General features: G+C 51.4%; 14 protein-coding genes, 3 long non-coding RNA genes and 1 pseudogene across 35 annotated transcripts; 6 read left to right on the top strand and 12 right to left on the bottom strand.

Annotated features, from left to right (window-relative positions):
* The first annotated feature begins 1,088 nt into the window (after positions 1-1,088).
* Positions 1,089-19,091, top strand: LOC119875926 (basic salivary proline-rich protein 2-like). The gene is made up of 5 exons (XM_038525557.1): positions 1,089-1,173; positions 1,615-1,715; positions 1,789-1,836; positions 2,829-3,163; positions 18,278-19,091. The coding sequence occupies exons 1-5, from the start codon at positions 1,089-1,091 to the stop codon at positions 19,089-19,091; spliced, it is 1,383 nt and encodes a 460-aa protein (XP_038381485.1).
* Positions 19,092-19,160: 69 nt separating this feature from the next.
* Positions 19,161-21,308, bottom strand: LOC100686721 (galectin-7). Its single transcript, XM_038528966.1, has 4 exons — positions 21,189-21,308; positions 20,700-20,788; positions 19,755-19,956; positions 19,161-19,329 (listed from the first exon to the last, which is right to left on the bottom strand). Exons 1-4 carry the CDS (start codon positions 21,291-21,293, stop codon positions 19,216-19,218), a joined length of 510 nt encoding a protein of 169 aa, XP_038384894.1. The 5' UTR covers positions 21,294-21,308; the 3' UTR covers positions 19,161-19,215.
* A 10,255-nt stretch (positions 21,309-31,563) lies between these two features.
* On the top strand, positions 31,564-33,713 carry LGALS7B (galectin 7B). The gene is made up of 4 exons (XM_038525675.1): positions 31,564-31,683; positions 32,084-32,172; positions 32,918-33,119; positions 33,545-33,713. The coding sequence occupies exons 1-4, from the start codon at positions 31,579-31,581 to the stop codon at positions 33,656-33,658; spliced, it is 510 nt and encodes a 169-aa protein (XP_038381603.1). The 5' UTR covers positions 31,564-31,578; the 3' UTR covers positions 33,659-33,713.
* Positions 33,714-42,831: 9,118 nt separating this feature from the next.
* Positions 42,832-50,597, bottom strand: LGALS4 (galectin 4). Its single transcript, NM_001284470.1, has 9 exons — positions 50,534-50,597; positions 50,140-50,228; positions 48,391-48,595; positions 46,025-46,159; positions 43,919-43,957; positions 43,704-43,733; positions 43,388-43,476; positions 43,083-43,248; positions 42,832-42,998 (listed from the first exon to the last, which is right to left on the bottom strand). The coding sequence occupies exons 1-9, from the start codon at positions 50,576-50,578 to the stop codon at positions 42,852-42,854; spliced, it is 945 nt and encodes a 314-aa protein (NP_001271399.1). The 5' UTR covers positions 50,579-50,597; the 3' UTR covers positions 42,832-42,851.
* An 8,306-nt stretch (positions 50,598-58,903) lies between these two features.
* On the bottom strand, positions 58,904-68,367 carry LOC119876011 (delta(3,5)-Delta(2,4)-dienoyl-CoA isomerase, mitochondrial-like). The gene is made up of 10 exons (XM_038528965.1): positions 68,200-68,367; positions 67,577-67,784; positions 67,344-67,432; positions 61,469-61,593; positions 61,330-61,378; positions 61,069-61,133; positions 60,165-60,235; positions 60,004-60,075; positions 59,374-59,524; positions 58,904-59,210 (listed from the first exon to the last, which is right to left on the bottom strand). Exons 1-10 carry the CDS (start codon positions 68,321-68,323, stop codon positions 59,106-59,108), a joined length of 1,059 nt encoding a protein of 352 aa, XP_038384893.1. The 5' UTR covers positions 68,324-68,367; the 3' UTR covers positions 58,904-59,105.
* Positions 68,368-71,018: 2,651 nt separating this feature from the next.
* Positions 71,019-85,271, bottom strand: HNRNPL (heterogeneous nuclear ribonucleoprotein L). Of its 5 annotated transcripts, none has more exons than XM_038528945.1 (13): positions 85,124-85,147; positions 80,376-80,494; positions 79,550-79,787; positions 79,346-79,431; positions 78,721-78,817; positions 78,564-78,636; positions 75,107-75,178; positions 74,715-74,995; positions 73,580-73,701; positions 73,081-73,282; positions 72,150-72,207; positions 71,955-72,050; positions 71,019-71,401 (listed from the first exon to the last, which is right to left on the bottom strand). In XM_038528945.1, the coding sequence occupies exons 3-13, from the start codon at positions 79,772-79,774 to the stop codon at positions 71,343-71,345; spliced, it is 1,371 nt and encodes a 456-aa protein (XP_038384873.1). In that variant the 5' UTR covers positions 79,775-79,787; positions 80,376-80,494; positions 85,124-85,147; the 3' UTR covers positions 71,019-71,342. The 5 variants fall into 5 exon arrangements, with proteins under 5 accessions (XP_038384873.1, XP_038384872.1, XP_038384874.1 ...); XM_038528944.1 differs by lacking the exon at positions 85,124-85,147 and adding an exon at positions 82,655-82,918; XM_038528946.1 differs by lacking the exon at positions 85,124-85,147 and adding an exon at positions 81,991-82,192.
* A 22-nt stretch (positions 85,272-85,293) lies between these two features.
* LOC119869336 lies at positions 85,294-99,193 on the top strand. 3 transcript variants are annotated; one of them, XR_005354647.1, is made up of 3 exons: positions 85,294-85,597; positions 90,736-90,846; positions 99,153-99,193. It is a non-coding gene; the product is annotated as an uncharacterized LOC119869336 (long non-coding RNA). The 3 variants fall into 3 exon arrangements; XR_005354649.1 differs by lacking the exon at positions 99,153-99,193 and adding an exon at positions 91,745-92,038; XR_005354648.1 differs by having other exon boundaries at positions 85,298-85,549.
* Positions 99,194-101,585: 2,392 nt separating this feature from the next.
* On the top strand, positions 101,586-123,719 carry LOC119869335. The gene is made up of 3 exons (XR_005354646.1): positions 101,586-101,697; positions 113,394-115,011; positions 121,123-123,719. It is a non-coding gene; the product is annotated as an uncharacterized LOC119869335 (long non-coding RNA).
* On the bottom strand, positions 110,880-117,575 carry RINL (Ras and Rab interactor like). Of its 2 annotated transcripts, none has more exons than XM_038528948.1 (12): positions 117,511-117,575; positions 116,370-116,458; positions 116,015-116,174; positions 114,205-114,307; positions 113,903-113,975; positions 113,752-113,816; positions 113,373-113,522; positions 112,852-113,283; positions 112,178-112,495; positions 111,798-111,929; positions 111,491-111,663; positions 110,880-111,408 (listed from the first exon to the last, which is right to left on the bottom strand). In XM_038528948.1, the coding sequence occupies exons 2-12, from the start codon at positions 116,417-116,419 to the stop codon at positions 111,352-111,354; spliced, it is 1,713 nt and encodes a 570-aa protein (XP_038384876.1). In that variant the 5' UTR covers positions 116,420-116,458; positions 117,511-117,575; the 3' UTR covers positions 110,880-111,351. The 2 variants fall into 2 exon arrangements, with proteins under 2 accessions (XP_038384876.1, XP_038384877.1); XM_038528949.1 differs by having other exon boundaries at positions 116,015-116,158.
* SIRT2 (sirtuin 2) lies at positions 117,831-135,535 on the bottom strand. Of its 2 annotated transcripts, XM_038528954.1 has the most exons (16): positions 135,056-135,166; positions 134,153-134,199; positions 131,109-131,157; positions 130,752-130,865; positions 127,920-127,961; positions 127,646-127,752; positions 127,496-127,552; positions 127,130-127,198; positions 122,251-122,380; positions 120,408-120,467; positions 120,072-120,127; positions 119,878-119,954; positions 119,735-119,786; positions 118,898-118,968; positions 118,710-118,776; positions 118,289-118,595 (listed from the first exon to the last, which is right to left on the bottom strand). In XM_038528954.1, exons 1-16 carry the CDS (start codon positions 135,069-135,071, stop codon positions 118,434-118,436), a joined length of 1,176 nt encoding a protein of 391 aa, XP_038384882.1. In that variant the 5' UTR covers positions 135,072-135,166; the 3' UTR covers positions 118,289-118,433. The 2 variants fall into 2 exon arrangements, with proteins under 2 accessions (XP_038384881.1, XP_038384882.1); XM_038528953.1 differs by lacking the exon at positions 134,153-134,199 and having other exon boundaries at positions 117,831-118,595; positions 135,056-135,535.
* NFKBIB (NFKB inhibitor beta) lies at positions 135,432-146,264 on the top strand. Of its 2 annotated transcripts, none has more exons than XM_038528958.1 (6): positions 135,432-135,699; positions 143,480-143,585; positions 143,872-143,998; positions 144,881-144,969; positions 145,059-145,328; positions 146,115-146,264. In XM_038528958.1, exons 1-6 carry the CDS (start codon positions 135,521-135,523, stop codon positions 146,208-146,210), a joined length of 867 nt encoding a protein of 288 aa, XP_038384886.1. In that variant the 5' UTR covers positions 135,432-135,520; the 3' UTR covers positions 146,211-146,264. The 2 variants fall into 2 exon arrangements, with proteins under 2 accessions (XP_038384886.1, XP_038384885.1); XM_038528957.1 differs by having other exon boundaries at positions 135,436-135,699; positions 143,665-143,998.
* An 85-nt stretch (positions 146,265-146,349) lies between these two features.
* CCER2 (coiled-coil glutamate rich protein 2) lies at positions 146,350-150,268 on the bottom strand. Of its 2 annotated transcripts, none has more exons than XM_038528955.1 (6): positions 149,068-150,268; positions 148,688-148,919; positions 148,392-148,432; positions 148,153-148,240; positions 147,292-147,824; positions 146,350-146,686 (listed from the first exon to the last, which is right to left on the bottom strand). In XM_038528955.1, the coding sequence occupies exons 1-6, from the start codon at positions 149,266-149,268 to the stop codon at positions 146,597-146,599; spliced, it is 1,185 nt and encodes a 394-aa protein (XP_038384883.1). In that variant the 5' UTR covers positions 149,269-150,268; the 3' UTR covers positions 146,350-146,596. The 2 variants fall into 2 exon arrangements, with proteins under 2 accessions (XP_038384883.1, XP_038384884.1); XM_038528956.1 differs by having other exon boundaries at positions 148,688-148,805.
* A 142-nt stretch (positions 150,269-150,410) lies between these two features.
* Positions 150,411-160,184, bottom strand: SARS2 (seryl-tRNA synthetase 2, mitochondrial). 3 transcript variants are annotated; one of them, XM_038528952.1, is made up of 17 exons: positions 159,866-160,182; positions 156,925-157,020; positions 155,517-155,564; positions 155,316-155,405; positions 154,813-154,881; positions 154,677-154,731; positions 154,183-154,246; positions 153,861-153,966; positions 152,979-153,026; positions 152,638-152,746; positions 152,319-152,364; positions 152,148-152,235; positions 151,956-152,065; positions 151,328-151,421; positions 151,147-151,239; positions 150,969-151,034; positions 150,411-150,882 (listed from the first exon to the last, which is right to left on the bottom strand). In XM_038528952.1, the coding sequence occupies exons 1-17, from the start codon at positions 160,130-160,132 to the stop codon at positions 150,739-150,741; spliced, it is 1,593 nt and encodes a 530-aa protein (XP_038384880.1). In that variant the 5' UTR covers positions 160,133-160,182; the 3' UTR covers positions 150,411-150,738. The 3 variants fall into 3 exon arrangements, with proteins under 3 accessions (XP_038384880.1, XP_038384878.1, XP_038384879.1); XM_038528950.1 differs by lacking the exon at positions 155,316-155,405 and having other exon boundaries at positions 154,677-154,754; positions 154,813-154,953; positions 155,432-155,564; positions 159,866-160,184; XM_038528951.1 differs by lacking the exon at positions 155,316-155,405 and having other exon boundaries at positions 154,813-154,953; positions 155,535-155,564; positions 159,866-160,179.
* Positions 160,185-160,196: 12 nt separating this feature from the next.
* On the top strand, positions 160,197-163,857 carry MRPS12 (mitochondrial ribosomal protein S12). Of its 4 annotated transcripts, none has more exons than XM_038528964.1 (3): positions 160,197-160,221; positions 160,700-160,767; positions 163,012-163,857. In XM_038528964.1, the coding sequence occupies exons 2-3, from the start codon at positions 160,719-160,721 to the stop codon at positions 163,380-163,382; spliced, it is 420 nt and encodes a 139-aa protein (XP_038384892.1). In that variant the 5' UTR covers positions 160,197-160,221; positions 160,700-160,718; the 3' UTR covers positions 163,383-163,857. The 4 variants fall into 4 exon arrangements, with proteins under 4 accessions (XP_038384892.1, XP_038384889.1, XP_038384890.1 ...); XM_038528961.1 differs by lacking the exon at positions 160,197-160,221 and adding an exon at positions 160,256-160,331; XM_038528962.1 differs by lacking the exon at positions 160,197-160,221 and adding an exon at positions 160,330-160,410.
* Positions 163,666-191,663, bottom strand: FBXO17 (F-box protein 17). Of its 2 annotated transcripts, XR_005354645.1 has the most exons (8): positions 191,511-191,663; positions 185,333-185,419; positions 170,425-170,787; positions 169,797-169,908; positions 168,224-168,319; positions 167,213-167,348; positions 165,076-165,428; positions 163,666-163,978 (listed from the first exon to the last, which is right to left on the bottom strand). XR_005354645.1 is itself a non-coding variant. In XM_038528960.1 (7 exons), the coding sequence occupies exons 3-7, from the start codon at positions 170,768-170,770 to the stop codon at positions 165,285-165,287; spliced, it is 834 nt and encodes a 277-aa protein (XP_038384888.1). In that variant the 5' UTR covers positions 170,771-170,787; positions 185,333-185,419; positions 191,511-191,663; the 3' UTR covers positions 164,447-165,284. The 2 variants fall into 2 exon arrangements, 1 of the variants encoding a protein (XP_038384888.1); XM_038528960.1 differs by lacking the exon at positions 163,666-163,978 and having other exon boundaries at positions 164,447-165,428.
* A 1,755-nt stretch (positions 191,664-193,418) lies between these two features.
* On the bottom strand, positions 193,419-194,430 carry LOC106559919. Its single transcript, XR_005354650.1, has 3 exons — positions 193,988-194,430; positions 193,600-193,691; positions 193,419-193,476 (listed from the first exon to the last, which is right to left on the bottom strand). It is a non-coding gene; the product is annotated as an uncharacterized LOC106559919 (long non-coding RNA).
* A 13,304-nt stretch (positions 194,431-207,734) lies between these two features.
* On the bottom strand, positions 207,735-232,365 carry FBXO27 (F-box protein 27). 3 transcript variants are annotated; one of them, XR_005354644.1, is made up of 6 exons: positions 231,998-232,365; positions 231,683-231,794; positions 231,486-231,581; positions 226,814-226,949; positions 225,987-226,237; positions 207,735-207,866 (listed from the first exon to the last, which is right to left on the bottom strand). XR_005354644.1 is itself a non-coding variant. In XM_038528959.1 (5 exons), exons 1-5 carry the CDS (start codon positions 232,347-232,349, stop codon positions 226,094-226,096), a joined length of 840 nt encoding a protein of 279 aa, XP_038384887.1. In that variant the 5' UTR covers positions 232,350-232,365; the 3' UTR covers positions 225,464-226,093. The 3 variants fall into 3 exon arrangements, 1 of the variants encoding a protein (XP_038384887.1); XR_005354643.1 differs by lacking the exon at positions 207,735-207,866 and adding an exon at positions 225,464-225,751; XM_038528959.1 differs by lacking the exon at positions 207,735-207,866 and having other exon boundaries at positions 225,464-226,237.
* A 1,993-nt stretch (positions 232,366-234,358) lies between these two features.
* On the bottom strand, positions 234,359-234,856 carry LOC100685959 (annotated as a pseudogene).
* Positions 234,857-249,856: the final 15,000 nt, after the last annotated feature.

Raw genomic sequence — 249,856 nt, 5'->3', positions numbered from 1 at the left:
GGCACGAGCAAAGGAACTGGGCTTTACTGGAAGTGGAAGACACCTGCATAGCCATCTTGGAAGCCTTGACCAGGGGGGACCACCCGGCTCAGGAGTGTCGGGGGTACAGAGTGAGAGGAGGCAGCGGCCGCAAGGAACCAGCAGTTACCTGGGAGGAGAGGCGAGGATGGGAAGAGGGACATTGAGGTGCAGGGAGAGGCCGAGGGGGCACCCAGGGGGGGAGCCGCAGGGTCCCAGCCACCACCTGCCGGATCGGGGGGCCAGATGGCTCCGTGGTCGTACCGAGGCGCCCCTGACACACGTCTGTTCGGCTCATGTCCTCGCAGATGAACTGGGGCTCCGCGCAAAACTCCTGGGGGCGACGGGGGATTCCAGGCCTCAGCCAGGGAAGGGAGGGAAGGGGCCACCGAGAGGTCCCCAGCCTGGGCCCCCGGCCCTCGCTGCCCCCCCAGGAGATGCTGGCAGAGCCTTCGGGAGGCACCCGGCCTCCCTGGGCCTCTCCACACCCAGCGGGGAACTCCCAGCCTTCCTGCTCATGTCCAGCCCCCCAGCCCCTCCTCCCTCACACCCAGGGGCCCAGCACCCCCAGTCCCCCCTCCCTCAGACCCAGGGGCCCAGCCTCCCAGCCCCCCAGCCCCTCCTCCCTCAGACCCAGGGGCCCAGCCCCCCCCCACCACACATTACATGGGGCCTCATCCATTCCACCCCTTTGGCCTTCTCCGAGTCGGGCCCCAGCTCGTCGTAGCCAAGGGCGTCGGGGCCAGCAGGGAAGTAGGGGTCTCGGAACAGGATCCCCTCATCCAGGCAGGCTGCTCGGATTGCCTCGTATCTCTGGCCCCGATAGGGCTTCGGGCCTCTGGTTCCAGGCCCTGCTCTTCGTCCACCAGCTGGATGGTGACCCTCCCGCTGCCACACGCCATCCGGACACTCTGGGCTCCCGGGCGGCCCCAGGCTCTTTAACCTCCTGAGTCACGGGGGTGGGGCTTCCCCTCCATCTGAGCCCTGATGGGGGTCTTTAGGCAGCCAGGAGCCTTCCTTTATAAATACTAATTGATGGTTTGGGGAGCCACGGAGCAAGGGACGCCTCGATGGCGGTTTCCTCCCCAGGGCGTGGGGCCTTCAGTTGTGGCCGGGGCAGCAGCTTAATGGGCTTGGCCCACAGCAAGAGGGAAGGCGGGCAGAGCTGAGGGAGGACCGGCTGCCCCTGGAAGGAGGTCAGTGTGGGGGTGTGTTCCTGCCCTCTGGTCCCTGCCTCTCTCTCGGGGGACCGGGGAGGGGGGGGTGGCAGGGGGGCGGTGCCTTTACACTGTATCTCTGTCTCTCCATCTGACAGTTCTCTATCTGCCATCGTGTCTCTTCTGTCTCTGTCTCTCTCTGTCCATCTCTCTTGTCTCTTCATGTCTTCCTCTGCTGTGTTTTGGGGTTTTTCTTCGTGTGTGTTTTGGGTTTTGTCGGTGTAACTACGTCCCTCCCCGTGTCTCTGTCCCTCTCTCCATATATCTGTGTGGCTGTCTCTCCCGCACCTTCTCTCTTGTGCACCCCCCCCCCCCCGTCTGCCCTCTGCACCCTTTTCTCTGCCCTGTGGCTACTCCATCCCCCAGCCCCCCACTGCAGCTGGGGGGGGGGCCCACCCTGCCTCCCTCGTCCTGAGCCGCCAGGACCCTGCCCCCTCTTCCTGGACAGACAGCGACCTGCTCACCAGCACAGCGCTGACTGTAGGGTCCGCCCTACACCCCCTGGGCTGGGAGCCACACTCTCCAGTGACCTTGACACCTGACCCCCTTGCAGGGTTGGGGCCCCCAGGGGAAGCCAGAGCCCCTGGAAGCAATGACAGAAGTAGGTTCTGTGAGGCCAGAGACTCACCGGGTTGGGTCCCAGCAGACTTCCACCCACCCCAGAGCGGGGCCTCTTGCACTGGCCGAACCTTGTCACCTCTGTGACAGACGTCCCTGAGTCCCTGAGTCCTCCCACGGCCTTCCCTCCAAATGGACCAACAGATCTTGTCTGGGCCCCCCTGCTGTGTGGCCACCAAAAGGGGTTGTAAACAAGATGCCTTCCTGTAGAATTGCCAAGGCCCCCCCCCCAACCGGCCACCTCCCCCCCCCCCCCCCCCCCCCTGCGGTGTGAGGCAGGCGACAGGTGACAGTGGTCTGGAGCACCTGCCAGGGTAGGGGCCAAAAGGCCGGGATTCAAATCCAGCCTCTGCCACTTAGCACTGTGTGTCTTGTGCAAGTCGCTTAGCCTCTCTGTGCCTCAGTTTCCTCAGCTCTACAGTGGGGGCAGTCGTAGGACGGCGGACCCGAGGGACGGAGCTGGTAGGTGGGGCACGGTCAGAGCAGCGCCTGACATCCAGGAGGTGCCCCGTCCACATCAGGGCTGGGACGACGTCTGAGGCCCCGTCCATAGCCACTTGTCACCTCCGGCTGCCGTCGCTTGCACAGCCGCATCTGCCACCGCGCTCCCCGCACTCCCTCCTGGCCGGGTCACAGCCCTCCCCCGTATTTGTCCCCGAGGCACTGCACGAGGACGCGAGGAATGACACCGGCCTGACAGCCTGCAGTGGGCAGGAAACAACTACCTGTGACCCCGGCCCTTCCCCGCCTCCGTCTTCAGGTCCCCGCGGGCTGCTGCTCCTCCCGGCCTGCCTCGCTGCAAGGTTCTGCTCACACCCCACAAACAGGACCCCCTCGATTATCCCTCCCCGCCTCCCGCCTCACATCCAGGATCCCAAATATGCCTCCGGGGCCAACCTAAGAAAAGCGCATTGAAGCCAGTGTGGTGGGCGTCCGTTGCTTTGTGAGCCCAGCACCCCCTACCTCCTTTTCTAGAATCAGCACCCCCATGGTTTTGGGGATCCTCGGGTCCTTAGCCTCAAGCCCCGCGGCGCCGCGAGGGCTGGCCCCGCCCCCTCGCTCCGGGAGGACACTCCAGCCAATCAGAGGAGCGCAGCCCTGGCCACGCCCCTCCGTGCCCGGGACTCGGGGCGGGGCTTCTCTGTCCCTGGGACCCCTGAGCCGTCGGATGTCATCCCTGAACCCCCGCCACCCGGTCGGGGACCCGGCCCGAGGAGGAGGGCAGCGCTGAGGAAGCGGCGCCAAGCCGTGAGCCGCGCCCCTCGATCCGGGCGCCGGAAGCCAGACTTCTACATCGAAGGAGCCAATCAGTTCTGCTCCTCTCTTCCCAGTTTTAATTTCAATTTAATTTTTTTTTTTTTTATCACTAGCAACCGAAAAAACCCTTCCCGATTTGGTTGGCATGAATGATACCTGCACCCATGCACCAGCCGGAATGTCCCGACATCCCTATGGGGTGAGAGCTCCCCCACAGCCACGGAGTAAGGGATCAGGTGCCAGTTTACACTGTGTCTACGCCTGCCCCCTCATCTAACCCGCACAGTGTGCAGTGTTCCTGCTTCACCGAGGCTGCACCTGAGCCACTACAACAACAACAACAAATCTGCTTAAAACACTATCACGAGGGGCACTTTTTGTGGCTGAGTAGCAGCTTTTTTTTTTTTTTAATTTTTATTTATTTATGATAGTCACACACAGAGAGAGAGAGAGGCAGAGACATAGTGCAGAGGGAGAAGCAGGCTCCATGGTACCGGAGCCCTACGGGGGATTCGATCCCGGGGTCTCTCCAGGATCGCGCCCTGGGCCAAAGGCAGGCACCAAACCGCTGCGCCACCCAGGGATCCCTGAGTAGCAGCTTCTTGATTTCAGCTCAGGTCACCTTGTGGGATTGAGCCTCTCGGTTGTGGGATTGAGCCTCTCATCAGGTCAGGCTCCGTGGGGAGTCTACTTCTCTGCTGCTCCCTCTGCCCCTCCCCCTGCTCATGCGCTCTCTCCCCCCCGCCCCAATAAATAAATCTTCTTTTTTTCTTTTTTTTTAAGATTTTATTTATTTATTCATGAGAGACACACACAGAGAGGCAGAGAGGAGAGACACAGGCAGAGGGAGAAGGAGACTCCATGCGGGGGCCTGATGTGGGACTGCCATCCTGGGACTGTGTAAATCACATCCTGAGCCAAAGTCAGTTGCTCAAAAAAAACAAAAACAAAAAAAAAACAAAGGCAGATGCTCAACTGCTGAGCCACCAGGCGTCCCCTAATAATAATCTTTACAAAAATAAACATTGGACACAAACATAGTCAGGGTGTGGGGCGGAAGATCCTGATTCCGGCCTAATGGTAACCGCGGAGAAGGACAAGGTACTTGTTCCTGAGATGTTCCAAGCATATGGAAGACTGGATTCCCTACCTGAAAAGGAGGGACACATTAAGGATTGTGGACACTGGACAAGATGGAGAAGCACCACCGAGTTGAATCAGAATCCTCACGGAGTGGCTGGAGACTGATGCCAGGGACCACCAGTGTCTCGAAGCTGTAGGCTGTGGCACGTGCCAGCCCCCAGCAGCCCTTCCTCTGTTAGCACTGCTCTTGAGAACCCAGAGGAAGGCCTTCGCAGCATCTCTATAATTCAGCAGTGTCAGTCCAAGGGGGTTTACTCCAAAGAGTGGTTTTCTTTCAATGATGAGAGTCAAATCTGACATAATTGTAGATACAGGAAAAATCACCTATGATTCATTCATTCATTCGCTCTAAGGTGCTACTTTAAGAGTGGCTAATGTTTAGAGGGGACAGAATGGGATGGTGAGGGGTGATTTCTCTTTGACTAAACCAGTTCATAACCAGCAGTTGATTTGGGAGCATGTCAGCTGAGATTGGCCAGTGGTAAGGTTTACAGATGAGAGAGCTGAGGCCTAGAGGAGCGCGGTGCTTTTCCTGTGCTCTCACGGTTATAGAATCAGGATTTGAATCTGATGGTCTGGCTTACTGACTCTACTATATCGTCTCTCAAAAGATTAGTATTCAGAATATATAAAGAGCTCCAATAAACAAAACCGCAATTGACTCCATAGAAAATGGGCAAAAGACGTGAATAAGCAATCACAGAATCAGTGTCCAATAAGCATGTGAAAACATGCTGCTAATAAGACCATCTGAAATTCCATCACACCCACTACACTAGGAAGAAAGTTAAGAACCCAGAAAATGGGGGCGCCTGGGTGGCTCAGTCAACCATCTGCCTTTGGCTCGGGTCCTGATCTCAGGGTCCTGGGATGGAGCCCCGCGTCAGGCTCCCTGCAGAGAGTCTACTTCTCCCTCTTCTCCTGCCTTCCCCCTTGTGGGTGCTCTCACGCACTTTCTCTCAAATAAATAAACAAAATCTTTAAAAAAAAAAACAAACAAAAGGGAAGCCAGAAAATACTAATTGTCAACAGGGATGTGGAGCAACAGACACGCTGATACTTGCAACTTGGTACACGTGAGAAGACGAACTGGCTTTCCTCGGTAAATGCCTACCCCATGACACAGCGACTCCACTCCCAGTTATGCATGTACTAGAGAAATGCGCGGGGTCGCCTGGGTGGCTCAGTCAGTTAAACATCTGACTCATGATTTCTGCTTGGGTCCTGAGTTCGTGTGATCGAGCTTTATGTTGGGCTCCTTGCTCAGTGGGGAATCTGCTTGGGATTCTCTCCCCCCCTCCCTCTCACTCACACTCACCCCCCACTCACACTCTCTCTCAAATAAAAAATCAATCTTTTTTCTAAAATAAACCTTTAGGGCAGCCCCGGTGGCGCAGCGGTTTAGCACCGCCTGCAGCCCGGGGTGTGATCCTGGAGACCCGGGATCGAGTCCCACATCGGGCTCGCTGCATGGAGCCTGCTTCTCCCTCTGCCTGTATCTCTGCCTCTCTCTCTCTGTGTCTCTATGAATAAATAAAATCTTAAAAAAATAAATAAAAATAAAATAAAATAAAATAAATCTTTAAAAAAAAAAGAGAGAGGAAGAAATGTGTGTATACATGTCCCAGGAGATGCCTGCAGAGATGTTCATAGCAGCATGGTTTGTAATAGAAGAAAAAAAAAAAAGAACAAAACAAAAATAACTCAAATATCCATTGTCTTGTCAACAAAATAAGAAAATTGTGCTATATTCATACAGGGGAAGACTACACAGAAGCGAAAATTGGATGAATTGCAGTTACAGCACAGGTAAATCTTGGAAACATAGCACTGAATGAAAAGCAAGCCTCAGAAGAATACCCGCAGTGCAATATTATTCTCTAAAAAGGTACTTTTTGCTCCAGAAAATTGAAAGCATCAACAAAAGTAGACAGGATGGTATGAGGAATCCCACATCCCCATCACCCAGCCTCAAAAATTATTAACTCTGGAAATGCAGCCTCACTTATACCCCACCACTACCACCTCCCTCCCCTCCCACTACCCTTCCCTCATATATTATCTCAGTAAATATTTCTTTTTTTTTTCAGTAAATATTTCTTAAAAAAAAAAGATTATTTAGGAGAGACAAAGAATGGGAGGAAGGGGCAGAGGGAGAAGCAGACTTCTCACTGAGCAAGGAGCCTGACATGGGCTCAATCCCAGGACCCTGGAATCATGACCTGAGCTGAAGGCAGACACTTAACCAACTGAGCCACCCAGGCATCCGCCCCTCAGTAAATATTTTAATACATTGCTCTAAAAGGTAAAACTCTTCTTTAAAAAAAAAAGATTTTTATTTATTTATTCATGAGAGACACACAGAGAGAGGCAGAGACACAGGCAGAGGGAGAAGCAGGCTCCTTGCAGGGAGCCTGACACAGGACTCGATCCCGGGACCCCAGGATAACCACCTGAGCTGAAGGCAAATACTCAATCACTGATCCACCCAGGTGCCCCAAAAGGTAAAAACTCTCAAAGAGCACCATAACTAATCCAAATACCATTGCCACAGAAAGAAAATTAACAAAAAATTCCTTAATATCACCAAATACCCAGTCAGTATGCACATTTCTGCCTCTTAATGTCATAAAATTGTTAGCAATTTATTGGAATCAGGACTCAAATAAGATGGATTTACTGCAGTTGATTGACATGTCTCTTAAATCTCTCTTAATCTACAAGTTTCTTCTTTCAGCTCTTTTTTTTTTCTTATAATTTTTGGCTGAACACCTCAATTATCCTGGAGACTTTGCCAAGGTCCGGGTGAGGCTGATGCACCGCCCCCCTAGTGGCATTTCACATGTGCCTCTGTCTCCTGTAATCCCTGTAATTGGGCATGAAATCTAGACACTTATCCATTGCGGGCTCCGTTTTTCAGCAAATGACACCCCAGGAGGTGTTTGGCTTTTCCATCTGGCTGTCTCTGCATTCGTGATGCTAAGCAGCAGGTGCTCACTGCCTACAAGTGCTGATGCCAGATGGGGACTGCAAAATGGTGACATTTGTGCTTCTGTCATTTCATCTTCCTGTAGTAGCTGGAATATTATACAAAGGGAAACCTCCTTATTTGCTGTTTATTGGCCCTAAGGTACAGTCATAAAAGAGAGACAGGGGCTGCCTGGATGACTCAGCCTTAATAGACTGCCTTCCGCTCAGGTCAGGGTCCCGGGGTCCTGGGATCAAGTCCCAGATTGATGTCGGGCTCCCTGCAAAGACTGCTTCGCCCTCGCCCTCTACCCTTCCCTGCCCCTCCCACCCCTGCACTCACGCTCACTCTCTCTTGTGCTGTCTCTCTCTCAAATCAACAAATAAAAATCTTTGAGGGATCCCTGGGTTGCTCAGTGGTTTGCGCCTGCTTTTAACCCAGGGCGCGATCCTGGAATCCTGGGATCGAGTCCCGCGTCAGGCTCCTGGCATGGAGCCTGCTTCTCCCTCCTCCTGTGTCTCTGCCTCTCTCTCTCACTCTGTCTATCATAAATAATAAATAAATATTTTTAAAAATAAAAATAAAAATCTTTGAAAAAATACATAAAAGAGAGATAGGATACTTCTTTGATTCTTTCCTTTTATTTACCAGTTTTCGGAGCATGGCTTGTGTGTGTGTGTGTTTAAGATTTTATTTATTTATTTATTTATTTATTTATTTATTTATTTATTTATCTATCTATTCATGAATGAGTGAGTGAGTGAGTAACTCAGAAAGAGGGGCAGAGACATAGGCAGAGGGAGAGGCAGGCTTCTCATGGGGAGCCCAATGTGGGACCTGGGGATTAGGCCCTGAGCTGAAGGCAGACGCTCAATGGCTAAGCCACGTCCCTGTTTTTGTTTTGTTTTTTAAGATTTATTTATTTATTTATGATAGACATAGAGAGTGAGAGAGGCAGAGACACAGGAGGAGGGAGAAGCAGGCTCCATGCCGGGAGCCTGACGTGGGACTCGATCCTGGGACTCGATCCTGGGACTCGATCCTGGGACTCGATCCTGGGACTCGATCCTGGGACTCGATCCTGGGACTCCAGGATCATGCCCTGGGCCAAAGGCAGGCGCTAAACCGCTGAGCCACCCAGGGATCCCCCTTGTTTTTGTTTTTTAAATGTTCTTACATTTGCTTGAATTCCTTTTGAGAGGTTTTAACAGATTACTGAGTAGTGAGGTTGTGTGAAGGGAAAGCCCTGCCTCCAATTCTTGGCAGCCACTGATACCTCTCCCTAAAGCACTGGTATCGGAGCATGATGCATTGGCTTGAACATGATGCATTGGCTTACGTCAATTCGCATCAAGAGGCGGGTGTGCTGGAGAACCAAGCCCACGCCAAGGGAAGCAGAGCTGAGACTTGCTTAGACTCGCTGAGACTCAGCCTAGACTCGCCAGAGACAAAGCAGTGGCTGATGACAACTCATAGCACCAACAAGAATGGCCTCCCAACCTGTCCTGTAGGTTTGACAAAGTCCCAGGAAGCTGTCTCTTTCGAGGTGCTCTGAACTCACCCTTCATGAAAGGCTCACTTGAGGTGCACCTGACCACATCCTTGAGGACCACATTCAATTAGCCTTGTGAGCTGGTGTCAGGCAACCGCAGCCCTTCTGGAGTCACTGACCCATCAGGGGATCATTGAGAACTCATGCTTTGGGCACCATACCCCCAAGTGAGCAGTGAAGGTTCACTAGATTCTTATCACTGTTCAAACAAGGGTGGGAAGTATCGGAAATCTTTTAGCCAACGCTGCTTGTTACCAATTTCACCAATAGCAGCCCATTTTTAACACACATTATGCTAATTTTTTAAAAAGATCTATTGAGGGAACCCTGGGTGGCGCAGCGGTTTGGCGCCTGCCTTTGGCCCAGGGCGCGATCCTGGAGACAAGGGATCGAATCCCATGTCGGGCTCCTGGTGCATGGAGCCTGCTTCTCCCTCTGCCTGTGTCTCTGCCTCTCTCTCTCTCTCTCTCTCTGTGTGTGACTATCATAAATAAATACAAATTTTTAAAAAATAAATAAATAAATAAATAAATAAAAAGATCTATTGGGACCCCTGGGTGTCTCAGGGCGTGATCCTGGAGTCCCAGGATCGAGTCCCACATCGAGCTTCCTGCATGGAGCCTGCTTCTCCCTCTGCCTGTGTCTCTGCCTCTCTCTGTGTGTCTCTCATGAATAAATAAAATCTTTTTTTTTTTTAATAAATAAAATCTTAAAAAAAAAAGATCTATTAATTTTAGAGAGAGAGAGAGCACATGCGCTTTGGCAGGGGGAGTAGAGGGAAAGTAAAAAAGAATCCCCAGAGAGTCCCTGCTGAGCACAGGGCCCCACACAGAGCCAATCTCACAACCCTGAGGTCATGCCCTGAGCCGAAACCAAGACTCAGATGCTTAACTAACTGAGCCACCCAGGCACCCCAATAATTTTTTAAGTAAACTCTATGTCCAACATGAGGCTTGAACTCACAATCCTGAGACCAAGAGTCCTATGCACTATCAACTGAACCAGCCATATTCATTAGCTAAGCTAATTATTAATAAGCCACTCGATATATAAATGAAAACCCATTGCTTTTTTTTTTTTTCCCTAAGTAGTCTCCACACCCAGCATGGAGCCCAACACAGGGCTTGAACTCATGACCCTGAGATCAAGACCTGAGCTGAGATCGAGAGTTGGTTGCTTAACTGTCTGAGCCACCCCCAAAACCCATTTCTGACATTCATTGTGCTAATTTTTTTAAAAAAGATTTTATTTATTTAAGAGAGAGCATAAAGAGGGAGGGGCAGAGAGAGAGGGAGAAGCAGGCTCCCCACTGAGCAGGGGCTCAATCCCAGGACCCCAAGATCATGACCTGAGCTGAAGGCAGGCCCTGAACGGACTGAGCCACCCATGCGCCTGCATCATGCTAATTAATGAAGCTTCTTGTGTTTCTCAAAGGTAAATACTTGAAGCTCTTGTAGTAATTGCCTGTTTGGCTTTTCATCAGGTGCTGGCTGACTATTCTGGAAGTGAGTCTTCCAGCTAAGGCCACCTGAGGGCCCCTGGAGTGTACCTAATGCCACATATATTTATATCATCCTGTGTCTTAGGTTGAGTTCCTTAGAAATGGAACCAGAGGGGATCCCTGGGTGGCTCAGGAGTTTAGAGTCTGCCTTTGACCCAGGGTGTGATCCTGGAGACCCAGGATCGAGTCCCACATCAGGCTCCCTGCATAGAGCCTGCTGCTCCCTCTGCCTGTCTCTGCCTCTCTCTCTCACTGTGTCTCTCATGAATAAATAAATAAAATCTTAAAAAAAAAAAAAGAAAAGAAAAGAAAAGAAAAAGAAATGGAACCAGAGACAAAGGGCTGCATGCAGAAGGGCTATTGTGGGGTGGCCTCAGGTGACACTCTCAAAAGGAAAGGGGGACAGGATTGGACGGAGGGAAGATTTGACACACAACCTGGTTGAGATAAGCCCAGACAATGCTATGAGGAGATCTGGAGCTGGGGTGGCCGCTCAGAGTTGTTCCCAGTGGAAACAAAGGGGCCAGGGCTTTGTAGCCCAGTAACCATCTGGTCACTGGCATGGGCCACTCCCTGGGAAGGACATGACATTTGGTGAGGCTGTTCTCTGTGACAGAGGGCACGTCCTTTGAGGGACACAGTCGTGAGATGCAGCGGCCCAAAGCCCAGCATTTCCCAGCTCTGCCCACCTAGAGTGTCTCTATGAGGGAACTTCTCCATAGGTTTGTGATTATTTCAAAATCAGAACAAATAGTAGCTAATGACTGCATTGGCTATAGATCGGGCTGGCCTTTGTCCTCTCCTTGCTGTTTTGGTGGCCTCATGGAAACCAAACACTGGGAAAAGAGAGGCAAAGAATAATAAGAAAGCCCTAAAGTATATCAACAAAAACCAGAATAAGTTACCGGGAAGAAGGATTAATTATATCATCTCCCTTGTATTACCTGGGGAGAATTAACAGATCACATTTAATTCTTGACATTGTTAATTAAGAAACCACAGGTTCAAGTATAAGCTGAAAAACATTTACATGGAGGGACGCCTTGCTGGCTGAGTTGGTAGACAGAGCGACTCTTGATCTTGGGGTTGTGGGTTTGAGCCCCACGTTGGGTATAGAGATTATTTAAAACTAAAATCTTAAAAAAAAAGAAAAAGAAAAAGAAAATCTGTAACCATTAGTGGAATAAGAATAGGATATATAACTTTCAAATTAGTAGAGCAGTTTATTTTTTATTTTTTTTTAAAGATTTTATTTATTCATGAGAGACACACAGAGAAGCAGAGACACAGGCAGAGGGAGAAGCATGCTCCCTCTGGGAGCCTGATGTAGGACTTGATCCCAGACCCTGGGATCACTCCCTGAACCAAGGCGGACACTCAACCTCTGAGCCACCCAGATGTCCCATAGAACAGTTTAAAACGAAAAAAAGGGGCAGCCCCAGTCGCCTAGTGGTTTAGCACCACCTTCAGCCCAGGGCATGATCCTGGAGACCCCGGATCGAGTCCCAGGTCAGGCTCCCTGCATGGAGCCTGCTTCTCCCTCTGCCTGTGTCTCTGCCTCTCTCTGTGTGTGTCTCTCATGAATAAATTTAAAAATAAAATCATAAAAAAAATACAATCAATTGGCAAAGGTCAAAAAACAGGAAAATGTGGAGATCATACAAAATAAAAACAGAAAAGATGAGACAGTGATCAAAGTAAAGCTAAGTTGTGCAAATGTGTAAAACTTAGGAGAGCAGGTAAACAAACAAAATCAACTGTACTTACATCAAAACACTCTCCAAAAAACCAATCTGATTTAAAACTGGGCAGAGGACCTGAATAGACATTTTCCAAAGAAGAGATACAGATGGCCAACAGACACATGAAGAGATGCTCAACATCACTCATCATCAGAGCGATGCAAATTAAAACCATAATGAAATATCAGCTCCCACCTGTCAGAATGGCTAAAATCAACAACACAAGAAACATCAGGTGTTGGCAAGATGTGGAGGAAAAGAAACCCTCGCGCGCTGTTGGTGGGCACGTAGACTGATGCCGCCGTCGTGGAAAACCGTATGGAGCTTCCTCCAAAAATTAAAAACAGAATTATCATAGGATCTAGCAATTCCATCTCTGGGTATTTTTCCAAAGAAAATGAAAACACTAACTGGAAAAGATATCTGCCCCTCCCCCTTGTTCACTGCAGCTTATTTACAATAGTCAAGATATGGAAATAATCTAAGTGTCCATCAATAGGTGAATGGATAAAGAAAACGTGGTACATATACACAATGGAATATGATTTACCATAAAAAGGAATGAAATCTTGCCATTTGTAACAACACAGAGAAACCCACGGGCGTTATGCTAAGGGAAATAAGTCAAACAGAGAAAGACAAATACCATATGATCTCCCTTTAATGTGGAATATAAAACAAACAAACAAAAAACTCAACCTCATAGAGAACAGATCAGTGGTGGCCTGAGGTCCGGGGGATGAGGGTGGGCAAAATGGGGGAAGGGGGTCACAAGGTACAAACTTCCAGTTGTAAAATAAGTAAGTCCTGGGAGTGTAATGTACAGCGTGGGGACTGCAGTTAATGATTCTTTGTGGCAATTAGTACGTTTTTTTTTTTAAGATTTTATTTATTTATTTGACAGAGCAAGAGAGCACTGGCAGGGGGAGCAGCAGAGGAGAGGGAGAAGCTGGCTCTGCTGAGCAGAGAGCCAGATGCAGGGCTCCATCCCAGGACCCTCAGACCATGACCTAAGCCAAAGGCAGACACTCAACCGACAGCCACCCAGGCTACCCTATAAGTTCTTAGGGCCGCCTGGGTGGCTCAGTCGGGTAAGCAATGACTCTTGCTTTCCCCTCAGGTCACGATCTCATGAGTCGTAGGATCAAGTCCTGCATTGGGCTCTGCACTCAGCGAGGAGTCGACTTGAGATTCTCTATCTCTCTCTTTCTCTTCCACCTCTCTCTGTCTCTCAAATAAATAAATAAGACTTAAAAAAAAAAACAAAAACGAAAGTACATCTTAAAAGTTCTCATTAAAAGAAAAAAAATTCCATGACTCCGTATGGTGATGGCTGTTTAACTAGACTTATTGTGATGATCATTTCACAATGCACACAAATATCAAATCACTGAAACACTTGAAACTAATATATTGTTTTCTGTCAAGTAGACCACAATTTTAAAAAACAGGACCTAAGACCAGTCTTATCTAGTTCTGGTCCCCAAAAGAAATAAAATCTTGAACAATATAATTTTAAAACAATCAATCAGGGGATCCCTGGGTGGCTCAGCGGTTTGGCACCTGCCTTCGATCCAGGCATGATCCTGGAGTCCCAGGATCGAGTCCCACATCAGGCTCCCTGCATGGAGCCTGCTTCTCCCTCTGCCTGTGCCTCTGCCTCTGTCTCTCTCTCTCTCTCTCTCTCTCTCTGTCTCTCATGAATAAATAAATAAAATTCTTTAAAAAAATTGTTGAATCATTGTATTTAAAAAAATGACTTAATAGGGGAGCCTGGGTGGCTCAGTTGGTTAGGCCTCCAGCTCTTGGTTTTAGCTCAGGTCATGATCTCAGGGTCCTGGGATTGAACCTGCATGGGGCTCCCTGCTCAGCGTGGAGTCTGCTTCTCCCTCTGCCCCTCCCCTGCTCATGCTCTCTTTCTCTCTCTCCAATAAATAAATAAAATATTTTTAAAAATGACTTTATTAAAAAATGACTTTATTGTTTCATAACTTTATTGACTTTTGCAATGCTGGTATCTAAAGGTAATGTCATAGAGGCACCTGGCTGGCTCAGTTGGTGGAGCTAGAGATTCTTTTTTTTTTTTTTTTTTAATTTCATCTATTTATTCATGAGAGACACACACACACACAGAGAGGCAGAGACACAGGCAGAGGGAGAAGCAGGCTCCATGCAGGGAACCCGACGTGGGACTCGATCCCACGTCTCCAGGATCACACCCTGGGATGAAGGCAGGTGCTAAACCACTGAGCCACCCAGGGACCCCCATGGAGCTAGAGATTCTTGGTCTCCATGTCATGACTCTACATGTTGAGTGTAGAGATTACTTAAATAAATAAAATTTTTAAAAAATAAAGATATGACACAATTTTTGAGGTTAAAACACCTATGTGAGATGACTATTTTTTTTCCCCAGTGGACAGAGTAACTCTAAACTTGGTAATCCTGGGTTTGCTTTCTTTTAAATGCGTGTTGTATATTTTATTTGGCAAGTCAGTTCTTTTTTTTTTTTTTTTAATTTATGATACAGAGAGAGAGAGGCAGAGATACAGGCAGAGGGAGAGGGAGAAGCAGGCTCCATGCACCGGGAGCCCGACGTGGGATTCGATCCCAGGTCTCCAGGATCTCGCCCTGGGCCAAAGGCAGGCGCCAAACTGCTGTGCCACCCAGGGATCCCATGGCAAGTCAGTTCTTATAAAACCCAAAATCCCTTGCAATTCATCTTTGCAAGCAAAATGTTTTTCTTTTTCTTTGCTGAAAAAAACTTTTGAGTAATATGATTAGTAAGGTTAATTTAATAACTATATATATATGTTTTAAGCATCTATCAAACATTTACAAAAACTCTATTTTTAAAAGATTTTATTTATTTATTCATGAGAGACATAGAGAGAGAGGCAGAGACACAGGCAGAGGGAGAAGCAGGCTTCCTGCAGGGAGCCTGATGCAGGACTCAATCCCAGGACCCTGGGATCACAACCTAGGCCAAAGGCATTCGCTCAACCACTTGAGCCACCCAGGTGCCCCCAAAACTCAATTAAAAATAACAAGCCATGCAGGCGTCCCAAACAATTGTGTTTTAATTATATGCATTATTTTATAGACAGTCTCTTCACCTATGTAAGTTATGTTTTTAAATTTCTGCTTTTTGTCAGATTTTTGCTTTTCTAATTTTTGCTAATTTCCAATTCTATTGTAATCACTATACCTGTTATGTCTTGTTTATATCTTATCACAATATCTAATATTTCCAGAGTATTGAATGGTAGTGATAGCAGTCAAATTGTCTTTTCCTGATTGTAATTGGAATTTATCTATTGTTTTACAAATCCCTATACAATTCTTGTTCTTTTTTTCTTTTTCTCTTTTAAAGTAATCTGGGGATCCCTGGGTGGCGCAGCGGTTTGGTGCCTGCCTTTGGCCCAGGGTGCGATCCTGGAGACCAGGGATCGAATCCCACGTCGGGCTCCCAGTGCATGGAGCCTGCTTCTCCCTCTGCCTGTGTCTCTGCCTCTCTGTGTGTGTGTGTGTGACTATCATAAATAAATAAAAATTAACAAAAATAAAGTAATCTGTACACCAGACTTGGGGCTTGAAGTCGTGACCCCAAGGTCAAGAATCACATGTTCCACTGATTGAGCCAGGCAGGCACCCCTGATTACTATTTTTAAAAATATTTTTATTTATTTGAGAGAGAGAGAATGCATGCACAGGTGACAGGGAGAGGGGCAGAGGGAATGAATCTTGAGCAGACACCCTGCTGAGCACTGAGCCTGGAGCCCTGACATGGGGCTCAATCTAACAACCCTGAGATCTTGACCCAAGTAGAAACCAAGAGTCAGCAGCTTAGTCAACTAAGCCACCCAGGTGCCCCTGCTTGTTATTTTTAAAATTGAGTTTTGGGGGCACCTGGGTGGCTCAAGTGGTTGAGCGGCTGCCTTCGGCTCAGGGTGTGATCCTGGAGTCCCGGGATCAAGTTCTACATTGGGCTCCCTGCACGGAGCCTGCTTCTCCCTCTGCCTATGTCTCTGCCTCTCTCTCTGTGTCTCTCATGAATAAATAAATAAAATCTTTTTTTTTTTAAATAAATAAAATCTTAAAAAAAAATAAAGCACAATTGTTAGAATAAATTATAATCAGGAATATGTTAGTAGACTTAAATTATTTTGTTATTAAATAAGAAAGCATGGTGTTCTGGGTGGCTCAGTCGATTAAGCGTCTGCCTTCAGCTCAGGTCCTGATCCCAGGGTGAGGCTTGTACTGGGCTCACTGCTCAGCAGGCAGTCTGCTTCTACCTCTGTCTATGGCTCCTCCTGCTTGTGCTCTTTCTTACTCTCTGTCAAATAAATAAACAAAATCTTTTTAAAAATAAGTAAGAAATCATGGAGCAGTAAACTAAATATAGGTAAGTTTTTATTTATTTTTTTAAGGTTTTATTTATTTATTCATAGAGACAGAGAGAGAGGCGCAGAGACACAGGCAGAGGGAGAACAGGCTCCATGAAGGGAGCCCGACGTGGGACTCGATCCAGGGTCTCCAGGATCACGCCCTGGGCTGCAGGCAGTGCCAAACGGCTAGCACCACCGGGGCTGCCCTAGGTAAGTTTTTAAATAAAATAAAATAGGTGGAAAAAGTAAACACAAAAGTAAATATAAAGAATTAGATAATCAGAGAAGCAATATAATGGATACAGGCACTGTTGTACACAGTTACAATTTGTTGTTACAAAATATTGTTGGAAGAAATTAGAGAAGATCTCAGTAAATGGGAAGATAGCCCATGTTCATGGATTCAAAGACCTTTTTTTTTTTTTTTTTAAGATTTTATTTATTTATTCATGAGACAGAGAGAGAGAGCGAGACAGAGACAGGCAGAAGGAGATGCAGGTCCATGCAGGGAGCCCGACGTGGGACTCAATCCCCGATCTCCAGGATCACGCCCTGGGCTGAAGATGGCGCCAAACCGCTGAGCCACCGGGGTTGCCCTCAAAGACCTTTAATATTATTAAGATGGCAATCCTCCTCAAATTGATCAGCCTGTTTCAGTACAATACCTATCAAAATCACCGCTGATTTTTTTCTTTGAGAAACTGACAAAGTGATTCTAAAGTTTATTTGGAAAAGCTAAGGACTCAAACTAAACAAAGCATTTTGAAAAAAAAGTTGGAGGCGTCAAAGTTTCCAATTTCAAAATCACAGCAATCAAGATGGTGATATTGGGATAAGGATGGACATGTTGTAGATAGTAAACGGAATAGAATTGAAGGTCCAGAAATAAACACAAACATCTATGATTAATTAAATATTGATGAGTGTGTCAAGACAATGCAATGAGGAAAGAACAGTGTTTTCTTTTTTTAAAGATTTTTTAATTTTATTATTTATTCATAGAGAGAGAGAGGCAGAGACACAGGCAGAGGGAGAAGCAGGCTCCATGTCGGGAGCCCGATGCGGGACTCGATCCCGGGACTCCAGGATCGCGCCCTGGGCCAAAGGCAGGCGCTAAACCGCGGATCCACCCAGGGATCCCCAAGAACAGTGTTTTCAATTGGAAATCCATGCACAAAAAAACCAAAGTTGAGCCCTTACTTCACAACATAGGAAAAAATTAACTCAAATGGTCTCCCTCTATATGTATGAAATGACAAAGTTTTAAGTACAGCTCAAACTTTAATAATTTTGATTGAAAAAAAAAATTTTTTTGATTGAGCCGCTTAGGAGTAACTTGCCAACTTTCTGCCTCTTACTTTCAAATACCTTCTTAATATGTAGTAATGTTTCGTGTGAACATGAACATTCTCCACTATATATGATCACTTATATATATGATCACTTATATATGATAAGACAGAAATGAAAAATCAGGAAATGAACACAGATGAATCTACCATCCAACCTAGTTTACCAGCTCTGCCAACGGTGTCTTACCTTCCGCTGTTCTTTTCCAAATCTGTAACCTATGGGTAGGTACAACTTTAAAAAAAAAAAAATTGCTCGGAAACTACATGACACAGATGAATAAAATAAAAATTAAGTCATTTAACGAAGAGCCCTGGTGGACCAACCGATGTGAGATTTCTCAGGTCTCCCACTGGGAGAGGAGGACCCCTCACGACACAGCCCACCCGAAATATACAAAGAAGGGCCCAGAATGAAGAGCGGCTGCACCCTGCAGGAGCTCGGAAGGTGCAGAAAAAGTTGTCCTGGAAGGATTCGAATTCGCCGAGATTTGGAGGTCGTACACATTCTTTTGCATCTTCAGACGAAACCAAGGAATCTGCCCACGCTCCTTCACCGACTGCCGAAGCTGCAGCATCCGCAGGGGCCACGGGGAGGCGACGTGCCCACGCCGGGAACCGGGCACATCCCTCCAGGCGCCTGACTCCCCGACCCGACCCAAACCCAAACCCCAGGCCGTCCCTATATCCATCTCACGGTTAGGACCACGGCCACGGGGGAGGACCCTTCCTGACACCTCCGGCTCAGAGCCGCGACCTGCCTGCATCCAAGCCAAGAAGTCACGAGCAGCCGCCGCCTCCGATCGGAGCCGCCGCCTGCCGGGGGTGACGGCGTCTGCGCGGGGCCCCCACCCGCCCCCGAGGGCGCTCGGGCAGAGCCAGGGCCCGGCCGCCCAGGCGCCCAGAAGGAAGGAGGGTGCGAAGGGGCGGGGACCGCGGCGGGGCCCGGGGCCTGATGCCGTGTCTCCTCGGCTCGGCGGGGAGAGGCGGCTCCGTGCGCGTCTGCCCCGCGGCGCCCCCGCGGCCCCCACCCCGCGCCAGCCGCCGGCCGGCACCCGAGGGGCAGCGGGCGCACAGCTGGCGGGGAGGCAGGCGCCGGGGCCCGTCGGGGCGCAGCACCCGTCTCCGTCCGCTGGGGTCGCGGGGGCCCGGCGAGCGGGCATCGTGCCCCGTTGGGCCGGCCTGAGCGCGCTCCAGCCCCCGGGGCGGCCCCCGCACTCCCGCCCGGGAAGACGCGCCCCACACGCCCGCCCGGATCGCGACTCCCGACGCCTCCCGGCCCCGCCGTCGGCCCAGAGCGGGGCTCGCGTGGCGCCTCGGCCGCGGAGCCAGCGGTGACCCGGCGGCCTTCGCCCCTCGAGCCCGCTGTCCGCGTGGACGCGCAGGGGACACACACGCAGACCAGGCGCACACGCGCGGAGGCTTTATTTGCGCTGCGGGGCGCCCGGCGCCGGCCGCGGGCTCAGAAGACGCTCACGGACTCGAGCTGCAGGTCCCCGCCCACCTCCAGGAGGCGCACGCGCGCCGGCGGGATCCGGTAGCGGAAGTGGTGGTACTCGGAGTCGCCGACCACCGCCTGCGGGGCGAGGGGCCGCGCTGCAGGGCCGCGCCGTGACCCGCCCCCCGCCGGGCTCCTCGGGCTCGTCGCCCCCCGCCCTGCGCCCTGCCCCGCTGGGGGACCCCCGCCCTGGGCACCGGGCCTCGCTCGCGGCTCCGTGCCCTGCCACGCCCCTGCCCTCTGACACCAGTGCGGATGCGCTGGGGGAGGGGAGGGGAGAGGGGAGGGGAGGGGGAAGGGGAGGGGAGAGGAGAGGGGAGAGGGGAGGGGAAGGGAGGGGAGGGGAGGGGAAGGGGAGGGGGGGAGGGGGGCCCACCCCCACCCCCACCCCCACCCCGCCCTGCTGGCTGCGCTCCCACCTCCGCCGGCAGCCGCCCCGGCTTCCCTGCGGGCGGGGCCTGGGTCTCGGGGTGGGGGGGCCGCCTGGGGGAGCAGGGACCCACCTTGAAGCCTTCGTCCGTGGCGATGAGGAGCACGTCGAAGGGCTGCCCGCGCTGGAAGGGGATGCCCGTGCCTCGCTCCTCGCGGCCCCAGGCGCCCTGCTCCAGGGTGTTGAAGACCACGGTGGACTCATCCAGGCGGGGATTGAAATGCAGCGCAGCCTCGCTCCCCGGGGCCTCGCCGCACAGCAGGTTCACGTAGAACCTGGTGGGTGGTGGGGGGAAGGGGGTGCGGAAGGACCTCAGGGGCCTCGGGCCTGGCTCCCCTTTACCAGAGCACGGACCAATATAGAGACCGGGAACGGCGCACACCACAGGGAGGGCTGTAGACTGCGGCCAGGAACCCAGATTCCGGGGGACCCAGAAACTTCTAGGTGGACACATCCACCACACGAGGGTCACCGTGCAATGGCCTGGGTCCCCCTCGATTTCCAAAGCCTCTGAGAGTTGCCGTGAGTCATGGTGCCAATGGCCAGGGTGCTCCCCATTCCTACACTATCCCCTTTCCTACAAGGCTGGGAACAATACCATGGACCCCGTCATTCCTGGTTTCCCCAAACTCCTACTGTAGCCGACCCCGATGTCTCAGGGCTGACTGCGTGGGTTTCCCAGATGCCCCAGGCACCCCCCCCCCCCCATCACAGGACATATTTGCAGAGTTCCTGGGGATTCCGGCTGGGAGGCGGAGGACTACAGGCAGGAACCCTGAGATTGCCCTGGAGCCCCAGTTTCCTAGGGACACACGGGCACCCCAGCCTGTACACAGCCATGGGACACAGAGTGAAGACCTGAGATTCCAGAAAGTCAGCCAAGGTCTGGGGATTCCAAGCCCCTGGGGGACAAAGGTGGCCCTGGCATCCTCGGGTCTGGGCTGGAAGTGTTGGGGTGAGCTGAGCCTGGACAACTCCCACCCCGACTGCTGGGCCCCTGCTGGGCCCCGGCTCTCACCTGCCAGCCTTGTTCGGGACCACACCCCGAATCCTCATCACAGTGCCGACTCGGATGCCCTCGGGCAGCGAGGTCTTGTGGGGCACGTTCTGCAGGAGCAGCGGCGGGGAGTCCGAGGGGAGCAGGGGTGCAGGGGAGAGATGCACAGGGGTCACCCCAGGGAGCAAGCGACCAGGACCCCGATCAGCACAATCAGGGAGAAGAAAGGCCCCAGAGAGAAAGGGGAGAGGCAGAGGCAGCGGCAGAGGTGGAGAGAGACACGGATCAGTGGAGACAGGGAGACCCCGAGGGAGCCTCCAGGGGCACTAGGAGCCCTGGGACGGGCTGGGTCAACCCAAGAGCCACAGCCCAGGCTCTTCAAGCACCCCTGGCACCCGCTTTCTCCTTCCCAACAGGCCACCTCAGGCGGGCCCAGCCCCTGCCCTAGTCCGGTGGGCCTTGGGTCCAAGCCCCCCCAGCCCCCCAAGCCCCCGGCCCCGGGGCACTCACAGAGCTCCCTGCCATGGCTGGGCTGCGAGGGCAGGCAGTGGCGCTGCTGGGGATGGCTGCTGGGACCTCATATGAGGCGGGGTGTGGCAGGCCTGGCTGACTCATCCCCCCCCTTTCCACGCCCACCACCCACACCTGGCACAGACCCTGGCCCTGGGGCCACCTGGCCCAGCACCCCATCTCTGGGGACCAGGATTCCCCTCACTCCCTGCTCCTTTGAGCTAATGGTCCTAATGACAGATCCCAGGGAACCACCAGGGCCAGAGGGGACCCGGGGAGCCCCCGTCCAGGCAGCCCCCTTCCTGCAGCTTGGCAGCCAGAAGAGAGTATTTTGCCCATTTTATCTGGGGAGACTTGGCCCGAGGGGCCGCGCCGGGGGCTGGAAGCGCGGGCCCCCTCCCAGGCTGGACCTCCCGCCCAGGGCTGGGCTGCACCCCGACAGGCCGCCTCAGCCCCCCCCAATCCTGACCCCGCACCGACAGCCACAGGACAGGGGCTCCCAGGGGCCGGGGCTTCGCCTGAGGGGCGCCTGGGGCCCGGGGGCCCAGAGCAGAGGCCCGCACCCAGGAAGTGCTCCCGGAACGTGGTCCAAAGAAGGAGTCACTCAGACTTGCCAACTGGGGCCACTGCCCAGCGTCGGGGCGCGCCTGCGCACTCGGGACCCCTGCGCTCAGCCCGGCCTTAGGGGCATCGGCGCCCCCATTCCGCACACAAGGAGCCGGGCTCAGAGGGGGAGGCTGATGCCCAGAGGCCCTGGCCCGGCCTCCGCAGTCCCTGTGGCCCTGCCTTCCCTCGGCCCGGGCAGTGTCTGTCTTGTGCCTCAGTCCCCAAGGGTGCGCTGGGCCCCAGCCCCGGCCGTGCCTCTGGCTCCCACTGCCTCCCCCAGGTGTCCCTGTCTGTCCCTCCCTCCAGACTCCCGAGCTCTGTCCTGTTCCACCTCCCAGGGCTGCCCGCACCCTCCCAGCCAGCCAGCTCCCAGGGGCAGGGACGGCAGGGGACGGCTGTCCTAGGCCGCCCACACCCAGACCCAGGAGGATGACAGCAGCCTGGGACCCTCCACCCCAGCCCACTGCCAGCCCCACAGCCCGGGCCCCACAGGAGCGCTCCAGGATAGGAAGGGTGGGGTCAGAGGGAGGAGCTGGCAGATGGGTCTGGAAGGCAGGGAAGAGGCAGGTGGGGCAGCTGAGCAGAAACCCCTCCTAGCAGCCAGCAGCCCTCCTCCCCACCTGCGCCACCTGCTCCCCGCTCCCACTCCTGCCCCACCCCGCAGAGGCAGGAGGCCTGGGGCAGGGAACACAGTGGAAACTCTGGGTGGTGACAGCAGACCCAGAACCTGATCCACCGCCTCACTGTCCCCCAGGCCTCCCAGACTCTCCATCCTCCCACCACGCGAGGCACCCAGGTGGGGCACAGCTTGGGAGCCAGGGCCTCGGAGAGGGAGGCCGAGTACTTGTGTTTGGGGGGGCCCACAAGCACCCCCAGTTTACAGGGGAGCACACTGAGGCCCAGAGAGGGGCAGCCTCTCAGCCTACGCCACAGGGCAGGGAAGCGCCCAGCGCTGGGTGGGGCCGGCATGGGCCAGGCCAGGCCATGGGGACTCCCAACCCAGGGCCCAGGGGCCCGAGATGTCCCAGGGTGATGGGCCCACCCCCCACATCAGGGTGTCCACTCTCTGGGCCCCGCCTCTGGGGCGGGGATGGCAGCCCCTGGTCCTTCCCTGGGCTCCTCTTCGCGCCTGGAGATTTCTCCCCGCGTGGCCGCCCTGCAAGTCCCAGCTTGACTTGGGTGCTTGGCCCAGCGTTTGCCCGTGATCCCTTATGGCGCTGGTCGCTGGCCCATGTCTCAGCTGGGCTCAGAGCTGCGCGCCCTGCTGCGTCCTTGTTCTCCTCTGTTCATCATCCTCCCATCAGTTCCGGAATGATATTTGCGGGAGCAGTTTTTTCATTTCCAAGGAAGTAGTGAATGTGTTTGTTTCTCAATACTCTCACTCCTCCCCCCCCCCCCGCCCCCGCCCCACCAGCTGTACTTCCCAGGGGAAACGTGCTCAATGCGCAGGGTGTTGCAGATTGTCGACCAGGGTTCTGGGCTTTGTTTTTCGTTTTTGTTGGTTTGTTTGTTTGTTTGTTTGTTTGTTTGAGATTTAATTATTTGAGTGAGTACAGAATGAGAAACACACAGAGAGAGAGCAGGATCGGGTGGGGGTGCACAGCAGGCTCCCCACTGAGCAGGGAGCCCAATGTGGGTTCCATCCCAGGGCCCCGGGATCCTGACTTGAGTTGAGGCCAGACGCCTACTCGCCTGAGCCACCAGGCGCCCCTGATGGGGAGATCTGCCGAGTGTGCAGACGTGAGCCACCGCCACCCCCATGGAGACTCCTGGCCCCCCCAGACGAGCCAGCCCCCTCCGCTGCTTAGGAAGCCACCGCCACCCCTTGGCAGTTCATGGCCACAGGGTTCACTTGCCATGACCCTCAAGAGGAGGGGTGAGCAGACTGAGCGGCCCGCCCCCGGCCTCCTTCGGGAAGCTACTGGGGTCAATGCAAAGGAACTCACTGTACCCCCGTCCCTGTCCCAGTGTCCAGTGTCGTGGGCACTGAAGATCCCAGGCTCTGCCAGCGGCAGCTTGTTGGGGGCTCCGGCTTGTTTGTGGTTCCCGGGGAAGACCATGCAGGGGCTGCGTGGTTTTGTACAGGGCCATTCAAATGCGGGAAGGACACCTCTCTAGCCTATTTCTGTTTTTCTTTTCTTTTTGTTTTTTTTTTTTTTTGTTTTGTTTTGTATTGTTTTGTTTTTGTTGTTTTTTCTTTTTGAAAGAAAATTTGTTTATTCCTGAGAGACACAGAGAGAGGCAGAGACACAGGCAGAGGGAGAAGCAGGCTCCATGCAGGGAGCCCGATGCGGGACTCGATCCCAGGACCCCGGGATCACGCCCTGAGCCCAAGGCAGCCGCTCAACCACTGAGCCCCCCGGGGGTCCAGGCTGACTAGGTCTTAGGCCAGAATCCAGTGCAAGCCTCTCAGCTATTTATAGACAGTGCATTTCCCCCGGCGGGTCCCTGCAGATGGGAGGCAGTTTCTGTCGCCTTTGTCCCATTGATAAACTGAGCTCAGGGAACTCTCTTCCATATTCGAAGCTGCACCTGGGAGTTTACCATGGATTCAGGTCTAAGTGTTTCCACTTGTTCCAGCACATTCTTCCAAGTCACAGGAATAACGTATCCGTGCCTGAGCTGGAGATACCCTGACTTCTTCTTTCTCCTCATCTTTCCATCTTTCCTCTTTCCTTCCTTCCTCCCCCCTTGCCTCCCTCCTGACTCCTTCCTGCTTCCCCACCTCCCTCCCTTCCTTCCTTCTCACCACCCCTGAGGGACTGGGTCCTACAGCCATCAGGTGGGCTGCTCACGTGGTGCCCCGGTGGGGGAGGGTTCTGGGGCGACAGTAGTGGGCTGAGGGCTGCTGTCCCACTGTGGCATCAGAGCTGGTGACAAGGGTGCTCAGAAGAGGGTGGTCCTCTGCACCTGGGTGGGAGTGGGTGAGAAATTCAGAACCTGGTGTTGATGTTGGAGTCAGGCCTCTGTTACCTTCAGCGTGGAATGACTCCCTAGTCTTCCTTTGTCTTGAAGACCAGGACACCTGGGAAGATTGGAGGTCGAGGTATCCCCATCACTAGAGTCAGGTTACAAGCTTTGGGCAGAGGACCCACAGAAGGGACACCGTGTGCATCCCATCAAGGTGCCCACCACCTCCTCGTATCCTGTGGTGGGTGGATTAACTTAGATCACGTCACTAGTGGTACTTCCCAGCCTGGCCCACCATGAAACCACCCATTTGTTCTTTGTCATTAGTCAGCGTTTTGTGGGAAGTGCTGGGAAATGATGCAAATGTCACAATCTTCACTAAACTTTATCATTTCATCATTCACATCTGCTATAGACTGTGTCCCCCCAGATTCCTAGGGTGAAGCCTCATCCCCAGTGGGATGGTATATGGAGGTGGGGCCTTCAGAGGTGATGAGGTCATGAAGGCCCAGCCCCCATGAGTGGGGCTGGTGCTCTTATACCAGGACCCCAGGGAGCTCTTTTGCCCCTTTGATGGAGGAACAAAGGACTAGCTGAGGACAAAGCATGAGCCCAGGGTGGCACATTGACAAGTCCTTGAAACAGGCAAAGGAACATTCCTCCACGGACTCAACTGCCTCTATCTTCATACTTTGCTAAGGGCAAAAAGCAACCTAAGCCCGACCCCCAGGATCCTGTGAGTCTACTTTCACATATACAAATTCCTTTAGAAATTTCCTTTATCTCTAAATCCCCAAGATATATGTTGGCAATCGTCCCCCAAGCACATGGCCCACCAACATACATCTGAAGGGTCTGATGACTCAGGCTTTATTAGACGGTAATAAGTGCCCTTTTCCCAACAATAGCTACCCCCTCAAGGTGCTGGAGACCTTGCTCCCGAAATTCCTGAGAGTGCACTATCCTCAAACCCTTCCCGACTCCCCGGTACATAATCAGCCACCCCTCCCAGGCCCCGGGCAGCAGCTCTTCCTGCCCACGGGTCCTGTCCCCCGGGATTTAATAAAACCACCATTTTGCACCAAAATGTCTCAAGAATTCTTTCTTGGTCGTTGGCTCCGGACCTCACCCCACTAAACCTCACCCATATTCCAAAACTTCATCCCCTTCAGCCATGTGAGGACACAGGACAAGAAGGCCATCTATGGGGGATCCCTGGGTGGCTCAGCAGTTTAGCGCCGCCTTCAGCACAGGGCATGACCCTGGAGTCCCGGGATCGAGTCCCAGGTCGGGCTCCCTGTATGGAGCCTGCTTCTCCCTCTGTCTGTGTCTCTGCCTCTCTCTCTCTCTCTCTCTCTCTCTCTCTCTGTCTCTCATGAATAAATAAATAAAAATCTTTTTTTTAAATAAAAATCTTTAAAATAAAAAAAAGGCCATCTATGAACCAGGAATCGGGTTCTCACTGGACACCGCATATGCCGGTGTTGACTGCAGGCTTCCAGAAGCATGAGAAATAAATTTGTGGTTTTTCTAAGCCCTCCGGTTGGTGGTACTTTGGTCATAGCATCCCCGACAGGGTAAGATGACAGATCAGTAGGGACGGAGGGCTTCGGGATTACTCACGGTGTCATTCCGCATGACACTCCCTGTCCCCCATCAGCCTGTGGGAGTCCGTGCCAGCTGGTGGGGCTGTCCCACCCCAGCACTGTGAACGCTTCCTTCTCCTCTGACACAGGAAGCTCTCCCTGGCACATCTTTTGCCTTGGCACATCCCCTGGGAGCTCGCAAACAGCCATCCCTAGGAGTTTCTGTTGTAGGGAAAGGCACAAGCCTTAGGAACCAAGACTGGGGCAGAGTCCCCTGGGGTGCCTCCTCAGGGGACCCGGGGGGGGGGGGGGGGGGATGTGGGAATCCTGACATGGGTCTGCACCTGGAGGGGAGCCCGACCCTGTGCCTCTGCCCTCCCAGGGTTTCTCAGCAGCGCCCAAGAAGCGAACTGATGTATCCAGCAGGTCGACAGGAGAAAGGCACCTGCACTTATGTCACCGGCCACCTGAGGCCTCCTCAGGAAACAAAGCCTCTAAGAAATCGCTAAACCCTCATGCTTTTTTATTTTTAAATATTTGATTTATTTATTCATGAGAGACACAGAGAGGGGCAGAGACACAGGCAGAGGGAGAAGCAGGCTCCCTGCGGGGACCCCGATGTGGAACTTGACCACAGGACCCTGGGATCATGACCTGAACTCAATCACTGAGCCACCCAGGTGACCCTAAAGTCTTGTGCTTTTATATTAAGCTAACAACAGGGGTAATTGCGGAGAAGTCCCTAATTTGTGGGGTGGGTAAAGGCAGAGAGGAATTACTTTTACAAGGCCTATTTGTATAGAATTCTCTAGGTCTCAACTGGGGTGGAGAATGTGACTCTCCTACTGGCCCAGGGTTAGTGTCTGGCACAGGGGACATTTTCTCCCCTGTTCTCAGGAAGCAAATAGGACTTTAAGTGGCCTTCTTGCCTCTTTTATTTTGCAAGTGCTATTAGTTCAAAATAATCCTTACACTAACGGGGCATATTTTGGGGTGGCACATGGGGCACCCTTCAACATACACGCATGTATTTACACCTGTATTTCTTTAACTTTTGTGTGTATAATAATACTCGTCTGTCACAGAAAGGCAAACAGTGTGACTGCATTCCTACCTGGTCCCTGGGGTAGTAAATTCATAGAGACAGGGGTGCCCGGGTGGCTCAGCCAGTTAAGCTTCCAAACATCAGCAGGGGTCCTGGCTCAGCGGGGAGCCTGCTTCTCCCTCTGACCCTCCCCCTGCTCATACTCTCCCTCAATCTCTCTCTCTCTCAAATAAATAACTAAATCTTTTTAAAAATTCATGGAGATAGGGAATCCCTGGGTGGCTCAGCGGTTTAGCGCCTGCCTTTGGCCCAGGGCGACATCCTGGAGACCCGGGATCGAGTCCCGCGTTGGGCTCCTGGCGTGGAGCCTGCTTCGCCCTCTGCCTAAGTCTCTCTCTCTATGTCTATCATGAATAAATAAATAAATAAATCTTTTAAAAAAATTGATAGAGACAGAGAGTAAAGGCTGGGGGCCAGGGGCTGTGGGAGTGAGGAATCAGTGGCCGCACAACGACGTGAATGTACTTGTGTCACTCAACTGTACACTTAAAAAACAAGTAACACGGGGCAGCTCAGCCGGTTAAGTGTCTGACTTCAGCTCAGGTCATGATCTCAGGGCCCCGGGATGGAGCCCCGCTCAGCAGGGAGTCACCTTGTCCCCCTCTTTCTCCCTAGCCCTCTCCCTCTACCCCGTCCCCTGCTTCTGCTCTGGCTCCATCTCTCTCAAACAAATACAGTCTTTTTTAAAAAAAGAAACACACAATTAACATGGTAATTTTATATTTGTATGCTTTAACATAATAAAAAAGATTTAAAAAATAAAATAAAAAAGATTTTTAAAAGATTTTACTGAGGCGCCAGGGTGGCTCAGTCGGTGGTGGCCTTTGGCTCAGGTCATGATCCCTGCATCCTGGGATTGATCCCCCATGGGGTTCCCTGCTCAGAAGGGATATTTATTTATTTATTTTAAAAACGTCTTTACAGTTTGAGAGGGAAGAGGCAGAGGGAGGAAGACTCTCAAGCAGTCTGAGGGAAAGGGAGATAGAGAGGGAGAGGGAGGAAAGAAAGGAAAGATGGAAAGAGATGAGGAGAAAGAGAAAGTCAGGGTGTCTCCAGCTCAGGCACGGATACGTTATTCCTGTGACTTGGAAGAATGTGCTGGAACAAGTGGAAACACTTAGACCTGAATCCATGGTAAACTCCCAGGTGCAGCTTCGAATATGGAAGAGAGTTCCCTGAGCTCAGTTTATCAATGGGACAAAGGCGACAGAAACTGCCTCCCATCTGCAGGGACCCGCCGGGGGAAATGCACTGTCTATAAATAGCTGAGAGGCTTGCACTGGATTCTGGCCTAAGACCTAGTCAGCCTGGACCCCCGGGGGGCTCAGTGGTTGAGCGGCTGCCTTGGGCTCAGGGCGTGATCCCGGGGTCCTGGGATCGAGTCCCGCATCGGGCTCCCTGCATGGAGCCTGCTTCTCCCTCTGCCTGTGTCTCTGCCTCTCTCTGTGTCTCTCAGGAATAAACAAATTTTCTTTCAAAAAGAAAAAACAACAAAAACAAAACAATACAAAACAAAACAAAACAAAAAAAAACAAAAAGAAAAGAAAAACAGAAATAGGCTAGAGAGGTGTCCTTCCCGCATTTGAATGGCCCTGTACAAAACCACGCAGCCCCTGCATGGTCTTCCCCGGGAACCACAAACAAGCCGGAGCCCCCAACAAGCTGCCGCTGGCAGAGCCTGGGATCTTCAGTGCCCACGACACTGGACACTGGGACAGGGACGGGGGTACAGTGAGTTCCTTTGCATTGACCCCAGTAGCTTCCCGAAGGAGGCCGGGGGCGGGCCGCTCAGTCTGCTCACCCCTCCTCTTGAGGGTCATGGCAAGTGAACCCTGTGGCCATGAACTGCCAAGGGGTGGCGGTGGCTTCCTAAGCAGCGGAGGGGGCTGGCTCGTCTGGGGGGGCCAGGAGTCTCCATGGGGGTGGCGGTGGCTCACGTCTGCACACTCGGCAGATCTCCCCATCAGGGGCGCCTGGTGGCTCAGGCGAGTAGGCGTCTGGCCTCAACTCAAGTCAGGATCCCGGGGCCCTGGGATGGAACCCACATTGGGCTCCCTGCTCAGTGGGGAGCCTGCTGTGCACCCCCACCCGATCCTGCTCTCTCTCTGTGTGTTTCTCATTCTGTACTCACTCAAATAATTAAATCTCAAACAAACAAACAAACAAACAAACAAACAAACCAACAAAAACGAAAAACAAAGCCCAGAACCCTGGTCGACAATCTGCAACACCCTGCGCATTGAGCACGTTTCCCCTGGGAAGTACAGCTGGTGGGGCGGGGGCGGGGGGGGGGGGAGGAGTGAGAGTATTGAGAAACAAACACATTCACTACTTCCTTGGAAATGAAAAAACTGCTCCCGCAAATATCATTCCGGAACTGATGGGAGGATGATGAACAGAGGAGAACAAGGACGCAGCAGGGCGCGCAGCTCTGAGCCCAGCTGAGACATGGGCCAGCGACCAGCGCCATAAGGGATCACGGGCAAACGCTGGGCCAAGCACCCAAGTCAAGCTGGGACTTGCAGGGCGGCCACGCGGGGAGAAATCTCCAGGCGCGAAGAGGAGCCCAGGGAAGGACCAGGGGCTGCCATCCCCTGCCCCAGAGGCGGGGCCCAGAGAGTGGACACCCTGATGTGGGGGGTGGGCCCATCACCCTGGGACATCTCGGGCCCCTGGGCCCTGGGTTGGGAGTCCCCATGGCCTGGCCTGGCCCATGCCGGCCCCACCCAGCGCTGGGCGCTTCCCTGCCCTGTGGCGTAGGCTGAGAGGCTGCCCCTCTCTGGGCCTCAGTGTGCTCCCCTGTAAACTGGGGGTGCTTGTGGGCCCCCCCAAACACAAGTACTCGGCCTCCCTCTCCGAGGCCCTGGCTCCCAAGCTGTGCCCCACCTGGGTGCCTCGCGTGGTGGGAGGATGGAGAGTCTGGGAGGCCTGGGGGACAGTGAGGCGGTGGATCAGGTTCTGGGTCTGCTGTCACCACCCAGAGTTTCCACTGTGTTCCCTGCCCCAGGCCTCCTGCCTCTGCGGGGTGGGGCAGGAGTGGGAGCGGGGAGCAGGTGGCGCAGGTGGGGAGGAGGGCTGCTGGCTGCTAGGAGGGGTTTCTGCTCAGCTGCCCCACCTGCCTCTTCCCTGCCTTCCAGACCCATCTGCCAGCTCCTCCCTCTGACCCCACCCTTCCTATCCTGGAGCGCTCCTGTGGGGCCCGGGCTGTGGGGCTGGCAGTGGGCTGGGGTGGAGGGTCCCAGGCTGCTGTCATCCTCCTGGGTCTGGGTGTGGGCGGCCTAGGACAGCCGTCCCCTGCCGCCCCTGCCCCTGGGAGCTGGCTGGCTGGGAGGGTGCGGGCAGCCCTGGGAGGTGGAACAGGACAGAGCTCGGGAGTCTGGAGGGAGGGACAGACAGGGACACCTGGGGGAGGCAGTGGGAGCCAGAGGCACGGCCGGGGCTGGGGCCCAGCGCACCCTTGGGGACTGAGGCACAAGACAGACACTGCCCGGGCCGAGGGAAGGCAGGGCCACAGGGACTGCGGAGGCCGGGCCAGGGCCTCTGGGCATCAGCCTCCCCCTCTGAGCCCGGCTCCTTGTGTGCGGAATGGGGGCGCCGATGCCCCTAAGGCCGGGCTGAGCGCAGGGGTCCCGAGTGCGCAGGCGCGCCCCGACGCTGGGCAGTGGCCCCAGTTGGCAAGTCTGAGTGACTCCTTCTTTGGACCACGTTCCGGGAGCACTTCATGGGTGCGGGCCTCTGCTCTGGGCCCCCGGGCCCCAGGCGCCCCTCAGGCGAAGCCCCGGCCCCTGGGAGCCCCTGTCCTGTGGCTGTCGGTGCGGGGTCAGGATTGGGGGGGGCTGAGGCGGCCTGTCGGGGTGCAGCCCAGCCCTGGGCGGGAGGTCCAGCCTGGGAGGGGGCCCGCGCTTCCAGCCCCCGGCGCGGCCCCTCGGGCCAAGTCTCCCCAGATAAAATGGGCAAAATACTCTCTTCTGGCTGCCAAGCTGCAGGAAGGGGGCTGCCTGGACGGGGGCTCCCCGGGTCCCCTCTGGCCCTGGTGGTTCCCTGGGATCTGTCATTAGGACCATTAGCTCAAAGGAGCAGGGAGTGAGGGGAATCCTGGTCCCCAGAGATGGGGTGCTGGGCCAGGTGGCCCCAGGGCCAGGGTCTGTGCCAGGTGTGGGTGGTGGGCGTGGAAAGGGGGGGGATGAGTCAGCCAGGCCTGCCACACCCCGCCTCATATGAGGTCCCAGCAGCCATCCCCAGCAGCGCCACTGCCTGCCCCCGCAGCCCAGCCATGGCAGGGAGCTCTGTGAGTGCCCCGGGGCCGGGGGCTTGGGGGGCTGGGGGGGCTTGGACCCAAGGCCCACCGGACTAGGGCAGGGGCTGGGCCCGCCTGAGGTGGCCTGTTGGGAAGGAGAAAGCGGGTGCCAGGGGTGCTTGAAGAGCCTGGGCTGTGGCTCTTGGGTTGACCCAGCCCGTCCCAGGGCTCCTAGTGCCCCTGGAGGCTCCCTCGGGGTCTCCCTGTCTCCACTGATCCGTGTCTCTCTCCACCTCTGCCGCTGCCTCTGCCTCTCCCCTTTCTCTCTGGGGCCTTTCTTCTCCCTGATTGTGCTGATCGGGGTCCTGGTCGCTTGCTCCCTGGGGTGACCCCTGTGCATCTCTCCCCTGCACCCCTGCTCCCCTCGGACTCCCCGCCGCTGCTCCTGCAGAACGTGCCCCACAAGACCTCGCTGCCCGAGGGCATCCGAGTCGGCACTGTGATGAGGATTCGGGGTGTGGTCCCGAACAAGGCTGGCAGGTGAGAGCCGGGGCCCAGCAGGGGCCCAGCAGTCGGGGTGGGAGTTGTCCAGGCTCAGCTCACCCCAACACTTCCAGCCCAGACCCGAGGATGCCAGGGCCACCTTTGTCCCCCAGGGGCTTGGAATCCCCAGACCTTGGCTGACTTTCTGGAATCTCAGGTCTTCACTCTGTGTCCCATGGCTGTGTACAGGCTGGGGTGCCCGTGTGTCCCTAGGAAACTGGGGCTCCAGGGCAATCTCAGGGTTCCTGCCTGTAGTCCTCCGCCTCCCAGCCGGAATCCCCAGGAACTCTGCAAATATGTCCTGTGATGGGGCGGGGGGGGGGTGCCTGGGGCATCTGGGAAACCCACGCAGTCAGCCCTGAGACATCGGGGTCGGCTACAGTAGGAGTTTGGGGAAACCAGGAATGATGGGGTCCATGGTATTGTTCCCAGCCTTGTAGGAAAGGGGATAGTGTAGGAATGGGGAGCACCCTGGCCATTGGCACCATGACTCACGGCAACTCTCAGAGGCTTTGGAAATCGAGGGGGACCCAGGCCATTGCACGGTGACCCTCGTGTGGTGGATGTGTCCACCTAGAAGTTTCTGGGTCCCCCGGAATCTGGGTTCCTGGCCGCAGTCTACAGCCCTCCCTGTGGTGTGCGCCGTTCCCGGTCTCTATATTGGTCCGTGCTCTGGTAAAGGGGAGCCAGGCCCGAGGCCCCTGAGGTCCTTCCGCACCCCCTTCCCCCCACCACCCACCAGGTTCTACGTGAACCTGCTGTGCGGCGAGGCCCCGGGGAGCGAGGCTGCGCTGCATTTCAATCCCCGCCTGGATGAGTCCACCGTGGTCTTCAACACCCTGGAGCAGGGCGCCTGGGGCCGCGAGGAGCGAGGCACGGGCATCCCCTTCCAGCGCGGGCAGCCCTTCGACGTGCTCCTCATCGCCACGGACGAAGGCTTCAAGGTGGGTCCCTGCTCCCCCAGGCGGCCCCCCCACCCCGAGACCCAGGCCCCGCCCGCAGGGAAGCCGGGGCGGCTGCCGGCGGAGGTGGGAGCGCAGCCAGCAGGGCGGGGTGGGGGTGGGGGTGGGGGTGGGCCCCCCTCCCCCCCTCCCCTTCCCCTCCCCTCCCCTCCCTTCCCCTCCCCTCTCCCCTCTCCTCTCCCCTCCCCTTCCCCCTCCCCTCCCCTCTCCCCTCCCCTCCCCCAGCGCATCCGCACTGGTGTCAGAGGGCAGGGGCGTGGCAGGGCACGGAGCCGCGAGCGAGGCCCGGTGCCCAGGGCGGGGGTCCCCCAGCGGGGCAGGGCGCAGGGCGGGGGGCGACGAGCCCGAGGAGCCCGGCGGGGGGCGGGTCACGGCGCGGCCCTGCAGCGCGGCCCCTCGCCCCGCAGGCGGTGGTCGGCGACTCCGAGTACCACCACTTCCGCTACCGGATCCCGCCGGCGCGCGTGCGCCTCCTGGAGGTGGGCGGGGACCTGCAGCTCGAGTCCGTGAGCGTCTTCTGAGCCCGCGGCCGGCGCCGGGCGCCCCGCAGCGCAAATAAAGCCTCCGCGCGTGTGCGCCTGGTCTGCGTGTGTGTCCCCTGCGCGTCCACGCGGACAGCGGGCTCGAGGGGCGAAGGCCGCCGGGTCACCGCTGGCTCCGCGGCCGAGGCGCCACGCGAGCCCCGCTCTGGGCCGACGGCGGGGCCGGGAGGCGTCGGGAGTCGCGATCCGGGCGGGCGTGTGGGGCGCGTCTTCCCGGGCGGGAGTGCGGGGGCCGCCCCGGGGGCTGGAGCGCGCTCAGGCCGGCCCAACGGGGCACGATGCCCGCTCGCCGGGCCCCCGCGACCCCAGCGGACGGAGACGGGTGCTGCGCCCCGACGGGCCCCGGCGCCTGCCTCCCCGCCAGCTGTGCGCCCGCTGCCCCTCGGGTGCCGGCCGGCGGCTGGCGCGGGGTGGGGGCCGCGGGGGCGCCGCGGGGCAGACGCGCACGGAGCCGCCTCTCCCCGCCGAGCCGAGGAGACACGGCATCAGGCCCCGGGCCCCGCCGCGGTCCCCGCCCCTTCGCACCCTCCTTCCTTCTGGGCGCCTGGGCGGCCGGGCCCTGGCTCTGCCCGAGCGCCCTCGGGGGCGGGTGGGGGCCCCGCGCAGACGCCGTCACCCCCGGCAGGCGGCGGCTCCGATCGGAGGCGGCGGCTGGGTCCCCGCCCGCACTGGCCGCGTGCCCCGCTGTGGATGGAGCCAACCCGGGTGCGGGCGGCGCCGGGTGCCTTCCCTCTCAGGGCGGTGGCCTGGGGTCCGCGCGGGCCCGTCGGGAGCCACGTCCCGGAAGACGCTCTGGCCGGGAGCCCGCCCGGCAGCCGGACCTCCCATCCCCGGGCCGCCCGGGCGGAGCCGTCTGCAACCACCGGCGCCCTAGGTCCTGACCGCGCCCGACCTCACATGAAGCGGAGCGAGCGTAGGATCGGAGTCTTTTCAGGATCCCGCTTCTGCCCCTGGAGATCCTTTAGGGAAAAGCACCCCTTCCCGGAGCCCTTGAGACAGTGTCTCTGGGTGGGCCCTGTAAGGAAGGGATCCCTCTCGCCGGGTGGACCAGAGAAAGTCTGAATTCCCTCATGGAACTAGGGAGGTCATTGTTGAATGACTTAGTGTTTATTTTTATTTGCCCGTTCAAGTACTTGTAATCAACTACAAATTTTATAGATATGACACATTCCTAGGGAACAAATTTCAGAAGTAATTGATGGAAAGGAAGAGCATTTATTGGCACAACTGGTAAAGGTAGTTGGGGTTTTTAGATTAGACCGTAGTGATCCATCCCAGCTAATTTTATCTATCTATCCTCTATCTATCAAATATTTTATTTATTTATTTATTTATTTATTTATTTATTTATTTATTTGAGAGAGAGAGCAAGCAACCATGAGAGGTGGGGGGAGGGACAGAGGGAGAGGGAGAGGCAGGGTCCTAGCTGAGCGGAGCCGAGCTCACCACTTGATCCCAGGACCCTGAGATCATGACTTGAGCCGAAGGCAGATGCTTAAGGGCCTGAGCCACCCAGGCGCTCCCCTGTTAATTTTTATTATCATTATTTTTTATTTTATGAAACTTCAACATTTTAAGTAGGCTCCACGCCCAGTTTGGAGCCCGATGCTGGGTTGAACTGAGAAACCTGAGGTCAAGGCCTGAAACTCAGATCCAAAATCAGATGCTTAACCAACTGAGCCACCCAGGCACCCCTGTTAATTTCTTGATTTTCTTTTTTTTTTTTTTTAAAGCTTTTATTTATTTTTTCATGAGACACAGAGAGAGAGAGGCAGAGACAGAAGCAGGCTCCCTGCAGGGAGCCCAACGTGGACCTTCCGGGGTCTCCAGGATCAGGCCCCAGCCAAAGGCGGCGCTAAACCGCTGAGCCACCCGGGCTGCCCAGTTTCTTGATTTTCACCTTTGTCTTGCAGCAGACAAGCAGAATGGTTTTTTTTTGGTTTTTTTTTTTTTTTTTTTTTTTTTAAGATTTACTTATTTATTTATTTATGACAGACATAGAGAGAGAGAGAGAGGCAGAGGGAGAGGCGGGCTCCATGCCGGGAGCCCGACGCGTGACCCGATCCCAGGACTCCAGGATCATGCCCAGGGCCAAAGGCAGGCGCCAAACCGCTGAGCCACCCAGGGATCCCCAGAATGTTTTTGTTTGTATAAAATACACAATCAGGTATTTGAAGGTGATAAGGAAGCATGTTATCAACTCATTCTCCAATGCGTGTAGGAAGAAAAATTACTTTACAACGGTTCGCATAACAAAAAAAAGTATTTTTATACAAAATTTTAGAGCAGGTGAAACTACGTTGTAATGAGAATAGAGAGCCGATCACTGGCTTCCAGGTGCCAAGGGTGTGCTTGGGAAAGAGGATGAGGGACACATTCTGTGCCTTGACTGTATGACCAAGGGGTCATGCAACTATATGTTTTGCCAAAATTCATGGACTGTACACCTACAGAGGCTGAATTTTATTATTGTGTGTATTATAAAGAAAATTGAGGGATCCCTGGGTGGCGCAGCGGTTTAGAGCCTGCCTTTGGCCCAGGGTGTGATCCTGGAGACCTGGGATCGAATCCCACATCGGGCTCCTGGTGCATGGAGCCTGCTTCTCCCTCTGCCTGTGTCTCTGCCTCTCTCTCTCTCTCTCTCTCTCTCTCTGTGTGACATCATAAATAAATAAAAATTTTAAAAAAACATTTAAAAAAAGAAAATTGATATTAAAAACAACCTTAATAAGATTAATTAAAAAAACAGGGGGCACCTGGGTGGCTCCGTGGTTGAGCTCCTGCCTTTGGCTCAGGAAGTGATCCTGGAGTCCTGGGATCAAGTCCCATATCGGGCTCCCCGCTGCGAGGCTGCTTCTCCCTCTGCCTCTCTCTCTGTGTCTCTCATGAATAAGTAAATAAAATATATTTTTTTAAATGGGGTGCCTGGGTGGCTCCATCAGTTAAGTGCCTAACTCTTGGTCTTGGCTCACGTCTGGATCTCAGGGTGATGAGTTCAAGCCCTGAGTTGGGCTCCATGCTGGGTGTGGAGCATACTTGAGAAGACAAAATGAAGCCTGATTTCCCAGTGGTTTATTTTTTTTATTAAAGATTTTAAAAATTTATTCAAGAGAGACACAGAGAGAGAGGGGCAGAGATATAGGCAGAGGGAGAAGCAGGCTCCCTGCAGTGAGCCTGATGTGGGACTTGATCTCAGGACCTGGGGATCACGACCTGAGCCAAAGGCAGATGCGCAACCACTGAGCCACCCAGGTGTCCCTTGGGATCTGTTAGTATACATTTTTACTTGATACATATATTTGATATATTTATTATATGTGTGTATATATGTATTTATTGTCCATTTCATCACTATGAAATGTCCCTCTTTGTCTCTGGTACAATTTCGTTCTTTCTTTTTTTTTAAATAGGCTCCATGCCTGTTATGGAGCTTGAACTCATGACCCTGAGATCAAGAGTCACGTACTCTACTTACTGAGCCTGCCAGACACTGCAATTTATTATTTTTGTTTTTTAAAATATTTTATGCCTATCATAAAAAAAAAAAAAAGGGATCCCTGGGTGGCGCAGCGGTTTGGCGCCTGCCTTTGGCCCAGGGCGCGATCCTGGAGACCCGGGATCGAATCCCACGTCGGGCTCCCGGTGCATGGAGCCTGCTTCTCCCTCTGCCTGTGTCTCTGCCTCTTTCTCTCTCTCTGTGTGACTATCATAAAAAAATAAAATAAAATATTTTATTTATTTATATATTTGAGAGAGAGAGAGAAAGAGAGAGAGCAAGTCCATGGGAAAGCCAGGATAGAGGCAACGGGGGAGGGAGAGGGAGAGAAAATCTGAAGCAGACTCTGTGCTGAGCATAAGCCTGACTCTGGATGGATCCCTCCACTATGACATCATGACCTGAATCGATGCTCAGAATCGGATGCTCGATCCCAGGACCCCGGCATGATGACCTGAGCCAAACACACACACTCAACCACCAAGCCACCCAGGTGCCCATCCCCATTTTAAAGATTTTATTTATTTATTCGTGAGAGATACATCTTTTAACATCTATTGTGTCTGATAGTAATTTTGTCCTTCTTCCTCTCTTATGGTTATTGTTGGTATGGTATATCTCCTTTTAAGTTTTTTTTTTTTTTTTTTTTAAGTAATGCCTACACCTGACATGGGGCTCAGACTCATGACCCCAAGATCAAGAGTCCCACACCTCTCAGACTAAGCCAGCCAGGTGCCTCCATGATTTATCTTTTCTCATCCTTTTACTTTCAGCTTATTGGTGTCTAAGATCTAAAGTGTGTTTTTATGGACAGCATTCACTTGAATCTTGCTTTCTAATCCAGTCTGATGATATGTTACTAATGGATTGCTTCATAATCAATTACCCAATAACTTAGCACCATAAAATTTTTACGATTTTACACAGTTTCTGAAGTTAGGATCCAGGAGGGGCTCACCAAGGTGGTTGTGGCTCTGATTTTTCCACGGAGTTACATTCAAGCTGTCTGTGGAGTTGCAGTCATCTGAAAGAGGCTTTCAAAAACTCTGGCTGTGGCCAAACCCACTAGTTGCCTGATTGGGTATGGCTCACAGGCTAATAGGTCGTACATTTTTAAATAGCTGAAAACAATAAAAAGAATATTTCATAATACTAAAATTTATATGAAATTCAAATCTCAGTGTCCATAACTCAGGTTTTATGGGAACACAGCCAGGCTCTTGCATTTCCGTACTGCCTAGTGGCGGCTTTTGGGCCTCTTCAGTGGAGTTCAGTGGCTGTGGTGGAGGCTAGATCCCTAGATCACCATGGTGGCCCTTACAGAAAAGGTTTGCAATCTCTGCGCAGAAGGCTTGACTCAGGACTAGTGGAGCATCCTCAGGGGAGGCTCACACACATGGCTGTTGGCAGCAGTTTTCAGCTACTTGTCACATAAGCTATTACACACGACTGTTCCAGAAGTGAGACTCCTCCAAGAGGAGCGATCCAGGAGTGAGAGAAGCGGAAGTGTCTCTTACAATCTAACTTTCTGCCGTATTGTTAGTTAAACACATCAAGCCAGGTACAGCTTAGGAGGGGAGTTCTCAGGGGTGTGAGCACCCTTGGAGGCCACCTTGGTTGCTGACTATGGCAAGTCTCTGCCTTTTGATTGGAATGTTTATTTCATTTACATTTGATGTAATCGTTGATATAATTGGCTTCCTGGTTACCTTTTTTGCTATTCGTTTTTACTCTGTTAATCCTTCACTAACAGGAGCCTGAGTGGCTCAGTAGTTGAGCATCAGCCTTTGGCTCAGGACATGATCCTGGGGTCCTGGGATTGAGTTCCGCATCAGGCTTCCTGCAGGGAGCCTGCTTCTCCCTCTGCCTATGTCTCTGACTCTCTCTCTGTGTCTCTCATGAATGGATGCATAAAATCTTAAAAAAAAAAACATCCTTCACTATCTTCTTTGGTGTTAAACAATTTTCAGTGAACAATTCAAATTCCTCTACTGATTTTTTTTAGCAGTATTTTTTTGAAAGCTGGTTTTTAAGTGGTCATCCAGGGGTTACAAAACACATCTGAACTTATCACAGTCAACTGTATTTATTTATTTATTTATTTATTTATTTACTTACTTACTTACTTATTTTTAAATGTTTTCTTTTTAAAAATACAGATTTTATTTAAAAAATAAAGATTTCAAAAAAAATTTTTTAAAATAAAAAATAAAGATTTCATTTTTAAGTAATCTTTGCACCCAGCGTGGGGCTCAAACTCACATCCCCAAGATCAAGTTGCATGTTTTACTGACTGAGCCAGCCAGGCGTCCCACTTACCACAGTCAAATTTAAGTTAATACTGCCTTAATTCCAGTGGAATATAGGACCTTTGCTCCATATATCTCTATTTCCCACCCCACTGTATGCTATTATTTTCAAATATATCACATACAGATATGTGATATACTCTACAACATAGTGTATTATAGTCTTAATTTTATACAATAATTTTTAAAAGAAATCAGAAGAGGAGCACCTGGCTGCCTCAGTCAGAAGAACATGCATGCAACTCTTGATATTGGGGTCATGAGTTGGAGCCCCACATTGGATGTAGAGATTACTAAGAAAAATAAACCAAAAACTATAAAGAAATAAAAAATAAGTAAACAGAAAAATATATTTATTGACTTAAAAAATATTTATCTGCATACTTGTACTTCCTGAGGCTCTTCGTTTCTTCCTGTGGATTTAAGTTTTTGCTTGAGGTCAGTTTCTTTTGGTGTGAACGACTTCCTAGAGAGCAGTTCTACTAGCAATGAATTCGGAGCTTTTGTTCACCTGAGAATGTCTTTATTTTGCTTTCATTTTGAAATACATTTTGTTGAATATAGAATTTTTTGTTAACAGTTTTATTTTTCTTAGCAGCACTTTGTTTTTTTTTTTTTTTGTTTTTTTTTTAAGATTTTATTTATTTATTCATAGAGACACAGATTGAGAGAGAGAGGCAGAGGGAGAAGCAGGCTCCAGGCAGAGAGCCCGACATGGGACCCGATCCAGGGTCTCCAGGATCACGCCCTGGGCTGCAGGCGGCGCTAAACCGCTGCGCCACCGGGGCTGCCCTCTTAGCAGCACTTTGAATCATTCAATTACTTTCTGACCTTCACTGTTTCTACAAAAGTTAGCTGTTAATTGTACTGCTGTTCCCCTCTATGTGATGAGCTGTTTTTCACTTCCTGCTTTCAAGATTTTCTGTGTCTTTTATTTTATTCCAGCAGTTTTGTCTATGATGGATCTAGGTGTGGATCTCTTTGTGTCTATCCTACTTGTAGTTCATTGAGCTTCTTGGATCTATAAATTAATGCCTTTCATGAGTTTTTGGTAAGTTTGCAGCCATTATTTCTTCAAACATGTTGCAGCAGTGATAGAAAACTACACATGACCCCTCCAGCTTTTCTGGGAGGAGCTCCAGGCTGGCCCCTCCAGGCTCTGCTACTGATTTGTCTCTCCACTGCCATCCCAGGGGCAAAAGAGAGTAGTCTCCCCTCCCGTGTGGCCAAGAAGGAGGAAAAGAACATCTCAGACTGGAGGCTGCCCAGGTCAGCCCTCATCCTTTCCCAATCTCCTCAGCATCCATTCCAGGTCTGAGGGCCTACAGTACATCCTTGACCAGTGTTTGCCAAAGAGGCAGAATCATCTGTAGAGTTTAAGAAAAATATTGATCCCTAGGACCCACTACTGAATTACTAGGCTAGAACATATGAAATTAGTGACTTTTAGTCTACAAAAAAATGGCATATTTATATGGCTTAACTTAATAATGGTCTGGGTTGGGGTCAGGTATCAATATTTTTTAAAAGCTCCCCAGATGACATCCAAGTTTGAGAATTAGATTAGAAGAATAAATGAGAAATTAAACTGAATGAATGAAGGAAGGAAGGAATAGACACCGAGAAATGCCTGAATAATGGCTATGTGAATAAGTGAGTGAGTGAGTGAATGAATAAAGAAATGAATGAATGGGTGAATTAAAGTGTAAATAAATCAACACATGATTAAATCAACAAGAATGACTATGGGAGGCCTGGGTCACCCAGTGGTCGAGCGTCTGCCTTTGGCTCAGGGCCTGATCCCGGAGTCTGGGGATCAAGTCCCATATTGGGTTCCCTGCATGGAGCCTGCTTCTCCCTCTGCCTGTGTCTCTGCCTTTCTCTCTCTCTCTGTCTGTATTTCATGAATAAATAAATAAGATCTTAAAAAGAATGACATTGTAAGAAGATAATTGAATGGATGGCAGATGGTTATGGAAGGAGGGAGAGATGAAATGAGAGATAAATGCACAGACAGTTGGAAATGGATGGAAGTGTAGTTCCTAAAGAGATGGATGGATGACAGGATAGAGAATAAGGAAATGGATGGCTGAACAGAGGGATGAATGGGCATATGGAGGAGGGATGGATAGATGTGATGGAAGACAGAGATTTGCATGGACAAACGGAAGAATGAAGAGATGAATACGTGAATGAGAGCTGGATGTAAGGACAGCTGAATGGAAAGACAGATGGATGAGTAAATACATGAATGGTTAGATATTTGTTGTTATTGTTGTTTTTAAGATTTTATTTATTCATTCATGAGAGAGAGAGGCAGAGACACAGGCAGAGGGAGAAGTAGGCTCCCTGCAGGAAGCCCAATGTCCAGGATCCCTGGACTCCAGGATCATGCCCTGAGCCAAAGGCAGATGCTCAACTACTGAGCCACCTAGGCTTCTCATGGTTAGATATTTGAATGGATGGATGGCCAGATGAATGGTTGAAGGGTTGGACAGCAAACGAATGGACAAATAGCTGGATAGGTGGAGAGCTAGATACACAGGTGAATGGATGGACAGTGGATATTTTTAAAAAGATTTTATTTATTTATTCATGAGGAACACAGAGAGAAGCAGAGACATAGGCAGAGAGAGCAGCAGGCTCCTCACAGAGAGCCCGATGTGGGACTCGATCCCTGGATAGGGATCATGCCCTGAGCCGAGGCAGATGCACAACTGCTGAGCCACCCAGGAGTCCCTTTTATTTTTTTTTATGTTTTAGGTTTAAAAAAATTAATCTCTACACTCAAGGGTTGCACGCTCCACCAACCAAGCTAGCCAGGTGCCCCTGGTTGGATGTTTAGATGGATGGATGAACATATGCTTAGATGGATGTTTGGAGACTTTGATGGGCTTTGAAATGGATGAATGGAGAGCTGGGTGCATGTATGGATGGGAAAATGGGCTGTAGAACAATTAAGTAAGTGTGGAGCCAGACCACCTTGATTTGAATCCTCATTTTGCCACTGGTGGGTGATTTGCCTTATTTTAATTTGCCTGTTTCCTCATCTTTTCCAGAGGGATGATAATAATAGTTCCTTTCTCCTGGTGTTTTTGTGAGGACTGAATGAGCTGATACACATAAAACCCAAGATCTGTGTCTCAGATATTCCTAGATTTATTGTGATGGGAGGATGGATGCACAGATGATTGGATGGCTGAATGGACAGTGTATGACCAAATCAAGGAAGGAAGGAACAGTGAGGGAGGTGAATGGAGTCATGGACATTCATGAGACACCCACAGGCATTTTATTAGGGCCTTAGGAAGGAGTCCTATGGAATCTTTCCCTCTGTGTTCCCAAGGGTTATGGCCCTGGGAATAGGTTAGACTTGGATATAGGACAAGGTGACATCACCGTTAATCTCCAGCATGTCCACGTTCTGGAGGGCCAAAAGGCGATGGGAAAAGTCGAAGAGATGCTGGCCGTTGGCGTAAACCTTGAAACGATCCATGCCACAGCGAATGGACAGCTGCAGGGAGAGGGCAGGCTTGAGGCCAGGGCCGGGACAGAGGCTCTGGAGAGAAGAGGAGTGGGAAGGAGACCCCAGACTCACATCAAAGAATTGCCCAGGAATAAATGGGTTGTAGGAAAGCTTCCTGTCCTCAGATCCCCATGAACCGTTCAGACAGCTGTTCCGAACCACAAGACCCTCAGTCAGACGAGGGTTAATGTGCAGAGCCAGGTCCCCGGAGGATTCCACCATGAAGTTGATGACAAAGCTGAAGGCAGAGAGTAAAGGAGGTGGGAGTCAGATGGGGGGTCAGCACTGGTTCTCCCAGGGAGGTGATGGGGGCCCAGACTCCTGGGTCTGAGGGAGGAAGGGGGCCGAGGACTCCCACCTTGGTCTAGATTGGGTACCTTTTGCTTGTGAAGGGTACGAAGCCCTTGATTATGACTGTTCTTCGGACTGTAAGCCCTCCTTGCAATCTCTTCCTAAATGGCACAGGCTGGGGGAAGAGAACATGAGGTCCTGTCATCCTCAGGTCACCAGAAGCCAGGCAGGGACACATTTTCAGAGATGGGTGCCCACTCCTAAGAAATGTCCCCAATCTCCATCCCCTCCCCGCTCTGGCCACCAACTCCACCCTCTCGCTACCTCCCAACCCCCCCCATTGGTTCCCACTTCCCCACAAACTACCCACCACAGATCCCTAAGCCCCATAGAACACTTTACCGGGTTGAAGACTGGGGGTCCCTCCATGGTCTGTGAAGTGAGGAAGGAGAGAGATTACTCTGTAACATTCGACACATATTTATGGCCACACCAACAACATGCAGGCATATCTCTGGGTGCTGGACTGGTACGACTGGGGCCCAACCTCCTTGACTCCGTCCCACTTCTCACCACCCCCCCCCCCCACCAGGTGGTCCCACAACCTTCCCACTTACAGGCAGGCTACTTGGCTGCTGCTGGGTGTGTCCAGGACCCTACACAGACGGATGGAAGGCACGAATGATGAGGAAGTCTGGGGGTCCTTCGGCTGCCCCAAGACCTCCTCACACCACCAAACCCCTGCCACAAGGAGAAACCCCTCAGCCATCAGTAGGGACTTCCTGGGTAAGCCAGAATTCCCATGTGTGTCTGTAGACACAAAGGCAATGTATGAAGGCAGGCAGGCAATGAGGGAGACCCCAAAACTAGGCCCTGGAAGGTGTCAAGGATGCCTGCCCAGGGTAGCCCCACCACCACCATCTAAGGGAACTCTGAGGTCAAAGAGCGGCACTAGGTGGCTTATTAATGGAGCTGAACTTGCCATATTTAGAGAACTCCAGTGCACAGTGACACTCACTCCACCCCTTTGGGGCAAGCCTGGCAAATGCTATTCTTGTACTCTCCCTTATCCTGCTTCCTCCTGCCAGGGAGCCCCTCATCGCCCATCTCCCTGCTGCCCCTCCACCTGGAAGCTTCTATAAAGCCTGTGCTCCTCAGAACATCTCCCCAGCCCACACCACAGGCAGCCCTGCTCAGCACCCTGGGTGCTCGCCGCTGGGGCTCTGGGGAGCCCTGTCTCTCCCCCATCAGCCTGAGGCTCTCAGCCTGCGTGGGGCGCTGATCCTGGGCCTCAGGCTCCGTCTCCCTGTCTGTCTCTGGGTCTCTCTTGTCGGTGCCTCCACGCAGGCGCAGCAGGAAGGCCCAGCCCTACATCACTGAGAGCCGCCTTTCTGCCTTGACTTCTATTTTCAGCCTGCTGTTCTGAAGGCCCTTCAAAAATAGCCTTATTGTGGGATCCCTGGGTGGCTCAGCGGTTGAGCATCTGCCTTTGGCTCAGGTCATGATCCTGGAGCCCCGGGATCGATTCCCCCGTCGGGCTCCTGCATGGAGCCTGCTTCTCCCTCTGCCTGTGTCTCTGCCCCTCTCTCTCTCTGTGTCTCTCATAAAAAAAAAAAAAAAAGCCTTATTGTCCTTTCTCTCGTTCAAATGCTGGATGAGGGGGATCCCTGGGTGGCTCAGCGGTTCAGCGCCTGCCTTTGGCCCAGGGCGCGATCCAGGAGTCCCGGGATTGAGTCCCGTGTTGGGTTCCCGGCATGGAGCCTGCTTCTCCCTCTGCCTGTGTCTCTCTCTCTATGTCTATCATGAATAAATAAATAAATCTTAAAACAAAAACAAAAACAAATGCTGGGTGAGGATGAGTGTCGATAGTACAGGTGAGCACTCGTAGGCCTGGGGCCTCCTGTTGGATGAAGACATTCCTGCTGTTCCTTCATCTGGGAGGCAGAGGGGCCCCGCTGAGCGCACACACACACCCTGCTTGTGTGTGATCTGTGGCTCTGCCACCTGCCAGCTCTGTGACCTGTGGCAAGTTATTTAAACTCGGTTCCCAAATCTATAAACCGGGGCGCCTAGGGTCACCAGAGGGCTCCCCTGTCCATGGAGGTGGGGGCCTTACAGGTTGGGGGGTGTAGAGCCCTCAGCTGAAGGACAGGGTGGGAGTCCAGGGTTTGGGCGTCTCTAAGTGCTCCCGGGGCTGTTCTGGTGGCTGGCTGTCCACTGAGGGCCTGGGATTGGGGTTCCTAGGTGGCCGGGTGCATGTCTGCCCAGTGGTCACAGAGGCCGCCCGGTCATTTCCAGGGGCGGGGGGCTGGCCCCCAGCCTCGCCAGCAGTGGGTATCATGTGCCTTTCTGCCCGTGGGTGTGGAGCGGGAGCTCATTGCGAATTGAAGTGGGTTTCTCCGTGATTAGGCGAGGCAACTTCTCGTGAACTCATCTGCTATCCCTGTGGCTTTCGAGCCTTCTGATCTATGCCTCCTGACTCAGCTTCCCGCCTTCCTCCTCCTCCAGGAAGCCCTCCCTTTAGACTCCCCAAACCTGCCCTAACCGCTTGCACCCAACACCATCCAGTGGAATGTCTGCCTTCCGAGTGGACTGTTGGTTGCCTTGGGGTCTGTGGCCCAGCTAGCAAAGGGGCTGCCCCTGAGCAGGTGCCCCGGAAATAGACGAAGGTGGGAATGAATGACGGAGGGGAGAGGGCACACAGGGAGGGAGATACCACACACCTGACCCAGGGGCTGGGTGCCGCCAATGAAATTGATCGATTGAAGCTCCACGTCCCCTTCCACTTGCAGGTGGGTGACCAGCTGTAGGGGCAGCCGGTGCCCGAACTCATAGAAGGGATTTCCATTTACGACCACCTGGAGGGCAGAGGAAAGGGCAGAATCAGCACCCGTGACCTTGGGAAGGCAGAAACAGGAAGTAGGGAGCAGTGATCATTTTAACTTGGGAGTCCAGTCTTGGAGGTGATGGATGGCCACAGTCAGGAATCTTGGAGTCTGGGGCACCTGGGTGGCTCAGTGGTTGAGCCTTTGGCTCAGGTGGTGATCCCAGGGTCCTGAGATCAAGTCCCAGATCGGGCTCCTCACAGGGAGCCTGCTTCTCCCTCTGCCCGTGTCTCTGCCTCTCTCTCTCTGTGTCTCTCATGAATAAATAAATAAAATCTTAAAAAAAAAAAAAAAAGCTCACAGATTGGAGGATGGAAGAGAATGGAGATATTACTCAGGATAGCAGTAAGGAAAGAATCAAGTCTGAGTCCTGGTTTGGGCACCAAATAGGTCAGGGCTGAGTCTGGCTCTGACGTGTTGGTTGTCTGACCGACCACACAGAAGATAAGTCACTTCAGCTCCCTGAGCCTCTGTTTCCCCGTCTGTAGAATGGAGGCTGGCTCTGGTCTGGGCTTATTGGGAACATTAAACCCCCCCAGATAGGCATGTCAAAGGCGTTCTGGAAATCCTGTGTAGAGTCTTGCCTTGTTATCATATCTAAGTGTCTTTCGTGTCATTACAGCTCTACTTAGAGTGCTAAGCAGCGGGCATGGGGCTGACAGCAGCTCCGAAGGACTGGGTGCTTCTCACACACTAAACACTGCGTGGTGATAGCAACCTGGTGATTCTCTCTTTAGCCCCATAAGGTGGGACAGGGGATTGTCCCCATTGTTCAAGAAAGCAGAGTCTCAAAAAAAAAAAAAAAAAAAAAGAAAGCAGAGTCTCCAGGTGGTAGAGTGATCAGCCCAAGGTCACACACTGGGAAGTGGCAAAGCCCAGACCTGAGTCCTTGCCAGTCCTTTGCCACTGCAAACAATGACGTTAACCTCTGCTGCTAAGGCCAGGAATCCGGGTGCCTGTATGAGGGCAAATAAAGTCCAGGTAGGTTCTCTAACCCCATGATCCCCCTCCAGGAGACTCCCTGCATCGTCCCGCAGAAGGGAATGTATACAAGGATGTCGCTGGAGTGTCATTGAGGGGAACCAGAGGCAGGGATGCAGGCAACCCAGAGCAGGGATGCAAGGAGGCCCACACTCTTGTGTACACAGGTCACACATTTTTAAAATGCTGGCATGGTAGGAATCAATCACGTGTGGGACTTATCCAGAGCCTGATTCCAAGTGTAGAAAACAACAAACATCAAGGTATTTATGGGATGACAGGACCGCTGACTAGATGCGGGGGCCCTGAAAAGAATGGCCAATGTTTTGGGTGTGGTAATGGCATCGTGACTGTGCTCCTGAAAATAAAAAATGTATGAATAACATGATAGATTTGGGATTTGCTCTTAAATTGGATGGGAGGGGAAATGTGAGAGAAGGATGACAGCAGAGGGACCTGGAGCTCATGACCACCGAAGTTTCCTTCTCTGTGTGTTCAGAGTTCGCCATAAGAAATAGGAAAATTAGGGGCACCTGGGTGGTTCGGGCGATGGTTAAGTGTCTACCTTGGGCTCAGTCCTGGGACCAGCCTCACCTTGGGCTCCCTGCTGGGTTCTCTCTCTCTCTCTCTGCCCTCGCCCCCAAGCTGGTGCGCGCTCTCTCTCTCTCTCTCTCTCTCTTTTTAAGATTTCATTTAATTATTCATGAGAGACAAAGAAAGAAAGAGGCAGAGACACAGGCAGAGGGAGAAGCAAGCTCCATGCAGGAATCCCGATGAGGAACTGGATCCGGGTACTCCAGGACCATGCCCTGAGCCCTGAGCCGAAGGCAGACGTGCCCAACCGCTGAGCCACCAGGCGTCCCCTTCTCTCTCTCAAATAAATAAATAAAATCTTTAAAAAAAAATAGCAAAAATACACATTTTGCAAGAACACAGAGGAACAAGGTGAGACACATGCAATCTTGGCCGTTCATGGTGGAGGAATAGGAATGAGAAACGAGAGGGGAAATTTTTGTTTTTTTGGAGAAAAATGTTTTCACAGGCAGGAAGGGAGGAAAAGAAAAAAGGGAGGTGGGAAGGGTGGCGGGGGAGGGAAGCAGGGCAGGGGCGGGGCGGGGGCGGGACGAACGGAGGCCCCGCCCCTGAGCTCAGACCTCATAGGGCTCCGCGGGGAGGGGGCGGGGCGGGGCGGGACGAACGGAGGCCCCGCCCCGAGCTCAGACCTTGTAGTGCTCCGCCAGGACCATGAACACCAGCTCGAAGTGGGTGCCCTTGCGGAAGGGCATGCTTCTCTTCTTCTCCTCGCTGCCCCACTTGCCGCCCAGATGCGAGTTGAACACCACCTTGTCCCAGCCATCAAAGCGGGGATTGAAGTGGAAGGCAATGTCGGAGCCCGGGTGCGCCCCCGCCACGAAGTTCACGCAGAACCTGGCCAAGAGACAGGAAGGGCCGTCCCCCTGCAGGATCCCGCCTGCCCAAGCAGAGGACCCTCCTCCGGGAAGCCCTCTCTGACCTACCCTGTTCCAAGGTCCCAGAACAGGTCCCTGAACTGGGCGGGAGGGGGGTAGGGCGCCACGACAAAAAGGGGACAACACATTAGGCACTGTTGACCCAAGAGAGGAGGGGTGGGTAGTGGTCCTGAAGTCCAGGGGCAGATTCCCACCGCAGCGCATTCCCTCACTCCCTTTCCCTACCAGGCCGCCGTGCCCCCAGCCTCTCCCAAGTTTGCAACTGAGACTGAGACTCCTGCATTTCTGCGTTCACCACGGGTCAGACACTGTCCTAGGAACCCTACATGGGTGGGTTCAGGTCTCTCTGCTCCCTCCCTGCCCCACAGGCCACTCCCCACCTGCAGCCGCGGGGGTGCGCAGTGAACACGTGGGTCAGAGCACTACCCTCATGCCCGCATCCCTGAAGTTATTCCAACTGGGCAAACACACACCCCCGTCAGGGCCTTCGCACTAGCTGTACTCTTTCTATCTACTGGCTCCCTCTCTCCCCTCCTTTGGTTCTTCGCTGAAGTGTTCCCTCCCCAAAGAGGCATTCCTCCTCTATTTAAATTTTTATTTATTTATGATAGTCACACAGAGAGAGAGAGAGAGGCAGAGACACAGGCAGAGGGAGAAGCAGGCTCCATGCACCGGGAGCCCGACGTGGGATTCGATCCAGGGTCCCCAGGATCGGGCCCTGGGCCAAAGGCAGGCGCCAAACCGCTGTGCCACCCAGGGATCCCGTTCCTCCTCTATTTAAAGGGACAATGCCACACCCCGCCCTGCCCCACATCCAGTCCCCATCTCCTTTCCCTATTTGTCTCCATTGTGCTTAGAACAACTGGACCCTGCAAATGTAATTTTTATCTTTCCTCTCTCCTCTCTACTAGGATGTTTGCTCCACGTGGGCAAAGGTCTTTGTCCTGCTGACTGCTCTGCCCCCAGTGCCTAGGCACATAGTGGGCACTTAGTGAGCAAAGAAACAATGAATAAAAAAACAACAGTGCCTTGAGTTCAGTTCAATTGTCATCACCAATTTAAGGCCACAAAAAAATGCTAAGACTTATTTTAGTCCTTACTTTCCAGTACTACATGTTTCACACATTGAATCCTCAAAACAATCGCATCTTACAGATGGGAAAGTAAAGCACGGAGAGGGACAGGAGCTTTCCCAGTCGGCGGGAAAGCTGTCAGTGACAGAGCTGGCCCGGCTCTGAGCCTGTGGGCTGAATTCATGCTGTCACACCCGTCCAATCCAACATCCAACTCCTGGGCTGCTCCCTGACCTCTTCCAGGCCCCCATGCACCCTGCTCCTGGTCACCAAGCCCCGGACATCCCAGGCTAGAGCAGGTCTTTGGCCATCGGGTACAGTGGCCCAGAGCCCCTTTCCCGAGCAGGGTGAGGAAGAGAAGGGCTCCTGCATTAGAGTGGAAGCCCCTCTCTGCAGCCCCCTCCTAGCCTGGTGTGGGGGAATGTCTTACCTCCTCATGTGCTCACTGGTAATTCCTTGGATGTACACAGACATCCCCACACTGAGACCTCCGGGGATGGGCTTGTTGTAGGGCAGAGTCTGTGGAAGGGAACTGGTGAGGCTTTACCCCTCATGGAGAAGTCCCCCCACTCTCATTAGCAAGGGAGAGGACATCATGGGTGAGGGATCAGCAGGAAGGTGGAGAGAGCCAAGAGTCAGGGATAGACATAAATAGCCTGAATGTCAGGGTGGGAGTTAAGTCAAGCTTCAGAGTCAGAATTGGCTACATCAGATTTGAGGGTGGGGTGGGTGCCTCCGAGGATCAGGGGGAGAGTAACTGGTGTGTGGGGGTCAGGGTGGAGCTAAGCCAGAACCTGCAGTTAGATCCTGGGTCACTGTCTCACCGGATTGTAGGTGGGCTGGTAGCCGGGTGCAGGGACATAGGCCATCTTGAGAGGCTGGGCTGGTGGCTCGTCCAGCGAGAAGAGATGCAGGAGCAGGGAATGGTGGTAGATGGCAGGTAGTGGGTGGCTCTTATACCTGAGGAAAAGGGAGTGGCTGGCAGGGCAGGATCCACGGGTCCCTCTTCTGGGTATCCCAGGCTCACATCTTTTTCTAGGGTACCCTCTGTGTCCCTTCTCTTGCTAGCCTCACTGGTAACCAGCCAGAACCTGGATTGTCTGGGCCGGGCTGGGGGGACTCAGGTCAGAGACCCCTCCTTTAGGCCTTTCTACAAAGAGGAAGTGCTAGTGAACTTTGGTCCTGCCAGAGCCTTATCAGAGCCCATAAAAGCCTACCCAGACCTTTGTTAGCAGAGGGAGGGTGAGATCAGGATGGTTGGGCAGGGCAAGACTGCAGGAGTGGCCCATGACAGATGGGCAATGTTAGCAAGTGAAAGGAGGGAGGAACTGGGTGCTCTGGACACCCCTAGGAACTACAAAAGCACCTACATTTATTGCACGCCCAACCCATGTACATTAGACTATCTATAGTGGCTTAAAAGATGATTTCTGGAGCCAGATCTTAGGGGTTCAGATCTTTCCTGGGCCACTTCCTGACTGTTTAGTCTTGGGTCAGTGCCTCAACCTCAATTTCCTCATTTGCCCATCTGTAAAATAGGATTTTAATAGTATCAACCTCCTAGAAGCCTTGAAAGGAATACTAAGCTAATAATTGCTCAGAACAGGACTACTTGAGTATAGAAGGCACTAAAGTGATCATTGGCTTCTTGCACTCATTTCAAACATAAACCCAGGAGGTTGGGATTATATAGGGACATGAAAACCGTAAGTTTTTTTTTTTTTTTGGAAACCTTAAGTTTAAAGAAATGAGGCAGGGACGTCTGGCTGACTCCGTTGGTAGAGCATGGGACCCCCTTACTGTCAGGGTGGTGAGTTCAAGCCCCACCTCATGCGTGGGGCCTACTTAAAATAAAAAATAGGGATCCCTGGGTGGCGCAGCGGTTTAGCGCCTGCCTTTGGCCCAGGGCGCGATCCTGGAGATCCTGGATCGAATCCCACGTCGGGCTCCCGGTGCATGGAGCCTGCTTCTCCCTCTGCCTGTGTCTCTGCCTCTCTCTCTCTCACTGTGTGCCTATCATAAATAAATAAAAATTAAAAAAAAAAATAAAAGAAAAAATAAAAGAAAAATGAGGCAGTTGGCCAAGATTGGGTAGCAATGGAACTCTAGCCAGATGCCAGCGTCAGATCCAGCAGGCTGTGCAGTGAGTGGGTGCCAGGCAGGGCGCACACCGCCCTCGAGTCTGGAGCAGCAGGGAGGCCATCTGGAGCCTTCCAGCCCAGAGGCAGCCATGTGACTTTTGCTTGCTCGTGCCCGCCAGGCGTTCTGCCGGGCCTGGCCTGCCCGCTGCCAGCTCTGAATGGGCATCGCCTTCCCATTCCCATTGGTCAAATCTCCATCTGGAGCTTGGAGCCCGCAGGGCCATCCTGGCTCCTTTCGGCTTCCCCTCTCTTTCCAATACAGACACCAAGTTCATTAAGTTGCTTTATTGTTCGGGTGATGGTAAGTCAGTCCCTGGGCATAAGGATCGGTGTCATAATGTCAGAAACAGGGAGACCAAGGGAGAAGGCACTGGTGACCATCTTCACTAATCCTCCTTCTCTGCCCATGAGGAAATGGGCGGGAGGTAAGAGAAGTCCAGGCCCCAGGCCAGGCCCCGGGCCGCAGCGGCTCTCAGAGCTTAGAGAAGGTGATGCTCTTCAGTTCCTTCTTCTCCATGGCAGCCTGGACCGACTTAATGATGTCCTGGGTTTGCAGCATGCTCATGTTCCAGGTCGCCTGGATGAAGAGGGTAGGGGAAGGCTGGAGTCGGACCAATGAAAAGCAGGGAGGAGGCAGCAGCGCACCAAGCAGAGGACAAGGCCTGCAGAGGGCTGCTGGGACCTGACTGGTTGCTATGGGATCAGAGGAGGGCTGTGATTGGTTGGACGCAGAGCCTTACCATGTAGTTGAGGCCCTCGGTCACCGGATGGTTGCGCGAGTAGATGAGGTTGATCTTGGTGCTCTGCACTGCCACGGGGCTCTTGGTGGAAATCTCGGCCGCCAGGGTGAAGGCTGCATCAAGCATGCCCTCCTTGTCTGGGAACACCCGGCTGCCGATGAGGGGAACCCGTAAGTGGGGCAGAGGGGGAGAAGCGGCCAGCCGCAAAGGGCTGTTTCTCTTAAGATTTTTTCAAAGATTTTTATTTGAGAGAGAGAGGGAGCATGAGCAGGGGGGAGCGGCAGAGAGAGAGGGAGAAGCAGACTGCCTGCTGAGCAGGGAGCCCCACCGGGGACTCGATCCCAGGATCCTAGTAGGATCATGACCCCAGCGGAAGGCAGTCGGTCAGGGACTGAGCCACCCAGGCGCCCGAAGGGCTTTCTCCCATGGATGCATAAGTGGCCAATCACAGTAGAAGGCAGAAAATCCGCCGTGAAATGAAACAATCAGAGCAGCCGCTGGAGCGCAGACTGAAGAACTGACCACGCTGAGAGAGGAAGCCCCGGGAATCTGCGAGGATGCACACCCGCCGGGAAGCGCCCGGCCCCGGTTGCCCCTGAGCTGTCAACCAGCGCAGGCCGCGGCTCCTACCTGACCAGCCCACTGGCCAGGGCCTCATCAGCCATCATTGTGCGGCAAGTGAAGGCCAGCTCGTTGACCAGACTGCAAGAGGACAGGGTGTATCAGGGGGACGGCAGTCATCCTGGGCCCAGGACACGCCCTGCGGTCCCCTCCCTGGCTCCTCCACCCACCTCTGGTTTCCGATGATTTTGGGTAGTCGCTGCAGCGTTCCCACATCTGCCGCCAGACCTATGTCCACTTCCTGGGGGGAGGCGGGGGGGCATCATGTCAGTCCTTGGTCTGTGGCTTTACTGCCCCCCACCATGCAACCTCAGTGGCAGCAAAATTCTGCATATATGGCAGAGGTCCCACTCCACACCCACCTCAGAAACTGCCCCCACAACACCCCATTTCATTGCCATCCACCTGCTTTTGCCCATGTAGTTTCCTTCAGCCTAGAACCCAGCCCACCTCCCAGTTCCTCTGCCCTCCCAGCTCCTCTGGGTCGGCCACATCTATCTCCAGATGGAAGCCCTCAAACCCTGTCCATCTGACCCCCTTCCTGCCTCTATGGGCTCCATCGTGGCTCGGGTCCTCTCCAGCACTGATCCCAGCAGCAACCCCAGCCTCACCCCCACCCCCATACCTTTACTTACTCCAAACCCCATGTGGACAGCATGGCCTACCCTTGACTTCCTTCATGGCCAAAGTGTGACTTTTTTTTTTTTTTTTTTAAGATTTACTTATTTATTTGAGAGAGAGAGCAGGGGAAAAGGCAAAGGGAGGGGAGACTCCCAAGCACACTCCCCACTGAACATGGAGCCCAATGCATGGGGCTCGATCTCACCACCCTGAAATCATGACCTGAGCTGACATCAAGAGTCAGATGCTTAACCCACTGAGCCACCCAGGCGCCCCCAAGGTGTTACTTCTTAAGGTTCAATTCTGTTTAACTCTTCCACGAAGCCCTCCCTTCTCACCCTCACTCTCACTCCCACCCTCTTAACCTGCTCTGTGGCTGCTTGGCTCCTGCCCTGCCAATCATCGCCCACCTCTGAGCAGGATTCCAGGAACCGGAAGCTCAGGAAGGCTCACCTTCACCTGGAAGAAAGCATCCTGGGCACAGTAGCGGATGTCACAGGCAGTGATGAGGTCCACACCTGCAAGGTGGAGGCCAGGGGGGTTAAACAACCGCAAGCACCGACCCCTCCTCCCAGGTGGTGCGTTGTGCCTCTGGGCATCATTTAACTAGAGATTGATCTGAGGCTGGAGGTCACTGGCTGAGGCGGAGAGGCAGCAGCCAACAGGCACCCCGCCAGGGCGAGGGCCCGGATGGGTGGTGGGTGGCTGACTCACCCGCACCGATGCAGGCCCCATGGATGGCAGCGATCACTGGCTTCGGACACTGCAAGGGAACAGAAAGGGTGGTGTCAGGGCTGGTCCAGAGGAGATGGACAGGGTTGGGGAGGGGTACCCCGCCAGCCCCCCAGAGAACCTTCTCGATGACACTGAAGGTCTCTTGGTATCTGGTGATGAGGTTACGGAGGTTCCAGCTGATGCGGGCCACATCATCTCCTTGGGGCTGAAGGATTTCTGAAGCCATGTCCATAAGGTCGATACCTGGTGGGGAGGCGTGAGGAGGACCCTGGAACCTCCCAGGCACCACCCTTCCCACTTGCCCCACCCCAGCATTACCCCCACTAGAGGTCAGAACTTAGCTTTAGCAGATTCGAACCCCCAAACCACCATGGGAGAAAGCCACTTGACACAGGACCTAGCAAGGGACTGCATCTTAGGTGTGAAATAAATAAAAGCTAGCATTTATAGGGTCATGATTCACTTTATTCTCACAACAACCCTATGAAGTGGGTCCTATTACTATCTCCATTTTACTGGGGGGAGGGTAAACTAAGGTACATGGAGTTTAAGCCACTTGCCCAAGGTCACACTGGCTTGTGAGTAGTGGCACGGGGTAAGCCCAGAACCATGCACTGGTTCCAGAGGTCACGCTTTTCACCATCGTGTCAGGTGGCTTAGGAGACAAGGGTTTTTGGCATGAGTCAACGGTGATGACTTTCCTCAGGAAGATTCAAGAGATGGAGCAATTTTTGTGGCTCCAACTGCAAGACGATCCCAAATCTGACCTTTCCTCCACTAATCATTCTCCAGGACCCCTGCTCTGCCGAAAATTGTTTCCCCTGGTCTCCCCACTCCCACCCCTGCCCTGACTTTTCCCCACAGCAGCCAAGCGAACTTGTGAGCACATCAGGGTCTTCTCTTCTTCCCACCCATCGCACTTACTTGGAAGAAAATACAAGGTATGTGCCAAAACCTTACCAGCCCTCATGGACATCGTTTCCAGCCTGTTCCTTTGGGCACAGAGGCCTCCGACAGCTGTTTCAACAACATCACATAGTCCCTTCCCGGGACTTTTGTTTTCCTACCTACAGGTCTCTGCCTAGGATAGTCCCTCCCTCTGTGGTGGTCAGAAGACTGACTCCAGAGGTGTCTGGGTGGCTCAGTAGTTGAGCATCTGCCTTTGGCTCAGGTCCTGATCCGGGGACCTGGGATTGAGTCCTGCATCGGGCTCCCAGCAGGAAGCCTGCTTCTCCTTCTACCTGTGTCTCTGCCCCTCTCTCTGTGTCTCTTGTGAATAAATAAAAAAAATCTTTTTTTAAAAAAGAAGACTGACCGCATCATTCTGTTCAGGCCACAGCTCCTCAGAGAGGCCTACTCCGCTACCCTGTCTAAGTAGCATTCCTATCACCCTTTACATCCCTGTTATCACATAATTGTGGGCTTCTCGCACTTAGGGCCTGTCTCCCTCTCTAGGATGTGAGCTCCAGGAGGGGAGTTTTGTCTTTCTGCCCACTACTGCATTTGCATGCCTAAACAGAGTCTAGTATACAGCAAGTGCTCAATAAGTGAACTACAGACAGCAATGCCCACCCTCATTGAGCAGGGGTGCACGAGAGGGAGTGGGGGTAGCGTGGAGGAGAGGAGGAGCAGAGGGAGAGAGGGAGAGAGAATCTTAACCAGGCTCTATACTCAGGGCAATGCCTGACACGGGCTCGATCTTACAACTCTTGGGATCATGACCTGAGCCAAAATCACGATGAGTCTGATGCTTAACTGACTGAGCCACCTAGGTGCTCCTGACAATGTGACTGTTGAATAGAGATCTGAAGAAGGAGAGGGAGGGAGCTCTAGGGATATCTGGGATTAGAGCTCCAAATGTCAGGAAGAGCCAGTGCAAAGGCCCTGTGGTAGGAATGCTCCTGATCTGTGTGAACAGCATGGAGGAAGTGGGCAACCAGGTGCGTGGGGCCTCACTGGCCAGGCGGTGGACTTTGACTTACTCTGAGTAAGACTTTGCTATGAGATGGTTCTAAGCAAAATCATCCCTTGCTTTCTTCCTCCTGGGGTTAATCATTCTCATCCTTTTGGCTCTGAACAAAGTTATTTGATAAAACTGAAAAACCGCTCCCATATCTGGCCACACCCCTGACACTTGGCGGTGGGGGGGGGGGTGTTTGTGGCCCCCAGGGCTTGTTTAAATAAGAGGGACCTGGAGCACCTAGGTGACTCAGTCCTTAAGCATCTGCCTTCAGCTCAGGTCGTGATCCCAGAGTCCTGGGATTGAGCCCACATGGGCTCCCTGCTCAATGGAAGTCTGCTTGAGATTCTCTCTCCCTCCCCCTCTGCCCCTTGGCCCCATTTAGACGCTCGCACTTCCTCTCTCAAGTATATAAATAAAATCTCTAAAAATAAAGAAATAAGAGAGACTTGAGGATTTTTGGTTCAGGGTATAGCTGAATTTGTGCAAGGTAAATACAGGTAAGACAGGACTCCCGTGTGACCTCGGCCAGGCCACTTCATTCTCAGGGCCTCAGGCTTCTTCTCCACAAAATGAGGGTAAAACCCTCCCCAGAGGTGATAGAGAGGCCAGGCCTGGAGGAGACAGAGCCCCAGAGGCGCTTCACCCTGGGCCTGCCCTGTCACAGGGCATCACAGTTACCTCATGTGCCCCACTTCAGCGGAGGCCAGAAGTGCCCGCCGGCATCTCCTGGCTTTCACAGCGGGTCTGTGAAGCCTGTGTGACTCAACAGAACCCACGCTGGCTCCCAGAACAAGCCCAGCCTGGAAACTTGCAACACCTCCTATCCCTGGCTTTTCTGGTTTACCCACACCGCCCGGACCTGCACACCTGGGCTTCTGCAAACGCTTGAAATAAAGGACCAGACCATGGTACGAGGTGTCCTCCTCCCACCTAAGAACTGCTCATTGCAGACAAGCCCCCCATCTGGCTCCCCTGGGAACCTCGAAGTGCTCCAGATCTCATTCATAAACCTTACTCTGTTATTTGTTATTCTAAATAATAACGGCTCCATCAATAAAAGGTCTACACGTTTTAGGGGTGACTTGGTGGCGTTTTAGGGGTGCCTTGGTGATCGGTTTAAGGATCTGACTCTTGATTTCGGCTCAGGGCATGATCTCAGGGTCCGGAGATTAAGCCCCACGTTGGGCTCCCTGCCCAGTCTGCTTAAGGTTCTCTCTCTCCCTCTGCCCACCCCCTCCTGCTCTCACACTTACTCTCTCTCTAAAAAAAACCAAAAAACAAAAAACAAAAAAAATCCTAGCTCTGCCATTTTCCACTGTGAGAACCGGGCAAGTTTCTTCCTCTCTCTGGGCCTCAGTTGCTTCACACATAAAATGGGGGACGATAATTGCACTTATCTGGAAGGGTTCTGGGGAGAATTAATTAATATGTGGACAGGTCCAGACACTCTGCAGATGTTAAATACGTGTGGGCTACTTCCCTCCTTTTATTTATTTATTTATTTATTTATTTATTTATTTATTTATTTATTTAATTAGTGGTTCTATTCTATCATAGGAACTACTAATTACATTGAGTTTCTTCTTTCTGGCCTTGCAAGTCTTGCTGTTGAAAATGAGAGCAGATGGCTTCAGCCAGTTAGGAACTGAGATGATGGCCCCAGGCCTGACACAGCCACTGATGAAGCCTAGTCTTTCGTTTCTCTGGCACGAGCTCCGTGAAGAGGAGGGCTGAGAACCAGGGGCTACCTTCCTGTTTCTAGGTCCAGGGCCCCCAGGAAGGGGCTTGCGCTGTGGTGTCTGTCATCCAAACAGATCAACGAGGGATCCCTGGGTGGCGCAGCGGTTTAGCGCCTGCCTTTGGCCCAGGGCGCGATCCTGGAGATCCTGGATCGAATCCCACGTCGGGCTCCCGGTGCATGGAGCCTGCTTCTCCCTCTGCCTGTGTCTCTGCCTCTCTCTCTCTCACTGTGTGCCTATCATAAATAAATAAAAATTAAAAAAAAAAATAAAAGAAAAAATAAAAGAAAAATGAGGCAGTTGGCCAAGATTGGGTAGCAATGGAACTCTAGCCAGATGCCAGCGTCAGATCCAGCAGGCTGTGCAGTGAGTGGGTGCCAGGCAGGGCGCACACCGCCCTCGAGTCTGGAGCAGCAGGGAGGCCATCTGGAGCCTTCCAGCCCAGAGGCAGCCATGTGACTTTTGCTTGCTCGTGCCCGCCAGGCGTTCTGCCGGGCCTGGCCTGCCCGCTGCCAGCTCTGAATGGGCATCGCCTTCCCATTCCCATTGGTCAAATCTCCATCTGGAGCTTGGAGCCCGCAGGGCCATCCTGGCTCCTTTCGGCTTCCCCTCTCTTTCCAATACAGACACCAAGTTCATTAAGTTGCTTTATTGTTCGGGTGATGGTAAGTCAGTCCCTGGGCATAAGGATCGGTGTCATAATGTCAGAAACAGGGAGACCAAGGGAGAAGGCACTGGTGACCATCTTCACTAATCCTCCTTCTCTGCCCATGAGGAAATGGGCGGGAGGTAAGAGAAGTCCAGGCCCCAGGCCAGGCCCCGGGCCGCAGCGGCTCTCAGAGCTTAGAGAAGGTGATGCTCTTCAGTTCCTTCTTCTCCATGGCAGCCTGGACCGACTTAATGATGTCCTGGGTTTGCAGCATGCTCATGTTCCAGGTCGCCTGGATGAAGAGGGTAGGGGAAGGCTGGAGTCGGACCAATGAAAAGCAGGGAGGAGGCAGCAGCGCACCAAGCAGAGGACAAGGCCTGCAGAGGGCTGCTGGGACCTGACTGGTTGCTATGGGATCAGAGGAGGGCTGTGATTGGTTGGACGCAGAGCCTTACCATGTAGTTGAGGCCCTCGGTCACCGGATGGTTGCGCGAGTAGATGAGGTTGATCTTGGTGCTCTGCACTGCCACGGGGCTCTTGGTGGAAATCTCGGCCGCCAGGGTGAAGGCTGCATCAAGCATGCCCTCCTTGTCTGGGAACACCCGGCTGCCGATGAGGGGAACCCGTAAGTGGGGCAGAGGGGGAGAAGCGGCCAGCCGCAAAGGGCTGTTTCTCTTAAGATTTTTTCAAAGATTTTTATTTGAGAGAGAGAGGGAGCATGAGCAGGGGGGAGCGGCAGAGAGAGAGGGAGAAGCAGACTGCCTGCTGAGCAGGGAGCCCCACCGGGGACTCGATCCCAGGATCCTAGTAGGATCATGACCCCAGCGGAAGGCAGTCGGTCAGGGACTGAGCCACCCAGGCGCCCGAAGGGCTTTCTCCCATGGATGCATAAGTGGCCAATCACAGTAGAAGGCAGAAAATCCGCCGTGAAATGAAACAATCAGAGCAGCCGCTGGAGCGCAGACTGAAGAACTGACCACGCTGAGAGAGGAAGCCCCGGGAATCTGCGAGGATGCACACCCGCCGGGAAGCGCCCGGCCCCGGTTGCCCCTGAGCTGTCAACCAGCGCAGGCCGCGGCTCCTACCTGACCAGCCCACTGGCCAGGGCCTCATCAGCCATCATTGTGCGGCAAGTGAAGGCCAGCTCGTTGACCAGACTGCAAGAGGACAGGGTGTATCAGGGGGACGGCAGTCATCCTGGGCCCAGGACACGCCCTGCGGTCCCCTCCCTGGCTCCTCCACCCACCTCTGGTTTCCGATGATTTTGGGTAGTCGCTGCAGCGTTCCCACATCTGCCGCCAGACCTATGTCCACTTCCTGGGGGGAGGCGGGGGGGCATCATGTCAGTCCTTGGTCTGTGGCTTTACTGCCCCCCACCATGCAACCTCAGTGGCAGCAAAATTCTGCATATATGGCAGAGGTCCCACTCCACACCCACCTCAGAAACTGCCCCCACAACACCCCATTTCATTGCCATCCACCTGCTTTTGCCCATGTAGTTTCCTTCAGCCTAGAACCCAGCCCACCTCCCAGTTCCTCTGCCCTCCCAGCTCCTCTGGGTCGGCCACATCTATCTCCAGATGGAAGCCCTCAAACCCTGTCCATCTGACCCCCTTCCTGCCTCTATGGGCTCCATCGTGGCTCGGGTCCTCTCCAGCACTGATCCCAGCAGCAACCCCAGCCTCACCCCCACCCCCATACCTTTACTTACTCCAAACCCCATGTGGACAGCATGGCCTACCCTTGACTTCCTTCATGGCCAAAGTGTGACTTTTTTTTTTTTTTTTTTAAGATTTACTTATTTATTTGAGAGAGAGAGCAGGGGAAAAGGCAAAGGGAGGGGAGACTCCCAAGCACACTCCCCACTGAACATGGAGCCCAATGCATGGGGCTCGATCTCACCACCCTGAAATCATGACCTGAGCTGACATCAAGAGTCAGATGCTTAACCCACTGAGCCACCCAGGCGCCCCCAAGGTGTTACTTCTTAAGGTTCAATTCTGTTTAACTCTTCCACGAAGCCCTCCCTTCTCACCCTCACTCTCACTCCCACCCTCTTAACCTGCTCTGTGGCTGCTTGGCTCCTGCCCTGCCAATCATCGCCCACCTCTGAGCAGGATTCCAGGAACCGGAAGCTCAGGAAGGCTCACCTTCACCTGGAAGAAAGCATCCTGGGCACAGTAGCGGATGTCACAGGCAGTGATGAGGTCCACACCTGCAAGGTGGAGGCCAGGGGGGTTAAACAACCGCAAGCACCGACCCCTCCTCCCAGGTGGTGCGTTGTGCCTCTGGGCATCATTTAACTAGAGATTGATCTGAGGCTGGAGGTCACTGGCTGAGGCGGAGAGGCAGCAGCCAACAGGCACCCCGCCAGGGCGAGGGCCCGGATGGGTGGTGGGTGGCTGACTCACCCGCACCGATGCAGGCCCCATGGATGGCAGCGATCACTGGCTTCGGACACTGCAAGGGAACAGAAAGGGTGGTGTCAGGGCTGGTCCAGAGGAGATGGACAGGGTTGGGGAGGGGTACCCCGCCAGCCCCCCAGAGAACCTTCTCGATGACACTGAAGGTCTCTTGGTATCTGGTGATGAGGTTACGGAGGTTCCAGCTGATGCGGGCCACATCATCTCCTTGGGGCTGAAGGATTTCTGAAGCCATGTCCATAAGGTCGATACCTGGTGGGGAGGCGTGAGGAGGACCCTGGAACCTCCCAGGCACCACCCTTCCCACTTGCCCCACCCCAGCATTACCCCCACTAGAGGTCAGAACTTAGCTTTAGCAGATTCGAACCCCCAAACCACCATGGGAGAAAGCCACTTGACACAGGACCTAGCAAGGGACTGCATCTTAGGTGTGAAATAAATAAAAGCTAGCATTTATAGGGTCATGATTCACTTTATTCTCACAACAACCCTATGAAGTGGGTCCTATTACTATCTCCATTTTACTGGGGGGAGGGTAAACTAAGGTACATGGAGTTTAAGCCACTTGCCCAAGGTCACACTGGCTTGTGAGTAGTGGCACGGGGTAAGCCCAGAACCATGCACTGGTTCCAGAGGTCACGCTTTTCACCATCGTGTCAGGTGGCTTAGGAGACAAGGGTTTTTGGCATGAGTCAACGGTGATGACTTTCCTCAGGAAGATTCAAGAGATGGAGCAATTTTTGTGGCTCCAACTGCAAGACGATCCCAAATCTGACCTTTCCTCCACTAATCATTCTCCAGGACCCCTGCTCTGCCGAAAATTGTTTCCCCTGGTCTCCCCACTCCCACCCCTGCCCTGACTTTTCCCCACAGCAGCCAAGCGAACTTGTGAGCACATCAGGGTCTTCTCTTCTTCCCACCCATCGCACTTACTTGGAAGAAAATACAAGGTATGTGCCAAAACCTTACCAGCCCTCATGGACATCGTTTCCAGCCTGTTCCTTTGGGCACAGAGGCCTCCGACAGCTGTTTCAACAACATCACATAGTCCCTTCCCGGGACTTTTGTTTTCCTACCTACAGGTCTCTGCCTAGGATAGTCCCTCCCTCTGTGGTGGTCAGAAGACTGACTCCAGAGGTGTCTGGGTGGCTCAGTAGTTGAGCATCTGCCTTTGGCTCAGGTCCTGATCCGGGGACCTGGGATTGAGTCCTGCATCGGGCTCCCCGCAGGAAGCCTGCTTCTCCTTCTACCTGTGTCTCTGCCCCTCTCTCTGTGTCTCTTGTGAATAAATAAATAAAATCTCTTTTTAAAAAAGAAGACTGACCGCATCATTCTGTTCAGGCCACAGCTCCTCAGAGAGGCCTACTCCGCTACCCTGGCTAAGTAGCATTCCTATCACCCTTTACATCCCTGTTATCACATAATTGTGGGCTTCTCGCACTTAGGGCCTGTCTCCCTCTCTAGGATGTGAGCTCCAGGAGGGGAGTTTTGTCTTTCTGCCCACTACTGCATTTGCATGCCTAAACAGAGTCTAGTATACAGCAAGTGCTCAATAAGTGAACTACAGACAGCAATGCCCACCCTCATTGAGCAGGGGTGCACGAGAGGGAGTGGGGGTAGCGTGGAGGAGAGGAGGAGCAGAGGGAGAGAGGGAGAGAGAATCTTAACCAGGCTCTATACTCAGGGCAATGCCTGACACGGGCTCGATCTTACAACTCTTGGGATCATGACCTGAGCCAAAATCACGATGAGTCTGATGCTTAACTGACTGAGCCACCTAGGTGCTCCTGACAATGTGACTGTTGAATAGAGATCTGAAGAAGGAGAGGGAGGGAGCTCTAGGGATATCTGGGATTAGAGCTCCAAATGTCAGGAAGAGCCAGTGCAAAGGCCCTGTGGTAGGAATGCTCCTGATCTGTGTGAACAGCATGGAGGAAGTGGGCAACCAGGTGCGTGGGGCCTCACTGGCCAGGCGGTGGACTTTGACTTACTCTGAGTAAGACTTTGCTATGAGATGGTTCTAAGCAAAATCATCCCTTGCTTTCTTCCTCCTGGGGTTAATCATTCTCATCCTTTTGGCTCTGAACAAAGTTATTTGATAAAACTGAAAAACCGCTCCCATATCTGGCCACACCCCTGACACTTGGCGGTGGGGGGGGGGGTGTTTGTGGCCCCCAGGGCTTGTTTAAATAAGAGGGACCTGGAGCACCTAGGTGACTCAGTCCTTAAGCATCTGCCTTCAGCTCAGGTCGTGATCCCAGAGTCCTGGGATTGAGCCCACATGGGCTCCCTGCTCAATGGAAGTCTGCTTGAGATTCTCTCTCCCTCCCCCTCTGCCCCTTGGCCCCATTTAGACGCTCGCACTTCCTCTCTCAAGTATATAAATAAAATCTCTAAAAATAAAGAAATAAGAGAGACTTGAGGATTTTTGGTTCAGGGTATAGCTGAATTTGTGCAAGGTAAATACAGGTAAGACAGGACTCCCGTGTGACCTCGGCCAGGCCACTTCATTCTCAGGGCCTCAGGCTTCTTCTCCACAAAATGAGGGTAAAACCCTCCCCAGAGGTGATAGAGAGGCCAGGCCTGGAGGAGACAGAGCCCCAGAGGCGCTTCACCCTGGGCCTGCCCTGTCACAGGGCATCACAGTTACCTCATGTGCCCCACTTCAGCGGAGGCCAGAAGTGCCCGCCGGCATCTCCTGGCTTTCACAGCGGGTCTGTGAAGCCTGTGTGACTCAACAGAACCCACGCTGGCTCCCAGAACAAGCCCAGCCTGGAAACTTGCAACACCTCCTATCCCTGGCTTTTCTGGTTTACCCACACCGCCCGGACCTGCACACCTGGGCTTCTGCAAACGCTTGAAATAAAGGACCAGACCATGGTACGAGGTGTCCTCCTCCCACCTAAGAACTGCTCATTGCAGACAAGCCCCCCATCTGGCTCCCCTGGGAACCTCGAAGTGCTCCAGATCTCATTCATAAACCTTACTCTGTTATTTGTTATTCTAAATAATAACGGCTCCATCAATAAAAGGTCTACACGTTTTAGGGGTGACTTGGTGGCGTTTTAGGGGTGCCTTGGTGATCGGTTTAAGGATCTGACTCTTGATTTCGGCTCAGGGCATGATCTCAGGGTCCGGAGATTAAGCCCCACGTTGGGCTCCCTGCCCAGTCTGCTTAAGGTTCTCTCTCTCCCTCTGCCCACCCCCTCCTGCTCTCACACTTACTCTCTCTCTAAAAAAAACCAAAAAACAAAAAACAAAAAAAATCCTAGCTCTGCCATTTTCCACTGTGAGAACCGGGCAAGTTTCTTCCTCTCTCTGGGCCTCAGTTGCTTCACACATAAAATGGGGGACGATAATTGCACTTATCTGGAAGGGTTCTGGGGAGAATTAATTAATATGTGGACAGGTCCAGACACTCTGCAGATGTTAAATACGTGTGGGCTACTTCCCTCCTTTTATTTATTTATTTATTTATTTATTTATTTATTTATTTATTTATTTAATTAGTGGTTCTATTCTATCATAGGAACTACTAATTACATTGAGTTTCTTCTTTCTGGCCTTGCAAGTCTTGCTGTTGAAAATGAGAGCAGATGGCTTCAGCCAGTTAGGAACTGAGATGATGGCCCCAGGCCTGACACAGCCACTGATGAAGCCTAGTCTTTCGTTTCTCTGGCACGAGCTCCGTGAAGAGGAGGGCTGAGAACCAGGGGCTACCTTCCTGTTTCTAGGTCCAGGGCCCCCAGGAAGGGGCTTGCGCTGTGGTGTCTGTCATCCAAACAGATCAACGAGGGATCCCTGGGTGGCGCAGCGGTTTAGCGCCTGCCTTTGGCCCAGGGTGTGATCCTGGAGACCCGGGATCGAATCCCATGTCGGGCTCCCGGTGCATGGAGCCTGTTTCTCCTTCTGCCTGTGTCTCTGCCTCTCTCTCTCTCTCTGTGACTATCATAAATTTAAAAAAAAAAAAAAAAAAGATCAACGAGAGGAGAATGAAGAGAGGGGACACGTAAAGATGTTAAGAGGGGAGACAACGAGAAATAGCCTGTTTACTGTCTGTCTTCCCCACTGAGCTGGCCACTCCGTGATGCCAGGGCCCGGGGCTGCCTCGGTCACCACTGTGTCCCCAGCAGCAGGCTGGGCCCTGTGCAGAGAGCAATGTACCCACCTACTGCTTCACTTCTGGAATGGAAGCTGCCCACATAGGACAACTAGCATGTTTTGGGTCGACAAGATATAAACCACCACCTGATGGCACAGGGTAGATTCTGGAGGAATTTGTCACTTAAAAGAAGGGACTAGCACCGTGAGAATTAGTTGGAGTTCTTTAAAAAAAAATTTTTTTTAAAGATTTATTTATTTGTTTGAGAGAGGGAGAGAGAAAGAACATGAGCGAGAGGGGCAGAGGGAGAGAGAATCTCAAGCTGACTCCACACTGGGTTTGGAGTCTGAGCGGGGCTCAAGTTTGCGGTCCTGATATCAGGACCTGAGCTGAAACCAAGAGTCATACCCTTAATCGACTGTGTCACCTAGGCACCCCGAGAGTTAGCTATTTTTAAAGTTTCTAGACTAAGGGGAGGCTGGAAGTTGTGCCTGAAGAACCAGAAAACAGAGTCCAGGGTAACCGTAGCTGCTGGAAAGTGAGGGGGGATATTCCAGAAAAAAGCGAGCCAGAGAAAGGAGCCCCAAATTCTATGGACCATCTCTGCCCAAATCTCTTGCTGACCCATGAACCATGCATGCAGCCCAGCAAGAGATCTAAAAACTGATTCCAACTAAGCTGCTAGAACAGGAAATTCAAGTCTCCAGAGGTAGAGAATAGGACCCAGAGTTTCCACATCGTCTTTCCATATCCCAATATCCAGGATACAACCCAGAATTTATTCCAAATGCAAACAAACAGGAGAATGAGACTCAGTCTTTCAAGAGAAAAGATAATGAACATAGACTGACCCCAATGTGACCCAGATGTTGGAACCAGGAGACAAGAGTTTTAAAGCAGTGGTTAGAACTAGGAGCAACAGTGCAAAGAACATGCTTGTGATCAATAACAAGCTACAGTAGAGAAACAGCAAATATAAAAAAAGAACCCAGTGAAAATTTGTGAACCAAAAACCACAGTATCTAAAATTTTAAAAATCACTGGATAGGCTTCACAGTAGAATTAGGATGACAAAGGATTCAGGGAATTTGGTCAATGGAAATTATCCAGCCTGAAGAACAGATGCGTGGGACAATTAAAAGTCCTAACAGACATGTAACTGGAAATCAGTGCGTGTGTGTTGAAAGCATGTTATTATAATACACTTTAGTGACATTAAAAAACAAACAAAAACAGACTGATAAGTTAAGGGCCTTGGTCAAGGCCACAAATCAGACTTCAAAGCTCATCATTCAGTCATGTTCTATTGGACTCATTTTGGTATTTGAATGTTTTATTTTTATTTTAAAGATTTTATTTGGGATCCCTGGGTGGCGCAGTGGTTTAACGCCTGCCTTTGGCCCAGGGCGCGATCCTGGAGACCTGGGATCGAATCCCACGTCAGGCTCCCGGTGCATGGAGCCTGCTTCTCCCTCTGCCTATGTCTCTGCCCCGCCACCCCCCCCCCCCCCCCGGTGACTATCATAAATAAGTAAAAATTAAAAAAAAAAGATTTATTAAAAAAATAAAATAAAGATTTTATTTATTTATTTATCTATTTATTCATTCATTCATTCATGAAAGACAGAGAGAGGCAGAGACATAGGCAGAGGGAGAAGCAGGTTCCCTGCAGGGAGCCCGATGTGGGACTCGATCCCAGGACCCCGGGTCATGACCTGAGCTGAAGGCAGATGCTCAACCACTGAGCCACCCAGGCCCCCCGTGGTATTTGAATGTTTTAAATTAAAGAAAGAAAAAGATACAAGTGGAAGTTAGAAGCTGGAACCCTAGTTAGGAAGCACTGCTCTAATGCCAGGAGCAGGGGAGACTGGCAGGGGTGAGGGTGGAGAGCAGCTGGTACCTGCAGTGAATACTTTTCCTGCACCAGAGATCACCACAGCCCGACAGTCAGGGTCTTGTGCTATCTTGTTGAAGCACTCCACCATCTCTCTGGGCGGGGCAAGGAGAGAAGGGCTGTGTCTTGGAAGGGTATCCCGTGCCCTCCTGAACTCTGTCCCCCACACCCCACTCCTGCCCACTCCCTCAGCCCCTGCCTCCTCCTGCAGGCAGGCCTCCATGATCCGCAGGCCCTACCTCCAGAAGGCCTTGTTCATGGCATTCCTCTTCTCAGGCCGGTTCAGCTGCACGTGCAGGATGTGCTTCTGGGCAGCTGTCACCCGAAGGGACTCATAGCTGTGGCCTGGTGCTTCTCTGGGGGCTGCTGTGGAGGCCTCATCTTGCGCAGCAGAGCTCAAGGGGCGAAGGCAAAGGCTGAGGCCCTGCGGGGTGGGCGCCACCAGTCCTGGGGAGATAAAGGAAAAGAAGAGGCTTTGAGGTGAGGACCCCAGGTTGGGGACACAGTGCCTTCAAGAGCAGAAGGGCCCCATTTCCTTTCAGTGATGTTAGACTGGGGAACACGGGTCCCTAAGAAACCTGTTTAGGAGGATACAAACTTTCAGATTAGGAGGGCACTTATCAGTGGCCTCAGTGAGAGGACTTCTTCAGACCCTTGATCGTGGGGCTGACCCTACATGGGGAACGCGAAGCGACCCAATTGTAAGGCACAGGCTTACAGAATTAGGGCGCTCTTTGGTTGGGAGCATATGCACCCCCTGTGTTTAAGGTGCTCAGCCCGGCACCCGCGACAGGCCTCCCCATCCAATGGCGCTTATGACGGCACGACGGAGCAACGGACTCCAGAGGTCGAGGTGACTCACGCCGCATTAGCAGATCTCGGAGACTGCGAGAAGCCGCCATCGCTGCCGCCATCGCAACCCAGGAGCTAGCGGAACTAGCCCGACAGACAGGAAAAAGCCAAGGGGGCGGGTACGACGCCACCATGTTTGGCGAGGGCACCGATGCCGCAGCCTGATGGCGCTGGCGCCCATACCTCCGCCATCTTTATTAAGGGCAACCGGAAACAGGCGTTTAGTAATGCGCCCTTTGCCCCAGTGGGAACCTGGCGTATTGTTGCTGCTGCACGTTTCAGCCCAGCGCTGTTGCATAATGGTGGGAGACACCGGGGACTGTTGAAAATGTTCAAGGACATAATGGCAGAGTAACTGCAGCCTTGCAATTTTGTCATCATGCACTGGGAACTTGTTAACTGGGGAAAAAAAAAGTTATCTAGTACTGAGCTTACCCTTGTAAGAGAATGAAAATATAGAGGAGCCAACATTGCGCGCTTTGCAATCTGTTTGAACTCGCACACCACCAAGAGTTCGCATTATTTTTGATTGTGCCCTGAGGAAATTGGAGCTTGGGGGAGGGAAAGTCACTAGTTGAAGGTATCTGGGCTTCAGGAGTGCCAAAGAGGGCATCTATGCGGCTCTGAAGTTCATGTGCTTAAAATAATTTCTTTAAAAAATAAAACTCCTCAGAAAAAGCCAGTTACCCAAGAACCTCAAAAGTGCCATAAAATTGCTTAAGCATGCTCTTTAGGGAATTGTGCACCAAGACAGAAGCCTCCAGGCAAATGGAATTGTAGGAAATACCTTGCCTTCTTAAATGTGTCATAGACGGGTTAAGCTCTTTTGGCAAACTTCCATCAACAGAGAACTGTTTATGGTTATCTATATAATGGGAAGCTCTGAAGCCACTGTGCAGACGCCAGGATAGGAAACAATTTTAAATTTCTTTAGAATTTATTTCTTATGATTTTATTTGAGAGCAAGTGTGTGATAGCACAAACAGGAGAGAGGGAGCAGCAGACTCCCCACTGAGCAGGGAGCCAGATGCTGGATCTCAAGACCCCGGGATCATGACCTGAGCTGAAGATGTTTAACAGACTGAGCCACCTGGGTGGCCCCTCTTTAGGATGTTTTAAAGTAATCTCTATACCCAGCATGGGGTTCAAACTCACAACCTGGAGATAGAGTCATATGCTTGACCAATTGAGCCAGCCAGGCACCCGAATAGAATTAGCATGATTGGTTGGTGTAAAAAAGATGGTTATATATGGCTGTTTGTGCATGGAGTACAATACATACACAGAGGATCTTCAAAACTGACAAGGGATAAAACTGAGTGCTGGGGGATCCCTGGGTGGCTCAGCGGCTTAGCGCCTGCCTTTGGCCCAGGGCGCGATCCTGGAGTCCCGGGATCGAGTCCCGCATCGGGCTCCCGGCATGGAGACTGCTTCTCCCTCTGCCTGTATCTCTGCCTCTCTCTCTCATTGAATAAATAAAATCTTAAAACAAGACTGGGTGCTGGGAGACAAAACGGGAAAACATTCTTACCCCCATGATTTACTTGAAAACAAATCCTAGAGGACTTAGAAGTTTATGGCTGCAAGGCAACTGTAGTTTCTCCTTTGCAAAGGTTGTTTGAAACCCTGGTGAAGCAGTTTGTTCGTTCCATAAATGCCATGTGACTTCAGATGTTAATAATCAGTTTAAATGACTTCACAACAAATTACCAAAGTGGGTTTTCTTTTCTAAGATTGTTTTTAAGAAATCGAACTCACAAGCCTGAGATCAAGAGTAGCATGCTCCACTGACTGAGCTCACCAGGCGCCAAAGTGAGCTTCCAGGTGCATATGCATCAAAAAGGCACAATGAGCTGACCTTTGCACTTGTTCTCTGCAGACTATTTCTTCCTTCCAGCATGAATCAAGGTCTTTAAAGTAGGTTCCTTCCACCTACAGCCCTCCCTCCCCCACGCCCCACTCCAACCATATACACATGTTCCCATTTACCACAATCTCAAGAGTTCTATCACATTGCAATTGTTAGCTTTCTAAAGTAGACTCTGCATCCAGTGTGGAACCCAACGCCAGGCTTGAACTCATGACCCTTGAAACCAAGACCTGAGATCGGGTCTGATGCTCAACCATCAGACTGAGCCTGAGCCACCCAGGAAGTATCTTTTAAGTCAGCAATTCCAGTGTTAAGAACTTACCTCCAGAGGAGTATGGGGAAGTTGGCTTGAGGTATTTGCATGCATATAGCAATGGTTTACAATAGCAAGAAACTAGATTTTCCCTTTAGGACCAGGGAAATTAGGACACATCCCCATGACACACTGCAGGGGTAAAGATAAGGAGAAAGCTCTGTAGGTGATACAAAACACTGTATAGTATAAAGGGTTTTGTTAAAAGTAAAACTTTGTGGTGGGAAGCACATCAAAAATTGTTAAAGGGGCTGGGAAGCAGAATTTCACTTTTTATTATAAGGTTGGAAAATAAAACCTCATAAAAGTATTTACTTGACAGGATTAAGGCTTTTTTCTTTAATCTCTTGAGGTTTTTAGTATTTTCAGCACCATTTACCTTTTAAGTGACTCTCCAACTAGATTCAGCTTGCTTGGGCAGGGTCCATGAAGAACACCACCAGACCTCCCAAGATTTTCAAGACTGCTTAATTGCCAGCAGCATTCCCAGGGCTGCGACGGCCTGGCCTGGCCTGGCCCGGCCCGCCGGCTGGGCCTGTATCTCCCAAGGGCCTGCAGCTGTGCTGTGTCCTGGCCTGCCTGCTCCTCCTCAAGAGACCAGGTGGGAGGGAAGCAGACACACCCTAGGATCCCAGTAAGCACGATGTTTATTTTCCAAACAATTTTATTGAAATGTGCTAAGAGTACACGGGCAGCACAAATGTATGAACAGGAAAAAAAAATCACATGTACAATAATTCTTTAAAAAGTGAAGGTTAATCTTGGGAGATATCAGGTCCCCTTCCCCTCCCCCTCCAGACTTCCAGCGTTTCCGTTATGGTTAAGCCCACTAACCTAGCATTTAAAAAAAGGAATACAGGAACTTTTGCAAAGGAAAAAAAAAGAAAAAAAACAAAAAACAAAAAAACAAAACAAACAGCATAAAGGAAAAATGTTTTCCTGCTCAGATGGGACTCTTCCTGGGCACCTATTAGGAGGCGTGCTGAGCAGTGGAGAAACACAACTTCAGAGTGTAAGGGTATGGACCATCTGCAAAGGAGAACAAAGAGAGGTTTAGCTGGGCTCCCCTCCATTTCTGCAGTTTGACCACAGGGATCTAACCGGTCCCTGGTCACTGCCCACCATGAACCTCGCAAACAAGCCCAATAGTGAAGGCACTTCCCCTCCCCTTCAACTCCATGGACAATCCCATTCCCAGCTCCTCAGCTGGCCCAGGGCCTAAGTAGGCAGGTGTTCCCTGCTGCCAGAACAGCCCCTTCCTGGGTACTATCTGAGCCAGCCTCTGCGACAGACAGTGTTGAGTGTTTACTGGCAGCTTCTGACGCACAGAATGCCAGTCCCTGGAGGAGGAGTCTCAGTAACCCTCAGGCTGGCAGTGGGTGGTGGCAAGCAGCCAGGCTAGCCCTCCCTCCCATGGGGACCATCAGGCTAATCTCCTGGTGACCAGGTACCCCCTGCCCATGTCAGCAACAGTGAAGAGATCTCTGGGGTCCTATGTTGATAGCAGGAGGACAGCTCTGGCTTGAAGCCAGACCACCATTAGGCCACCAGGGGGATGACTACAGGACACACAGATACTCACTTGGGTTTTTCATCTGGTAATGATTCAGGAAGCCCAAAGTCTCCAGGGCATCGCTCTTGGATTCCCACTCCAGCAGCCCAGAGGAGCTGCGTTCACCTGATCAAAATGCAAAAGTTTTAGGCCAACCTGAGCAGGAAGCAGGGGGCCACCGACCTACAGCCAAGGAACAGGGAAAGGTGGGGACACTTTACTCACTTTTGCCTGAGAATACTTTCACAGAAGATGGCCGTTTCACTCCCAGCTCATCGCAGATCTGCAAGACACAGCAAATGGATTCAGAAACAGGAACATCACATGGCAGGACTCAAGCCGCCCATGACAGAGTACTTACATTTTCCTGGACATTTTTTTTTTTTAAGATTTTACTTATTCATTGGGGTGGGGGGCAGGCTCCACACAGTGAGCCTGTGGGACTCAATCCCAGGACTCCAGGATCATGCCCTGGGTTGAAGGCATGCGCCAAAACACTGAGCCACCAGGGATCCCCCTTCCTGGACAGTTTTTAACCTCTGATCACACAACATACTCTAAGGTATCCCCATGATTAAAAAAAGGCTTAGAAACACCACTCTTAACTATGTTCTCACTACTGCTAACTACCATCATTACAGTAGAAACTGCTTTCTGAAATTCTCACCTGGTGTACTGGCAGTGTTTGCTGAACTCATGTCCAACACCCCGGGCCAGAGCAAGGTCTGAAGTCCAACCCTGCCAGTCAGCCAACCTCCCCCCTCAGTGTTCCAGTTTCCTCCGATGAGGCCTTAACAAGAGCCTCCCTTCTGATGTTATCTAAGCACGGGAGGGCCTGACTACGTAGACGCTCTGAGACTGGACTCTGATCACCCCTCTATCACCCAGACACGGAGAAACCTTTTTCAGCAAAGATGGAGCCATTCTCGCTTGTCAATAATAAAACAGTACAGCAAACTCCACCATTGCTAGAGGTTTGATGCCCTTCTCAGCCACTCCATCCTGGTCCCTGCTGCAGCCCTGGGATCCAACCCAGGGCCTGGCAGGGCCGGGGCTCAATAGGAACTGGTTGAAAGACAAAAAAAAAAAAAAAAAAAAAAAAAAAAAAAAGCCCACCCAGATGGCGGTGGTGAGGGACCACCTCCGCCACACCCACCTCGAAGAAGTTCTCCTCGGTCACCTCCAGAGGTGCATTGAAGAAGTGTAGCACGTTGCTAGGGTGCTGGATGCGATTCTTGGCTGCCTGCTCCGGAGTAGAGAACCGATTGTTCCTGGATTCGCTGAAGTCTTTATAACTGCAGGACCCGTCCTCTAGCCCGTAAGACTGCCCGGGCATGATGGCCGGTTGCTTGGAGACACTGTGCCAGGGGAGGGGAGCTCTGTTAGACCCCAAGCCCTCCACACTGGCCCCGTTCCCATCTGAAACACTGTGCGCCTCAGGGGCATTGCGCGCCACAGCTGAGGCGAGGCCAGCTCTCTCCCCCTGCTTCAGCTGAAGGCTGGGGAGTCTGCCCGCCACACCCAACTCCTGTCTGAACAAGCACCCAGTTGCGCTATGCTCCTGCTGGGCCCTTGCTAGAGTTGCCCCATTCCACTTCCCTTCTTTCCTTGGTCCCTCTCCAACGCTCCCAAGCCTGAGGAAACACAGAACCTACCAGACGTTCAGCTTCTGGCCGAACATGAAGTTGTTGTTGAGGTGAGTGATGGCCCGGTCCACAGCATAGCCATCAGCCATCTCCACCATGGCGGCCCCCGGCTTGCTTTTCATGAATTTCACCTTAAGGAGAGCAACCGTGATCAGCACTGCTGCCCAGCTCTGAGAGACCCTTCTCCCACCACATCTGAACTAGTTAAAAGCAAGGAACTCCTGGCTCTGGAGCGAGGCTTCCATTTCCTCACTTGTGAAAGAGGAACCCGGAGCAGAGAGAAGAGCATCTGGCCCACAGTAAGGGCTCAGCGCAACGGGCAGTGTTGTCACCTCAGGACGTAACCCATGCGTGCACTGCTTAACGGAGACCAACAAAAGCCGGGGGCACAGGGAGAAAACAGAGCAGCTACTTCTGTCGTCTGTTCACAGACGCACACGGTCTACGGAGGGCGGGCCACAATGGGACACACTGCCGTGGGTGACAGTACCGACAACCGTGAGAACCCATGCCAGAGGCGCTAAAGCCAGCTTCTGTAGCCTGAAATCCGGCTTCTACGTAAAGGTCTGTGAACCTGGGCAAGTTATTTACCCTCCGTGCCTCCGCTGCCCTGACTTCTCATCAAGGATTCTAGGACGGGCAAGTTGCTACGCTTCAAGCCCTTTCAATGCCACGAACGTTTGACCTGTGCTAGCTGTCACTGCCGTGAGCCCCGGGCTAAGCCAGGGGCCAGGAGCTCTTTAGACGCTTTCAGGACTCAGCTGGGTTCGAGAAAAGCCACCCGGTCAGAGGTGCACAGCCACCTTTCCTACAGGCACAGCAGGAAGGCCAGCGTTGCCAGATCATCATAAGTTTTCTGAAGAAAATCCTCACACGATGATCTTCGGCCACAATAGTTTTTTAAGTCATAAACATTCGTGTAACGTTAATACTTCCACACGAAGAAGTCCTGGTTAACACCCCCGGTTAAAAAACACAACTCCGATGGTGAGGACAAACCAAATGTCTGCAGCTGGCCGCCTGCTTCAGCGAGCCACCCTCTCTGCATCAGCCTGCTCCCAGCCAGGCTCCTTCCCCCACCGGGACGTCTGAGGTTCAGCCAGCTAGGTCTGTAAGGGAAGCAACGGACCTGACAGAGGCTCACCTTCTCCACATTGCCATACAAGCAGAAGACATTGAAGACCCGATCACAGTTCATCTTAGATTGATCCAAGCCATAGACCATGAGCACAGGGCTGTCGGCGTGGGGGCCATACTCGGGTGGTGGGGGAGGGGGTGGGGGGTGCCCATACTGGGGGCCGTAGCGACTTGGGCCCCGACGGTGACCCCCCACTGGTGGGCCCATCCTTCTCCCTTCGTAGTGAGGTGGGGGGGGCCCGTAGCCCTCATCATGGTAATGGCTGTGGTACCCACCGTGGGGCCCTCCTGGGGGGTGGGAAGGAAAGAGAGGGAGGACGGGTGAGAATTTGCGCGGCGGGCGGCGGGCAGGGGCACATGAGCCACGGGAGTCCACGGAGGGGAACCCCCTGCCCTCACCATATTCTGCGGGGTGATCTCCCAGGAGAGGGGGCTGTCTCTGGCGTTTGTTAGGGTTGCTGCCAGGGTCACCTGTGGACAGAGAAAGCAGTCAGAGACTAACTTGGAACAAAGAGGGTCACCCTCCTGACTAGAGGCTAACCTCAAAGCCCTTCAGTTCCTGCAAGCCTTAAGCAAACCCTCCCTTCCTCACTGGAGCTGCTGGGGCCTCCTTCCTGTGGCCTGACCCAGGGTGGGCATGAAGCCCATTCTCAAGGACGGAGCCCGCTTCTCTTCCCCTGCCCATGCCAAACAGCAGATTTCCTTTCTCTGGGAAGGATGAGGCCAGCTTCTGGGCTTTCTCCTGCCCTGGCCCAAATGGGAAGGCCAGCTCTTGGGCCCTCTGGGGAAACTGCAGATGCTACAGAAGCTGTTATATTATGGAGCCAAGAACAGATTTCTAAAATAACTCCCAATAAAGGGAGAGGAGCTTGAGCAAGAAAACCACCAAGATAAAGCAGGACAGAAAGATAAAATCTGGCTCCCAAAGTTCCAAGGTTCTAGGAGCTCTAGGCCCCACTTTCTAGGCCCTTTCTTTTGTCAACCCTGATACCCCCTCCCACTCCATCCCCTCCCCCACCAAGTTACATCCAACCCGAGGAGAGGGGGACTGTAGGAAAGGACAAGCAGGGCAACAACAGAACCAGTTCAATTGAGCAGTCATGTACAAGGCATCAACATTCTCAGACCCCGACAATGGCGCAGATCCACCCCAGACCCCAGCTGCAATTCATAGTCGCTACATGAATTTAGCGCTTGAGTGGCAGACACTGTTGCTAAGCGCTTTACAGACATCACCGCTTCTGAAATTCCTCACAACAACCCTATGAGGTAGGTACTAGTTTACCCCCGTTTTACAGATAAGGAACCTGAGCACTCAACTTTTAACTGAGTAGTTAAAAGACACTTTGGCCCAAGGTTACAAAGCAAGTTAGTGGCCGAGCCAGGATTTGAACCCAGGTCTGGCTGACTCCAAAACCCAGGGCTCGAGACCACTGCCCTTTCCTGCCACCCGGCCTGGGTTTTGTTTTCAACAATCAGTCATTACAAAGATGGAAAAGGGCTACTTACAGCAGAAGTACAGAGTACAATGTCCATTTGTCACAAAAAACAAATCTGTATTTTCTCTTACCATTGGACGCTTCAACAGTGAGTTAGCACAGTTCTGAAAGATGGCGTCCCATCAAACATACACTGCGACCCTGCATCACATGGTTTTACAGTCATAAATACAAGTTACGGTACACATCCGCTACAATTTTTCTTTTAAGAATTGTTTTTTAAAAGTCAATGTTTTGATTAAATCAAAAATGGCTCACAGATGTTCTGTCCTCAGAAGATACCAGAAAGTGGAAAATAAAGGTGTATGAAGTGGGTAGTGTCCCTCCATGTTGTCACCTCCTCACATTGTGTGCTGCAGTGCGGTGGTGCGGTGCTTCTGGCTGTGTAGCGCTCCGTGTGCGTGTCTCCTGGTTATGAAGTGTGCCAGTGGCCCCACTATGCCCGCGCTTTTGGCCTTGGGAGCGCGCCCGGTTACCCACCAGCAGGTAACTGTGTACCTCTGAGCTGTTTGGCTGTCTGGTTTTAGGTCTGTTTGGTTTTTTTGATTTTTTTTTTTTGTTGTGGTTTAAGTTTTTTTTTTTTTTTGTTTTCTGATCTCCAGTTGGTGCAGATTATGTTGGCAGCCGATGACTGCGGAAAAAATAAAAATATCGAAACAGAAAAGAACAAAAAAAAGGCCCTCCCCAAACCAAAGGACTTAAAAAAACCAAAAACCAAAAAACAACCCATATGGCGAGGAATGGAGAGAGGATCCTATTGTCTTGGAGGCCCATGGAATCTACTTCGGTCTATGAAACGTTCTCCGAAAAGAGCGCCGCTGGCTGGCTGGGAGAGCTCTGTTCTCTGTGTTTCCTACTTCTGTGTACATTCTCGGGTTCGAGTTTGCTTGGATTTTGACTTTTTTTTTAATGTTTAGTAAAAAAGCAGTGTCTGCTGCCATGTTGCGTCTCTTTCTCTCTTTGTCTCTGTCTGCCTCTGTCTCTGTGCTTGTAGCTGTTCCTTGGAGCGCGGTGTGGTGTTCTTGATGTAGTGAGCTCAAGTCTGCGGCTGTTTCTGGGGACGTGGTGGAGGCTGCGTGTTCTGTTCTCTCCAGGAAGAGCTAGTGGTTTCTACCCTGTGTGTTGGTGAGCAATGTGCAGAGGCAGAGCCGCTGAAGTATGGTTCCCGAGGGGTGGCGAAGCACCGCCCTCACTCCAGGCCACCTCATCAGCTCTCGTTTTTGCCCCCCAGCCTCGGGGCGGCCAGAGCTGAGAGGCATCAAAACCAATGCACAGCCAGCCCCTGCCACTAGCCCCTGCCGGTCTGCACATCTTCTATTATGTTCCTTGGAGAAGAAATGGTTGGTTGCCATGTTTCTGTTAGCGGTCATGTAATGCCATTGCCCGCTCTGGTACATTCACTCGGTCACCAATTTGCCTCTGACCTCTGGAGGGGCAGCCAGGCCCACAGTGCCCACTGTGAGGGTCCTGGGGAAGAATCTAGCCCACCCTGCCCACTGCTTCCCAGCTGTGAGGGCGAGCAAGACAGGCCCACCTAGGAATGGGGGCCTTTGGCCTCCCAGGGCCCGTTGAGAGGTCAGCAACCGGCCTCCTCCCTCAGCCCGTGGCCTAGTCCGACGTATCAGACCAAGATAGACAGAGATGGACGGTCTTGCTGAGGGGGTGCCGCTGTTTCAAAGGCAATCCTCCACCTCTCCCTCCTATCCAAGGCAAACCATTCTTGACAGATTCTAGGAAGGGGGTTGTCCGTTTGGGCCCCCTGTAGAGATGTTGAGTCCCCGCTACAAGGGAGGTGAGGCATGTCCGCCCTGCTCCAATCCAGGGTGTCTCACCTCCACAAAGTCAACTTGCTCAAAGGCTCTCCTCCAAGGGCCCGGGAGCCCTCATTGCCTCCCCCACTCTGCCCCCGCCCTTCCCCCAGCAAACCCTCTCGATAGTGGAGAGCAAGAGAACCATTCCTGGCCCAGTGAGGATGGAGAGTCAGTGACCCTAGGCAGGCTCCTAGAAGGGAAGCAGCAGAATCCATCTGGGAGCTGCTGCTGGTTTATGTAAGCCATTGCCTCGCCCTGTGCTCAACGAGGCCCTGCTCCCCCACCCCGTCCAAGCCTCTGCCCTGGCTCTACACCCTCAGGCACATCAAAGGGCCCCCAGCAGCAGCTAGAACCTAGAGGTCCCCTCATTCAGCCTCTCCCACTAGAGCGTCTTTTCCAAGAGCTGACCACCCCACCGCCCCAGGCCCTCCCATGTCCACAGGGAGCCCAATGGCATTACATAACCCTGAGCCCGGGTCTATGGAGTGCACTAGTCGAGTGAAGGCAAGGCGGGTGTGTTTAGAACAAAGTGGCCATCAGGATTACCTTGTCCACTGAGATTGGGATTTGTGTAGTCCCAAGTATCCTGATCGTTCTTGAACACATTCAAGCGTGTGGGCTGCAGGGACAAGACAAAGCTTGAAGTTAGCCAGGCCCCAGTTCACCAGGAAGGTGACAAGGGGCAGTCACTTCCCAGACCTACCTTCGCATATTCAATCTTCAGAGTGCAACAACCCGAGTAAATATCAGCCCCATTGAGCGAGGCCTTGGCCCGCTGGGCACTCTGCACAGAGTCAAATGTGCGTAAAGTTAAGGAAAGCCCCGAGATGGGTGTGCTTTGGGAAGGGCTTCACGGGAGGACGACGAGGGAATCCCCAAAAACCATATACTGCATGTGCACTTAGCTCACTGCCTGGTCACTAGCCGCTTGCAGGAGACGCGCTGAAGTGCTGCCCCAGGTGGGCAGTCACTGTCTGGAGTTCCTGTCATCTACACTCACAACCCAAGACCCACAGGTGACAGCACCTCCCTCTGCCACCATCCCAGGCCAAGCCACTTTTCCTTTGCCCACTCCTCTCTCCTGTGCCATGTGCTTTGACTAAACCTGGACAACACCACCCCCCACCCCCATGGCACCCTAGACTCTGAGCTTTCACACTACATGCCCCATTCTTTAACGATCCCTCCCATCAGACCAGGGGCTCTGTGAAGAAACCAGGCACATGGCAGGCATCAGGAGCTCCATGCTGGTTGAAAGGATGGACTTCCTGCCGAGCCTTGAGAGCACCCCCAACTCTGAGAACACCCCCTTTCCCATCGAAGGATATTCCACCATGGCCTGGACTCCATTCTTCCGGAAAATAACAATTCTCTGGACAGGACCACAAGGGTTGCAGATAGTGTAAAGAACATCCTGTAGAAAGCATATAGGCAAGATGAAAAGGCACTGGCAGGTCAATCTGGCTCAGGGGAGAGGAAGGGAAGAAGAGAGGCTCACAAAAGCATCTGTAAGGCAGCTCGTTGGCACATACCGTGGTAATGGAATAGATCGGGTTCAAGATGGTAAAGAGAAGCACGCTGTTGACGCTCCGGGAGTCATCTGAGTCCCCGGGCCGGGAGATCTTCTGGCTGGTAGAGTAATTGACAAAAGCCGGGTGGCCAGCAATGTAGATTTGGTTGTCAGCTGCGTAGTTCACAGCGTTGCAAGCCCCCAGCACGTCTTCAAACTCCACCAACGCTTGTCTCTTTTTAGGCATTACTACCACATAGCTGGCAGAAAGAACACATATATTTCAGCTCTTGCAGGAGAATATGGACAAGAAAGTGGCATTCCAGATATTCCCTGAACAGACTCATCCCTCTGGACTCCTCTGTACCCCCACCATGGTTTCCTGACCTGAACATCCTGCACCCTAGGTGGCACAACATGCAAAGAGACGTAGGCATCACCTCCTCTGGGGAGCCTGCCTTCGAGAATCCTCCTCCCCTGGCTGAGTCAGATGCCTCCCGCAGGCTCCTGGGCTTTCCTCTCACAGTGCTAATCACTCTGGATGGGAAGCTATCTGGAAGGGGCCCCCAAACAGTTTCATTTGCTACTCTATTCCCAGTGCCTAACATGTGACAAAAACGCTTGCTACGTGAGTGAGAGAATGTGGACTAGAAGCTACAAATGGGGGGTGGGAAGACATGGAACTTGCCACCTCACCCAAAGTGTAAGGGCTAAACCCAAGAGTGGAGAAGCCCTAGGACCTAGCCAAAGAACCCTGGGTCAAACTGGTCATGTCACTTCCAACCAAAACCCAAGGACACAAAGGACACCAACTTCTATGTCCAACCCGTGGCCTCTGAATGGAGTACCTGATGGGTCCAAATTCCTGCAAGGCCTCCACAAGGTCAGCTTCCACCACGCCGTCAATCAAGCCCCTGATGTGAACAACCGGGGAGGCAGGGGTTTTGTGTGGGTCATCGTAGTTCTCCTATGAAAGGAAGCAAAATCATAACTTCATTTCCTGCTGTACAAGATGCAGGCCCACTGTCCTCTGTGTTGTTGGGAACCCAATCAGATAAGACACTTAAATGTCAAACAGCACGGACAACAAGGGATGGCAATACAAACCAATCACCTCAAAAGGATTTTAGGCCTGCAGAGCACAGGGCCTGAGTGCGTGACCACTTGCCACTGCCTCTTGCTGTAGCTTCTTCTTCTTTTAAAGATAATTTATTCATTCATGAGATACACAGAGAAAGGGAGAGCGAGGTAGAGACACAGGCAGAGAGAGAAGCAGGCTCCATGCAGGGAGCCCGATGTGGGACTCGATCCCGGAACTCCAGGATCACACCCTGGGCGGAAGGCAGGCGCTAAACCGCTGAGCCACCCAGGGATCCCCTCTTGCTGTAGCTTCTGAGGAAGGCAAAATGTAAGATAAGACATGCCCCATATCTTACATTCCTCCTAGAATTCTTCTCTACCCACTGGTCAAGGAAACGGGGAAACAACTGAGATAGGAAGGGCACAGAACTAGCAGGAAGAACTCAAACAGTTTTCTGCTGCAGTCTGAATGAATCACAACATTCTCTTGGAATGCAACTTTGACCTTTCCCTAGTGGAACAAGCCCAGTCAAGCATTACGGTTCCCCACCATTCACCCCCAGGACCAGTCACACAGTAAAACACCCATGCCCCAGAAGCTGTGAAAGCCAGGGCCGACTCAACCACTTCTAGCCTTTAATCACCCACCCAAATCTGTGTTGGAAAATACTGCCTAGGCCAGACTAAGGAAAAACAAGATATGAAAAGTCTTTCAGAAAGAAAAAAAACTCCAACCCACACCACTAAAACTCAAGACAGCTCCCTTGCAAGAACTATCTTTCCACCCACACAGAGGGAGACGCCTCTGGGAATCAGGAAGAAAGTAACTTTCTCCATGTCTCCTGGGCTCTGGGCCCAACCTCCTGTCTAAGAGCCACCAAGCAGAAGCCCATGGAACAGGGGCAGAATTGGATTCTATTTCAGGAATGAACCACACAAACCACAGGAGGCACACCCGCCTGATGGTTACCAGCTCAGCAGTTTAGAGTTCCATAGCCCATAAATTCTAATCCCAGCCCCGCCCCCATAGCTATATGATCTGAACAAACTTCCCTCAGCCCTTGGAGTCCCGAATTGTAATACCACCCTGTAACTCACACAGAAGTGTTAAGATTTAGCTTAAGTACTTCCAAAATGTGTGCAACAAGGCCTGGGAGAAATTGAAACACTAGAAATCACAGCTACAGGTCACCACCAAACCCTGGAAAATCCTGCAAATGGCTGAACGGGAGAGGACTTCGTGAACTTGGGAGGGAGGAGGGAATGGGCTCCAAGCCAGGAGGAACAAACGGTGGTCCTTCCCAACTAGGAGGCCAAAGACGTCGAAAACCTCCCAAAACGCCCACCCTCATGGAACATTCTGGTTCATCAAACCAAACGCACCCACTTAAGCCCCGGTACTTTTAAGCAAACTTGTGATGGTTCCAAAGCTTAGTTCAATTCCCACACGGCTCAAAAGACCTTTCGCAAGCCTTTCTTCTGGTTTTCACAGCCCACAAAAACGGGGACACAGTCTGTTCTCGGGGAACATGCTCAAAGTAGATCAACTTCTGTGTCGACACGAACCATGACGCGATAAAGATTTAATAGCAATCGGGCAAAATTCCCCACTCAAGTGCGGAAAAGGCCACCGCCCACCCGTTCCCGCTCACGCGGTGCTCCCCCCACCCGCCCACGAGGCCCAAGCACAAGTAGTGCGCTTGCGCAGGAGGGCAGTGAATTAAACGATAAAGGAAAAGAAACGGCCCGGCCGCGTGCCCGGCCCCCACACTCCAGCCCGCGGCGCCTGCGCATTGCGCCACCCGCAGCGCGAGCTCCTTCCTCCGCCTCCCACACCCCCCCTCCGCTCTGACTAGCGCGCACGCGCAAGCGCCTGTCCTCGCGCAAACCCCGCCGTTTGCCCAATGCCTGCCCCTCCCCCACCCCGTCACGGCGTGAGGGCCTTGGGCGCGTGCGCAGAGGCGCCCCCCCGCAAATGAATACCCTCAAGGTGGAAATTTTTCCCTCCCTTCACGGCCGTCCCCGGCGCCTAGGGCCCTGGCCTCACCCCGCCGCCGCCGCCCGCCGCCCCGGCTCCTCCACCGCCGCCGCCACCGCCTCCGTGCTGGTCGCCAGCGTTGTCCGTCTTGAGCCGCTTAGGGGCTCGGCCGCCCTCACTGCCGCCGCCGTAGTAGCGGCCACCGCCGCCTCCGCCGCCCGCCGCCGCCATCTTCACCATCGCTCCCGACCGCCTCCGCTGCTCGTCCGGCTGCTGCCTCTGCTCCAGCCGCCGACGCCGCTTCTCCGCCCGGGGCAGCAGCCTCCGCGACATGGCGGCGCAGAACCCGCCTCCCCCCGCCTCTCATTGGGGGAGGGACACGCCCGTCACCCGCCGCCCCCACCCGATAGGGGGAGCCACTGGTCCCGCCAAGGGGGGAGGGGAAGCCTCCGCACGCCTCGCGCGCCTATTGGGTACAGCCCACGCCGTTCTGCAGCCGGGCCCGCCCTCGTTTGTCTGGGACACTCCTTATAGGCGAGTGCTTTCTGCCAGTCATTCGCCCGACCCCGCCGCCTTAAAATAAACTCCAATTTGATAGGTCGGATTTCTGGCACGGCCCGGCCTCCCGTGGAGCCCCTGATAGGAAGAACGCTCCCCATTCGCTTGGGGAGCCCCGCCTTCTTCCCACTTTGATTGGCTCCCTCACTGGTCCATCAAACCGAAAAGCCTTAGTGTTCCAGTCACGACTCCCCCCTTCCCGCGCCACTCCGCAAGGAGAAAAGGAAAGCCCTCCCTCTGGCCTCTCTCCAGTGGTTACTGCAGATGCCCATCTCCTGCGTCTCTACCCGATTAGTCAATGACGAGGGGGAAGGGTCCCCTCGCTTGGACGCTACGACCACCGGTGGTCTCTGATTGGGTGCAGAAAGGAAGCCCTCCCCAGGCCGACGGGCGTTCTTTGGCGCAGTCTAGGACGGGATCGGGGGCGAGGGCGCGAGCGCCCATAGGCTTCCAGGCGTCTCCGGAGGCGGGGCGACCCTATAAACGAGCCAAGGCCTGGGGTACCCCGAGTATTTATTGACATGCTGTGTGTGGCGCCGAGGGCCAGCCCGAGACGGGGGCAGCTGCCAGTGCAGCGTCCCCACCGCTGTACCTTTTCCCTCCCCACCTCGATCCTTCACGAGACCGGAGGAATTTTAATAACCCAAACTTAACCCTTTCGGGAGAAAACCATTTGCAGCTGCCGACTGTCTTCGGACCCTGTCAAGTTGGCCGGCGTCATCTCACGCATCCGCTCCGCCTCTACATTCAGCCAGAATAGCGCCTTTCAGTTTGCACAAAGGGAGGACCCTTCACGCCCCTTTCGACCTTTGCCCGCGTAGGCCCTTCCAGCTACAAACCCCTCCTGCCGGCAATCACTCGCGCTGTCCGTGCGGCAGTCGCTACTCTGAAAGAGGTCCCTGTCCCTACTCGTCCCCGTGATAACTCCCGACCACCCAGGCCAGTGGCTTTCACGCGCCTGCCCCGGTCCTGATCTCTGTGGCTCGTCACAGGCTGGTGACTGTCCCTTTTCCCGCGCGGAAGTCCTGTGTGGGTAAGGGAGCGGCGGTCCCGGCCCAAGCCGTAGTGACGCTGGCCCCCTAGCAAGCACCAGGCACCGTGCACCAAAGGGGAGTCCCGGTGTTCTAGGTGTCCGGGCCCTCCTTCCTTGGGGACAGGGTAGGGCAACCCTGAAGATTCCCCCTCCCTCCGGCTCCGGGGTCCAACGCCGTTCCCAAGAGCCGGGACCTAGGGGCGGGGTGGGGGGTCGAGCCAGGAGCCCGCGTTAGGGGGCTGTCTCTCGGAGGTGGGACGGGAGATCCTGAGCTTAGAGAGGACAGAATCGTGGGAAATAGGGGCGCCCCCCCAAGGACGCTTCGGAATCTTCCCTCCGGTGAAAGGAAAGGGGGTTCCTAAAATAATAGGAGCCCTCGTGGAAACTAAGTTTGAAATGGGGTCAGTGAGCTACGAGAGTGGGACAGGACCGACGGGCCCGCAGATTTGGGGAGATGAGAAAGTTGGGAGCGGGCTGCCGGCGATCTCAATCAGTTCCCGGTCACACCGGGAAAATCCCAAAAGGCCGGCGGAACACCGAAAAGGGGGGGGGGGGGGGGGCGGCGCCTCCAACACGTGATCGTGGCGACGGAGGGAGGCGGGGCGGGTCCCACCGAAGGGCGGGGTCGCGAGATCCCGACGTCAGAGGAATGCGGTGGGGGGAGGGGGGAGGGGGGAGAGGGGCCCCTCCCCTCCCCGCCCCCGCGCCCGGCCCGTACGCCCCTCGCGCCGACGCGCGCTGCCGGGACGCGGCGGAACCGTCCTCGGCGCCGCGCGTTCCGGGTCGCCCGCCCGCTCACACCCTCGGCGGGCGGCCGGGCCGTCGCGTTCCCCGCACCGCCAGGCTCCCGGCCTCCGCCCCTCCCCCACCCCCTGCGCTCCGGCGGCGGGCGGCGCCTCCCCCCCGCCCCCCGCCCCCCGCCCCGACCCCTCGCCCCCAGCCCCTACCAGCTCGGCGGCGAGCCTGGCCGGCCGTCCGGGATCGAAAAGAGCAGACACTGGGAAGTTTTGGGGGAGGGAGGGGCGGGCCTTAAAGGGACCACGACCTCTTTTCAGCCTGGGAAAAAAAAACGGGGGGGGGGAGATCGAGAGTTGCTCTGCGTTTGAATGGAGGAAACAACGCCAGAAGGGAATGGAAAGACTGGTGCGCCGTCGCGTTAGGGCTCCGCGTCCCTTTTCCCCAAACACCCCAACTCCTCACTCCACCTCCCCCCTCGCCATCTCGGGAAGTCACGCAGAGGCTTGGCGGTCACGCCTCATTCCTCCCAGGCAGCCAAGTGCTGTGTTCGTGGAGGTTAATGTTGGGGTGCACGTTGTACGGATGGGGGAATGGGCTCAGGGGACGCAAGCGGCGAATCGAGGATCCCGCAGCTTGTAAGTGGCCGTAGCGGGATCTGTCTGCGCCCCCGCACTGCAGTCCAGGTTTGTGGTTATGGGGGCTGCAATATGCAGTGCAGGTTAAGGGCGCGGGCTCCGGGCCAGACACCCGGTTCAAGTATGGAGCATGCACTTACTAGCTCTGGGGTCTTGGAAAGTGAGTTAGCCGTTTTTCCCTCATCCAATAGGAAGGAGAAGGGAATAGCATCTGCCTTCTAGGGTGGTCTTGAGAGATGCTGAGAATGTCTGGAAGCGGGGGGACCCCAGGCCTACCCCCATTTCTCAGATAAGGTAAAAGTGAGGCCCAGAGAAGGGAAAAACCAGTTGAAATACGCCAAAAGATGACCCGACTAGGTCTTACCCTCCTTAACAACCGCAAGATGCCATCTGACCCCTGTAGATCCATCCCTGTGTACCCGTTTTCCACCTGTCCTTGACCTGGTACAATGACTTCCTTCTGTTCCATTAAATGCCCAGAGCCCATTCCTGACTGCACCGGCTCCTCCTCCTGCCTAAAATACTCTCCTAGGGCTTTGCTCCTCCTCAGACAGACCATGGCTCAAATGCCACTTCCTGGCCTTGTCAGTCTAGTTACTCCCATATGCTGTTATAATCCTGGCTCCTCATTTCTTCTCCCTTTTTGCACTTATTGCCATGTGAAAACATCTACTTGTTTGTTTAATTAGTCCACTAGTCTGGGCTCTTTTGGGGGTGGAAGTAGGTATGTTTCAGTCATTCTAAGGTTCTACCCTAGGGCGGTTCATTCACTCAATGGGTGCTTATTGAGGCAACACTAGTGGGGACACCTGGGATAAAATGGTGAGGAAGATATGGAAACTTCCCTCCTTCCTGGGGGTTACATTCTAGAGAAATGCTTAAGGAAAACATTGTATCAGATGGTGAGAACTGTTATTCAGAAATTAAAACGGGTGCCTGGGTGGCTAGGCAGGTTAAGTGTCAGCCTTTGGCTCAGGTCATGATCCCAGAGTCCTGGGGTCAAGCACCGCATTGAGTTCCCTGTAGGGAGCCCGCTTCTCCCTCTGCCCAGGTCTCTGCCTCTCTCTGTGTGTCTCTTATGAATAAATAAAATCTTAAAAAGAAGAAGGAGAGGTCAGAGTTTATGCAGGCAGTTTGCTTGAAAGCCTATTCAGAGGAAGTATTGCTGAGAAGGTGACATTGTTGCAAAGACCTGAGGAGGGGCGAGGAAATCATGTGGATACTAGAAGACATCCATTCCAAGCAGAGGGAACAGCCAGTGCAAAGGCCCTGAGGTGAAAATGTGCCTGGTGTGTTGCAGGAACTGGCTTTGTGGCTGGCGTAGGATGAGGGGAATGGTAAATGATAAGCGATGCTGCCAGAGGTGGGAGAAGGCCAGTCCAGTTGAGAGGGTACTGAGGGGCCTCACAGGCTTGGGGAGGACTTTCACTTTTACTCTGAGGTGGAGCCCCTGGAGGCTTCCCAGCAGAGGAGGACCACCATCTGGCTCAGGTATTCACAGGAGGACTGGGGCTGCCTGCTGTGGGTGTGGGAAACAGACTGTAGGAGGTGGGGTGGGAGCCAGGAAGACAGTGAGGAGGCTGATTCAGGGGGACAGTCTGGAGAAGAAGGTGGATGGGATCAGGGTGGGTGCCATGGAGGGGTGGAAGTGGGTGAGTTCTGAATCTGTTTGGAAAGCAGAGCCCACAGGACAGGCTGAGGGGCGAAAGTTCCCCATGATTCAAAATCCTAACTGCGAGGCTCATAGTGATGGCCAAGGTCACCAGCTCCTTCTGGTGTTCTATCCACTGTGAGATGCTGCTTTTTTTTTTTTTTTTGACATTTGTACCATGTTCATGGGTTATCCAATCAATATTTTTTTCAAGATTTTATTTATTCATGAGACACACAGAGAGAGGCAGAGACATAGGCAGAGGGAGAAGCAGGCTCCCTGCAGGGGGCCTGATGCAGGACTTGATCCCAGGACCTGAGCCAAAGGCAGACACTCAACCACTGAACCACCCACGTGCCCCTCAATATATTTTTTTAAGATTTTATATTTTAAAAGGTTTTTACTTATTTGAGTGAGAGAAAAAGAGTGCGCTCACATGCATGAGCTGGGGGGAGAGAGAGAAGCTCTCTCTCTCTCCCTTTGAGGCAGACCTGTCCCATGGGCTCCCAGGACCAGTTATGTACATCAGTGATCTTAGGGGACATGCATAACTGCTCTCAAACCCCTACAGCTGGAGGTTGGGGTTCCCTTGGCTGGTATCCTTTTTCTTTTTTAACATTAATTAATTAATTAATTTATTTATTTATTTGGGGGTGGGGGTGGAGTGCAAGCAGGAGCAGAGGGAGAGGGACAAGCAGACTCTGCTGAGAGCGTGACAGAGGGCTTGATCTCATGACCTGAGCCAAAATCAAGAGTTGGAGTCCAGACGTCCCTAAGATTTCTTTTTATTTTATTTTATTTTATTTATTTATTCATGAGAGACACACACAGAGAGAGAGGCAAAGACATAGGTAGGGGGAGAAGGAGGCTCCATGCAGGGAGCCCGACACGGGACTCGATCCCAGGACTCCAGGATCAGGCCCAGGGCTGAAGGCGGCGCTAAACCGGTGAGCCACTCAGGCTGCCCCCATCCCTAAAATTTCTTTAATTAAAAAAAATTAAGGGGCAGGGCGGCTGGGTGGCTCAGTCAGTTAAGGTTTGACTTCAGCTTAGGTCATTGACCTCGGGGTCCTGGGATCAAGCCTTGCATTGGCTCCCTGCTCAGCTGGGAGCCTGCTTCTCCCTCTGCCCCTCCCCCTGCTCGTGCTCTCTCTCTCTCTCTCTCTCTCTCACTCTCTCTCTAATAAATAAAATCTTTAAAGAAAATATTAAGGGGTTCAGTTGGTAGATCATTTCAGTGGTTGTGAGTTTGAGCCCCATGTTGGGTGTGGAGATCACTTAAAAATAAAATCATAAGGGGTGCTTGGGGGCTGTTGGTTGAGCAGTCTTCCTTCAGCTCAGGTCATGATCCCGGGGTCCTGGGATTAAGCCCCACATTGGGCTCCCTGCTCATCTGGGAGCCTGCTTCTCTCTCTCCCCCCAGCTCATGCATGTGAGCGCACTCTTTTTCTCTCACTCAAATAAGTAAAAACCTTTTAAAATATAAAATCTTAAAAAAATATATTGAGGGGCACGTGGGTGGTTCAGTGGTTGAGTGTCTGCCTTTGGCTCAGGTCCTGGGATCAAGTCCTGCATCAGGCCCCCTGCAGGGAGCCTGCTTCTCCCTCTGCCTATGTCTCTGCCTCTCTCTGTGTGTCTCATGAATAAATAAAATCTTGAAAAAAATATTGATTGGATAACCCATGAACATGGTACAAATGTCAAACAGTATAAAGTAATTTGTAGTGGACGTCCTCCCTGCTCATCCACATTCCGTTCCAGAGGGGCAGAGGGAGAGGGAGAGAGAGAACTTTAAACAGGCTCTGAGCTCATTAGGAAGACTGATGAAGGATTCTCTCTCTCTCTCTCTCTCTCTCTCTCTCTCTCTCTTTCCCTCTCCCTCTGCCCCTCCTCCTGCTCATGGGCACACACTTTCTCTCAAATAAATACATAAATCTTAACAACAGCAGCCAGGGGCTCCTGGGTGACTCAGTTGGTTAAGCATCTGCCTTCAGCTCAGGTCATGATCCCGGAGTCCTGGGATCGAGTCCAGCTTCGGGCTCCTGCTCAGCCAGGAGCCTGCTTCTCCCCCTCCTTCTGTCTGCCACTCCCCCTACTTGTGTTCTCTCTCTGCATCAAATAAAATCTTAAAAAAAAAAAAAAAGGAGGGATCCCTGGGTTGGCGCAGCGGTTTAGCGCCTGCCTTTGGCCCGGGGCGCGATCCTGGAGACCCGGGATCGAGTCCCACGTCGGGCTCCCAGTGCATGGAGCCTGCTTCTCCCTCTTCCTGTATCTCTGCCTCTCTCGCTCTTGCTCTCTCTCTGTGACTATTATGAATAAATAAAAATTAAAAAAAATTTATTAAAAAAAAAAGGGAACAAAACCTAAGTGTACTCTCTGTCCCCACTGGCAATATTGGAGAGGGTCTGGTTCTTTTTTTTTTTTTTTAAAGATTTTATTTATTTATTCATGAGAGACACAGAGAGACACACAGGCAGAGGGAGAAGCAGGCTCCATGCAGGAACCGGATGCGAGACTTGATTCCGGGTCTCCAGGATCATGCCCTGGGCCTGAAGGCAGGCACTAAAGGGCTGAGCCACCCAGGGATCCCTCTTTAGTTATCTTTTTGTTGCTGATTGCTAAAGTAGTTACTAATTGATACATTTTACTTTTTGTAAGATTTCACCAAACTATCCTCTATTAACACTGTAATAATTTGAGTTCCCATCATCACCATGTAAAAATGCCTGTTTGCCCACCATCTCAAAAACACTGCAACATTTTTTTTACATTTGCATTTTTTAAAACAACCTAAGCAATAAAAGCTGGTTCTAATTTACATTTGCTTTCTATTTATCATGCTGAAAGTGAGTCTAGGGCACCTGGGTGGCTCAGTTGGTTAAGTGTCTGCCTTTGGCTCAGGTCATGATCTCAGGGTCCTGGGATGGAGTCCCTCATTGTGCTCAGCAGGGAGCCTCTTCTCCCTTTCCCTCTGCCTGCCCCTCTCCCTGCTTGTGCTCTCTCTGTCAAATAAATAAAATCGTAAAAAAAAAAAAATTATAGTGAGTCCATCCCGCACACGTGCATGTGTGTGTTCACATGCCATTGGAATTGCAGAGATAAAAACATTCCAGGCAGAGGGAGCAGCAAATGCAAAAGCCTTCAAGTGAGAAAGGAAGTGTGGCTGAGTAGGACAAGTGGTGGCGTGTGTGAGAGAGGCTCAGAGAGGCAATCAGGGCAGGTTTGCAGCACGCAGTGGAAGATGGTGGGGATGAGGACTTTGGCCTGAAAAAGGAACCATGAGTGAGTATAAATCCCAGAGTGACCAGGGGATGGCACTTTGACTCTGATGTGGCTGGTGCCTTTGGTTCACGTTGGAGGTCACTAGCTCAGAGGACACAGCATGAGCAGCTAGAGGCAGTGGAATCGGTCATGCCAGGGATGGTGTGCATATCGAGCTCCCGTACAGTTTCCTCAGCTGACCACATCCCAGGTGATCTGGGCCACGTTCTTCAGTCCATCTATGTGGTTCTGGATTCTCTGGTGCTTTTGGTAGGACTCCGAGGCCATGCTGGAGCCCTTTTGTATCCAGGTCCTTTCCAATGGATAATCTGCAGAATGAGGAATCCTTCCTGATGATGAAGACTCAACTCTTTCCAAGAGCCAGGTGAGAATTTCAAGAAATTACAAACTTCATATTTGCAGTAAAGTTGTAAATGAAGGGTTACCTGGATAACTCAGTCAGTTAGCATCTAACTCTTGATCACAACTCAGGTCTTGATCCCAGGGCTGTAAGTTCAAGCCCGGAGTTGGGCTCCACACTGGGAATGGAGCCTTCTAAAAACAAAACAAAACAAAACAAATAATGTTGTAAATGAAAGTGTTTTGGTCAAAAATGAAAAAAACTGGGACACCTGGGTGGTTCAGTGATTGAGCATCTCCCTTTGGCTCAGGTCGTGATCCCAGAGTCCTAGAATGGAGTTTCCGCATTGGGCTTCCCACAGGGAAGTGTGCTTCTACCTCTGCCTAGGTCTCTGCCTCTCTCTGTGTCCCTCATGAACAAATAAATAAAATCTTTTAAAAAATGAAAAAAAAAACAAAACCAGAATGACTACACAGATTTAATTTAAAAAGTTTTTTTAAGATTTTATTTATTTATTTGAGGGAGAGAGACAGTGAGTGCTTCTGTGCTCAAGAGAGAGAGAGAGAGAGCAGGAGCATGAGTGAGGAGGAGGGCAGAGGGAGAGGGAGAAGCAGACACCCCACTGAATAGGGAGACCAACATGGGGCTCAATCTCAGAACCCTGGGATCATGATCTGAGCCAAAGGCAAGTGCTTAGCTGACTGAGCCATCCAGGTGTTCCCAGATTTTTTAAAGTAACAACTTTATTGAGATATATTCATTCCTTTAAAGTATACAACTTACTGGTTTTTATTCACAAGGTTGTGCGATGATCGCCACTGTCTAATTCCAGAACTTTCTCATCACCCCCAAAAGAAACTCCACATCCTTTACCAATCACCTGCCTTCAGCCCCCAACCCTTAACATACTTTCTGTTTATAGATTTGCCTATTCTGGATATTTCATATAAATGGAATCACAAAATAGGTGACCAGCTGTGTTCAAGATTCACCCAGGTTATAGGATGTCCTTCATCCCTTCTTGTGGCCAAATAATATTCCACTGCATGGACATAGAGCATTTGCATTCATCGGTTGATGACCACTACAACTCACTCATCCAGGACTTTAGCTCCTGGCTCATTGTCTCTCATGCTGCCTCTCTCATCGTTCTCAGTGATTTCCATACCCAGGTGGGTGACCCTCGGACCATCCTTGGCCTCTTGGGTTCCTAGATCTCTTCTTCAACAATTTTTTTTTTAAATTTTTATTTATTTATGATAGGCACACAGTGAGAGAGAGAGAGGCAGAGACACAGGCAGAGGGAGAAACAGGCTCCATGCACCGGGAGCCCGACGTGGGACTCGATCCCGGGTCTCCAGGATCGCGCCCTGGGACAAAGGCAGGCGCTAAACCGCTGCACCACCCAGGGATCCCCTTCTTCAACAATTTGATCTTCCCCTCAGCCTCTCCCCCCAGTGGTTATGCCTAGACCTTGTCTCAGTAAGCACAGCCTCTTGGAATCTCAGCTTCATGCATCTCACTCACTGCCCACTGTATCTTGTCTTTCTATTCATTCCCTCCAAAACCTTAACTCCAACAATTCACTGACCCTACACCTTTCCTCTACCCCTCAGCGCCCTCATGTCTTCACACAGATCAAACTCCTTGACCAACCATTATGATCACCCCCTCACACATTTACTACACACCTTCCCACTTCACCATACTCATCTGGCAACACCACATTCCTTATTAAATTGAACGTCCCACCTATCGCATGCTTTCATGTGTGCAGCTGAATGTGGGCAGAGGAAAGTACACACCCATGCTAACTGGCCTCGCCTTAAATTCATGCCCACTGATTTGGAGTGGACCCCCTGGCGCTGCTCAGCAAATTCGCCGGAGTCCCTGCTCCCTGGATTGTCCCAGGTGACCTATCAGACCATCTCTTCAAACCTCCAAGAGCTCCTTCCTCATCCTCACTCTCAGCAGTGACCTCCTTCTTGCTTCCTGAGAGAACCACAGTCACCTTCCCACCACGTCCACCCCCTCCTCCTGCCTCGTCACCACCCACTCCGCCTTTTCCCTTGTGTCTGGGGTTGGGGGTAGCTAGCTTATGTTCCCATCTGCTGGGCTTCCTTTTGTTCCCCCTGGATATTCTCAATTTTCTCTTCCCCCATTCAAGAATTTGGTCCCCTGTGGTTCAGGGTCTCAGGAGAGAAATGTGACAGGCTTGAGAGCAGAAATAGGTCAGCTTTCTTTTCTTTTTAAAGCCTCTTCAGGGCTCTAAGCGGAAATAGCTTCACGGTCTATTGAGCTTCAGAATGAAAGTTCAGATGCCCTCGGGGGCCAGTGTGCTAAGCAAGTCCAGTAGAGGAAAACTCTCAGTTGCATTCCACAGCTGGGACACCCCTCCCCCCAGCTCTACTGAAGCACAAGTGACATAAAGAAAGCAAACATATGCACATATTTAAAGTACCTCAGTTGAGGAGTTTCGCTTGCGTAAGCCTAGGAGGCCACCGCTGCAATCAAGATCATGAGACTGAGAATGAACCTATCCATCATTCCTGAATTTCTCCATCCCTGGCCTCTTCATCCCTCGTCTCTCTGCACAACCCCTAATCTGCTTGCTTTCTGCCACCATCAGTTAGTCTGCATTTTCCAGAATGAAATAATATAGTATGGATTCTCATGTCTGGCTTTTTTTCCTTCAACATTGTTGTTTTGCAATTTGTCCATGTTGAATAGGGCCATTGCATGGGACGGTTTATCGAGTCGCCATGATTGGTCTATCAAGTCATCTGTTGGTGGACGTTGGCCTTCTTTCCAGTTTTTGGCAATCACAAGCAGAAGTGCTGTGAATGCTGGTGTCCAAGTCTCTGTGTGAACATATGCATTCATTTCTCTAGCACCACTTCTATGCACCTAGGAATGGAAGGCTTGAATCATATACAGTAGGTATATTTTTAACTTAAAAATTTATTTATTTGAGAGAGAGAGAGAGTATATGGGGAGGGGCAGAGGGAGAGGGAGACAAGCAGACTCCCCACTGAGTGGGAAGCCCAATGCGGGGCTCCATCCCATGACCCTGAGATCATGACCTAAGCCGAAAAGAGTCGGAAGCTTAATCGACTGAGCCACCCAAGTCCCCCTATATTCAAATTTTTAAGAGGCTGCCAAGCTCGGAGCGCCTGGCTGGCTCAGCTGGTAGAGCATGTGACTCTTGATCTCGGGGTTGTGAGTTCGAACCCCATGTTGGGTGTAGAGATCACTTAAAGTTAAAGGGACACCTGGATGGTCCAGTCAGTTGGGTGCCTGACTCTTGGCTTCAGTTCGGGTCATGGTCTCATAGGCTGTGAGACCGAACCCCACATAGGGCTCTGAGCTCAGTGCTCAGCGTGGAGTCTGCTTGGGTTTCTCTCTCCCTCCCTCTGCTCCTCCCCCCACCCCCAAGCTTGCTCACTCTCACTCTCTTTCTGTGAAAAAAAAAAAAAATTAAAAAAAAAATTAAAAAAAAAAAGAAAAAAATTTTAAAAAAGAATCTGACAAGCTATTTTCCAAAGTGGTTGTACCATATGTCACTTATTTCATAATAATAATAATAGACTGGTTGAAAATTGAGTATTTTAATTTGTCTACTTCTTCATTTAACAAGTATTTTTTTTTAAGATTTTATTTATTTCTTCATGAGACACATGCAGAGGGAGAAGCAGGCTCCCCGTGAGGAGCCTGATGTGGGACTTGATTCCGTGACCCTGGGATGACGCCCTGACCCAAAGGCAGATGCTCAAGCATTGAACCACTCGGGCGTCACTTGACACGCATTTATTAGGCACTACTCTGTGCCAGGCCCCGTTCTAGGCACTGTGAATTAAGCTGTGAACAAGGCACACAAAACTCCTGTCCTCAGGGAGCTGAGGTTTGACTTCATCCTCTCTCAGTGGGGGTTTAGAGATTGGGATCACACAGGCGCTCAGGAGACAGGAGATACATGGACTGGGATCCAAATCCCGATTGCCCCATTTCCTAACTGTGTGGCCTCAGGCAGGGCCTCTTTTTTTTTTTTTTTTTTTTTTTTTTTTTAAAGATTTTATCTATTTATGAGAGATACAGAGAGAGAGGCAGAGACAGAAGGAGATGGAGAAGCAGGCTCCACGCAGGGAGCCCGACTGGGGACTCGATCCTGGGAACGGTGCGCTAAACCACTGAGCCACCAGGGCTGCCCCCAGGCAGGGCCTCTTATCTCTGAGTCTCACCCTATAAAAAGGGAATGGGGATCATGCAATCTTTACTGCCCGAGGTTGTGGCATTGCTGGTTTGCAAACTGACCCCTGTACACAGAAGACGAGGAGAGATCGAAGAAAGAGCCAGACCGCTCCAGGTCAGTGGGTGGAAGGTTTAATAAGCAAGGGAGCTTACATACAAGGCTTGTCTTGGGCGCTGCAAGGTGAATGGGTCTCCCCACCCACCCACCAGAATCTTAAAGTGTATATGGAGGCCTTAACTGGGCTCGGTTACCAGCCCGATGGTGACATCATCTTCCTCTGGCGGGGCTATGTCCTTGGAGCAGCCCCCCGTGTGGGAACGGTGGGCAGAAGGACATTCCATGGTCAGGGGACGGAGGGAGGAGCCTCTGATGGCCTGAGTCCAGCTCGTGGGTCAACAAGCAGTCACGTCCTCTGGATGATGTCCCCCAGTACTCCTCCCCCCTGGCCAGCTCTTTCAATCTTACACACCCCCTTGCACAATGCGCCCTGAGCGGCCGGCATGGAGTTCCACTGGCGCAGCGGTGGCTCGTTTGGTGGCTCATCGGAGGCGGGTAGTACAGCAGCAATAGGACATGTGGAAGAGAGAACACAGATGAAGACAATGATTCCTAAAATAACTAACAGTTTTTCTACCAAGAGTCCCATGATCAGGGATGCCTGGGTGGCTCAGCGGTTTAGCGCCTGCCTTCAGCTCGGGGCGTGATCTTGGAGACCCGGGATCGAGTCCCACATCAGGCTCCCTGCGTGGAGCCTGCTTCTGTCTCTGCCTCTTTCTCTCTTTCTCTCTGCGTCTCTCATGAATAAATAAATAATATCTAAAAAAAAAAAAAAAAAAAAAAAAGAGTCCCATGATCTGAGCCACTGATGTATTAAGTCCCCGGGGGTGGGGGAGATTGCTCAAAATATTCACTTGTATCCCTGTATCATTTAATAAAGATGATGCATTAGCTGCCTCATCAGGTGGGAGTGCACAACATTGTGTTTGGGTAATGACACGGGTGTCCTTGCCAAGTAGTGATAATGCCCAGAGCTGTGCTATTTTGGGGGGACAGCTTTCTTCATTGGAGGGGTTTTGGTGTAGCGTAAAGGTGGGCTCTGTTGACTATCACTCAGGGCTTCCTGGGCTACTTGAGCAAGGGCTTCTATGTGTGCCATAATGTCCTCCAGGCCAACAGGGGGAACAAAGATAGAGCCAAACCATGGTTCCAGTGAAAAGAATGTGCCCACCTGGCCTCAAGGAGAGGGAGATTGGCAGTTTTAGGAACTTGACCTGGCTGGGGTGGGGAGGGCACGGCAGGCCAGTCAGGTGTGAGGAGATGGACTGGGGATTGGGGGCTGCACATGCCTGACCAGGGACCCCCACTTCCTCCCCTCTCTCAGTGAATCGTGTGTGTCCCATTCCAGGTATAATGCATTTCAACAAGTCCCGTTTGCAGCAGGACGATGGGACTCAGTGGAGACTGGGTAATTCCCACTCGCTCAGGGGTGCGGAGTAACTCCCCCATCCTGGGGGGCTGGCTTATTGCAAATTCCAGTAGATAATGCCTGTCTCAGGTGTGACGGGGCTTAGGTGTTCTCAGTAGCAAAGCATGTTGATCTGCATTGGGAGTTGGGGCAATGGCTGTTTCCCATGACTTCCATGCCCTGTTGGGTATCTCAGCGGGGATGTCCAGTCTGGCATTTGGGGCAAAAAGTCCTCCTGGGTGATCATTCACTCAAATGCAATGGGGCACCTTGGTGGCCCAGTCAGTTAAGCATCTAACTCTTGATTACAGCTCAGGTCATGATCTCAGGGTCCTGGGATCGAGCCCCATGTCGGGCTCTGTGTTGGGTATGGAGTCTGCTTGAAGTTCTCTCTCCTCAGCTCTTCCTCCCCTGCTCATGTGCTCACTCTCTCTCTCTCAAATAAAAATAAATGAATCTATAAAAAACAAAACAGGGCACCTGGGTGGCTCAGTTGGTTAAGCATCTGCCTTTAGCTCAGGTTCCTGGGATCGAGCCCTGTGTCAGGCTCCCTGCTCAGCAGAGAACCTGCTTCTCCTTCTCCCTCTGCCTGCCACTCCCCTTGCTTGTGCTCTCTTTCTCTGTAAAATAAAATAAAATAAAATAAAATAAAATAAAATAAAATAAAATAAAATAAAATAAAGTAAAATAAAATAAAGTAAAATAAAATAAAGTAAAATAAAATAAAATAAAAAGTATTAAAGCCTGGGAGGGTACTGCAGTCCATCCAGCCCGGGTGGCTTTACCTGTTAGTAACCTAATCTGCTGCTCTAATATTCCACTTTTCCTTTCCACTAACCCTGCTGCTTGTGGGTTATAAGGGAGAGGGGACCTCCATTCAATGTCCTGCTCTTTTGCTCTATCTTGTATATCATGCTCTTCGAAACGTGACTCCTGATCATTGGTTAGCCTACGAGGGTATCTGTACATGCTACCGAGCTTCTCTAATCTCCCTGTTGGTGGCCCCCTGGTTTGCACAGTGATAAGGGAAAGTTTGGGTTAGGCCAGATGCTGTGTCCACACAAAGGACTTTAGAACCCTCACACAGAGGAAGGAGGTCAATATAATCCGTTGGCCAATCCCTCAGTAGTTGGAAACTCTGGTGGATGACCCCAGACTCCTTTGGCCCTTACTTTGGGCATTATTGAGGACACACAGGACATGATTTTACAGCATTAAGCGAGTCACTGTCTTTCTTTCTTTCATTTTTTCTTTTTTTTTTTTTTAAGATTTATTTATTCATTCATGAGAGACACAGAGAGAGAGAGAGGCAGAGACACAGGCAGAGGGAGAAGCAGGCTCCTCACAGGGAGCCCAATGTGAGACCCGATCCCAGATCCTGGGATCACGCTCTGAGCCGAAGGCAGAAGCCCAACCGCTGAGCCACCCAGGTGTCCCAAGTCACTGTATTTCAAAGGCAGTCTGGCCCCCCTGGCAATAGGCCCTCCACCTGGGCGCTCCGGTGGTCACTCTTTCTATGCTTCTCGCTTGCCAAGGAGTGTCAGTGTCTTATAAGCCACTGAATGGGAAGACGAGGACACCTCAGGCTCTTACAGGTAACCCCAAATGTCTTTCCGCATATCCTGACCCCACATGACTTATTCATGATCATCTATCCACACCTCGGCTCCCTGTTGTCCGAGCCACAGGGCTCATCCCTTTAGAGCGGCCCAGCTGTCAGGGCAAAAGGGGAGCAGCCAAGGCTCAGGAGTGATCATCAGCCAAACCGCTCCGAGTTCAGCCCACTGGCTACCGCTGTTTGTTCGCGTTTCCAGGCACCAGCAGGAGTTTCGCCCACCCCCTCTGTGGGGGCCACCGGCGGGAACAGGCGTGGTGCATTTGCAGGATTTACACACTCTGCAGGCCCTAGTAGCACCTGCCCTTCTAGAGACAGTGGGGCGGCGGACAGCGCGCTTCTCTGCTGCAAATAGGCATGCCACTTAGTCAAAGTGGGAGTCTGAGTTATGACAGAAGTGGGTCGATGAGACATATCCTCAACTTTCCCTTTGATAAGACAGGAAGTTCTTATCAAGACGATACTCCATTCCTTCATGAGAGGCTCTCCTCGGAGGAACGCTGTGTACACTGCTGGGAGCTATTGCTCTGTGGGGCTATATCGGGTTTCCGCCCCCTTCCAGAGCTGGGACCCAAATCCTAAGGGTACTGTCTCCTTCTGTTGTCTTTGCCATAGTGCCCAAGCCATACCTTCTGGAGCCCTGGATCATCTAACACAAACGGTAGCCTTTGGGAGATGCCCAAGCTTTACTCTGCCCCACCAGCATTTTTGACTTCTCGAAGGTGGCCTCCTGCTCTGATCCTGAGCCCCCTTGTGCCCTTTCTTTACCAGGTGGTACAAGGAATGGAGGCATTGTGCCAGGGGGGAATAGATCTCTCGAGAAACCCCAACACCCCACAGAGGCTAGCACCTCTTTCATGTTCTTACCGGTCAGATAGCTGGCATCTCAACAATCACAGCTTGTGTGACAATGTGCATCTTAAAATAACTCCCTGAAATGTTTCAGTGGTGCCTGGGCCTTGAATTTTCTGTGGGTTCACCACCCATCCTCTCCCTTGCAGATGTTCCAGCGAAGTCTACACGGAGTCCTGCAGCAGAGGCAAGTCTTCTCGTGTTAACATTATATCAGTGTAATGGGCCCATTTTCCTGGTGTGAAGGAAAACAGGAACAGATCTCTGGCTACCATCTCATGACATATTTGGGGGCTCTGGAGGTAGCTGAGGTCCATTGTCCCTCCCACATAAAGGCAAATTGATCATACTTATCGGAAACCTGCACTTGCCAGGCAGGGCACCTGTGTGACTCAGTTGGTTAAACATCTGACTCTTGATCGCAGGTCAGGTCTTGAACTCAGGGTTGTGAGTTCACACCCTGTGTTGGGCTCCACGTGGAACCTACTTTAAAAAACAAACAACAGGGACACCTGGGTGGCTCAGTGGTTAAGCATCTGCCTTAGGCTCAGGGCATGATCCTAGGGTCCTGGTATCCAGTTTGAGTCTTGCATCAGGCTCCCCTCGGGGAGCCTGCTTCTCCCTCTGCCTATATCTCTGCCTCTCTCTCTGTGTATCTCATGAATAAATAAATAAAATCTTAAAAAAAAATTAAAAAACAGGGCAGCCCAGGTGGTGCAGCCGTTTAGTGCTGCCTTCAGCCTAGGAGTCCTGGAGACCCGGGATCAAGTCCCATGTCAGGCTCCCTGCGTGGAGCCTGCTTCTCCCTCTGCCTGGGTCTCTGCCTCTCTCTTTCTCTGTGTCTCTCATGAATTTTTTTTTATTTTTTTTAAAGATTTTATTTATTTATGATAGTCACAGAGAGAGAGAGAGAGAGAGGCAGAGACATAGGCAGAGGGAGAAGCAGGCTCCATGCACCGGGAGCCCGACGTGGGATTCGATCCCAGGGTCTCCAGGATCACGCCCTGGGCCAAAGGCAGGCGCCAAACTGCTGCGCCACCCAGGGATCCCTTTAAAAAAATTTAAACCAACCAACCAACCAACCAACAACAACATCCCCCTGTACTGGTTAGAGTCTTTCCAAAGAATATCCTTGAAAAAAAAAAAACAAAAAACAAAAAACAAAGTATTTTTTCAGGAACACTTTCACCAAAGCATCGGAGCAAAACAGTAACTGTAAATGATAAGAAACCTTAAAAGAAGCACTGGTAAAGATCTGATGAGAGTTATAATGCAATTGACAAAGAAATTTGGTTGTTTCTGTGACCTACATTTTATCTATTTATTTTTTTAAAGATTTTATTTAGTTAGTTATGAGAGACACAGAGAGAGGCAGAGACCCAAGCAGAGGGAGAAGCAGGCTCCATGCAGGGAGCCTAACATGGGACTCGATCCCAGGTCCCCAGGATCACACCCTGGACTGAAGGCGGCGCTAAACCACTGAGCCACCCGGGCTGCCCTGTGACCTACATTTTAAAATAAACTGATAACACTATACTAGGACATATCAGATTTTTAGAAATTTCATAAGAATATAAAAAAGGTTTAGCATCACTTCTTATTTGCATTGTTTCTCATGTAATTTATTTTTATTATTTTTTAATATTAAAAAATTTTTTTAAAGATTTTATTTATTTATTTGACAGAGAGAGAAAGAACACAAGCAGGCAAAGAGGCAGGCAGAAGCAGAGGGAGAAGCAGGCTCCTCATCCAGCAGAGAGCTAGATGCGGGGCTCAATCCTAGGACTCTGGGATCATGCCCTGAGCAAAGGCAGATGCTTAACTGACTGAGTCACCCAGGTGCCTCAAGATTTTAAAATTTTTTTGAAAGAGAGAATGCACACCCAAGAGTTGAGGGAGGGGTCCCTGCTGAGTATGGAGCCCTATGCAGGGCTTGATCCCATGACCCCGAGATCATTACCTGAGCCAAAATCAAGAGTCAGACATTTAACTGACTGAGTCACCCAGGTGCCCCGAAAGATTTTATTTTATTTATTTATTTTAAGATTTTATTTATTTATTAGAGACAGACAGAGAGAGAGAGAGAGAGCTAAAGATTTTATTTTTAAGTAATCTCTATACCAGAACCCCAAGATCAAGAGTCACATGCTCTACTGACAGAGCCAGCCGCGTCCCCCTCCCATGTAATTTAAAACATAAAATAAACCTAATTAGTTTAATAGCTCCCTTTTATAAGGAGAGAGAACACGTCCTTTGATATTTTGTCTGGAAAATCCCAGAGTTAGTTTGAGGTTAACAAGCCTTGCTTTAGATATGATTTGGGGGGAAGTTTGTCAAAAATATCAAAAGGTTTTAAAACACTTGATTAAATAGGATCATAGGTCACTGCGAAACAATCCTTAGTTATTCATTTAACCAGAGAGACAATGAAAGACTTCACAGGCCAATACAGTAAGTCCCATAGTTGTAAAAATACTTAGCTCTTTTAATAGAGAAGAATCAGTTTTCTTAAGCAACCAAAGACCTGATAAAGATGACAGGGAGCATGGGAGGTTGTTTTGATAAAACGGAATCTGTTTTCTAGGCAGATTACCTACGTCTGGAAAAGCCTCTCATAATCTCATCAAGAACAGACCAATGGTCCAAGAAAACTGTCCTTTTAGCAGATGAAAGAAAATCACACTTTACTTTTATGTAAGTACACTGCTAATACTAAAGCGTATTTTTCTTTAAGCCAATTAAATAGAGCTCTTTTACAAATTAATTTTGGCAATACCCCTGGAGGTAGAAAAACATCACATATCCATAACATACATCTACAGATGTGCATAAACATACAGGCAGACGCAGAGACCCCACGCTTTCATTCCAAACCTTTAGCCCTTGACCTGTAATCTTCTGGAAGTTGTGGACTAAATTTTCTGTGAGGGAACTTCTACAGCAGTCTGTATTTTATTTAATTCTACTTTTTAAATGATTTTATTTATTTATTCATGATAGAGAGAGAGAGAGAGAGAGAGAGAGAGGCAGAGACACAGGCAGAGGGAGAAGCAGGCTCCACGCCAGGAGCCGGATGTGGGACTCGATCCTGGGACTCCAGGATCACGCTCTGGGCCAAAGGCAGGCACTAAACCACTGAGCCACCCAGGGATCCCTTCTATTTTATTTTTTTAAAGATTATTTATTTATTTATTTATTTGAGAGAGAGAGAGAGAGCAGAGCAGAGCAAGCGAGAACATGAATAGAGGGAAAGGGGCAGAGAGAGAGGGAGAAGCAGACTCCCCGCTGAGCAGGGAGCCTGATGCAGGACTCAATCCCAGGATTCTGGGATCATGACCTGAGCCGAAGGCAGACACTTAACCGACTCAGCCACCCAGACACCCCCATCTGTTTATTTTATTTTATTTTATTTTATTTTTTATTTTATTTTAATTTTATTTTTAAGAAATCTTGACACCCAAGGTAGAGCTTGAACCTATAACCCCAAGATCAAGAGTTTAGCTCCACCAACCCAGCCTGCCAGGCGCCCTCAGCAGTCTATATTCTGAAAACCCTCTTCCCCCCCCCCGTTTCCCTCCTCAGTTTCAGGCTATCATGGGCAGTGTTTATATTTCAAAGGCATAAGATTGACATCTTCAAGGGACAGAAAAAATGCTAGTTTTCTCCTAGGAGTTTTGGGACATATTTCTTCATTATCAGCGGTCTAGGGTGATCGCTATTTAAATTTTTCCTTTGGGGCTGCCTGGGTAGCTCAGTCGGTTAAGTGTCTGCCTGCCTTGGGCTCAGGTAAGGATCTCAGGGTCCTGGGATCGAGTCCTGCATGGAGCCCTGCATTGGGCTCCTGCTCAGTGGGGAGCCTGCCCCTCTCTCTGCTCCTTCCCCTGCTCATGCTTTCTCTCTTTCTCTCTCAAATATAATTTTTTTAAAATAAATTTTTCCTTTGTATCAAGGCTCCGACAGCATGGGGCCCGCGGTCCATCTCATTGTCAGGCACTAGGGCATCCTCATCGCTTTCGCAGGGACTGTACCTGTTAGCGTCCTAATCAGGCTTCATACAGGCGCTCGGATCTTAATCTGGGGCTATTTGTGCCCTCCTAGCTTTGCAAAAGGGCATGATAAGGTCTGCAACTTATTGTTACGTTCTCCCACTGTGCTGTGAGCCCTGAAGCTAGCAGAGTAATGGAAACCGCATGTCCTTTTCCTGAATTCAGTTCTTCCGATTCCCTAGGTCAAGCTGCAGCCTGGGGTGGCCGGCCAAACTGCCCCCAGTAGGGGACACCCCCTGTCATAGCCATGCGCTTCCCTGCCCTGCAGTGTGTGCCTTGTGTAGTTCCTCAGGTGCATCAAAATGGCCAGCATCTTGGGGGTGTCCCCATACTTGTGTGGGAGTCCCCAAACATCTAACTCCTGGGGCTCCCTTCTGCACCCAGAGGCCTATGGCCAACTGGAGAGTTTCCTTGCAGGTGTGCCTTTCCGAAGGCCCATTTCTTTGGTCTCCTAGCTGATTCCTTAATTGCCAGTTTGCCAACTGGCCCCATACACAGAGGACAAGGAGGGACCAAAGAAAGAGCCAGACTGTTCCAGATTGGTAGGTGGCAGGTTTAATAAGCAAGGGAACTTATTTACAAGGCTTGTCTCGGGCGCCACAAGATGAATGGGTCTCCCACACACCCACCAGAATTTTAAAGTTTATATAGAGCCAGATGGTCTCAACAACACCTTCCTCTGGCGGGGCTATGTCCTTGGAGCAGCCCCGGGTGTGGGAACAGTGGGCAGAAAGACATTCCATGGTCAGGGGAGGGAGGGAGGAGCCTCTGATGGCCTGAGTCCAGCTCATGGGTCAACCGGCGGTCACATCCTCTGGATGATGTCCTAAAACAGGCACGCAAGCCCTGAGGCATTAGGCATTATCACGTTGGGGTGGCCAGAGAATATATAGGCAAAACACACAGTGTTCCTCAATGGGTGTCATGCAGTGCCTCGTTTTTGATGTGGGAAACCAAGTCAAAAGAAAAAAAAATTAAATTTCCTTATTATTTCCTGTCCCCTGACAAGTCCTTGAAACAGGCAGAGTGACATTCTTCTAGGAACTCTGCTGCCTTGATGTGAATCCTCTGCTAAAGGCAAAAGGCAGGGATCCCTGGGTGGCGCAGCGGTTTGGCCCCTGCCTTCGGCCCAGGGCGCGATCCTGGAGACCCGGGATCGAATCCCACGTCGGGCTCCCTGCATGGAGCCTGCTTCTCCCTCTGCCTGTGTCTCTGCGTCTCTCTCTCTGTGTGACTATCATAAATAAATAAAAATTAAAAAAAATAAAATAAAGGCAAAAGGCAACCTTAGCTTCGCATTATCCCAACCCCCCAGGATCCTGTAAGTCTCCTTTAACATATAAAAGTTCTGTTGGACACTTCCTTTATCTCTACCCCTGAAGATACATGTTGGCAACCATCCTCCAAGCATATGACCCGCTGATAGAGATCTGAAGGGTCTCGCGATTGAGTTTTTACCAAACAGTAATAAATGATCTTTTCCTAACAATAGCCAGCCCCCTCAGGGTCCTGGAAACCTTGCTTCCAAAATACCTTGGAGGTTTGTGCTCTCCCTAATCCCCTCCCAACTTGAAAGTATATAAGGGGCCACTCCTCACGACCCCAGTGCAGCTCTTCCTGCCCACAGGTCCTGTCCCTGTGCTTTTATAAAACCACCTTTTTGCACCAAGGACGTCTCAAGAATTCTTGCCTCCTCACTGTTCCCCCACCTGCCAGGCACGCACCCACTGCAGGGCTTTTGCCTGGCTTTTCTCTGCCTGGAACATCTTCCCCTAATGTGTGCCTCTGACTTGCATGCCCCTGACTCTCATGCCTGTGACTCATGCTTCTGGCAAAGTTTTGTTCAGGTGTCACCCTCTCTGTGACTTCTCAAAAAGTACAGCCTCCCTTCCTGTTTTATTTTTAATCTGCTATATATATATCAATGGTTCTCAGCAGCAACTTGTTAAAAACACAAATTCCAAAAATAAACCTTTGCGTATAAGGTGAAATGATTTTTTTTAAATAAAGGTTTATTCATTTATTTGAGAAAGAGAGAGAGAGCACAAGTGAGAGGGTGAGAGGTAGAGGGACAGAGAATCCCAAGCCGACTCCATGCTGAGCATGAAGCCCCAAGCAGGGCTTGATCTCAAGACCCTGAAATCATGAGCCCAGTCAAAACCAGGAGCAGCTCACTTAACTGTCTGCGCCACCCAGGCACCCCTAAGATTGGATGATTTTTGACAAGCGTGCCCAGCTCATTCAATGGGAGGAAGGCAGTCTTTTAAATGATGGTGCTGGGAAAATTCAATGGATATCCGCATGCAAAAGAGTCAAGACCCTTATCCAACACCACATACAAAAATGAACCTAAAATGAACCAAAGACCTAAATGTCAGAAGTCAAACTATAAGACCCTTAGAAGAAAAAATAGGGGAAAGCTTCATGACATAGGATTTGGCAATGATTTCTTGGATGTGGCACCAAAAGAACAGGCAGCAAAAGAACACTAAATTGGACTCCACCAAAATTAGAACTGCAGGGCACCTGGCTGGCTCAGGAGGTGGAGTGTGAGATTCTTGATCTCGGGGTTGTGAGTCTAAGCCCCATGTTGGGTACAGAGATCACTTAAAAGTAAACTCTTAACATAAAATAAAATAAAATTTCCTTCTGCTGCCATGTGAGTGGGGGATTGGAGGGGATCCCCTGGACTGTGAACCAGGAGGCAGTGGAGGTTGGGCTGGACCAGGATGAGGCCATGGAAGGGGAGAATGGGGGAGCATGAGAATGGGGGAGGCAGGTGTCCAGGGCTCAGGGCTCTAGCCTAGGGACTGGGGAGATCATGAGGGCCCCCTGTAATGGGTACTAGAAGGAGGAGCAGGATTGGGGGAGATGCTCTGGCCAGTTTGGGACACCATGGGAATGGGACCACAAGAGGAGGCATCCAGCACAAAACCCAGAGCTCCAGAGTGAACAAGATGCTGGGTGTGACCCCATAGTCCTCAGCCAGCAATATCCCAAACACCCACCTTTTGCGTTTCACTTTCACATACTTTGCCACATATCCACGCATCACTCGTATACTTAGCTACTGGATACTTTTCTTGAAATCAGCTCAGATTTTTTTTTTTTTTTTTTTTACACTCAACACGTTTATTTAAATAAGAAATGTCAGGGGGCATCTGGATGGCTCTGTTGGTTAAGCATCTGCCTTCAGCTCGGGTCATGGTCCCAGGGTCCTGGGATCGAGACCCACGTTGGGCTCCCTGCTCAGGAAGGAGTCTGCTTCTCCCTTTCCCTCTGCCCCTCCCCACTTATGCTCACTCTCAAATAAATAAATAAATAAATAAATAATCTTAAAAAGAAAACCCAGGAAATATCACTTCACACTAGGAGGTGGAAAACCACTATCACTTGCCATAAATAGAACACGTAGTATGAATAAACCCAATGACTCAGCAAAAACCAAGAAAAGGTACCAAGAGCACTGGGTGAAAGGCAGTCAGGGACAGGTTCTTCACAGGGTCTCAGGGCACCACCCACAGATGACACCATAATTCAAAAGGAGGAGATCCTGGCAGCACCGGTGGCTCAGTAGTTTAGCACCGCCTTTGGCCTGGGGTGTGATCCTGGAGATCCGGGATCGAGTGCCATGTCGGGCTCCCTGCATGGAGCCTGCTTTCTTCCTCTGCCTGTGTCTGTGCCTCTCATGAGTAAATAAATCAAATCTTAAAAAAAAAAAGGTGGGGGGAATCTGACAGTCACCTCCAGTCATGGACAGAATTGTGACCCTCCCCTCCAAATTCATAGGTTGAAGTCCTAACTAACCCTCAGTTTCTTAGAATATGATTAAGTCTGGAGCAAGGGCCTTTAAAAGGGTGACTAAGTTAGGGGCACCTGGGTGGCACAGTTGGTTAAATATCTGCCTTCAGCTCAGGTCATGATCTCAGGGTTCTGGGATCAAGCCCCATGTGGGGCTCCCCACTCAGCACGCAGTCTCCCTGCCCCTCCTGTCCTCTCCCCAACTTGTTCTGTCTCTCTGGCTCTCCCTCACTCAAATAAACAAAATCTTAGAAAGAAAAAAATAAATAAAGAAGTGATTAAGTTAAAATGAAATCACATGGGTGGCCCTTGTGCACTATGAAGGGTGTCCTTACAGGAAGAGATTGAGAACTAATGTAACACTGGGTGTCAACTGTACTTCAATTTAATACATAAATAAGTAAATGCTTAAAACTTTTTGAAAGAAGAGATTAAGATGCAGAGAGGCACAAAGGGAAGGCCATGTGAAGACAAAAGGAGAGAACGGCCATTTACAAGCCAAGGAGAGAAGCCTCAGAGGAAACCAAACCTGCCGAGGTCCTGATCTTGGACTTGTGGCCTCCAGAACTGTGAGAAACCAAATTTCTGTTCTTTATCCACTCTGTGGTTTTCTTCTATGGCACCTTAATCAAACTAATACAGCCTTTAACTCCATGGGCGCAGTTCACATCGCTGGTCATAGGGCCCCTAATGGGATGTGCGGAGAAGGACACAGTGTCTACCTTCAGGGTATACTTCCCGTAACTACAGGACTGGAATCTACTGAGGAAATCCAGAAACTGGGACTGCCCACAAGACATACACATCCAGAATATAAATAAAGAACGTCTACAACTCAACAACAAAAGCCCAAAATAACCCAATTTAAAAATAGGCAAAGGGCTTGAATAGATATTTCTCCAAAGAAGATATATGAATGGCCAATGAGTGCATGAAAGGATGTTCATCTCACCAATGCAAATCAAAACTACAATGAGATACCATCTCATGCTCCTTAGGATGGCTACCATTAAAAAAAAAAAAAAAGTGTTCCCAAGGACGTGGAGAAATCAGAACTCTGTGGTTCATTGGTGGGCATGTAAATGGGACAGGTCCAATGGAAAACAGTCTAAGATTCCTCAAAAAATTAGACACAAAATTACCATATGATCTGGCCATTCTACTTCTGGGTATGTATCTAATAGAAATGAGAGAAGAATCTTGAAAAAATGTTTGCATCGGGTCGTTCATCGGGGTGTTATTCACAATAACCAATGGGTGGAAGCAACCCAACTCTCTATAGAAAGATGATTGGATGAACAAAATGTAGTATATACATACAATAGACTATTATTCGGTCTTTTATTTATTTATTTTAAAATATTTTATTTGTTTATTCATGTGACACACACACACACACACAGAGGCAGAGACACAGGCAGAGGGAGAAGCAGGCTCCATGCAGGGAACCCAACGTGGGACTCGATCTCAGGTCTCCAGGATTACACCCTGGGCCAAAGGCGGCTCTAAACCGCTAAGCCACCCAGGCTGCCCATTATTCAGTCTTTAAAAAGACAGAAATCCTATAACATGCTACAACGTGGATGAACCTTGAGGACATAAGGCTTAGTGAAATATGCCAGCTCACCAAGAGACTCTATGATTCCACATAAAACAGAGATCTAGAAAAACAAACAAACAAACAAACAAAAAACCAAAAAAAAAAAAAGAGATCTAGCTAAAAATAGTTAAGAGGGTAAATTTGGTATTACTTGATTTTTACAATTATAAAAAATGATATATAAATGCATAATAGAAAGACACAAAGAAATTCTTGGTGCCCTGCTTGCCCTGAAGGTTCTTGAAGAAGACGATGGTCTCCTCACGTCTCCTAGGATCCAGCGAGCCCACTCAGTTCTGTCTGAACAGAAGATCAGAGGCCACATCCTGCAGTTCCCCCATCCCTGCTTCCTGCTTTGCTGCCTGGCGCAAAGCTTTTTTGGTTTTGAAAAACAATTGCAAAAAAACTCTCTTCTGGTACCTTTTTTTTTTTTTCTGGTACCTTTTTTATTTGATATCTAATATTACAGAATTTCAATCATTATGAAATCAAAATGTGAAATTTTAGTGGTAGGACATCTCTTTGGGAAATGGACTCAAGGGGTTTTCCTAGTTTTCTAGTTCATTCCTGTATCAGTTAGATGCATGTCCCTCGTTGTTAGAGTGAGCCTGGGTTGGATATGAATTCTACTCCATTTTTCTCTTTTTTATATTAAGTAATGAATCACTAATTATTAAGTTTCCTGTGGTTGCTGTGACAAATGACTATAGACTCTGGCTTAAGACAGCAGAAATTTCTCCTACAGCTCTGGAGGCCAGAAGTCTGCAATTGGTATCACTGGGGTGAAGTTAAGGTGTGGACAAGGCTCCACTCCTTCTGGAGGAGCTAGGAGAGTATCGGGCCTGCACTCCCTCTGGCCTTCCTTCTATAAGAACACCTGTGATTGCATTTAGAGCCCTCCCCCAGATAATCTAGAATAGTCTCCCCATTGTAAAATCCTTAAATTAATAATATTTGCAAAGACCCTTTTCCAAATAAGGTAACGGTTCCTGGATTCCAGAAATTAGGACAGGGATATCTTTTGGGCAGCCATCCTCAGCCTGCCGCAGAAACTTTGTCATTGAATCATTCAGCAAGTACTTACTGAACACCTACTGTGTGCCAGGCCTTTGTTTAGACACTGAGAATATAGCCATGCACAAAAGAGAGATCCCTGGGCTCCTGGAGCTGACATTTTAAGGTGGCACCGTCCAGAATGGTAGCTCCAAGCCCTGTGTGGCTCTTGAGCACTTGAAATGTGACTAGTCCCAACTGAGATGGGCTGAAATGTAAAACATGCACTGGATTTTGAATATTTTGCACGGACGCAAAAAGAATATTAAATAGAGCAATAATTTTTGAATTTTGTTAAGGATTTTTTTTTTAATTTTTTAAATTTATTTATGATAGTCACAGAGAGAGAGAGAGAGAGAGGCAGAGACACAGGCAGAGGGAGAAGCAGGCTCCATGCACTGGGAGCCCGATGTGGGATTCGATCCCGGGTCCCCAGGATAGTGCCCTAGGCCGAAGGCAGGCGCCAAACCGCTGCGCCACCTAGGGATCCCAAGGATTTTTTTTTTTAACTTTTACGTAATCTCTACACCCAACATGGGGCTCAAGCTCACAACCCTAAGATCAGGAGTCGCATGCTCCACCGACTGAGCCAGCCAGGCGCCCCTAATTTTTGGATGTTGGTTACATGCTGAAGTGGTAACATCTGGGATAGATTTGGCTCAATCAGATAAGTTATTAAAATTAATTTCTTGTGTTTTTAAAATTTTTTGTTCTGTAGCTACTAAAATAATATATAGAATTACATATACAGCTTGCATTGTATTTCTGTTGGACAGCCTAAGGGGAAGGAGACTATGGACAACTAACACAATAAATAAATACATTTTATGGTCTGTTAGGAAGTGATAATTTCTATGGAAGAAAAAAATAAAGGTCAGGGTAAGAGAGTATATTTGCTTTCCTGTTGCTCCTGTAACAAATTACCACAAATTTAGCAGGTCAACACCCACAAATTTATTAGCTTGCAGTTCTAAAGGTCAGAAGTTCAAAATAGTACTCTTAGGGCCTAAAATCAAAGGCTGAGTCTTCTGGAGATTCCAGGGGAAAATCCGATTCTTGTCTTTTTCAGCTTCTAGAGGGTGCCTACTTTGGCTCCCAACCACATCATTCTGACCTCTCCTTGCAAAATCACATCTCTTTCTCTGACCCTACTGCCTCCCTCTTATATCTTTTTTTTTTTTTTAAGATTTTATTTATTCATGAGAGACACAGAAACATGGGCAGAGGGAGAAGCAGGCTCCCTGTGGGGAGCCTGATGTGGGACTTGATCCCAGGATCACGACCTGAGCCAGAGGCAGACGTTCAACTGCTGAACCACCCAAGTGTCTCTCCCTCTTATATCCTTATATAAAAACATATATTACTATATAAGGATATATAATAATATAAAATAATATATTTAATACATATATTAAATCCTCCTGTGATTATACGGGGTCACCAGGATGACCCAGAATTATTTCCCCATATCAAGATCCTTAATTTAGCCACATACATAAAGTCCCTTTGTCCATGTAAGGTAACATATTCACAGATTCTGGGGATTAGGAGGTGGATACCCCAGGGAGGGTCAAGTCAGAGGAGCTGGGCCTTTACAGAGGGTGATTGGGAGAGCCTCACTGAGAGGGGACATCTGCCTAAAGACCCAAGGAATGGAGGGAAAGAGCAATACGGATATCAGGAAAGGGGATTCCAGAAAGCTGGAGCAGCCAATGCAGAGGCCCAGGGGTGGGTCTGTTCCTGGGAACCCCGGCTACTCCCCTGCACCTAAACCAACCAGAAGTCGGTGCCGTCCTGGTGCTTCTGGAATCTTGCCTGGAGAGCAGGAGGGTTTGAGACCCCTGATCGTCACTGGTCTCTGGGCACAGGGTCTCTCACCCACGGTTCCTCAAAGGACAGGCTGACCTGTGCGGAGGGGCAGGAGCCTGGGTCAGAAAGGCAACGGGTCCAGCGCCCGCCGCCCCCCGCAGTCCGGAGGGACGGTCACCTGGGCTCCGTCGTGGCTCTGTCTGTCCTGTCTGTGCAGCGTCCGCCGGCTGTGCCACTGGCGCAGGGAGGCGCGAGCCTCGGAGCTGAGCCCCTGGGGGGCGCGGCCCGCGTCGGGCTGGTAGTGCGCAATGTGGTGCAGCGCCCCAAACCACGTGGTCAGGTAGTACCCGGCTGGGGACGGGAAGGGGCGGTCGGCGCGGCCCGGCCCCGCAGTGTGTCCGCCTCTCCACCCCCTGCCGCCGGGCGAGGCCGTCGGGCCCGAGGGCGCCCCGGCTGGGTCCCCGCGTCCCGGGGCGGGGGCCCACCTTCTCCCCGTAGCTCGTCGGGATCCAACAGCTCCATGAGAAACTCCACGTCCAGCTGCGTCTCCCCAATGTGCGGACTCCAGATCAGCTCCTCCGTCAGCGCGGGCAGGAAGGCGTCGGCCCCCAGCGGCTCTGGCGGACGGACAGGTGCGTGGGGGCGTGCAGGCGCCCGCAGCCATCCCCAGGACCTCGCGGCGCTGGCTACCCTTCCACCTGGTGGGGTGCAAACGCCCCTTACCAGATCCCCGGGGCCCGCGTACACGCCGCCCGCCGGAGCGTGCCACCCTCTCCCCTCGACGTGCACACGGGCGCGCCGCACCCGGCTCCCGCGACCCTCAAGCTACGGCGCATCCAGGGGGACGCAGGGAAGCCCCCTTTACCTTGGTTCTCGCCCCGAGCCAGGCCCGCGTAGACGTCACTGCACACGGCCAGCAGCAGCGCCACCTTGCGGCGTGGGGCGCAGGCGGCGTGGAGGTGCGCCAGGCGCGCGTGGATGCGGCTCCGCAGGGCGGGGGCGGGGCCCTGCCCCGCCAGCCCCGCCCCCTGGGCTCCCGGAGGCCCCGCCCCCGCCCGCAGGGCTACTTGTCGCTGCCGCAGGCGCCGCAGCTCCCCGGCCCGCAGCGTGCGGAGTCGCGTCCACAGGGCGGGCTTCAGCGGCGCCAGCACCGCCCGGCACAAGGCCGCCTCCACCGCGGCGCCTGCGACCGGTTGGGGTGGCTGAGCCAAGGGGCGCCGGCTGCTGCGCGCGCCCCCCTCCCTCCGCCGACCCCCTCCCGGGGCGACCCCACCCTTCCCGGCTTCTGGCCACCCGCACGTGTAGACGTGGGTGAGGACACGTGTGGAAGGGGGAGCCCGGACGTGTGAGATGAGCAGAGTGAGCGGAACAGGAGCTCCTATATGCAGGCAAAGGTGTGCGAGTGGCCAAGCCAGCAGGCGCAGAGACGCAGGGAAAGAAGTTGGCTGCGGACACACACGTAGCGCCAAGAGGTGGCAAAGGAGAACCCGAGTGGGTTCAGGGAATGGCCATAAATTCCCTCCCAGTCCTCCTTATTACCAAGACCGTCGTCCTTCTGGGGGGTCCCAGGCCCCAGGCTCCCAAAAACAGCTCTAACGTCGGGGTCCTTTGATAAGTGATCCTGGAGGTCAGTAAGGAGGTGCCGCACATCCTGCAGCAGCTCTGTGGCTGCGTCCCCAGGCCTGTGGGGGCCTCTGGTATTTGAGGTGAGACGCGCCCTCAGGCCCTGGAACTGCCTGCCCACGTAGCTGCCCCGGGCCCTGGCCAGAGCCTGGATGTGATGGGTGAGCACATCCTCCGGTTCGTTCTCTTCATCTCTGAAGTCGGCCTCATTTTCGTCCTCGTTCTCATCCTTGTCCTCCTTCTCTGTCTCCTCCACCAGGCTGGCCAGAGCTGGCCCAGCGTGGTGCACCTCGGGGCTGAGTGGGCCTTCAACCCACGAGACCCTGTGAGGGGCAGGGTTCCTGGGGGCTGGATGTGAGGAGACAGTTGGCCCCACAGAACAGTGGTAGTGGCTCCCTCACCCTCAGGGGCCCAGGGCCCTCTCCCATCCAGCTAACCTGATCTGTGTCTTTCTGCAGTTTCTGGAGGTGTCTCTGGCGGCATCTGCTCCGTCCTCCACCCTCTGTGGGTCTCCACGTAGAGCTTGTTCACCACGGAAAGCACCCTCTCCGACATGTTGAGTTGGACACCACCAATCTGCAGAGGACCTGGGCACCAGCATAACCGAGGCGTCCCAGACGTCCAATGAGCCAGCCCCTGGTTCCTTCAGGGCACCAGGAGACCTAATTCCCAGCCTCATTACTGGCTTGGTCCCCGGCCCTTTGTCACTCAGGCCCAGGGGTCAAGCCTCCCACAGCCCTCTCCCTGAAGTGCCACCCTCCCGGACCAAGCAACCCAGAAAGTGGCTTCCCCCTCCCTTAGGGAGCCACCCCTCACCTGCGTGTTGGTCTCCAGGCCTTCGAGTGGGAGGGGGCAAGAGCAGAGTTCTGGGCAAAACATCCCTGAGAAAAGATAAGGGGAAGCTGCGGTGTGGGTGGGATGTCTTAGGGATGGATCCCCCTTAGCCCTTTTGACGGGTGACCTGTACCTGCTGGCTGAAAGGAAGGCCAGGAGATGGGGCAGGTCCGGCATGCAGAGGTTAGAGTATTTCAGGGACACACCTGGGGGTGGAGGGAAACAAGGGGCGGGGAAGAAAAGGTGAGTCCTCAGTCCTGCAATCCCCCAAAGGATCTTCAACACAGGGAAATTTCTACCCCTTAGAGCCCCCACCTTTTCTGGTGTCTTTATGTCTACATCCCACTTATGGCACCAAATAGCACTTGGGAGATATTTTGGAAGCAAAGCTGACTAAATTTGCTGTGGGCTGGAAACTGGGGGTAGGCTCCTCACCTCCAGGAAGCTTCTGGATCTGGTAGGTGTGGACTTCTCCTCGTGAAGCTCCTGTCCTCAACACCAGGACCTGGCTAGGGTCGTATCCTGTGACCAGGAAACTCTAGGGGGTGGGGTGGCGAGGGTAGCAAAGGTCAGCTTTTTTTTTTTTTTTTAAGTTTTATTTATTTAAGTAATCTCTACACCCAATATGGGGCCCAAACTCACAACCCCAAGACCAAGAATTCTCCACTCTGAGCCAGCCAGGTGCCCTGAAGCAAAGATCATCTTGAAGAGGATCTGTACAAATCTCTGTTACTTTGGCCTGCCCAGCATCCATTTCCCTTACTTTGGATTCCACACCCCAAACTTCCTTTAAAGAAATCTGCTCCCTCCCTTGGTTCCTGTGTGTGGGACTAACTCCCCTCAAGCCCTAGGGTTGGTCCCATGACCTGACCTTGCCAATAGGGTGACAGTACTTTCTCACTGTGATTGGTTCAGAGATGGGCGTGTGAATCAAACCCAGCCAATGGAAATCTTCCACAAGATTTTTGCTTCCTCTTTCTTTGGAAGGAGGCATCTATTTATACTGGCTTTGCTAAGCTTGAGGGATATGGCCGTGAGCTGGGAACACCCATCTCTGCCACCACAAGGACAGAGCCCCCTGGAGAAGGAAGCTGCGTAGACCTGCTAGTGGCCTTATCCAAGTCCACCCCCTATTCCTTGCAGGACTGTAGCTTTGTCCTGAGCATAAACTGCCCAGTTGGAGAAGACGGATGATGATGTAGGTGGGAGGTGTTTCTCACCTCTGGCTTTTATAATTCCCAGGTGAGCTTTATTATTATTTTTTAAAGATTTTATTTATTTATTCATGAGAGATACAGAGAGAAGAAAGAGAGGCAGAGACACAGGCAGAGGGAGAAGCAGGCTCCATGCCGGGAACCTGACATGGGACTCGATCTGGGGTCTCCAGGATCAGGCCCTGGGCTGAAGGCAGGTGCTAAAACCACTGAGCCACCCAGGGATCCCCATCCCAGGTGAGCTTTAAAAAATATTGGGGATCCCTGGGTGGCGCAGCGGTTTAGCGCCTGCCTTTGGCCCAGGGCGCGATCCTGGAGACCCGGGATCGAATCCCACGTCGGGCTCCCGGTGCATGGAGCCTGCTTCTCCCTCTGCCTGTGTCTCTGCCTCTTTCTCTCTCTCTCTGTGACTATCATAAATAAATTAAAAAAAAAGTCTACTCAAATTTTCAAAAAAAAAAAAAAAAAAAAAAAAAAAAAAAATATTGCCACCGGGGCCCCATCCATATATATGGAATCGATTGCGAAGGCTTTTGGTTTTCCTGGTGCAACTGGTGCTTCTTTTTCTTCTTCCTGCCTGGAGCACAAACATGTGTTTGGACCTGGGGCAGCCACCGGGCAACGGCGAAGGGAATCCAAGAGAATGGCAGAGAAGCAGGCCTTGACGTCACTAGAGCTACTGAGCCAGAGCCCAGGCTGCCTTTCGGAATGTCTTACAAAGATAAATGCCTGATTGCCTAAGCGGCTGTAGAACGCCTGCCCGTTCCTCGAAGCCCCAAACATTGGGCTTTCCCTACAGCTGAAGCAAAGCCAAGAAATGGGATGGGAGAAATGGACAGGTTCCCTCATGCTCAAGATCCAGGCCCTCCTGAAATTCCCTTTACTTCCGGGTGTTTCAGTTATTTGACTCAGTCGGTGGCCTTTTTGGTTTGCCTGGTCTATGTTGTTGGTCACGGGGAACCGGCAGAGTCCGGGCTGATGCACGGTGGCATGGGGAAGGTCAGAGAAGGTCCCTGGCTGTGAGTACTCACCCCTGGTGGCCACAGCTCAAGAAGGGCTTCTGCATCCTGTGTGTCCAGCTCTGGGACCTGCCACACCCCCGATGTCCTCCACAGGCGAAGCAGTGGCTCTGGGGTCCCCAGGACCCCTACGGGGGTCTCACCCGCTCCATTCACCTGTGACAGAATCGGTCTGGGACATGCAGGGTCCAGGAGACCAGGGGTTAGAGGTGCGCAGTTGGACGGTAAGGCGGGGTCAAAGGCGCAGGAAGGGGTAGCCCAGGGATGAGACGGGATTCAGGGTCTATATGGGGGGTGCGCATTGGGTGGAAGGGGCTTCTGAATCCAGGGGCAGGAGTGGGGAGACCCCAGCCCCAGCAGCCCTCACCTCTCCGCATTGATGGGGCCTGCAGGGGCCTTGTCCTCCAGCTGAGCCATCTTCAGGATACGCGAGGCCAGCAAGCCATGGTCTGGCCCCTGGCAGGGAGGGAGACAAGGCTCAAGGTTGCTCCAACCCAGGGGTAATATTCAACATGTCTACAACCAATATAGCCCAAACCCTGACCGATCAGAACGGACCCAAGGCCCCTGGCGGTGCCAGGTGTTAATTCTTTAGTCACTGGACAGTTGTGTCTAAGGGAGGCCGTTGTGTCTTGGCAGGGAGGGCAGGGGTGTAAGGGAGGCCCCAAACTGACAGCTGTTTACCGAGTGGCACAGAAATATTTCAGATTTTGACAACCAGTGCTGCCATAATACAGATGTGGGCCAGTTGGAAAACCACTTCGCCAAAACCCAGCGCCCGGACAGCGCTCAGCCCACAGCAGGCACTCGGGAAATATGACGTGTCTCATACAGCAGCCCCTCCTCCCCCCTTCCCAGGCCACAGAGGGGCCCTCAAATACTCCCCCATCCAACATCTTATTTATGAACACTTTCAAACATTCAGAAAACCCGCATTTACAGGCTCCCTAGATCTTACTGTCGGCGTTTTATTTTTGCCCTATAACACATCCGTCCCTCTGTCCGTCGGACCTCAACTCTCCTAAGCAGGCACACAGCCCTAGCTAGCCTGAGTGATCGCTCGAGGTGGGCAATGTTGAGTGTTTTCTCTGCAGCAGTCCCAGGAGTGGGACCCCTGGGGCCATTCAGGTGTGCGCCTCACAAATACTTTATAAGCACAGGCCCAGACTGGGTGCCCGGGGGACACGATGACGGCAGAACAGGCCCCTGCCCTCACGGGGCTTCCGTTCTTGCTTGGGCTGGTACAGGAGACGGGTAGGAGCCAGCTGAGCAAATCAATCAGGCTGGGGTTTTAGGAACCCGGGGTTTTAGGAAGGGCAGGTGCCCGTCCAGGGGAGAGCAGGCGGGAAGGGTGGGGCGGGAGGCAGATGCTCTCCTGGGTCCCACCGGAGGTGGTGGAGGGGGCGGCGGGCGGTGCTGGGCAGGGCGGGATGGGTGCAGAAGCCCGACACCAAAGACAGGCTGCGGGGGGTGATGCTGCCGGCGGCTAGGTCCCGGGGGACCCCTACCTGTTCTCCGAGGGGAGGCCTGGAGTAGCAGGAAGTGAAAGTGTTCCTCACCAGAGAGAGAGGAAGCCGGGCGGGCGGGGGAAGAGGCGGGGCTGGGGGGATCTGAAATCAACCTTCCTCTCTTTTTCGGGGCTCCGGCCTTAGGTGAAGGGGCTCTGAGGGAGAGGACTCTGGTAGTCTGGGAGTCCAGGGCTAAGAGCCCCGAGGCTCTCTCGCAGCCCCTGGGGCCCCCTGTCTACCCCCCTGCTGTTCCCCATGAGAGCCTGGAGGTGTTCTGCGTCCCTGGGTGCCCACGGAAAGGAACAGGGACACCAGACAACTGATTGTTAGTTGTTTTCACTTTTATTTTGTATTCAATAAGCAACGTTATCTGCCCCTCCCCACGGAGGAAGTGGGTCCCCAGGGAAGGGGCCCAGCACCCACTTTGGTGGTGGGAGGCACAGACTTGGGAGGCCTTCAGGCTCAGCTGCCCCCAGAGTGTGTTACGTTTGGAGGGTCCACACTCCACCCAGGGTAGACTTGGTCTACTTGGCCACAGGCTGCCCTAGGAGCAGTAGAGAGCCCAGGGGGCTCTGGGGAGCCCTGGGGAGCCCTTGGGGCCCCTGTCCAGAACAGTTAGGTGTTTAGAGGCAGCCCTGGCCTCAGGAGCAGTTAGAGATTAGGGGAGGTTGACCCCGTCCCCGCGGGTGGTTAGAGACCGCGCGGGCTGTTACAGATGGGCTGCCCAGGCCTCGGCCCTTGGGTGATGTTAGAAGTTCACCAGGGTCAGGGGGCTGGGGCCCCAGTTTTGAGCGGGAGTGGTTAAGAGACTGGGGAGATGTTCTGAGCTCCCCAGACAAGAGCTGCAAGTTAGAGGGGGCCAGGGCTGGCTGGGGCTCTGCTGTCCCAAAGGAACTGGGCGTCCTGCCCGGGAGAGGCAGCTGTCATTGGGGTTTCTCTCCCTCCTTGGTCCTGGCCTCCTCCTTGGCAGGAGGTGGAGACTTGCTGGGAGAAGCTGAAGTTGAAGTGCTGGGGTTGGGGGCCCCTGACCCTGCCTGGGCGTCTATGTGGGCATGCTCCTTCCGGACAAGGTCCTCCAGTTCTTTCTGCAGGGGGCAAAGTTCATAGAAGTTAGAGGTCACTGTGCATCATGGGATCACAGGACCTGTGGGGCAGGGGTTTGGGGACAGGCTCCGGGTGGGCCGGGGTAGACTCCTTACCTTCCATCCGAGGAGGTCGGCAAGGGCCAGGCAGCCCTGGTCACAGTCACCCAGCCAGGCCACGTCCCTGTGGGTGGGAGAGTCAGAGCTCTCAGCTTGTCCCAGGCCCCTGCCCACTTTTCCCAGTCCGCGTGCCTTCATGCCCTCCCTCCCACCTCGGCTGTGACCCTCGCAGGCCCAGGACTCACCTGTAGGCCTTCTTGGAGTCGAAGTCCATGCCTCCTCCAAGGCCCATCATCATCCCCAGGAAAGGGTCAGTCTGTGGGGGAGAGGGGAGCTCAGAGCACAGAGCCTGGAGCCAGGTGGCCTGGGGCTGTTCCCTGCTCTGTGACTTCACTCAGTGACCTGGCCTCTCCAAACCTCAGTTTCCTTATCTGTAGAGTGGGGGCCATTACCAGCCACTCCTGGCATTGTCGTGTCAGCGGGTTAATACTTAGAAAGCGCTTACGGGGCGCCTGGCAGGCTCAGTCAGCAGAGCATGTGACTCTTCATCTCAGGGTCGTGAGTTTGAGCCCCATAGTAGGCATAGGGCCTACTTAAAATTAAAAAATACAAAATAAAATAAAACAAATTAAACCAGACAATGCTTAGAACAGTGTCTGGCACATGGAGTGTTTGGCTGTTCGAGGAACCACCCCTCCCCAGGGATGAGGGATGAGGGAGGGAGGCCACCTCAGGAAAAGAGCCGAAAGCGGGAGTGGGCGTCTCCTCACGCTGTGCTGTGGGCCCTGGGGCCTGCTCACCCTGACTCCTCACTTACCCAAAGCCCAGCAGTCCTGTTCTGGCTTAAGCTGCTTTGAGTTACTTCACTTGCTCAGAAGGGGCCGGAGGGACCCCGGGGCCTGTAGAATCAGAGTCTAGGTGGCCTGGAATCTGACCCCTCCGGGTTCTAGAGCACCTAGTTCTGAGCTGAGGGGTCTCAGTTTCTGAGGAAGCCAGTGAAAGGGAATGTGGGACCCCCGAGAGGAGGAGGAGGAGGAAGAGGAAGAGAAGACAGAGGGGGGCTCACATAAAAGCCAACTCACCTGCCCAGTCTTCTCCTTGTTGATGAGCAGGCGCGGGGTAGAGAGGGGCGCCCTGGGGGATGGGGAGCTCAGTGGTAAGGGTCTGTCCTGGCCACCCCCACCCCCGGTCCCAGCAGCACCCCCCAATCCCAACCCCAACCTACTTGCTGATGAGGGAAGCAAAGGGCTGCACTTGCAGGGAGGTACCCATGATGATGAGGAGGTCCACCTTCAGGAAGTCCTGGGGAGGGGGGGGTGGTCAGTGAGGGTCCCAGAGGCTCAGCAGGGGCCAGGCTGCCTCCCCCCACACCCCTGCCCTGCAGCTTGCTACCCCTCCCCTACCTGGGGAGGCACTTACTGACTGCATGCAGGAGAAGAACCTTGCTGGGAGGTTCTCGCCGAAGAACACGATGTCTGAAGCAGACAGATGGACAGACACAGAGACAGAAAGAGAAGGTGAATCGGGAGGCAGAGACAGGGTCAGAGAGAGAGAGAGAGAATGAGAGAGAGAACAGGCGGCAGCAGAAGGCTGACCCGAGGGGCTGAGGTGGGAGCTACAGAGTAGCGGGCGCAGGTGAGGGGCTACAGGACCCATTCTCCCGGGGAAAGATTCGGGGCACCGGTCAGGGGCTCGTGGAGGGCCGGGGGTCCCAGCCCAAGTCCATCCAGGCTGCTCCCTGGCCCCGAGGCTCACCAGGCTTCACCACGCTGTGACATTTCTCACACTTGGGAGTCACCTCGGAGAAGATCTTCTCTGGGCGTGGGGAAGAGGAAGGGAGAGGAGGTAAGCGACTCTGGGCTAGGGTCTGGGGCTGCAGCCAGCCCTCACGGTCCACGCACACACCTCGGTCGCTGGGGGGCCTCCTGGGGGTGTGCCCTGCTCACGAAGGCCCTCCCTCCTTAGAGAGCTGCCCCTTACCTCCCCCCACCCATCGCCCAGGGTTCCGGGGTGGAGGGCATGGGGGGCTCCGAGCACCAGGTCACGTCTATTGAGTTAATGAATAAACACAAGGACAGATGAATGAGCAGATGCTTGCCCTTTACAGGGGTAACTGGATCCCACCCCCCACCCCCCAACGTGGGCAATAAAGCTCCCCCAGGGGTCTTTGGGGGCAGTTCTATTTTATCCTGGGTGAGAGGCCTGGTGAGCCCCAGGCCTGGTGACAGAGAGGGAAGAAATTGCAGACGATCCTGGGATGGGGACACATCCTAGGGCCCAGCTGCCCACCATCCTTGGGTTCTGGGACAGACACCCCCCCCCCCACACCACCATCCTTATGACAATCATGCTCCTGATTGCTTATTAAGGAAGGAAGCTTGAAACATGCTCACTTGCACCCCACAGAATCCTAGCTCATTTGTTCAACTGTTCATTCATTCATTCATTCATTCATTCATTCCTTCAACAGGTATTTAAAGAGCCCCGTTTTAATGTCTGCAATTCACTTTAGACTATTTCAGCATGGACAGCATGATATTTTGTGGGGGATGCGCACACTCTTGCTGTAAGTGACACACAATGGGGTCGTGTTCCTCGTCCATTACCCCCAGCTGCGCGCACTTGAGCTATTCTGGAAGCCTCACCCCAGCGGCGGTCAGCTGGCGTTTTGGCAGAAAGGCCCCGCTCCAGAGGCCCCACCACAAATGCTGCAGCTGTCTCTGTCTCACATGAACACCAGAGGCTTTGTGAAACCAGCATAAAGAATGTCAGAAATGGCTTTCCATGGGTGAAATGTGTGGCTTCTCGGCAGCACAATGGATGTCAGACAAAGGCTCTCAATGGCATTCGAGAAATGTGGGCCGGAGGAATAGTTCCCCCCTTTTCTGGACACTCTGCCCTTCCATGGACGGGGACGCTGACTTTGACAAGCCCTGTTGTCTGGACCCCTCGGGACAGTCCCCCCCCCCCGCCCCCCGCCTTTGTCCCTAACCAGGCCTGCGTCCAGCTCCACGCTCCACGGAACATGCTTGCCTGCATCTGACTAACGGGCCATCGGATCCGGGGCCTCCAGCCCCGTCCTGTCCAGTATGGTGCACGTAGCTACATGTGGCTTTTAACTTTTTAATTAATAAAAATGACGGAAAATGAAACATTCAGTCCACTGGTCACGGTAGTGACATCTGTGAGCGCTCCAGAGCCACATGTGGCAGCGGCTGCCATACTGAGCAGGTACGGATTAGAGTGCAGTTGTGTCTCCCTCCGTGGGCCCCTCTTGTAAGGTAAGATCAGAGCCCCTCAAAGGACAAAGGGCCGGGGCCTCAGACCCCACAGAACAGACTGCATGGCGGTCCGGCGACCTCTCTGCCAACACACATCTCTGTGTACGGCTGAATTGGGTCTGGACCTTGCTCCCCTAATAACCCGGCTGTGAGGTGGTGCTGGGAGCCCGCTGCAGACCCCGCTGCTGCCTCAGATCTCGGGGGGCCACAGAGCAAGGACACCGCTGGAGCCCACAGCGTGGAGCCCCTGATCTTGGCGCTGGGGAGCCGACGGGAGGCAGGAGGCCCGCCCTCGTGGATGACCTCCGGGGCCTCACCTTTCATCCAGCTGAGCGGGTACTCCCGTCGGCACAGGGGGCTGATACAGTGCGAGGTGTAGAAGGTGCCGTGGGCCTCCACCAGGTCCTCAGGCTCCAGCCCGGCCACCCGCTCCAGGGTGTCTATGTTCTGCGGGGAGAGGTGGGGGGAAAGGCTCAGCAGCGAGCCGGCCCCTCAGGGGCAGGAGCAGGGCGCTGTGAAGAGAAGCAAATGGGACGGAGGGAGAAGGAAGCGAAGGAGAAACGAGGGGCACGGTGTGCCCGTAAAGCCCTCCGCTCATCTCATGGTGCCACCGAAGCGTAAAAGTCACAGATGCTTAACGGCGGGGCCCACGCTCATACATCTGTGAGCCCAGGCCCACGGCCACCATCAGCCCATATGGAGGTTTTCCGCATTATCGGGCCACTTTGTTTCCATTTTTTCAGAAAATTTGTTTTGTTAGGACCACACGACGTTAGTGCCACCTGCCAGAAATTTGTTGGCCTTCACGAACAAGCCCTACAATGTCTCTGCTGTAGATAGAGCCCCCTCAGGTGTGGCGTCCTTGTGCAGTAGCCAACCCGCGCAGCTGGATATGGCAGGCCTGGCCAAGCATTAACAGAAATAAGTGAATCGGGAGGGTTTATTTGGTTTTAATCACTGTTTTCCTAATTAGCAGTAGGGTTTCTTACTACGGTCTGTTTCAGAGATGGCACAGTCATCGCATTCTTTTCAGACGCAGGTATATCCCTCCTTCAACCAGCCAGGCTGTTCTTCTCTTCCATATAGGCATATGAGCGCTCTCATTTTTCTTAAAGCACGCAGCCCCTCGGGAGCAGCTTTTGCTGGCCCGTGAGGAATGCTGCAGGGGCAGGTGCTGACGGGGCACATGGGCACATGCCACCCAGAGATGGCCGGTCACATGTAGCCCCCAGCTACCCCGGCACGGTTTCCCCGAGACTCCGTGAACAACCGAAAGGGTTGTCTTTCAAGGGCAGACGGCCCCCACTGCTCTCTCTGCTCCCTGCCAGCGATCAGCTTGTTCCCCCAACGGGCAGACAAGAGCCACTGTTCCCACACTCCCTGCAGCTCTCCCCCTGCCTCCTCCCCCTGCTTTAGTTTTGCCTTTGTGACTTGACTCAGTCTACTGACTCCCTCACACATGAGTAAGCAGTGTGCGTGCAAATAATTATATAGCATGTACAAGAACTACTCAGATGCCTCTGTTAGTCTGAGGCCACTTTTGATAAAGAAACCACAAATTGGAAAAGAACGAGGCTGACCTGTGTGTCCTGATGTTGAAATGATCCCTCCAAGAGGTTAAAAGGCTCAGGAGAACAAGGGCTGTGGGAAAACTATATATGAACGTGTGTACTTGTTTCCCTACGTATAGAATATTTTTTGGAAAGATTTTATTTATTTATTTGAGAGAAAGAGAAAGAGAGACAGAGAAAGAGAGAGAGTGTGCACAAGCAGGGGGAGCAGCAGGCAGAGGGAGTAGCAGGTTCCCCACTGAGTAGGGAGCCCCATGTGGGACTCAATCCGAGGACCCTGGGACCATGACCTGAACTAAAGGCAGGCGCTTAACAGACAGAGCCACCCAGGCGCCCCTGTGATATGAGAAGCCAGCTAGGGGAGAGAGGCTGGCGGCTGGGGGGTATGGCCCCAGGAAGCCCCCTCCTAAAGGACAAAGAGTCATGAGCACATGATGGTAAACGGCAAGTGACATGTGGCTGGGGTGTGTGGCACGAAGCAGGGCATGGTGACAGTGGGCAGTGGCCCCCCCAGCTCCAGCGCAGCGCTCCCCGACTCTGGAGGACCCCGGGCGGGGCAGGGTGGGGCGTAGCCAGCTCTTCTCAATCTGCAAGAGGAGCCTGAAGTCTGGATTTTCATCTGAAATCTCGTTTTTTAAACCTTGGCTCCCTTTTTTGTTTTAAAACACTGTGTCCCCCTGATGGACACGAAGGCAATGGCAGCTTTGAAAAAGCATGAAGTCGGGGGCGCCTGGCTGGTTCACTGTGCGATTCTTGGATCTTGGAGTTGTGAGTTCAAGTCCCACATTGGGTGGAGAGATTACTTAAAAATAAAATCCTGGGCAGCCCAGGTGGCTCAGCGGTTTAACGCCGCCTTTGGCCTGGGGTGGGATCCTGGGGACTCGATCCCGGGTCCCCAGGCCCCCATTGGGCTCCCTGCATGGAGCCTGCTTCTCCCTCTGTCTGTGACTCTGCCTCTCTCTTTGTGTGTCTCTCATTAATAAATGAATAAAATCTTTTAAAAAAATTCTAAAAAAGGAAGAAAGAAAGAAAAGAAAAGAGCAAGCAGGAAGCTGCTATGTGGGTGTGGATATGGAAGGGTCTTCCACACAGGAAGTTAAGTGAGAGAAAGCCCTATGTGGCGGGTAAAGGCCATGCAGATATTTAAAAGGACGATAAGCTGCTTTGCTGTGGAGATCACAGGGCTTGAACGAACAGGGCAACTGTTCTCATGTTTGAATGGAGACTTGTATCTGGAGATAAAAATAGCTATCGTACATAGCTTCAGAAGTGCCACATCATCACAATTCGGAAAGAAGTGAAGACAGTGTGTTCCAGAAAACTGGGTCAGTGACTCAAAAAGTGGCTGAGGTTGATGGAGAGGGTGACAAGTTTGAAAACAAAACAAAACAAAACAAAACAAAACAACAAAATGGTTTCTTGAAACATGAGAGTGGAACTTTTTTTCCACTTTTGCCTCTGTTTTCTGTAATAGGCCTCAAAACATACGTTTTGATGACGTATGTGTAGCTAAATGCATGCATTAATTATTGCCGGGAGGGGACAGACGCCTGCACCTTTCCCACGGCCCCCAGAGTGCACCGATGCTGGATTTCATGAGAAGGTAGCTCGCCGTGGGTGTGCTTCTGTGCTGGGGCGGAGGCTTTGGCCTCACATGGCTTCACCTTTGAAGCAGATTCGTGACCCGCACACTTCTCCCCTCATTGGCCCCTGCCTCCAGCCTCTTCTACTTGGACATCGGAGGACCCCCTTCCTCACCCCGCCCTCCCCATCAGCCCCCTACTTGCAGCCAGAGAGGGATGCCTGGCTTCAGGTCACCCCGTCCCACCCCATGTAGAGCCCTCCTGCTCTATCTCACTCAGCCCTTCCTTTGGCCCCAGGATCCCACAAGGTCAGCCCCTGTCCCCCTCCTTGAGCTCGCCTCCTTCATTCTCTCCTGCTCTCCTCTCTGCTCACCCGGATCCAGCTTCTCGAACACACCACATAGTCTCACCTCAGGGCCTTTGCCCTGGCTGTTCCCTTTGCTTGGAACACACTCTCCCGGCCAGATGATCCCATGTCACCCTCCTTCCCTCCTTCCCTTCCTAAATGTCCCCTTCTTGGTGAGGCCTTCTCTGATACCTGTTGACAATGGCACCAACCCCCCCACCCCCAGCACTTCCAGTTCCCCTTTCTCGCTTAATGGTGCTCCACAGACATCGTGGCACACTGGACGTGCTACCATTGTCTTGTCCATTGTCTCTCTCCCCTCATTAGACTATCAGCTCTAGGAGGGCAGGGATGTTGCTGCCAGCAGGGCCTGGCATGGGGTTTGTGCTCAGTAAACACTCATGACGGAAGATGACAACACAGGGCTGTGGGGCTGATGTCATGAAATCGCGCACAGGGGGCCCTCGGCTTGGAGTGAGCTGTTTGTACCATGTCTGAGCCATGGGGATAAAATGGACTCTGGGAAGAACGGTCAGGTTTATCCTGAGTGGGGGTCCTCCTGGAAGGAGAGGCTGTCCCTTCCCAGGCCACCACCACTGCAAGCCCTGGGCAGGAGCTCCTGTTCCGGTTTGAGAAATCTGGGACTTAAAACAAATTCATCCTCCCCCTGGTGGCAGCTTCCCAGGCTGGCAGGCTCCAAATTGCCAGGTGCAGGAAGAAAATATTAGAACGCCCATTTATATCCAAGGATTCCCTGTCTTTTATAATTTTGGGTTCTAAGGTATCATTTTTTTAAAAGATAGATTTATTTATTTATTTATTTATTTATTTATTTATTTATTTATTTATTTATTTGAGAGAGAGAGAGAGAAAATGAGCACAAAGAGGGGAGGCTGACAGAGAGAGAGACTCTTAAGCAGACTCTCTGCTGAGTGTGGAGCCTGATGCGGGTCTCTACCCCACAACCCCGAGACCATGACCTGAGCTGAAATCAAGGGTCGGATGCTCCACCGACTGAGCCACCCGGGCACCCCCGAGGGATCAGTTATGGCATGACACTGCTGTCATCGTCCCCACTACATAATTTCAGTGCTTGTTCACAAAACACATATTCATAAAACAAAGGTAGAGGCGCACTGTTTACAGTTAAGGGGTGCGAGTCCCTGAAAATATCTTGCTGATTAGTCCAGAAGCCAACAATGTGAGCCATTCTTGCCGGAGAGCCCGGGACAAGGCCCTTGGCTCAGCACCTGACACGGATGAGCCATGGCCCATGGCCCATATCAGGCCTTTGTGCAAATTATCAAAAGATGCCCCTTCCTTAAGACCATATCTACCGGTGGGAACACGGTCACAGTGTCCTGATTTCGTTAGACCCACTCACTCTGTGCCCGTCTGCTGCAAACCCTCACCAAACATGAAACCTACCTCGCCAGCGGTGGCCTCTCCGAAGTGAGGCCCTTTCTCACTACGCACAGGATGGCCCCGGGAGGAGCTCACTGCCATGTCACCATGTACCAAAGGGCAAAGCTGTTCTGGTCTCTGCTTTCCAGAAGGGGAAATTGAGGCTGAGCTGGGTAAGGGGCTCACTGCGGGTCACACGGTGAGGAATCAGCAGCCCGGGTCCTTGGGCCCCAAGGGGCCAGGACACCTGCGGCCAGCCCTGCTCCTCCCGGGGATGTCCACGGCCGCCTACCTGTGTGTAGCATCGCAGCAGCAGCCCCTTCTCCTTCAGCAGCCGGATGAAGTAGTGACACACAGTTGGCTGGAAGAGAGCAAGCAGGACAATGCTGAGCATGATGGGGCATTTTTGCCACATGTCACCATATTGTCGTGTTATGTCACAGAACCATCCTGTTGGCCTTGGGAGCATCCCTATCCCCATTTCACAGACGGGAACACTGAGGTGCCAGGTCACAAGAATGGGAAAGGAGGGAGCAGGTGGCCTGGAGCCCATGTACTTGGTGACCACATGACATCTATTAGAAGGGCCCCAGTGGAAGCCTTTCCTGTGCCTGTCACCCCCCAAGCTTTCCCATCACCTGGGCAAAAAAGAGCTCACCTTGAACTGGCCAGGATAGAGTTCCTTGGCGAGAGCAAAGAAAGGTTCTGGGTGTTTCTGTGGGAGAGAGAACCGGAGGGCAGGTGGGCACTCAGAGCCAGGTGAACCTGTGGCCCCCACCATTAGACATCCCTGCCTGGGGGCACGTACCTTGAAGTAGCCAATCTCAAAGATGGCCTCTGGGTAGGGAAGGTGGTACTTCTCTAGGTTGGCGTAGAGGCCCGTGGATGGGGAGCGGAAGTCAGGGATGCCGGCAGCTGGTGGGGGTGGGGGGGGCAGAGGTGGGGAGCGATGGGTTAGGGGCCTTGGCCCCATCGATAGCCCCTCAAACCCCCTGTCAAGGGCCCAGGCACAGCTCCCTCCAGTCCCTGGAAGAGGGCCCCCCAATGTGGGGGCATCTGGTGGGGGGAGGGCTGGCACTTACACGTGGAGATCCCAGCTCCCACCAAACAGATGACCCTGCGACCTGGAGAAGAGGAGGGTAGGCGTCACATGACCGTACGCTCAGGCCCAAGTTAACGCCACCCATCAAAGCCCGACACCCCTCACTCAGTGCCAGGCCCCACGGCTGACGTTTCAGATGCACAAAGGGTCTTCCCCAGCATCTTGAGGCGGGTGGTGTTAACACCCTCATTTTACAGATGAGGAAACCAAGGATCAGGTAGAGGCAGGATCGCACAGTCTGCTGGCGGAAGAGCCAGCGTGGAGATGAGGAATCCCCTGTTTCAAATTATACCAACATGGACAGACTCGAGAAAAGACTTGGAGAAGAAGTTTCTCCTCCTAACTAGATCTAGACAAAAACACATGAGCTCTTGGTGAGAGGGCTGGGGGGAGGGGGTACCCCCAACCCCAGAAGAGCTACAGGTTATTGTAAAAATCTGTGGCCTCAGGATCCCTGGGTGGCGCAGTGGTTTAGCGCCTGCCTTTGGCCCAGGGTGTGATCCTGGAGACCCAGGATCGAATCCCACGTCAGGCTCCCGGTGCATGGAGCCTGCTTCTCCCTCTGCCTGTGTCTCTGCCTCTCTCTCTCTCTGTGTGACTATCATAAAAAAAAAAGAAAAAAAAAAAAGAAAAAAAAATTCTGTGGCTTCACCTCACCTTTCAGACACAATCTTTTTTTTAAATTAATTTATTTATTCATGAGAGACACACAGAGAGAGGCAGAGACACAGGCAGAGGGAGAAGCAGGCTCCCCGTGGGGAGCCCATTGCAGGACTCGATCCCAGGACCCCGGGATCACGCCCTGAGCCAAGGGCAGACGCTTAACCGCTGAGCCACCCAGGTGCCCTTTTGGACACAATCGTGAATGACCATCTATTTCTAGCATGTTCCTTTAGCATATTTCTTTCCTCTATGATCAAACACACAGCAGCCACCAGGAGTCTGAGAATTTCCAGGTGAAGACTAAAGATTTGCCACTCTCGGCCCTCACCCGATGAACAGCAAGCAGGTAGATAAGGGGGCTTTAGATGCTGGCTCTCCTGCTCACCAGTGGGGAGCAATGGGGGAGACTGGGGTCTTAGCTCAGATCTCCCCTCTGGGCTTCTGCTTCCTGCTCTGTAAGATGGGCACAATTATAGACTGCCTTCTCGGGGCTGTCGAGAGAATGAATTCATTCACGTGAAGCTTAGATCAGTACCTGGCACTGAGCACACACTATATGTGTGTCTGCTATTATTCTTAGAGCCAATTGTACTTCTTGACACCCAGGGCTTGTACGCGTAGAAGCATTTCGTTCCCCCATTTTCCCCTGGCTTTCAGAAAAAAAGATGGGAAGGTGTGGTAGGAGTCGAATCATTTCACAAACACATGGGGCTGTGCAGAAATAGCCCTGTTGCCTCGTCAGCTGCTGGCGGGCAGGCCTGCCACGCGGTACCCTGGCATCTGCCCGTCAGCTGATGGACAGGCGCAAGTGTGGGGTCCCTGAACCGGGTGCCTCTGGGGTGTCCTGTGTGAAGAGGACAGCAAGGGTGATGAAGGCCTTGGCTTTGTCTTAAGGATGCCATCGGACCAGGCCCAGCTGGACCTAGCAGGGGCCACGTGGGAGGGAGCATGCTCTGGATTTAGAGGAGCCTGGGGGGGGAGGGGTGTAATCCTGACAGCTGTGTGACCCTGCAGGAACTCACAACCTCTCTGTGCCTCCACTCCTTCCTCTGTCCAGATCATTCCTATAATGACCTCAAAGGTACAATGTGAAGATCAAAGGAGAGGATGCCTATCCAGTGCTTAGCCTGGAGCCTGGCAAATGGTGAGGGTTCAGTTAACTCCTGTTAACCAACTGGCCCCAAACTGCTCCCAAACCCAAGTGCAGGAGGACAGAAGGAACAAAAGCTTTGTGGCCACTGCCTGTGTCCTCTTAGGGGAGGAGATGTCTGCAGATGGCTGCCTGGCCTGGCCCAAGAGAGGGGGGCTCAGGGCAGCAAGCCTGGACGCCTGAGCAGGGAGCCGGCAGCAGCTGGAGGACAGGGAAACGGGAGAAGACGTCCTCAACAAAAGGCCGTTCAGGACCCTCAAAGGGTCGATTGTTCTAGTTAAGGACTGCCGAGGCCCGGTTTCTCAGACTCTGATGACCTCAACTTGCAGCAAGAAATAGAAATGACGTGGTGACCTAGTGGAGAGGCACCTACATCCCACCCCTGAATCACGCTTCCTGTGATAGTCATCGCAGGGCACGTGGCTCTTGCTCTGCTCCGGGCCTTTTTTGGGGCATTTACGTTTATATTCACGGGTGGCACCCCTAAGAGTCCCATGGGGTGATTACTACTGGTATTGGCTTCATTCTGTCCAGCAGGCCTGGCCAGTCAGCAATGGGAGTGTGACCCGGGTCTGGCCAAGCAGAAACCCGGTGATTGGTTTAAGGTAGGAGTGTGATGCAACGTGGCCCAACTGGAACCAATCTTGGCCCTTTTGCTTGAACCACTGGAAGGAGGTGCTCGGCTGGTGGAATTGGCATTCGGTACTGCCAGGAGCCCCCTCCACCTCAACACAGAAAGCAGCACCAGACAAGGTTAAGATTTTCGACAATGTGGAAGCCTCTGAATCCAGCCATGCTTTTTTTTTTTTTTTTTTTTTTCCAGCCATGCTTAATGCTGGATTTCAGTTACAGGATCGATACTCCTTTTTGGGCATAAGCTATTTTTGAGTTGGGTTTGTTACTTGGAAGCAAAAGGTGTGATGGGTCAGGTGGTGGTGGCTGAGAAGCCACTTGGGGCCAGGAGCGGGGAAAGTGGCACGAAGCAGGGCCGTGACTTACAGCGTTCGCTCTGCATGTAGCGGGTCACCCCCTCCAGGGTGAGGTCGTCCAGCAGACGCTCCTTCTGGGTGCCCAGGCCCAGTGTCTGGGAGAAGAAATTCCGCAGGAAGTCCACTGGCCAAAAAGCAGAGAAAGAACATCAGGGTGGGTGTTTAGTCGTGGTGCACAGGGGCCGCGAGTGCCCCCTGCCCCAGCCCTGGGATCCCCCACCCTCCCGCAACCAGGGACCTCTAGGTGCTGGCATTGCACCTAGTATTGCATACTTTGAATGTCAACCGCGGTGGAGGTGACAGGTAACAACTATATCCCTGCCCTAAACCGCTCCCCCAGAACCCCTCTCCCAAAGAGGATACTTACTCTCTGCTTCTCTGCCAGCGGCTCCTCCCTCAGTATCTGAATCTGAGTCCTGGAAGAGGTGGGGGTGGGGTGACCAGGCCCCAGAAGGGGGGTTAGGGAGGGAGGAGAGGGGACGGTGGCACCCAGGTTTGGCGGGGAAAGGCTCTGGCTGGGAGTGGGTCCAAGGAAGTGAGAGGCGGTGGGGGAGCCAGTGTGCCTCGGCTCTGGGTTGGGCTGCCTGGGTTGGAAACCTGGTCCTGCGACTCCCGAGGAGCATAAGTTCTTTGCTGCTCTGAGTCTGATGCTCCTCACATGGGAAATGGAGCTCAGAGGCAAGGGCACAGACTGAGGGGCTATCTGAGATAACCGAGTCAACCCACGGAGGCGCTCAGGGCAGCACCCGGTGGGGTAAGAGCTCAGGAAGTGCGTGCAGACATGGCCCGGTGTCCACGTCCTCGCCTTGCCTCCCTGCTTGTCCCCCGTGGTGTGGGCCCACTGCCCTCCTCACCAAAGTCACTCCTGTGAATGATGCCAGTGGAAAGGCCTCAGTCCTCGCCCTGGGTCCTCAGCCCTCCTGCTGGAAGCCCCGGGCACCACCTTGCCATCTCCTCCATGTCATTATTTAACTTCTCCTGAGTCAGGCTCCCAGATGGCAGGTCTGAGACGGTCCTGGGCCCTCCCTCCGTCCTCACTCCACCTTTCCAGGGCTAGCTGCCTCATCTGTGCCCAAGGTCTTGGCCTAGGCACTGATCATGCCACCTCTTAGTCCCCAGATCCGAGGTTCCCACAGCCCCCTGGATGTCTCCCTCTAAGTGACCCCTGGCCTCTCTCTCCCACCACATCTCAGACTGGCCTTGGCATCTCTCCTAAACCTGCGCCTCCTCCCAGCCCCCAACTCAGTGTGGCTTCTGTCCCCCAGTCTTTGTCTCCCTCTCCTGCCCTCCCACCATCATGGGTCCCCTCCCTAGGGCTCTCCCTGGCCCAGCCTGTTCTCCCTCTGGGGGCCCGGTCTTGGCCTCCTCCCTAAGCTCCCAGCCTAGTCCCTACCTCTGATTGACTCTACTGCCCTCCGGGTGATGGCCTGGCTGTGTCAGCCCACCCCCTCCACCCCAAGCACCCCTCTCGCTGGCTTTTCCAGTCTGACCATCCGATCATCAACATGTATGGAGTCCGCCCTGATGTCAGCTCCAGGATGGCAGGGATTTTTCATGTTCACCAGTGGACGCCCAGCACCGAGAATGGGGTCTGGCCCCTGGCAGGAGCTCCAGAACTATCCACCACTGATCGAATGGATACTTGCTGTGCGCTACACCAGGGCTGGGCCCTGCAACGGACCTCACAAAAACACAATTCTGACCAATGCACTCCCCTGATTAAAACCCTTCCACCGACCCCGTTCCCCATCATTCTCCGCTCCGACTCCAAGCCTTTTTTTAACAGGAACCGCCCTTCCAAATATATTTAAAATTTTCTATAAGCTTTGCAAAAGCTTTGACCATTAGACGATGTACGACTTGAGGCACTCGCATCCCGTTCCCACCGCAGTCACCATAACCACTATTAACAGTACAGTGGTAATTACTCTAGATTTTTTTCTCTGCATATAAAACTCGTTATTTTTCCAGAAATGGGTCATGCCACAGTACAATGCTGCACCTTGCGTCTTCCGCAGAACAATATACCATAGATCCACCTCATTCTTTAAAAAAGCTACATAGTGTTGCATTGTAGGGATGAGCCATAGTTCATTTAACCCGCCTACTGACAGCCACTTGGGCTGTTTCCAGGGTTGCCCCATAGCAGACAATACTGTAATTTATATCCTCGGATCTCTCTTGCTGGGACTGAGGATCCCTTTTTAACATTAAAACTTTCTGTGACAGCGGTTGAGCCCTGGGAGCCAGGCAAGGGAGAAGCCCTGGCCTGACAGGAAGCTTTCAGACCCTCAGTGTGGCCCTCTGTGCATCTGTCAGGTGCCTTCATCACAGCTTCTGTGCTGCCCTACATCTGAACAGCGAGCTCACGTCTGTGGGGGGTTGGCATTCTTTCAGGCTGCAGACAGTGAGCCTCTGTGGAAGGACTCGAGGGCCCTGCCCAGCATGTGGGAGCGACTTGGGCCTAAGGGGGAGCTGGAGGTGCTGGTTGGGGCCTTCAAGTCTTCGTGAGGTGGCCTGGCTACCTCTTCCTGAAGCGTCTGGAAGGCAATGTGCTGGGTGCCGTGGGTTGCAAAGCAGTCCCTGCTCTTCTAGCTGGGGGGCCAGAGGACAAGTTACAGAACAGCTCTGCTGCAGATTCCTCATCTGTGAAATGGCCCCAGTAGGCCTTGAACTGCCCCCCAACTACCACCACCACAGGGATTCTGGGAAGGTGAAATGCTATGATGTACACAGAGCACTGGGTGGAGTACCCGGCTCAATAAATGCTAACCTCAAATATAATTAGCTAACCACCCACAGCTACCAGACCATTGACCACATCACACCCTTCGTGCCCCCCTCCCAGTCCTGGTACAAGCTGTACACTCTGCGTGGAACGCCATTTCTCACTGTGCCTAAGAAAATTCTAAGTCACTCTTCACTTACTGTCAAGTGTCTGTACCTCAATCTGACTCCTGGACCGGCCTGTGGATTTGCCCTGGGAACGGACCGGCTGGAAACTGTTGACCCTCACAAAGTTTACTCTGCCTTGAGCTACTTTCATAATCACTCTGGAGGGTCATTTCTAGTCACTTGTCTGTGGGATCTGGGCGTTCAAGGACCAACTTGGATGCCTGTCTCTTCCATGCCCAGCATAAATGAGGTTCAGAAAGGTTAAGGGTAGGGAGCAAGGAAAGAGAAAAGTCAGGGAGGACAGGTCTGGAGTTGAGGGTGCACAGCTTTTTCTGCCAGTCCCCGGAATCCACCATTCCCAGGGGGCCGAACCAGGAGTGGGGGCAAGGGGCTGGGGTGATGCCCTGAGGGCCCTGGGGTAACTGTCTCCCCTCTGCCACCTCCACCCCCCCCAGAGTGTGGGGTGTGGGAACACGTCCATTTCTCTCCTTCCCTCCACCCTTCCCCAAATCTCACCTGAGCCTCCTGCACCTTCCCTGCCTGGGTCTCCAGAGGGTCAGAGGCTGGGGGAGGAGGGGGAGCAGACGTGGTTACAGTGCGGGGCACAGTTAAGTGGGGATGAAGGGCTTCAAAGCAGAGGGGCAAGGGGCAAGAAGACCCACCAACCTAATTATACTGGGGTGGGAGGTGGTGGTAAAAGCTGAGCAGAGGGAGGGAGGGGATGGGGAAAAGCAGATCTTATTAGGATAGACAGTGCTGTCTGGAGAAGTGGTTAGTGACAGACAGAGGCTGGGGCAGGAAGGTTTGGGAGAGGGAGGAGAAAGTAAAGCATACAGGCATGGAGGAAGACTTAGAAGTGAGGAAGCAAACAGTAGTGAGTGTGTGTGTGAGCACGTGTGTGTGCAGGGAGGGTTAGGGTTTACAAACAGAGGGAAGTTTAAAAAAGGAAGAGAGAAAACAAAATACGCTTAGCAGAGACAGGTTTAGGAAAGGAGGTGCAGTGGAGACAGCACGTTTAGGAGGGGCACAGGAACTAGAGGGACGAGACAGGAGGGGGCGCCAGGGGTCCCCGAGCATCCTACAGTTCCCCCTAACAACCAGGTACCCTTAGCAACCGGGGCCGCGGCAATCTAAGTCCTTAGCAACGAGGGTCCTCAGCAACCGAGGTGCGAGAAACACGCGGTCATTAGTAACTTAGGGGACGTAGCAAAGGACCCTTACAATCTCGCGACCCAGAAACCCACCAGCCTGGCAAGATGGATCACTTAGCAACGACCCCCCACCCCCGCCCCGATTCCCACTGGCCGCCATGCAGCCCCCGTCTCCAGCCCCACCACGCCGGTCCTCGGGCCCCGGGGCCTGCAGCCCTCAGCCAGGCCCCGGTGCGACCCGACCCTCCCACCGGGGCCCCCGACTCACGGTCCGGCTCGGCCATGGGCGCGGGGCGGGGGCCCTCGGGGCTGTCACCGACTGCTCTGTCCCGTGACGGCACCGGAAACAGGAGGGGCAGAGACAGGGCAGAGAACTACGACTCCCAGCAGTCATCGAGGATGCATACAGGCTTTTCGTCCAGCGGCGCCTGCCGCTCTCGGGCTAGGAAGACACGGACGGCGAGACTACGAGTCCCAGAGGGCTCCGCGCAGGCAGCCATGTTGGTAAAGGGCGGCCGGAAACTGTGGGAATGGGTAGAGAGCCGCAGTCCGTCTGAATACTCTGAATGGTCACTGTGTGGTAAGGGGGCGGGGCGTGTGCTCTTTAGGTCATTCTGATTGGGTGAGCCAAGGGGGAGTGTTGGGGAATTCCCCGCAGGGCGGAAGCGCCGGGGCTTCAGGCAAAGCCAGCTACAGGCGGGCGGCCGCTGGGGCCCCTGAGGCTTCGGGGGCCATGGCCGGGGTCGCGTGCTTGGGGAAAGCTGCGGAGGCCGACGAATGGTGCGACAGCGGCCTGGGCTCTCTGGGTCCCGACGCAGCAGCCCCCGGAGGACCGGGGCTGGGCGCCGAGCTGGGCCCGGGGTTGTCGTGGGCGCCCCTCGTCTTTGGCTACGTCACTGAGGATGGGGACACGTGAGTGAACCTTAGGCTGCCTAACGGGGCCCTAGGATCCCACCTCTGATTCCCTATTAGTCTCCTATCCCGGCTCCCTAACCTTTCACTCTTAAATCTAACTTCTGATGCTCGACTTTCTGATTTGTAACTCCTAACCTTTAGTAAAACCAATTTCCTAGCCAACTTTGACCCTAACTCCTTAATTTCTCCGACTTTCCTTTCTTGAGCTCTGCTTCATATTGCTCCACATCCCTATCCATTGATCCCCAAACTGGTTTTGATCTTCCCGACCCAAGTCCGGAGACCTTTGTTAGAGTTGTGGTCCAGACAGGCTCCTCCTCACCTCCTACCTCCAAATAGGATCCTTGATCCTTAGCCTCCTGATGGATGCGCCTTGAACTTAGATTTCCAAAATTAATACATGACCTTGATTCTTAACATTCTACCTTCTGAGCACCGATCTTCAGATCTTACATCCAAAGGGAAAACGTAAGCTCCATGATAGCAGGGATTGATGCCTGTTAAGTATTTGCTGAACACCACCACGTTCCAGGCACTGGTTTAGGTGCTGCGATAAAGCAGTGAGGAAAACAGACAAAAATTTCCGCTCTTGTGGAGTTTACATTCTAAGGTGCGTATGTAGACAGACAAAAGGACAGACAGGCTGACAGAAAGACAGGAAGGAAGGGAGGGAGGGAAAGAGGAGAGAGAAGGAACAAAAGAAACTAAGACACAGACGCAAAGTGAGAAAGAAGAGAAAGGAAAAGAAGAAACAAAGAAAAACGAAAAACAGTATAAAGGAAAGGCAGAAAAATAGTGTATCTGAAGGTAATAAGTTCTTTGGGGGAAAAATAAAGCAGGAAAACGAGATCCGTAGAGTATCTGGGGGAGAACTCTCCAGGCAGAAGGAACCAGAATTGTAAAGGGCGGTGAGGGATTGTCCTGGGGTTTTTTTGTGTATTTGTGTCTACTCATCCAGTCATGGTGACTAAACAGGGCTTGACCCATAAGAGGCGTGCAGGAAATATTGTTCTTTCCAAAGACCCCTGCTGAGGTTTCATTAGTTTTCTTTATTGGTTTTTTGCTTTCTATTTCATTGATCTCTGTTTTGATTTTCATTATTGCCCTCTTCGGCTTACTTTGGGTCTAATTTTTTTTTTTCTTTCTTTCTCTCTTTTTTTAAAGTTTCTTAAGGTGGCAGCTGAGATCATTCATTTGAGACCTTTCTTCTCTAACATTGGTGTTTCATGGTATAAATTTCCAGCAGCAGTACTTTAGCAGTCTCTCACAAATTCTGATATGTTGTGTTTTCATGTTCATTTAATTCAAGATACTTTGTAATTTCTCTTTTGATTTCTTCTTTGGCCAGTGGATTATTTAAAAATATGTTATTTAGGGCGCCTGGGTGGCTCAGTTGGTTGAGCTCAGGTTGTGATCTCAGGGTCCTGGGATGAGCCTCCCATTGGGCTCTGTGCTCAAGTGTGGCATCTGCTTGGAATTCTCTCTCTTTCTCCCTCTGCCCTTCCTGCTTATGCTCTCTCTAAAATAAATAAATAAATAAATCTTTTAAAAAGGGGTAGGGGGCAGAGGGAGAGGGAGAGAGAAACCCAAGCAGGCTCTGTTGGGAGCAGGGCGTGATCCCATGACCCTGAGATCAGGGCCTGAGCTGAAGCCAAGAGTTGGTCATCCAACCCACTGTGCCACCCTGATGCCCCTAAATAAATCTTTTTAAAAAAATAAATATGTTATTTAGTTTCCAGATATTTGGAAAGTTTTCCAAATGTCTCTCTTTTATTGATTTTTAATTTAATTCCCTTGTAGACTGAGAACATACTTTGTATGACTTGGATCCTCGTAAATTTATTGAGAATTGTTTTATGGTGCCACACATTATGCGTGCACTTGAAAAGAGTGAATATTCTGCTGTTGTTGGGTGTAGGGTTCTCTAAAAGTCAATTAGTGGTCCTATTGGTTTATCATTTTATATATCCTTACTAATGGTTTCTGTCTCCTTGTTCTATCAATTATTGAGGAGGGGGCATTGAAATCTCCAGCAGTCATTATGGATTTGTCTCTTGTTCTGTCAGGTTTTGCTTTGTGTAATTTGATGCTCTGTTATTAGGGCATGGATATGTAGAATTATTATGTTCTTTTGCTTAGTTGACCTCTTAATCATTACAAAATAACCTTCTCGATACTTGGTAATATTTCTTGCTCTAAAGTCTAGTATGATATTAAAATATTCACTCCTGGGCAGCCCCGGTGGCCCAGCAGTTTAGTGCCGCCTTCAGCCAGGGCATGATCCTGGAGATCCGGGATCGAGTCCCACATCAGGCTCCCTGCATGGAGCCTGCGTCTCCCTCTGCCTGTGTCTCTGCCTCTCTCTCTCTCTCTCTCTCTCTCTCTCTCTGTGAGTCTGTCATGAATAAATAAAATCTTAAAAAAACACAACTCACTCCTGCTTTCTTTTGACTGACTGGTGTTAGCACAGTATATCTTTTTCCACCCTTTTATTTTAACCTATCTTTTAATACCTATATTTAAAGGGTATTACTTGTAGGAAGCATATATAGTTGGGTTTTGCTTTTTTGTTCAGTCTGACAATTTCTGCCTTTTAATTGGAATGTTTAGACCATTTACATTTAGTTATTGATACAGTTATGTTTATCATCCTTTTGCTAATTTTCTACTTAATACATCTCCTTTGTTTACCTTTTCTTCTTTTTCTGCCTTCTTTTGGAACCTGTAAACCTTGTCCCGTTGTATTCTTTTTTTTTTTTTTTTTTAAAGATTTTTATTTATTTATTCATGATAGTCACAGAGAGAGAGAGAGAGAGGCTCAGAGACACAGGCAGAGGGAGAAGCAGGCTCCGTGCACCGGGAGCCCGACGTGGGATCCGATCCCGGGTCTCCAGGATCGCGCCCTGGGCCAAAGGCAGGCGCCAAACCGCTGCGCCACCCAGGGATCCCTATTCTTTTTTTTTTTTTAAAGATTTTATTTATTTATTCATGAGAGACACGGAGAGAGAGAGAGAGAGAGAGAGAGAGAGAGAGAGAGAGAGAGAGAGGCAGAGACACAGGCAGAGGGAGAAGCAGGCTCCATGCAGGGAGCCCGATGTGGGACTCGATCCGGGGACTCCAGGATCACGCCCTGGGCTGAAGGCAGGCGCTAAACCACTGAACCACCCAGGGATCCCCCATTGTATTCTTTTGTTGGTTCATTAGCTTTATGTATTTATTTAAAGATTTTATTTTTAAATTTTATTTATTTTGTGGGGGAGGGTCAGTGGGAAAGGGAGAGAGAATCTCAAGCCGACTCCCAGTATGGAATCCCATGCAGGGCGTGATCTCACAACCCTAAAGATCATGACCTGATCCAAAATCAAGAGTCAGACACTTAACTAAGCTACCCAGGCGCCCCTTAAGGTGTTTTTAAGTAATCTCTGCACCTAACATGGGGCTCGAACTCATAACCCCAAGATCAAGAGTCGCACGCTCTACTGACTGAGCCAGCCAAAAGTCCCTGGTTTGTTAGCTTTAACACTTCTGTTGATTAAGTGGTTGGCAAACTGGCTTCCAGGAAAAATCTAGCCAGCCATCTGCTTTTGTATGGCTGTAAGCTATGAATGGTATTTACATTTTTAAATGGTCGAAAAAAATCAAAAGACTATTTTGTGGCAAGTGAAAATTATTATGAGAGTCACATTTCAGACCCCACAGATGAAGTTCTGCTGGAATACTGCTTTGCTCATTCATTTACATATAGCTGGTGGCTGCTTTTATATCAACCATAACAGCAGAGCTGAGTAGGTAAAAGAGACACTAGAATCCACAAAGCGTAAAATCTTTATCTGGCCACTTACAGAAAAAGTTTTCTGACCTCTGCTTTATAGCTTATACTGTACAGCTTCAACTTATGATGGGTGAAATTTCGCATAGGGTAAAAGATAAAAGAACCTTAGAATAATATATTTCCATTTGTTCCCTCCTGGCCTTTATGTTCTTGTTGTCATACAGTTTAGTTTCACGTGTGTTATAAACTCCACCATACATTGTTAGTAGTTTTGTTTAAACAAACACTCAACTATTTTTTTTCAAATTACCTTCTAAAGGGACTTGTATTAAAAAAAAAGAGAGAGACATAATGAGAAAAAATCTTCCAGATTTACCCACATAGTTGTTATTTTCAATGTTTGCTATTTATGTGTATAGGCCCATGTTGCTGTGGGATGTCATTTTCATTTTGCTTGCAGGTTTCCTTTAACCTTTCTTTGGAGACAACTTATCGTCTGCTGTCGATAAGTTCCTTCGGCTTTTGTATATCTGAAAACATCATTATTTTGTCTTCATTTTTGAAAGATATTTTTGCTGGGTTAAAGGCTTCTAGGTTGGGGGCACTTGGGTGGCTCACTTGGTTAAGCATCTGCCTCCTGTTCAGGTCTAATCCCAGGGTCCTGGGATCGAGCCCCAGATCAGGCTCCCTGCTCAGCATGGAGGAGTTTGCTTCTCCTCCTTCTAACCCTCTTCCTACTCTCTCACTCACTCACTCACTCTCTCTCTCTCTTTCTCTCAAATAAAATCTTAAAAAAAAATCTAGGTTGAGGGATGTCTGGGTGGCTCAGGCAGTGAAGCATCTGACTCTTGATCTCAGCTCAGGTCTTATCTCAGGGTTGAGTGTAAGCCCTGTGTTGGGCTCCATGCCCAGCATGGAGCCCACTTAAAAAGAAAAAAATCCTAGGTTGAGTGTGTCTTTGAATACTTGAAAGGTGTTGCCCCAATCTGTTCCCCTGTCTAATTTCCTATATGACATCCACTATCATCCTTATTTTTATTTTTCTATAAAGTATCTTTTTCTCTCTAGCTGCTTTTGATATTTTTATCTTTTTTTAAAAAAATTATTATTATTATTATTTTTAAATTTTATTTATTTATGATAGCCACACACACACACACACACACACAGAGAGAGAGAGAGGCAGAGACATAGGCAGAGGGAGAAGCAGGCTCCATGCACCGGGAGCCCGACGTGGGATTCGATCCCAGGTCTCCAGGATCACGCCCTGGGCCAAAGGCAGGCGCCAAACCGCTGCACCACCCAGGGATCCCTAAAAAAATTATTTTAAAAAATTTATTTATTTTAGAGAAAGAGAGAGCAAGTGACTACATAAGTGCAAGGGAGGGGCAAAGGGAGAGGCAGAGAATCCCAAGCAGACTCCATGCTGATTGTGGGGCCCAAGTGGGGCTTGATCTCATAACCTAAGGTGAAACCAAGAGTTGGACCCTTAACCAACTGAGCCACCCAGGCACCACTGAGATTTTTATCTTTACCATTGGGGTTTTGAACCAGATTTTTATGTTGGGCTTTGGTATAGTTTTCCTAATATTTCTTGTTCTTGGGAGTCATTGAGCTTCTTGGATCTGTGAGTTTATAGTTTTCATAAGTTTGGAAAATTTTCTAGACATTATTTCTTCAAATATTTCTATCCCCCACATCATTTAGGGACTTAGTTTCAAATATTAGGGACTCCTGCGTGGCTCAGTGGTTGAGTGTCTGCCTTCAGCTCAGGGCGTGATCCTGGAGTCCCGGGATCAAGTTCCGAATCAGGGTCCCTGTAGGGAGCCTGCTTCTCCCTCTGCCTGTGTCTCTGCCTCTCTCTGTTCTCTAAAGAATAAAGAAATAAAATCTTAAAAGAAAAAAAAGTTTCAAATATTGTTAGGCTGCTTGAAGTTGTTCCATAGCTCACTGATGTTCCTTTCATTTTAAAATAGTCTCTTTTGAGGGTGCCCAGCTGGCTCAGTCATTGGAGTGTGAGACTCTTGATCTTGGGGTCATGAGTTCAAGCCCCATGTTGAGTGTAGAGATGACTTAAACATAAAAAAGAAATTAAAAAAATTCTCTTTGTGTTTCATTCTAAATAGTTCCTATCACAAAGTCATTCGGTAGTTTTTTCTTCTATATTATTTATTTTTTTAGATTTTATTTATTTATTCATGAGAGACACAGAGACATAGGCAGAGACAGAAGCAAGCTCCCTGTGGGGAGCCTGTTGCGGGATTCAATCTTGTGACCCCAGTATCATCACCTGAGCCAAAGGCAGCCACTCAACCACAGCGCCACCTAGGCCTTCCCTCTTCTGCATTGTTTAATCTCTGCTAATCCTGTCCAGTGTATTTTTCGTTTCAGATGCTCTAGTTTTTATCTCTAGGAGTTTGATTTGAGTCTTTGGCTCCTATCACCCATGTCTCTACTTAACTTTTGGAATGTATGAGAGTCACTTACAATGAACTCTTTTAATGGTCTTGTTTGCAGATTCAAACACCTGGGTCATTTCTGGGTCAATTTCAACTGATTGATTATTCTCATTGTGGATCATGTTTTTCTGCTTCTTTTCCTACCTTGTAATCTTTGAATAGATGCCAAACATTGTGAACTTTATCTTGTTAGTCTGGCCAGTTGTATATCTTTCTTTCTTTCTTTCTTTGAGATTTTATTTATTCATGAGAGACACAGAGAGAGGCAGAGACATAGGCAGAGGGAGAAGCAGGCTCCCTGCGGGGACTGTGATGCGGGACTCAATCCCAGGACCTGGGATCACAACCTGAGTTGAAGGCAGATGCTGAATCACTGAGCCACCCAGGTGCCCCTATGTTCCTATAAATATTCTTGAATGTTGCTTTGGGATGCAGTTAAACTACTTTTAAGTAGTTTGATCCTTCTGGGTTTTGCTCTTGTGATTTGTTAGGTGGGTCTGAGCAGCGCTCTATCTAGGGTTTATTATTTCCCACTACAGAGGTAAGACCTTCTAGAGCCTTCTACCCAATGTCCTGTATTTTAGGGGTTTTTCCTAGTCTCACCAGTGGCAACAGGCACTATTTCTGAACCCCTGTGAGCAATGGGCACGTTTCCCTAATCTGTTTACATGGTTTCTTCCCCAGACGGGTAGTTTCTCCGTATCGGTGCACTGATCAGTCTTCTCCTAAATCCTCTCGAGGTCCCTCTGCAAATCTCCAGTGTCTTTCCCTGTTCAGGTCTCTCCTCTTAGGTTCTCTGTCCTTTGACTCCCCCTGCCTTGCTGTCCCCCAACCCAGCTCCATCTCACTCATATGCAGATGGCCAGAACCCTGCCTGGGTTTGCCCTCTCTATGCCATGTCTTCTCTCAAGAAATGTGGCAATCTGTCACAGGTCTCACCTCACTTTGTGTCCGGTGTATTAAGGATCACTGTCATTCATTGCATGAGGACCAGTGTCTGGAAAACTGTTGCTTCCTACACGGCAGTTTGTCTGTTTTTTTTTTGTTGTTGTTATTGATTCAGAGGGGAGGGAAATCTGGTCCCTGCTATTTCATCTTGGGAGGAAGTAGAAGTCCCACTTAATAAACACCAATTAATCAAATCTGCTGAATTAATTCTGACCTGACTCTCCTAGATTCTTGACAGTTGGTTGCAGGATTGTGGTCATAGGGCTTAGCACACAGGAGGTGCTCCAAGTTTGTTGAATGAAGGAATATAGGAGTACTTGATGACTACTTTTTTTTTCTTTTTAAAAGATTTATTCATTTATTTTAGGGAGAGAGAGCGCGTGCGTGCGCTCCCATGAGTGGGAGGGGCAGAGGAAGAGTGAGAGAGAATCTCAAGCAGACGCTGTGTTGAGCACAGAGCTTGATGTGGGGCTTGATCGCAATGACCCTGAGATCATGACCTGAGCCGAAACCAAGAGTCAGATGCTTAACCCACTGAGCCACCTAGGCATTCCAGGAGTACTTGACCTCTGACCTCTGCTCTTGTCTTTGTCTTCAGGGCACTGCACTTAGCAGTGATTCATCAGCATGAGCCCTTCCTGGATTTCCTCCTAGGCTTCGCGGCTGGCACTGAGTACCTGGACCTGCAGAATGACCTGGGCCAGGTGAGCCACCTGGGGACAGTACAGGGCTTGGGACTAGGTTCTCAGTGCACCCCCTAATCCCTGCCCTCTGCTCCTGCAGACAGCCCTTCACCTGGCAGCCATCCTGGGGGAGGCCTCCGCAGTGGAAAAGTTGTATGCGGCGGGTGCCGGGTTGCACATAGCGGAGCGTGGGGGCCACACGGCGCTGCACCTGGCCTGCCGCATGAGGGCACATGCCTGTGCTCGTGTGCTACTCCAGCCCCGTCCCCGGTGCTCCAGGGGAGCCCCCAATACCTACCTCGCTCAGGGCCCTGACCGCACCTCTGACACCGACCACCCGCCTGTTGCCTCGTACCCTGAACCTGACTTGGAAAAGGAAGATGAAGAGAATGAGGAGGATTGGAAGCTACAGTTAGAGGCTGAAAACTACGAAGGTAAGGGTTTCTGGTCACTGGGCAGGGCTTGGAGGCCTGGGCAGAGAGAGAGCACTGGGCTCTAGGGTCAATTCTCCTGAGTCAAGACCCAGGCCCTTGGGAAATAACACTGAGGCTCCAGGGACCCAGGCACTGGAGAACACATCCCCTCTGAGGCCCCAGATTACTGAGAATAGGTCACTTGGGACTCAGGCCCCAGACCACTTGGGACCCAGTCCTGTCACCTGTAGGCCTAGAACTACTAAGATCTAGTTGTTGGGTTCAGGTTCTCCAGCTGGAAGGCACAGCTCACTCTGGATCTCGCCCCCTCCCACCAACCACAGGTCCTAGCCTACCCAGGATGAGGGATCTTAAGGCTCAGATTCCCCAGAGATTGACACTAGGTTCAGGGACAGCCCTCGGCCCATCTACCTGGGGCCTTGGCATCTGAATCTTAGCTCCCCCACCTCTAGGCCCAACTACCTGCACCAGGCCCCTTCCTGAGATCACCCAGGACCCAGTGTTCAAGGCCTCCTCCTTCCTCTAAAGTCACACACAGGCCCTTGAACTACTCAGGACCCAGGAATTTGGGGTCTAGATCTTTTGTGGGATAAAGACCAGAGACCCAGTCTCCTGGTTCCAAGATCCAGGCTTCCTGTCCAAAGCCCCTAGGTTCTTCACCCATAAGCCCCAGACTTTCCACAAGCCAGGCTTTACACTGCCAGCAGGTTCCAGAACACCAAGACTTAGGCATTGGGGTGCATTTGCCTCTTTGACATACCCAGGAATTCAGCGGCTGGACCCCAGACTCAGTCCCCTCAGGCCATGGTGTTCTCCTTTGGCAGCTTGGCATTTGGGGCCCAGGCCCCTGACCCACATCACATGATACCACTCTGTCCACAGGCCATACCCCACTTCACGTGGCCGTCATCCACAAAGATGCAGAGATGGTGCGGCTGCTCCGGGAGGCTGGAGCGGACCTCAATAAACCGGTGAGCTGCCCTAGGGAGAGGGTATGGCCGGGAGGGTTGTGCCCTGGAGTGGGGCAGGGCCCCCTTGACCTCTCTGCTGCCCCTTGTAGGAGCCCACGTGTGGCCGGAGCCCCCTGCACTTGGCAGTGGAGGCCCAAGCAGCCGATGTGCTGGAGCTTCTCCTGAGGGCCGGTGCTGACCCTGCTGCCCGCATGTACGGTGGCCGCACCCCACTGGGCAGTGCCACGCTCCGGCCCAACCCCATCCTTGCCCGTCTTCTCCGTGCACATGGAGCCCCTGAGCCTGAGGACGAGGACGACAGGCCTGGCCCTTGCAGCAGCAGCAGCAGCAGTAGCGACAGTGACAGCGGGGACGAGGGCGTGAGTCAGGAGGAAAGACCGGGTGGCCCAGCTGGGGGGTCAGGGTAAACAGGCGGGTGGGCAGGGGTGAAAAGAGAAGTTAGGCAGTGTACTGAGACCAACCTTGGGCCGCTGTGATCGGAGAATGCAGGCAGAAGTCCGGGGTGACCTGGACGGGGTGGTGGGGAGAATGTGGGGAGCCATGGCTTGAGCAACGGCGGAGGGAGAACTCAGGTAGGCAGAGTTAGAGAATGAGACCACGGTCCGAGGGACCCGTGATGGCAGTGAGCAGCAGCGGTGGCTGAGAGTGTAGGGAGTGACTTCCCGGAGCAAGAGATGGAGGACTGAGGGTGTGGGAAGGTGACCTCGGGCAGCAGTGGTTCCAACGCTGGCAGCAGTGAGGAAGGACCTTCGCCAGCAGGGAGGAGGCTGTGTGGGGGAAGCCAGGTGGCAGAGATGCTGCGTTGGGCAGGGGACGAGGCTGGGTAGTGAGGGGGGTGAGTAGGGTGAGGAATCTGGGTAGAAGCAGAGGGAGGGGGCAGAGGAAGGAGACCCCAGTGGCTGTGGCTGCTGAAGACGCCACGAAGCAGCAGGGCCGGAGCCCAAGCAGGAGCCCAAGCAGTGGTGGGTGGTGGGAGAAAGCAGATGACCTTGAATGTGGCGGTTGGAAAACCAGGAGTGGGGAATTTGCGTGGGGGAACTTGGGTGTCACCAGAAGACCCAGTTGTCGGGGCGGGTGGAAGAAGCTGGACAGCTGGTACAGTGACAGCCACCTGAGCCCCTGTGCCTGCCCTCCTCTGCCCCCAGGATGAATACGACGACATCGTGGTTCACAGTGGCCGGAGCCAAAGTCGGCTCCCTCCCACCCCAGCCTCAAAACCTCTCCCCGATGACCCCGTCTGACCTAATTGTTAATAGAAACTCCAGTTTAATAAAATCCCAGTTCTGACAACCTGAGACTAGACTGACTGTCGCCGTCGCAGTCCTCCGGTTTATTCCTGGGTCCCCATCCCTCCAAAATCAAGTGCCACACAAGCCTCAGTGGTTTTCTTTGTGCTTTATCCACACAGAAGGGTTGGAATGGGTTACATGGGTGGCCGGGTATGTCCTGAGTCAGCATGAGGCCAGCCCCTCTCCCCAGCTCAGACTCGGCCCCTTGAGCCCACTTGCATGGCACACCCTTCTCCCCATTCCTGCAGTTGGGCATGGAGTGGGCTGGTAGGTGAGCTTTGGGGGTCCATAGTCCTAAGCCGTAGGGTGGGCCGGGAAGGAGGCCATGAAGTCGGGGGTCATCCCTCCCTCCTGATCTCCTCCCCCAGAATCTCAGTTGCCTTCTTGAGCTCATCTCTCACATGCTCCAGCCGCTCCATGTCATGCTCCTGGTGGGATCAGAAATGGATTGATCAGCACCTACCTCCTAGGGCGGGCCACCTCAGTAGTCACCCCTGAATGTGAGCCATGTCAGTTTGCACAACAGTGGTCATCCTGTGGACCACGATGGGGACCTTGGCGGAAGAGTTACGTTGGCCAATGTGCCCAGCAGTGCGGTTCGTGTGCGTGTGGACTGTCTAGCCAACGGCAACGGACAGGACAAGTAAACTTGGATGCCGTGACCCTTCTGTGAGGTGCTGGCCATTTGGGCTACTGCCACCAATCACGGGGACATCCTACTTTCTGTGACCCAGCAATGGTGTCCATCTGTAGTCCAGTGAACCAAGCAGCAGCCCCTTTTCATGTGGCCAGACCGCTAAGTCAGCTACCTCTCTGCAATACTAGTGGCCATCTGGGAAGTGATGTCAGCATGGAAGCCATCTTGGTCAAGCAGAGGCCTTGCTCGGCTCTTGCTGCCTAGTCCTGGTGTCAGTCCTGGTCACTACGATCCATTTGTGGTGAGTAGTGATCATGGCCCAACACTGGTACGGGGTTGGTAGCAATCCACTGGCTGTTGGGTCCGCCCCACTTGCCCATCGCCTCCTCCACTCACCTCCTTTTCCGAAGCCTCTTCCTTCTGCTTGGGCTCAGCTTCCGGCTGGTGGAGGTGGTGGTGGTGCGGCGAGTCGTCGTGCCTCTCTCCACCCGCCTCGGCCCCCTGCCACAGACTGCGGCCCCCGCCTAGCACCTGCAGGCCCTTCTCTTCTGCCTCAAACTGGGCTGTCTCCTCGTCACTGGCCTGCTCTGCCACTCGCTTTTGGGGGCCCCCTCTGCCCTCTAGGCGCCGCTTCCACAGGCCTTCAAAGGATTCCATGTGCCCCCTCTTCTTCCTTTTCTCCTCCTCCTCCTCCTCCTCCTCTTCCTCTTCCTCGTTGTCCTCTTCCTGGTGGAGCCGGCTCTGAAGCTGCTCATGGATGGTCTGTTCCCGCACCTCGGACTTGTGGGCCCTTTCTGCGGCCTCCTCTTCCTCATCCCTCATCTCCTGGCTGGACCTCGTCTTCCCAGCCTCTTGCTTCTTGAAATCCTCAACCAGTAGGGCTTTCTCTTTGCTGGACACACAGCCATAGGGCTCTGTCTCACACATCTCTGGTGGAAAGAGAGGGTGCTCTCTGTGCAGCAAATTGGGGGAACTGAGACCTGGAGGGATTCTGGGGTCTGCCCAAGGTCCCACAGTGGGGCTGCCCAAAACTGGGAGAGGAGGGTCAGGTCTGGGCCACACTCTCTGCCCCCATCCTGCACCACTGCAGGGAACCCCGAGGGTGGGTCTGGAGGCCAGGCTGGACACTGCGCAGTGCTATGCCAGCCCAGGCAAGGGGACTCTGAGATGAGACACCCCTTCCTCCGGAAGCCCTGGCACAAACCCTGGGTGGGGTGGGGACTTCCCAAGAGGAATTGGGGCCTAGGCCTCCCTTACCTTTGTGGAGGAGAGCTGTGCAGGGGCTTCTCTGGGCCTGGCCCAGTGTCAGCACTTCTGTGACCACCTCTGCTAGACAGCGGGTCAGCTGGGGGTGAAGGGTCAGAGGGGAGATTGAGGGCAGGGCAGATGGGGGTAATGAGAGCAGCAGGAGGTTTGGAGGGGAGATGATCATGGAAGTTGGTCAGGGTGGGCCAGGGTGTGGGGGAGATGAGGCAGGGCAAGGGGTCTGCACTCACCTCTTCCTTGGAGGGTCTTGGCGCCAATGGAGCAGCGGTGGCTGTGGAGGAAGGAGATGGGTGCTGGGCTGGGACCCCCGGGCGCTGTCCTCGGTGCTGATCTCAGCTCCAAGATGCATCCTGTTACTCCCCTGTCCCCTCCTCAGCCTACCTGCCAGGCGTTCCCTCCCCACCTGGAAGCTCAGCCCATGAAGTCTCTGGTCCGACCCCAATGGGTGCCTCGTTCCCCCCTGGTTCCCTGAGTCCCCGGTCCTTGACAGGTCTCAGAAGTGCCCTCTCCAGTTTCTGGCACTCACCTGCCCCCAGCAGCAGCGCCAGCAGCAGGGGCAGTGGCAGCGGGAGCAGCACGGAGGTGGGCCCGCGGCGTTGCATGGTGGGGCGTCCGGACCTCGGTGCTCGGTGCTCGGTGCTGTGCTGGACGGCAGGGCAGCTGCTTATAACCCAGGCCCGTGGCCCCGCAGGGGAGGAAGTGACGTCACCACTGCCCCTTCCCTGCCTGTGGCAGGGTGACAGCTGCAGGGCGGCCACCTGCCCAAGACCCTCAATTATTCATGGGGACCCACGTCCTGCACCCGCTCTGCTCCAGATAATGGCCCCTTAGTGCCAGCAGGGAGGGAGGGTGTATCCGCCAGACAGACACGGTCTGATGGGCTTAAGGCTGCACTGGGAGGCTGACCTGGGTTCGAATCCAGCGGCGCTGCTTAACAGGTAAACTCAGGCAACTCCTCTTCTTTGGCCGCTTCCTCGTCTGCAAACCTGGGCCTTGTAAACCTACTTCCTCCGAGGTGGTGGCTGGACTTTGCCTGAATCCCTGCTCCACCACTACCAGCTGCGTGGCCCTGGGAGAACCGCCCAACCTCTCTAGGATTGGTTGCATCCTTTGTGAAATTGGCCTGGTGACCCCCTCCTCCAGGTGAGGCTTGGCAGGAGGTGAGGAGTGCGTAAGGTAATTTAGACAGCGCCCAGCACCTTCACGTCAGTGCTTTTTATTGAACACCTACTATATGCCCAGCCCTCTTCCAAAGCCGGGGGCTCCAGCAGTGAACAAACTGGCCAAGCTCCCTGTGCTTGTGGAGCAGACAATTGAGAGGCGCAGACACAACACTCAAACAGCCTAAGGAAGGAGGAAATGACCGCAGACTCCTGCATCACGAGTGCTAGGGGATTTACTTTGGCCCGTCAGGGAAGTCCTCTTTGAGGAGGATATTTGGGCCAAGGCCTGAGTGATCAAATGGAGGCATTCGCCCAAGATTGAGGGAAAAAGTAGCCAGAGGAGGCACTGCCAAGTGCACGGGTCTGAGTCAGGAACAAGTCTGCAGAGTTAGAAAGGCCGGACCAGAGCACGACAAGAAGTGGGCTGAAGTGGAAGGCAGGGGGCGGATCAGGTGGGGCTTTGTGGATCACGGGGACAAGTGTCCTTTCCCCTGAGTGAGATGGAGCAACATGAGGGCTCTGGGCAGGGGAGGGGTGTGACCCAACACAGGGGTCCCACAGGGTCTGCTCTGGCTTTGTGTGGGGCCCAGGGAGCAGGGCAGACAGTGAAGTGGCTGCTGTGCCTCTGAGTCGCAGCGGACGGGCCCAGGGAGGGCCCAGGGAGGGACCAGGGAGGAGAGAGGAAGGGTGGCTTCTGGAAATATTGTGAAGAAGGAGCTGCCAGGGTCTGCTGAAGGAAGGAGTGACGTCGGCGTGAGAGGAGCTGGTCCCGGGCCAGGGTGAGTTCCAGCTTCACTGAGTCTGTGCTGCCTACTGGACCCTTCCCTGCCACTGGGGATGGAGGGGTGAGGCTGAAACTGGGGTCAGTGCAAGGTGCCTCCTGTCCTAGAGCCAGGGGAGAGGACTTGGCCTCTCAGTTCTGGCGGTGGCCTCTAAGTTGCCCTCCCTGTGCTCTGGGGGTTGCTGGGGGTTCCTGGCCACGGTCCCCGCAGCCACAGACCCTGGGGCGGTCTGGCACCTCAGCCCAGCTGCCCAGCATCCCCAGCTAGTCGGCCAGGGTCCTTTGCCCACAGATCCACAAAGGCCTTTGTTCTGACCATTTATTGGGGACTTTCTGCTACATCCTGAGGGAAGGAAGGAAGGAGGGCTGGGGACTCTTCCTCTCCTTCCCTGTCCTTACAACCGTCAAGTCCCCAGATGTCCTGCTTTCTGGTGCAGGGTTGGGACTGTCAGTGATGACAGGGTCACTGGCTGGTTCTGAGAAAATTGGGGAAGAAGGGAAGGGGCCCAGGCACGGAGCTGACACGAGGAATGCAGATGTCAGGACAGGCTCAGGAAAATAGGTCCCGGGTTTCCAGAGTCCCCTGAGCTCCAGGAAGCAGCGAAAGCCCTGCTGACCAATGAGGGTGAGCTCTCAGCTCGGAACAGGCTGGCTGGGGAGCCTGGACTTCTGGGGCTGGTTGGGTCCGATGTACTGGAGAGGCACGTGAGTGGGGACAGTGATCCGATCGGTGCCAAGGTAGGGCTGGAGGACAGGGGGCACGAGGACGGAGCCATCCTGGGGACAGAGCAGGCCTCAGGATGCTGCCAGCGCCCCAGGCCTCCCCCCTCTGCCTCCCTGAGGGTGATCTTTCCACCCCTCACCTCTTGCTGGTTGCTCTCCAGGAGGGCGATGAGGAGGCGAGGGACAGCACAGGCCGTGGCGTTCACCTGGGAGAGAGGCATGCTCACGTCCATGTGATGACCTCTACCAGCCTGGGAGAGGCTGAGGCCTAAGAAGGGAGGCTGTGGGGACGGTGGGCAGGGCGGTGCGGGCGCTCACCGTGTGGGCGAACTGCAGTTCCCCGGCCTCCTTCTGGAACATGATGTGCAGCCGGCGGCTCTGGAAGTCTGTGCAGTTGGAGGCGCTGGTGACCTGGGTGAGGGGGTGGGCCAAGAGGGTCAGCTGTGGGGGATCCCATTCCCTGTCCCCACTGCGCGTCCTCACCATATTGGAGGCTCACCTCGCCAAAGCGGCCGCGGCCTGGCATCCAGGCCTCGATATCAAACTTGCGGTAGGCGGGGAGGCCCAGTTCCTGGGTGGGCATGTCCAGGACGCTGCAGCCCAAGAGACAGTTGTCGTGAAGGTCAGAGGATAAGGAGGGGAGGCACGAGGTGGAGAAGGTGGTAGGATGCGGCAGGGTATCGGGGGGCAGGAGTGGAGCGGATGGAGCGAAGAGTGCCACTCTCAGCACCCTGGGTTTGTAACAGGTAACCGGGGAGAAAGCCCACATCCCCCAGCCTCTCTGGAAGCCTAACAGATGAGGCAGGAGGGCGTGGGGCTGCCCACCAGGTCCTGCCCAAAAGGGAAGGGGCAGTGAGGAGCCCCTGGGGTGCAGCGCAGATGGGGCGGCACCTAGGGATGGGAGCCACGAGATGGAAGGGGCCCGGGTCTCCACCCCGGAGCGCCCCGCGCTGCCTTGGCTGCCGTCTCCATCCTGTGGCCTACACGGGATTTTAGACCCAGACACACACCCTGTATATATTCCTAATACGGGAAAAGGGGCCGGAGGGTGGGGGTGTGAGGGTGTTCACGGTGAGGGAGCACTAGCCAGCCCATCCCTCCTCCCTCACCCCTGCCCTTCTCCGCACCGGAAGTGCAGGCCCAGCTCTGTCAAGATCTCCATCTGCAGGGACAGGAACTCATCCAGCAGCTGTGAGCTCTGCTCCAGACCAGGGCCTGTCACCCCAAACATCTCCACCTGGGGCAGCGCAGTGGGCACACGGGTCAGGAGGCCCTGGGTCATTGCGGAGGCCCTCCTCTCCGGTTCCGGCTACACCAACCTTGGTGAAGTGGTGTACTCGATACAGTCCCCGTGGCTCTTTCCCTGTGTCTGTCTCGGCCCGGTAGCAGGTACTAGAACAAACCATCCTGGGGGAGCCAGGGAGGTGGAGTCAGGGAGGGGAGAAGGAACGTCACGGGTGGGGACATGTTCTACAGGAACGGGGCATCACCTGATCGGCAGGTCCCTGAAGGCCACGGAGTGGTCCATGAAGTAGCCTAGGGGGAGAGGGGGACAGGATGGGTCAGCCAGGGCACCACCCACTCACAGGAAACCTCTGGGAGAATTAGAAAAGGTGTCCCCTCTGGTATGTGGCTGGATCCTTACTGTGCTGTTGTGCAGTAAACGACCTACACAACTGTACGTGTTGGCCCTGGGGTCACTGAGACATCCTAGGCAGGTGGCCATCACCCCTAGGATGGCCCTGGTTGTTCCCCTGCAATCTCTGGAGGCATCCTCACCCCTGCTGTTGCCTCCAGGCAGGTGCTTACCTGCAAGCCCCACCTCTGCTGTCCCAGCCAGGTTGAGGTCTTCGAAGCGGGAGGGGTCGATGTTGTAAATCTGGGATGGGTTGGCATTTGGCGTCATCCCACAGCCTTCCTGGGGAGGCCAAGCCATTGAGGTCAGGGGACAGATGACCTCGGCCTCCATGTTGCAGTCACAACCCCCGGTCCTTCCCCGGAAGCTTCTAGAATTGCCCTGGCCTCCCTGTTGTGGCCTGGGACCCTCAACCCAGTCCCAGGGTGGTCTCTGCCGGGGAGATAGGCTGTTCTTTATGAGTGGGGTCCCCAGAACAGGGCCTGGCACACAGCTGGGCGTGGGGAGCACTCACAAACACAGCTCCTCGGAGGAGGTCTGGCACCGTCATGGGGGTGAAGCCCTGTGAAGAGGAAGGGGCTGGCTGAGGCGGCACGGCCTGGACCCCCGCCAGGCCCCAAGCTCAGACCTGAAGAAGCGACACTGCAGAGCTGGCCCATAGCTCCCACCTGTCCTTCTAAAACCCATCCCGCCTCAGAGGAAACCGAGGAAGGCCCGAGTAGGGGGGCTTGGAGCCGTCCCTAGGGCCCCTCTCTGCTGGCGCCTCATGGTTTCCTTGCTCAGTTCATCCGGCCCAGGGTAGTGAGAGGTGTGGCGAAAGCTTTCTGTGGCTCCCCAGTGCCCTCCGGAAATGCCCGAGTCCCTTGCTGCTGCCTACACCCCACGCCTCCAGCTCCTGTTTCAGCAGCACGTTTCCCGACACCCCCTCTATGCTACAGGCAGGCACTGAGGTCACACAGCTCTGGGGCCAGCTCCAGGCAGCGGCCATCAGATCCTGGACTAGTTGCGCCCCCTGGAGGCCTTAATTTCTCCCTCTCTGAAGTGGGGGTAATAGCACCTACACCTAAGGTTGCTTTAAGAATTAAACGTCTTAATAATACACCTAAAGTGGGATGTCTGGATGGCTCAGCGGCTGAGCATCTGCCTTCGGCTTAGGTTGTGACCCAGGGTCCTGGGATCGAGTCCCGCATCGCGTTCCCTACATGGAGCCTGCTTCTCCCTCTGCCTCTCTGTGTCTCTCATCAATCAATAAATAAAATCTTAAAAAAAAAAAAATACACCTAAAGCTCTGTAACCAGTGACTGGAGCAGAGGTTACCCCCCACCTCCCCACCTTGAGCCTTTGAGTCTGTGTCAGTGTCACCCCCTCCAGGCAGCCTGCCCATCCTGGCCCATACCCGGTGGATGAGCTTGTTGAGTGTGAAGTTGACCAGGCCGTGCTGCAGGAGGGCACCAGCCCCACGCAGGTAATAGGAGCGGTGGCCGGACACATGGGACAGGCGCCTGGGAGACAGATGGGCGGACAGGCGGGTGCGTGTGGGCTGGGGCTGGTGGGGGGCGACGGGGGCTCTTCTGCACCCCAGGGCAGAGGCCAGCTGCCAGGCGGGGGACCGGGCATCAAACATTCATGCGGGGTGAGGCCCTGGTGGCTGCACACCTGGTGCTGAGCCAGCTGCTGGGGCGGGGAGGGCGGGGAGGGCCGCGAGCGGGCGGGCTCACTTCTGCCGCAGGATGTCGAGTTTCTCTGCGATTTCCAGGTGGCCCCGGGGTTGGAAGGAGAAAGCTGGATCGGGATGAAAAGCTGGATTAGAGAGACGGCGGGGAGGAGCGGCAGCGAGAGAGAGAGAGAGAGAGAGAGAGAGAGAGAGAGAGAGAGAGAGAGAGACACGGGGAGAGAGGAGAGGAAGGGAGGGGAGATGGTGGCAGAGACGGGACTGGCAAGTGGATTGAGGGATGGAGAGAGACGCGAAGCAAGGGAGAAAAGGGGTGAGAGGGTAAGGGGGAGAGAACATTAGGAAGAAGAAAGAGGGAGGTCGAGAGAGAACCAGAGCCAAAGCCAGAGCCAGAGGGGAGTCAGGCAGGAAAACCCAAGGGAATCCGGGGCCCGAGCGAGACGGGACAGCCTGCTGCGCACACCCAGAGGAGACAGGGCGGAGGAGGGGAGCACCGGGACTCTACAGGCTCCAGCCACATCCGACCCCGGGGCCCCCCACCTGGCTTGTCTCCGACCACGTGGAGCACTCGGGCCTGGCTCTCGTCCCCGGTGGGCTGCAGAGAGACAGCGGGGGGTCCTGAGGAAGGTGGTCCCAGGCGGGCCCCGGGGCTCCCCCACGGCCCATCTCCGCTCACCACATCCGGGTGGGTCCGGTTGGGCAGCTTCAGCGCCTGTAGGTAGAACTGCTCCTTGAGCTGGGTCTCCTTGGGGTACAGGACCGTGAGCTGCTTGCGGATCTCCCGGCCATGTGCCCGCAGACTCTGATACTGGGGGTCCTGGGGGCGGGGCAGGCGGCGTCAGCCCAGGAAGGGGCAGGGTCCCTCAACCACTCTGACCTCGAGCAGAGCCTCGACCTTGCTGGGAGAGCCTCTGTGGCGGACACCCATTGTCTCTTTGTTTTTTTTTTTTGTTTTTTTTTTTGTCTCTTTGGCCCAACATCCTGAATTTCCTTCTGGGAAATTCCCTCACCTCGCTTCACCACCACGTGGTATAACCAGTGGGTCATGGACTCAGGCCTGGCCTACCAGAACATTCCACTGCCTTGGCCACAGTGATTGGCTCAAAGACAGGCATGTGACCCAAGCGCCAGGACTACGGGTGCGGCTATGGGGGGAAGTGGTCCCCTTGGCGCCCCAGCCAGCCTCCCCTTTCCTCTGAGGGGAGAAAGTTGGTCTGGGAACAAGAGGGAAGTAGAACCAAGTATGGAGCCAGGCCCTGGAGCCAGCCTCTTGTTTCATGAACCAACAGATTCACCTGGATGGACAATCCTGTTGTCTTCTGTTACAATGTAGGAATCGGGACTCACTTGGCACCTGCCCGCTCCCCCCAGGGACGGGACATCAGCCCCCTGTAGTACCTGCTGCACTTGACTGTTGTCCTGGTTTACCTGGTAGAAGAGAGGTGGAGGCGGTGATTAGGTTCATGGGCCCGGAAGGAGGGGAAAAAAACAAGGGGTGTAAGGTCAAACAGGGGCAAGAGGTCAGGGGTAGGTGTGTGGAAGGGGTTCTGAATATCTTGCTCTGCAGGTGCCTGGCCAGACAGACCTTCCTCCGCTCTGTGCCTCAGTTTCTCTATCAGGAAAGCCAGGAGGAGGCAAGACAACTGACAGTAATCACACCTGCCGCTCTGTTGACTGAGAGCCACGTCACGCCTGTCTCTGCAGAGGCCTCACGCGGTCCTATCTCTCCATAACCTACTCCACGACGTGGGCATCGGTAAATGACAAAACCGAGACTTGGAGATGTAAAGTCTGTGAACGTGCGACTTCCTATGACTCTGAGCAGCAGACGGAATCAGGCAGACCTGGATCTGAACGTGGGGTGTCTCCCGGATGCGTGTCCTCAGGGCAAATCTCGTCCCTCCTCCGAGCCTCGGGATTCCCATCTGTGAAATGGGCTAATCGGACGTCCCCAGCAGGGCTGCTGCGTGGGTTCCGTGAGATGAGTTAGCACTCACTGAACATTTAACTGTGGTCACTTTTGTTGTCTGCACTGGCTGCTGGCCTGTGACGCATGTAGCCCGGGGCCTGGCGCGCAGGTCCCAGTGTCACAGGGAGATGTAATGAGTCTTGCAATTGGCCTTCGAGGGGAGGGGTGGGTGGAAAGCAGCCCGAATGCCTGGGTGCGAACCCTGCCTCTGCCACTTCTTTCTGGCTGTGACACTGAGGCACATTTTAACATCCTGGGGCCCTGGCTGTGTCAGTTGTAAATTGGGTCCGTGCTGTTCCTGTCTCACAGACTCGTGAGGGTCGCACCCAGAACAGTGCCTGGCACGCAGTGATTGCTATATAAATGTCTGCTGTTAATTTTAGGATTACTTTTCTGCCCCCATGGCAGATGTTATTGGCCATCTAACCCAAGACTATTTGCCTTTCCTCCTCCAATCCCACAGACACCTGACTCAGTTTACCCTCCTTGGGCACTCCCTCCCTGTAGTTCAGGGAACATGGGCTAAGCCAGGGGCTGCCTCTCAAGGAGTCCTAAGGCCACTGTAGTAACTCCATCCCTCCTACTGATGACAGGTGTGGGTGTCGGGTGTCTGGGCCCATGAGGGATGAAGGGACCTTGCTGGATGCTTCAGGAAAGGTCTCCCTGCTCTTGAAAAAGGACATGTGAGCCACCGAAGTCCTGCTTTCTGCCTCTGGCAGAGTCATGCAAAGAGACGCCAGCCATCGTGGACTGCGAGAGGGGAAACTGAGGTCGAATCAGCACAGTGAAGCCCCCCCAACCTAGGACCCCCATGCTCACCAGCAGGGCCCGTACTGCCTCAGCCACAGTCCCCTTCTCTTCCTCCAGACTCCGGATCTGCTCCTGCAGCTGCCTCAGCTCCTGCCATGTTGAGATCTGGGGGTGGACACAGAGGGAAAGGTGTGAAGTGGCCTCTGTCTCCTGCCCCTTCTCGCTGGAGCCTGTCCCTCTGGCCACCTGGACCCCAGTGGCCCGTCTCCCCTCCTGCCCTCTCATGCTAGAGCTCCCTGGTGTAAGGCACGTGGCTGCCCAGAATTTAGATACATTTCCCAGCCTCCCTTGCAGCTGTGTGTGCTCCTGGATCCAAGACCAACCAATGGACATGAGTGGGAATGTGAGTCTTCGGTCACCTCCTTAAAGATAAGTCCCCATGCTGGACTTTCTGTCTCTCACTCCCTTGGACTGGATGATGGACTCTGAGGAGGGTCAAACCGGGCAGCATCCTAAGGGATGCGGAGCAAGAAGATGAAAGGACCCTCCATGCTGAAGGGCATGAGCTGAGGCCCTGCCAGCACTCACCTCTGAGTCTCACAGATGAGAAGCAGCCTCTGTCCTATGGGGCTGTGTGCTAAACCTGTCCCCTCCACATGCAGGCTCAGCTCTTGTTCATGGGCACCCCTACTGCTATGAGGTCCTTCTGTGAGAGCCCACATCCCTGGGCAAACCCCACTGACCTTCTTTGGCTGCAGCTCTCCCTTTGACAAAATGGGGCAAACAACATAGCCCTACCCTCTGGGGCTGGAAGCCAGAAGGGGAGAGCAGGCCACAAAGTGGTTGGCTACCCACTGGGGGGCTCCCCCTGGATGTCCCCTGAACACTCCACCACTCACTACGTGTAAGAGTGCCTTGAGGAAAAGCATCTCTCCCCCAGATCTGGCCCACAAACTCCCATCCCCTACCCCAGAGCCCTGAGCCTCCTGCTGGATGCCACCCCAGCTCTGTGGCCAGGTACCATGTCCTGACCTTTCTGCCTCAGGAACATCCATCAGGTCTGTCCTCCTCCCATCCCTTGACTCCTGCCCCAATCCAGATCCTGTCCTCTCCCATGAGGACCCCTGTGCCAGCCTCTCAGCCTGCAGGCTCACCTCCTCCAGCCAGAGTTCCTACACAATCCATCTCCTGCCTGAAAGCACCCAGCTCCCCAGGGTTCCTAGGAACAATTCACATGCCTTCTTATTGCCCATAAAGCCACAAGCCATATTTTTCTTCAAACTTCATGCCCTAAAGAAGTTTTGCAAGCTTTGGGATGTGATCCATTAGTAGGTTATGAATAATTTAGGATCTCTAAACCAGCACTTTAAAAGGCTATGGTAGGGGTGCCTAGGTGGCTCAGTTGGTCAGGTGTCTGACTTTGGCTCAGATCATGATTGAAGGGTCCTAGGTTCAGCCCTGTGTCAGGCTCTGCACTCAACAGGCAGTTTGCTTCTACCTCTCCCTCTGTTCCCCTGCTACCTTCATGCACTCACTCTCTCTCTCTCTCATAAATAAATAAAATCTTAAAAAAAAAATAGGGATGCCAGGATGACTCAGTGGTTGAGCGTCTCCCTTCGGCTCAGGACGTGATCCCCGGGTCCTGGGATTGAGTCCAGCATTGGGCTCTGTGCAGGAAGCCCTGCTTCTCCTTCTGCCTATGTCTCTGCCTCTATCTGTGTGTGTCTCTCACGAATAAATTTTTTAAAAAAGATCTTTAAATAAATAAAGAAATGGCTATGGTAAAATATACATAAAATTTGCCATTTTAACCATTTTTAAGTGTATAGTTCAGTGGCATTAACTGCATTTGCAACGCTAAGCAGCCCTCTCCACCATCCACCTCTGGAACTTTATCTTCCCAAGCTGAAACTCTACACCATCTTCCCATTCCCCGCTCTCCCCAGCCCCTGGCAACCACCACTCTATTTTCTGTCTCTGTGAATTTGACTACTCTAGGTACCACGTATGAATGGAATCATACAGTTTTGTCTTTTTGTGATAGCCCTATTTCACTTAGCATAACGTCCTCAAGGTTCATTCATGTTGTAGCACGTGTCACAATGTCCTTCCCTTTTTACTGAATCATATCCCACTGTAACGTATGTACCACATTTTGTGTATCTATTCATCCATCCATGGGCACTTGGGTCGCTTCCATCTTTCGGCTCCTGTAAATAATCTTGCTATGAACGTGGGTACACAAATACCTGTTCAAGTCCCTGCTTTCCCTTCTTTGGGGAATATACCCAGAAGTGGGATTGCTGGATAATATGGTAATTCCATGTTTAATTTCTTGAGGAACAGCCACACTTTTTAAGTAATTTTTCTGGGCCTTAGTTTCTCCTCTAATGAGGGCCATCATGGCACCATAGGGTGGTTGTGAAACTGAAATGAGGCAAAAATGTACAGAGCCCTTAGAACAGGACCCTCCTTAGCACCCCAGCAAGGTCTAGCAACATGGTGGCTCTGCTTCTCGTTCCGTGGCAGGTAATATTATATATTATTTACCCCCTTATCCTCAACACCTGGGACATAGTAGATGCTGCTGACATAGCTGCAGGTAGAACGATTCATTCATTAAATATTTAGCTGCCTGCTACCCGTGGGGCAGGGGCAGGACTCTACCTCTTACTCTCCAAAGGCAGATCCCTCCACCCTCTGATTTACACCCCACCCCTCATTTTTTGCCCCTTTCCCCCATTTTTTTGTGGTCTTAAGCTTGGCATGTGGGAAGTTCCTAAGCGCAAAGCAGGTATTCGGCACGCTTTATGAAACAGACGCTTCATGGGTGTGTAGACACGAGGACCCTGGCACTCCGTGCATAACTGGCACATACGTGGGTGCCAAGCACGTGTCGGCTAAACCCGGGAAAGAACTAACATTCCTGCGATAGGTTCGCCCCCTGCCGGAGAGTCTCCTGCAAGCCCCGCGCGGCCCCGCGGCTGACGGCCGGCGCAAGCGCACTCACGATCGCGGGCAGGTCTTCCGGCCGCAGCTCCCCCTTGCGGAGCTGCAGGGCGCGCGCGGCCTCTTCCGGGCATGCGCACAGGCGCTCCATGTCCAGCTCGGGGAGCGCGCTGTAGCCCTCGCGCGCGTGCTCGTACAGGAGGTTCCGGTCTCGTCTCTCCGTGGCGAAAGTTCTCCTCGGGCTGTGGCTGCGGACGCAGCCTCTCCGGGGCCGAAGACCCCGACCAGCCACCAAAAGCCACAAGCGGCGCGCCATGGACGCAGCCATCTTGGACAGGGGACAAGGAGTCGCGCACCCTTCGCCCCGCCCACTCCGCGTTTAGACCAATTGCAAAGCAGCTGCGACCCGGGAAGGCGGTGAGCGCCGCTCGCGTCTGCGACGCAGTTCGGAAGGAAAAACTGACCGAGATTGGCTCTGTCGTTGACCAATCGTGGTCTACGCCCCGCCCCCTCAGCGTACACGACAGGCAGGTCCAGCCAATCCCTGGCAGGGTGGCCTCCGGGCGGGCTAGAGGTCGCTTCAGCGTGCCTGCGGACCTTGCTGGGGTGGGTGGTGGAGCCCCTGCTTCTCAGGACTTCCCGGGTCTCTCCTCAGTTTCCCTTCTGTGTGCGGGGATTGGGGGGTGGGGAGAGGTCGCTGGGTGCCCGGAGTCTACTCAGAGCGAAAGTAAAATTGACGGAGGGAATTTGTGTCAGCAGCGTGAGGGGTTAGACTGTCAGGAAATTCCTCGGATTTAAATCCGAAGGCTCTGAGGACGGGATGGGAGGATTTGGGCCCTGCCCGGGCTACGGCCAGTCCCCTTTTCCTTCCTGATTCTCTTATCCTCCAACGCAGGGACCCTGCAGACGGCGGGATGTCCTGGTCCGGCCTTCTCCGTGGCCTCCGCGCGTCCCTAAGTTACGGTAAGTTGGGATCTCGAGCTGCAGAGACGCAGCTGGACGAGGGTTTTCCGCGCTGGGACTTGGGTGCCTCTGCCGCAGCCCCCGGGGAATCGCGGTTTAAAACTAGGGATGCGTGGTGGGTGTTAGCAGAGCTCCCGCTGCAGGGGTGACGGGGGAAGTCGTTGCATTGGGGGCGTCGTCGGGTCGGTTGGGTCAATTATCGATTTCTTCAGCAAATACTTATTAAATAACCCCTCCCCGCCCCCCCCCCGTGGGTGAGACATCCAAGCAAAGCGTTTAACTCATTCGTTCAGCTGGTATTTTTCAAGATCCTAGTGTGTGCCAGGTACGGAGGGGGATGCTTAATTTACGTCCTTACTGGCTCTAGGGACATCACGTCCTTCTCCTGGCCATGCCCTTTGCGAGGTATTTCGGTCATTTATTCACTCTTTGCAATATTTATTAAGCACTTTCTGGTTGCCACTCACTAAGGATCACATGACAGGCTTGCACCCTGCCAGGGAACTGGGGTAGATTTTTTTTTTTATTTTAATTTTTTTAAGATTTTATTTACCCATGAGAGACACACAGAGGCGTAGAGACACAGGCAGAGGGAGAAGCAGGCTCCTTGCGGGGAGCCTGATGCAGGATTGGATCTCAGGATCACAAGCTGAGCTAAAGGCAGGTGCTCAACCCCTGAGCCATCCGGGTGTCCCAACTCTGGGCTGGCTTGACATGTGTCTCTAAGGGTAGCCCCTCATACACGTACTGCGGGGGGGTGGCGGGGGGTAGGTGTGATTATGGTGCCTGTGACACAGTGAGGACATGGAGGGGCAGAGTCTTGCTTAAGGCATACCACTTGGAAGAGGCTATCACCAAGAGGAAGAAGGGGAATATCTCATCCCTTTTAAGGATTTTGCTGTAATTTGACACATAAGGAGACATGGAAATAGACATAGGGCCAGGACTGGCCCTGGATATGGAGGGACTGTAAAGTTTGGGTGCAAAAAGGCATCCATGCTAGTGACAGGAAAAGGATAACCTAAAGCCCTGAACTGGGAGCTCCAGGAGGATGTGCCAAGGGCTGTCTCTGTCACCACCGTGCCTCCAGGATTGGGGCCAAGACAGGGTGCTCAATGAATGTTTGCTGAAGAGGATCCAGTTATGGTGGTATCTTCTGACATCCTACATCCTACATCCTACATCCTATCCATAAGCAAGTCCCATCAGTCTGCCTTGGAAATATATAGCTCTGCTCCCCCCCACCCCCAGTCTTCTTAGTAGACTGCAGCCACACTGGTCTTTCTTCCTTTTTTTTTTTTTTTTTTTAAGATTTTATTTATTTATTCATGAGAGACACACAGAGAGAGAGAGAGAGAGAGAGAGAGGCAGAGACACAGGCAGAGGGAGAAGCAGGCTCCCTGTGGGGATCCCGATGTGGGACTTGATCCTGGGACCCTGAGATCACACCCTGGACTGAAGGCGGTGCTAAACCGCTGAGCCACCTGGGCTGCCCGACTGGTCTCCTTTCTGTTGGTGTTTCTGGGGACACTGGCTGGAGCAGGATGAGCAAGGGGGCTAGTAGGGGAGATGAAGGTCAGGGAAGTAATGGGGGCAGATCAACTGGGGCCTCATGGGCCATGGGAAGGACTTTGTCTCTTGCCTAAGTCAGAGGGCACCGCAGGGGGGAGGGCTCTGAGCAGGGGAGGGACATGGCCTGACCCAGGTGTCCACAGGGTCCCTCCAGCTGCATGTGGGGACTAGAGTGTAGGAGGAGGGAGGAGTAGGGATCAAGAGATGAGCCTGGACAGGCCCAGAGTTGATGCAGTGGAGAGAGGAAGGGGTCTATATGAAAGTTCAACTGACATCATCTACTTATGGGGGCTGGAAGTGAGTATGACAGGGAGGAGGAGGGACCCCTCCCCAAAATATCCCGTTGGGTTGCTCTGGAGGTGGCGTGAGTTAAGGTGGGTACAGTGCACAGAACAGTCCCTGACATGGTGTTAATCTGTTCGCTTTTATTATTATTTTTAAGCAGCATTAAAGTCAGTATCTTCCTTGCAGCATAAAATGAGTTAATCCACATTAAATGTTTAAAACAGAACCTGACATGTGATGGTTGCCCAGTAAACATTACTACTCCTACTTGTGACCGCCCCTAGACATAAACACATCCTTGTAGAGTGCTTGGAACAGTGCCCAGAACTCTTACCCCTTCACTGGGATAATAACCATCCCCTGTTGTCCCCGGTTGTGTGTCTCCAGGCCAAGCCCTGGCCTCCCAGCTGTGGACCACCCGCACCATGGCCACCCTGAACCAGATGCATCGCCGGGGGCTTCCGAAGTGGCCGCCTCCACCTCTGGGCCCCACGGCTGGCCGGCCACAGCTGAAGGGAGTGGTTTTGCGCACATTCATCCGAAAGCCCAAGAAACCCAACTCGGCCAACCGCAAGTGCTGCCGTGTGCGGCTCAGCACAGGCCGAGAGGCTGTATGCTTCATCCCCGGAGAGGGTCACAGCCTGCAGGAGCACCACGTCGTGCTCGTGCAGGGTGGCCGCACCCAGGACCTGCCTGGCGTGAAGCTCACTGTCGTGCGTGGCAAGTACGACTGTGGCCATGTGCAGAAGAAGAAGTGACTGTCCGGGCCGCAGCAGGCTGGGGTTCACCCAGAACAGGATCTTTCTCTCTGGAGGCCTGCAGTATTCTTGGGAAGCTATTCCAGTTCTGGAAGCACCTGGTCCTGGGTTTAAGTCCTGGCTTCGCCTCTTCCATCTGGAACACTGCTTGCCCATAGGGGTTCTGGATGTGAGTTAGGAAAAGCACCCCTCTGTCCACACCCTTGCCTTCCTTGTGTAGTGCATTGACTCAAGGGACCTCTTCTGCTGAGATAAGGAAGGCCCTGTACTGCTGTCTCTGGGAAGGGGTTGCAATAAATACAGACACACACACCCCCATGGTTGTAATGTGAACCCTCTTGCACAATATTTGCCTGCTGCGTGGTATTAGCCACTGACATCCCTTATGGGCTTCAGTTTTCTCCAGAAAATAGCTCTACCCATAGTATCCTCCTTGTTGGGTTTGGTGAAGATTAAATTTGTTGCTCTGAGTGTATGACATGCAGGTGGCTACTCTGTTGGGAGTTTTGGAGTCAGGTAGGCAGCACCAAGGTCCATTTCCCTTTCCTGCAGTCCCAGGATCTGGGCAAGGACAGCCGGGTCCTCCAGCTTCCTATCTGTGGAAGGGGTATTGAAAGGATCAGATGGGATGCACTGCTGCCTGCCTGGGAGCTGTTCTGGGTTATTTTCAGACTCACACACACCTGGGTCTGAATCCTGGCTCTCCCTCTTTGTTCTGTGACTTTGGATATGTTTGTTCCTCCCTCAAGAAGTGGCACCAAGAGTAATACTGACCTCACCTGACCACGTGCTTGGCCATGTTAGATTTTACCATTTGGGAGCTGTCCTTCTATCACTGGGCTTGGTGCAGGTCCTGCTTCCCCTGCTTACCTACCGGGTGACCTTGGGCAGGCCATTTAAACTCTGAGCCTGTTTCCTCCTGGACCAAATAACAGCGCCTGCCTTCCATTTACTGCATGGAGCTTTGTACACCTAAAGTTCTCATGGTTGGAAACCTCCCACAAGGCCTTTTAGGATCAGGGCTGGGGGTGGACAGTGCATTGATCATAGATAAAAGTCCCCTGTCATTTCACATTTAGCACCAATTTTATTGAGCTAGTTTGTTGGCTGTGCCCAGCTGGGGAGATAGCAGGAGACACCAGGGAGGCAGGCAGGCGCTCTTTCCCTTGTGGCATGCCTTGCTCCTGGAGTCTGAACACCAGAGAGTAGAGAAAAGCAGTCTGTTGCCCAGCAGGAGGGGAGCTGTCCTGAGGGGGCAGGAGGTAGGGTGGGGGACATGGTTTGGGGATCAGCGGGGATTCCAGAATTCTGAAAGAAACAGCACCAGTCAGGCCCAATGGGCAGGTGCTGATAGGTGGTGCTGGAGGAGGTTGCACAGGCCCCACGTCCGAATCCCAGAGACTCCCCAAGACTGCAGAGAGGGTCCCCTTTGATGCTCCTGTTAGTGACCTCAAGGATAGATCCCCGCCTAACCTCTGCTCCCTGCTAGCTGCTGGGATCCCCCCCAGTCACTGTCCCAGGTTGTCAGCAGCTTTCCCCCACTATTCCAAATCCTGGTTTGGCCTTTGTGTGTTGACTCAGTCTACTGACCGACATCCACGCATGTAAGAAAACAATTTGCAAGCAAAGTAAACATCTCTGAGTCACTTTGAGTGACTTCCCCCACCCCAGGAAGCTGGGGCAGTGTGAGCACCTTGGTTGGATCCCAGTTTCTTGCACAGCATGTGGGCCACCATGCTGAAGCAGTAGCAAGTGGGGTTCACTGGAGGTCTGCCGGGAATGGGCCACATGGGACTCCCACTGTCTACATGCTTCTGGCTCCCGGCTGCAAGGCTGCTCTTGACCAATGATGATGTCCGGCAGATGGCAGTACATTCTGGAAGGCTGGGTCACCCTGGTTGGCTAGGACAGGCGGATCCTGACCCTCACACTGGAGTGGGTCACCAGGGCACCATAGTGCCCGACCCAGGAACGCGTGTCTCTCCCATACTGCTCAAAAGACACGTAGCGGATGCCCTTGCCGAAGTTGGTGAAGACATGAGACACCTGCATGGGGAAGGAGAGCGAGAAAGTGAGGACCTGTGGGGCCTTCTCTTCCTCCACTTCCTCAACAGGCGCTCCCCAAGGACTGGCGAGGTACCAGGCCCTGCTCTAGGTGCTGGGGATACAGCAGTGAAGAAAACAAAAAGGTCCTTCCCTGGTAAAGCTGACAATCAATTTTTTTTTTTAAAGATTATTTATTTATTCATTCATGAGAGACACAGAAGGAGAGAGAGGCAGACACAGGCAGAGGGAGAAGCAGGCTCCATGCTGGGAGCCTGACGTGGGACTCGATCCCGGGTCTCCAGGATCACGCCTCGGGCCAAAGGTGGCACTAAACTGCTGAGCCACTGGGACTGCCCAAAGCTGACAATCTAGAAGGAGAGTCAGACTCTGAAGACAGCTGCAGGTAAGGGGCAGGGGCGTGAGGTTGTTAAGTGAGTGAGCGGAGGCACCACTAAGGCACTATTTAGCAGAGACCTGAAGCGGGGAAGGAGCCATGTGGGGATCAGGTCAAAGAGTGTTCCAAACAGAGGAACAGTCAGCGCAAAGGCCCTGAGGTAGAATTGTGTCTGGAGCAGAGTGAGAGGAGAACAGGAGGTGGTGTCAGGGGTAAAGGGCTGATCATGAGGGACCTTGTGGACCATTGCAGGACTTTGGCTTCTGGCTTTTCTTATCTTGTGAAGACTTTTTTTGTTGAGATAATATTCACTTAACAAACTGCTCCATTTAAAACTACAATTTCATGGTTTTTAGTATATTCACAATGTTCTGCAACTATGACCACTATCTAATTCTGGAACGTTTCCATCACCCCAGAAAAAAGCCTCATATCCATTAGCTGTCACTTCCAATTCCTCCTCCTAGCCAACCTATCTGCTTTCTCTTTCTATGAGCTTTGCTGCTTCTGGACATTTTGTATAAATGCAATCCTACAATATGTGGCCTTCTGTGCCTGGCCTCTCACTTAGCATCCCACTGTCAGGGTTCATCCATGCTGTAGCATGGATCCACACTTCATCCCCTTTTATAGCTGCATGATAAAACTTGGGCTTTTCCTCTGAGATGCAGCCCTTGGAGGAGAGGCTTGTGATCTGACTCACTTTTAAATGGGCTCTTTCTGGATCTGTGTTGGGTGGGGAGGAGGAGATCAGGAGAGGAAACAAGGCCACCTCAAAAGTTACTTTGATTTTTTTTTTTTTTTCAGAGAGAGTGTGCCCAAGCTGGGGGTGGGGGCGGAGGTGCAGAGGGAGAGAGAGAATCATAAGCAGGCTCCGACCCAGTGCTCAGTCTCACGACCCTGACATCACAACCCAAGCTGAAATCAAGAGTCAGATGCTTAACTGACTGGGCCCCAGGCGCCCCATAAAAGTTACTTTGGTAACTGATGTGATGACTCCATGCACAAGCTTGGGAGCCCGCCTGGGTGTGCATGGAGCCCAGCATACTTTAGTGTGACTCGGGGCCAGTCACTTAACTTTCCATGCCTCAGTTTCCTCGGCTCTAGAATGGGGATAGAGCAAGGACTTTGATTTGCCCCCCTCCCCCCCGCATCCCAAGCATCTAGAGCAGTGCCCAGCACACACCGCAGGTGGTCTGCTAATAAAATGAATCGGTTGGCAAAACTCATGGAAGAGTGTCCAGGATGAAGTAAGGGCTTGGTGATTGTTAGTGGTTATTGTGAGAGACATCCGGTCGTGGTGAGGGCTGAGAAGGGAAGCTGAGCAGGCAGGCGGTGGGGTGTGTCTTTGCGCAGGCCAGGGGTAGTGTGGAAGGCAGTCTGGACCCACCTGTCGGCAGCCTCTCTCAGTCCACTGAAGAACTGGGTTGGGTGAGGCCGAGAACTTGACCACTTCGTTTTCATACGTGTCCAGGAGGCGGACCCGGAGCCGGTAGATGCAGCCACAGTTCTCTCTTGCACCCCACCTGCCAGGTGGTGGTGAGCCTTGATGCCCCCGCCACCCACCTGGTCTCCAGGATGGGGAGAGGGAGGCTGAAGGTTAAGCCTCCCTGTACCCCAGTGAGGGGCGCACACACCCACACTACATACAGAGAAGTCAGGGCCTGGGAATTTGCTGGGAGGAGCCTGGGTGCTCCTGGGGTGGATTCTAGAGGCTTTGCGTTGGATGTGTGCATGCCCGTGTGTGTGTGTGTGTGTGTGTGTGTGTGTGTGTGTAGGGGGAAGGAGTATGATGTCTGGGGTGGAACCACAACCCCTTGGCTCCCCGACCCCAAGGAGGGGAGGAGGAGCCTGGGTATTTCTGGGGAGGAGCCAGAGCCAGGGGGAAGAAACTAGACTTTGTGTGGAGGAGCAAGAGCTTGAAGGAAGAGCCTGAGTGCTTTGTGAAGGAACCGGGGTGCTCTGGAACCAGTGCCCCCTGCCAACTCTGCCCCTCTAAGTCTCAGTTCTCAGGACACAGTGCTCTGAACCTTTTTGAGGCCTTGGGTATCTACAGGCCCTTAGGGTTCGTGCTGAGTGTGGGCAATGAGGGTGGAGTGGGTGAGATGGGGCGCTTATTTCAGACCAAGCCAGTCAGTGGCTCCCTTGTCAACCTGGGGCCCCCTGAAGAGGGACAGGGAAGCGTGCAGGGGGTGGGGGCTCCTCAGGACCCCCCCCCCCCTCCCCCCCCCGGCTGCCGCCTCTGAAACATGAGAGCATCCTTTCCCCTCTCACCCTCACTATGAAGGGCGCACAGTAGCCGTGGCCAGGCCAGGGGGCTGATAGGTGCACAGGGAACCCTTTCAGCAGAACTGCTGCCAGCCCTGAGGGTGTTCAGAGCAGGTTGCCATATTTTACTCACCAGTCGGCCACACAGATCTCGATCTGGGCACTGTCCAGCAGCTCCTGCCACACTCCCTCCATCACCAAGTCTACCAGCTGCCTCTTGAAGCACCATCTGGGAAGGGGAGATGGTGTAGGGGTGAGGCAGAAAGTCACAGCCCAAAATGACCTCCTCCAAGAAGCCTCCCAACACCCCTGTGTGAAGCAGGCCCATGGGGTTCACTCTACTAGACAAGATGTATGATAGGCTGGGCATTCCCCCCCACCATGCTCTGGGCTCCAGGAGGCTGACCTGTATGTCCCTGTATGTCCCTAGAACTGTGGGGACTAGAACATGAGGACACATGGAGGCTCACATTGAGCAGGGAATTCTGGAGCCTCCTAAAGTGCAGAGCCCCAGGGTCTGAGATTGCACTGCCTGTATGGATAGGCCTCCCTTACCCTCCCCTTTCTGCTGGGTCAGCCAATGGGAAGCTCTAGCAGGAGAGGGAAGGAGAAGAGTAAAATCAGGTTATTTAGCCTCCTGGCTCCCTCCAAAGGGATCACTGAGGGACTGCTGTGTCTCTCCATGGAAGGGCACAGCTCCACAGGGCCCTCTCCTCACAGCCTTCCCTCTCTTATGGCTCAGGAACTGCTTCCTCCCCTTACCCTTGTCAGGCCTAGGGCTGGTAATGACCCTTTCCCTCACTGTTATCAGCCCGGGGTTCATGTCGTATCCTTTGTGTCTGCCTACACCTTTGTAAACAGTCCATCTCCCCTAATTTGAATATGCCATCGTCATAGAAATAGTGTAGTCCTGGTGGAAGAGCTGATAAGCTGACCAGTGGAAGAGAACAGAGGGCTCAGGGACAGACCTAGGTATATACGGAAACTGTAAGTGATAGACGCAGCACACCACATTCAAAGGTGGATTAAAGATCTAAATGTGAAGGATAGGGGATCCCTGGGTGGCTCGTCAGTTTAGCGCCTGCCTTCCGCCCAGGGTGTGATCCTGGGTACCCGGGATCGAGTCCCACATCGGGCTCCCTGCATGGAGCCTGCTTCTCCCTCTGCCTGTGTCTCTGCCCCTCTCTCTCTGTGTCTATGAATAAATAAATAAAATCTTAAAAAATAAAACCTTTAAAAAATAAAAAAAATAAATGTGAAGGATAAAACTGAAGTTACTGGAAGAGATTATGAGAGAATACTGTTAGGATCTAGGGGTAGGGAGGGATTTTTTACACAAAATTTCAAAAAGATTCTAAAGCAAAGGAGAGATGAATTTGATCCTATGAAAATAACAGAACACCATGGACAGGTACAGTTAATACCAACGGTAGAGTGAGAGATTCCCACAACGTCCAGGATGGACAAGGGGCTAACACTTAAAAGATGCAAGGAGTTCTTGCTTGTTTGTTTTTTTTTAAAGATTTTTTATTTGTTTATTCATGACCGAGAGAGCTTATAAAACCGTGCCTGGCGGGCCCTCCACAAGTATTTGACCGAATGAGTGAACGAGGGAAGGAGAAGGTGAAGGTGAGTGAGGATGAGGACCGAGGGGTTGGTCCCTCTCCTTCCTCGGGGCCGTGCCCCAGGGATCACCGGCCACTCACTGGAAAGAAGTCACGAAGCAGGTCTGGGAAGGAGCCCCCGGCACCAGCGTTAGGTTCTTTTCCACGGCCCAGCCATTCCCGCCGTGCTCCACCTCCCAGCCTCTGAAGCCCTCTGTGGGACACAGCGGGCTTTTAGACCGGGGACGCCCCGGCCGCGCGCCCCGCCCGCCAGCCCCTCCCTCCCGCGCTCCACCCCGGGTTTCTAGCTCTGGCCCCGCCCCCAGCCGCGTCTCCCTTCAGCCCCCGCGTCTACTCCGCTTCTCCCGGCCCCGCCCCCTCCTACCGCAGGCTCCGGCTCCGCCTGCTGGCTCAGCCGCCCCTCCCCACGAGCTGTCAAGGCTTCTCAGTTCTACGCAAGCTCCGCCCCCGCCAGCACCAATCAGCTTTCTCCCGGCTCTGCCCTCCGTGGCTCCTCCCTCGGCCCCGCCCACCGAGTCTACAGTCGCAGCGCGCGCCACCCCCCGCGCTTTCTCGCCCATCCAGTTTGTCTCCCGCCGCGGCCCGCAGCACCCGGCCCCTCCCACCCCGTGCCCCTCCCGGCCCCGCCTGTCCCCGCGGCCACGCCCCCTGGCGCCCCGCCCGCGCCCCGCCCCGCCGGCCCCGCCCCGGCCCCGCCCCCGGCACGCACGCTCGCCGCAGGAGTTGAAGATGAGGTTGCGGCCGAGGGGCGCGCGCAGGCAGTAGCGGGCCAAGGCGCAGAGCGGGAACTCCTCGTCCTCGCCGTGGGGCGGGCAGCGCTGGGCCACCGCGTAGAGCGCGCGGCCCTCGGCGCTGCGGTCGCGGGCCAGCTGCAGCAGCCACACGGTGGGCCCGTCCACCACGTCGCGCCAGGCGCGGCACACTGCGCGGCAGCGGGTCACGAGCGCGCGCGGAGGCACGTGGCTCAGCACCTGCACGAGCAGCTCCGGGGGCAGCGCGTCCAAGGCGAGGGGCGGCTCCGCGGGCAGCTGCCGCCGCGAGGGCCGGGCGCCCATCTCCGGCCGCCGGAGTCCTGCGGGTTGAGAGGGGTCAGCAGATCAGGGACGTTCGGTCTCCCTACATCTCTCCCCCGACACAAAGTCCCTGCGGCTTGACCATGACCCCATCAGCTCCCGTGGGGGACCGGGACTGCAGGGTGGGGGTGACTGCCACGGCCGTGCAAACCGGGCGCCTAGTTACTGCCAAGTGGCTCAGGCGATGGGCTTCTCACCTTGGCCCCCTCGAGCAGAAGACCCCTGGTGTGAGCAGGGCTCCCCCAGGACCGCTAACCACGGCTTCCATATCTGGCCGGTGCACTTGCGTCAGGCTAAGCAGTTTTCATGTATGACCATGAGCAACAGAAAAAACCACCGAGGAGGGAACCGTCTCCACCTCGTACCCCAACCTGCCCCAGCTCTTCCCGCCCTTGGAACTCACGAACTGCCTTCAGCAAAACCTATTTCCTCAGTCTCTTCCCTGAACATTCTTGTCACCTCGCTAACCAAAACCCAGCTCTCCTGTGGCCCTTTCAAGCGGGTAAATCTTGCTCCTTGGTGCTGCCTCCAAACCATTCTCCCATCTTCCCCCAAACTGCCCAGCAAGATTCCCATCAGAGTAGATGGTTCGCTACCCTGCCGTGTGCGTCATCTGCTGATCCAGATCACTGCTCACTTCATGATTTTAGCTCCAGGCTCACTGCCACTCAGGCTGCTCTTCTCAACATTCCTGGTGATTTCCACGTCCAGGTAGATGATCCTTCCTTCGGCCACCGGCCTCTGTTCCCTGACCTGCTCTCCCCTCAGCCTCTCCCATCCATGGTCACACTTAGACCTCGTCTCAGTAACCAGATCTTCAATCTCAGGGAGCTCACTCTCCACCCCTAACCCCTTCACGCTCCAGCTCTTAACCTTCTAGCCCCAGACACCCCCTCCCCGATTCTTCTAGCCCACTGTGATCCCCCATCCTTTGCATTTACCTCCTTTGCACTAACCCTCATCCCCTCGAGGCTTCATTTCTTCCTTATCCAGCTGAAATTGCTTAATCATTAAAAACATTCTTTGCACACATCCTTGTCGCTGGCTCCTCCAACACATGACCCTGGTGCAATCCAGCCCTCTGCCCCCCTATGGCTGTATCCAGTTTAAGGTGGCCGATGAACGCACAACTCCACTGGCTGGTCTCACTCCAAGGTTGTGAACTTGACCCTCAAGCTGGGAGTGCTGCCTGGCAGTCAGAATAACGTTTGTCACCCATGGGCTCCTCCTCTCTATAGAGAACTCTTCACACCTTCTCCCCCAGCCCCTAGCTCATCACACCTCCCTCCACCTCTTCATTTTCCCTTTGCTTCTTACTTTGCAGAAAAAATTACAAGTGATAAGTAAACTTGCCAGGTGCCTGCCACCCTGTCTACCACCTGCCCTGTGGCCTCTGTACTCCCACCAGCCCCCCGCCCGTGACTGCCCTACAAACGTCAGCCCTCTGGGTGGCCTCCTCCCACCCCTCCCGCCCACTTCAGGCCACAGTCTCACAGTTCTTGCTGTCTGCTGCGCCTTGGATACCCCTCTGCACTGGATCATTCTCAGCAGCCCACGCGGTGTCATCCCTATCGTCTGAAAACAAACCCTCTCTTGACTTCACCTCCCCTTCCAGCTATGGCCCCATTTCTTTGCTCCTCTTTATGGTCAAACTTCTCAAAAAAGGTGTCTCCAGTCTCTGCCTCCAAATTTTCTACGTCTATTCTCTCTTAAACCTTCTTTAATCAGGCTTTGCAACCCTCCCCCTGCCCTGAAATGTCAAGGTCATCTTGGTGCTAACTCAAAGTCGAGGTTCAGTCTTCACTTTGCTTGACCTGTTAGCAGCACCTGACACTGAGGTGACTCTCCCTTCACTTGGCTCCAAGCCACCACACCCCCTGGACTCCTCCCCTTGGCCTGGTGGCTCCTAGTGAGGCTCTTGGGCTGTTCATCCTCCTGATCTGGCAATGTCAGAGACCCTCCTGTAGTCTCCATCACGACTCACTGCCTTGGGGATCTCGCCCCTTCACACACCTCCCACCTGGCCCATCACTGTCTCTCTCTGCTTCTTTCCCCAGTCGTCTGTTCCTCACTAGTAGCCAGGTCGGCTGTGGTGAGCACCTGAGTCAGGTCCTGTCCCTGCCTTGCTCAGAAACCCCCTGGGGTTCCACCTTATTCAGGATAAAGGCAGCATCCTCACTGTGGCCCAGAGGCCCCACACAGTCTGTCCCATCACCTGCTTACCCTCACCTTCCCCTCACCCAGTCTGCCCAGCCACACCAGCCTGGACACCTCAGGCCTTTTGCACATGCTCTTCCCTCCACCTGGATCCAGAGGATTGCTATGCTCGTCTCCACACATGAGGTCTTTGCCCAAATGTCAGCTTGTCCATGAGACCATCCTTGGCTACCTTATTTCAAGGTATTATGACCACCACTTACTCCCCCTTTCCTTATACTTCTCTAAAGCTCTTGTCACCTCTTAACACACCACACATCTAAATATATATAATTTACTTAATGCTTTTTTTTTTTAAGATTTTATTTTAACTACTCTCCACACCCAACATGGGGCTCGAACTTACGACCCTGAGATCAAGAGGTGAACGCTCTACTGACTGAGCCAGTCAGGCCCCTCTACTTAATACCTTTTTTTTTTTTTTTTTTTTTACCATGGGGGCAGATCTGTTCCTTCTTTTGCATACTGGATACCATGGTGTCCGTACCAGTGCCTGACACATAGTAAATGTGCAATGAAAAGATGTTAAGTGTACGAACAAATGAATCATCACGTCAGAAACCCATTCCACAGATGAGGAAACTGAGGCACAGGAAGGTGAAACACCTTTATTTAACAAGAACTCAGTGACTAGGGATGCCTGGGTGGCTCAGAGGTTGAGCATCTTCCCTTGGCTCAGGGCGTGATCCTGGGGTCCGGGGATCGAGTCCCACATTGGGCTCCCCACAGGGAGCCTACTTCTCTCTCTGCCTGTGTCTCTGCCTCTCTCTCTGTGTGTCTCATGAATAAATAAATAAAATCTTAAAAAAAAAAAAAAAAGAACTCAGTGACTAGGCTCAGACCTGGTGAGAAAGTCATTTCATCTTCCCCATCAGGGCAGAGTAGCCTATCAATGAACACCTCCTGCCTGGATCCAGCCAGCCTGGGTTCCAGTTCCGGCCCTGCCTAGAGGGACCATGACCAAGGCCATGTTCCTGAATCTCTTTGTGCTCTGAGAACGAGGATGTGTTAACATCCTGCATAACATACTGCACGGGGTTGTTGTAGGATGAAACGGGTTAATATTTGTAAAGCACTTAAGAAAGATTGCTGGTGTCTCAGAAATAAGAGTGGGATTCAATTAATATTGAACACTAAATTATGTTAGTTGCTATTATTACACATCATGAAAGAATGACAATCATTTAGCTACAATTTCTTCACTGGTGACAGTTATTGGGCCTTTATGAAGCCCCTGTGCTAAGCACTGGAGCTGGGTCATCTCCCAGAATCCCATCATCTTGTTTAATGGGCAAAACGATCATTGGAGCTTGCCCTGGGTTAAGAGGCTTCAATGATCTAATGCTTGTCATGTTGTCTAATGTCTGTAAGTGCTCAACTCATGACAGTTGTTATTATTTTTTAAATAAGCTGATTACGGTTTTGTTAAGGGGTGCCTGGGTGGCACAATCAGTTAAGCGTCTGACTCTTGGTTTCGGCTCAGGTCATGATCTCAGGGTCGTGAGATCGAGCCCCGTGCTGGGCTCTGCACTCAGCATGGAGTCTGCTTGAGATTCTCTCTCTCCCTCTGCCCCTCCCGGCTGTTGTGCATGCGCTCTCTCTCTCTCTCTCTCTCTCTCTCTCAAATAAATGAACGAATCTTAAAAAAGAAAGGAAGGAAGGAAGAAAGAAAGAAGCTTGTATCAGGCTAGTGATCCATGGACATGGCAAAATGCCAAACACCCCCCTTCACCCTAATACAGAGTGACTGGTTATAAGACAGGTTTTAAGACAGAGGTTGTGATTTTTCCCAAATGGTTCTTGGGAAAAGAATAGCTAATAATCAGCTGGCATTTAGGGACACCTCGGTGGCTCAGTGTTTGAGCATCTGCCTTTGGCTCAGGGTGTGATCCCGGGGTCTGGGGATCGAGTCCCACATTGGGCTCCCCACAGGGAGCCTGCTTCTCCCTCTGCCTATGTCTCTGTCTCTCTCTCTGTGTCTTTCATGAATAAATAAATAAAATCTTAAAAAGAAAAGGAAAGAACTGGAGTCCACACCCCTCTCCTTGACATGAGCAGGCCTTTGTGACCGCTTCAACTTTCAAACGTGACACTGCTAAGTGATTTCCAAGGCTGGGTCATAAAAGAAGATGCAGCCACTGCCTGGCTGTCTCGGGACACGGGCCGTGGGCCGTGGGCAGTCTGGTGTGGAGTGCTCCTAAGTGCTTACCAACGAGCTCTCTAGGAGAAGAAAAGAGTTTGGGTTCGTAGCAGCTGCTGATGTCTGTGAAAACACACCAACCGTGGCGGATCGTGAGCTACCAATGCGAAGTCCCTGGACCTCGCAGTTTGCAGAGCGGCCCACAATCGGCTCTCACAAGCCAGAGCAAGGCGCACACCGCACCCACCACAGCCCGAGTCACCCCTGAAGCCTGGTTGCCCTGAAGAGACCCCGTGAAGGCAGAGAAAGGCCTGGGGAGCCCCAGCTGTCGGAGTCTCATTCCAGATGCTAGGCCTAGGGCTGGACAAGCTTCCGATGACCCAGACCCTGCCACTGTCCCATGGCCCTGCAAGCGAGCCCCTGAGACGCGTGCAGCCGAGCCCAGCCCATCCCCAGAGCCATGAAATAATAAGATCAAGGTTTTAGGCCGCTGCGTTGTGAGTAGACTGGTATGCGGCCCTAGCTAAAGGGGACGAGGCTCAGTGACCTGTCCTGCTCCAGATGCCAAAAGAGCCCCCGATGAGAAGCAGTCAGGGCGCGCTGATGGCAGACACAGACCAGGGTTCAAACCCTGACTGCCCACTTCCTGCCTATGAAGCATACGTATCTCCTTTGAGTGTAGTATGTAATTCAGGAAAACCTTTTCTTTTGATTTTTTGTTTTAAAATCATGTTTTGGGGTGCCTGGTCGGGGGGCTAAGTCGGTGAAGCATCTGCCTTAGGCTCAGATCATGATCTCAGGGTCCTGGGATCAAGCCCTCCGTGGGGAGCCTGGTTCTCCTTCTCCCTCTGCCTGCAGCCCCTCCTGCTTGTGCTTTCTCTCCCTCCCTCTGTCAAATGAATAAATAAAATCTTAAAAAAATAAAATCACGCTGTTTTTAAGTCCTGACTGCTGGTCTATTATTTTTTTATTTTTTTTTTATTTTTTTTTTCTATTATTATTTTAAAATTCAGAAATCTACTTTATTTTCATTTGTTGCCTGTTCCACGAGGCTAATTCTTTTTCTCCATTTTTTTGGCAGTAAAATTCACATCACCTACAATATGCCAATCCTGACCAGTTGTAAGTGGTGACAGTTTGGTGATATTAAACATATTCATGTGCTACCATCACCACCATCCATCTCTAAAACTTTTCACCTAGTAAAACAGTCACTTGCCACCCCTACCCCTGCCCCTGCTAACGACTCTCCTACTGTCTGATTGTGGGATTTGACTATTCTATGTAACTCACATAAGAGGAATGATCATACAGTTTGGCCTCTTCACTTAACATAATGGCCTTAAGTTTCTTCCATGTTGTAGCCTATGTCAGAATTCCCTTCCTTTTTGAGGCTAAATAATATTCCATCTTGCTTATCCATTTATCTGCTGATGGACATGGGTTGCTTCCACGTTTTGGTTGTTCTTTTTTTTTTAATATTTTATTTATTTATTTATGAGAGACACAGAGAGAGAGAGGCAGAGACACAGGCATAGGGAGAAGCAGGCTCCATGCAGGGAACCTGACGTGGGACTCTATCCTGGGTCTCCAGGATCACACCCTGGGATGAAGGCGGCGCTAAACCGCTGAGCCACCCAGGTGGCCCCGTTTTAGTTGTTCTGACTACAGGTATTTTTGTTGATGTAATACCTTTATTTTGCTTTATTTAAATCTCTGGAATCTTTCGCATCTTGAGATTGTGGTCAATGACTCGATGACTTGTGTCCTGGTGCCTACATGTGCTGAGCAACAACACATTCTCTGCCAGTTGAGGAGCCTGGCTGGCCCAGTCGGTGGAGCTTGCGACTTTGGATCTCAGGGTTGTGAGTTCAAGCCCCGATTTGGGTGTAGGGATAACTTAAAAATAAAAGCTTAAAAAAAAATTCTCTGCTAAGAGAATTTCAGGCAGCATTAAAAATTCTAACCAGAAAAAAAAAAAAAATTCTAACCAGGCCCAGGGTGCCTGGGTGGCTCAGTCGGTTAAGCATTTGCCTTTGACTCAGGTCATGATCCCAGGGTCCCAGTCCCAGGTTGGGCTCCCTGCTCAGCGGGGAGTCTGCTTCTCCCTCTCCCTCTCGTGCTCTCTCCCACTCTCTCAAGTAAATATTCAAAATAAAGGCACCCCTGGAAACGAGTGAGCTAGCTTATCTCTCCTCAGCACTTCCTCAAATTGTGTAGGGCCAGACACCTTTTTACAGTGACTGGAAAGTTTTGCCCCAAAATATCTCTATGACTCAGTGATGATACCATTGACATGGTGTGTTTGCTGGAATACACTCACAATAACCATTATTTTAAGATTCTTTTCTTTTCTGAAGCTGGGAAATGCCCGGGCATGGGTCAGCAGTTCTCAGGGGCTTGAGTGCCCTTGGCGTCAGGCAGTGGTGGGGCCAGGTCATCTCAGGGCATATTGAGTCCCGCTCCCAGCGCCTGGGATGGGGAGACTCAGCTGGGGGGCTGCAGAGCTGGGGGCTCCTGGCCCACAGGCTTTTCCCTCTCTCCATGGGGCCTCTCCAGCTACTGCATACTTCTGACAAAGACCAGATAGTAGAATGTCATCTTCAAGGCTTCTGATTCATTAAATGGTCTTCATTTTATATGCTGTTTTTGACTTTAATGATTTTATTACCCGGTATTTTAAAAAAAGATTTTATGTATTCATTCATGAGAGACAGAGAGAGAGAGAGAGAGAAAGAGAGAGGCAGAGACACAGGCGGAGGGAGAAGCAGGCTCCATGCAGGGAGCCCAGTGTGGGACTCGATCCCAGGACTCCAGGATCATGCCCTGAGACAGGCAAATGCTCAACCGCTGAGCTACCCAGGTGTTCCTTAGTACTTAATTTGTATGGATTTCTATCTTTCTTAATTTTAGCAGTTTTTAGTTGATTTAGAAAAGCGATTTTATCAGCTAATAATATACTAAAATAACTTATGGGTAACCCTTATACATTTATCAACACTTTTTCTTGCTGTGATATTTATCCACATTTAAAAAAATTTAGCTCCTTCCTTATTTTTTAAAAGATTATTTATTTATTCATGAGAGACACACAGAGAGAGGCAGAGACATAGACAGAGGGAGAAGCAGGCTCCCGGTGGGGAGCCTGACATGGGACTCGATCTCAGGACTCGGGGATCACGACCTGAGCCAAAGGCAGATGCTCAACCACTGAGCACCCCCAGGTGCCCCTTTATCCATTTTTGTACTTGAGATATCATTTCACTGACTTGTTTTGTTTCATGAATATGGAAGACTGACGAAAGCATTACTAAGAGGAGTGATACTTCAGGATCAGGCTAAACAATATGTGGGTTATCGTCACTCTCTCTCCTTAGGAGTCAGTGTTTATTCCCTATATAATTATTTCAACTTTCCTGTATGCTTGAAATTTTTCATTATACAGTCATGGGGAGAGAAAAGACCCAACTGTCGAAGACTCAGTACCCATAAAGCCTGTTAGGACCCATCTGTGGAGGGCAAGGGGCCTCCAAGGGTTTTCAGGACCTGGGGCAGCTGCCCCCAGCAGGACAGGTGGTGATCAGGAGCTCCCACTGGAAGCAGGTAATCTGGCATCAAATCCTGATTTTGCCTCTTCCTGGGCATCTCAGAGGTAGGTTGCTGACCTCTGAGCCTCAGTTTTCTTGTCTGTGATATGGGGATAACTACTGCTTCTACCTCCAACAGGGTTGCTATGAGCAATAATATCCCGAAGCCAGGCTCGGGACCCAAGGAATAAGACCCAAAGGTAATGAAGCAACTAAGAAGTTTCGTTCTAAGGATGAGGATTTGATAACCTGAAAGAGTTAGGACCGAAGATAAGTGGCACGTGTGAAGCTCACTGCCCCCTCTAAAGCCTGCCAATTCCCCATGCCACCCCCATTGGACGTGAACTCCTCAGAGAGAATAAGTGAGCAAGGCACCAAGCCAATGCCCATGGTGCTACCTCCAATGATTCCTCACGGAGAGATATGCAGCACAGTGTAAGCTGGGCTACCTCGGCGGGGGGACTTGGGGTGCATCTCTGCTCTGCTTTTGCACACGTGTGCGTGTCTATTTATATTTGTGCACCAGCCCTATGTTTCCCAGAAGGGATCTCTTTAAAAAAGAATCTTTACTGATGTATAACTTCCATCCAATGCAGTGCACACATTTCCAGTGTACAATTTCAGTTGTGACTGTATATGACCGTGTAGCTGTCCCCGCAAGCGGGATATGGAACGTTTCCATCACACACCCAATCCTCCACCATCGCTTCCACCTCAGGGCCGCCGCTAATCTTTCTGTCAGTGTCACCATTCTTTTCTAGAGTAAATGGAACGGGGGGATCCCTGGGTGGCGCAGTGGTTTAGCGCCTGCCTTTGGCCCAGGGCGCGATCCTGGAGACTCGGGATCGAATCCCACGTCGGGCTCCCGGTGCATGGAACCTGCTTCTCCCTCTGCCTATGTCTCTGCCTCTCTCTCTCTCTCTGACTATCATAAATAAATAAAAAAAATTAAAAAAAAATGGAACGTGGAATAAATGGAATCATATAATGTGCTGGTTATCAATTGCCTTCCAACTCCAGGTTGCCAGATTGTGGAATTCGACCAATTTAAATCTTTTTTCCTGGAATCCCTGGGTGGCTTGGTGGTTCAGCACCTGCTGTAGGCCCAGGGCATGATGTGATCCTGGAGACCTGGGATCAAGTCCCACGTTGGGCTCCCTGCATGGAGCCTGCTTCTCCCTCTGCCTGTGTCTCTGCCCCTCTCTCTCTCTGTGTCTCTTATTAATAAATAAATAAAATCTTTTTTAAAAATTAATACATCTTTTTTCCTAAAAAAAACAACAACAACAAAAAAACATATCCTGTGCTTCTCTGCCGGCTGACGTGTTGAGTTTCTCCAGTAGAGGGAGCCAGAGGAACATTACAGAAAGAAGCTTTTTTTTTTTTTTTTTTGGTTCCAGCTTCCAGTCTCAGTTCCCCCAGGGCAGGCCTCTTCTCAGGCCCCTCCTACTACAGAGTGCAAGCCGACCTTGCCCTGGCACCCACCTCAGGCAGTTTCCTAGTGCCTTCCCCAACATCCAAGGGGGACAGACTTCTGGAAAGTTACAGAGGATGGATTTCCATCACGTTCAAGGTGTAAGCACCACAGGGACTCCTTTGCACTTTGTGAGGCTCCTGCAAGAGTTCTCGAATAAGACCAGGGTCTGGGACTGTCACCTTTCTCAAGCTATCTTGGATCATAGAGGTAGTGGGTGCTCCTTATGTCTCTTATTTCTATATTCTTTATATTTCTATATTCTTTAGCATTCTCTTGATTTCTTAGTAGCTATTTCCCTGCCATAATGAATAATTCTGCATATTAAACATTCTCCCGTCTAATTTGTGGTTTCAGTCTCCCGACTGGACTCTGATACAGACAGTATAGGCTCCTCGTGTCTTCTTTCCTTCAGGGTAACATCTATGTGATCCATGCACATTGTTGCACGTATCAATCAGGAGTTCGAGCCTTTTTATTGCTGAGTACTATTCCACTGAACAGGTAAATCACAATCTGTTTATCCTACTCAGCATGAGGGACATTGGGTTGTTTCCTAGTTTGGGGTTATTCTGAATAAGGCTGCAATGAACACTCACGTACAAGGGTTCGTGTGGACATACGTTTTCATTTCTCGTGGGTAAATACCTAGGAGTGAAATCCTTCGAGCATATAGTAAGTGTTTATTTCACTTTACAAGAAAACACCCAATAATTTCTTTCAGCACAGTTGTGCCATTTGCATTCCCATCAACAACGTAAGACAGCAGCGGTTGCCAGCACCTGGTATTGTCAATTGTCTTTTTAATTTTCGACAGAATGGCTTGTTTATCATGCCTTCGGGAGAGTTTCCTCTACCTGACATTTTCCCTTATTAATTTTAAGCCTTTGCTCTTGAACTGTAGTGCTGACGTTGTTTCTAACTGCAACATATGGGTTACATAAGAATCAGCAGTAAGACAAGATCAAAATTCTTTGCTCTTTAGAATTGTTTGCATGTTCAAAGATTTAGTGTGGCTTCCTCTTGAAGAAGGCAGACTGAGCTATTGATAACCAGGGCCTATACTAGCTTTTATTAGTCTTGGGTAGATTTTTAAAAATTAATTTATTCATTTTAGAGGGAGAGAGTATGCAGGGGGAGTATAAGCAGCGGGAGGGACAGAGGGAGAGGGAGAGTGGTGGCAGACTCCCCACTGAGCATGGAGCTGGACGAGGGGTTAGATCCCATAACCCCAAGATCATGACCTGAGCTGAAACCAAGAGTCTGGGGCTCAATTGCACAACCCTGAGCCAAAACTGAGAGTCTGGGGCTCAGTCTCACAACCCTGAGATCATGACCTGAGCTGAAACTGAGAGGCCCTCAACTGACTGACCCACCCAGGTGCCCCCTGGGTAAAAATCTTGGATAGATTTTTTTTTTTTTTTTTTGGATAGATTTTTTTAAAGGGCATCCCTTCTGGGTGAATGCAGCCCTGGGGTTGGTGACCTAGCAATCAGAACAAGGGCTGGATTTGAGCCCCTATTCACACTGTTGCCTCCTGGTCCTGTGCTAGATATCGTGTATCTATGGATATAGTATATCTATGGATATAGTATATCCTGGAAATAGTATTTCAGGAATACCAAGTTCAAATGCCTACAACAGACAGGCAGTATCCTAAATGAGGCCGCTGGGAGAAGCAAACAGGGAGTAGTGGAGACTGGCAAGCCAGAGGGTACAGCTAGCCTGAAGGCTGTGCCAATACTCGCTCTGGCTAATTTACTACCACGTAGGAAGATGAGCCCACTTTGGCCACATCTTCCAGCTTTCCAAAAGAAACTAGAAATCCCAGTTTTTATGTAAAATCACCCAATTTTTAAGTGTTAGCAATGCATTAAACAACAACAACAACAACAACAACAACAACAACAACAACAATTAAAGCACAGTATGGGCTAGATCGGACAGACCCACAGTATGGGCTAGATCTATCCAGACCCAGGAGCTGAATGAGTGTGGCCATTCTGTGACTTCTGTACTATCCCAGCTAATTTTCACACCATGAGGAAACTGAGGCCCAGGAAGGCAAAATGATTCATATGAAGTCACAAAGCAGTCAGAAGTGGAGTGGGGATTGGAATCTGGGGAGTCTGATCTTCTCAAAGGGATCCTCTCTAGGGACAGCAAAAGAATGAAAAAGGAAAGTGAACAGAAAGAAGCCCATCACCAAAAAGAAATGTCACTAGATTTCAGAAAGACATAAAGCAGACAAAGTGTAGGGGCCAGGACAGAACTCAAAGTGGGGTAAGGGACCCACAGGCAGGAGTCCAAAGATGGGGGAGCCCAGGCTGGGGCAGGAGTGTGAGTCAGGAGTGAGAGGGCAGAGTGAGGACAGAGGTTGCCCATCTTTGAAAAAACCATGCTATGGGCTCCCTGCTCCCCCTCTACCCCCCTTATGTTTTGCTGCACAGATCTCAGGCTGCCCAACATTCACACACAGGAAAAACAAAACCATACGGGATGACTGTTTTCTAAAGGAACTGCATGAAGCTCAGGGAAGTGCCCAGGCTGCTGGTGTCCCTGAAAGTAGCTCTTCCCATTCTGGCAATTGAGAGTGAGCTCCCAGCAAAGACTGGCTTGCTCCATGGTGACACTAATAAGTGTTGTCTCAAAACACAGAGTTCTCAGTCATCCCTTTGACTGGACAAAGAAGCCAGTGGGAAAGCAGGACTATATTTATAATAGCCCCAAATTTCATACCAGTTACTTTTAAAAAAAAAAAATTATTTTGTTAAGTAATCTCTACACCCAATCCACATTGCTCGAACTTATGACCCCAAGATCAAGAGTCACATGCTTTACTAACTGAGACAGCCAGGCACCCCATCATACCAGTTACTTTAAAAAAGTCACCCAGCCCCTTGTTTGTCTGAAAATGTGATTGGACAAGCAAGGATCACCAGATGCTTGAAGAAAACTAGTAGCCTGAAAGAGGAGTATTAAGGTAAATAGGCAGAATTACAGTGAACTGACCCCAGAGGAAACAGAACTCTTCAGAGGGCCAAGTGAATACATAAGGAAATTAGTACACAATGGGATGCTGGGGTGGCTCAGTGGTTGAGCATCTGCCTTCGGCTCAGGTAGTAGTCCAGGGGTCCCGGGATCAAGTCGCACATTGGGCTCCCTGCATGGAGCCTGCTTCTCCCTCTGCCTATGTCTCTGCCTCTTTCTCTCTGTCCCTCATGAATAAATAAATGAATCTTAAAAAAGTACACAAGGCTAGCTTTAGGCTTCATGGGGATGTGACCTGCAGGGGCTCCATGCTTGTTGTAATGCTGTTATTACAAACCAGAGATTTTCAATAATTTTTTAAAATATATTTTTATAGATTTTATTTATTCATTCATGAGACACACACACACACACACACACACACACACACACACAGAGGCAGAGACACAGGCAGAGGGAGAAGCAGGCTCCATGCAGGGAGCCTGACGTGGGACTCAATCCCGGGACTCCAGGATCACGCTCCGGGCTGAAGGCAGGCACCAAATCGCCGAACCACCCAGGGATCCCCAGATTTTCTTTTTTTTTTTTTTTTTTTAATTTTTTATTTATTTATGATAGTCACAGAGAGAGAGAGAGAGAGAGAGAGAGGCAGAGACACAGGCAGAGGGAGAAGCAGGCTCCATGCACCGGGAGCCCGACGTGGGATTCGATCCCGGGTCTCCAGGATCGTGCCCTGGGCCAAAGGCAGGCGCCAAACCGCTGCGCCACCCAGGGATCCCGATCCCCAGATTTTCAATCATTTTTCTTTTTCAATCATTTTTAAACAAGGGGCCCACATATGCATTTTGCATTGGGCCCTGAAAATTATGTAGTTGGCCCTGGGTAATGTAGATTAGAGAGGATATCCAAAACACAGTAAGAACAAGATATTATAAAAGGAAGACTGTCTTCTAGAAGAAAAAAAATTCCTCAAAATAGATTGGATAAATTAGAAACAGATAAATAATTTTCTCAAAAGGGAAAAATTAAAGGGGTGCCTGGCTGGCTCAGTCCATAGAGCATGTGACTCTTCATCTTGGAGTTGTAAGTTTGAGCCCCATGTATAGAGATTACTTAAAAAAAAATAAAATCTTAAAAAAAAGGGGGGGGATTAAAGCTATGACAAACTGCAGGAAAAACAAAAAACTGCTTAGGAAAGTCATGGTCCAACTATGATATACTCTAACTGTATCCATGTTATGTCCATTTAACAAAATTCAAGAAAAAGGAATCCATTTGATCTGGAGGCTAGTGGCATTCTCCTTAGATAGATCTGTTTATCAGTTTTCAGAAGAAAAAGGTTATATCTATGTATATACCTGACATATAACTTTGTGTAAATTTAAAGTGAATGTGTTGATTTGATACATTTAAATATTGCAGTATGATTACCACTTTAGCATTAGCTAACACCTCTAATCACGTCACTTAATTATCATTTCTTTTTTGTGATGAGAACATTTAAGATCTGGTCTCTTAGCACAAAGATTGTCTTCTCAACATATGGTAATGGGAAATCTACATGCAAAAAGATGAGTTTAGGCCTTTACCTCATACCATATACAAATATCAACTCAAAATAAGCCACACTCCTAAATGCAAGAGTTAAAACCATAAAATTTTTAGAAGAAAATGGGAAGAAAAAACTCATGATCTTGGGTTAAGTAAAGACTTCTTAGATATAACACCAAAAGTGTGATTCATATAAGGAAAAAAAATTGATTTTTTTTATCATCAAAATCATCATCAACATCATCAAAATCGAGAACTTTTGCACTTCAAAAGATACCACTGAGAAAATGAAAAGAAAAGCTATAGATTGGCAGTATATACCTACAAATCATCTATCTGATAAAAGACTCATATCCAGAATATATAAAGAACACTTAAAATTCAACAGTGAGACAAACAAACCAATTTAAAAATAGACAAAAAACTTGAAGAGACATTTTGCCAAAGAAGATATACATATGACTAACAAGCGCATGAAAAGATGCTCAACATCATTAGTCATTAAGGAAATGCAGATTAAAATCACAAGGACACACCATCTCATGCCCACCAGAATGGCTATTGTTCAAAAAATTGGCAAGTACCTGGAGAAACCTGGAGAAACTGGAACCACCACGTGTTGACTGGTGGGAATGTAAAGTGGTACAGCCACTTTGGAAAATACGCAGTTTCTTCAAAGGGTGAACATTAAAAAAAAAAAAAAAAAAAAAGTTAAACATAAGCATTCCATGAAACCCAGCAATTCTATCACTAGACTGTCTGCCCAGGAGAAATAAAAACACGTGTCCACGCAAAAATGTGTTCACAGCATTATCTATTTGGAAACAACCCAAATGTCCATCAACTGATGATTGGATAAACAAAATGTGGAATATCCATACAATGGACCACTGTTCAGCAATAAGAATGAAGTATGGGTACAAACTACAATATGAATGAACCCCCCAAACAGCATGCTGAGTGAAAAAAGCCCGACACACAAAAAAAGCCACATATTGTATGATGTATATATATACACGAAATGTCCAAAAATGACATATCTAAAGTTACAGAAAGATTAGTAGTCGCCTGGGGCTGGGCTTGGGAACAGGGAAGTGACCACAAATAGGCACAAGGGATATTTTGGAGGTGACAGAAACGCTCTAAAACTGGTGATGGCTGCACAACTCTGTCAATTCACTAAAAATCACTGAATTGTATACTTTAAAGGGCTGACTTTTATGGTATGTAAATTACATCTCACTAAAGCTGTCACAAAAACCCTGGAAACTCTACAGTGAAAGCCTCTAAGACTTAAATATGGTAACAGAACAGACTGTAGACGTTATCAACCTTGACACTGAAAATAAATGTACAAGTAACAAAAGATGGGAAAAGATGGGAAAACGAAGGTCGGGGGGGAGGGGAGACCAGGACGCTTGGCTCAGCTACTTCCCATCATGGGAATCAAAAGTTGCCAGAACGAAAAATAAGAAGTGAAAGTTGCCAGAACGAAAAATAAGAAGTGTTTTAAAACAGAAAAAGAAAATTTGAAGTTACAAAGGTCAATAGCAAATAACCTTTAAAAAGTACAGTTATTAAAAATTGGTGGAGGGGGGAAGCAGGGGAATGCATACAGCAGGCTAAGTACAGTCTCTCATGCACGTGGTAACAGCTAATTCTGGATCCCACTCTCTATTTCTCTGTCATTTCATTATTACCCCCCTCAGTGACCCACGTGCCCTGTGGGCCACGGTGTGGGTGACATGGGAGGCAAAGTTCCTTCGGCTTTTTGCTGTGTTTTTTTTTTCTTTTTGCTGTATTTTAACTTGAGTGCAATGAACGTGGTGCATAATAAAGAACATGCTTCTTTTTAAACCAACGAACCAACCAACCAAGCAGTGCAAATCATCACCATCATTTACTTAAAATGCTATCAGTGAGAACACACATATGGTCCTGATGGGAGTATAAATTGGTCTAACCACTTTGGAGAGGAGATGGACATTTTTTCTTAAAATTTCTTAAAAATTATTTAGTTGAGAGAAAGAGCAAACATGGGCGCAGGCGTGAGTTGGGGGGGAGAGGGAGAAGCAGGCTTCCCGCTGAGCAGGGAGCCTGATGCGGGGCTCGATCCCAGGACCCCAGGACCTGAGCCAAAGGCAGATGCTTAACCGACTGAGCCACCCAGGCACCCTTAGATGGGCATTTTTCACTGAAGTTGAAAATATGCCTGTCCCCTGACCCAGCAATTTGACCCCAGAGCCAGGAAACACATACTAGAATATTCATGGCATGATTGTTTCTAATAGCTCCAGTCTGGAAATGACCCAGATGCCCATCCACTGTAGGATGTATAAGTAAATTAAGGTAGTCACAGAATGGTACACTGGGTAGCAATAAATAGGAATTAACAAGCATCCACACCGACCTGGATGAACCTCAAAAGCTTAATTTGAGGTTAAAGAGAGCCAGACACACAGGGCACCAAGAGTGTGAGTCCTAGGACAACCAGACAGCCTGAGTTGCCTGGGGCGTCCTGGTCTACAATACCTACAGTCCCAGGGTAACTAGGGTAATTAGCCACCCCCTAGTGCTTCCAAAATTTCCTGGCTTGGATGCTAAATTGTCTACTCACACCAAGGGTGCTGCTCTCAGAAAGTTCACAAACAGGCTAACCTAATCCAATATTGTTTATAGATGAACACATAGGTCTTAAAATCATATAAAGAAGAGCAAACTAGGAAAATGAGTATCATAAAAGTCAGGGTGGTGGTCCCCCCGTGGGAGGGAGAAGGCTGTTAACCTGATGCACACAGGGAAGCTCTCGTGTGTGGATGTTATATTTCATAATTTAAAAACTACTAATGCTATTCGATAAACACTACTGATATTATCGAACCCCAGAAGGAAATGGTCTCATCGCATCTTAGCACAAATTATAATTCACATTTGCCGAGTGCTTTCTTTGTGTAAGGCACTCCGGAAAATTCTTTCTGCACATCATCTCATTCCCAGGAGGCAGCAGTGATATTTCTGGGCGAGAAGGCATCACAAGGCAGGCAAAGGACATTGCTTTGGGGAATTGCTGGTGACAGGCCTCAGAGGAGGGGGTTGGGGTGGAGGTGAATGTTGGCAGGTTCTCTGTGGTCAGTCACTCCTGGCTCAGCCCCACCCCGAACTCTTGCTCATGACCTTGGGGAGATCAGACCTTCCCTCTCTGAGTGGAATTTCCTCTCTGTAAAATGAGAAATGCAGGTACACTTAGAATCCTCTCTCCAGTCCCCAAATCCAAAAAGCTCTGAAAACTGGAAGTCTTTCCCAGACCCATTTGGTGGCAAAAATGAGCCAAACTAATGTGAGGTTTGATTATCCCACCGAGTATGAACACGCATTTCACCGAAGCCATACCTGTATGTTTGATTACACGGTGCTCCCCGGCGCCCCCAGGGGTCTTCTGTAATGTTCAGAATGGGTTCCCCATGACTTGCCTCACCTTCAGAAAGTCTGACTTCCCCAACACATCTGGGCCCCAAAGTTTTAGATAAGACACTGTGAACTTCTAATAATTCCCAACTCTTTGTGGTTATGGGAAAATTAAGTGAGATCCAGGCCTGGCCCTGGATGTCACAGAGGTGAGGTGGGATTGGAGCACCCACCTCACCTCCGTGTCAGCATCATGCCGTTGTTGAAACCCCACCACAGGAAGGGGGTGCTCAGGGGACCCGTGCCTAGGAAGTCAGGACCAAACACAGCAGGGCAAAAAAAAAAAAAAAAAAAAAAAAAAGACCAATGGCAAGATCAGAGCCATTGGGTGAATTTTAAAACAGAAAAAGAAGAAAATGCCAAATTCAAAATCTATCTGAGGGTGCCTGGGTGGCTCAGCTGGTAGCGAGCCAACTCTTGATCTCAAGTCTCGATTTCAGGGTTGTGAGTTCAAGTCCAGAGTTGGGTGTGGAGCCTACTTAAAAAAATCTATCTTGGGGCGCCTGAGTGGCTCCATGGTTGAACGTCTGCCTTTGGCTCAGGGCATGATTCCAGGGTCCTGGGATCAAGTCCCGCACCAGGCTCTCTGCAGGGAGCCTGATTCTCCCTCTGCCTGTGTCTCTGCTTCTCTCTGTGTGTCTCTCATGAATAAATAAATAAAATCTTTAAAAAATCCTATCTCTAGAAAAAAAGAGTAGAAGGAAGGACCCAACTGTGGTTATGATGTTAGCATAGCACACTGTGATAGTTAAGGAAAATCCTTCACAACTAATAGCTACGGTTAACTGCAACAACTGCTCTATACAAGGGGCCAGGGCTTTACACAATTTCACAGATGTCTCACAAACAGGTCCAGTTTTGAGCTGGGGAAACAGGCTGGAGAAGTGGAGCCATGGACCGAGGTCACCTGATACGCAAGGGGCAGAGCTGGGATTTGAACCTGGGTGTGGAGGACTCCAGAGTTTATGCCACCGTACGTAAATATGTCTTGATCTCCTTCTTAGTTTCTACTTTGTCTTACTTTATTTTCCCCCAATTTTATCATAAAAGTTTCATGGAAAAGTTGAATGGAGAGTAAAATGCACATCTCTATCATGTCCCATGTTTTGCCATATTTGCTTTCTACCTTTTGATGAATTCTTAAACACTTTGACGTGCATCTTCTAAGAGAGAGTAAGGGGTAATGAGCCCTGGCTGTTATATGCAACTGGTAAATCACTAAATTCTACCCCTGAAACTAATAATACACTATATGTTACTTAAATTGAATTTTAAAAAAAAGAAAAAGAAAAAAGAGGGATGCCTGGGTGGCTCACTGGTTGAGTGTCTGCCTTTGGCTCAGGGCCTGATCCCGGAGTCCCAGGATCTAGTCCCGCATCAGGCTCCCTGCATGGAGCCTGCTTCTCCCTCTGCCTGTGTCTCTGCCTCTCTCTCTGTGTCTTTCATGAATAAATAAATAAAATCTTTAAAAAAGAAAGAAAGAAAGAAAGAAAGAAAGAAAGAAAGAAAGAAAGAAAAGAAAAGAAAAGAAAAGAAAGAAAGATAAAAAAAATAAAGAATAAGGGGGCACTATAGGTCTACACTACTGCTGAACACCATTTCTTTTTTTTTTTTTTTTTTAACATTTTATCTATTTATTCATAGAAACACACACACACACAGAGGCAGAGACACAGGCAGAGGGAGAAGCAGGCTCCATGCAGGGAGCCCGATGTGGGACTCGATCCCGGGTCTCCGGGATCACACCCTGGGCTGGAGGTGGCGATAAACCCACTGAGCCACCAGGGCTGCCCTGAACACCATTTCTTAAGAGACATCCATTCTGCTATCTAATATTCATTCCATGAATGATTTTCCCCATTGTTTCTATGGACTTCTGTAGGGATTTCTGACAAAACTGGGGACTCACACAGAGCTGGGGGTGGTCATGTCCCCCTAATCCCTTTGAGTCTAAAACACTACCCCTCCTTCTATTTTCTTAAAGAGACGGTGCTTCTATAATAGGGGAAAAAAAAGGGAGACTCGTTTCTATTTGATTTACAAACCACATAATATGACTTGATTGGATGAAAAAATTACTATTTAAATAAATATAAAAACTTTATTTAAAAAATATTAAGGCAGATTCCTCTGCCAGGCCTCACTAAATGGGGAGTCAACAGATCCTATAAATATTTCATGGAACGAGAAACACGTTAAAAAAAAAACAAAAAAAAAAACAACAACACTTTTTTTTTTCTTTTTTGATGTTACAAAGGCAGCCAATAGACAAGTTACAAGTAATGTGGGATTACACATGGAGGAGAGAGACTCGGAGACCAGGAAAGCTGTCTCCATCTATTTTTAGCAAGGGATTACTGGACATTGTCTAAAAGTTGACAAAATAAGAAATAATCCCAGGGTTTGCTTTAAAGATCTGTAAGTAACTACCAGAGGAACAAAAAGGGGCAAAAGTTTAAACCGAAGCACCACAGATCACGAGTTACTGTTGCCATATCTGAAAAAGTTATTTAATTACATACAATTTTAGCGGACTGCGGGGCTGCTGTTTAAAGGGCTGGGTTCGATGCAGAGCTTTGTGGGCCTTACTGCTCTTTGGTGCTCGTGTCCTACTGGGGGCCTTCAGAAAGCATTTCTTTTACAAGTAGGTTCCTAATATTGCGGTCTTTCCAAAGTGTTAGGTTACTGGATGCTCTCCGAGGCTGGAGGCTCCAGATCGACAGGAACAAGATACGGAGCGTTACAAAATATTACTCAACGCTGCAAAAGTTAACTCAGAAGAACAAATCTTAAATTGGGAAGAGCGGCCGCAGCTAAAAACAAACTTGCTAAATCAAGAACCGGTGCTCGGAGGCTTCTGATTCACCGATTTGGCGAAGGGGCTGCCAGCGAGGAGAGAAATCAGAAAAGTGGTCTGGCCTTTCGCGGGCTGCCGAGTACACGTGTTGATCGGGTACTTTTTTGGGGGGTGGGTGGGGGGTTATCCCAGGGTGGCCTCGGCTGGGGAGCAGCGGAGTGGACGGCGGGGGCGTCAGGAGACCCGTTTTAAAAGCAAAGCCCTTTCCTTTCCGTACGACCTGGGGCCTTTGAAACCTGACTCGACTCACTGGGGCGCAGTTGGCTGGCGCGGCCGGGGACCCGGGGGGGCCCGGGAAGGGGGCGCTGGGGAACTGGACTCCCGGGGACCCGCCCCTGCCGGCCGGGTCTGGGGCTGAAGGCCTTCCCCGGGCTCCCCCAGCTGGGAGTGCGGACGGGACACGGGGCCCGACCTGCGTCCCTACCTGTCCCGGCGCTCACCTGGCGGCCAGCTCGGAGGCGGCGGCGGGCTAGGATCCCTTTCCCCACCCCGCTCTGGGAGGCAGTCAGGGGGCTCCCTGGGGTCGGCCCCGCCCAGGGAGCCCCGGGACCCGCGGTCTGGGCGGTCGGCCCTCTGCGGGGGCGGGGGGAGGACGCCGGGCGGCGGGCGCGGGGGCCGGCGGCTGGGAGAGCGGCGGGCGGGCGGGCGGCTGCGGCGGGCGGGCGGGCGGGCGCGAGGCAGGGGCGGGATCCGGGAGGCTGCAGGCGCCGGGGGAGGGCCCAGCTGCCGGAGGCCGGCGGGGAGGGGACGCAGCCCCCGCGCTCGGGGACCCGGGGCCCGCCCCTTGGAGCGCCCGCACGTGGCCCACGTGGGGACCTGCTGCTGACACCCGGTGCCCACCGCAGCCACCTCCGCCGGGCGAGGGCCACCTCCCCGAGAGCCTCCCCGGTGGGCCCGGTTCCAGCTGCCTCCTCCCCCCGGTTCTGGTCTCCTTCTCACGCCGGCCTCCTGCCTGCAGCCGCCTCCGCCGTTCAGACGTCTCCCCCCGTCTGGCCGGCGCCGGGGACGGCTTAGCAGTGCCTGCCACCCCGGGCCGGGTTGGGGCGCGGGGTCAAGTGCCCATCCGCAGGGATTCTCGCGCGTTCACGCCGTGTCCCCAGCGTAGAGTCTCAGGACCCGGGTCTGTTCCTGAGTGGAACCTCCCTGCCGCACACACACTTCTCTGCGGCAGCCACGACCCTTGCGCCCCTACTTTCGAAACCCGCCCGCTCCCCTCAACTGTAGGCCTATGAACTAACCCGAGGTTCAGCCACCAGTAAGGGATGGGGGCCCGTCCCATTTCTCTCTTGCCCCCTTGGGCCGTCCCAGCTCCTTGCGATTGCCCTCGATCGCCCAGGGGACCTCCAGGGACTGACCTGGGGGCATCCCAGAGCCACCCCTCTGAAGGCCAGGCCTCCCCTGCCTGTCCCAGTCCGTGGCAGGCACCGTATATGCGTGACCCCGAGGACGACGCTCACGAGACACTGAGGCCTGGAGTTACGTGGTCTTTGCACGCATTGCAAGTCTCTTGTTTGGGGGGGTCACAGGGCAGGCCAGGCTTGGAGCGTGGGTTCCCCAGGTCCCCTCTGCGGGGAGACCCAGCGAGGCGCCGCAGCGCCATCGTGAGGATGGAGCGAGGTCCTTCCTGCGCGTGCGGCGCCGGATGAACGTGACCTCTCGTTGATACCAACCGCCTTAAGAAGCATTTTCTACTGTGGGTTGTAAAACTCTGGTATTATTGGTCGTATTTTTAGTACAGATCCACACACCGTCCTTTACCTGAAAGACTTAGAACTATATGGTTTGGAGTGCGGATTTTTTTTTTTTTTTAATTTTAGAAGGCTGTGGAACGATTATGCCATATACGGGTTCTGCAGTATTCCCAGCAGGGTACAGACAGTACTCCACCACCACGTGGTATTTCTGTTTCAAAGCGCATATAGAGGACTACACACTTAATGGAATAGAAGTTATAAATAACCTGATGTCATTTTAGTCGTGTCTTACTGCTTGGAGAATTTGGGGGCCTAATTAATGAAGCAGGTCGGTTTGTGCGTAACAAATCGCAGCGATGATTTTTAAAACTGATACCATTATTAAGCACCTACTGTGGACCAGGTACAGATTACATAGTTTATGCAAGTTTACAGGCACTAAACAATTTATTTCATCAAATAATGTGGTTTATTACAGATAAATTAGGGGGAAAACTCACAGAGGGTCCCCAGTAAAATAATTGGATCATCAGGGCAGCCCGGGTGGCTCAGTGGTTTAGCGCTGCCTTCAGCCCAGGGCCTGATCCTGGAGATCCAGGATCGAGTCCCACATCCGGCTCCCTGCTTGGAGCCTGCTTCTCCCTCTGGCTGTGTCTCTGCCTCTGTCTGTCTGTCTCTCTCTCTCTGTCTCTCATGGATAAATAAATAAAATCTAAAAAAAAAAAAAAAAGGATCATCAAAGGATGGTAAAACCATTGGTAAAATGTTGGAGAACAGTCCAGAATTATTATCCAGCTGATGACTTATTCATTGCTAACGGGAAAAATGTACCTACCTAGTGAGGAGGGTGACACCCTCTTAACCAAATGATCAAACAATATCCCCAATAGATGGACAGCATGATGTCAAGGATCTCTTGATGTGACACTAGAGAAAGCACATAAAATTACCCATGCAGAATGCAGAATTCTTGTAGGGGGAAAAAAGTTAACATTTAATTACCAGGAAACAATCAGACATTGAAAATACATATATATAACATATATAATATGTATTATATATAGTATATAAAATATATAACAATTACCATATATTTATATATAATATATAATAATTTATAATCATATAATATATAATTGTATATATATAAATAATCAGGGGATATATGCCAGGTAACTGGCCAGTACTTTTCAAAAAAGTCCATGTCAATACAGCGTGCCCACCTCGACTGGGTCCTGTGTGGTGATCCTTGCCTGCTCCTTGCCAAACTCAGATGACGACAAGGCTAGTGTCTGTAGGCGATGGGGCTGTGCTTCCTGTTACAAATGCTGGACTGTTTCCCTCCGGGCCTCTGGCCTGAGCTGGAGCATGAATGGCAGCTTTGTGTCCGGGTGTGGGGCTTGCCTTCAGGCTGGCCTCACATGTGGGTGGGTGAGAGGCCAGGAGCCCCTCTTGGCGCTGCCCTCCCGGCCTCCACCAGTGCCAGACTAGGACTGGCTTTTTTCAGAAGCCAGCACCCACCCTAGTTAGCATCTCAGGCTATTGGAGAGCTGGATCTCTTTAAGGAACTGCCCTCTGGTTCTTATTTTCCTGTATGTGAATGTTGGGTGGCCCGGGGAAGAGGGGAGGCCGAGGTACAGACTAACATCTGAGCCCTCCTTGGCTGTCTTTTCTCACTCTCACGTACTTCCTGCAACTCTGGTCGTACCAGTCTCCCTCTTCCCTGCAGCCCTTTCCTGAATGCAGTGACCTCCTCACTCTGGATCATGTTCCCAAGCCTTTACCTGGTCGGTCTCCCAGAAATGTGTCAGAATCTCTGGTGTGTGGATGGTCTCCGCGGTGGCCGAATAATGACCCCCTAAAGACGTATCCATGCCCTAATCCTTGAAATTTGGGAATATTACCTTCCATGGCAAAAGGGCTTTTGCAGATGTCATTGAGTTAAGGATCTTGACATGGGGGAGATTATCTGGCTGGGAGTAAAGACTCCTAACTCTGGGAAAGGAACAAGGGGTAGTGGAAGGGGAGGTAGGTGGGGAGACAGGGTGACTGGGTGACAGGCACTGAGGGGGGCACTTGATGGGATGAGCACTGGGTGTTACACTATATGTTGGCAAATCAAACTCCAAAAAAAAAAAAAAAAAAAAAAGCCTAGGAGTAAAGGTGGCCACTAGAAACTCGAGAGATGCGAGGACACTGGGCTCTCCACTCAGTGCCTCCAGAAGGAACCAGCCCTGACAACACCTTGACTTTAACGCAGTGAAAGTCACTTGGGACTCTAACCTCCAGAACTGTGCTAGAAGAAATTCTGTAGTTTTAAGCCACTAAGGCTATGGTAATTTGTTGCAGCAGCAACAGGAAATGAATTCAGCTCCCTTCCCAAGCCCTTGGCCATTGTCGGTTGATTTATCTTTTTCTTCTCTCACTTTATACTAGTGAGCGTGCAGAAGCATCTCCTGATGACAATTCCTGAGTGATCAGAGGAAGTCCCCTAGCGGTCTCACTGTGTTGTCAGTTCCCTTATGAATGAGGGTCGGAATGGACAAGCCAGATGTCATAGGCTGGCAGCCTCTGGGTTACATCAGGTCTACATGCAAGTTTTATCTAGCTGCCAATGTTGTTGTTTTTTTTTTTTTTTTTTAAGATTTTATTTACTTATGTGTGTGTGTGTGAGAGAGAGAAAGCATGAGCATGGGGAGGGACAGAGGGAGAGGGAGAAGCAGACTCCCCACCAAGCAGGGAGCCCAATGTGGGGCTGGATCCTGGGACCCTGAGATCATGACCTGAGCCAAAGACAGACACTTAACCGACCGAGCCACCCGGGCGCCCCTAGTTTCCAGTGTTTTAAAGCTTTCTCATTGTATTTATTTTATCAGGATCATATCATGTATTATATAAAATTTGAGAAGTATCAAAAAGGTTTCCAGTGCTGATCTCTCTTCTGCCTCTGCCCTCAGCTGCTCCCAGTTTTGCCCTGGATTGTGACATGTTCTTGCAGAGCTTTTCTATACATATACAAGAATTTTCACATAATACACACTCTAAACAAACAAACCCTCATACACGAATGCTGGTGGAAATGTAAAAATGGTGTAGTCTGCTAGTTCCTCCAAAAGTTGAACATAGAACTACCACATGACCCACAATTCCACTCCGAGGTGTATACTGAAGAGAAATGAAAAAGCATAAGTCCACACAAAAACATGCACACAAATGTTCTTTTTTTTTTTTTTTTTTAGGATTTTATTTATTTATTCATGAGAGACAGAGAGAGAGAGAGAGAGGCAGAGACACAGGCAGAGGGAGAAGCAGGCTCCATGCAGGGAGCCCGATGTGGGACTCGATCCCGGGTCTCCAGGATCAGGCCCTGGGCTGAAGGCGCCACTAAACCTCTGAGCCACCAGGGCTGCCCACAAATGTTCATAACGAGATTATGCATAATAGCCCAAGGAAGGAAAGACCAAAATGTCCATGAACTAATGAGTAAATATAATACAGTAGAATGATCAGAATGGCTTATTTGGCCGTAAAAAGGAGGTAGTACTGATCCATGCTACAACATGGATGAACCTTGAAAGCGTGTGGCAAGTTAAAGGAGCCAGACACAAAAGACCACGTGTTGTACTGATTCTTTTTATGTGGAATGACCAGAATAGGCCAATTCGTAAAAACAGAAACTAGATTAGTGGTTGCCAGGGACTGCAGGGATTGCCAGGAATGAGGTGATAGAATGTTCTAGAATTAGTGAATGATAACTACACAACGTTGTCAGTATACTAGAAACCACTGAGTCATACACTTTTAAATGATTAATATTATTGTTCTGTGAATTCTATCTCCATAAAAAAGCGATACTTAAAATAAGGTATGTGCATGAAATTATGTTAGCTACTGCAAAATTGCCCATTATTCACCAAGAATGCATGCAAGCAGCCATCTTGCCATGCTTCTAGATTCTCTACCATCCATGGGCCTTGTGTACAGGCAGGAATACTAACTCATCTCTGTGCTCTGAAAAAAAAAATCATTAAACACTTATTCCTCTCAACCAGATTTCCCTTACCACTTAAACACCCCTGCCAAATGCGATCCCCTTCAACTCTTCGCCGTTCTAGTATCAGCAAGCAGACAAAGCTGGTGTGTGATCTAATAATGATTATAAAACTAATTACTTGTGCTGACACATGTCACAAATGTGCTGACACCGTGGCTTTAAATTTGTTTCTTTTTTAAAAAATTATTTATTTATGTATTAATGAGAGACACACACAGAGAGAGGCAGAGACACAGGCAGAGGGAGAAGCAGGCCCACACAGGGAGCCCGACTGGGGACCCGATCCTGGGTCTCCAGGATCAGGCCCTGGGCTGAAGGTGGCGCTAAACCGCTGAGCCACCCGGGCTGCCCTTTAAATTTGTTCCTTTATTATTGCCATTCCAATTTGTATTCTTCTTTCCAAGGGAGTTTGCTTGTACTCACCCACCATGAAGAGTCAGGGTTACCGCTTCAGGGCTGCTGAGGTTCTGGTGTAGGTGGATCCGGTTTCAGGATGGCCAGTGATTCAGGATCAGTGATGAGACCAGGGAGCACCCACCCCAGGAGCCCTCCTCTGACGTGATGGTTGCTCAGGGACCGTCTGCGGGTTTGGCTCTGAACAAGCACATGGGTTTGGGTCAGGGCCCGGGTCAGGCTTTCCCCTCAGAGTCTCATGTCTTCTGAGCACCTTCTCCCATAGTTGAGGCTGGCGGGGTGGACTCTGCGGTGTTTTGTCCTGAGCAGGACCTGTTTCTATCCAGGTAAACCCAAGGCCTTTCGTTGTTGCAGCTTAATAAAATCCCAACCATATTTATTGTGATAAAAAAAGTAACACCAGATTTGTCAATTTAGCCCTTTTTAAGTGCATGATGCAGGGGCATTAGCTTGTGTTCTTAATGCTTGGCAACCATTCCTATTCTGTTTCTCCAATTTTCCATCACTTCAAACCATAACTCTGTACCCATTAAGCAATAATTCCTCACTCCCTCCTCCCCATAGCCCCTGGCAACGTCTAAGCTACTTTTTGTGTCTATTGAATTGGCCTATTCTAGATATTTCATGTAAATGGAATCATAGGATATTTGTTCTCTTGTGTCTGGCTTTTGCTTAGCATAACGCTTCCCAGGTTCATCCATCCTTCTTCTTCCTTCCTTCTTACGGAGGGGTAATATTCCATGGTCTGGATGTGCTATATTGTGTTAATTCGTTCATCAGTTGATGGATGTCTGGTGTCTGTCCACCTCTTGGCTACTAGGCATAAAGCTGGTATGGACATTCACCTGCAAGTACCTGCTTCAGCCCTGTATTCAGTTTTTCCAGGAAGATACCTAGACCACATGGCTGGGTCATATGGTAGCTCCATGTTTATCTTCTTGAGGACCAACCAAACTGTGTTCCACAGCGGCTGCACTATTTTATACCTTCGTCAGCGACGAATGAGGGCTCTGATTTCTCCACATCCTCACCGACACTTGTTTCCCCTTTTTATTATTATTATTTTTCTGAGAGAGAGAGCACACATGTGCAAGTGTGAGTGGTGGGAGGGGCAGAAGGAGTGAGAAAATCTTACACAGGTTCCACACCCAGTACGGAGCCCAATGTGGAGCTCGATCCCATGACCCTGAGATCATGACCTGAGCTGAAATCAAGAGTCGGTGTGTCAACTGACTGACTCGGTAGGGCCCCTCCCCGTTTTTGTTCTATGATAGCCCTTCTGTTAGATGTGAAGTGTTGTCAACAACCCCAATTTATTTTCCCACCAACCATTAAGATGTGAGATATCAGTTGTCAAATCACTATGTTGTACGCCTGAAGTGAATGTCAACTGTACTTCAATTAAAAGCATTTTTATTTTTTTTTTTTTTTTTTTTTTTTTTTTTTTTTTTTTTTTTTTTAAAGATTTATTTATTTATTCATGATAGACATAGAGAGTGAGAAAGAGGCAGAGACACAGGAGGAGGGAGAAGCAGGTTCCATGCACCGGGAGCCTGACGTGGGATTCGATCCCGGGTCTCCAGGATCGCGCCCTGGGCCAAAGGCAGGCGCCAAACCGCTGCGCCACCCAGGGATCCCCTAAAAGCATTTTTAAAAATGAAATACTGAACATCATTTACACATAAGGACCTGAGATATCAAGCCCCTACCAGTTTGCCGATTCAGTGTGTTAGCAAACGTTCTAAATTTGGGCCTGAGAAGTGAAAAAATGGGAACTCGTTATGGTCTTACTTTGCATTTCTCCCATGATAAGGAGGCTGATCATCTTTTCTTGTATTTAAGAATGTTTAGCATTTCTTTTCCCATGATTTGTCTGTGAATTAACCTTTGCCCACTTTGCGGTGATTACTGGTCACATGCTATGTTTTAAAACTTGTCTATTAGTGGGACGCCTGGGTGACTCAGCGGTTGAGCGTCTGCCTTTTACTCAGGGCGTGATCCCAGGACCCAGGATCGAGTCCCCACATCGGGCTCCCGCAGAGAGCCTGCTTCTCCCTTTGCCTGTGTCTCTGCCTCTCCCTCTCCGTCTCTCACGAATAAATAAATAAAATCTTTTTAAAAATTAAAAAAAGAAAATAAAACTTGTCTATTAGGGGGCTCCTGGGTGACTCAGTTGGTTAACCGTCTGACTCCTGGTTAGCTCAGGTCATGATCTCAGGGTTGTGGGATCGCCCTAAGTTGGGCTCCATGCTGGGTGTGGGGCCTGCTTGGGATTCTCTCGCTCAATCTCTCTCTCTTTCTGTGCCCTTCCCCTGCACCTCCACCCCCACTTGGGCTCACTCTCTCTCAAAAAAATAAATAAATAAATAAGAAGAGGTCTGTTGGTTGCAAACAGTGAAAAACCACAGGAGTGATGTCACCTAAAAGTCTAATTTTCCAGCACCCCTTCGCAGTGGAAAGGCCCAGCAGCGTGGCCCAGGTTCTCAGATGGTGGGGAGTGGCTGGAGGAGGTACACTCTGTCTATCGGGTACATTCTCTTTCACGTCTCCGCCCCGAGCAGTGGTATGCATGGGCCCATCACCTGACAAAATGCAGGCCTGGCCCTGTGAGTGTGTGTGGTGGTAGCTCCTGGTGATGTAGGAAAGATGTTGGGGTTTGGAGCTGATGGCCAAGAAAGAATTCTTGAGAGGTCTTTGGTGCAAAAAGGTGGGTTTTATGAAAGCACAGGGACAGGATCCGTGGGGAGAAAAGGCTACACTGGGGTCATGAGGAGTGGCCCATTATGTACTTTCATGTTGGGAGGGGGTTAGGGATTATGTAAGTCTCAAAGTAATTTGGAAGCGAGGTTTCCAGGACCTTGAGGGACTAGCTATTGTTGGGAAAAGGTCATTTATTACTGTCCAATAAAAACATAAGTCATGAGACCCTTTAGATGTATATGGGTGGGCCATGTGCTTGGGAGATGATCGTCAACATGTATCTTGGAGGGTAGAGATAAAGGAAGTTTCCAAAGGAATTTTTATATATTAAAGGAGACTTAAAAGATCCTGGGGGTCAGGCTTGGGCTGCCTTTTGCTCTTAGCAAAGTATTAACATCAAGGCAGCTGAGCTCCTAGAGGAAAGTCACTCTGCCTATTTCAAGGGCTTGTCAGTGGGCTGTAGGAAGTAAGGAGATTTAATTTTTCTTTTGCCTTCCCCACATTGCCAGGACAATCCTTTCAAAGCACTTAGGCCTCAACTGGGCCCTGAGCCCTGAGAAGAGAAAAAGACTCTCAGAAGCAGAGCTGGCCGGTCATGTCTTAGTGTTGCTGCTACAACAAAAGGCCCCAGATTTAGTGGTTTAAAATGTTACATATTTATTCTCCTATAGTTCTGGAGGTCAGAAATCCAAATTGGATTTCACTGGGCTGGAGTCAAGGTATCAGGGCAGCATTCCTTCTGGAAGAGGCTCTTGGGCAGAATCTGTTTGCCACCTTTTCCAGATTCTTCCGGGGTGGCAGGCACTCCTGGCTTATGGCCACAGTGCTCCAGCCTGGGCTCCCCTCCTCTCCCTCGGCCCCCTCATAAGGATGCGTGTGATTTCACTGAGGGCCCACTTGGGTGATCGAGGAGCATCTCCCCCTCTCAGACCCTGTCAAATCCCTCGTGCCATATAAGGTGACATTTACAATTTCTGGGGATTAGGACCTAGATGATGGGGGTCATTATTCAGCTTACCACAGAACATAGTTCTTTTATGATCAGAGTAGTGTCCACCTTCCTAGTTATTACATAGCAATTCCTCTATTTGTTGGTTCTGAAATCAGAATGCCAAGTGTGAGGCCAAAGGCCCTAGGTGTGTTGTCCCATGTAAGGCTCCCAGCACCCCTCTGACGCAGGTTCCACTGCTATCCTGAAGGTACAGGCCAAGCCAGCTCCAGAAGGGGAGCAGCCAGGGTTCCGACCCGGGAGCCTGCAACTGCTATCCTGGGCTGACCCATCTACAAGCATAAGAACCACTATTACCCTCAGAGCCCCCTTCCCCCGGCAGAGGCTTTCCTAAGGCTTTGTGTGTGTTGAATCTTGTAAATGGATCCATTGAGGCGTTGGCTGTCTGTGAACTCCCCCTGCCATCACTTTATGAGGTTGGCCACCCCAGCAGGAGAGGCCCCGCTGAATCAGAGAGCTAAGACCTTGGGGTCACCCGTTGGTGCTTGCTCACCACAGGGCCTCTCTGAAAACTGTGGGCTCGGGTCCTGCCCACACAAATCATACTTCCGGGGAAATGCTGTGCAAAGTTTTCTCTAAGGCAGCACTGGCCAAATACCAAGTGTCTGTAACCTGGCTCTCCTTTGAAGACTGAGGCTTAGAAAGAAAGGCAGCCAGTAGCTTTTATCAAGCTGGCCAGCTGAGGTACTGGGAGCCAGTGGGTTGCCAGAGGTTCTGCTGGCCCGTGAGAAGAGGATTTGAAAAGAAATGTATGAATCTAGCCTTGAGAAACAATACTTCCCTGGGGAAAGGAAAGAAGAGCCATGTTTATATGACTGGTGGCCTGTATGCTAGCAGCGGGGTGCCCTATGATTTTTTTTTAAAGATTTTATTTATTCATGAAAGACACAGAGAGAAAGAGAGGCAGAAACACAGGCAGAGGGAGGAGCAGGCTCCATGCAGGGAGCCCAATGCAGGACTCGATCCCGGGACCCCAGGAATACTCCCTGGGCCGAAGGCAGGTGCTAAACCTCTGAGCCACCCAGGGATCCCCGCTCTATGATTTATATGAGAGAATATCTATTTATTAACAATTATAATATGTTTTGGGGGGTGGGGAACCAAAGGCATGTACTAAGTACACCAAACTAGAAGATCTTGGTTATCATTTTATTGTTGATAAGAATGAGGCTAGGGGGGGCCCTGGCCTCCTCGGTCAAAAGAAAAAAAAAAAAAAGAATGAGGCTCATTTACAAAAAAGTGAGGGGGGGTTGTTGATTAAAACATTATACAGAGTATCTTTGGGTTTTGGAAAAGCTGAGATTTAGCTCTTTTTTTTTTTAAGATTTTATTTATTTATTCATGAGAGACGCACACACAGAAAGAGAGGCAGAGACACAGGCAAAAGGAGAAGCAGGCTCCATTCAGGGAGCCCGACGCGGGACTCGATCCCAGGACTCCAGGATCAGGTCCTGGGCCCAAGGCGGCACTAAACCACTGAGCCACCCGGGCTGCCCAGATTTAGCTCTTTTAACAGAGATCCAAGTCAGAAGTTTATTTTGCTCTCCCTATTTCTTTCTAGGCTGATAAAAATGGCTCTGCTCCATGAAATCAGTCAGGGATCTTGGTATCTTCTGGGCATTGGTCTTGTCTACATGGTCAGATGGGCTTGTCAGGACTACCACACTCGACCATGTTGGCTGCAAGGGAGTGTGGGAAATTTAAGTTTTCTTTGGGGGGGGGTCTTATGCCTAATAAGATTCTATTACTTTTTTTTTTTGTAAGATTTCATTTATTTATTCATGAGAGACACAGAGAGAGACACAGGCAGAGATATAGGCAGAGGGAGAAAGGATGCAGGATTCGATCCCAGGATCCCGGGATCACAACCTGAGCCAAAGGCAGACGCTCAACCACTGAGCCACCCAGGTGCCCCAAGATTCTATTACTATTGTGTTAGTTAGCTACTGCTGTGTAACAAACTACCCCCCCGCCCCCCGCACCCAACTTAGTGACTCAAAACAACAGACAAAATTAGTAGTAAGGTGTTGGCCAGGGCTATGGTCATCGCAAACCAACCACGGGAGGGTGCTTTACTGGCATGCTTGTTGGTAGGCCTCAGGCCCTTGCTGGCTGTTGGCCAGAGACATCAATTCCTTGCCATGTGGACCTCTCCACAGGGCAGCGCGCAGCATGGCTTCCCACTGAGCAAGAGAGCAGTGCAAGCAACCTGGGAGCCTCAGTCCACCGGCAACCTAATCTCAGAAGCGACATCCCGTCACTTCCCCATGTTCTATTTGCTAGAAGCGAGGCACTAGGTCCAGCCCATCCTCCAGAGGAGGGGACTGTGCAGGGCAGGGACACCGGAGGTGGGATCACTGGGGCCATCTCACGGGTGCCTCCCACAACAGTGGACTAAGGGGAGGTAGATTTGGGGGTTAATCAGCTGTGTCCAGCCCCATTTCTCTAAAGGAAAGTCAGTAACTCATCCTGGCGAGGGAAATGGCCTCTAGACAGCAACAGAGGACGGAGCATCCATGCGAGCATTCTGGTATCATTAGGGGGGACATTTGTGGACAGAAAAGACTCATTACTGTTTTTTTTTTCTACTTATTTATTTTAGGGGAGGTGGGGTGGGGGCAGAGGGAGAGAGAGAATCTTAAGCAGACACCCCCCACCCCAATAAGCTGAGCATGGAGCCCTACTTGGGGCTTGATCTCACCACCCTAAGATCAAGACCTGAGCCAAAATCAAGAGTTGGATGCTTAACTGACTGAGCTACCCAGGTGCCCCTGATGACTGTTTTAAGTTAATCTTCTATGTATTAAAACTACCAATATACTTTAAAAAAAAGATGGTGGGGGGGATGCCTGGCTGGCTCATGTGATTCTCCATATCAGGGTCATGAGTTCAAGCCCCTTACTGGGCACAGAGCCTACTTAAAAGACACCAAATAAATAAATAAATAAATAAATAAATAAATAAATAAAATAAATAAAAGAACTACCAGTGAAAAAAACCCATTATTTTCCTTAAGCTTCAAAGTTCTATTTCCAAATATTATTCTATTTTAAATCTAGTAAATTTTACCAGTCACCTTTGGGGGAGGTCTTTGATTAATGTTCAACCCCTGCCAGTTTCAACCGCTTCGTAGCCCATTTAGAATCTTAGTTAATTAATTTCCCTTAAACGTTCTGCTTTCACAATTTTAAACTGTTCGATTTTCTTGGAAGCTCAACAGAATCGCCTAAGAAATAAAAGCTTCCCAGGTGCTTAACTCTTATAATAAATTATAAAAGTATCAAGATCTTTTAAACATTCCAGTACCGTTTACTCACCTAGAAAAATTCTCTTTTACATTTCAGTGAAAAATCACTAGTGTATAATAATGGATTGTTCAATTACGCACTTTCCGTCGGAAGACTCGCATCTACAGGATAAATGGGTCATGTTTTTGCTTATGCCAAATTCTCTTAAGCATTACTTAAGCATTTAAATAACTTTAAATACCGAATATCCCGGATGATTCTTAAACATAACACAGGAGTATTAATTCTGTGGCCTCAATTGACTTTCTTCTTTTATTTATTTTTTTAAGTAGGCTCCACTCCCCATGCGGGCTTGAACTCACAACCTTGAGATCAAGAGTCGTGCTCTACTGATGAGCCAGCCAGGCGCCCAAGATTTCTTTTTCATTTTAAGCCTTGCTTACAATTGGGCATTAAAAGACACTTATAAGGAAAATTTTACTGGCAAGGTGAGGTTAATTCTTGGCCAGAGGTTTGGGACTGGATTGGAGCTACAACTTTCTAGCTATGAAAAAAAAATTAACAACAACAAAAACCCCAGAAAAAGGCCCCGGAATGCTGAGCCCTTTTAAAATAGTTACGATAACAAAGGGGCTCCTGAGCTGTAAAGTGGGGGTCCTCGGGCCTGCATCCCAGGTCAGGGCGTACCATGACCTCATATGTGTGCAATTTCACACTCGGCGAAATCAGAGGAAATCTGCTCTGCTACCGGCTTGCTCACAGCTGGATTGGCGTCAGCTGGTCTGTCTGCTGCCCAGCTCCCTGCTGCATTCTTTCCCAAACCCCGAGGAGGCTTGCTGTCTGGCCCGGCCACAACCCCTGGAGGCTAGTGAAATGACCTCCAGTGTGTCGAAGGCATCACTCATCACCCCTTAGCCTGGCTGTGCCCCGGCCAGGCTGAAGTGAGGGTCGTGACCCCAGAAGTGAACAGAGAGGTCCCGGAGGGTCCCTTGGGGACTGGAGATCTGGGATCTGGAGATTGTCCCTGGGATGAATCAGCTCTCACAGCTCTGTCCATGGAATGCGGGGAGGGTGCCACCAGCCTGGCATTGACCAGCCTTGGAAGGGGGGGAGTTGGCGGCAGGGCGTGGAGCTGCTGGGCTCAACTTCTTAAAAACTCCAGAGGCCCTGTCGCCTGGAGGAGGGGATGCAAGGGGCCCACATGAGGGAGATCAGATAACAGGCTGCCTGGGGTGGGGGGGTGGAGGGGTGTGCTGGAAGAAGACAGTGGAAGGAGGCTGGCCAAGTGACTTCAAAGCCCAGCCCTGCCCCTTCCACCCACACAGAGAGGGGCCTGGGGAGGCAGCGCAGTCAGCCCGGGGATGAGGACCTACTGGGCGCAGCACCTGCTATACGTGGGGTGCTTTGCCTGGGTCCTGCTGTCCCGGAGCTAGCTAGATGAGTCCTGATCAAGGTGAGAGGTGAGCCTGCCCTGTGACCCAGAGCCTTGTGGCCCCACACGTGGGCCAGATTCTGTGTATATCTTGAAGGAAAGAAATGGGAAATTTGCCGTCGGATTGAATGTGGACGTGGCCGTGGGAGAAGGGGAGACAGAGAAGTCCAGCACCAGGCCAGGGGCTTGGATCCGAGCAGCTGGTTGAACACAGGGGTCTTTTCCTGAAGAGGATGTGAGGCAGAGGTGGGGAGGGGGATAGGAGCAGGGGCCCAACACCAGTTTTTTCTGGGCGTGTGCTGGGAACTTCACGGAGCACGTTTCTCTAAGTGTGGTAACCATAATCTCAGTATGAAATCCATTTTATTATTTTTTTTAAGATTTTATTTATTTATTCATGAGAGGGAGAGAGAGCCAGAGACACAGGCAGAGGCAGAAGCAGGCGCCAGGCAGGAGCCCGACGTGGGACTCGATCCCAGGTCTCCAGGATCATCCCTGGGCTGAAGGTGGCGCTAAACCGCTGAGCCACCCGGGCTGCCCAAGAAATACATTTTCCTTAACAATCAGTATCTATATGAGTACACAGAATTTCTTTCTTTTTTTTTTTTTTTAAAGATTTTATTTATTCATTCATGAGACACCAACACACACAGAGGCAGAGACACAGGCAGAGGGAGAAGCAGGCTCCCCGTGGGAAGCCCATTGTGGGACTCGATCCCGAAACCCCGGGATCACGACTTGAGCCAAAGGCAGATACTCAACCGTGAGCCACCCAGGCATCTTGACAAATCAGTTTTTTTTTTAAATTGTATTTCGTTTTTAAAAAGTACTGATTGTGATTTTATCAAATGAGTCACCCCCCCATCCCCCCAAAAATTGGCAAACCACTGTTCTGAGGTCTAGAAGCTTTGGCTTATTACTGCCCTGGAGAAGGCCGGGAGCCTAGGCCGGAGTAAGTGAAGGGGGGAGGCCAGGGGGAGCTGGGAGGTGGAAGCAGAGGCTCCCAAGGACCCCTCTAGGCATGATGATGCCCTTAGGGGGGGTTTCAAAGGCAGGGCTGCTGAGCCAGTGTGGGAGGTGGCAGGGACAGGCCCCGCGGGGCAGCAGGCTGTGTGAGTGTTGGGCAGGGCTGAGGAGGAGGCTGCAGGGGGTCCGGGCAGGCATCTCTCCGACCCCACTCCTGCAGCGGCCTGGATCTGTCGCAGGGTAGAAAGGACACATGGTGGAGAGCCGGCCCTGGGGCCCCTGGGATCTGCCCTGTGCCGGGTGTGAGTGAGCACCTGCCTCCTGCCCCGCAGCCCCAGGGGTTCCACAGCTGGATTAGGGTCGTGCAGGAGCCTGGCTGTTTCTCTTTCCCCTCCATCATCTTTAGCTCGTTGGCTTTACCCTCCAGGATGACAGCCTCAGCTGCATGTACCGTAATGACACACGGGCAGGACGGAGCGGAAGGCAAGGCCACTCAGCAGAGCTCCCTTGCCCAGAACTGGCCACGTGGCCACTTTTTCTGCACAGGAGTTTTTGAGAACAAGCATCGGGCAGAGGAGAACAGGTGAGCCACCACGGCTGGCAGACTCTAGTTCCTCTCCTGAGGCTGGTGCATTGCTGCACTGACAAATATCAGGGTCCTGGGGCACCTGGGTGGCTCAAGCCATTAGGCGTCTGCCTTCAGCTCAGGTCATGACCTCAGGGTCCTGGGATCGAGCCCCGCATTGGGCTCCCTGCTCGGTGGGGAGCCTGCTTCTCCCTCTCCCACTGCTGTGGCCTTGCTTGTGCTGTCTCTCTCTCTCTCAAATAAATAAATAATTTTTTGGGGAAAAAATGTAAGAGTGGGACAGACGTATAGTTTTTTTTTTTTTTTTTTCGTTTTTTTTTTTCATGTAATGGACAGGGGATCCCTGGGTGGCGCAGCCTGCCTTTGGCCCGGAGTGCGATCTGGAGACCCGGGATCGAATCCCACGATGGGCTCCCGGTGCATGGAGCCTGCTTCTCCCTCTGCCTGTGTCTCTGACTCTCTCTCTCTCTGTGCGACTATCATAAAAAAAAAAAATTCAAAAAAAAATTCATGTAATGGACAGAATTAATCAACACGGGCTATCTTTGTCTAAATGGGTGAATCTTGCATCAACGTTGAATGAAAGAAGCAGGCCACAGAAGGATGCGTGTTGTATTCTTCATTTATGTAAAGTTCAAATGCAGACAAAGCCATAGAGATGAAGTAGATGGATACGTACATGGATGCAAAACACTGGGGGGAAAAAACACAAAAAGTTACCAAAAATCAGGAGAGCAATTTTCTCTCAGTAGGATGGAAGGGGAAGGATAGGGAAGGACCCACAGCCCGCTTCTAAGGGACCAGTAATGTCCTGTTACAGAACTTAGTTGGTGGACACAGAAGCTTTTATATTTTTTTATTTTATTTTATTTTATTTTATTTTATTTTATTTTATTTTATTTTAGAGAGAGAGAGAGCAGAGGCAGAGGGAGAGAGAGAAGCAGACTCCCCACTGAGCAGGGAGCCCAATATGGGGCTCGATCCCAGGACCCTGAGATCATGACCTGAGCCGAACGCAGATGCTTAATGACAGAGCCACCCAGGCACCCCTCATTTTTCTTTAGAAGTCAACATACATACATCCACGCAGTCCAGTCGTGGACAGGGAGGGTTTCCTGGGAGACGGATTGTGAGCTGGGATCTGCAGCAGGAGGGGATGGTTGGTGGGGAGCGCTCTCTGGGACTCGCAAGTGAGTTAGAGAGGCGGCAGGCTGGGTGCTGGGAGACTGATACAGTCGCCACAAGGGCCTGGTCCATCCTGTGGGGAACGTGAAGTGGGATGGCCCTTCTGGGTTGTTTCTGAGGCACGGAGCCAGGCTTTTGTCCCTCTTATTGACCAGACGGAGAATGTGGGCTGCCCCTTGGAGAGAAGTGCAAGCTTGATCCAGGGTCTTGCCCAGACAAAGGCTCAGCTGTAAGCCATGAGCCACCAGCACTCCTGGCAGCCCCGAAAGAATGCTTCCATCCTGAAGAAGAGATCTGGGTGGCATGTTAGTGCACCCACTCCACTTTTCTCCCTATGACAATTCCATAAGAAAAATTTTAAAAGAGTTTTTTAAAAAAAAACAAAAAACCATAAATTCTACACCCAACATGGGGCTTGAACTTACAACCCCAAGATCAAGAGTCAGTGCTCTACTGACTGAGCCAGCCAGGTGCTCCTCTACAATAAAAATTTAAAGGAAAATCTAGGGCACCTGGGTGGCCAGTTGGTTAAGCATCTGCCTTCGGCTCAGGTCATGATCCCCGGGTCCCGGGATCGAGCCCCACATCGGCTCCCTGCTCAGTGGGGAGCTTGCTTCTCCCTTTCCCGCTCCCCCCCGCTTGTGCTCTCTCTCTCTGTCAAGTAAATAAATAAAATCTTAAAAAAAAAAAAGGCAACGACAACAAAAAAGAAAATGCATTACTGTAATGCGCCATATTAACAAATTACAGAAGAAAAAACATTGGATGGGATTCAACACTCATTTGTAATAAAACTTTTATATAATAAAACCAACCAGAGATAAAAGGGAATCATCCACCTGATTTAAGGAGCCTGCCTGTAACAAATACCCAAGTTAATTAGAAAAATTCCCTGTAAAGCACCGAGAGGAAATCTTGGCAAGTCTGCTGGGTGTGAGACCAACAGGCAAAAAAATCAATAGCGCTCAGATAATGAAAGCAACCACCAATTAGGAAGTATAATTTGTAAGAAAAGATTCCATTCTCTTATACAACAACAAAAAAGTAAGGTGCAGAGCCTAAATGCCAAGAAAAGATGTCCGAGCTCATTTTGAAATAAATGATGAGACTTAATTAAAGGATGATGGAGGTGACCGGAGCAAGGAGACAGATACTATGTCACAGTGTAGTTAAGGTGAGTGAATTAGAGCAGACGCGAAGGGACAGCTATTGCCAAGATTGCATTTATATGAAGAGTCTGGGGAGGGGAGGGGAGGGGAGTTCTTGTTTAAGGGGTACATTGAAATAATTAATTAAATTGAAATGTTTAGGATGATGAAAAAGTGCTGGAAATGGATAGTGGTGGCGCTGCAACATTGTGAATGTACTTAGTGCCACTGAACTGTGCGCTTCAAAATGGTTAAGGGGCACCTGGGTGGCTCAGTCGGGTCAGTGTCTCTGCCTTCAGCTCGGGTCGTGATCCTGGGGTCCTGGGATTGAGCCCCATGCCGGGCTCCCTGCTCAGCTGGGGGGTCTGCTTCTCCCTCTGCTCCTCCCCCTGCTTATTGTCTGTGCGCTCTCTCTTGCTCAAATAAATAAATTAATTAAAAAAAAACGGTTAAGGGGTGCCTGGCTGGCTCAGTCAGTAGAGCACATGACTCTTGATTTTATGGTTTTAAGTTTGAGCTCCATGTTAGGTGTATAGATTACTAAAGAAAAGAAAAAGTTAAAATGGACATTTTAAGGGGGCGCCTGGGTGGCTCAGGCAGTTAGGCGTCTGATTTCGGCTCAGGTCATGATCCTGGAGTCCAGGGATCGAGCCCAGTCTGGCTCTCTGCTCAGCAGGAAGTCTGTCTCTCTCTCTCCCCCTCTGCCCTTTCCCACTACCTGTGCTTTCCCTACCCCCCACCCCAAATAAGTCTGCTAAGGGATTCTTCTCTGCCTGCGGCCTGTGATCTAAAATAACTAGACTCCAGACACTGGCCACCCGGAAGAGTTAGAAAAAGCGAACACCGCGTGCTCCTGCCATTCAGATGGCCTCTCAGAAGCTGTCGCACGTCTCCATGAGATAGTGGAAGGCTGCCCCACTGCGAACCTCATATGGGAGTCGTCGGCCTTGCACCGGATTACTGATTCAGGTGGCATCAAGGTTGCAGCCTTTCAGCGGGGGACAGAGGGTTGGGCTGTTGAGTCAGATCGATAAAAAAAGGAGGTTCTGCATATTTCAGAACAGTAACTAAAAGAGGTTCGGGGATGTGTCTACATTCACAAAGAACTGAGTGGGGCACTCTGAAGAAATGCATCAACAACATAGTCGGCCTGAGGCTTCGGTCTTTATTTATTTATTTTTACAGATTTTATAAATATTGTTTATTTGAGAGAGAGCGAGAGAGTGCAAGCAGGGGCAGAGGGTGGGGCAGAAGGGTAGGGAGAGAGAGGGGAAAGGATCTGGAGCAGACTCTGTGTTGAGCTGAACGTGGAGCCAGACGCAGGGCTCGATCTCATGACCCTGAGATCATGACCCGAGCTGAAACCAAGAGTCAAACGCTTAACCCACTGAGCCACCCTAGGCGCCCCGAGGTTTCTGTGTTTAGAAGGGCCTGCTTGCAAGGTTGGCCCTTGACTGGCATCTGGAAATTTGGCTTTTGGAGGTGTCCCCAGCACCCCTGATGGATAGGGTGTTTTACTGTGGCCAGAGTGTGGGAACAACGTGGCTCATGCTGAAGTAGCCTGTACCTAATTCCTAGCACGTAGCAAAATTCCAGGAGTAACATAAACCATATTGTTCACACAATCCAGGCCCAGTGAATCACCCTTCTCAGTGCCTTCTCACTCCCCAAATCCAAGATTTCAGATAGCAGCCAAGGGCCAGCCTTGCACACAGGCCTTTTAAAGGTGCTACCCACAACACACTGCTTAGAAAGAGAAAAGAGGGGGTGCCCGGGTGGCTCTGTTGGTTAAGCGTCTGCCTTTGGCTCAGATCCCTCTGCTTCTTCCCGCCTCTGCTGCTCCCTCTGCTTGTGTTCTCTCTCTCTCTTTCTCTCAAATAAATAAAACCTAAAAAAAAAAAAAAAAAAGATAGAGGAAAGAGTAGCTTGGCAGTGAAGGTTGGCAGACACCACCTTCAATCAAGTGCTCAAGGTGAGCCTCATCAATGATAGGGCAAGGTGAAGTCATGCGCCACCCGAGGGGATGCAATGGGGACAAAGTCCCTTCTGTGATATTCTTGCCAAAGACACTTCATCTGAATCTAGAAGGAAACATCGACAAAACCAAACTGAGGGACATTCTATAAAGCAAAACTGGCTTATAAGGTTCAAAACTGTCAAGCTCGTGAAAGTATAAAAGAGATAGAGGGACAGTTCCAGATGGGAGGAATCTATAGGGCCGTGCAGCTAGGAGCTGTTGCGTGTGACTTTTTTTTTTTTTAATTAGAGAGAGAGAGAGAGAGAGGGCAGCCCTGGTGGCGCAGCGGTTTGATGCCGCCTGCAGCCTGGGGTGTGATCCTGGAGACCCGGGATCAAGTCCCACATCGGGCTCCCTGCATGGAGCCTGCTTCTCCCTCTGCCTGTGTCTCTGCCTCTCTCTCTCTGTGTCTATGAATAAATAAATAAAATCTTAAAAAATAAAATAAAACCTTTAAACAATAATTAGAGAGAGAGACAGAGAGACAGAGAGAGACAGAGGGAGAGAGAGAATCCTCAAGCAGATTCCCCACTACGCACAGAGCTTGTTGCAGGGCTCGATCTGCGACCCTGAGAACATGACCTGAGCCGAAATCAAGAGTCAGACACTCAACCAACTGAGCCCTTCAGGTGCACACCCCTCCCCCCATTGCATATGATCTTGACCTAGATCCTTTTGCTGCAAAAAACTATCGGGGCATTCGGCAAACTTGAATGGAATCTAATAATTCCAAGAATGGTGTTGCGAGTCCCTGAGTCTGGCCACCGTGTTTGGAGATTTTCTAGAAGGGTTCATGGGATTCGGTGTACGGTTGTACTCAGCTAAGACTTACTATAGCAATGTACTAAGGATACCCAGCCAGGTCACATGGGGCAAAGGCGCAGGGGGGCTTCCTTCTGCACCCTCCCTCCCATGAGGGGTCCCAGAGCACGACAAAAATGTAACAACATACGTGTGATGTTTCTGCCCGAGGACGCACGCTAGAATTTCAGCATCCGAGGTGTTCACTGGGGCCAGTCGCATAGGCAGCCTCTGCTTGGCATGTACCAACATTCCGACCCCCAAGAAGGAAGGCAAGTGCTTGGCGTAAACCATGCATTTGCGTGGTCCCAGCTCAGGGAACAACCCTCCTCACTCAGGGAATGATGGGAGCACCCTGGGTGCCAAACTCCCAGGTGCCAGCCAACGGCCAACCTTGTGAGCAGGTCTTTCTAAAGATAGCTATCTCGGGCCTGCTGGGCTTACTCTTCTCCGCAGTCCACGCCATCAACCTCTGGCCAAGGCAACCTTGGAGCCAAATTATTAGCAGGAGGACCCTGGTAAGACCAAACTGCAGCACTGGCTTGGTTATGACCCCAGGGTCCTGGACCCCGCCAGTTAGAGTAAACCCCATTAACCACAAGGATCTGTCCTAGAAAGCCAAGTTTCTGGAGGAACCTTTGTGTCTGGCCTGAGACATCAGCTTAGGGCCAGCCTAGACTTTTTTAAAAGATTATTTATTTATTTATTTATTTATTTATTTATTTATTTATTTATTCATGAGAGACACACAGAGAGAGGCAGAGACACAGGGAGAGGGAAAAGCAGGCTCCATGCAGGGAGCCCGATGTGGGACTCGATCCTGGGACCCCAGGATCATGCCCTGGGCTGAAGGCAGGTGCTGAACCACTGAGCCACCCAGCCACCCAGCATATTCTGATCACCAGGTTGAAGCTGACTGGAAGGACGTCCCGGGCTGAGGTGGTGTCGGGGCATAACACGTATAAGATCAGTCCCAGAGGGCCCAGAAGCAAAGACTTTATAGGAATGAGGACACCCCTGCCCTGGTCAGGCAGGACAGGTTTACAGGGGCCCCTGTGTGGCCTCCACCACGGGCCTTGCCACTCCAGGCTTGCTGGGCCAGTCCAGATGATTCTATTCTGGCCCTGCTCCCAGAGGGGATCCCCAAAGCAGGCAGTTCCAAACACTTGACTCTTCCGAGCACCAGTTCGTCCACCTCATGGGCACGGATGGCAGGTGGACGATTTCAGGGCCGGGGCCACCTCCTGCTGTCGCCTCCTTGGCTCCGTCAGCTGTGACTAGGGGACACATGGACATCTAAGATCAAAGTTTGAATTCGAAGCGGTCCAACAGCTTAGAAAGGCAGCCGCAGACATTCCTCTGATTTTTCCGCTGGGGAGGACAGCAGTGCTTGGCTTCCGGGAGAAGTTCTGGAAGATTCAGATCACTAAAGTCTCTCCCCTGATTCTAGGGCCTCCCCAGGTGCCAAGTTTGTGGTTTTCCAGTTTTTGCTCCAAAATCAGTGAGGCTCATTTGGTAATCATAACCTTACACACCCCCCCCCCCAAAAAAAAACTACTTTAAAAAAATTGAGATAAAATCCACACGATATACTTCATTCCACATTAGCCATTTAAAAATAGGCAATTCAAGGGGGCGCCTGGGTGACTTGGTTGAGCATCTACCTTCGGCTCGGGTCATGATTTCAGGGTCCTGGGATCAAGTCCTATGAGCTCCCTGCTCAGCGGGGAATCTGCTTCTCCCTCTCCCTCTGCTCCACACCCCTGTTCGCGTTCGCCCTCTCAAATAAATAAATAAATAAATAAATAAATAAATAATCTTAAAAAAAATGTGCACCTCAGTGGCTTTAAGTACATTCACAGTGCTGTACAACCATCTTCACCATGTAGTTCCAGAACATTTCATCCTTCCATAAAGAAACTGCCGCTAAGTAGCCACCTTCCCTCGCCCCCTCTGCTCATCCCCTGGCAACCACTAGTCTGTTGTCCATCCCTGTGGATTTGCCTATTCTGGGCAGTTCATAGAAATGGAATCATATCATATATTGCTTTCTTTCACTGAGCATAAGCTTTTCAGGGTGCACTCATGTTGTAGTGTGGCTCAATATCCCGTTCCTCCCCACCTCCGATCCTTTTGCTGGCTGAATAATATTCCATTGTACGGATATCTTTCATTTTGTTTATCCATTCATCAGTTGATACACATTTAGGTTACTTCTAGTTGGCTGTTAGGAATAATGCTGCTCTGAACATTCACGTGTAAGTTTTTGTTCCAACAAGTTTTCTTTCTCTTGTTTTAAAGATTTTATTTTTATTTTATTTATTTGACAAAGAGCGCACATGCAGGTGGAACGGAAGGCAGAGGCAGAGGGAGAAGCAGGCTTCCCGCTGAGCAGGGACCCTGATGCAGGGCTCGATCCCAGGACCCCGGGATCATGACCTGAGCCGAAGGCAGATGCTTAACCGACTGAGCCACCCAGGCGCCCATATACGTGTTTTCAAGGCTCCTCGGTATATGTGTAGGAATAAAATTGCCAGGTCATCTGGTAATTCTGTGTTTAACTTCTTGAAGAACTGTCAGATTGCCTTCCAAAGCAGCTGTTCCATTTCACATTCCCACGGCCCCACAGTGCCTGAGGGTTCCGATTTTTCACATCACCACCACCATTTGTTATTTTCCATGCTTTTGCTTATAGTCATTTTAGTGGGTGTTAAGTGGTGTCTCATTGTGGGTTTGATTTGCATTTCCCTAATGACTAATGATGTTGAACATATTTCCGTGTATTTATCAACCATTTGTATATCTTCTTTGCAGAAAGGAGTGTCTATCTATTCATGCCCTTTGCCCATTTTAAATGGGGCTATTTTTTTCATGGTTGAGTGGTAAGAGTTCTTTCTATATTCTGCATACTAGGCTTTTATTAGATCATGACTTGCAAATATTCTTTTCCATTCTATAGGTTGTCTTTTCACTCTCTTGATGGTGTCCTTTGATGCACACCAGTTTTTAACTTTAAGGAAGTTCAATTTATCTATCTTTTTGCTTCTGTGACTTGTGCTTTTGGTGCCATATCTAAGAATGGATTGCCAAATCCAAGGCCATGAAGATTTATTCCTATATTTTCTTCTAAGAACTTTACAGTTCTGGCCCTTAGATTTAAGTCTTTGATCCACTGTGAGTTGATTTTTGCAAATGGCGTGAGGTAAGGATCTGATTTCAAGGCAGCGTGGTGGCTCAGCGGTTTAGCGCTGCCTTCAGTCCAGGGCCTGATCCTGGAGACCCGGGATCAAGTCCCACGAAGGGCTCCCTGCATGGAGCCTGCTTCTCCCTCTGCCTGTGTCTCTGCCTCTCTCTCTCTCTCTGTGTCTCTCATGAATAAATAAAATCTTAAAAAAAAAAAAAGGATCTGATTTCATTCTTTTCCATATGGTCATCCTGTTGTCCCACACCATTTGTTGAAAAAGTGATTCTCTTCCCATTGGATTGTATTGATACCCTTGCAGAAAATCAATTGATTGTAGATATGAGTTCTTTTCCTGAACTCTCAAGTTTATTCCATAGATCTATAGGTCTATCCTTATGCCAGTACCACACTCTTTTGATTACTGTATCTTTGTACTAAGTCTCGAAACTTGAAAGTGTGAATCCTGTAATTTTGTTCTTTTTTAGGATCACTTTAGCAACGGGAGCCCCTTGCAATTCCATATGAATTTTAGGATAGGCTTATCCATTTCTGCAAAAAATGTAGTTGGAATTTTGATAGGGATTATATTGAATCTACAGATCAATTTGGAGAGTATTACCATCTTGACAATATGAAGTCTTCCAATTGATGAACCTGGGGTATCGTTCCATCTATTTATGTCTTCTTTAGTTTCTTTCTGCAATGTTTGGTAGTTTTCAGTGTACAAATCTTTCACTTTCTTGGTTAAATTTATTCCTATGTATTTTATTCATTTTGATGCTATGGTAAATGGAATTGCTTTCTTAGTTTCATTTAAGATAATTATTGGTTGTGTATAAAAATTCAAGTGAGGGCAGCTTGGGTGGCTTAGCGGTTTAGTGCCACCTTCAGCCCAGGGCCTGATCCTGGAGACCTGGGATTGAGTCTCACATCGGGCTCCTTGTGTGGAGCATGCTTCTCCCTCTGCCTGTGTCTCTGCTCCTCTCTCTCCCTGTGTCTCTCATGAATAAATAAATAAAATCTTAAAAAAAATTTAAGTGAAATTTGTGTATTGGTCTTATATTCTGCAACTTTCCTTAATTCAGTTATTAGCTTTAATAGTGTGTGTGTGTGTGTGTGTGTGTGTGTGTGTGTGTGTTTGTATACTTTAGAATTCTGAATTATTGCCTGGGCGGCTCAGTGGGTTAAGCATCTACCTTTGGCTCAGGTCATGATCCCAGGGTCCTGGCATCTAGCACTGCAGCAGGCTCCCTGCTCAGCAGGCAGCCTGCTTCTCCCTCTCCCTCTGCCTGCAGTGCTCTCTCTCTGTCAAATAAATAAATAAATAAATAAAATCTTTTAAAAAAAGAATTCTGAATTATTTGAAAATTCCCAAACTTTTCATCCAGAAGGGTTGGATGCAATAAGGGACAAAAGCACTTTCACAGAAAAACATTTTTATGGCATCTGTTTGGGTTTGCATCTCGGTTATAGCATTTTTAATTTTGGGCTGACTAGAGTTTAGTTCTTTTATCTCTGCAGTAAGGGATTCTCTAGTGTCTTCTATGCTTTTTTTCAAGAGAAAAACATTTTTATAAAACTTAATGAGAAAGACACACTATAGCCAGGAATTAGTCAGGATGAAAACCTGAATATTCAACAGAATAATTTACTACAACCTTTACCCCTTTTGTCCTGATCATTCATCCAGTGAGCAGCTGGAGAAGATCACTCTCATTCTGAGGACAGCTGCATTTAGTAATCAAGCCGCCTTCCTGAGGTGCATGTATCAGGGGAAACATGAGGGAAATAGAGTCAGACTATGAGTTTTCATTGTTGCAAACAGCCACTAATGGGGAAAGCAGAACACAAGTCAACAGCGGTGCCATTCGCCCAGAGGGGTCCAGAGTCCAATCTGTTAGGAGTGCCCAGAGGGGTCAAAGTCCCTGTCATGGACCCTTCTCCAGCTCACAGCTTTTGGCAGGAATCACAAGATAGAACTACATTAGAAGTTAGTATTTACATCAGAAATACAGAGCTGAGCAGTAGCTTCATTTTAGACAGTTCCATCAAAAAAGAAGCCTTTTCCTGTGGGCATTCTTATGTGACCCAGATGGTCCAGCCAGCATCCACGATGTTTGCACAGTTTAGGGTCCCACAGAGGGGTGTTTTAAATCTGCCAACATCCCAGAGTTAAGCCCTGTTCGTTGAGTGAATACCTGCTTTCCATTGAGCACAGCTCATGCTGAGAAAAAAAAAAAACAGTCCTCAGCAGACAGTATCAGGTTTTGGCTTAGAGTCAGGTCCAGGCAATTAGGATCTGTGAATGCAGGAATCCAGAAAAGCCAGAGGCTTTTCTTCGGCAGCAGCAAAGCTCTGTGGAAGAACCAGAAGTTCTTGTTCCAAGTCCAAATGATGAGAAAAGCTTTCGTAAGCTCTTTTACCTTGTCAGTCTTAGAGCTCAAATTGACCTACTCAAAAGTATTCACTCCTTCAAGAGAGTGAGAAGACAAGCCACAGTCTTGTGGGAAAAAAATATTTGCAAAAGACCTATGTGATAAATGACTATTTATCCAAAATACCCTCTTGCACTGTTGGTGGGAATGCAAGCTGGTGCAGCCACTCTGGAAATAGTGTGGAGGTTCCTCAAAAAGTTAAAAATAGAGCTACCCTACGACCCAGCAATTGCACTACTGGGTATTTACCCCAAAGATACAGATGTAGTGAAACACCGGGACACCTGCACCCCAATAGCAGTAATAACAGCAATGTCCACAATAGCCAAACTGTGGAAGGAGCCTCAATGTCCTTCGACAGATGAGTGGATAAAGAAGATGTGGTGTATTTATACAATGGAATATTACTCAGCCATCAGAAAGGACAAATACCCACCATTTGCTTCGATTCTGGATGGAACTGGAGAGTATTATGCTGAGTGAAGTAAGTCAGTCAGAAGAGGACAATCATCATATGGTTTCACTCATACGGGGAATATAAGAAATAGTGAAAGGGATTATAAGGGAAAGGAGGGGAACTGAGTGGGAAAAATTAGAGAGGGAGACAAACCATGAAAGACTCCTAACTCTGGGAAATGAACAAAGGGTTCTGGAAGCGGAGGTGGGTGGGGAGATGGGGTAACTGGGTGATGAGCACTGAGGGGGGCACTTGACAGGATGAGCACTGGGTGCTAAACCCTATGTTGGCAAATCGAACTTCAATAAAAACAAATGAAAAAAAAAAAAGAACTCTTAAACTCAAGAAAATAAGCAATCTGATTAAAAATGAAGAAAAGACCTGAGCAGACATCTCACCAAAGAAGACAGACATCCAGAGGGCAAAAAAACATATAAGAAACTTGACGTCACCTGTCATCAGAGAAATGCAAATTAAAACATCAATGAGCTCCTACTATACACCGATTTCTTTTTCTTTTTCTTTTTCTTTTTTTCAGTGCAAGAAAGGTGGTTTTATTAAAGCACGGGGACAGGACCCATCTGCAAAATCAGCTGCCAACGATGCACCAAATCCCGAACACTAACAACATTGAGTGCTGACGAGGGTGTGGAGCAACAGGCCCATTCATTGCTGGTGGGCATGTGCAATGGTCCAGCCACTTTGGAAGACAGTTTTTTACAAAATTAAACCTACTCTTGGAGGCCGGGGTGGCGCAGAGGCTGAGCACCTGCCTTCGGCTCAGGATGTGATCCCAGGATCCAGGATCAAGTCCCGCATCAGGCTCCCTTCGAGGAGCCTCCATCTCCCTCTGCCTGTGTCTCTGCCTCTCTCTCTGTCTCTGATGAATAAATAAATCTTAAAAAAAAATTTAATCTACTCTTACCATATGATCCAGGAATCAAGCCTCTTGTATTTACCCCAAAGGGTTGAAAACTTCTATCCATGCAAAAACCTGCACATGGACGTTTATAGCAGCTTTATTCGTAACTACCCAAACTTGGAAGCAACCAAGGTGTCTGTCAGGAGGTGAACTGGTAAGGAAACTGTGGTCCATCTGACAATGGGATATTAGGCAGCGCTAAAAAGAAGTGAGATATCAAGCCATGAAAAGACGGGAAGAACCTTAAGTGCATGTTACTAAGCGAAAGAAACCAATCTGGAAAAAAGCTCCATACTGTATGATTCGATCTATGACATTCTGGAAGGCAAAACTTGGAGATGGTAAAAGATTGGTGGTTGCCAGAGGTCGGGAGGAGGGAGGGGATGAACAGGCAAAGCAGAGGATTTTTAGGGCAGTGAAACTATTCTGTGTGGTGCTATCACGGTAGATACGTGTCATGAGACATTGGTCTTAACCCGGACAATGTATGACACCAAGAGTGAGCCCTGTCGTGAACAGTGGACTCTGGGTCAGAAATAATGTGTTGGTGTATGCTCATGGATTGTGACAAACGTCCCTCTCTGGTGGGGAATGTTGGTAGTGGGGGAGGCTGTGCCTGCCTGGGTGTGGAGAGGGGAGATATACTGGATCTGCTCAGTGATCCCACTCAGTTTCGCAATAAACCTATAACTGCTCTTAGAAAAAAAAGTCTATCTAAAAAAGCTAATAAGGGGGTGCCTGGATGGCTCAGTGGTTGAGCATCTGCCTTTGGCTCAGGTCCTGGGATGGCGTCCCCTCTCTCTGTGTGTCTCTCATGAGTAAATAAATAAAATCTTAAAAAAAATCAAACCAAATAAAAATGAAAAACTAACAATCAAATGAAGGTAAAATAAAGACTTTTGCTGACACATAGTCTATGCATCTGTGTGCGTGTGTGTGTGTGTATGCGCGTGCGTGCACACTAGGCTTGAAAATTAACAGCCACAGAGGGTCAGGCATTTGATCTTCATAAGGCCTCATTAGCAAACTAAAATTGTTTCAAAACTCCAAAGGGGTATTTGCCTGTAGATTGAAGATGGCCTCCTTTTTCTAGTGCCTCCTTTTCTCCAAAGGCTCCAATAGGCCAAAATAACAGCAAAAATCATCATTTACAGAGCCTTGTACTTGCTTCCAATGCCCCCCACTGGTGGCAAACATAAGAGAGTGTCGCACACACGCACACCCCATTTCTGCAGTAGCTTTCCCAGATCCAGATGATCTCTCTAGTGCATATTACAAGCATACACCATTTTATTGTTTTGTATTCTTTTATGAGATGGTGTGTCTGCTGCAGGCACAAGGGGAGACAGAGGAAAGGCTCAGAAAATCAGTTGATTGTGCTCACGGGTGGCAGAGACAGGAGGTGTGCCACGAAGGGCCGCATGGGAAAGACACAGCGTGGCCAGAAGGCGGGAGGCAGGACCTAGGGGAGGTTTAAACCATTATTCGGGTTCCTCTGGAAAGGCAGGGGAGGGTGAACCATTTAGAACTGAGCAATGTGCATGATTTCTTTCCTTTCTTTTTTCTTTTTTTCTTTCTTTTTTTTTTTTTTTAGATTTTATTTATTTGAGAGAGAGTAAGAGGGCAGAGGCAGAGCGAGAAGCAGGCTGCCCGCTAAGCAGGGGCTCGATCCCAGGACCCTGGGACCATGACCTGAGCCGAAGGCAGATGCTTAACCGACTGAGCCACCAGATGCCATGATTGGGACTACCGGGGTGGTCCCTAATTGCCTGGCACCTGGCCCTTGGGTGATGAAGCCGAAGAAGAGTGCCTCCTGGGGTGCTGGAGCCAGATGGAGGAGGTCTGGCTTCAGACTGGTTCGTTTGCCCATCAAAGGCGTGCTCAGCTCCGTTCTTTGCTACCCCTAAGAATTGGCTAGGAGGCACAGTGTCTCCCCAGCCAGAAAGGTCTTTCAAGCGGTCAAAATGTTGCAATTTACAGAAAACAGGCATATGTGTGTGTGTTTGTGTGTACATGTATACATATACACTGATCACTGTTTTTTTAAAATCCTACAACCAGATGAAATGATCGTCAAATACAAAGCCATTTTTCAAATTTCCCTTTAACTTTGACATATAATTGATGGATAAGATTGTATTATGAATTTCTCCCTCTTTTCTGCACCTTTCATTACGAGTTGACTCAAATCCCTAGAAGTAAATTCAGCAGTGGGGCGCCTGGCTGGCTCATTCGGTAGAGCACGGGGCTCTTGATCTCCCGGTTGGTCCCGTTGTGAGTTCAAGCCCCATGTTGGGTATGGGCCCTACTTGAAACAAAAAACAAAACAAAACAAAAAACCCTCCAACATGTAAATTCAGCATTTACAGGGCTAACATCATGGCTGCTAGAATAGTTGGGGCTGCCGTGGCCTCCCAAGCTGAAGAGTTGGAGTGGTTTTTTTTTTTTTTCTCCATCTTTCTCCCTCTGGTTTATCTAAAACTTTGATCCACCCTGAGAATGGATTTAACCAGTTGTCCTGAGAGCCAGGCAAACTTTTAAATGTTTCAGTTCAACTAAATAAGCCCATCTTCTAGGAACGTGGCCCCTTTCTCCTGGCATCTGGAGTAGGGAGCAACCACAAATTCACCGTGATCATCTTTTTTTTTTTTTTTTTTTTTTTTAAGATTTTATGTATTTGGGGCAGCCTGGGTGGCTCAGCGGTTTAGTGCCACCTTCAACCCAGGGCTTGATCCTGGGGACCTGGGATCGAGTCCCGCATCGGGCTCCCTGCTTGGAGCCTGCTTCTCCCTCTGCTTGTGTCTCTGCCTCTCTCTGTGTGTGTCTCTCGTGAATAAATAAATAAAGTCTTTAAAAAAAAAGATTTTATTTATTTATTCACGAGAGACACAGAGAGAGAGGCAGAGACAGGCAGAGGGAGAAGCAGGCTCCCTACGGGGAGCCGGATGTGGGACTCGATCCCAGGACCTGGGGATCATGCACGCCTGGAGCCAAAGACAGATGCTCAACCACTGAGCCACCTAGGCATCCCACCTTTATCATCTTTGACCCCAAACTCATTGGGGGAGTGTTTGGGCCTCTTTTCCTCCTGCCTAGAGGAAAGAGGAAACCAGGCTGAGTTATATCACCGTAGCTGGCACCCGCCCAAGTCAGCCAGGGGATCCTGGAAACCAGCGCCCCACAGGTCGGGCCCATTGGTTTACTTCCATAGGTAACTTCTCCCTCTTATGACAGATGGCACCTGGGCTGTTTCAGACCATGGGTAACTCCATCTCCATGGCCCCCAGGAACCAGGGGCTCATCATCCTTCACCCCTCTCCCTTTTCCCCAAATAATGTTGTAGCCATATTTTAGGCCCCTTCTAGCAGTTCCACTGCCAGCCCCACTGTGTGTGTGTGTGTATGTGTGTGTGTGGGTAGAAGTAAATTCAGCATGAGGGCGCCCGGCTGGCTCAATCAGTAGACTTGAGACTCAATCCCAGGACTACCCCATGCTCAGGTATTTGTCAGAAGGACTCATGGAGCTCAGTACATACTTGTACTCACTGCTGAGATTCACTATAGCTACACAGCTGTTTGCATAGCTGGATCATAAAGGAAAAAGACAGACACTGGAAGTTATGGGTAAGGTTCCTTGTGTCCTCTCCCTTCCCCGAGGGCTCATGCAGAGTGCACTCTTGCCCCAGCAACAAAAATATAGCAGCAGGTGTGTGATATCCAGGGAAGCTCATCGGAGACTCAGCACGCCAGGGTTTCATGGGGGGTTAGTCATCGAGGCGCATCTGCCTGGCTCGTACCAAAATTCCAGACTCCCAGAATGACAGCAAGTGTTCAGCATAAGCCATACTCTGCACAAATAGCCTAAGTGCCACAGCCACCCTTGTCAGTTAGGTGATGGGAAACCTTCCCCAAATTCAATTTCGCAGATGCCAGCCAAGGGCCAACCTTGCAAACAGGCAAAGGAAGAGGGAGAGAGAGAATCTTAAGCAGGTTCCATGCCCAGTGAGGGGCTCGATCTCAGGACCTGAGATCATGACCTGAGTCCAAATCTAGAGCCTGATACTTAATGAACCGAGCCACCCAGGTGCCCCGCCAACAGGCCTTTCTAAGGCGAGGCCATTTGGGGCAGTTACTGAATTGACGTGACCATCATGATTTGGATGGTTGGGTTGCAGTTATGCAGGAGAGACGTAGAAAATACACGCTAAAGAATTTTGCAGTGACGCTAGAGATGTACTAAATGTTTCAGGGGGAAAAAGCTTTGTGCCATACCTACAACTCCCCTGTTAAGTTTGAAATTGTTTCAAAATTAAAAAAAAAAAGAATTTGTTTCAAAATAAAGCATATTAAAAAAAAACAGTATGGAAGAGGGGAGAATGGATGGGGATGTGGATTGAGGACTGGCCATAAGCTGACAAAGCTGTTGCTGGGGAATAGATACATGGTTCTAACACTCTCCTCTCTGCTTCTGTATATATTTCGAATTCTCCGTAACCAAATAAAACCAGCAAAAACCCTGTCAGCAAAGATGCCTTCTAAATGTGGTTATTTCTGGAAGGGGAGGGAAATTACATTGGGGGATACTAAGTATTAGTCTTCTTGTATTTCTTCTATACACAAATACACACTCAGAAAATGAGAAATACAGATAAGCAAAATAAATACAAAATCACCACTACCAGAGATCACCATTGCAGTAACCCTGTAGTTATTATTATTTTTTAAAATTTTAAGTAAGCTCCACGCCCAACATGGGGCTTGAACTCACGACCCCGAGATCAAGAGTCACATGCCCTATGGACTGGAGCCAGCCAGGTGCCCCCCTAATATTCTTACTCTTCTGAATATATGTATGTATATATATATATATATATATATATACACAAACCTATATAAACACGCACATCTAGAAGGTAATCCAGGTTGTAAATAGTACGTGTGTGTGTAAAATGGTATCATTAACTTTGGCATTCACACACACACACACACACACACACACATATATACATGATATAACAAATGCCAAAATTAAATCATATGACTGCTTTTTTTTTTTTTTTAAAGGCAGCGGTCTCCACCTCTCCCTTCCTAGATGTTTCTCTTATTCCTCATATCCAGATTCCCCCAGTTAACCCAAAAATATCCTCTAGCGCTGAATTATCCAAACCAGTATCTACTTGAGGCCTACACACTCCCATCTGGTCATGACTCTTAGGTCTGTTTCAACCTGTCACAACTCCTTTTTTAAGAAACTGGCAAAACATGCCACCTCTGGGCGGGTCTGGCTGCTTCTTTGCCCGCCTTTCCCTTATATGGCGAGAAAGGGGTTGAAGGCCCGAACCCTTCAAAGGATCAGTTCACACTGGAATAAAGTCAATGGCCCACTTCACGTTAGAAGGTCTAGGGGTGTCTGGCTGGCTTCATTGGTAGAGTGACTTTTGATCTCAGGGTGGTGAGTTCAAGCCCCCCACCAGGTGTAGAGATTACTTAAAAAATAAAGTTGTAACAACAAAAAAAGACGACCTAGAACATCTCCCTGACCCAGCACCAGTGAACTAGCCACGGCCCTGGACTGGTGTGAGGTTGGCTTGATCCAGGTTCCATCTGGAAAGTCACAGTGTGGCGTCACTGTGACACTGTACCCACATCCACTGTCTGCCTTGTGCTTTTGACCCTGACCGATGATCTTTGTCTGAATCGATGATTTCCTTAAGGCTTGGGAAAGAACACTGTGCTCACTCTTCCATTCTTTCTACTAAAACACCTTCTATTAGAATTTTTTTCTGTACTGTCCCATCCTCCACTGGGACAGTTTGTTGCTTCAAACCAAGCAGTAATCAAGACAGTAACATCATATTCCTATTTCAAAAAACTAAGGCACTTTTGGGGCACCTGAGTGGCTCAGTCGGTTAAGCACATGGCTTCGGCTTGGGGGCCTGTTCCCAGGGTCCTGAGATGGAGCCCCACGGCTGGCTCCCTGCTCTGCGGGGAGTCTGCTTCTCCTTCTCCCTCTGCTCCTCCCCCTGCTCGTGTGCTCTCTCTCTAAAATAAATAAATAAATAAATAAATAAATAAATAAATAAATAAATAAATAAATAAATAAATAAAATCTTTTAAAAAAATGATAAAAGATCTGAGGCACTTTTGGCAAAATAATAAATTTATTGTGTATGATTGGCAGATTGTGTTGCTGATATATTATTCTCTCAATGTTTGCGGAAAGTCTCAAAATAAAAAATAATTTTATACACCATACAATCACAGGGGTCCTGGAGGATCTCCAAACACTTTTTGAGCTGTGAGGCCTGGTCCCGGCCTTGAGGCTGCGGGAGGTTGTTTGCCACCCAAGGTGGCTGGAATCTTCCCAGCCATAAGGACAAGATCATACGTCAGAGGTGAGAGGCCTTCTCTAAAGGGACCGACCAAGCCCCTGAAAGCAGAAAGGACAGGAGACAGGACAGAGGGGATGGGGGCTGAACCAGAGGGCCTGGGCGGGGGTTAGGGTGAAGAGCCCTGTCTAGAACTGGCATTCCTCCATGCTCACCAACGGGGGAAGGGTTGCCCCATGACAGCAGTAGGTAGCTCTGAAGGAAGAACTTTCCTCTAGAAGTTTCCAGAACCCAAAGAGGGGGCCCAGCAGGACCCTCGAAGGAATCCTAGAGTACCTGGGATGCAGAGGAGGTACATGCCCTTGGTTAATGAGAAGTTCTGGCCGATGGTCCCCAGGTCCTGGAAGGCACCAGTCAGGTTGTTCTGCAAGGACGGCCCTCCACTAAGACAGCCGGGCCCGCACAACCACACTGGAATTGGTCACACGGGCTCCATAGTGACCAGCCCAGAACTGAGTGTCCTGGCCCCAGTGTTCGAAAGACACAAAGCGGACGCCCATCTTGAGGTTGGAGAACACGTGGGTGACCTGTAGGTAGAGGAGAGATCGGGCCTGTTGTGCCACAGCCTTCTGGTAGAGGGAATCACATGGTTCCTCATCCTAATTCCTGTCCCCCCCAGGTCTGGGTGGGTTTGTTTGTACCCAGGAGTATGGCGGAAGTGATGCTAAGTGACTTGGCCAAGTGACTCCCAAAGCTTGGTCAGAAAAAGGCAATGCAGCTTCTGTTGGGTTTCTCTAGAACCTTCCCAATGGAATCCTGAGCCACCAGTAAGTCGAGTCTGGCTGCCCTGAGGCAGCTGGGCTGTGAGGACATGCAAATCAGACCTAGCAGAGGGATCCCAGATGGAAGTAAATGAAACTACCAGCTGCTGTACGTACACATGCACACGTATATGTGCACGCACGCACACACACACACACACACACACACACACAACCACCCTGCCCTTTGGTTCCCTCCAGCCACTGTCTGAATGCAACTACCCAAGAGGAGAGGGGCCCAGAAGCACCCCCAGCAGAGCCCTGCTTATTGAAACCACAAGAGGTAAGAACTAAGGTTCACAGGCCCCACCACCCTCTCCCGTGACCCTGCCAGGCACCCACCTGAAAGCAGACGTTGTTGTTCCACTGCTGGATGGGAACAGGCATGGCAGAGAATTTATCCAGGACGGTCTGGTTGGCATCTAGAAGCTGGACAAGGAGTCGGTACATACAGCCACTGTCGTGTCGGGCTCCCCACCTGTGGGAGGAGGGAGGCCGTCAGGGCTGGACAGGCCCACCTCATCTCTTCAGGTGTCTGCCTGCCTCCCTCCACGCCAAGCCCTCCCCACATCTGCAAACCCAAAATGGAGTCCTCCACTTAGCACACCAGTGTCACCTGGGAGCTGGGCCCCACTGCAGACCCAATGACTCAGCCTGCAGTAAACCGGGTCGCCAGCGGGTCCGCAAGCACATGCATTTTCGAAGCAGTGACCCAGAGCAATGCCCCTTCAGGCTCCTCCTCTCGTATTATTAAGGTGGCAATTGAAATCGCCCATTCTATGTTTAAACAGTGGCAAAAGATGGGATTTCCAATGTGTACGTTGAAAATACAACTTTTGGGGCACCTGGGTGGCTCAGTGGTTGAACCTCTGTCTCTGGCTCAGGGCATGATCCTGGGGTCCTGGGATCGAGTCCCGCATCAGGGTCCCTGCATGGAGCCTGCTTCTCCCTCTGCCTGTGTCTCTGCTTCTCTCTCTCCATGTCTCTTATGAATAAATAAATAAAATCTTGAAAAACAAAAAAGAAAATACGACTTTCATATCAGTCATTTAAAAGGACCATGGGAGGGCAGCCCAGGTGGCTCAGCGGTTTAGCACCACCTTTGGTCCAGGGTGTGATCCTGGAGACCCGGGATCGAGTCCCACATCAGGTTCCCATCAGGCTCGGCTGGCTCAGTCAGTAGAGCGTGTGACTCTTGATCTCAGGGTTCTGAGTTCAAGCCCCACATTGAGTTTAGAGATGACATAAAAAAAAATATTTTTTTTAAAGATTTTATTTATTTATTCATGATAGTCACACAGAGAGAGATAGCGAGGCAGAGACACAGGCAGAGGGAGAAGCAGGCTCCATGGAGGGAGCCTGATGTGGGATTCGATCCTGGGTCTCCAGGATCACGCCCCGGGCCAAAGGCAGGCGCCAAACCGCTGCGCCACCCAGGGATCCCAAAAATAAAATATTTTAAAAATAAATAAATGGACCACAGGAATCTGAATATATTTAGTCACGATGGGATACCCAGTAATATTAAAAAAAACCCAACAACACAACAACATCCAATATCCATCAATGGTAAACGGATAAATTACAGTATATTCATATAATAGATTAGTAAACAACAATGAAAGCAAACTCACTGGTTACATGCAATTGGGAATCAATTTACAAACATGTAGTTGGAAGAAGCCAGGAACAAAACATACACTGTGGGACTTTCTCTCTCTTAAGTACAAAAATGGACAGAACTTATCTATGGTAACAGAATTCAGGATGGCAGCTACCCTTGAGTGGTTAGTGGTGGGAAAGGAGCTACACACCTAAAATATGTACACTTTATTATTATTATTTTAAAGATTTTTATTTATTCATGAGGGACACACAAAGAGAGGCAGAGACACAGGCAGAGGGAGAAGCAGGCTCCATGCAGGGAGCCTGATGTGGGACTCGATCCCTGGACCCCGGATCACGACCTGAGCCGAAGGCAGAGATGCTCAACCAGTGAGCCATCCAGGTGCCCCTAAAATATGTACACTTTAAATAAATAAATATGTAAACTTTTAAAACTATGTACACTTTTCATGCTAGAAGTTAAAAGTTTAACTCAAGGGTAATGGGCTGCAAAAATACACAAATAAGTTTTTACTTCAGAGACTTCACATCGTTCTACTTCTAAGAATTAGATGTCTGCTCTACTTCTCCCACACAATTTTGTCCTCATGGAACAGTGACATATTTTAATTTTCTTCTGATCAGTCAAAAGACTGCCTTTCCATACTGTTCTGTGCCAACCACATACCAAAATATATACATATAAATAGAAATTAAAATTTTTTCCTGTGACCATAAAGCTCCAAGTGTTAACATTTTTCCTTTGGGATTGAATTATTACCCAGCAGTGGTTCTCAGACCTTGCTGCAGATTGGAATCATCTGGAATGCTAAGAAGATATTGCATACGAAAGAATTTAGTCTGGTCTGGAGGTATGGATGGCCTTTGCTCTCAGTATCTGGGACGTTATCTCTGGATCCTTGGAATATCGTGGCTGCCAGAAGTATCTTTGCTTGCTTGATTCCAACGTGATTCCAGTGGGGGCTGACCACAGCCACACAGACAGTCTCACCGTGGGGGCTAGCCACTCCAGAAAGACCCAACAATGTGGCTTAGGATATGTCAGGCAATATCCGTTGACCAGGAGTCTGAGTTTAATCACGTGATGAAGCCCCAACAAAATTCTGGGAAATGAAGCTCAGGTGAGCTTCCCCGTTTGGCAATATTGTGTGTATATTATCAATTGGATGCCAGGACGGTAAATGCATCCTGACTCCATGGCGAGGGAACAACCGAAGTTCTGTTTGGTACTTCTGTGTGTGGACACTGCCCTAGCTCTTCTTTCCTTGGCTGATTTTATTTTTATTTAATTTTTAAAAAAGATTTTATATATTTATTCATGAGAGACACAGAGAGAGAGAGGCAGAGGGAGAAGCAGTGGGGAGCCCGATGTGGGACTCGATCCCAGGACCCTGGGATCACGACCTGAGCTTAAGACAGATGCTCAACCACTGAGCCACCCAGGTGCCCCGCCTGCGGCTGATTTATAAATGTTAGGCTTTCCTTGTAATAATCTGTAATCATGTAATAGTTTAGTGAGTTCTGTGCATCTTTCCAGTGAATTATGGAAGCTGAGGGAGGTTTTGGGAATCCCCCAAACTTGCGGCTGCTGTTGAAGCGAGGATGGTGTGAGGATTGTGCCCTCTAACTCTGCAGCCAGCTCCAAACTTTTCCCAGATACTGAGACCCTGCTCCCACCCACAGGCACTCTGATTTAACTGGTATAGGGTCTGACCTGAGCGTTGGAAGTTTTAAATGATCCTGCGTAACATACAGCAAAACACGGGAACCACTGATTATTATGATCAAATGGTACACTGCCAACCCAAACAACACCGATGTGTTACTCTAGTTTGATAACTAATGATTAAATTAAAAACTATTTTATTGTAAATGTATCTCCTAATGAGATGGATTTGCATGTTGCGGGTGGTGGGGGATAGTTATGATGTCTTTAATTAAGAGTGAATTTGGGGGCACCTGGGTGGCTCAGTTAGGCGTCCGACCCTTGATTTTGGCTCAGGGAATGATCTCAGGGTCCTGGGATCAAGCCTCCCTATTGGGCTCCGTGCTCAGCTGGGAGTCTTCTAGGATTCTCTCTCTCCCTTTCCAATGATCTCTCCCTGCCCCCTTAAATAAATAAATCTTTTTTTAAAAAAGTGAATTTGGGGGTGCCTGTCTGGCTCAGTGGGTAGAGCTTGCAACTCTTAATCTCTGGGTTGTGAGTTCAGGCCCCACATTGGACATGTAGCCTACTTAAAAACAAAACAAAAATGCAAAGTAAGAGCAAATTTGGTAAGGCTGAAATTTCAAGTGGTTACCTTGCCTGAATCTCCAGTAGTCTTTTTTTTTTTTTTTTTTTTAAGATTTTACTGATTCATGAGAGACACAGAGACACAGGGAGAGGGAGAAGCTGGCTCCCTGCAGGGAACCTGATGCAGGACTCGATTCCAGGACCCCAGAATCACCACCTGAGCCAAAGGCAGATGCTCAACCACTGAGCCATCCAGGCACCCTCTCCCATAGTCTTCACATCTGGGGGAGGGGGGCACACACCATAGTGAGGACCTTGCTTTTTCTGTAAAACTGAAGGACTCTGACAAGGGGAGTGGACGAGGACAACCATATGATGCCACCACCAGTGATGTTATGTGTAGCTGGTAATTTTAGAATCAGGGAACACAGCTGTAGAGGATCTGGAATCTCCTCACCAGAAATTATCTGGGTCACATATCCCTTGGAAACTCTTCACGTCCGCATACCCCAGTTTCAAGACCGTCGCTACAGACCATAAGCTCTGGAGTCAAAGGAGTCTGAGCCTAATGTCAGGTCTCACCAAGTCCTAGCTGTGCCACCAGAACAAAGCACCTCCCCTTCAATTCTGAACCCCTCAATTGCTCCCGAAGCTCTGAACAATCTGAGGTCCTGAAACACACATTCTTGGAGGATCAAGGCTCAAAAAACCAAACCAACCCACCGAAACAGTTCACACTTCCAGAGCGCTGGCTATGTGCTTGACACGTAACCCTATCTTGTAAAGATGGGGAAACCGAGGCACAGGGGGACTTGCCCAAAGCCACTAAGCTGCAGAGCCAGGGACTTGGGAAGCCTGGCTCCAGAATGCAAACTTAGCTAAACTACCCTGCACCGCCTCCTCCTAAGGCAAGGCGCATGTGATCCACAGACGAGACTGAGCTGCTCAGAGTCCTCTGTAATTGGGGCCAATCTGGCATCTTGCAATCCAGCTCCATCTGGGGGCGAGGGGAGCGGTTCAATGGGTAAACCTGTCACCTCCCGGAGGAACTGGGGAGGGGAGCGGCCTCGGGGAAGTCACTCACGAGAGGGTCACGGCGCATGGGGTCAATGGGGTCAGTGCTGAGCAAGGGGCTGCTACTGTCATCATACTCACCAGTCGGAGACGCAAATCTCGATCTTGCCACTATCCAGCAGCTCCGGCCACAGACCCTCCTCCTCCAGATCCAAGACCTGCTTTTTGCGACACCAGCTAGGAAGGAGGGAGAAAGGGCAATGACAAGAGACAAGTCTAACGGACGACGGCCCGGCCCCTGCGGGGAGGGGGCGACTGGCGGGGTTAGGGGCGTTCACCTGAAGGATGACACGAAGCAGGTCTGCGAGGGGGCCCCAGGCACCGTGGACCTGTTCACCTCCACCACCCAGCCGTCCCCGCCGTGCTGCACCATCCATTTCCGGAGGCCTTCTGTTAAATACAGGAGGCTCAGGCCCCAGCTCGCCGCCCGCGCACCGGCCGGCGGCCACCTGCTCCCCTCCCTCGCCCCCTCCTCCGCGCCGGGCCCCGGGCTGCGGGGAGGCCCCGCCCCGGCTGCGGGAGGCCCCGCCCCCGCCCGCGGTGAGGCCCCGCCCCGGCTGCCCGCCGCCGGCCCCCCAGCCCGCGCTCCCCACCCTGGCCGCAGGGGTTGCGGATGAGGTTGCGTCCGATCGGCCGGCGCTCGCAGAAGCGGCCCAGGAGGCAGGGCCCGCCGTCGCGGGCGGGGGGCAGGCAGCTGCGGGCGAGCGGCAGCAGGGCGCCGTGGTCGCGGGCCAGGATGAGCAGCCACAGGGCCTGGCCGTCCACCAGGGCGCGCCAGCCCCGGCACACCCGGCGGCAGCACCCCAGCAGCGTGCGCGGGGGCACGTGGCTCAGCACCACCAGGAGCAGCTCGGGCGGCAGTTGGCTCAGGTCCAGCGCCTCCTCGGGGTCGGGCTCCGGCGCGGGGACCCGGGCTGGCCGGCCCCGGGAAGCCGAGGCGCCCATGGTCCCCGCCCCCCGGCCCGCGCCGGCCCGGCGGTGACTGCGGGAGAGCGAGGTCAAGGAGTCAGGGGCCCGCAGCCTCCGCGGCGCGCGCAGCTTCCGCCGGCCCCGCCCCGGCCTGCGGCACCCAGGGGCCGCCCGCCGCCTCCGTCGGCCCCGCCACGCCCCGGCTCGCGCCCCGGGCCCGGGCCCCGACCCGCAGCCTCCCCGCGCCGCCCTGCCCCGCAGCCGATGCCCCCGCCCCGCGCGCCCCAGCCGGCCCGCCGGCCCCCGAGTCCTATACCTGGGACCAGTCGGGGCTCGTCGCCGGCGGGCCCTCCCCGTCCCCGCGCGCCCCGCTCACCTCCTCCATCCTTTCACTCGCCGGCCCCTCCCTCCGCAGCAGCCCGCGGCCTCCCGCCCGCACCCATCCCCGCTCGGGCGCCCCCCGCCCCCGCCCGGCCAGCCCCCCCGCCCGTCCCGGTACTCGCCAGACCCCCTCCTTCCCGGGATGCCCGCGGTGGGCCGGGGCGGCGGGGCGGGACTCTCGAGCCGGACCTGACGCCGCAGACGCGGGAGGGCGGGGGCCGCGGGGATCCAGGGGCCGCCGCCGGGCCGCCTCCCCGAGCGCCCCTGACCCGCCGCCGGCCGCCTGGCGAGGACCCACTGCCGTTATTTTGGGCAGGCGTCCGGGCGGGAGGCCTCACACCCATTCGCTCCTTTAAAAATCCCCATCACCTTGGGGGGGGGGGCAACGTTATCCGTTATCCCCATCTCACCGCAGAAAACAGGTGGGGTAGGAGCCAGATGCATATGCATTTGACTCCAAAAACGAGGGCTCTAACCAGAAATGACACCGACCAACCTTTACAGAGCGTTTTCCTGCCAATCAGGGGGGCAACCCCCTGAGGTAGGTACTGCTGTGTGCCCCCTTCACAGGTGAGAAAACAGAGGCCGGCAGAGGCCAAGTGACTTGGCCCAGGGTCACACAGCTGGTAGGTGACAGAGCTGGGATTTGACTCCAGCCAGGCTGGCTCTAGAGTCCCTGCTATACTAACTCTATACGAACTCTACCCGGTAAAAACAAAATTAAGCCACGCACGTAATTATAAACACCAGCAAATAAAACCAGACATGGATCCTTGGCCACGTGGAACTTACAGGAGGAACAGAAGACATAATATGCAAATTATAGAGTGTTGGGGAAACAATTAAAAGTCAAATCTCTTGCCAACCCCGGAAAACCTCTTGGTAAACAGAAAAGAATGGAGCAGTTGTATTATTAAGCATTAAACCAGATGACAATGCGCATGGGCCGTGATGAACAAGAGACGTGAGATGAAAATTAGTGTGTTAGAAGGTAATTAATACTGTGGAAGAGGGATCCCTGGGTGGCTCAGCGGTTTAGCCCCTGCCTTCCGCCCAGGGCATGATCCTGGAGAGGTGGGATCGAGTCCCACGTCGGGCTCCCTGCATGGAGCCTGCTTCTCCCTCCCTCTGTGTCTCTGCCTCCTCTCTCTCTCTCTCTCTCTCTGTGTCTCTCATGAATAAATAAAATCTTTTAAAAAATACTATGGAAAAATAGACTTAGGAAGGAGACTAAGTCACAAGCAGTCTGGGTGGGAGACCCTTGATTCTGAAAGATGGATGGAATATTACACTGGCCCATTTCTCTTCAATACATAACATTTTCTGTAAACTTTTGACGTTTTCAAACCTATCCAAAAGTGGAACAGTGTAAGGAGCACCCAGCTTTCTGATTACCTCCTGGTCAGTCCTGGTTTCATCTCCACTCCCACCCACTTTGCTCCCCTGGAAAATTTGAAGCCAATCTTAGACATCACCCTTTTCTGTCCATAATGAAAAGTATTTTTTCATGTGATAGGTAAACTGTGGGAATCTTTTTGATAATGGGGTTATGAAATTGGTTATGATGCAAGTATATAAGTTTGGAAGAGTTTTTTCTTTTTTTTTTTTTTTACCATATCATTATTTTTAATGTCCAACGTTTATAATAGGAGGGCCAGGGCTTTCTCCCCAACTTAAGTTTATAAATTTTCGATTGGCTTGTGAGGCCAATAGGGACACTTCTTGTCTAATTTGGTTTCTGGGAAGACTTCCTTCAGGTCCTCAGTGGTCAGCTGATCAAATGGGATTATGTTCTTCATCTTCTCCAGCTCTTTTTCATATTCTTCAATCCTGGCCTTTGAGAGAGACAAAAACTCAGCACAGCTTTTCACATCTTCTTTTTCCTCAGCATCCACCTGGACAGTGTATTTATCCTCTGGCACAGGAACCTTCAGGGCATTCAACTTCTTCTCAAAGTCATCTGCCAAGCCAGCCTTTGCCATATTGGCCTTGGAGTAAGCCCAGTCGATAGCAGGTGGTTTGTCAGGAAGAGTAGCTAACCTGGAGGTAAGCATCTCATCCCAGGATTTCAGGGAGTTGGCAATGGCCTTCTGGTTTGGGGGTATGATCTCCCCAAAAGCTACCCAGTCAATGGTTTTTAGAGCAAGTTTTCACCCAGCCATCTGGAGATCCTTCACCGACCCTGGTGGCCCACAGTCCACAGCAGCAAGGGCGGAAGAGTTTTTTTTAAGGTTAAAAAACAGTTCAAGAAAGGGTTTTAAGGTTGAAAAACAGTTCAAGAACTTAAAGTAGGATTAAAGGGCAACACGGACAAGTCAGATTCCTTCCCATTCCTCAATTCTCAGAGGTAATCCCAAAACTCCTGGAATTAGAGCCCCAGCTGTACTCTGAGTAAAAAGAAAAACAAATAGGGTTGTCCAGCTGGCTCTGGTGATGAAGCGTGCTGACTCTTGATCTTGGGGTTGTGAGTTTGAGCCCCACGCTGGGTGTAGAGATTACTCAAAAATAAAATCTGAGCACCTGGGTGGCTCAGTCGGTAAAGCATCTAGATGCCTTCGGCTCAGGGCATGATCCCAGGGTCCTGGAATCGAGTCCCACATCCACTCCCTGCTCCCTGCTGGAGCTTGCTTCTACCTGCCATCCCTCCTGGTTGTGCTCTCTCTCCCTCTCTAATAAATAAATAAATAAAATCTTTAAAATAAAATGAAATCTTAAATAAACAAATATAAATGGATTCAAGAAGTGCCCACCACCTAGAAGGTAATGAACAGAATAATGGCTCCCAGGAGGGGGGTAGTGTGCAAAGCACCCCAGGAGCCCTTTGGGAAAGTTATGGGAGCGTTTTTTGGGCCACAAGAATGGCCCGAAGGGTGTCACTGGGGAGCCGTGCACGGGACAATGCCACTCAGCAGAGAACAGTCCCGGATTCCTTCTCATAATCCAGGTCCTGTGCGTCTTCATGTAGGAGGAGGAAAGCCCGTTAATCTGAACCTAGAACCCAGTTCCATTCTGCATGTCAGTGTAAAGTGTGTTAACACCGAATTGTCCACAATGTGGCTAGTGGGTCAGTTGGAAGATTGTACTGGGCTTGGTGGGGACTTGTCAGGTTCTCCAATTCACAAAACCAGAAAACCTCTTCATCTAGGCCAGGGCCAGTTGGGGGGTTCATGGAGCTTCGGGGATCCCAGGGAGAGGGAGGAGTATCCTGGGGCTACAGCAGATTCTCCGGGGGAGATTTTTAAAGACTGGGACTGTGAATCATCAGGTCTGCGGGTGTAACAAGTTCCCAAGGGGTTTTGAAAATTATGCCTCTCCTTTTGTCTCACCTTTATATTATAGTTAGGGTTCTCTTATTAACATTTTAAGAGTTATCTGTGGAGGTCGGTTTCACTGTCTAAGTATTTCGTTTCAAAATAGGAAAGGCGGCTTGAGAAATTATGTTGGCTCTGGTGGGGATGGAGTGGGAAGGGCTCCCCAGTGGGGAGACACCGGTGCTTCTCTCTCCATCAGAGGCGTTTGGGAGGTGGGTGACAGGGGGGTACCTGCCTGGCCAGTTTGCAGAAGTAGAAACTCTGAAACCTTGGGGTGTTGGGAGGTAGGCTGCGAGATTAATTCCAAGGGCATTGAAAGGTCACTAGCTTGGCTTCCTTGCCCCCACCTCTCCTGGCCAGAGGCCACTGGCTGTATTTTGATCCCAGGGAAAGAAACTTGACAGCGAATAGGTCCTTTGTATGGAGGGAAGGTTGGAGGGAGCGGGTCACTAGTCAAACCTTCACTCTCAGGGCCTGGGGAGGTATCTGGACTGAGGCCAGCTCCCAGGGGCTTGACTGGCAGTGAGGACAGCTCAGTGGGGCATAATCCGGCCCCTTTCTTAAGGTGATTCAGGCCTCCCTGGAATGCCCATCTTTCCCTAGGGCAGGGGAGAAGCAGGGTGTCATCGTAAAACCCCCCAGGCTCTCCACCCCACCCAGCTCCTGGGGGGGTAAACAACACCTCCAGTCATAAACAAAAGAGCCACAGAACCCACCAACCAACTGAAACCACACTTAGATAGAATGAAGTCCTTAAGAACAGTTGGACTGGAGCCAGCTTTCAAGGTTAAACACAGCGACCAAATAAGAGGCTTTAAGGAATCAAAATACCAGCCTACCTGGAGGGAGACACATCTAGCAGCCTTTGAAAAGAAATAGGGCCAGGCAACCAAGGGGCGTGTGTATGGGTGTGTGTGTGTGTGTGTGTGTGAGTTGTGGGGGAGGACCCAGAGGAGCCGGAGGGTGAGGGGGGGCTGCCTCTGCCCAAAGGAATCCACCCTTGTCTGCAGCCTGCGGGACTGTCTAGCTGGAATATTCCAAAATAACAGATCAAATGAACGTTCAAGTATGACAGGGTATTGTGGTTTTGCTAAAAAAGGGAGAGAGGGAGAGAGGGAGAGAGAACCTTATCTTTTAGGTATACACCCTGGAAGTATTTTTGGAGGAAATGATATAATGTCTGGGATTGTTTTAAAACAATCCAGTGGGAGGGGTGCCTGGGTGGCTCAGTTGGTTAAGGGTTTGCCTTCCACTCAGGTCAGGATCCCAGGGTCCTGGGATCGAGCCCTGCATCGGGCTCCCTGCTCAGTGCTCGCTCTCTTTCTCGCTCAAATAAATAAATAAATAAATAAAATGAATCTTTAAAAAAGGAAAAGAAAAGAATCCAGTGGGATCACCTGGCTGAGTCAAGTCGGTAGAGCATGTGACTCTTGATCTCCGGGTTGTGCATTTGAGCCTCACGTTGGATATAGAGATTACTGCAAAAAAAAAAAAAAAATCTGAAAAAAAAATACAGTGGGTTCTGGGTGGAAGTACAGATTTTTTTTTTTAAGATTTATTTATTTATTCATGAGAGACTCAAAGAGAGAGAGAGAGAGAGAGCAGAGACCTAGGCAGAGGGAGAAGCAGGCTCCCCACAGGGAGCCCGATGTGGGACTTGATTCAGGATCCTGAGACCGTGCCCTGAGCTGAAGGCAGATGCTCAACCACTGAGCCACCCAGGGGTCCGGGAAGTACAGATTTTTTTAAAAAGATCGATTGATCACAAATTGCACTAACCTCAGTCATGGGCGGGGGGAAGAAATTAAAACAAGTTACCACCAGTAAAGTGGCTAAAACAAATGAAAACAACAAAAAACTCAAAACAAAACCACTGTGGGAATGTGGCACGACTGCCTGGAGCCCTATGCAGGGCCTGCTGGAGATAGGATGCTCCCATGTGGGAATCTGGGTTTCTAGTACCTATGAGAACTGCACAGGTGCCAGCCACAGGAAGCCAAAAACCATAGGATTCCCCTCTTACGAGGTACCCAGTGCCTGGCAGAAAGGTGGGTGCAGGGGGTCAGGGGCTGGGGGGAATGGGGCGTTAGTGATGGGTACGGAGTTTCGGTCTTACAAGAGGGAAAGAGTTCTGGAGGTTGGTTATGCCACAGCATAAATGCCCCTGACCTCGAGAGCCCTCCTCCGAAAACGGAGTGAAGACGGCAAATTTGACATTTTACTGCGACTCAGAGCTTTTTACATTTAAAAATATTGAAATTCCATTTACAAAGGCGATGAAAACCTTGAAGTGGCTCCGAATAAATCCAACAAGAGATGCGCAATAACCTGATGAAAAGGGTTTATGAAACTTTATTAAAGGGCGTTGGGTAGAAGTTAATTATTGACTCACAGAAGAACAAAGATCTACACAAACCCAAAAGCACGTCCTCCGGGCACACATGCAGTTGCAGGCTGGTGAGCACAATCTGCCATTTATGTAGGACTTAAAAACACAGAAAATGATGCTATATGATAATTGTGGGACAGACATGTGCAGAAGGAGCCTGGGGGGGTGCGGAGGGTGGAGAAGGGGGTGGAGATGCGCAGCCGGGCATTTGGGTTGTCAGAGCCGGGACTTGAAACCCGCCGGTCTTGGCTTCGGGAGCCCTCTAGGCCCTATGCCAAGTTCACGGATTCCTGGCACCTGCCTCCACTGGAGCCCAGAGCGCCAGCCTCTCGCTGCGCCTGACTCCTTCAGCCCGCCCCCGCCCGGACCAGGTGCCCCGCGCAGCAGGTGGGATGTTGGCTCAGGATGTTACCTTCATCCAAGGGTAATCCTGGCAGCCTTGACCTCAGCATCCATATGCCAGAGGTAAAATCCCCACAAGAAACCTACCTCTTCTCCAGGGCCGCGTCCACACCAACACCAGTTCCCTCCACCAGGTCTGCAGGCAGACGGACCCAGCACCCCCTCCTCCTGAGCCAGGCGAGTCATCTGTCTCCTGTCAGGAGCTCGGTTTCTTCCTGAATTAAATGTGGGGGCTGTCTTCTTTCCCCCAGTTGGACGATGATTTCCTGACATAACAGTCATCATGCTGCAGCGCCCTGCAGAATTAGTTAAAACGAACCATGACCCTGTAAGGAAATGCCACGGTTAGCTGACTGTTTGCCAGGCTGGGGGGCACAGGAGCAGATGCAACAGGCAAAGCGTGTACCCTCCTGGAGCTAAAAGCAAGTCAGTAAAGTTGTAAATAAATGAAGAACATAGGGGGGTGGTAAGTACTATGGGAAAGGGGGAAAAAAGCAGGGGAGGGAGGTGGAAAGTCAAGGGGATGAGGTTGCAGTTTCAGGCACAGCGATCAGGGCCCTCACTGAGAAGTTGACACTTGGAACTGAGATCTGAAGGGAAGAAGGGATTGAATGTTTATCAGCATCTGGGGGAAGGAGTACTCCTGGAAGGAAGGAGAACAGTAAGTGCAAAGGCCCTGTGGCGGAAGCAAGGAATAAGAAGGCCTACGTAGCTGGAGTCCAGGGAGCAAAGGGGAGAGTGGTTGAAAAGGCCCTCAGATTGGTGATGAGGGCAGGCTGTGGGGCCTTTCTCTTTCCCCTGAGTGAGATGGAACCACAGAGGGCTCTAAGCAGGGGAGATGTGACCTGACTGAGGTGTCCACAGGCACCCCCTCCTGCACGGGGGAACAAAGGCTAGAGGTAGCGTAGGAGGCAGGATGCTGCCATGATAAAGGTGTCGGGAGAGGAGGGCCGACTGGACTGGGGCACAGGCATGGGAGCAGGGAAAGGTGGATGCTTCTGGATAGATTTCTAAGGGGAACCGACGGGATTTGCCGGAGCACGGGCGTGGGGTGCGAGAGCCACACCGAGGATATGTGGGTCCCCAGGCATGCATCGTTTTGAAGAGTCCCTGTCTACAGAAATGACTGGAAACGTGTTAGTAAAATTCATGGACCCAAGTGGGGTAAGGTGAGTTACCATTCAAGAGTTAGAAAAATGGGGGGTCCCTGGGTGGCTCAGCGGTTGAGCACCCGCCTTCGGCCCAGGGTGTGATCCTGGAGACCCGGGATCGAGTCCCGCGTCGGGCTCCCTGCATGGGGCCTGCTTCTCCCTCTGCCTGTGTCTCTGCCTCTCTCTCTCTCTCTCTTTCATGAATAAATAAAATAAAATCTTAAAAAAAAGATTTAGAAAAGTGGGTACCGAAGAAGTACTTCCGTGTTGGCTTGCTGTTCAACCCGTGTCCGTGAGATTCCCCCGGGCGTCCGAGTTCCGTCCCTTGGTGCTCGTATCGCCAGATGTGTCATTTCTGGGTAACCTCATAGCCCTCATCACGCAAGAGAGGGAGCAATCTTCTGTGAGTCACCGTGCTTGTCCCTGCTAATCCCTGCTGCCAGTTATTGAGCCCCGGTTGCGTGGCTCAGGACGTTGCTTCACCCTTTGTGCCACCGGGAGCACCTGCTTCCTGCTTCCGTCTGCTCTCAAAGGTTTTACTGGGCTTCGTTGATGAAGACCACGGAGGCAACGCTGACGCGGCCAATCAACGCAGGGGAACGTGACTGAGAATTTTTCTGGTCCTGTTAAGTGGTCCTGTTTGGAACTTCATAGCGTAAACCTAGGACACACCTCGCACCCGGTCTTTCTCACGCTCTTCAGGCCACAATCCTTGGCATTCCTGGAGTCGATCAGCCTGTGCCTTCCACAGACCACGCCCAGTGAGGATAGGCCAAACACAGAGAGTGGTCTCACGTCCACCCCACGCAACTTGACACGGCCCTGGGGGCACATCTCATTGCCCAGCTTCTGGAAGGGCCCAGAACATGGGGGACTCAGGCTCTGGATAGTCCTGGGAGGAAGAAGGTCTTCCCGCCTGCTGATTATGGAGAAGACACTGGCCTGGCCTTGGAGGGCCTGGTGTCTTTTTGGGGGGACTGCAGGAGTTACAGGCCATGAATAGTAGCTTCTGTGGTAGAAATAAAAAAAAAGATCTTCACATGGGCAGCCCCTGTGGCTCAGCGGTTTAGCACCGCCTACAGCCTGGGGTGTGATCCTGGAGACCCAGGATCGAGTCCCACGTCGGGCTCCCTGCATGGAGCCTGCTTCTCCCTCTGCCTGTGTCTCTGCCCCTCTCTCTCTCTCTCTGTGTCTCTCATGAATAAATAAACAAAACCTTAAAAAAAAAAGAGAGAGAAAAGATCTTCACAGATAGCAGAGGAAGAAGTAGATAACCCTTCTCTGAAGGGACATGGCCTCATGCAAATCCAAACGTACTAACTAAATCCTTCCACGAAATACTAAAGTTACTAAATATTTGCTAAATACAATTCTTAGATAATAGGATCCTGTCCGGGAGCGAGAGTTCTTGGCCCCTCGAAGGCAATTTTCTAGCTAGACTAAGAGTCATATTGACAGGAGACAGGTTAAAGCAAATTTAATAGGCGTACATCTGAGGAATGCACACAGACATGGAAATTCCAAGGACACGCGGGCAAAATGAGGTCTAGGTGTCCTTCCGAACCAAGGAGAAGGGGTACGGGTCTGGGACTAAGGAGGAAAGCAATGTACTTCATGGGTTTGGTAATTAGAAGTTTGCCCTACATCTGGGTGGCTCAGTGGTTGAGCGTCTGCCTTGGGCTCAGGGCGTGATCCTGGAGTCCTGGGATCGAGTCCTGTGTTGGGCTCCCTGCATGGAGCCTGCTTCTCCCTCTGCCTATGTCCCTGCCTCTCTCTCTGTGTTTCTCATGAATAAATAAATAAAATCTTAAAAAAAAAAAAAAAAGAAAGAAAGAAGTTTGCCCTACCCTACAGATGGGTCACTTGGAAAAGATTTATCTATAATCAATAACCGTTATTCTGGGAAAGGCCCCCAGTTGAGATTCTTCTGTGCAGCTAAGGGGGGGGGGGGGACAAAAGTTTCTCTTGAGCTCGCCTTCACCTCAAACTAATCCACATGCCAAAGGAGCACATTCTGGGGGACTTGTCCCGAACCCCCTCGCTGTTTAGACCAGAATACAACCCGAGTGTTTAGATACTCTGTATGGGGATCAGGAAGCCTGTGGTGAGGTTTTTTTCTTTATTCAGCCTTTTTCCTTCTGTCTCCTGTGTTTCTCCCCTTGCGTGTCTCCTCTATTACCCCCGCAGAACATTTCACTCCTGACGCTTCCGATCACCAGGCGTGCGGAGGTCTTTCCCAACAAGCAAGCTGGTATCCTACAATGTAACTCAGTTCCGACACCATCTACTCACAGATGATGGTGGATCCCGAAGGTGAGGGGCTCGGTTCCACGAGGCTGCTCCCCAGCCCTGACCCCCACACACTTCAGACGCCCACCCTCAATCTTGGATTATCATCTGTGCTTCTGGTCAACCAAGCTCTATAGATCAGAGATTGGAGGTCCCAAAGAACCCCGCCTTGAGTGCCACTAATCTGCTAGGCCAGCTCCTAAAACCCAGGGAAATGCACCTACCAGTTGATTAAAGGATATGACAGGGGATCCAGATGAAGGGCCAGATGAAGAGGCACAGAGAGGGAGGCATTTCTGTCCCCGTGGAATTGGGGTGCTCTACCCTCCTGATGTTGATGTGTGTGCCCACCTGGAAGCTCTCCGGAACCCCCCTACTACGAGATTTGGAGGAAGCTTCCTCACAGAGGCATGCGCAATCATGAACACCACCGTGAGCCCCATCTCCAGGGCCCCCTCCCCTTTCTCTCCACCCAGAGGCACCTCACTTAGAACAGAAGGTCTTCCTAGGGGTCTTATCACTTAGGCGATGACAAAGATTTTGGAAACTCGGTGCCAGGAACCGGAGGCAGAGACCAATATAGATATTTTCTATTGTCTCACAGACGGTATATTATGTGTTAAGTAATAAAACTTAAGCCTCCTTTATGAGGTTTAACCAAAAACAGAAACTAAATTAAAAAGCAGTCCTCAGAGGATGGGCAAAGACTGCCCAAGCCCTGGCCTAGAATCAGGGAAGGTTTTGGGAAGAGTCTCCAGGGCTGCTGGTGACCAGGGTGGTGTGAGCAGATACAAGACACCTGTGCTCGCCCACCCTGCCCTTGGGTGCTGGGGGCTGGGGACACGGGGCACTGAGAGCCGTGGTTTGGGTGCACGATTCAGCTCCGGCCCAAAGGTCCGGTGATGACCATGGCCCCAAACTCTGCTCTGTCCGAGTGAATGAGAGGCGTCCAGTATCAACAGGGCAGCTCTGTTCTGGCAGCCAGCCAGTGGGGGCCCCCAGCCTGCCAGGCTGCTCTCCTGGAGGTGGGGTCCAGCCACAGGGCCTCCAGACAAACCCATCAGGGCAAGAGTCCAAGAGTTCCTCAGCGTTGGGACGCCTGGGTGGCTCAGGGGTTGAGCATCTGCCTTTGGCCCAGAGCATGATCCTGGGGTCCCGGGATCGAGTCCCGCATCGGGCTCCCCGCAGGGAGCCTGCTTCCCCCTCTGCTTGTGTCTCTGTCTCTCTCTGTGTATCTCTAATGAATAAATAAATAAAATCTTAAAAAAAAAAAAAAAGGAGTTCCTCAGGGCTTCCAGCTGACCCCATGCACACAGGGGTGATAGCCCACATAGAGAGGGAGCCTTGGGAGCCCCCCTAATGGGGCGAGAAACAGGATGGGACCCACATGGGCCTCTGCCTAAAGTCGGGGTTCCTACCCAGACAGCACTGCCGTCCTAGCTTAGAGAAGTTTGGGGGCAAGTGCTACAGAGTGCAGGCTGGGGTGCTCCTGATGGGGTGCAAGAGGAACAGAAAAGTCTGGGGGCACGCCAAAGTTTTCAGTTAGAGAAGGGAAAGGGACTGGCCACTACTTCCTGAGAGGGGAAAATGGGGCAGAGATGGGTGCAGAAGGGGTGCACCCACACCAGGCCTCAGGCACTGGGCCCATCAGCGATCTCAGCACCCCACAATGGGCATCCTGACCCCCTGTAGGGGGGACAGGAGAAGGCTCAGGAAGGTCTTGCGCTTCAGCCTGGGGGGCTCGGGAGGACTGGGGGGACAGAGATCAGAGGCCTTGAGTCCAAACTTTGAGTGTGCGTTCACGGATCTGTTCGTTCCCTCCTCCTTCTCCTCCTCCCTCAGGGAATCCAGGGAGCCAGGGCTTCATTCCTGCTATTTGTTTGCACAGCTCAGAGCTGGGTGAGCAGCCCTGCGAGGACCCCCGTGCAAAGGCTCATGGGAAAGGCACTCAAAGGGAAGTGTCCCTCTGCCTTGGACACTGTGAATGGCAGCTGGGTGCCTGTCCACAACCTCGGGACTCAGGCAGGCCCAGAAGCATGGTCCCTGTGGTGGTGACCCCGGGACCCCACTGTGGACCGTGCCCCAGGCCAAGTACGGCTCTCCTCATTCTCTCACACCACCTCCAACCTCCCGGCAAACCCTCTCAGCAAACCCAACTGCACACAGTCTATCCAGAACCGGCCCCCATCTCTCCCCACCCTGGCTGCTCCCCTGGCCCTGTCCACCCTCATCCCCTACCTGGACCATGGAAATAGCTCCTTCGTGATTTCCCCGCTTCCCCTTCCCTCACCCTCGCTGTCTGTTCCCATGGCCAGAGGAACCCTGTAAGTACCTGCACCAGATCACATCCACCTCTGCTCGGAGCCCTCCCCCGGTGCCATCCCCCAAAGTCCTCTGTGTGGCCCCCCGTGATCTGCCCCGATGGACTGGAACTCAGCCCCATGCTCACGCTGCTCCAGCCACTGGGGCCTCCTTGCTATTCTGTGACCACATCGAGCATATTCCACCCCAGGGCCTTTGCACTGGATGTTCTCTCTCTGGAAAACACTCTTCCCCAGGGATCCGCATGGCCCCTTCCTTCCCCTTTTGGGAGCCTTTGTTAGAGTCGAGGATTTGGCAGGGTTGCGTTCTTTCTGGAGGCTCTAAGGGAGATTTCAGTCCTTGCCTAGCCCAGCTTCTGGCGGCTGCTGGCACTCCTGGTGGCCACATGGGTCCGATTCTGCCTCTGAAGTCACATTGCCTCCTCCTCTGTGTAACCTCTCCCCGCCTGCCATTTATAGGGACACTCGTGATGGCACTTAGGGCCCCTGGGGATAACCTGGGACAATCTCCCCATCACGAGAGCCTTGACTTCCTCACATCTGCAAAGACACTGTTGCCATGTGTGGAGGAGGAAAGATGATGCTTCCCTTTATCCCTCTGATTCCTTGGCTAAGACTCTGTAATAAAAGCCAGATCAACAAGAGGAAGACAAGCAAGTTTATTTGAGAGGGAAGCTGAAGGGATTCCATGAAAATCTGCGTTTTGCTCCTTTTCCGGCTTCTATTCTTGCTAGGACCTGCAACCTGCCTTTGTATGTCCTCCTTGTAAGGATCAAGGGGTTAATTGATATCTTTGGAGACTTCCAGCACAACAGATAATATCTAAGGAATGACCAGGTGACAATGAGCAGGTGAGACTGTCATGTGCATATTTCAGACAACTGGTGTTAGACCAGTTCTCATTACCACCCCGTGTCCTGTTCTGACCGGGTTCCTAGGTGCCTGAGAGACCACACCACAATTCTCAGTAAAAACCCTGAACCCGGGCAGCCTAGGTGGTGTAGTGTCGCCTTCAGCCCAGGGCCTGATCCTGGAGACCTGGGATCAAGTCCCACGTCGGGCTCCCTGCATGGAGCCTGCTTCTCCCTCTGCCTGTGTCTCTGCCTCTCTCTCTCTCTCTCTCTCTCTCATGAATAAATAAATAAAATCTTAAAAAAAAGAAATAAAATCTTAAAAAATAATAAATGAAAGCATCATCAACCCCCTGCCGTGGTAAAGGGGGCAGTGGTAGTACACAGCATGTAGAAGAAGCCAAATGGTTGTTTAAATCATCACACGTGGTCACCTGTCATTTGCAGGCTCAGCTCCATTCCACACTTATCTTCTTATTGACCAAGGATGGTGGCCATCATCGACCTGCTTCCTTGTTCTTATTCCTGTTGTCTCCCTGAAACTCCCCTGAAGTGCGATGGGCCTCTAAAGTATCTAACTAACATTCTTAGTCTCCCATGGGCTAGATGGTGTAAGCCCACCACACATCCACCTCAGCAGGCGTCCAGTGCAACAGACTGTTATGGGCGAAAGCCTGCGGTGATGTCAGATGTTGTTCCCTGGGTCTACGTGTGGTGGGCACTGTGGCGACCTCCCCATCCCCATCAGTTCTTGTCTGCTGAGGAGACCCCACAGTGGTGGGAGCCTGGCTCAGTCTGAGGGGCTGGTCCTGATGAGTCTAATCGGTGAACCCTATCACCCTTGGCAATAATTGATTCAGGAATAGGCACTTGACCCAGTGCCAGAGGGATGCAAAGGGGTGTTTGCTAGGGGGTTTCCAGAAAAAATGTTGTAGAAAATAGGATCATAAATCTAAGAAGAGTCTGTGGTTTACTAGAACAACCTGGAAGAAGAACTGAGGGAAGACGCCTACAAGTTGGATGACTACCACATTCCCCTTCCTTGAGAGGTGTGGATTGACAGCTGCAAAAGAAGGAAGTAAAAGATAAGGATTTCCTTTAGGACCATAGGTTATGGGGCAAGCAGCTTGTGGTGAAATCTTACAACGTTGGGAAACAGTGTGGGCTATTGACTCGGCAATCGAGCCATAGATAAGATGCCATTTTGCAAAGCCATCAACAAAGGTACTCATGACACAATCTTGAGGGGACCACAGTATTGGTCTACGTAAAAACAAAACAAAACAAAACCAGAAATCCATCATGTGGATTGAAGTTGTAAGTTTTTCTCTCAATGGCAGACTCACAGATCTGTCTACCAAGGCAGCCGATCTCTTCCTTGACCTCTCTTTGGAGGGGCACCCAAATATGCCACTTTGAAATCCATATGCCTCTTTGGCATGTAGATTATTTTGAGCTAAAGGCCATTGAGAAGCAGAAGATGTAAGAAAAGCTCTAAAGACAGGGCATAAGATTTCCTTTTACAAAGGAAATGTATATTTATAAAGGAAATTTCCACCTGCAGAGAGGTCTCCCACTCCATACCAGGAACAGGAGGACTCTTGACAATTGTCATCAGTGAAGAAGGCAGGATTCAATCAGCAAAACAAACCTTACTAAAGAACTCCTATTTGTGATATTTTCCCTGGTCACCTTCCCTTAATTTGCCTCCCCCTCCCAAAAGCCTCAAACTGCTTTATCTTTATTTTAGCCTCAAATGATAAATAAACCCAAGTGCTAGCTGCTCCTTTGGCTCGCTCACTGCCAGGTGCTCCCACGTATAATGTGATTTGCATGTCGCTAAACTTCCATTCATTTTTTTTCTTGTTACTCTGTCTTTGGCCAGATTAATTTACAGGGTTCAGCTGGATAACCTAAGATGGTGCTTAAAAGGAACAACAGGCTCCAAATGGAGTCACTTGTGCTAAACTCATATCACCTAACCTAACTGCGGTTTCAAACTTCCCCAGGAATGTAATCTTTAACCAGTCAGCCTGGAATGTCCTGGTTGGCACTAGGGAGATAATCCCCCTGAGAGCCCCTTTCATCCCCCAAAGGAAGGTGACTTGCCCAGAACAAAGCTCCCTCCCGCCCCCCTTTTTTTGAAGATTTTATTTATTCATGAGAGACACACAGAGAGAGGCAGAGACATAGGCAGAGGGAGAAGCAGGCTCCATGCTGGGAGCCTGATGCAGGGCTTGATCCCAGGACTCGGGATCATGTCCTGAGCCGAAGGCAGATGTTCCACCACCGAGCCTCCCAGGTGCCCCAGCAAACCTGTTTTTAAAGTTTATGTCACTTTCTGTCTGCCTTTAAAAACCTTTCCTTTTCTGCAGCCCTTTGGAGCTCTTTTCTCTTTGCTAGATGAGGTGTTGCCCGCTTTATGAACTACTGAATAAAGCCAATTAGATATTTAATTTGACGCAGCTGAATTTTGTCTTTTAACATATCTGGTGGTAGTGGTGGGATCTAAAGTGAACTTCTTCTGATGGCATTTGGGGACAAGAAACACTGGCACGGTACCCTGTGAAGACTTTGAGTTTTCCTTGCAAATCATTGTTCTGTAGGTAAATTCCTCTTGATTCTGAGTGAAACGGTGCCCCATAGGGTTAATGAGATTGAAACTAGCAGAAACTTTAAAGCTTGTTTTTCAGAGAACCGATTCCCCGCTAATTGGCTAAGGTGTCTTTTCCGGAGCCCACTAACAAGTCCACTTGCTGTCTCTGCAGAAACCTGGACTCACGGTCAACTGAGAGGGTTCCAGCCTGTGCACAAGCAAGGTTCTGCATTCCTTCCCCAAGATAACAAGATAACGAGCCCAAGATCCCATCCAGTTTGCACCGGCTCTCCCGGCATTGCCTGTAGGCCCTTCTCCTCGTCCTAAGATAACCTCCTGACGTCAGGGGCTGAAGTTTGCTCTGATGGTAAGTCTCCACCTCGAAGTGAACATGGGACGTACGGTACAGATATGTTTGCTCCACGCGCCTGCTCCAGCTTTCCTCATGAGTAGTCATAATTTCCCCAACCCTTTTCACCAATATGTTTGTAATCTCAACCCCTATGGTTATTAAAAAAAAAATCTTGTTCTCTCTCTTTTAAAAAAAATTTGTATATTTATGTATGTATGTATGTATTTGAGAGAAAGAAAAAATGCAAAGTGGAGGAGGGGCAGAGGGAGAGAGAAAGAGAAGCAGACTCCCCGCTGAGCAGGGATCCTGATCCCAGGACCCTGAGATCATGACCTGAGCCGAAGGCAGATGCTTAACAGACTCAGCCACCCAGGTGACCCTATAAAAAACTCGTTCTCTCCCCCTTTGGGGAAGGGGATTTGAGACTTGCCCTCCCATCACCTCGTCTCTTGGTTTGGCTGCATCTCCAGTTCCTCGCTGCATCCTGGATGTCTCAGTGACTGGCTTTGCTGTGCTTGGGCAGACGGACTTGGGTCTGGTTATGTGAGCTCCACTCTCCTTGTGTCAACCTCCCAATCTAACTGGCTTCCCAGTACAGGACAGGTCGGCTTGCGCTGGCAGAGAGCTCTGCTAGAGCCCAAACCCTTTCCCTTTATTTTAGACCACAATTCTCTATTAATTAGCGATCCTGTCCCAAGATCCACATGGCAGCGGTTGGTGACAGCTCTGTTATCCATTCCCTGGGGTTTGCGGGTTCAGCCTTTGCCTAGTTCAAGATCCCTTGAACTGCTTAGCGATGCACACAGGCCCTCGTTTGCCAGGACGTAGTAGTACCCCTCGGTTATTACAGGTATATTAAGGTGTGTGTTGTTTGGCTTGTTTTGTGTAAATAAAGGCTAATCGCTAACATGAACCTCAGAAGTCAAAAGGGCACAACAATTGGGCATGGGTCAAGCGTTTAAGAGATGTTAGAGCACTCACCACCCAAGACTCTTGTGCTAGGGTAAATGGTCACAGAAGGGGTGAGAACAACACTTGGTCCCCTGCCGGCCTTAAGGAACTTCTGTGCCACCAGGTACACCATAAAACATCACACTCCTCAACCTGGTGGCACATTCCTTTTAGGTACTAGCTTGGCTCTAAGAAACCCTAAGATTGGGACTCCTGGGTGGCTCAGTGGTTGAGCATCTGCCTTTGGCTCAGGGCGTGATCCCGGGGTCCTGGGATCGGGCTTCCCATGGGGAGCCTGCTTCTCCTTCCACCTGTGTCCCTGCCTCTCTCTGTGTCTCTCATGAATAAATAAATAAAGTCTTAAAAAAAAAAAAAGAAACTCTAAGGTTTAGCTGAAACAAATATAGTAATCAACATGGGATCCTTAAACTCTAAAGAGTTAAGTATACCACCTTGTGGCCCACCTGCTTATTTTATGTCTAAGAACTGTGGTCTCAGAAGCTATAAATATCTAAAAAATGGCACAATCCTACTAAGCTTGTTTTGTGT

The sequence above is a fragment of the Canis lupus genome, chromosome 1, assembly GCF_011100685.1.
Source record: "Canis lupus familiaris isolate Mischka breed German Shepherd chromosome 1, alternate assembly UU_Cfam_GSD_1.0, whole genome shotgun sequence".
In the NCBI taxonomy this organism is placed as follows: Eukaryota; Metazoa; Chordata; class Mammalia; order Carnivora; family Canidae; genus Canis; species Canis lupus.
Note: the sequence above shows the minus strand (reverse complement) of the source record. Positions and strands in the feature narration are given on the sequence as shown.

What these genes read in the sequence shown, in the direction of transcription:
- LOC119875926 (XM_038525557.1), top strand. Translation starts at nt 1,089, where the DNA reads ATGGCGGTTTCCTCCCCAGGGCGTGGGGCCTTCAGTTGTGGCCGGGGC. An exon ending in GGCCCACAGCAAGAGGGAAG is followed by an intron (nt 1,174 to 1,614) that starts GCGGGCAGAGCT and finishes CCCCCACTGCAG; the next exon opens with CTGGGGGGGGGGCCCACCCT. An exon ending in CCCTGGAAGCAATGACAGAA is followed by an intron (nt 1,837 to 2,828) that starts GTAGGTTCTGTG and finishes CTCCTTTTCTAG; the next exon opens with AATCAGCACCCCCATGGTTT.
- LOC100686721 (XM_038528966.1), bottom strand. Translation starts at nt 21,293, where the DNA reads ATGAGTCAGCCAGGCCTGCCACACCCCGCCTCATATGAGGTCCCAGCA. An exon ending in GTCCCGAACAAGGCTGGCAG is followed by an intron (nt 19,957 to 20,699) that starts GTGAGAGCCGGG and finishes ACCACCCACCAG; the next exon opens with GTTCTACGTGAACCTGCTGT. An exon ending in CCACGGACGAAGGCTTCAAG is followed by an intron (nt 19,330 to 19,754) that starts GTGGGTCCCTGC and finishes CTCGCCCCGCAG; the next exon opens with GCGGTGGTCGGCGACTCCGA.
- LGALS7B (XM_038525675.1), top strand. Translation starts at nt 31,579, where the DNA reads ATGAGTCAGCCAGGCCTGCCACACCCCGCCTCATATGAGGTCCCAGCA. An exon ending in GTCCCGAACAAGGCTGGCAG is followed by an intron (nt 32,173 to 32,917) that starts GTGAGAGCCGGG and finishes ACCACCCACCAG; the next exon opens with GTTCTACGTGAACCTGCTGT. An exon ending in CCACGGACGAAGGCTTCAAG is followed by an intron (nt 33,120 to 33,544) that starts GTGGGTCCCTGC and finishes CTCGCCCCGCAG; the next exon opens with GCGGTGGTCGGCGACTCCGA.
- LGALS4 (NM_001284470.1), bottom strand. Translation starts at nt 50,578, where the DNA reads ATGGCCTATGTCCCTGCACCCGGCTACCAGCCCACCTACAATCCG. An exon ending in TCCTGGCGGAGCACTACAAG is followed by an intron (nt 46,160 to 48,390) that starts GTCTGAGCTCGG and finishes TCTGCCCTCCAG; the next exon opens with GTGGTCGTAAATGGAAATCC. An exon ending in GCACCCAGCCCCTGGGTCAG is followed by an intron (nt 43,958 to 46,024) that starts GTGTGTGGTATC and finishes CCGTCTGTGTAG; the next exon opens with GGTCCTGGACACACCCAGCA.
- LOC119876011 (XM_038528965.1), bottom strand. Translation starts at nt 68,323, where the DNA reads ATGGTGGCGTCGTACCCGCCCCCTTGGCTTTTTCCTGTCTGTCGGGCT. An exon ending in TGGGGCCTGCATCGGTGCGG is followed by an intron (nt 61,134 to 61,329) that starts GTGAGTCAGCCA and finishes TCCACCTTGCAG; the next exon opens with GTGTGGACCTCATCACTGCC. An exon ending in CCGAGGGCCTCAACTACATG is followed by an intron (nt 59,211 to 59,373) that starts GTAAGGCTCTGC and finishes CTCTTCATCCAG; the next exon opens with GCGACCTGGAACATGAGCAT.
- HNRNPL (XM_038528943.1), bottom strand. Translation starts at nt 82,918, where the DNA reads ATGTCGCGGAGGCTGCTGCCCCGGGCGGAGAAGCGGCGTCGGCGGCTG. An exon ending in CGATCTATTCCATTACCACG is followed by an intron (nt 79,432 to 79,549) that starts GTATGTGCCAAC and finishes TGCTTTCTACAG; the next exon opens with GATGTTCTTTACACTATCTG. An exon ending in GGAGTCCAGGCCATGGTGGA is followed by an intron (nt 78,818 to 79,345) that starts ATATCCTTCGAT and finishes AACTTTACGCAC; the next exon opens with ATTTGACTCTGTGCAGAGTG.
- RINL (XM_038528948.1), bottom strand. Translation starts at nt 116,419, where the DNA reads ATGGCTCAGCTGGAGGACAAGGCCCCTGCAGGCCCCATCAATGCGGAG. An exon ending in GCCTTCCTTTCAGCCAGCAG is followed by an intron (nt 113,817 to 113,902) that starts GTACAGGTCACC and finishes ATCTTTTCTCAG; the next exon opens with GGATGTTTTGCCCAGAACTC. An exon ending in GGCTCGGGGCGAGAACCAAG is followed by an intron (nt 111,930 to 112,177) that starts GTAAAGGGGGCT and finishes TCCGTCCGCCAG; the next exon opens with AGCCGCTGGGGGCCGACGCC.
- SIRT2 (XM_038528953.1), bottom strand. Translation starts at nt 135,181, where the DNA reads ATGACTGCTGGGAGTCGTAGTTCTCTGCCCTGTCTCTGCCCCTCCTGT. An exon ending in GCCCATGGCCGAGCCGGACC is followed by an intron (nt 131,158 to 135,055) that starts GTGAGTCGGGGG and finishes CACCTCTTCCAG; the next exon opens with GACTCAGATTCAGATACTGA. An exon ending in CTACATGCAGAGCGAACGCT is followed by an intron (nt 127,962 to 130,751) that starts GTAAGTCACGGC and finishes CCTCTTCTCCAG; the next exon opens with GTCGCAGGGTCATCTGTTTG.
- NFKBIB (XM_038528957.1), top strand. Translation starts at nt 135,521, where the DNA reads ATGGCCGGGGTCGCGTGCTTGGGGAAAGCTGCGGAGGCCGACGAATGG. An exon ending in GTCACTGAGGATGGGGACAC is followed by an intron (nt 135,700 to 143,479) that starts GTGAGTGAACCT and finishes CTTTGTCTTCAG; the next exon opens with GGCACTGCACTTAGCAGTGA. An exon ending in AGAGGCTGAAAACTACGAAG is followed by an intron (nt 143,999 to 144,880) that starts GTAAGGGTTTCT and finishes CTCTGTCCACAG; the next exon opens with GCCATACCCCACTTCACGTG.
- CCER2 (XM_038528955.1), bottom strand. Translation starts at nt 149,268, where the DNA reads ATGCAACCAATCCTAGAGAGGTTGGGCGGTTCTCCCAGGGCCACGCAG. An exon ending in GCCGCTGGATTCGAACCCAG is followed by an intron (nt 148,920 to 149,067) that starts GTCAGCCTCCCA and finishes GGTCTTGGGCAG; the next exon opens with GTGGCCGCCCTGCAGCTGTC. An exon ending in GGCGCTGCTGCTGGGGGCAG is followed by an intron (nt 148,433 to 148,687) that starts GTGAGTGCCAGA and finishes CTTCCTCCACAG; the next exon opens with CCACCGCTGCTCCATTGGCG.
- SARS2 (XM_038528950.1), bottom strand. Translation starts at nt 160,132, where the DNA reads ATGGCTGCGTCCATGGCGCGCCGCTTGTGGCTTTTGGTGGCTGGTCGG. An exon ending in ACCGGACCCACCCGGATGTG is followed by an intron (nt 154,755 to 154,812) that starts GTGAGCGGAGAT and finishes CACCTTCCTCAG; the next exon opens with GACCCCCCGCTGTCTCTCTG. An exon ending in TGGAGAGCAACCAGCAAGAG is followed by an intron (nt 150,883 to 150,968) that starts GTGAGGGGTGGA and finishes CTCTGTCCCCAG; the next exon opens with GATGGCTCCGTCCTCGTGCC.
- MRPS12 (XM_038528964.1), top strand. Translation starts at nt 160,719, where the DNA reads ATGTCCTGGTCCGGCCTTCTCCGTGGCCTCCGCGCGTCCCTAAGTTAC. An exon ending in CCGCGCGTCCCTAAGTTACG is followed by an intron (nt 160,768 to 163,011) that starts GTAAGTTGGGAT and finishes GTGTGTCTCCAG; the next exon opens with GCCAAGCCCTGGCCTCCCAG.
- FBXO17 (XM_038528960.1), bottom strand. Translation starts at nt 170,770, where the DNA reads ATGGGCGCCCGGCCCTCGCGGCGGCAGCTGCCCGCGGAGCCGCCCCTC. An exon ending in TGCTTCGTGACTTCTTTCCA is followed by an intron (nt 168,320 to 169,796) that starts GTGAGTGGCCGG and finishes TCCCCTTCCCAG; the next exon opens with ATGGTGCTTCAAGAGGCAGC. An exon ending in GAGATCTGTGTGGCCGACTG is followed by an intron (nt 167,349 to 168,223) that starts GTGAGTAAAATA and finishes ACCACCTGGCAG; the next exon opens with GTGGGGTGCAAGAGAGAACT.
- FBXO27 (XM_038528959.1), bottom strand. Translation starts at nt 232,349, where the DNA reads ATGGGCGCCTCGGCTTCCCGGGGCCGGCCAGCCCGGGTCCCCGCGCCG. An exon ending in CCGCAACCCCTGCGGCCAGG is followed by an intron (nt 231,795 to 231,997) that starts GTGGGGAGCGCG and finishes TGTATTTAACAG; the next exon opens with AAGGCCTCCGGAAATGGATG. An exon ending in ACAACAACGTCTGCTTTCAG is followed by an intron (nt 226,238 to 226,813) that starts GTGGGTGCCTGG and finishes CTCTACCTACAG; the next exon opens with GTCACCCACGTGTTCTCCAA.